The sequence below is a fragment of the Phodopus roborovskii genome, unplaced genomic scaffold (assembly GCF_943737965.1).
Source record: "Phodopus roborovskii unplaced genomic scaffold, PHOROB, whole genome shotgun sequence".
Taxonomy (NCBI): Eukaryota; Metazoa; Chordata; class Mammalia; order Rodentia; family Cricetidae; genus Phodopus; species Phodopus roborovskii.
In genome coordinates this window covers 19,273,878-19,496,173 of record NW_026125391.1, presented here as the reverse complement: position 1 = coordinate 19,496,173, position 222,296 = coordinate 19,273,878, and the positions used below count along the sequence as shown (strand labels likewise).

Here is a 222,296-nt window from a genome sequence, read left to right as displayed (position 1 = left end):
GTGCATGAACAGCTTTCTGTGGAAAATAGTTCTGCCGTAGATGGTGACTTGGACAGAATTCTGATGCGGACATCTCTCAGGCTGGTGGCTCTGCCTGAAGTCCTGAGAAAAGGCCTGTCTAAAGCTATCCAGATGTCTTGTCTTGGCTGTAGCAAAAGAAACTAGATTGGAGAAGGGTATGGAGGGGGAAATCCCTGTTAGAGCAGCACTGAGGGGGGGAAAGAGGACGCTAATGTATGCCTGGTCCCTAAAAGCCACCAAGTGGGACAGTGGGAGAAAAGGGCTCAAGATGGGGTGTTAATGTGGGCATTAACTGCCTCCCCATGGTCAGATGATCTGTAGGAACAGCAAGTGTTCCCTGAATTCAGTGACAAGGAGCCAGTGGGCTTTTGGGGAAAGCCATTTCAGAGGCTTCAGGGCCAGTGAAAGATGGGAGTGTTTTTGTGAGCCAGGACATGAAGAGGGTGGGCACAGCAGCAGCGATGCCTCTGACTGTAGAAACTCCCCAGCCCAGCCATTGATTTATAGATCTGTCTTCTTACTGTGTGTGTGCATGCATGCTTGCAACCAACTGGGCATTTGGAGGTGAGACATTCTTCAGGAGTTGGTTGTCTTCTCCCACCACAGGTTTCAGGGATTGATTGACCTTGAGTCATCAGGCTTGGGTGACAAGTGCTTTACCCACTTGACCGGTCCACCATTGCTTTTGGATGTCCTGGAAGTTATTTGTTAAGATAGGATTCACGGAAATGAATCAGAAAGTCTTAGCAGGCACATGTATATGTGCAAGTTTTGTGTGTGTGTGTGTGTGTGTGTGTGCGCGCGCGCACGCGCGAGCACGCGCACACACACACACACACACACACACACACACACGAGCGCGAATGCCACCACACGAGTATGTACAAGTTGAAAGCCCAAGGTTGGTGTCAGATGTCTTCCTTGTTGCCCATCACCTTGTATTTTGAGGTAGGGTCTCTCACTGAATCCCAGGCTTGCCCTACCAGCAAATCAGACTGCCCATCTTGCTCCACGATTCCCTCTGCCCACCTCCCACTGCCCTGGGATTACAGGAGTTCTGGTCACCCGTGTTACATTGACATGGCTTCTGTGGATCTGCATGGCAAGCCCCCCACCCACTGAGCCATCCCCAGCCCCTCTTACTATTTCTGTAACTGTGGCTGGCACACTGATTGCTCAGGAAGGGCGTGTGAGTCGTGGTGTCCTCTGTTACTCCCTATGGTCACTTCCACCACACTCCAGTCAACATTGGATTTTGCCTCATTAAAATATTTTCCCTAATACAACTAGTGAATGATGATTTCTTGTGAAGAATTATAAATCTTTGTTACCGGTGGGCATGCCTTATTTTTAGTATCTAGCCAACCAGATCAAGGACCATGTATTGGTCTGAAGGTTTTAGAATTGAAAGGAAAATGACTTGTTGTACCATCTGAGCATGGATGTGGGGCTGACTGTTCCTGCATTTAAATAAAATGCTTAATTAGTCTCTCTGGGTCTGTTTTTTAACTAGGAGACTCTGCTGAGGTCCTTTCCTATACTGAGTCTAGCCTTCATTTGTATCTCCCAGCCTGCATCTGGCTCCAGGTAAACCCTAGAAGAGGGGCTGAAACCTTTGTCGGTGTTTGTGTTTGTTCATTCCTTTTGAAACAGAGTCTCAGTGTGTCTCAGGCTGGCATCAAACTCACTATGTAGCTGAGGATGACCTGGAACTTCATTGTTCTTGTTCCCTTCTCTAGAGTGCTGGGATTATGGACATGAGCCATCATGCTGAGCTTTAGTGGGGATTTCTCATTTATCTGTTTTTTGTTTTGTGGGTAGCCCACACTGGCCTGGAATGATTCCTTTTCTGCTCCAGTCTCCTATGTATTGGGATTATAGGCATGAGCCTGTCTGCCCAGTTTTGGTTAAAACCTTTGATATGGTTAGAAAGACATTGCCAACAGAACTGTTAGGATGCTAGACATTATGTTCATTAAGATTCCCTTTGGTGGGGGATGTTTGTTTGTGTGTGTGTGTCCCTTAATATTGCAAGGTAAGTATTAACCCCCTTTGGAAACTGTGTGTGTGTGATGTGCCTGTGAGTGCACAGCGTGTCTGTGCACATGAGTGTGTGTGCCTTTTTTCTTCTTGCTTGTTTGTGTGATGCTGGAAATGAAATCCAGGCCTTGAGCATGTCAGACTCTGCACCACTGGACTACGTTCCCAAACTCTCAATGCTCTTTGAAAAATCTCTCAAGGTAGTAAATCAACCTTCCCAAGGTCACCAACTCTTCCTGCCTTGGTTGAGATCAAGCCTAGGGCTTCAGACACCTAGTCCTCATTTACATAGAACAGCTCATGGTAGAGCAGGAATCCCTGGTCACCAGTAGACCAGAAGTCTTGGTTCTATGATGAGGATTGCTGGTTTAAACAACAACAAACAAAGAGTTCTGGGATTGAAGGCCCATGCACACAGGACATCATTCATTTCCTCTCTGCTCTTTGCCAACTCTATTCTGTTGAAGCTTTATTCTTTGAACATAAAATCGATGGGTGATCTTACTTTTTTAATCAGAGGGGGTGAAAGTTCAAGTTGTCTAGAGTACTGAGGGCAAAGGCCAGGTTTTCCACCCATAACACAGTAAACCTTACATTCAAGTAGCATCTCCATGGGTCTGACCTTTGGCAACGCTATTAAGAAACCCTGTTTGAGCTCTTGTCAGACCTCCTGGGAAACAGCAACACATGAGAGCTTCCAGGGCCCTATCTGGGACACTGAGACACAGTGTAAACAGCTAAAACCACCGTGGTATTTTCATTTCAAAGCCAAGAGCAGTCACACAGAGGGGCCGTTCACTGAAGGTGGTATACCTGCAGTTAGCATGTATCCTCCATCCCACTTACACTCACAGATGGTCTTCTGTGATGGGTCTTAGCTCTGCTTCAAGAGGCCTGTCTGTTATTCCTAATAATCATTAGTTGTTATGAGCCATACCAGCTGACCCAGAGGCCAGAGAGGATGGAAGAAGGAACCAAAGCTTCCTGTGGTGTGGTTTCAATTTTTTAATAATTGCTCTTCGTTTATAGAGGCTCTCTGGCTGGCTGATTAGCAGTGGAACCACCCTAAGGTTTGTCTGATGAGGCATTTGCACATGTACTTGCAAGCGGCTGAGATGGTGACGTGTATGCTGTGTGTTTTAACTGTAATTCTAAAACCCCACACATTTGCCGTGACTCGTTATTGTGCCTCCCCAGATGAAAGGGAAGCATTTATTAAAACTCCCTTCACTGGATTGTTAAATTGGATAAAATCGTTACAACGACTTAAATCAGGTAGGAATCTATAAAATCCAGAGTAGACATTTCCTTACAAACTCAGCCCAGTGGTCACCCACCGGTACTATTTTGTTGTGTAATGTTTCTGGCTCTTTTTAATTTTTCTGTAAGACAAGGCTGGCCTTGAATTTTTCTGTGTAGCCAAAGTAGACCTTGAAATTGTGATCCTACTTCCATCTCCCAGGTGCTGGGATTACTGATGTGAGCTACAACACCTGGATTATGCAGTGCTGGGAATCGAACCCAGAGCTTCTGCCCACTAGGCACTCTACCAACTGAGCTGTAGCCGTGGGCATCGGGCTTTGGTGAATAATGGCATACTTGTGAGCACTTCTAGGTCTAAAAACAAACAATAGTGGCTAAAATGTAAAAGCAACCTAAGAGACTGGATGAACCATATACACATAGAAAAGTGGAATACTAAAATAGAATGCCCCCAAATAGAATGTGATTCCAATATATGCTACACGGGAGATAAGCCTTCGGAACGCTATGCTAAGTACAATAAGTTATGTGGATAAGAACAAAGGCTATATGCTTCTTCTTACATTGAGGAGTAGAGTTTCTATTTGAAATGATGAAAATGGAACTGATTTGTGCTATACAACACTGAGGATGGATGTTCTTACTCATTTCTTCACCTAGAAAATGGTTAAAATGGGGCCAGCATGGAGGCTTGGTGTGCAGGCACTTACCACGGAAGCCTGACGATGTGAGTGCCATCTCTAGAACTCCCATAAAAGTGAAGAGAACCAACTCCACTAAATTGTTCTCTGACCTCGCATGCATATGTGGCATGCATCAGACACAGTCACACACACACACACACACACACACACACACACACACACACACCCCTTTAAATGGTTAAAATGGTACATTGGTGTTACGCATACTTTACCACAATAGTAAAAGCAGAGTGAGTATGTAGTGTTAGGTTAAGGTTAAGGTTGGGTTAGGGTTAGGAATAGGATTAGGGGTTAGGGATAGGGATAGGGTTCTGGTTTGCATGGTTAGGATTAGGGGTAGGGTTCTGGTTTGCATGAACACTTAGAAATGGTATCTCACTGGCACAGTGGCAGAATACTCGTTTAACACATGTAAGGCCCCAAGTTTGATCACTAGCATCATGAAAAGGAGAGGGGGAGGGAGGAAGAGCAGGAGATTGATAGATACATATGATGCAAAATATTTTTAAATGTGGTTATATCTGACAGCTTGAAGTTTGTATTAGTCACTCTGGGCTAAGTTAAATAGCATAACCAACATTCTCCAGCTCCCAAAGCATCATAGTCATGAAGATCTATTTTTTGCTGGCACTGCCCATGTTTCACAGGCTGACTATGCCACATCCTCTTTGTTAGGAATATGGGATGAAGACACCACCCTTATTGGAACGTTGCCACTCTTGTGTTGGAAAATGCTGAAAAGATAATGCCAATGTGAGCTTAAAATTTCTGTTTGGAAGCATTGAATGAGGGTGAATGATCCAGCCTAGGCCAATCGGGACAAAAAAATATAATCTGTCAGCAGAAAGGAGTAGTGGCCACTGAAGGGCACTAATACAGTCACTACCATGCTGCAACTAGAAACATGACACTTGTCTGTGGTCATGGAGGAAGAGAAGCATCTGTGTGTGTCAGACCTCTCTGTGGAGCCAATGCAGGATCTGGCAGAAGAGCTGAGTCCTACTGGCTGTGAGGCTGAATTTCAGGACCAGAGAAAGGGACTCGAATGGGAAGGGCAGAACAGGATAAAGCTACAATATATGAGTTACAAAGCATTTGGGAAGAGGGAGCCTTTAACATCATTAATGAGATTTTTTTTTTTGATTTATTTATTTATCATGTATACAGCCTTCTTTGTGCATGTACCCCTACAGGCCAGAAGAGGGCACCAGATTTCATTACAGTTGGTTGTGGTTGCTGGGAATTGAACTCAGAACCTCTGGAAGTCCAGCTGGTGTTCTTAACCCCTGAACTATGTGGCCAGCCCATTCATGAAAATTTAAAGATCTAACAAATGTCTTTTATTTATGTAGTTGTTTGTTTGTTTGTTTGTTTACTTTGAGGCTGGGTCTCATGTAGTCCAAGCTGGCCATAAACTTGCTTTTTCATCTAGGCTGGTCTCGAAGTCCTGAGCTTCTTGCCTTCACTTTCCAAGTGCTGAGATTAAAGACACACAACACCATACTCAGCTACAAGTAGAGAATTTATATTAAAAGTGAAACTATCTGGCTAACACAAATGATCTTGAGTACATAAGGTGTGTTTAAAATGTGTAAAGATGTAACAGAAGGGCTGGTATCTGTGAAATAAGATCAGGAGGCAATGGAATAAGAGCGTCTTAAATGGGGGGATGATCAGAACTGAAACTGAGAACCACTAGACTGGACATATGTAGAGAGAGAATTAGTGAATAGGGAGCAAAGCTGAGGGAGGCCAGTTGGTGACCCGACTTACCTTGGCACTTGAGAAGAATTTCCAGAAAGAAGGAATAAAGATGGCAAGAACCGAAGATAAAATTAGAGTCTTCCAAGAAGGATACAAACTACCAGGTTAAAAATACTGGCTGTAAAGGAGATTATTACAGGAAAAAGAAAAGAAAACTGTATTTAGGATAATGCAATGACAAAATACTGGGGTTAGAGGCTTTATACTGTACAAAAATAAAACAACAACAACAAAACAGTACTGCACTGAGAATTGCTAGCCTGAAAAAAGATCAAAACTCAAAAGTGGTGTTCTGCTGATCTCTTATCGCTTGGACACTTCGGTAAAGAGGGAAAATTCCCAGCTGAGCCATCGTATCTGAGGGTGGTTTGTATGAGAGAAGAGAATTTGAAAGCCCACCAAGAGTGTGTGAGAGACGGTCAGTTCAGCACAGACCTATGATCCCAGCACTTCCCGAGGCTGAGGCAGGAGGATTGCCATGATTTTCAGGCCAGTCTGAGTGTCAGACCCTGCTGCGAATCCCTTGCTATTCCACACACACACACACACAAAGTAGTGTGTTTTCAGACATTTGGGGACTAAATACTTGCAAAGCACAAAGCGACAGACCGTTACTGCAAAAGAACTTCTGAAAACTGTTTAGAGGGGAAGAAGAAAAAAAAAAGACAAGTCAGAAAGGGAGAGAGAGAGAGGGGGGGGGGAAGGGAGACAAGACAGTGGTAAATGGGTTTGACATCTTTAACAGTGTTTGTGTTGGGAGTTATGGTCTAGGCCTCAAAAGGATGTGAGAGCTAGAAGGTGGCTAGAATACTGGCTAGCTTTGGACTTTGCTGAAGGAACGTAAGATTAAATGGTTTGAATTACACACTATCTCTGGAAGACTAGAAATAGGATATAACTCCTTACTACAAGAATAATAGAATAAAGGCCTGCTTGCTACCAGGGACCCTGGAGCCACTGTGGCAAGGACCCTTGTAGAACAAAGAAAAGACTACGTGCCTTAATGAAGGACAGTATATGTGTGCCTAGCCTTATCTCATTTCTGGGCCCTCAGTGTCATGGCAACCTTATCACATCCCTGTCCTAGTGTTATGGTGACCCTATCACATTCAAGTAGCCTTAGTGTCATAGCCTTACTGTCGTAAAATACCCTTATAGTCATAAAATATATGTTGCAATATTAAGCAAAGAGCCTAGAATTATATATATATATATATATATTTATATGGCGAGGCCCACTGGGCTCACGGCTAGGCCCTTACATATTGATCCACTGAGCCTGTGTTAGTACAGTTAAAGCTGCTTCATGGCAAAGAGCGCTGGTATACTGTGTCCCTGTCTGGGAATCCCACTACCCCACTCCACAGCCCCAGATAAGTGTAGCTCTCACCCTTCATCCTTCAAGAAGCTTCTCCCTGCTGCAGACAGAGATGGTTACCGAAAGTCACAACTGGTTCAAATACAGAACCAGTGGCTGTGGCGTGCCAACCCCAGTGGATGAGAGGAATCTCACAAGACCATTCCCCTAGGTGAAGAGCTAGAGGCAATTACTGACTGCTGAGTAGGAAGAATCAGTCTTTCCCAGGGATGAGACATCTAACAGTTACCCATTAGGCCAAGAAGTGAGCCCTCAACACATATTCATAGGAGCAACACAAAATGGACCTGGCCAGTTGTGTTATGCTTTTATAAATATGTGTACATATTGTGCTGGTTAGTTATTTCTCAACTTGACACAAGAGTCAAGTTTTCCAAAAGGAGGGAACCTCGGTTAAGAAATGCCTCTGTAAGATCTGGCTGTAGGACATTTTCTGAATTAGTGATTGAGGTGTAAGGGCAGGCTATTGTGGGTGGTGCCACCCCTCGGCTGGTGGTTCTGGGTTCTATAAGAAAGCAGGCTGAGCAAGACATTATGAGCAAGCCAGTAAGCAGCACCCTCCATGGCCTCTGCATCAGCTCCTGCCTCCAGGTTCCTGCTCTGCTTAAGTTTCTGTCCTGACTTCCTTCAGTGATGGAGCAGTGGTGTGGAAGTGTAGCCAGATAAACCCTTTCCTCCCCGAGTTACTTTGGTCATGGTGTTTCATTGCAGCAATAGCAACCCTAATTAGGACATATGTAACAACAACAATAATAAAGGAGGTAAAGGTAGATCTGGGAGGAATGGGTAGGGGTGAATGTGATCAAAGTACATGGCATGAAATTCTTTTTTAGATTAATCAATTACTAATTAATTTAATGTGCACTGGTGTTTTCCCTGTGTATATTCTGTGTGAGGGTGTCAGAAGCCTTGGAACTGGAGTTACAGACAGTTGTGAGCTACCATGTGGTTGCTGGGATTTGAACCCGGGTCCTCTGGAAGAGTAGCCAATGCTCTCAACTACTGAGCCATCTCTCCAGCCCTGAAATTCTTCAATTACTAGAAATACTATGTTAAAAATAGAGTGAGGGGAATTTTATCAGGCTTACAGAAGGCAAGAATGAGGTTTGGTTGGACTTGCCTTTCCCTTTTTCCTATCTGTTGTCTTTCTTCTGGGTGCTGGGCAGTGTGTGCATTTTCTGGTACTCTGGGCTTCTTTTCCTCTGAAGCCCCACCAACACCACCATCCTTGCCTTGTGGTAACTGGCCAACTGCATAGCTGACCTCCACACCTATCTCCATGGCATGGTTTTCTCTCTTCTTCTTCTTCTTCTTCTTCTTCTTCTTCTTCTTCTTCTTCTTCTTCTTCTTCCTCCTCCTCCTCCTCCTCCTCCTCCTCCTCCTCCTCCTCCTCCTCCTCGGGGCAGGTGCCAAGATTTACACCTTACCTGCTTTCTCTTTTAAACTCTGATAAAATTGTCCTTGAGGGGAGGAAGAAAAAAAAAAGGCAAGAGAGGCAAAAGAAAAAGATGAAGTTCTGCAAACAAAAGGGCAGGGAGCATGGGCTGAGCTTGCGTCACAGACAGGGGACCCTGATTTCAAATCCCATAACCCATTTGAATCAAACAAACAAAGCAGCCTGGGTGTGGTCCTAGGCGCTGGTAATCATAGCACTGGAAAGGTGGAGGGAAATGGATTTATTTTAGGTCATGCAAATGAATGTTCTGCCTGAGTGTATAGTATATGTGTGCATCATATATATCCTGATATCCTCTGAGGTCAGAAGAAGGTATCAGTTCTTCGGGAACTGAAGTTATGAATAGTTGTAAACCACCATGTCAGTGCCGGGAATTGAACCGGGGTCCTTTGCAAGAACATGAGTGCTCCTAATGACTGAGCCAACTCCAGAAGCCTGACATTCATCTTTTGCCTCCACACAGGCATACATGCACTCACAAGAACATGCAGACAAACATGGCTATAATTAGAAACAAACAGGTGGGTCTGGTCAGGTAGCTCATCAGGTACAAGTGTTTGCTACACAAGCTGGAGAAGTCGTGTTTGAACCCTGGAACAGACAGTGGAAGAAGAGGACTGCAGAAAATTGTGCTCTCGACAGGAAATGGTGGCTCTTGCCTTTAATCCCAGCACTCGGGAGGCAGAGGCAGGTGGATCTCAGTGAGTTCAAAGCCAGCCTGGTCTAATAAGCAAGTTCCAGGACAGCCAGGATTGTTACACAGAGAAACCCTATCTCGAGAAATCAAATACACATGCACACTTTGCCACACACATGCAGTCACACATATACCATATGAAAATGCATGCACAATAATAACTAAATATTTGTTTTATAAAAAAAAGGATAACAAAATATAAGGTAGCAATTTCTATCGCTGACTGTACTGATGATCAGTTATAGTATGTGGAGATTAAATCTCTTTATTAGAAGCAAGACTCTGGGAATAGGGTCCAGCTTGACTGTATGTAGTGCTGGGCAACTAGGTCCATGAACCTGCTGCCTTAATTTTTCTGTATTTTAAAGGACATTAGGAAATAGTTATTGGTAAAAGAAAACACATCTGTTTAGTTTGCTAGCCTGTAGAGAAAGGTTTTGACTCTCCTGAAACATTGTTATGGTTGTATAGAAGAGGTGACAGAAGCCAGGAGGTGGCTGTGCACTACTGTAACTGAGACGAGCTGTCAGGCTGTGTCACATCACTTACAGCATTTACACCTCTGGCTGGCCTCGGGGACAGGGCTGTTTAGTCTGTCCCCCAGCATGGGATTCCTGGAGAAGTATTAACGCTTAAGGACCCATTGTATCAGGGTCTCGATTTCAATATTCTGAATTCAAAAGGGAGAGACATAGTGTTTCTCTTTAGAATGTCTGGTCAGCAGAGGGTCACGGTTACAGTTGAATGCTTGCCCAGCATGAGCAGAAGCCTTGGTATGGTTTTCCCAGCACCTGAAAATAGTAGAGATGACCATCATTTTCTTTTTTTTTTTAAATACAGCTAGTTACTGTTTATAAGAAACAACCTGGGAGAAATTCCAAATAATACCAGCAAAGATAATTGTGGAGTTGGGGTTAGGTCCAGGTGCAGTTCACTTAGACTCTGATTTGAACACTGTGGATTTGCCCTTTTCACAAAAAAATCACATATACCCAAAGGAGCTAAGTGTGATGCTGGCTGACACCTCAGGGTAGACAGCCACACCTCACACTCTAAAGCCCTGTCCCCTCTGAGACCCCACAGCCTCAAGAACGTCTTGAAGACAAGGTCATCTACACCTGAACCTTCAAAGTCTCGTCAGAAAAGAAAAAAGGATGCCTTCAACTCCTGAAACTCAGAGTAAGTTCTGTCTGTCTGTAAACCTGTGGGTCACTGCCTATGTGTTCTTTTCTCTTTGGCACTGATGGTTTTAACATGTACTCGGTGATTATAACCTCACGCCATTTTCCCCTTTAATCTGCTCCACCATTGGAGCCCTGGGGATTGCTTCTGTCGCGTTCTTAGTATATAATCAGCAGAGTGTTTGGTTTTCCAGCCAGAAGAATCTCACTTCTGAACACCACAGATAAAATGGTGAGGTCAGCTGTATACAGCAGGACTCGTGACCCAAGTGGAACCTGCATGACAGCCAGAGGAATACTGTCTTGTGTCTTCTAGGATGCAGCATGAAAGACCAAATGCCTTTGTGCTGAGAGATTCCAGTCACAACAGCTGAGGTGTAAAACCAGCCCGGAGCTCATCAACAGAACAGTAGAGGAGGTATGTATAGACACAGTGGAGGAGTTCTATTTATCGGTGAAGAAATTATGAGCCAGGCATGGTGGTGCACGCCTTTAATCCCAGCACTCGGTAGACAAAGGCAGTCGGATCTCTGAACCCAGCCTGGTCCACAGAGAGAGAGAGTTCCAGGACAATCAAAGTACATGGTGAGACCTTGTCTCAAAACAAACAGAAATTACATCTTGTTCAGGGAAATTAGTCAATCTAGGTGTCATGTCAATCAAAATAAGTTAAACTCTGGAAGGCAAATCTGTTTTCTCTCATATGCAGTGTCAGGGATGGGGTGAAAGAGAGAAGGATAATTGTGTGTGTGTGTGTGTGTGTGTGTGTGTGTGTGTATGTGTGTGTGTATGTGTGTGTGTGTGTGTGTGTGTGTGTGTGTTTACATCCTATAAGAGAATATTAAGGTATATAAAGTGAGCCTATTAGAATCTGACAAATATATAATCATGGGAGGTTTTAAGTTAGTGTTCATAGATTATCATAGAACCGTCTCTTCCTGCTGCTTGCGGATCCAGACGTAGAACTCCCAGTTAACTCTTGAGCACCATGTCTGCCTGTGTGCTACCATTCTTTCCTGTTGTGGAATATTATTTTTTACTGAGCAAAGATGTGTTACATTTGTTTATGCTGCAGAACATTACTTTAACTTTGTAAGGGCATGCTACTTTTGTTTTGCTGCATTTGTTTAACGATGTAAGGATGTGTGTTTAATTATGTAAAGACGGGTTCCATCTGTTTCCCCTTGTCTGCTGCCTAAGGCACCTGACTGGTCTAATAAAGAGCGAACCTGCCAATAGCTAGGCAGAGGGAGGGATAGGTGGAGCTGGCGGGGGTGGGGGGATATAAATAGGAGGAGAAATCTAGGCTCCGGAGGAGAAAGGAAAAGAAGGAACAGAGCAGGAGGAGGAGGGAGATGCTAGCCAGACATAGAGTGAAAGAAGCAGAAGAAAGGTAATAAGCCCCAAGGCAAAAGGTAGATAAAGAGAAACAGGTTAATTAAAGTTAAAAGAGCTAACCAGAAACATGCCTAAGCTAGGTCAAGCATTCAAAACTAATAATAAGTCTCTGTGTTGTGGTTTGGGAGCTAGTTGGTGGCCCAAAAGAAAAAGCCTGGTACACTTGCCACCATGCTGATAATTGGCTAAACCTTTGAAAGTATAAGCCACCCAATTGAATGTTTTCCTTTATAAGAGTTGTCATAGCCATAGTGTCCCTTCACAGTAAATCTACACATGGGGCTGGAGAGATGACTCAGCAGTGAGAGCTTTGCTGCTCTTTCAGGGGACCCAGGTTCGGTTTTTAGCACTCACATGGCAGCTCATCTGCCTGTAACTCCAGGGAATCTGACACCACCTTCTGGTCACTGTGGGCTCTACACATGCATGTGGTACACATAGATACAGGAAAACATTCACTTGTAGATATGAAGTAAAGATGAATAAATCTTTGAAATAGACCTACACATGAAAAGCAGTTTTTAAATGCCCAAAAGGAAAGTGTTTGTATTGGCATGCTACAGAGAAATAGATGTGAATGTTTTCACACACTAGTCTGTTAATAGGAATTGGCTCACGTGATGGGGAAGGCCAAGGAGTTGCAGATCTACCATCCATAGACTGGAGGCCAGGGAATTAAATTTTTGACTAAGTAAACCACAATTCCCAAATTGAAACAATATGTAACAATATGTGTGTGCAAATTTGAATCTCTTTCCTCTCTACGTTGTGGTTTGAATGGCACTTGGTCCCAGCTGGTGGCACTGTTTTGGAAGGGCTGAGAAACCTTTATGAGGTAGACCCTTGCTGGATAAAGTGGGTCACTGACAATCTCATACTTGTAAATACTGCTTCTTAGTCAACCCCTGCCTTCTAGTCCCCACTAGAAACTCCCAACTCCTCCCTCCCACTTCCCCCAGGCACCTCCAAATGTACCCTGCCCCCTTTATGTTCTCTTATGTTATGTTCTCTTTATGTTAATAACTCACTGGCTCCAATTGATGCAGCTGCTGGAACGTTGGCTGATCTTGTTGACTTGGTCTTGTATGGGTCACCATAGCTGAAGTGAATGTATGAGGAGACATCGTTATGAGTTGACGTCATTTACGAGAGCTCTCCTCTCCAACTGTCCAGGTCTTACACTCTTTCTGCCACCCTCCCATGCTGTTCCCTGGGCCTTGTGGGTGGAAGGTTGATAAAGACATCTCATTTCAGGCTAAGCACTTGATAGCCACTTAATTCTTAACACTCTCGCCATGTATGAATCTCTGTGTACACTGGTGACCACTGTAGAGAAAATTCTCTCTCACCAAGGTTGAAGACAGCACCAAGCTACGGAGATAAGCACAAATATTTAGAAGGCAGTTTGACATGTTCTTTAACAGAACACCAGTAGTGATATCTCTCTAGGGCTTGAACTTCCCAGCCCATGGGCTTTTGACCAGGTTTACAGTACCAGGCACAAGTTCCAGTCCAAAAGTAGTTGGTTACCCTGTAACCTTCATGTCACTATTAGACCAGTGGGCACATCTTCCCTGGCAGGTTGGTATTATAGATAACCATTGATGGTTTTGTTGTTTTTTAAACAGGGTCTCTCTATATAATCTTGTCTGTCCTAGAGCTCTCTGTGTAGGCCAGACTGGCCTTAAGCTCACAGAAATCATCTTGTTTCTGCCTCCCAAGTGCTGGGAGTACAGATGTGCCACCATACCTGGCAATGGCTTTTGTCTCCCACTGGCCTACATAGCATCTACTGGCACCGTGAAAGCTGCCCAGCAGGAAGGCCTCAGGTCAGTTCCAGCCTGACTTCTCTATCCTGAAATCAGTGTTCAGACCCATCTAGTTTTGGAGGGCAGCCAAGAGCAATGGCAATAATTTGCTGTTTGGGGAGGGGCATGGAGCTCTGGGACCTCTTTGATCAATAACTCATAGGGAGTTATCCCATACCAGCCCTGCTTTTTGTCTACGTTCTTGGTTCTTGACCCAAGGCTCTGTGAGCAGCTGTCTCAAACTCCTGCCTCTATGCCAAATCTTAGCAATGAAAAAACAATGAAGGGCTGAAAAGACGGCTCAGTAGTTAAGAGCATTGGCTGCTTTTCCAGAGAGTATGGGTTCACTTCCCAGCACCCGACACTGAGGTTCACAGCTGTCTGTAACTCCAGCTCCAGAGGATCTGTGCTGCTGGCTAGTTTTATGTCAGCTTGGCACAAGCTAGGGGGTGGTTCTCAATTTGTGGATTGTGACCCATTTGGGTTCACATATCTGATATCCTGCATACCAGACATTTACACTATAATGTATAACAGCAAAATTTCAGTTGTGAAGTTGCAACAAAATAACTTTATGACTAGGGGCTGTATTGAAAGGTCATAGCATCAGGAAGGCTGAGAGCCACTGCTCTGGATTCATTACAGAGGCGGGGAGTCTCAACCGAGAAAGTGCCTCCATAAGATCTGGCTGTAGGCCATTCTGTATGGCATTTTCTTAATTAGTAATCGATGTAGGAGGGCCCAGACTATTGTGCGTGGAGCTATTCCTGAGATGGTGCTCCTGGGTTCTATAAGAAAGCAGGCCAAGCAGGCCTGGTGGATCAAGCCAGTAAGCAGCATCCCTTCATGGCCTCTGCATCAGCTCCTGCGTCCAGGTTCCTGTCCTGACTTCCTTCAGTGATCTACAGTGATGTGGAAGTATAAGCCAAATAATTCCTTTCTTTCCCGAGTTCCTTTGGTCATGGTGTTTCATCACAGCAATAATAACCCTGACTTAAACCAGGTCTAATGTCATCTTCTGCCTCTGAAGCCCCTAGGCATGTACATGATGCAAATGTACAACAGGGAATACACTCATACCCATAAATAAGTAATTATCGAAAGAAAAGTAATAGATGAACTACCCTTCATTCTATGTTAATAACTGCTTTGTTAGTTTATGATTTATCTCTCTGATGCATGTATATATCATGTATCTACATGAAAAGTAACATTCTGCATCTTGACTTTTCTTTCCCAGTGTTTCCTGGAAATTTTCAACAATGGGTACTGTGATCGAGACTGGATTGTGAGATGCCTAGACAGTTGGTAATGTACGTCTTTACGTGTTCTTGAAAGGATATTTCCCAGAAATCACTAGCATGTAGATCAGCAAATAGGGATGACCTGCTCTAACTGTGCACACCCACTGCCTGATTGATGGGCGGCGATTGGATGAAACAAAGGGGAACGACAGTTCATGTGCAGACAAACTTAGTCAGTGGGTGTGGCTGTTTATTTACTTTTATTCTGCTGACATTGTCCACAGACATCAAACTCCGGCTTCCTCAATATCCGAGTGTAGATCTGCACCAGCAGCGGTCCTGGCTGCTCCCGGGCTTTCAGCCGTGTGGCAGGGGCTGTACCACTGGTCCCTCTTGTTCTGTAGCCTCCAGCTTCTTGGACTGACCTTAGCATCCCAGGTGCTTGTGACTTGCCATTGTGGAGCTACCCAGCCTCTGATCCTATTAGCCAATGAGAAACCAGACTGAGCTGCTATTCTGTATTGATGATTATAGCTCAGTGCTTTTTATGTCCACCTAGTAAAGCATTGTGTTGCTATATTCTATTCATTTTATTTTCCTAAACAATAGACTAGTGCCCCAGTTGAATGGCCCTGTGTAAACTCTCTCTCTCCTTGTGTGTGTGTGTGTATGTGTGTGTGTGTATAGAGACCTTTCAAGGCACACTCTTTACCACTAAACTACACCTCAGCCTTGGGCATTTTGAACCACGTTCTTTCTATGTAGCTCAGAATGGCCTTGAATGCTCTGTGTAGCCTAGGCTGGCATCATAACTTCTGGTTGTCCTACTTAAGTTTCTCACGTGTTGAGATTGAGAACATAATTTTCCTTTTTTTAAATTTATTTTATGTGCACTAGTGTTTTACATACATATATGTCTGTGTGAGGGTATCATATGTTAGAGACAGACAGGTGAGCTTTGGACAGGTGTGAGCTGCTATGTGGGTGCTGGGATTTGAACCTGGGTCCTCTGGAAGAATAGTCAGTGTTCTTAACCTCTAAGCCATTTCTCAGTTTTGTTTTGGTTTATGTTTTGTTTTTTGAGACAGGGTTTCTCTGTAGACCAGGCTGGCCTTGAACTCACAGAATCCCGGCTGCCTCTGCCTCCTGAGTGCTGGGATTAAAGGTGTGTGCCACCACCACCAGGCAAAGCAAGAACATAATTTTCCAACCCTTATGCATTGTGCCTGACCTAGCCCACCTATCAGCTCTGTTCTCAAAGAAGTGGTGAAAGTTTGTTACAGAAAGGAAGTACAGCAGCCATGAAACACACAGCTGGCTGCCCTGGGCAGAGTGCCCACAAATGTGCATTTCATTTCGTGGGAAGGATTTGAATATTCAGCACATACACTGCTTTGCACATGGCTTACCATGTGCCCGCACGTGAGTTCAGCTCCCCAGGTGGAACTCCACTATGCTGATACATTGCAGTGATGGCATAATAAGGACAGTCATTGGTCAGGTTCACCACCAACTCCGTGATGGCTGGTCTTAGCTGGTTTGCCCACAGCTTTCCATTTTTGCTTGCTTGCTTGTAGGCAGCTGCTCCAGCCAGACATATAGGCTCCTTGTCTCATTCCCCAACCCAAGGATTTCCATTCCCCTTAATCCCTTTTTCAGATCTTAAAAAGTTGTGTGTGTGTGTGTGTGTGTGTGTGTGTGTGTGTGTGTGTGTCTGTGTCTGTGTCTGTGTCTGTGTCTGTGTCTGTGTCTGTGTATGTCTGTGTGTGCCGGTGCCTGCAGAGGTCAGAATAGGGTGTCCCATGCCCTGGAGTTTATAGCCAGTTGTGAGCCACTCAGTGCAGTTCCTAAGAACTGAACTCGGATCCTTTGCCAGGAATAGCAAGTGCTTTTAACTGCTGAGCCATCTCTCCAGCCTCCCTTTAATATCTACATACATACATACATACATACATACATACATACATACATACATATTTTTTTGAGACATGGTCTATCTATGTAACCCTGACTATCCTGAAACTCACACTGTAGATCAAGCTAGCCTTTAATTCACAGAGATCTGCCTGCCTTTGCCTCTGAGTGCTGGAATTAAAGGCATGCCCATCATGACCAGCAGCCCCCTTTGTGTTAAGGAGAGAAAAGGTCCACAATCTACGGTTGGTTTGGGATTGTTGGCCTTGCCTGGGTCAGAGGAACTGGCTGCCTCAGCAGCAGGCATGTTTTCTGGTGTCTGTTGGTGAAGACTGGAAGCTGTATGCTTGATCATTAAAACAAGGTGAAATGTTCTCACCTGGAAGACTCAAAGAGGTCTCAATGACTGTTTGTAATCCTAGCTGTTCTGAAGACTGAGGTAGGAAGGTCAAAAGGTCACAGCCTTCCTGCACTATAGAGTGAGTTCAAGGCCAGCCTGGGCAATTTAGTGAGAACATGGCTCCAAATAATCCCCAGTACCAAAACAAATAAGCAAAATCAAAGATTAATAACATTATAGGGTTACAAGCTTGATGTCTATAAACCTTTGGGGTTTTTTCTTTTCTTCCATGAACTTCTTATAACTTTTGTCGATATTCCATTTCCACTAGCTCAGAAAAATAAATAAATAAATCAGTATGATGAAACACTAAGGCTTTTTGAATCCAGGTCATTGGGATCTTAATGACCCACTTCTGGCCTTACTGGGTTTCAATTTTTCATAATTAAAAGTAAAGCTAAACAGAGCAACTGGGAATGACAAAAGATGTTGAAGTGAACTGGGGACACACAGTTCAGGGGTAGGGCAATTGCCAAGCATTGTGAGAGGCCCAACATCACAAAACAGTCAAGTGAAGCAAGAACTATAATATATCCTCTACAGAGTCTCCCAGAAGGAAGCTGGTTTGCTACGTTCATTGGTATGCGGTTCCATAAAGGAAGGACCAATTCTAGAACCCTGGGAAAGCTGGGCTTCTAATTCTGGTGAATCTACACCCAAACCTCAAGTTCAAGGAAAGGGAGGCTGATTCTGGCCATTGGGATGCATTATCCCTGCCTGTTTTCAAACATATTGGGTAATCGATGAATGATGATGGGCCGGTGGTATAGCTCAGTGGTGGAGCTGGTACTTAGTGCACACAAAGCTGAATATGACCAGTCTCAGCACCAAACAAAAGCACAAAAGGGATGGGGCTGAGTTCTTTTTAAGGTCATGTTGACCAGATACAAGCATCATTTGGACAGCATGGGGAGCTGCCTTCTGAGTCTAACTTGGTCACCAGCCCTTAGGCCCTGTGATGTCTCTGACGGTGTATTAATCTTCAGTCCTTGACTTTTTATTATTATTTTTTCTTGTACTAGGGACTGAATCCAAGACCTCTTATACTCCAGAAATGCCCTCTACCCAGCCACTTCTTTTTATTTTGAGTCAGGTTCTCAATAAGTTTCCCAGGCTGGGCTTGACCTTTCCATCAGCGTCAAGTAATGGTGGTCCTTGTTGCTTTATATATAAATAGTTATATGCATAGTCTAAACACAATGATTGCCTCTATCAAAATGACCAATAAAATGGCTAACGTCATTTCCTAGTTTTCAATAGCCTATCTCTATTAAAATATTCTTTATTTTCAAATTCTCATTTATAATGTTTTTAATGACCTAGAACTAGTGAAATACCACATCCACATTTGATTGCTATCTCCCTCAAAAATATTTGTTCTATCTTAAATTATGTGTATATATGTATTGTCTAATGGTGGGTATGTGGATGAATGTCAGGTGCCCATGGGGTCCAGAAGAGGGCATCAGATTCCCCTGGAGCTGGAGTTACAGGCAGTTATGAGCTTCATGATATGGATGGTGGGTTCAGAAATGTAGTTCTTTGCCAGAACAGCAAGTGTTCTTTACCTCTGAGTCCTCTCTAGCCCACCATGTCTCTTTTTGGTGGTTTTGAATTCCTCTTACTTGAAGGGGGATGTCCTTATGTATATATATTTCTCTTATTGGTTGATGAGTAAAACACTGTTGACCAACAAGGCAGGAAGCCAGGTGGAACTAGGAGAATTCTGGGAAAGGTAGGCAGAAGGAGACACCATGTGAAGGCTGGGAGGATAGGATGCACCGGGCAGTCTCTGGTAAGATAAGGCCATGAAGAAATACCTAGATTAGTAGTTACTGGTTAATAATTGGACAGAGCTAGCCAATAAGAAGCCCTAGTCATAGGCCAACAGTTTAATAATTAATGTAAGACTCTGTGTATTTATTTGGGACTGGAAAAGGGTGGTGGGACCTGGCAGGACAAGAAAACTCTGCAACAATTACTTGTTTTTTAACCTTTCATCAAATCGACCTGCTGAAGAGCCCTGGTCTGCGATCTTATGGTGCATCTTGTGTCTTGGACTTGTCTGTGTTCTCATGGTGTCATCTACTCGGCTCTATATTGATTGCCTTTCAGTCCCTCTTCCCTTAGCATGACCATAGGCATTGCTCTGGGCCATGTGAGCCTCTACTTATCACTAGGGTCCTGCCCCTTCTGCCTGGGTTCTGCCCTTAGAGTTCCCTTCATGTCAATAGATTACATCCCCAAGAAGATGTCTCCAGCTTCCTGTCCATCTAGAGATGAGAGAGGGCTTGGGGGGTTTCCACATCCAATATGTAAACGTCCTTCAGTGTCCTCTGACTCTGACACTACCTTTCTCCCACCCCCAGACACCAGGCTTTCTACAGGTGAACAAGCCTCTGACTAGGGGAGAGGAAGGGATGGTTACCCAGAAAGGAGCAGGTGTCCTTGAAGTCAAGGTCCTTGAAGTCTTCCTTCCTTCCTTCCTTCCTTCCTTTCTAAGACAGGGTCTTACTGTATAGCCCTGGTTGGCCTCGAACTCACTATGTGGACTAGGCTGGCCTTGAACCCACAGAGATCTGCCTGCCTCTGCCTCCTGAGTGCTGGGATTAAAGGGTTAAGCAGTACCCCCTCCTCTCTCTGTCCCCCCCTCCTCCCCAAGACAGGGTTTCTCTGTGTAGCAGTCCTGGTTGTTCTGGAACTTGCTCTGTATACCAGGCTGGCCTCAGACTCACAGAGTCTGCCTGCTGTGTAGCCTTTGGTGCTGTGGAGGTAAGATGAATACCACCCGTCCTCTTGAGGGTCACTTTCCAGCTTCTGGGCTGCTGTTCCTCATCTGTGCTCCTGGTCCTCAAGGGCTGGTATTCTCTGCTGATCTCTTCCCTGGTGCTTAAGTAGAATGCAGAGGGAGCAGGCTAAATTCCTGTGTCTAATCCACCAGCTCGGTGCACTGAGTGGCCAGGTGAGTATTTCAGTGAGAAAGGTTTGCTTCCATCAGCAACACCCTTGGGCATTCTTTCGATAAACCAAGAGGAAGTTGGACTGCTCGGCAGGATGTTGGGAGAACTGAAAATGATAGAGAAAGGCATGTAGTGTGAGAAGAGAGGAAGGGAAGATGTAAAGATGGTGCAGGTGTGATGAAGGCCCAGGGACAGTCAGAGCCACACTTTGGGAAAAAACTTCCTGTAGGGAGGAGCTGGCCAAGGAGCTTGGAAAAACAGATGTCTGCCATCATCTAAGGCCGGCTGTTCAAACTGCAGTGTGGCAGGGTCTGCCGTGTTCTTGTGTCTACATTTCCTTTCCCTTTCAGTTGAACACATTCTTATTTGGGCAAAAGAAGTCTATTAACTAGTTTCCTTTGTGGCAAATTATGGCCACACGATTTTGTTCTTGTTACTAGTATATGAGCATAGTGCGACTGAGTCCTGGTTTAAACGTCATGTCAGAATCCCGGGAGGGATTTTGTCAGTTGCAATACCTCTTTTAAGCCCATTTGCCTTTAAGACTGAATTTGAAAGAAATAAACTGGAATTGTAGCAGCTACAGTATTCTTTTTTATTTATTTATTTTGGTTTGTCGAGACAGGGATTCTCTGTAGCTTTGGAGCTTGACCTGGACCTCTCTCTGTAGACCAGGCTGGCCTCAAACTCACAGAGATGCATCTACTGCTGACTCCCGAGTGCTGGGACTAAAGGTGTGCACCACCACGACCACCACCGGGCTATTTTCTATTTATTTATCTTTTACATTTATGTATTTATTGGGGTTGGGGGAATTTGTGTCATGGCACACATGTGGAGGTAGAAGAGCTGGTTTTCTCCTTTCAATATGGGGGTTCCAGGAATCAAATTCCTGGTCAGTCTTGGTCCTGGGCACCTTTACTCATGATGCCACCTCGGGGGTCAGTGTTGTTTGAGATATTTTTGAAGAGAACAGGAAGTTAGTTCTAATAATGTCATGAAGCTCCCAGGACCAGGTCTGGTCTGCTTATTTCTTCATTTATTAGGTAAATGAAATTCTCTTTGGTTTCTGGTTTATTATGGTAATCACTTATCATGTGCCAAATGCCTTGGGAGGTCTCAGCTTCTGTATTAATGTATCTAATCCTCCCACCACCCACCCTGAGAAGTAGGCACTTCTATGGCTGTTTTACAGATGAGGGATGAGGCCTAAAGAGATGAACTAACTAGTCTAGTGATAACCTGGGTTTAGCAGTGATTATCTGGCCTCGAAACATACCAGGCTCTTCTCTGTCAACAGTCAAGCCCATCCCAACTGACAGTGCTACCCTGGCCAGCTGCCTCCATAGTCTTGCATGGTAGAATCAGAGTGCCAGATCAGCAAACATGGTCCCCTGGCCCTGATGTCCAAGAAATGGAAGGAAGGAGACTAGGGTTCTGGGGTTGTAAATGGCATCAATCGACATCAGTAGAGGCTCCCAGAGAGGAGGAGGATAGAGTAAACAACCTGGTGACCAGGAAGGCAGGGGCCTGAGAGCTGAAGTAGATTAAGAGTTTAGCATGCATGAAACCCTGGAGGATCAAAGGTTCAAGGTCATCCTCAACATAGCAATTTACAGATCTGCTGAGTGATACCAGCGACCTGTCTCTAGAGCAAAACAGAAATGAGAGACAATGTTCCCCTTACCCCTTATCCCCACAATATTGTAGAGAAGATGTTACTTTTCAAGCTCAGGACAGATGACCGAGGTGCCTATTTAACATATCAAAGCAGACTTGGCCACCAGCTTCTTCCAGCATCCCTCATAGAAGGTATGGCTGGTATACCCCGCCCTCTACCCTGAACTCTCCAGCCCAGGGGCTGGGCTGCGGTTTTCCAGAAATTTGGTTCCCCACCTGTTTTTGTACCTTTGGCCTCCTAGCTGCTGCACCTGGTTCCCCTCTCTTCCCTTCCCCTCTCCCTCTCCCTACAGGGCCCAGCTCAGCCTGGTCATCACTCTGGACTGTCCCAGATGTTTCTGCCTCTGGCTGTGTTCTCCCACCTATCTAGGATAAACTTTCTCCTCCACCATACCAAGGAGCAGTCATGCCCTTTCCTTTTAATTTCTGTTTTTCATCAGATGGTATACAGAGCCCCTGGTTTTCATCTGTCAAGAATTCCCAGTGTTAAGCATCGACCCATTAGGTGTGGTCCTTTGTACCATTTGGTTTCATTTGAGCAGAACTGATAATGTTGTACCCAAACTCTGAACCCTGAAATCACCAAGAGACCCGATCTGATGCAAAAGCAAAGGGTCTTTAATTTTACGAGTTAACTCTGTTCCCCACCCCCTCCCCGTCCATCTGACACACCCGGTGAAGCAGGTGAGACCAGGAGGGACCCCGAGCAGCAGTGGGGCAGGGCAGTGTCTGGGGGTCACTAGTTGCATAGCAACAGTCTCACGATTGATGCACTTCCCCGATTGGGCAACCTATCCTGTGTTGATTGGTCCAGCTGCAGCTACAGCAAGGTTGCTATACCCAGAGCCCCTCCCAGGGCGGTTACTATGCTCTGCATTCCATTGTTATCGTAAAGCACATCCAGAGCCTGCCTGCTGACTTCTGATTGGTTCCTCACCACATGGAGGGTATCAGGCTTCCCAGTGACTAGAAGGTCGGGCAAAGTCAGGAGCTCAGCACTTGTCAGGGGCCTTTGTCTTGCTGGGTCTTTTCTGCAGCCTGTCATGGCTGCCAAAGCAGGGGGCTGAGTGAGGGTCAGGTCCCTTCATGAAAGAGTTCTTTAGGGCCAGGTGTTGGTGGCACATGCCTTTAATCCCGGCACTTGGGAGGCAGAGGCAAGATGATCTCTGTGAGTTCGAAGCCAGCCTGGTCTACAGAGATATTTCCAGGACAGGCTCCAAAGCAATACAGAGAAACCCTGTCTCAAAAAAAAGTTCTAAGACAAGTTCTAAGACAAAGAGATCCCTGTCAATTCTGCTTCATACATGGTAGGGGATATTGGGAGCAAGTTTTAAGACGTGCATAAGAGCACTTGGTACCACACACTCCTCCTTACTGATTGAATTAATCAAAGACAAGAGGTGGGAAGTGTTGAAAAGAGGGGGAGTGTGTGTGTGCGCTAGACATGGGGCTCTTGATTAAGGAGAAGGCTGGGAAGAACAGCTTTCTTGGGGGGGCCGTAGGGAGAGATCTGGGCTGTTCCTGTTACCACCTTACCTCATAAGTTGTAATCCTTGGTCCCCAAACTGATTGTAAATAAGCCAATTTTAAGGATACTGTTGTGAGCCAGACAGGCTGGAGTCAGAATTTGAGGTCGCACTAATGAGCTGTGAGTTATGGGTGCTATCGGGTGATTCAGTTTTGCCCTGGATTCCTAGGCAGTTCTCTTGGGCTTGTCTCTTGGTTCTGAAGTGCTGGCAGTCTGTGGGGTTGTAGGAGAGGTCATGGTTTGCCTGGAGAAAGCTGGTCTCTAAGGATGCTCTCCTTCGCTTCATTCTTAATAAAGTCACAGTAGCAATGAGGCAAATGGGCCCTGTATTTGGAATGCAAATCTGGCCTGCCTGCCGTACCACATCCTGGCAGAGCAGCCAGAGGAAAACAGGCCTAGCAGCACACAACGGAGGACTCCTTTTCGAACATTTCTGTGGGGGAACCTATATTTGCCTGTGCCCCTCGCCCCCCACCCCGGAAGAAAACAGCCTGAGGCAGAGACAGCCTTGGGGACTTCTAAGCCAAAGCAAAGGCCTGAGGGAAACCTATAGGTATCCTCAGGGAACCCTAATGAAGAGTCTGATTGAACTCAGAGAAAATGTGAGCAAATAAAATGCAAGGAAATCCATCATGACTGGAGGCAGACTGGGCTTGGGGAAGATAACGCAGCCTCCAAGTGCAGGGCTGAGGAATGCTGGAAGAGTTCAATAAGTATTTGTTAAGTTTTTGAGTCACCTAAGACAAACAGGCCTTGCCAGGGAAAGAACAAAGGCTTCCGACCTGACAGCTCCAAGGAAGGCTGGAAGAATATCGGAACCGCCTATGCGGAGGAGGTGGTGATAAACAGCCCACAGTCCTTTCTTCCTGGCTTTTATTTTCTTCTTTCTGATCATTCGTGTATTTCACGATTTCTTATTCCTTCGTTCATTTCCGCCCCGAGGGACAGGGTCATGGAGCAATCAGGGACACATCCAGGAACAGAATATTAAAGGCTCTGTCCTTGTCCCACATTCTGGAGAGAACATTGGGGAGCAGGGAAAATGAAACAAATCACTCACCCCGACGGCTCCGAATAGATAGATCATTCCCGGGGCACTGCGACCGCATTCAGAAGCGAATCTGGAGCTCTGTGAAAGGCGCTTAAGAGGTTTTATCCCTAATCTACTTTTTCCTCCTTAGAGCTTTGGAAATATGGCTGTGTAATTTGATGATTACAGGAGATGAGCTGAAAGAATGAGCTAAATAAGATAACATCGGCTTGCTTTGTAATGAAGGGCTGAATTTTCCAAATATAGAGCAAAATTCAATTGTGGCCCTGTTGTTTATAAATGTTTCCTGCATGACATTTACATGGGAGACTCTGTTGGAACCCACGGTGTCCTTTTTCATATCGAGAGCCTTCTTGGCTCTCTACAGAATTAAGAGAGGAAAATGAGGCCCAATTCCCGTAGATCACTCTCTTGACCATATACACTAATACATTTTGCTGATGGAAGAAATATAGGCTGGAGTAAATCAAACATCTACATAATGAACAACATCCATTGGTTACTCTGAGAGCCAGCAGAAACCCCCCAAACACCAGGGGCTTCATAACAAATAAGATTCAAAAAGCAATACCACAAAATACCAGTGTTGGTCTCTCAGCTTTGACACAGGAATGTTGGGGTCTCCGTGTCACTCCTGAGACATTAAGTGGAAACTCTAGTGATATTTTGTTTGTGATCTAACAAATAAGGCTTACCTAAAGATCAGAGTACAGAGGTCGTCACTAGTTAGCCACACACACACACACACACACACACACACACACACACACACACACTAAGCCACTAGTTAGCCATAGAGGACTGGCATTGGTGGCCACACCTTTAATCCCAGCACTTAGGAGACAGAGGCAGAGTGAATCAGTCTAAAATCAGTCACACCTTTAATCCCAGCATTTGGGATGACATGCCTTTAATCCCAGCAGTAGAGAGGAATATAAAGCAAGAGCTCAGTGTAGTCTCTGGGCAGTCTGAGGTTGATGGAGAACATTGCATCTGCATTCACACTGTGGACAGGATCACTACACACACACTTACACTTTGGTCTGAGCCTTGGGAGAAATAAGAACCCTCTAGTGGCTTGGCTGCTTTGCTTTTCTGATCTTCAGCTTGAACCCCAATGTCTGTCTCTGATTTTTTTTTTTTTTCTGTTATTCCTGCTATAGAAAACTCTTGTTTTATCACTGTAACTTTTCTGTTTATCCCAAAACAAACATTTGGGGGAAAAGATAGTGAAGCTACAAATGTTGTTGGTGGAAGATGAATAGGAATAAAGTTCTGACACTAGAAGTGTTCCCTGGGCTATAGTTTCATTTGGAAGAATCTGTCTTAAGACTAGTGCAGGATGTTGGACACAGCGTCCTCAGGAATGAGAGGGGTTGACATGCAGTCAGAGTGACACAGCAGAGGAGAATTGATGCTGCCACCTTGAGGAGCCTGCGAAGTTACCAGGACTGATAGACAAGTGATCTGATGATTTGAGAATGCCGTCACCAAGTATCACCAAGTAGAAAGGGCAGGTTATAGCATAAATGGTTAAACCCATGTGCTTAAAATGACAAGATACACCAAGGGGTAAATTGTGGGTTTCTCCAGGTGGGTGAGATTGTTACCTTGTATGGATTGGATTGTGTCCCCTCAAATTTATACCTTGAGCTGGGTGTGGGGCTTCATGCTTGTAATTCTAGTCCACAGGAGATGGAAACAGAAGAGTCAGGAGTTCAAGGTTATCCTCAGCTATGTATTGCATGCAAAGGCCAGCCTTAGCCACATAATACCCTGTCTTTAAAATCACCCCCCCTCCCCCCACGCACCATGTTGAATTCCCAGTGTGACTATATTTGGTGATAGCTTTCCTGAGACGTAATTCAGGTTAAATGAGACCATAATGGCCCTTAAACCATAGGACTGGCTGCCTTATAAAGAGAAAGTACAGTCCCTTATGGATGAGATGGGAAGAGCCATGTGAACTACCTGACTGATCTTGGACCCCCAGCCTCCAGATCTATGAGAGCACAGGTCTCTCTTTAAGCCCCCAGTCCACTGTGTTTTTTTGTTTGTCTTTTGCTATAGCAATCCATGACATTAAAGACAGAGAATATTCTAAATGTTCTTGTCCGCCGCCCCCCCATGGTAAATTTGAATTACCTTATTATTAAAGAACAATAAATGCAAACGTGTAGTGGCATCCTGCCTTGCCAGTGAACCTGAAGAAATGGCCGCACCCTTTGGGCGTTGTTTCAGGTGCTTGAAGGTAAAGAAGGGGGGTGGCAAACTCTCTCTTGGGTTGAGGAGAGCACTGGAAGAGCAGAGGCTGCATCTTTTGAAGCAGGAATGCTACGGCGCTTGTTTACTCCTATCTGTGTTAGTTGTTCCAATAAAACACCTGCTTATCTTGGGTCTGGTGAACTCCTTAATCTGCCTTCAAGTGGCGCCCAACGCGGGGCTACTTCCTCAGGTTCACTGGCAAGGCCAGATGCCACTACACAAACTCATCATTCTTTTGGGTTCACTGTACTGACTTCTCAGTCTCCTTTGAGGCTAGTGTCTGAACAGGTGAGATAGCATTGCCTCAACACACCTCCTCCACAGAGCCAACCTCTGCCTATTCCTCTTGCCCTAGATATTCAGAGATGCCCTTTACCCCTGGCATCACTGGTGATTTATAACTTATTTTGAACCATGGTTGTGATTTAAAGCACGTATCTGAGCAGTGCCTAAAGGGTGCACATCTCTAATCCCAACACTTAGGAAGCGGAGGAAACAGGCTCTTGGATTTGAAACCAGTCTGAACTGCACAGTGAGCCCTTGTCTCAAACACACAAACCAACAACTTCTAAAAGCAAATGAACACCCCCTATATGCTCTAACAGTTTAAATTACCTCAGCAGAAAGCAATGGAGGTAGTATATGGCTGCTTAAGGGGAAGGTTGGGAGGGTCAGGGACCAGTGTCACAGGGCTAAGCATGATATGCCGTCCAGGGTCCAGGTTTTTTGACCCCAAGTGCCACCTTTTGCTACCTTGTTCTGTCTTCTTCCTGCTTTTTTCCCATCCATCTCATGGGTAGGATCAGAGGTCTGACTCAGCCCACAGGCAAATCCTGGTCCGCACAAATTTCATATTTGAAGTAGAAATATGTTACACTTTCCCACTTCCATGCCAACCATGAGCTATTCCTGGGCAGTGCGTTTTTTGTGCAGACTTTGCCAGAGTTTCAGGCAAATGGTTTTGGTTCCTTCTGCCTGAACACTAGCCCCAGATTAAAAAAAAAAAAAAAAAAAAGTGATTTGGATAATGACTGTAACAAACCCAGGGGTAGTCAGTGTTGAGACCTGGCTCCAGATCTGCAAATTTACATATTTGTTCTGCATTGGCAAGTCTGAGCTTGGATAAACATCTTTAAATCCTCTTTGGGATTCTGTAGTTTTTACATTTGCAAACAAGAGAGGTTGCAGACAGCATGGTTAGCTAGACTTTTGTGTTTTTTTAATGTTTGAGAAGGTGGGTTAAGAAATAACTGCCAAGAGGAATTGCTACTGCACTCTTAGACAAAGAACTTAGCAAACAGTGTGCTGATGCAACAGGGATGGTATGGTATAGGTACTGGGTAAGTCTTTGCATCCAACAGATGTTTATCTGTGCCTGAAATGTGCAAGGCACTGAGCCAAACTCAAGGAGAAGCAGCATTGAATACAGAAATAAGATCTGCTGTCAAGGCGAAGACGGTCCACTGGGGAAATAGACATGTTCTCACACTTGCATTATACACAGCTCAGGTAGGTGGAGATGGGAGTGCAAGATTGTGTTAATTATCCCTGGGGGCCTTCCATGGCATTTATCGGCTGAAGCCTAACCTGGCGTCACACTATGAATCAATGTAGTCAGATCAGGGAGGAACCCTTGCTTCTCCTGAGCTCTTCCTCCAGACAGTAGAGATCGAGAGGCTGGGCCAGTGCCTCCTTCTGGTAGTATCCAGCAGACCTCCAAGCATCAATGCCCTCTGAGAATGGAGGGAAGCTCCAGGAGAATGAGTCAAGGCTCTCCCTGACACCCAAAGTCTTAATCACTGGCTACTAGGGAACCATCAGGGGCAGTCTTGGGTGTGTATTTCTGCTCCTGTGTGAACCGTATGTGGAGGCCAAAGACTGACCCTGAGTGTCTCCCTTCAACATTTGCCACCTTGTATTTTGAACAAACTCCCTCCCCAAACCTGGAGCTCACCAGCTCAGCCAGACTGGCTGCCCAGAAAGCCCCAGGGATTCTCCCATCTGCCTCTATGGTAAATGTTGTTGTGTCCAGTGTTTATGTGGGTGCTGGTCCTAATGCTTGAATGGTGAACACCTTTCTTCCAGTCCCCTTTTGTTTCATGTAGCCCAGGCTCACTAAGTCACCAAGGGTAACCTCGAACTCCTGATCTTACAGCTACCATGCCCAGCTTAGTTAGGTATAGACTTCAATGTGGCTCCAAGACCCTCACTAAGCAGCCAAACTGGAGCCCATCCTCCAAGCTCCTGTGTATCCTCCCTGCTGGTTTTCCTTAAACATGTCCCTGTGTCCCTCACATATGAGGAGTTACAGGGCTGAAGACATTGAGTAGAAGATTCTAGCACACTCCCTGCCTCCTGTTTGCTTAACAGCAGAATGCAGTAGATCTACAGAGCCAAAAGCCTTGTACCCACTTTCCTACCGGACAGAGCACAGGTTAGCCACTGAGGATGCCTTCCTTGTTATCCTCCAGGAGATGGACCACAGGAGTCTACAAGCCTTCCTAGATCATGGCAGTGTGCCTATAATCACAGTATTGGAAGACTGAGGGAGGAAGATTTTGAGTTGGACTTTAGTCTGGGCTACATCAGGAAGCTTTGTCTCAAAAAGTATAGAAAATAATCAGCAATACTAACTAGCCATTGTTGGCCTTTTATTTGCCCCACCCCCTCGCCCCACCCCCACCCCTGAGTTATCACCGTGAGCAGTTCAGTGTCCTTCTCTTTTGTCTTGTGAGTACTCCAGAATTGGAGTGTTGAAGATGCTGTGAAGACTGGAGTTGTAAGACATCTCCTTAGGAGCAGCTTATTTTCTGAGGTTGCTTTGATGTATATGTGAACTATACATGTTAATTAACGTCTCCTCACCCCCACTCCATGAATCTGCCTTTTGTTAAAGGTGTTTCATCAAGCTGAGACCCCTGGGAGTTGTTCTTCTCTGATACCTTGAAACTCCCCTGCACCTGGCTGGTACTGTCTTTCTGTGCTATGCCCCATGTCCCTTATCCCCGTGCCTGACATTCTATTTCCATCCAGCTATGGCCTCAGCCTCCAGCACTCTGCATGGCCTGGCTGTGCCAGTAGGTGGATGAGAGCCTCCCCTGAGTCTCAGCAGTCTCAGCAGCTATACATTCTTTAAAAGATTTAGTCTCTGTCAGCATTCCAAAGACACCATTTCTGACATTATTTTGACATTCTCAAGGCCAACCTCAGCCACTTGCACCCTTGGTGATGATAAGTATTTCTGGGATTAAATTTTGTCTCTGCCGCTATTTGATGCTTCATAATTGGCCAACAAATCTTTGTAGGATTGATTTGAAGGAGGCCTGAGGTAAGACTAGCATTGGGGAGGTGTTTGTTACTAAAATTATTTATAAGAAATAGCAGAGAGCTGAAGTTACAGATGACAACTGGCAGCCCGGCTGATAGCCCATGTGTCTCAGCTTCCTGTGAATAGCCGTAGCAGCATCTTGAATAACCATATTCCGGAAACCTGCCACACTGGCTGTCTGCATTGCTGGGAAGATGAGCAGGAGAAGGAAGGCTTGGTGAGGTTCTGGGCTGCCACATGTAGAAGGGAAGTGAGCATTTCAATTGAATGTTAACCTACATGTGCTACTTTTCCACTATTTCCTGTCATCTGGCTACTAATAGAATCATTAATGACACTTTTAAATTTAGACAGTACTTTCTATCTGGGCAGTTGTGAAGTTTAATAACCAGTAAGTTGATAGCTTGGGAATATCTTTTTGCAAATGAGAGAAAAATGACCCCCAAAGAACTCAGAAGTTTCTAGACAACTGCACAGTTGTTAAAACAGGACTGGAGATCTGAGATCCACTTGACTCCTAGACACAGCAAAGCCATGTGGCACAGCCAGCTGGAAGGCTAATTGTCATTGTCCAGCTAAGTGCTGTGGTCTGGTATGCCAAATTCTCCAGTGTTAACTCTTTCCTGGGGCCATCTCCGGAGAGACTCTGAGGACAGCAGTGGACCTTAGAGTGACAGTTTACTGACCTGTGACTGGACTCTTTCTGAGGGCCTACCTAGATGTCAGGCCTGCAAACCCCGGGGTGAATTTCCTATTAGAATGGAAGCACTGATTGATTCATTACAAGTCATCTTTATTGCTTCCAAAAGACACCATGACCACAGCAACTCTTATAAAGGAAAATATTTAATTGGGCTGGCTTACAGTTTCAGAGGTCTATGTTATCATCATGATGGACTTGGTGGCATGCAAGCAGACATGGTGCTGGAGAGGTAGCTGAAAGTTCTACATCTTGGTTTGCAGGCAGCAGAAGGAGACTGAGCCACACTAGGCATAGCTTGAACATGTAAGACCTCAAAACCTGCCCACACTGTGACACACTTCCTCAAACAAGGCCACACCCACTCCCAACAAGGCTACAGCTCCTAATAATGCCACTCCCTGTGGGGACCATTTTATTCAACCACCACACAGGTCTTCATATCCGGTAGGAATCTGGGGTAATAAAACCAAGGCTAAGTACCCACCCACCTGTCCTTGGAGAAGGATGGTCGAAGTGACCCCAACATCCTCTCCTTAGCCTCAGGCCTCTTCCCAGTATTTGGTCAACTCTGAGTGATAAAAGCCATTTCTTCTTTTCCTTCCTTCCTTCCTTCCTTCCTTCCTTCCTTCCTTCCTTCCTCTCTTCCTTCTTCCTTTTTTCTTTTTTTCTTTTCTTTGTTTTTTTCCCAGATAGGGTTTCTCTATGTCGCCTAGGCTGTCCTGAAACTCACTCTGTAGACCAGGCTGGCCTCAAACTCACAGAGATCCACCTCCTTCGCCTCATCCACCTCCCTCGCCTCATCCACCTCCCTCGCCTCCCGAGTGCTGGGGTCAAAGGTGTGTACCAGCATCACCTGGTGGGGAGAGCCATTTCAAATGACCTAAGATTTATCCACCCCCAGGCACAGTGGCAGTGAGAGACCTGTAGAACTGACATTTTCAGGGTCACCTCCTGACTAACCTAACTTCTCCCAGCAAACATAACATGAAGTATAATATAGCTATGCATGGCAAGGATGTTGGGAAAAGTAATTTACTCTTAAAAAAAATATTTTTCTAAACACAACAATGTGTCCCAGTACCCAGGATGTGTTTCATGGAGAAATCGGAATCTGGCATCTTTGGGGTTCTGTTTCGGGCCATTAACTTAATGACTCTAATTCTTGGAAGCTTTGCTAAGGAGAAGACTTGCCCTGTTACATAAACATATTTATCAATCTCAGGGGGAGGAAAGTACATACAATATTCTGAGTAATGGTCATTTGAAGTGATTCTGCATGTTTCCCCATTTGATTACAGACACTGTGGAATATTCTTTAGGATATTTGGAGAGGAGGACTGGCAACGGTTCTAAGCAGCTCCCCGAACTACACATTTGCTTTCTTCCAGTCAGACTGGATCTGGGGCTGTCACTGCTTGAAAAGACAATGTCAGCTGCAGAGAAAGTTGCCAGAGCAGAGTGGTCCCACACTGCCCTCAGAGTCTTCGGGGTACAGATGCCAGGGTAACCGAGTTCTGAGTAGAAAGGAAAGGAAGAGCCGGCTGTTCTGTTGCCTTGAAGGAGAATGTCTGTAGTGTATCCTCCCCAACAGCCTAGCTTACCCAGTGCCTGCCTCTGTCTCCCTGCTGATCCTTACCAGGAGACCAGACAAGGGTGGGGCACTACCACCCATTCCAGCACTGAGAAGACAAGGAGGCAGCTAATTGAATTTAATTCACTGAGGTGGCAACCAATTTTATGCCAGAGCTGGTAAATATTTTGTGCTCAGTGCTCATCTCCTGAAAATGCAGTGCCATTTATTCTTGCAAGAGTAGAATGGTGGGGAGTCAGGGAGTAGCTGGCAGGGACCCCACGCCTAAGCTCTGGCCCTCCTTTGTGGGTAGACCTGTGTTAGCCTGTGCCAGGGCCTGCTGTGTGACAGCCCAGTGTCTGCAAGACAGGCCTTTTGGATGAGTCTGTAGATAATGCAGCCTTCCTTCCTTGAAGTGTGACTGGTTAGTGGAGCCTTCTGGGTTAAGCATGTGCGATGTTTATTTGTGCAAACACCCTGTTCTTCGGCTTCTAGATAGAAAATTATCCCGGTAGTCACAGTGGTCTGCCAGCAAGGAGTCAACTGTGGTCCCCAGGCTTCTCTGAAATGGAGATCATTCATTCCTGCTTCCTTCTCCATCCTTTGCTCTCACCCCTTCCTTACTTGTTCCATTCCAGAGCTGACCTGATAGCATCCTAAGCACCATGCATTTTATTCTTCTGGGGAAAATAATTCACACTTATTCTTTCCTGGGGGCACTTAGCACAGAGCCCTTAATAAATACCAACAAGATGAATGAATGGGTGAATTTCTTCTCCCCTCTATTTCCTCACTCCTTCAGGTCACCAGTTAGATGGAGCCTCTGGGCTGTAGTCTTTCTAGCATCCTGCATCCATCCAAACTTGTCTGGGAAAAGTCATACTGGAAGCTTGCACTAAAGGGCTATCTTCTTGGATTCACCCCCAATGAGTAGCACTCTGTCACCATAGAACCCAGTAGGTCACTTAACTTCTGTGTGCTTCTTGTCACTCATAACAGCTAGTTTGATGGCCTTTTCTTCAGACTCCAACCCAAGAACAAAGGAATGAATGCAGATACTCAGACGCATCCTGGCATGGGGTAGGCACTGTCTAGAAACAGTCAGATAAAGCAAAATTAATTATGATGAGAAAATAAAGCCTTAAAAAGAGTTTGCCCTCAGACAGAGAACCCCATGAATTTATAACAACTAAGATTTGTTTTCTGCTGAGGAAAGATCATTAATTACCAGAGATTGACTCTGGTGGGCTGTGACTGAAAGCTATGTGAAGATTTTGACAATCAGGGAGGGGGCAGATTCATCTAAGTCAAGTCAGAATTGCTGGTGAGGGGCCTGCTATATATGTATACGTGTGTGTGTGTGTGTGTGTGTGTGTGTGTGTGTGTGTGTGTGTGTGTGAATCAGATGAGGAGAATCAGGGCAGTTGGAGAGGCAGAAAAGCAGTTGTTCTTGAGAGACCCATTTACACCATGAGACTTTGAGGGGCCAGGGTATGAATATTTCCTACATTATAGTTTTTACAAAAAAAAGTATTTTTCTTCTCTTTGGTAAACTTTCAATTAATTAACTAATTAATTAATTGGCTGTGTAAGCACATGCAAGAGTGTGAGCATGTATGTTCCTATGTGTGTGAAGGTCTCACTGCAACCATAGATAGCTACCAAGCTAGTGAGTCCCAGGATGACTACCTCTGCATCTCTAGACCTTCAATTACATAGGTGTCTATTACCACACCTGGCTTTTTATAGAGAGCCAAAGGGAAGATGTGTGAGGTGGCTGTCTGCTTCCTAGCTGCTTCTGATCTTATTGGGGGAGGGGGTCACATGAGACACAGTGGAGGAGGACTTTAGAGCTTAACAACAACAACAACAAAAAGTATAGCGTATGTATGTGGATGTGGATATATGAAAGACAAGCTTGCCAGAAGGTGAACAGAGGGTGAGTTGACCTTGAAGAGAGTGGAAATGAATGGTGACATTGAAGAGGGTGATAAGAGCATATCTGTGTTGAAGATAGCATGATTAAATAGTGTCTGTGGGTGCACATCTGCAATCCTAGCACTCAGAGGCAGAGGCAAGCAGATCTCTGAGTTTGAGGCCAGCTGGTCTATAGGGCAAGTTCCAGGACAGCCAGCACAACAGAGAAACCCTGTCTTGAAAACCAACAATAAAGGGCCTGTGGCAAAGCAAATTGTGGCTGGACCTGGTGGGAGAGCAGGTAGAAACCTAGAGAAAATCACTGTTAAACAGGAACTATGGTGACAATTATCTGACTAATAAAGTAACACAGATTCATTAGCAGAAAAGTGCAAGCAACATACAGAGTCACGGTTTAGAGACTGTCCTTGCTGCAGTTTTGGGACGGCATCATACTGGACATGCAGACTTGCCGCCTGATGTGGGAAAGACTGCTTGGTAAGCAACAGACCCTTTCTCAGAGTCATTCGGTGATTTCGCTGGGCAGAGGACCCAGTTTCTAGTCTCCCTTTCATGAAGTGTACCTGTGTGATTATTTTCTAGCTACTTGACGTGAGCATAAGAGACATGAGTGCATCTGGCTCACACTTCTGCAGAATGGGCTACGTCCTCTATGTCTACTTCTTCCCTGAGGACCACTGCTGACAGGGATGGGAGGAGCCATTGCAGACCATGTGGTAGATGCAGATGATGAGTAAACAGAAAGATGGAACCTGGGTCCTTTGTCCTATAGACTCTTCATCAACTCTACACCCTGTTAATTTCTACTTATAACTTATTAGTATTTTTTTTAAAAGCCAGGTGTTGGTGGTGCACACCCTTAATTCCAGTACTCAGGAGGCAGAGGCAAGTGGATCTCTGAGTTTGAAAAACTCTGTTTTGAAAAACCAAAATAAATGTAAATAAATTTTTTTTAAAGTCACTAGTACTTTGACCTTTCTTTTAGGATCTGAAATTATGCCTTCACTAATAATCTTTTCTTTAAATTTAACCAGTGTTAATAATATTTTTCCAGCAACCAGAATTTTAGAGCATGGTTATAGAATGGACTCAAAGTATTTCATTCTACATATATATCACAATTCATTTATCCTGTTGTTTATTTTTTTATTTTGGTGTGTGTGTACATGTACATGCATGTGTGTGATATGTGTGGTATATGATCATATGTATGTGTACATGTGTGTGTGAGGTGTATATGTGTGGGGTATGCTCACATGTGTGTGCACTCATGTGGAAGTGATATGTATATGTGAGGTGTATGCTCACATGTATGTGTTTTGTGTGATATATGGTCAAGTGTCTATTATGTGTGAGGTGTACATGGGTGATGTATGGTCACGTGTCCGTGTGTGTGTGAGGTTGCATATGTGTGGTGTATGCTCATGTGTGTATATATGTGTGTTTGAGGTGTATATGTGTAATGTGTATATGCGTGATATGTTGTCATGTGCGTGTGTACATGTGTGTGAGGTGGCACATTATGGTATATGCTCACATGTGTGTGAGAGTTTGAGCTTGTGCTGAGAAGGACATTGGGTCTCCTGTGCTATCATTCTTTGCTTTATGCTTTTGGGAGAGGATCTCTCACTGAACTCAGTGCTAAGCAGGCAGCGAGCAGGGCCCCAGGGATTCTCCTGTCTCTGCCCCCTATAGTGCTTGGGTTGCAGGTTCACATGTGGCCATGACTTGCTTTTTTCATGAGTTCTGGGGATTTGAACAAGAGTTTTCATGCTTGCAAAATGAGGGTTCTTATCCACTGCACCATTTCTCTTGGACCTTTTTTATCTTTTTTTCTTTAGATTTTCCCCCTGCTTTTCCACTTAAATGTACATGCTTGAAGATATATCTTTGGATAGAATTATAATTACTTCTTGGCACAAATTCATAGAAGTTGAATTTCTGGATCTTAAGTTTCCACATTTTTAGGAGAGAACTAGAACCATATGCCCGAGACCAGATTTCTCTGGTTCCTGAATATGAGACATAACATAAAAATTCCACGTAAACTGTAGTGGTGTGAATGAGAATGGCCCTATAGGCTCATATAGATTTGCATTCTTAGGCACCAGGGAGTGGCCTTGTTGGAGGAAATATGTCACTATGGGTGGGCTTTGAGGTTTTCAAAAGCACAAGCCAGGTCTAGTGTCTCTCTCTTTCTGCTGCCTGCCATTCAAGATGCAGAGCTCTCAACTCCTTCAGCACCATGTCTGCCTGCACGCCACCGTGCTCTGCACCATGATGATAATGGACTAAACCTCTGAAACTGTAAGCCAGCCCCAATTAAATGATTTCTTTCATAAGAGTTGCAAGCCAGGTGGTGGGGGTGCATGCCTTTAATCCCCCCCAGCATTTGGGAGGCTGAGGCAGGTGGATCTCTGAGTTCAAGGCCAGCCTGGTCTACCAAACAAGTTCCAGGACTGCCTCCAAAGTTACAGAGAGACCCTGTCTCAAAGAAAGAAAGAAGAAGAAGAAAAAAAGAGTTGCCATGGCCATGGTGTTTCTTCACCGCAATAGAACACAGACTAAGACAGGGCCATAGGTTTTTGAGAGCATAGGAGCTTTGATTGGCATTGGAACCAGATTCTTGCTTTTTAGATGTGTCTTGCAGTGTCACCTACTGTGAACTCAAATTCTGGATCATCCTGCTTCAGCCCCCAAAGTGCTTACTCAAGGCATGGACCACCATACCTTGCTTGGAAGATCCAATAGGACATGACTTGAAAGGAATGTTCTAGGCTGAATCCGAGAGAAGGAGATTGAAGTCGGAGGAACAGTACCTTGTGGAACAGCTGGGACCAACATAGCAGTGTGCCTGCTATGGTCTCTAGGTAAGGACCTCACATTCCTGTTCTCAGTAGAACCTGAGTAGGACCCGGGCAATGGCTGCTGTCAACAGATCTGCGGAGCAGGAAGGATGCTCAGCATCGCTGTCACTGTGGAAACATAAGCCAGACCCACAATGAGATGCCACTTCATAGTCATCAGGATGGTTATTGCAAAGCAAACAGAAAATGACAAGTGTTGGCGAGGAGCCTGCCAGTGGGAATACGAAGCGGTACAGTAGCTGTGGAGGATGAAGCTGTGATTCCTCAAGAACTAAACACAGAATTAATTATGATCCAGCCATTCCACTTCTGAGTATATTCCCAAAAGAAGCGAAAGCGGGGACAGGGGAAAGAGGTTTTTCCCGCACTCCCGTGTTGGTGGCAGCATTGCTCACGGTGGCTGTACGCCAGAAATTGGCATTGGTTATTTTTCTCATTGTGTGGTAAAATGCCCCACAGAAACAACTTATAGGGGGCAGGTTTGTTTAGCTCATGGATTTCTGGGAACACAGTCCAGCATGGCGGGACCGCTTCACACTGTGACCGACCAGGAGGCAGAGAGTAAAGGGAAAGTCAAGTGGGCTCTGTCCCTCAAGGACCTGTGCCTGGTGAACTAAGGCTGTCAGGTAGGCCCTGCCTCCCGAAGCTTCCACACCATCTCACTATGGTACCATTGCTTGAGTACCTGAGCCTGTGGATGACATTTCAGATGCAGACTGTAACACAACCCAAAGATGGACAGATGAGTGGAAAGCGGAATATCATCCAGTCTCTAAGAGGAAGAACATGTAACACATATTATAACACAGATGAGCCTTGAGACACTATGTGAGGTGGAGCAAGCCAGTCACAAAGGACACATATTGTACTATTTCTTATTCATGAAGTTCCATGGGTAGAAGAGTTCACCTACATGGAAAGTAGAGCCATGGTGTCTGGGCTGGGAAGAGAGGCAAAAGGGAACGTGTATAATGGGTACAGGATTTCCATTAGGGAGGTTCAAACAGAATTCTGGAGAAACAGACGAGACAAATTGCAGTCAAAACCATTGGCCAAACAGAATTGAAGGCAAGCAACCCTGCAGAACTATTACAGCTTGTCAACACAGGGAAGGAAAAAGAGGTTTCTACAAGCAATGGTGAAGCTTTACTTTTAAGCAGTTAGTTCATTTTTTAAATCTTTTTTTTTTAAACAATGGGCTAAAAGTAAACAGTACTAATGAGATCTTAAATTTATATTTTAAAAGAAGAGTTCTAAGGGAGTAAAAAGAAAGGGTTGTATAACAGGGTAAATGTTCAGTGAAACTGAACCACACTTAAAAATGGCTAAGTAGCATTGTTTGTGTGTGTGTGTGTGTGCGCGCGCGTGCATGCACATGTGCATGTAAGTGAGTGTTTTCCCTCAACCACTTCTACCTTATTTATTGAGGCAGGGTCTCCCACTGAACCTGGTGTGCAGTGATTGGACTAGATTGGTTAGATTGGTTGGCAGGATACACCAGGGGTTAAAAAATTATTTTCATTTTATGTGCACTGGTCTTTTGCCTTGGGTGTTGGGTCCCCTGGAACTGGAATTACACAGTTGTGAGCTGCCATGTGGGTGCTGGGAATTGAACCCAGGTCCTCTGGAAGAGCAGTCAATGCTCTTAAACATTGAGTCATCTCTACTGCCCTACACCTGGGTTTTTATGAGGGTGCTAGAGATCTGAATTCAGGACCTCATGTTTGTGCAAACAAGCACTTTACTGACTAACTGTCTTCCCAGCCTGTGTTAGTTATATTTATCACATACATACATACATACATACATACATACATACATACATACCATTATAAAGAAGTCAAGGGAAGTGTTGTATTCTGTCAGGAAGTATAGCTCCCCTAGTTAGAAACATACACTTTCTGAGTCTTCAATACATTTTGAGGACTTAAATAAGAAATACGTGTGTATGCATTGTTTTATACTCTTTTTTCCTTTAATTTTTTTTATTTCTGATTTACATTCCAATCCCAGTTCCCCCTTCCTCCTCTCTGCCCCTTACTTCCCCCTCCCCATCTCCCATCTGTTCCACAGAGAGGGTAAGTTCTCCCCTAGGACATATTCTAAGTCTGTCCCATCATCTCATTGAAGCAGGTCCAAGGCACCTCTCCAACCCCCACACCCCTGTATCTAGGCTGGGCAAGGTATCTATCTCTCCATATAGAATGGGCTCCATTAAGTCAGTTTGTACATTAGTGTTAGGTCTTAGACCACTGCCAGTGACCTCTTACATTGTCCCAGTCACACCACTGTCACCTATATTAAGGGAGTCTAGTTGGGTTTTATGCAGGTTCCCCATTTGTCAGACCTGAGTCAGTGATCTCTCACTAGCTCAGGTCAGCTGATTCTGTGGTTTTCCCATCATGGTCTTGACTCCTTTGTTCATATTATCACTCCTTCCACACTTCGATTATATTCCAGGAGCTTGGCCCATTGGATAGTTGTGGATTTCTGCATCTGCTTCCATTTGTTTCTGGAAGAGGGTTCTAGCTTCTCTGTGGTTGTGGATTGTAGGCTGGGTGATTTGTCTCCAGTTAGTGACATGCCATCAGGACTGGCCTAGGTGGTGACATCAGAGTGTGCTCTCTGGCCCTTTGCTTGGGTCCTATCTGGAAAGCAACAAAATCCATTGGCCAAATAGGTAATAGCTGTCGATGAGAGGCTGCTACAATTTGAATCTGAAATATCCCTCCAAGCCCTTGTAAAGGCTGGTCACAGCCTGTGGAGCTATGGGAACCAGTAGGATGTTAGGTTGTGGTGGTATCTTTCTTGCACAAAAAAAAAGCCTGTCTGGTAGTCAGAGAATGGAGCTTGCTACTAGCTAACCATAGAGGTCTAGAGGTCTGTACAGACAGACAGGAAGTGATGTAACTGGGCAGAAACAGGATATAAGCAAGGACAAACAGGAAATCACCCTCTTCTCAGCTGGGACGCTTAGGAGGTAAGGTGTCTGTGACTGGTTCCTTTTCTCTGCTCTCTCAGCATTTTCCCTGTATCTGACTCCGGCCTTTTATTATATAGACCAATTAAGAACTCCTCTTCCTGAGGTCACTGAGGATGTACCCTTGAAGGGGTTATTGGGAGGCTAAAAGCTACTCAGTAGCTCAGGCTGGCCTGGAACCTGCTGGATAGTGAGTGATAGAGACCTCACATTTCTCATCATGATTTCACCTAAGTGCTAGGATCACAGGCCTGTGTCACCACGTCTGATTTTATGTGGTTACTGGGTATCGAACCTATGGCCCCAGGCATGCTAGGCAAGCACTCTACCAACTAAGATACCTTCTCAGACCTCCTTTTTCTTTTAAATTCTGGCAATAGCCTTCTCTGCCATGTCCTCTGGCCATGAGGTACCATGCTAGCCCAAAGTAACAAGGCCCAGTAAAGGTCAACTTGAGTCTTCTGAAACTGTGATTCAAAACCAGCCTTTCCTACTAGGTAGCATATTCCAGGTGTTTGTGGAAGGAAAGCTGACTGATATGAGACTTTCAAAGGCAGATTGTGATCAGCACAATACCCCCGGCTTGCCTGCATGGACCTGCTAAGTCCCTCCTGCTGTGCCCTACTCTGGATTCCTTCTCCTTCCATTGGGATGTCTTGGTAGGTCCCAGTATTGGTCATCACATGTTCTAACATTGTCACCGCTCCCCTGTGGATCCTGCTCTTTTCTCTTAGAACCCGCTGCCTTTTGACATGAAAAATGAACTGTAACGAGTGTACTGGCTAATTAGTTAAAATGGAAAAAAGTCCCAATCTTCAAATCTGAAATGATTAATTGCATAAGCACTGACGCCTCTGCACACCCAAGACTGCACATCTTTGATTTCAACTCTCCTAGCATATTTTCTGCTGGGGTGTGTGCGCGTGCATGGACATGTGTGCATGCGGGCGCACGTGTGTGTGTGTGTGTGTGTGTGTGTGTGTGTGTGTGTGTGTGTTCTGCCCATTTGAAGCTGATTTTCCACACACTTCAGTCCATTTCACAGCAAATGGCTTGGATGGTGTTTATCCCGCTCATTAGGAGAGTGTATCAATTAAGCAGGCCTGGCTGAGCAACCCATCCAGCTCTCACAGCCTTGATGGAGGTCATTTTTAAACCCTAAGCTGCCTGGCACTCCCAGGCCCTCCCTACTCCTTAAGGTCTAGTACTGGGCAAGCCCTTGGTGGTTTTGGTTTTGTTTGTTTTGTCTCTTTTCAAGATCAGTGTAGAGTTCTGATTTCAGAACTGTCTACTGTACTTGCTGCTACGATTTTGTAAAAGGACATTGTTGAGCATACTGTTAGGCTGAGACACATGGCTCCTACCTGCCAGTGTATTACACCTTCCAGGTTTGGGGGTCATGTGTGTTTTTGCACACATACACACCATACTCCTTGGGCACTTTCAATAGTCGCCCATTGGCCTGGATCTTGCTATAGAGAGAGATTATGTTGATCCTGAACTCACAGAGACCCTCCTGCTCCTATCTCCTGAGTGCTGGAGTTAAAGATGTGAGCTGCTGCCCTAGACTCCACTTGTTTTTAACCAGAAATATAGGCCTCCCTCTTGCTCACTGGCTACCCCAATAGTGAGCCACGTTGGCCTGCTGCTGACAACCCACACTATTTATGGTAATTCTTTATTCCACTCCTCTGAGCCCTTTACTTGGACCTTTGCTTCTTGCATAGGACAGTATTAGAGTTAGAGAAGGGGATGCTGGGGGCTAGGGCCCCCAGCAGGCAGCAAGAGATGCCCATAGTTCCCTTTCCCTGGGTGTCCATTCTCTGAGGGCGGAATGTACTTTGTCTTCAGAGGAGTCCTGTGGTCTCAGGGCTGATGCTCAGGTCTGCCATGCAGGCTGGTTACCAAATAACTATCCTTAGTGCCTGCAGAGAAGGACATAGCCACTTCCCTTGAAACCCAGTGAACTTCCAGATGAAGTAACTGGGGTGGCCCCTGGCCCGTCATAAGCAGTAGAGGAATGTGTTTATGCCTCTGGTTGTAAAAATTGTACTGTGGTGGTAGAAACCTTCAGAGGCAAAGCCCCCAGTGAGAAGATACAGATATTAATGGTGGGAACATGCTGAAAACGGCACTTCCATCTTCCAGAAGTAGAAAATGACATTTTTCTCACTGAAACTGTGAAAAAGAAAAGTTATTACGGTTCAACATTTAGGCACTTTCAATACAAACAAATTATTTTTTTTACTTCCATGGCCTGAGTTCATTAACAAATGAGTTGGAGTCTCTTCTACGAGGGCTTGAACAAACAGGGAAAGTCTGTGTTTCCCTTCCAGACTACCTTGCATCAACCTGTGCAGCTAACACTAAAACCACCCATCTACATGTGACTATCTAAATGACATGGACAATGAAGTTCCTCACCACACACCACAAGTATCCAATAGCCACATGAGGACAGTGCCTGACATACTGACGACACAGACACAGAATATTACCATTGTCAGGTCCAGAGGAAATTTCATCTGCCCAAATTCTGGCAGTTAGGCAGCAGCCAGCTTTCTTCAGGAACATGTAAAGTCGGTTCTTATCTACCAAAAAAAAAAAAAAAAAAAAAAAAAAAAGCCATTTCCCTCACCACCAGCAGAAGGGACAAATGGCTACTTGTGCCTCCTAGCATACCAAAGCACATGCTGGCCTTCAGGCTCCATCAGTATCACACGTACCTGTTACACATTTCAGAGTGCATGCTGGCATCCTGCCTCTTCTCACACCCCCCCCCCCAAACTTCTTCCAGCTCAGGAGCTGCCTGCCCTTCCCTCAGCCTCCCAGTCTCCTTATAGCCCTATTTGGGCTTGTGCTCTCTTGGTCTTCTGCCCACACTCTTTGCCTCTCTCTCTCCTTACCTCCCTCCCTCCCTCATCGCTCCCTCCCTCCCTCTTCCCTCTCTCCTTCTCTTCTCCATGTCCCCCATCTTTCCGTCCTTTGTCCTTGCTTCTCTCCTGGCCAGGCCCACACTGCTGGCCATGTTCAGCTGGACTACTGTGGACTCTTCCAGATGCTCCTGGCTGTTCTCCCCCTCATATGTATAATAAAAACCTTCCCCAGAACCATACCATGGAATGGTCATGTCATCAGTCTATACAGCCATCACTGCCAAACGGTCCATTGGATGTCCTGCCAATATACCTTTATTATAGAGGCAAGTTGCGTGCTTTGACTACATGTTTACATGAATTTGTTTCTTTTTTTGTGTCTTAGAAATGACAAGTTCCCTGTAATTTTCTAACCCAGAGGTCTGTACACCTAACTCAGGATAGCAGCAAATGCCTGACCCTCCCTCTGTGAACTCCCACTCTGGTCCAAGGCCCCTGCAGCTGTCCCCCATACTCTATCTAACCCACATCCTTCTCAGCTCGACTCCACCTGTGGTCCCTAAAGAGTATGGCCTTACTGTCAGGACCATGTTCAAATGCCTAAAATGGCCTGGGAGAGGGTTGGGGAGAGGGCTCAGTGGGCAAGGTGCTCGATACACAAGAGTGAGAACCCGAGTTTGCATCCCTAGAACCCACATAAAGCTGGATGCTCATGCTACATACAAACTGGAACAAAAAGACCTTGTCTAAAACAAGGTGGAAGGAGACAAAAACCAGCACCTGAGGTTGTCCTCTGACAGCAGCAGCAACAACACCACACACACACACACACACACACTCACACACACACACACACATCACCACCACCACCACAACAACAACACACACACACAATCAGGATTTAAAAACAAAAACCTTGGCCCAGAGAAGGCTGCAGAGGCCCACCTGAGGTGCTGCTGGAGTCACAGCCTCTGGAATTTGTCAACTCAGGTTACATGTGGTTTTATAAAGGACATTTAATGAAAAGAGACTCCTTTGCGATCGTATTTGCAATCAATATAAAAATAGGTTTGGTCTCTTTGCTTTGTTTTTAATTCTGAGGCACAAAATCCTCACCAAGAGTTGTTCTTCTCGCATCATTTAACTTCGAAGCCTACTGAGCTGCTCACCCTGCAGCTTGCAGGATAAATGCTACTTTTATAGCCCACCGGAAATTAATGCTACTTGACTGACAGCTCTCTTAGAAAAGTGTGGCCACAGACTCCTGGAGTGCCTGCAGCTGGGATAATCCTGGGCAGCTCTAGGTCATGGAGGAAGGTGTGCTTGTTTTGTTAACATTTCTGAGGTTCTTACAGGGAATGTTGACTGGACAGGCTTTCAAATGACAAAGCAAATTCATTCCGTGAAGCCTCCCAGGGAAGGTAGGATGCCCAAGGCCTTCCTAGGTCTTCTCCCAGCCTAGTCCCAAACTTGTTTAGGGGGTTTCCCTGGTACCTGTATGTGTTGGAGAAGATCAGGAAGAACCACCTGTGTGCGAGCGAAGCCCTATGTAAATGCAGCAGCCTCGCCAGCCAACAGAAAAGCAGTAATGCTGCACTCCGGTGTTTGGAAAGAAGCCTTGGCAATTAGAGCAGGCAGAGGAGAAATTATTACAGAACCAAGTTATTAGGGCTGCAGCATGGAACATTTAAAAAAACAAAATAAAACAAAAAACACCTTATTTTTCTGAGACAAATGTTAATATTCTCTCCCCCCTCCCTTCCTCTCTCTCTCCCCCTCCCTTCCTCTCACTCTCTCTCTCTCTCTCTCTCTCCTCTCTCTCTGCACCTGATAACACTGTGCTCCAACTGCAAGTGGATACCAAAAACAAGGGAACTTTGCTGGGCTGTGTCTCAGAGTAATTAGCTTCAGGCAGAGCCAGACAGGACAGTGCTGAGAAGCCAAACAAACAAACAAACAAACAAACAAAAACAAACAATAGGAGAGAAAACAGTGAAGTGAGACCCGCCCAGACAGTAAACAGCAGAGCCTTACTCCCAGCTTCTGGGTTGGAGGGAGGCAGGAGCAGCTGGGCTTGTCAAGGAAACCTAAGGCACTAATTGCTGTCAGTTCACCACAGTGAAGCTAAGAGTCACCATTTGTGGGTGCCTGCAAAGTGGCGAGGTTGAGGTAGATCGGAGAAGAGAAGTAATAGGATTTGGAAAAAGAAAAAGAATCCTCCTCCAGCCATCTGCCCAGGCGTTGCAACTGGTAATAACTCCAACAGCTTCGGTTTACAGAGTGCTCACTGTGTCCAAGGTACACACACAAGCACACACAACTCTCACAAAGGGCTTCCATTCTGGGCTAGGAAGAACCCAAGGCTCATTGAAGTCAAGAGTCCTATGGCAAGGACACCCACTGCCATTTAAACTCGGCCGATAGTTAGCATCACAAGGGTTAACGGTCTGGAGCAGAATGATGAGAGAGTAAAGCGATTTTTTTTTTTTTTTAATGACTTGGCATCGGTTGTTACAGCTCTCCGCATGATACACAATGTTCAAATTCAATTGCTAACTTGTATTATTCATATTACTGAATCATTTATTTTGACTGGATGAATGGAGTTGGTTAGATAGACAGCGTAACCTACTCTTTAAATATGTGGAGATTTCTGTGATACTCACAACTTTTTTTCTCCTTTTTTAGTGGGAGAACTGGGGGCAGGAAGGAAGGTGGGGGTGTTACCAACAAAACATAGAAAGGATTCGTCACTAAAACAAAGAAACACAGAAAGAGGACACGCCTGGAAATGATTGCTCCATCAACACAACACGAGTGCGCAGAGCAATCTCGTGTACTTGTGCCACCCACTCGGTTGTGCTCCATGATTCGAGAACAGAACTGCCTGGGCAGATTTACAGGCTCTGAGCCTGACATCTGCGCTGAAATGACTGCGTGTGTTCACAGAGCGCTTGCTGCTCTCAGGGAGAAGCACGAACACCTTGGGATGACTTGCGCCTTTCCTGTGACTTAAATGAAAACAGATGCGGTTGTTCTCCCGCTTAGAGCTGTGAGCTCATAGACTAGAGGAGGGAGGGGCAGGAGGACAGGTGATGGTCACCCCAGAGAAACAATCATGTCTTTGTTCAGTTCTCCAGTGATTAGAAAGCTCTGGCCCATGCCTTTGGCTGGATGGCGTGGGCTTGTTTTGGAATCAATTTAGCAAGATTGTTCTCTTGGTGGAAAGTATTGATAAGGAGTCAGGGTCTGGGTGTGGCTGTGGGGAGGGGGCAGCAGGGCACTCCAGTCCCAGGGCCAGCATCCCGTATCTGTTTCTCAGCTGTGCTGTTGTGTATGTCCTACGTCCTCCAATTGCCTAAAGGGAAGATTCGCTTTCCATTCCTCACTTTCTGCAGATCTGTAACTTCCTTCGAGGCTGTTTTCCTTAGACTTTCTTTACCAGACTTGATGCCCATTCAGTTCACTGAAGTTCCACCGTGCTTCCAAATGCAGGATGCATTGAACAGACCGAGCCTTCTGTACCTACTAATTAATACCCAGCTAATCTGTGATTCACCTGGGAAGTGAGTTGCTCAAGGTGACTGAGGCTGCCACTCAAATCCAAGTTGGCCAGGGACAGCATCTCTTCTGGCCACCTTCTTTAAGTGGTTATTTTAGGGCTGTCACTTTGGGTTTCTATGCAGCAGAAAACTAAAAGGAAGTTGCCATGATTGGAGATCTAGCTCACTGGCAGAACACAAGTTCAGTCTCCAGCACCCCAAACTCCAAACAACAGCAGAATGCCAGCTTTCCACTCTGAGCTGGGAAAGAGGAAGCAAAGGGTGAATTTGGCATCTGAAATATCCTGGTGAGATGGTTCAGTGGGTAATGGCTCTTGCCACCAAGCCTCACGACCCACGTTGGAGCCCCAGAACCCACATGGTAGGAGGAGAGAACTACTCCCACACTTTGGCACTGCCTCAGACAAATACATGTTAAAACACCTTTAAAAGTAGAAATTATCACCCCGGCATGATGGTGAACACCTTTAATACCAGCATTTGGGAAGCATAGGCCTGTGGATCTCTGAGTTTGAGGCCAGCCTGGTCTACAGAGTGCGTTCCAGGACAGCCAGGACTACATAGAGAAACCCTGCTTTGAAAAACAAACAAACAAAACCAAATAATAAATACATGAAATTTTAAAAGTATCTGACCTAGGTATGGTAGTGTAAGCACTGAGACGGAAGTAGGAAGATTTCCAATTGGAGGTAGCAACACAGTGAGTTCCTGTAAGACCCGCGGAGGATGTGGACCTTCACTCCCCAGCTCAGGAAAGGCGCCCCCCCCCAACAAATCACTCACGAGAAGTGGTCTTGATGCAAAAGCATGAGGTATTTTATATTCCAGTATATTGGGGCCCGTAGCCACACAAACATGGAGTGTGGAGACTGGGAACCCTGGGTACAGGGTTTAGACAGCTTTTATAGGGTTACAACAAAGCCCGCATCATTAACCAATCATCTCATAGCATCCTGTGCGGACCAATTAATTTGAACTATCCAAGCCAGGTGCTTAGCTCAGGAAGTCTGCTTTCGCTAGGGCTTCTGGGTAGTGTGACAAGGCTCATTCCTTGTTCATCCATTCACAGGTACTGTCGTAAAACCACCCTGTTGTAATAAGTCAAGAATGTGGCCTTTTTCTACTCCTGGGGTCTGTGGAGAGGTAGGCTAAATTTTTCCATCCTGACATTCCTATGCAACAAACAAACAAATCACAGGAAAAACTGGGGAAATCTGAGTTTTAAATTAATGACAATGCCAGAAGTTGGCTGTTGCTTTCATGAGACAGCAAACTCTTAGACTTCAAGCTCAAGACCCAGACCTTATATCTTTGGTGGCTGCTCTCATTCTGTGATCCACTGGGCACTTCTGCTCTGACTAGCTCGTGGCCCTAACTCCCCCTTTCTTGGGAAGGATAAGAAGTGGGGAGAAGCAGGGCAGTGGTGGCACACGCCTCTAATCCCAGCACTTGGGAGGCAGAGGCAGGTGGATCTATCTCTGTGAGTTCAAGGCCAACCTGGTCTACAAAGCTACACAGAAGAACCCTGTTTCGAAAAAAGCAATAATTAATTAATTAATTAATTAAAACAGGAAGTGGGGAGAAAAGGGCAAAGGGGGCAGAGGAAACGGATTTTCAGGTTAAAATTTTTAATGCTAACCCCTCCTTACTTATTTTTGAGGGAGGGTCTATGTATCTAAGGTTGTGTATCCAACTTGTTCTGTAGCCAAGGTCATACTTGCTCTGCAAAGCCAACTTGATAGAACCTTGAACCTCTGATCCTGCTTGCCCTCCTGAGTTCAGGGAGGACTGTGTGTCTGTGCCATCAGAGCTTCATGCATGCTAGCTATGTGAACTTGAATTTTACCACATCCTATGGTTCCGCTAACTTTATACTAATACCCATTCCAGGGCCAGCAAGATGGCTCTGCAGGTGAAGGAACTGGATGCCAAGCCTGGCAGCCCTGGGGGCAATCCACATGCTAGAAGAGAAAATGGACTCCTGCAAGTGCCCCCCAGAAACATACAAATTTATAAATATGTTTAAAAAAAAACAAAACTCCCACAATAGATGTAAAAATTCTAATGGTTTAGAGAATGATTAATTCAGTTTTTGTTTTATAGAAGTGACTACAGATAAAATTTTACTGTAGTACTTCCCACAGAGGCCTGACCCCTTGTTTAGTGTGTATCTGTCTGTCTGTCTGTCTGTCTGTCTGTGTTCGAACTTGAACTTGTCCATGTATACATATGCATATGGGGGCAGGCCAGAGTATAACACTAGAATGCCATTCCTCAGTCATCATGCATTTTATCTTTTAAGGTGTAGTCTCTCACTGAACCTCACCTGCACCAGGTAGGCTAAGCTAGCTGGCCAGTGAGTCTCTGCCTCCCAAACTCAGGTACTTATGCTTTGTATAGTGAGCACTTTACCAGCTAAACTAGATCTCCCAGGGATTTTTTTTTTGTCTTTATATATTTTCTTATATTGTCATTTTTAATTCTATTAGCCTGTTGTATTGGAATCCTTATTCTGAGGTCAAGAGAGGCTAATGAACTAGTTACGAGGGCACAAACCTGGTGAATTCAGAATCTACCACAATCTAGTATATACACACTAGCATTGATATATAGAGCACTCCATGTTTTAATACTGGATATGTTCAATGAGTTCTCCCAAGCATGTCCTTGGAAGAAAATGGCCTATTGCTGGGCAATGGTGGCACACACCTCTAGTCCCAGCACTCAGGAGGCAGAGGCAGGTGGATCTCTGTTAGTTCAAAGCCAGCCTGGTCTACAGAGTTCCAGACAGGCTCCAAAGCTACACAGAGAAACCCTGTCTGGAAAAAATAAAGCCTGTCAATTATCCAAATGAGATCCAGAGGTGTGCTGATTATTTATTATATGACAATGCCAGGGGTGCAACCCAGGCCTCCTGGATGCTAACCATGCACTCGACCACTGAATTTCAGGTCAAGCTCAGGTAGTTTTCTTTTGTGGTTGTTTTCATTTCGTTGTTTGCTTTGACACAGGGTGTCTGTGATTCAGGCTGGTCTCAAACTCTATACGTAGCTAATGCTGGTTTTGAGCTCCTGGTCCTCCTGTGTCTACTTCCTAAGTGCTGGGGTTACAGGTATATGCCACTAAGCCTAGTTTCAAGTGCATGACTCTTCATTTGCTTTCCTCACAATCACCAACATCCATGGTTGTGGGCATACTCCTGTAAGTAACTGCTCAGGTTGTCCATTCTACAATGATGTGTGGAGGTAGTGTTCCTTCATTTCTTCATTCTTGTTTGTTGGTTCTCATTCATTCATTTATTCATTCACAAACTCATTCATTTTAACAGTCTATAAAAAGTAGTGCTGTTGGGAAGCAGAGTTAGGCAGACCTTTGTGAGTTCGAGGCCAGCCTGGTCTACAGAGCTAGTTCCAGGACAGGCTCCAAAGCAATACAGAGAAACCCTGTTTCGAAAAACAAACAAACAAACAAACAGTAGCTCTATACTTAACTGTAGTAGCTCTATAGGGCAGAATGGCCCTTGAGCCACTTTCTGTGTAGCTTTAATACTTGGAAACTGTCACTCAGTAGTTCCTCACATCAACTCAGGGTGATTAAGGAATACCTTAAATTTAATTAGTTATTAGTTTGGTATAGATAACAACTAAAACATTTCCTAAATTCTGGCTTTTATGTCTTTTGGAGATTTTTTTTTTTTTTTTTTTTTTTTTTAAAGACAGAATCTCACCGGGTAGCTCTAGCTGGCCTGGAATTGGTTATGTAGATCAAGCTAGCTAGCATGAAACACAGTGATGCAGCTGCTTCTCTTTCCTGATGCTGCCATTAAAAGTGTATGTCACCATAGCGGGTCACCTCTCAGGGCATTTGTGTTATTGTATGTGTATATGTGGATTTATGAAGGTAATATGTGCACATTGTATGACATCTCATGCAGACCATGTGTGATACAGAGAGCAAGGGGGGTGCCCAGCGACTAGGAGCATCCCTCTGTCACCCCCAGACCAGGTCAGGCCACTATTTCCCTTCCTGTTTCTGGACAGAACATTACCCATGCTGTATTTTTATAGACGATTTAATGTAAAGTAGCATGAATCTTGTTCGGGAGCTCAAGTTTTTCTTCTGTGCATAATTAAGTGTATTTAAAATGATTTAAAATAAATTATGAGTCATACCTCAGCCTTTCTTTACCAGTGAAATGAAATGTGATGTGTCAAACTTGAGTTAAATCTATAATCTCCCTGGATGTGCTTTTGACTTGCTTGTAAGGAAGGCAGGCGGGCAGGCGGGCAAACTGGAGCAGCTTCGTACGCCATATTGACATTCAACAGTGAGAAGGACAGGGTAGGGAACTGATGCCAATATGTTCATCCCAAACTGCAATAAAGCTGTCCTAGCAACTGCAGTCCCAGCTGCCATTTCCCTGCCCTTTGGGCTAGAAATGTGCCATTCAGACCCTTTACTCCCCTCTACAAATATGCCAGGCTTCCATGAAGGGCTGTTTTTAAATATCAATATAATCAATTTTAGGTTTTGAGGACAAAAATCCCCACACAAGTTAAGGGATTTATTTGGAAAAAAAAAAGAGATGACAGCTAAGTTTTATTCCACATGAAAATTACCAAATAGAGCTAGGCTGTGGTGGTACACACCCTTAATCCTAGCACTTGGGAGGCAGAAGCAGGCAGATGTCTGTGAGTTCAAGGCCAGCCTGGTCTTCAAAGCTACACAGAGAAACCCTTTCTCAAAAAAATCAAAAAAAAAAAAATGCCAATATCATAATGTGAATTTAGCCCTCAGGTTAGTTTTTCAATGCTTTGTTGAAGATGGCTTTCTTGAAGATGATTGACAGATCAGATATTGGAAAAATATCTACCTCTCCCTCCTGTACCTGCTTACTTACTGCCAGGGATGGCAGATGTAAGTCACAGCTAGACAAGTATCATGTCACTGTGACGCCACATCTGGCCTACCTCGTTTTCCCAATGGCTACAACCTATCTGTCCATGAGTACCTTCCCAGGATAGGAAGGGTCACTCGGTCCACATGTTTGGCAACAAAATAAGCAATAAAGTGAGGAAGGGTGGGGCTTTAAGACTCCACCCTGGGTAGACATTACTTCTTCATGGTAAATATCCCTCAGACAAATGCTTACCAAAAACAAACAAAAAAACCCTTAGTTTATATTTCTAACAGGTGATACCAAAACAGGCAATACATGAATCCTTTGAAACAAAAGCGGAAGGAAACAAAAGAGGGGTCACAGTCACCTCAACTGTTATGAGACTTCTGTGTTTCAGCTCTGCCTAACCTACCAAGTGTCAATTAAAAAAAAAAAAAAAGCCAATCCTAGAAAATCAGAGAATTAAAATTTAATAATTAATTCACAAGGACGTTCCTGTCTATGTTGAACATAACTCAATTTAAAATGTATATTGGCTACCCATCCATGGCTTTCACAGAGTAGCCTGCCAGAGGCCATTAGCACACAGCCCTCACAAATGGAGCAGCAGGGCTAATCCAACAGCTATCCTTCCAACGGGGCTGCACTTGCTCAATTCACTCAGCAGTTGGCAAGCTTCTTTACCCTCTGAATCCTGGTCACTGCCCCTCGGAATAAGATCTGGAACCATCCGAAGGCATCATGATTTAAAAAAAAAAAAAAAAAAAAAAGAAGATGTCTTATGTTGGGTGGGATGTGCAAACTCGAATGCCGAAAGAGTGCTTCAGTACTGTCAGGGTGTGTTGCATTTTATTTGGGAAATGAGGGGAAAAAAAAAATCTTTCCATGATCAGCCACTCCATGTGACATCCCAGCCCACACTCTGCTACTGACATTTCATCTCCCACTGAACAGCCTGGCTGTTGTAACATTTTCAGGGTTCTTAAATTGTGTCTTGCAGGATCTAAAATCGGAAGGCAGGGACTTCAAGAAAATAACCAATGTTGACAGGCACCTTTATGTTTCAAGAAGCTGCCACACCTTAATTATGCTAGAGGTTAGGGAACATTCTCTCCCACTTCCTCCAAAATATGCCCCGAAGATAGGAGGGGATAAAGACTGCCCTGAACCATTCAGTTTTCTTTTTCCATATAAATCTAGGGAAAAAAACAAAAACAAAAAAACCTTTCCTTTCATCCAATATTGCTAACAAGCTTATTGTTTTTTTCTTAGAATAAAGAATTCCAGCATTTGTTTGAGAGGAATTGGAGCAGTGGTTCTCAACCTGTGGGTCGTGACCCCTCGGGTCCCATATCAGATATTTACATTATGATTCATAGCAGTAGCAAAATTACACTTATGAAGTAGCAACAAAATGATCTTATGGTTGGAGGTCACCATAACATGAGGAACTGTATTAAAGGGTCACAGCATTAAGGAAGGTTGAGTTAGAGTAGCCAAGATGTGATCATGTTAATTAAGTAACCATGGTAATTAAGCTTCTTAACTATAGCCAGGTACTGTGAAAAGGGGAAAGAACCAACAGGCATAGGTCATGAGCTTAGCACAGTTTTATAATTTCCTGAATGGTTGAGTCTCAGACCATGAGTGAGGAAGACAGGGTAATGATGGATTTTCCTTCATCAAGGAGGCAAATAAAGTAGCAAAGAAGGGGTCATGACTGGACTCAAATCAGCTGTGGGGAAACTGGAACTCAAACTGAAATTGCAATTATTATTATTATTTTAACATTATAAACTATGGCTTTGTAAAAGGCAGTAACTTGATTGGCATGTCATCAGAAACTGCCAGAATCTTTGTTGTCCATGGTATTAGAGGTGCCGAAAACAAAGACAAAATTATATCCAGTGTATATCCTGCCTGTGTATATCCTGGCTCTAGAGCTTTCAGCCTCCATCCTTTTCTTCATAGAATGGATTTATATATATATTTATCTGTAATACAGCGCTCAGGGTACAGAATCTTGACCCTGATCTGATGACTAACTCTGCCACTAATTGCTGACCTCAGTGAGTTGCTTCTCTTCCCCCCCCCCCCAAATCCTGGCATATTTTCCTGTACTGTAAAAATGGAGATGGCCCCAGTGCCTGCTTCATAGGGTTGTTTGGAGATTCAACACATTTATGGAAAATTCTTTGTCAAGCTTAGCACAATCTATCCATTAGTCAACTTACATTTACAATGTAGTATATATAAATCTATAATGTGCGTACAAAGACTTCTGGTTAGACGATAGAACTGAAAGCTCGCTCCATCCCTGGAGAGTAAGAAATCAGTACACTCCATTTATAAGAAAAAGTTTTTGACACACGGTGGAAGCTTGAAATCACTCCACATTGCACTGAGTACCACTATAACCGTAGAGATTTCACAAGGGTTTCCAGTTACCTCCCCTGCAGGTGTTTATCCCAAAGGACAGAGGCCAGGAAAGAGATGAGCAACCAATCCCCATAAATGCAGATGACAGTAAATTCTCACTCTCAGAAGGTGCAAAATGTACACATAAGTGCCTTAAATTTAGGTTAAGTGTATGCCCTCCACATGAAGCCTGAGTTCCTCCCTCGTTCTCCCTCCCCTTCTCTTTCTCCTCCCTCGCTTCCTCCTTCCCTTTCTTCTCTCTCTTTCCCTCTCTTCCTTTTCCTGTCACTTTCTTAGTACGAGAGGCAATTCTCAAGTTCCTAACAGCCCTAGGTACTTAAGACCCCTCAACAGATACAAAATAACCCTCAACTGGACTCAGGATCCAGACCCCGCCCCAGTCGCAGGTCCCGCCCAATGCCGGATCCCCTCCCAGCAGCAGGCCCCGCCCCAGTGGCAGGCCCCACCCTGTCCGACTGTGCTGCTCTCAGCTGCCAGCTTGGTCCACAGGACGCTTGCGCATTTATCAAAACGTCTCGGCACTGCCCGCCTCTAAATGAGCGGCAGAGAGATGCCTGCGTCTTTCGGAAAGTCTCAGCACGGCCTCTTCCCGTGTCCTTTTAGAGCTGGTTTTCGTCTCACTGTCTTGAGAACGCGTTTTGTTTCCTTGGCATGGCTTAAGGGAGCACGTTTTCATTCAGGCGCTCCCTGGGCAGTCCGCATCCCGGATCAGGGGTCCTGCGCCGAGCTTTGGGCCGGCCAGAGGGGAAGCGGGGTCCTTCCTTAGGGCGGTCGCACAGGCAGCGGCTGTGTGAAGCCGGTTTCGGGCAACATGTACTACAAGTTTAGCGGCTTCACGCAGAAGTTGGCCGGAGCTTGGGCCTCGGAAGCCTATAGTCCGCAGGTACGAGTTGTGCCGCACCGCCTCTGGCGGGAGAACGGCGGCCCGAGGCAGGCATTCGCCGGGTCTGAGCCGGGAGAGGCTGCTGCCGGCCGATGGGTTCTGCTTGCTGGTGTCTCCCGGTGTCTGCCCGCACTGCCTGGTAGCAATCGCCCAGGCTTCTCTGTGTACAGTGCACCCTAGGCAAGGTTTTCCTGGCACACATGTTCCGTTTGATACCCTAAGGGGGTCAAGGTGACCCCTGGGGTGGCTCGCTGCTTAAGATGGATTTCCCGTGGAAGTCTGTGGTGCAGAGAATGCGACTTGAGTTCGGGTTCCAGCTCTCTTTGTGACTTCCCATTGTTACCCCTGTCACAGCAACTACCGAATGGAGGAATGGGAAGGGCGGAATTGAGACGCTTGCCTGTAAGGCGGATTTCTTCAAATACAAGGGAAAGCATGGCAAATGACACGCAACGAGGTTTACCCTTTCGTTAATTATAAAGCAGCAGACGGTGACCGTTGCGCGAACTGACATTCAGGCTCTACTTAGAGCCTACCAATGGTGTCCAGCTTCGGTGTTGTGAAAATGTGGTATTTTAGATCCCCATTCATATTGGGTTGGTACTGAATTTATTAGCCTTAATTTTGTGACCTTGACTGCTAACTTTTTGTTGTGAGCCCTTTTTGATTTTGGGTAGCATTAAGCTGGGTTAAATGAGGTATGTGTCAAAAGGGCAGATTTTTTTTTTTTTTTTTTTGGCAGATGGTGCTGGATAAATGCTATATGTTTTCCAAAAGCTGCAGTTGATACCCTAAAGGGGTATTGCTTAGAGCAGTGTGTGAAGGCTTGGAAAGCTTGGTGGAACATGAAGCTGGAAAACCTTGAATAGAATAGTAAATGACCGGTATGGGCTGTAGAGGATACTCTGTGTGTTATTATTGCCTCCTTTCTCCTGCTGTGGGACACTACATCTTGGTTAAGAGGAGAGCGTTAAAGTATGATCAATCCGAGATTAAATGAAGGATAAAGGAGGTCAAGAAGGGCTGAATTTGCTCTTAGGGGAGAACGAAGAGAAGTCTTGGGATTTTAGGTATTGAGCATATGATAATATGTCGTAGCAGCCGAGTTTATGAATATGTTGTTTAATAGGCCAGGCTATTTTCAACCCGTAGTTGGTAGGAGGCTTTTTGCTGACAGAGAGGTCAGTATGTAAGGAAGAAAGAGACTGTCCTGTTATAGAAATGTGAAGGGAAATGAGGAAAATGTGTTGAAAGAACAGTTCAGGGCTAGAAAAGCCTGCTAATGTGTCATTAAATTCCAGTGCGATGAGTTGTAAAGAAAAAAATTGCCAGCATGTTGATTGACTTTTTGTGCAGAAGGTGTAGGAAAGTGCTGTTTTCATTGTGTCCTTTTTTGTTATTATTTTTTCAGACAGGATTTCTCTGTAGTTTTGGAGTCTGTTTTGGAACTCACAGTGATCCTTCTGCTTCTGCCTTCTGAGTGCTGGGATTAAAGGAATGCACCACCACCACCCAGCTCATTGTATCTCCTATGGTGTATTTTCAGTGCACCGATCATATGTTCTTGTTAGGGAAGTTTTGGCATGCCTATGCCATGTAACCCATTCCTTTATTAGTATGCAGGTCATTAATTATATCACCTTTAGGAAGGTCTCACATACTCCCCTATTAAAAATCCCTGTCTGTCTTCCCATTTTGACGTTTATAGGTATAAATAGTTTTGCTTATTTTTAAAAAATAATTTATTTTTATTTTGTGTGCATTGGTGTTTGGCCTGCATGTATGTCAGTGTGTGGGGGTGTTGGATCCTGGAGTTAATAGACAGGTGAGAGCTGCCATGTGGGTGCTGTGAATTGAACCCAGGTCCTCTGGAAGAGTAGTCAGTGCTTTTAACTGCTGAGCCATCTCTCCAGTCCAAGTTTTGCCTATTTATGAACCCCCTGTAAACCCCTCAACATGTACTCTCCTGTGTAAGGCTTATTTTAAATGTTCTTTTGAACATTTAAATGTTCCCTACTTATATGAGTGTTATCTTATGTCACAGTTTCTCTTGTGATGGTTGTAAGATACGCTTTTTAAATTTTTTTTTTTTTTAATGTGTGTAGGCGTTTTGTCTAACTGTAAGTCTATGTTCCATTGTTGTTACCTGGGGCCTGCAGAAGCCAGAAGGGGTTCCAGATCCCCTGGAAACATAGTTAGAGACAATTGTGAGCCACTGTGTGGGTGCTGGGAATTGAACTTGGATCCTATCCAAGAACAGCCGGCGTTAACTGCTGCACCCTTTCTCTAGTCCTGTAGATTTGCCTCTTATGGAGTTGAAGCATAATCTATTGCTTTAAAGGAGAAAGGAAAATATTGACTAAGTGACACTAAAATACCATTGACATTCACAGTAAGGGAATACCTAAAGGTACTCCTGATATAGACAGGACTTTCGAAGTTTTTGGCACCCCTTGAATTAAACTTTGCCCTAGTATTAGAATTTCTAAGTTACTTAAAGCTTCTATTTTTAAAGTTCTGGCAATCAAACCCAAGACGTCATACCTGCTAGACAAGTACTTTACCACCAAGCTGTATTTCCAGCTCATTTAACGTTTTCTTAGGCTGTGTTGAAAGAAGCAGTTTGGGATGGGCATTATATGAATTGTAGTTTCAGAGTGACTGTAGGGCCTCATGACCACTGTAGCACCAGGGAAACCAGGGATGTAAAGGTAGCAGGTGTTTCTCTTTGATTTCTGCCTGGAAAGCTGTGAATGGATCTATTTTACTAACCTGGTGATCTGTAGGGCCAGGCTTCCCCTGAATCCCCCAGACTTCTGAACATTGTTTCTCAGTTAGTAGAACCCACTCTTATGAAGGAGGTCCCAGGTATTTTGCAAAAGAATCTACTGCTATAATTAATCCAGACCCTTATCCCAAGAACTGTTTATCAGTCAATAGAACCCATTCTTTTGGAAGAGTTTATAGGTATTTTGCAAAAGACACGTACTTGCCAAAGCCGTGTAGTCATACCTTAGCTCTGTTGTAATAATTGTCAGGAGGAAACTTTGAAAGTTGTTCTGTGCTTGAACGTGTCAAAAATAAACTGCTGTGGGGGGGGGTTCAGACTCTAGAAGTTTGAACCAATACCAGCTAAGTTGTGTTGGACTGGATTTTCTTTTACCTCACTTGGATCACTGTAGTGTTTACAGGAACCCTTCCAGGATCCCTACCCCCAACTTGGTGCTCTGATTCTGATAATTAGTAGTATTTTGTCTTCCTTTCTTGGACACAGTGGGTTCACTGTAAGATGAAGACGTTTGTACCATTCAGTGTTACTTGAAGTGAATAAGTAATATGCTTTAAATAGCCAAATATGGAAATGCTACTTCTGTAACAATAACACAGAGATTTGTAAGTCAATTTGATGGCAGCTAATTGTTGGGGAACTATTTTATAGTGACTGATTAAAAAGCACCTGTCTTTCCTTTTTGTGGCATATTCCACAAATAAATTGAGGCACATGAAAAGGTGCTTGACATTACTAGTCACCTGCAGTGAGGTACCACCTTATGTCTGCCCGGAGTCAAAAAGACAGACAACAGCTTATAGAAGTGAAGATTCACGGAAACCAGACGCCCACTGCATTGCTGGAAAGAACTTAAAATGCTGCAGCCACTGCCAGTCATTGGTGGTGTACACCTTTAGTCCCAGCACTCAGGAGGCAGAGGCAGGCTGATCTCTGTGAGTTCGAGTCCAGCCTGGTCTAAAGAACTAGTTCCAGGACAGCCTCCAAAGCAATACAGAGAAACCCTGTCTCAGAAAAACAAAACAAAAGTCTGCAGCCACTAATACAGGTTGGTAGAGTCTTAGTTAGGATGTTCGCTGCTGTGATAAAGACCATGACCAAAAGCACTTTGGGGAGTTTTATTTTGTCTTAAACCTTCCAGTCACACTCTATCACTGAGCAGAAACTGAGGCAGAGCCACAGTGGTTCTCCACGTTCCTGATGCTTCCACCTTTTACTTCAGTTCCTCCCCCAACTGTAAAATTATTTTCATTGCTGCTTTAGTTGTAATTTTGCTACTGTTATGAGTGGTAATGTAACTATCTGTGTTTTCTGATGGACTTAGGCGACCCCTGTGAAAGGGTCATTTGACCCCTAAAGGGGTGTGACCTACAGGTTGAGAACACAGAGGAACACTGCTTGCTAGCTTTCTCCTTTCTCATGGCTTGCTCAGTCTGCTATCTCTCAGCGCCAGGGAACACCAACGCAGGAGTGGCGCCACCTACAGGCCAATCTGATGGGGGCATTTTCTTAATTGAGAGTCCTCCTTCCCAGATTGCAGCTGTACTGTTGGCATAAAATCAGCCAACATAGGTAGTTTCTTAAAAGGGGAAATGCAGTGTTACCGTATGACCAGCAATTCTAGTGTTTTACAGTAGAATGATCATCTAGGTGTGGGGGATAAGGGGAAAGAGGAGTTGAGTAAGTTTGGCTGTGGAGGTGAATCATGAGGAGCCTGTGATACAATAACTACATTTTGTAAGAAATTAGTAGGCGATCGGATGCAGACAATTGGGGTAAAATGTCCTACTGACGAGTGGCGTCCTGGGGATGAGGAAGGGGTATCCAAAGAGACATGGGAATGTGAGAGTGGTGGTGCTCTCCTTAGAGACGGGGAGTGGGTTGATAGTGAATTTGTGGCATTTGGAGTGTGAGGTGGCAGGGGGACATGGTGATAAAATGATCTGAGCCACTGAAGATTTAGCCTAGTTTCCAGCCATACATCGGGGTGAACATAGAAAAGCTGTCTTTTTACATATTTATGTGTATGCGTGTTTTACCTACATGGATGTATGTATGTCACATGCATGTCTAGTACCCACAGAGATCAGGAGAAGGCATTGGATCCCCTGGAACTGGAGTTAAGGATGGTTGGGAGCCACCTTCCCTTCAGCCCCCATTAAAACATTTTTTTTAAATGGGGATAATTTTCTCCGTCCACCCTCCTCAGTCCTGAAAGAAGAAAATGCTGAGCTAGTCAGCTTAACCCTTTCAGCTGGAGGTGGGAGAGGTGGCTACTCCATCAAGTAGCTCATACTGCTGTCCCAGGGGACCGAAGTGGGGCTGTCAGTACCCAAGTCCTGTAACTCCAACCTCAAGGGATATGATGCCGTCTTCTGGGCCTCTCAGGCACCTGCATTCACGTGAACACAGATGGCTACCCCCTTCCCACCATTCACACATGCAAAATCATTATTTAAAAATAAATCCTGTTGTGTTTTGTTTTCAATTTGAGCTGGGTAGGCAGTGGGGCAGCACTGTCAAACCCACCGCTGCTCACACAATCCTTGATAACCCTGATCTGACAGTCCTTGATAACCCCGATCTGCGCCTTTAAACATCGTACACAATTTCCAACAGTTAGAGGCTGGAGGAGGTGTGGTCAAGCATTTGTTTAGCATTCTTGTGGCAGGCCCTATCTTCAGTTTCCGCCACACATTCCTTCCTTGCTTTTTAGCAATTGAACAGGAAGAATGTAAGTGTTGTAGACTGTTTTGGGGTAGGGGTTATGTGCAGTGGGTATGAAAAAGTAAAGCCCTGTTTCTCTCAGTTTAAAGGACCTTCCAGGAGCTTCCCCCTTGCTACAGGAGTGGAGGCTCTGCCATGGAGTTCCAGTTAGCCTTCAGTTATGAGTCTACTTTGTGGTGAAGTTGTAGCCTTCCTTAGTACAGTTACATAGTTGGCAAATGTGTACGGAAGGTGCTGTAAATCAGTTGCTTTTGTTAGTCTTGTGAATATGATTAGTGACCAAAACATGCTAGAGTCCTGCATTTGTGGGGTGTCTGTTGCACAAGGGGGAGGTGGTAAATAAAGGAGGATATAGCATGTTTGATGGTGGTTAAGTGCTGTGGACAAGAACAAGGCATGAAAGTGGGCTAGCTTGTTTGCAGGGTTGGGAGGGGGACATGAAGTTTTAAAAGGGGCTGATAGAGTGTGGTGCTGTAATCCTATCACTTGGGAGGCAGAAGTAGTAGGATCAAGAAAGAGTTCAAGGCCAGCCTGGGATACATGTGCGTTAAGGGCCAACTCATGATACATGGACCTGGCTTAAACAAACAAAAACCAGATAAGGTGTTTTGGAAAAGTTTCCCAGGGTGATGCAAGAAGGTGAGAAAGCACAAGCCATGCAGAAATAAATCTGAAGGCCATTCCAGGAGAAGAAATATGCTTCCAGTCAGAGGGGCTTATAGGGGTATGGGTGGTGGTGGGAGGTTAAGGAGGAGGATGGGGCTGAAATGGGTAAAGAGTAGAGTGCACTGTGCAGAACTCTATTTCAACAGAGCTACAGAGCAGACTCCAGGCAGCGAGTGTGGAAGCAGAGTGCAGTTAGGCTGTTAAATCCAGGTGTTGAACTAGTAATTCCAAGGTCTGGAACAGCTGACATTCCTGGCTGGTCTTTGAGCGGACCCAGGTTCATCCTCAGCATCAGAACCTCCACTTCCAGGGGATCCTGTGTTCTTTTTCTGGTTTCCTCTGGTGGCAGTCACATAATGCATAGACATACATACATACATGTAAAGCCACCTCCTAGTCTAGCCAGCTTTCCAGAAGCCCAGTGCTGGCTAGCTCTCTGCCTGCAAACTGGGGCTGTTGGGAGACTTAGCATGTGATGACAGGGAGGTGAAGCACCATCATACACTCTTCTTACCAGCCGACTGCGCTATTAATGGGCAGGATAGTAAACACAGCTGAGGCTCATTGAGGAGAATGCACACTTCATAAGAGTTGATGGAGCAAGACACCGAGGTAACTTAACAATCTGTATTTGAATTTTTATAGTAAGTATATGAGATTATTAAAGCTGTTGAAGCAGCTGATGATCTCGGGCGTGCCCGGTGAAGAGTAAGTGGCAGTCATGCCTGGTGAGTGAGTGAATGAGTGCATTGCCCTAGATAGGCCATTTCTGCGCCAGACCAACTGTGCTTCAGTACATTTGGTTGGTTGGCTTTGGTTTAGAATTAATGCCTGGTGAGTGGAGACAACATTAGTGGTTTTTTTCTTTGTAATTCGTTCTTACCTTCCTGCCTCTCTCTGCATTGATGTTTTAAATACCTGATCTTTCGGTCTTGTTGGTTATAGATGAATTCCTTTGAGAAGTAAGAAGAGGATAGGCTGGAAACTTCTTTCAAACATAACATTTTAATTTTCCTAGTTAGAACTTTAAGAGATGATTTCACTGGCTTGTAACTCTTAAACTTCAACTTCAGTACGCAGTGTTATTTTGGAGAATTGTCTGCGCGTGTTGCTTTGCGCCTTCAGATAAAAACAAGAGCTCCCTTTGGTTTTGGTTTGTGTGTTTGTTTATTATGGTGCTGGGGCTGCACCTGTTAAGCAGGCACCTTGATATGACCTACATCCTCAACCTCCTGCCCTTAGGTTCTGAAAGAAAGAAAAAGAAAGAAAGAAAGAAAGAAAGAAAGAAAGAAAGAAAGAAAGAAAGAAAGAAAGAAAACAGCCGTGAGGTGGTGGCATACACCATTAATCTCAGCATGCCTCTGATCCCAGGGAGGAAGAGGCTGTCCTGATTTTTATATGGAGAGTTCCAAGACAGCCAAGGCAAAACACTGTGAGAAACCGAAGCAACAGCAAGGCAGCCTTTGGTTCCAGCACTCGGGAACGGTGGCACATGCTTTAGTTCCACCTCTTGGGAGGCAGACAGGTGGATCTCTGTAAGTCTGAGGCCAGCTTGGTTTACACAGCAAATTCTAGGCCACTCTGTCTCAATAAAGCCAAACAAAAGATTTATTTTTATTGTTTTTAACTGTATATGACTCTGTGTGGGTATATGCACCTGTGTTTGGGTGCTTGTGGAAGTGAGAGATGTGACCCCACATTGGGTGCTAGGAAGTGAACTTGTGTCCTCTGCAAGAGCAGTGCATGCTGTTAATGACTGAGCCATCTCTGCAGCCCCCACAGTTAAGTCTAGGATAATTGCATAACTTTAAAAAGAACTGTCCTCTTCAATTAGCACCTTCTTACACTCCTGCTCTACACAGCCAGTAATCTTCTATTGCTAGAGCTGTCTGTTCTGCACTGCTGTTAATGAAATGGGTGTGTGTGTGTCTAGTTCAGGAGCATCCCCAGCCTATACAAGGTACTGGGGAGTGAGCTCAGGCCTTTGTACAAGCACAAGCACTTTACTGACTTAGATTCCTCTGCATTAGAGCATTAGTTCAGATGAGAAGAGGACAGCAAGGTCCTTGTAGACACAGTACTTCTTGAAGCTCACATTGGACCTTTCTAGCTCACTGTTAGAGTTCTTGACAATTTGCTTTGGGAAAGTAGTTAAAGGTGTGTGTCAGAGGGTTGAGAAGCACCCAAAGCCTTCATAATACAAGTGATAGAGACCCTGCTCCTTCCCTTATATAGTTAGTGCTGTGTCCACTATCCCAGACAGCCTGCCTCCGGAAATAGCTCAGCTGCTCAGACATACTCAAGACTTGCTGTTGTCCTTTGCTTTCCTGCAGGGGTTAAAGCCAGCAGTTTCTGCAGAAGCACCGCCTATCATATTTGCCACACCGACTAAACTGACCTCCAGTGTGACAGCTTATGACTATGCTGGGAAGAACAAAGTTCCAGAGCTGCAGAAATTCTTCCAGGTGAGCGAAGACTGGAGCAGAGAACTGAAATGTGTTAGAATGTGTATGGGTGGGAGCTTCTGAAACTCAAGTTTACAGCTGTGTTGTTTCTACCCAGCCTCCTTTTGGTTTTAGTTTACTCCATTAGCATATAGAACCTATTTACAGGAAGATACCAGTAATAGAGGGAGGGTGGCCAAAGACCTCATCATCATGTAGTGTGCAGTAATTAATTTTCACATCGTTCACGTAGCATGGCTCCTCATAGTTATTGTAAGAGAACACAGGAGTGTATGTAATGACTAAATCAGCCCATGCCTACTTAAGTATGACACACACATACATGCACGCACACATATGCATACATACACACACACACACACACACACACATACACTTGAGCACGCGTATATGTGTATCTGTATCTGTATGTCACATGCGTGCAGAGGACAGAAGAAGCTGTTGAATCCCCAGGAACTGGAGTTATAGGTGGTTGTGGGAACTGACCAGAGAGCAGCAAGGGCTCATAACTGCTGAGCCATCTTACCAGCTCTGCGCAGTGACTTCAGGCTGCCAGTTTTCTTCTGTTTTTGGCTTGCTCGGTACTACAGGTCACTGCACTGTTGGTGGACATTGGATGCCCTCTTAGGTAGGTCATCAACAGAGAGAAGTGAGAATTGACACTTCAGTATGATTAATCTACTTAGAGATAACCAAGAACCTAATTACCTGACTCTTGAGTGCTGGGAGTGGCAGAGCCCACTACAGCTACCACTGCAAGTTGCTTCCCCCATGAAAGCATGTCCGGGTTCAGGTCCATCCTGGCTATCACGTAAGTCTTTTCAATCTGATGAGTGAGATGTAAGAGACTATTGGAATGTGTGTAAAACATGAATTAAATTTCCTACAGGAGAGCTTTAGCCAGCTGATGGAAGGAAGGCCAGCTGGTTACAAATGGGCCAGAGTGTTGCTGACTGCCCATGTTCTGACTGTTCTCTGAGCCAAACAAAATGCAGACATGCTCAGAGCATTCCTTGTGCCTGGGCTCTGTTTAGCTCTGATTGTCTTTGCTCTTTAAAAACTCCCCAGGGCCCTTCTCTTGGCAGAGTAATAACATGGTAAAGACCGTAGAAGCATGGGCTTTGCTGTATATTGTTGCCTCAGACCCTTTGTAGAGAATGACTTCATTCTTAAAATCTTGAGCTCCATTGAAAGGCAGTGTTCTGCCACTATGTGGTGCATCTAGGTTCCACTGTGTTGCCTTTATGGAGTTTCCATGGTGGACAGATTTTTCTCCCATCTGTTGTAAAAGCTTGTTTTATAAACCAGCTCATTGTCAATCCTTGCTTTCCAGAAGGCTGACGGTGTGCCCATCCACCTGAAACGAGGCCTTCCTGACCAAATGCTTTACCGGACCACCATGGCGCTGACTGTGGGAGGGACCATCTACTGCCTGATTGCCCTCTACATGGCTTCCCAGCCCAAAAATAAATGAATTAGCCTGTGGAGGACTGGTTTACTTGGTGGCACAAACCCTTTGAATTTTCAGTTTTCTGTGTCCCCCACCCCCACCCCCACTTGGATGGTCTGACATTTTTGCAAACAAAGGAAAAGATAAGAACACAAATGTTTTGGTTGTTAGTGAGATGCAGATGGCCTGTCAGATGTCAGTGCTGGTTTGACAGTTAATGCACTGTTGCAGGAAATGACAGCGAGCAGTGTTTGTGCTCCTGATTTCCCTGGAGGTTCTGGATGCATGTTGCTCATAGCCTCATTAATGGCAGGCAGTCTGTGCTCAGGGCCTCTGGGACATGGGCTAAGCAGGGACTGCAGAGTCCTTTCTGGGTTTAGTGTGACTGTGGAAGGAAGACAAAAGCTGGCGAGGTCAGGCATGTGAAATGAGGGGTTCGAGTAGGTCACCTGGGGGCTTTTTTCACCTTGCAGTCAAATGTGAATAGAAATTATTTGCAATCTGCCTCTGTTTGTTGGGCAGCTTGTTTGAAAGGGTTATTTACGTTGCCCGGCTCCTTAGTGAGATGTTATGTGTGTCCATCATGGGAAAGAGAACACCTGCAGGGTTGCACTTTAGACAGCCGCACCAGAAATTCTCATTTAGTAATGCTTCACTTGACTGTGGAATAAATACATCAGTAAAAATTTCAGTTTGGAATTATTTATTTTTATTTTATTTTTTAAAGATTTATTTATTATGTGTACTGTGTTCTGCCTGCATGTATGACTGCACACCAGAAGAGGGCAACAGATCTCTTTACAGATGGTTGTGAGCCACCATGTGGGTGCTGGGAATTGAACCCAGTACCTCTGGAAGAGCAGCCAGTGCTCTTAAACTCTGAGCCGTCTCTCCAGTCCCCTAATTTATTTTTGAGACAGTGTCTCACTCTGTTTCATTGGCTGACCTGGAACTCACTCTGTAGACCAGACTGGCTTCATACTCACAGAGATCTGCCTGCCTCTGCCTTGGGAGTGCTGGGATTAAAGTTGTGAGCCATCATGCCCAGCTTGACAGCTAGCATAAGATCCTGTTTAAAAAATAAAAAGGAAAAACAAAAAAAGCTCTTCCTCTTCTTCCAGGAACCTTAACTTCTTGCAGGGGTGAGGGTGTGGGGAGGCGGGGGGGGGGGGGAGTTGCAGCACCTCAGAAGCTCCTCACTCCCGTGATGGAAACCCAACATGCTTGTCTTGTGCAGTTCTCATGGAGTGGGGAAGGGGGACCGTGGTTGTTGGGAGTTCACCAGGGCACCACCAGAGGACAGCGTGTCACAACACTCCCCCTTCTTCTGGATCTTACATTCTTCTACATGCTCTTGGATGTCCCTTGAGATTTTGAGGGTGTGTTATAGCTGTCCCATCGTAAACACAAGGCACTGCAAAGAGAAGCTTCTCTGACCAAGGCTGACAGCACCAGTCTAGGGGCACAGAAGTGTGTTTTGAAGGCTTTTCATGAACATATTGTGCCGATTTAGCAAAACAAAGCACAGTAGCTTCCTCACTGGTGCCTGTGTTCTCCCCAGCCATGGGCTTTTGGCTGACTGCAGTGATGGAGGACTTTCTTCCTGTGGAGCAGCAGTTGTTTACTGGTGATACATTGCTTATGATCTACTAAAGCTACTGCACATCAGAGTACAAAGCCAGCCACACTAGTTAGCTATAGAAGCTGGGCAGTGGCGGCAGACACCTTTCATCTCAGGACTCTGGAGACAGAGTCACATTGATTTCTGTGAGTTTAAGGCCACCTAGGGACACATGAGAATGAATAGTCTAAGAGAAACAGCTCACACCTTTGATCCCAGCACTAGAGAGGTACATAGTGAAGAAGCAAAAGCTTTCCATCAGGGAAGACAGGAGCTCCATTTCAGCCTTGATAGAGGTAAGAGCTACTGGCTGGCTGCTTGCTTCTCTGATCTTCAGCTTGAACCCCAGTCTCTTCTCTAGGCTTTTATTTGTGTCACAGTTACTACTATAAAAAGTCATGGCACTGTTGTACCATTGGGTGGGCATACCTTACCTGGCATTTTGGTAGTGTAGCACTCAGGGCCCATTGTGGGGAAGGACCTCTGCTGTAGATTCTCCAGCAGCCTCTGTAGTGTCTTCTAAAGCCAACCCTCAGTGTGAGCTTCTAGCTCAGTCCCAGCTTGCCTTTGGTAGGCCTTGCAACCCAAGTGTTTATCGTCTTAACCAAAGAGGATCTTACCATGTGGTCCATGCTGGGCATAAACAACAGGGATGTTTCAGAGGCCTTGACCAGCAGCTCATCGGGAGGTAGTTTGTCACTGGCATGGGATTTTCATTCAATAATCTATGACTTCTAAGAGCATCGTTTTTCACCCACACAGGATACCTTCATTCAAACTCTCGTTTTAAGATTAATAGACAAGGGGATGTTGGGGGATTTTTCTTCTCTCTTTCATTAACCTTGGGTGCCATCTGTACCTTATTCCATCATGAAGGTCCTAAGAATTTCACAGCTGTGCCTGATCTTTGCATTGAGTATCAACTGATTGCCCATCTCCGGCCTTTAGATATTCTTTGGCTTTCAAATGCTCTTCTAAGTTTGCAGAGAGGTTAGCGTTCTATCTACTAAATGAAACCTTTAGCAAAGGGTGGGCAGGACCACTGAAGGCCCAAGGAACCAGCTAAAGGACCCCCAAAGAAAAATGTTAACAAGAGAACTATCAAAACTATCGTTTCCTCAAAAGATCAGTGTTGAACGTAGCATGGGTAGGAAGCACTATGCCAGGCCTTTGAAATCCAATTAGTCTTCATAAGCCCTTCTACTGTCTCATTCTGGGGTGCTGCACATTTCCTCACTGGCAGTTTTGGTGAGGTCAGGCCTGACTCCTGTTGCTCTGGCTGACTTGGGGTCACCAGGGAGCATAGCTATACCATCATCTGCTGTGCCTGGTTAGAGTTAGCATCTGGGACCTGACTGTCTCTGGGCCTGAGTGTGGCTGCCTGCTATCTCTTTGTTGACCACAGTTGCCTTTCTCACAGGCACTGGGTTGGGCGAACAGTTTCTAGCCCAGTGTTATTTCTGCACAGCTTACTCTCTAGGCATAACTGCCCGGCCCTGTGACAGACAAGCTTAATATTTTTTCTTTTTGAAAACTTGGTTTTATTACTGTATAAAAAGTACACACTCGCACTTTTTGTCTCCCTTATCCAATCCCCCTTGCCCCTCCCAGAGAATTGTACATGTCATTCAGAGATGGGTGGAGTGGTCAGGAGGCCCTTGTCTATCCCTTGTCCCCAGACTGATCCCCGGCTCACACCTATTCCCTGGCAGAATTTGACTTGAGGTAGGTGCAGGGCTTAGATTGCACTGCCAGGGCAGGAGCAAGAGAGCATTCCTGTCACAGAATAATCTTTTTGTACACTGTGAAGATGTGGTCTGCCAAGGCACCTTCAGATTGGTTTAATAAGGAGCTGAGTGGCCAAAAGCTAGCCAGGAAGATATTAGGTGGGACTTCGGGCAGAGAGAGGAAGAGGAGGTGAATCCAGGAGTACGAGAGAGGAGGGGACATGGAAACAGGAGGTGTAAGATGGAAGGAAGGTAAAAAGCCATAAGGCAAAACAGATTAATATAACTGGGTTAAATTATAAGAGAGTGGAACAAGCTTAAGTCGAGCTTTTATAATAAGTCAGTCTCCATGTCATTTTATTGTGAGCTGCAGGCCCAAAGAAAAATCCATTTACACATTCCTCTCCTGGAGGACCAGAGCAGATGTTGTCTGGCCAGGAAACATGGCAGAACTAAACTGTATTTAACATTTCTGGGGGTCAGGGTGTGGTGGTTTGAAGCATGGCGGGTGGCACTGTTGGGGTTTGGGCTTGTTGGAGTAGGTGTGGGTTTGTTGGAGGAAGTGTCACTTCAGGGGTGGGCTTTTAGGGCTCATAATTGTTCAAGCCACGCCCTGTAGAGTTTTTCCTTCTGCTACCTGTGGATCAAGATGTTGAACTCTTCAGCTCCTTCTCCAGCACCATGTCTGCCTGCGTGCCACAGTGCCCTGCCATGATGATAATGGACTAAGCCTCTGAAACTGTAAGCCACCCCAACTAAATGCTTTCCTTTATAAGAGTTGCCATGCTCATGGTGTCTCTTCACAGCAATGGAACCCTAAGACAAGTGGGCTTGTACAGCTGCTGTGTGAACACGGAGTCCTAAGGTTTATATCCCTCTACCCACAGCTTCTTCTCGGTGGCCTGGCCTGTGATGTCAGCCATCTGCCACCGCAGGATGGAGGTACTTGCTGGCAGGCCCACCCAGCAGCTGCAGGCCCCAGCTGGCCATTTCCAACTCATAAAAAAAAGTGAGGATACAGGAAGAGCGATCCTACAGTATACCAAAATCCGGGGAACCATTCAAGAAAATCTGGATGGAGGTTTAAGTCACCTCGAGACAAAAAATGTCTTTGGCCTGATGACCCCAAATCTTGTCAACTGAAGTAAACACAAGTCAACACTTCCAGGGGCAGATGGTCACGTACCAGCGGGAACCAGTTTAAGCCGAAGGACTGGTTCCATCATAAGTGCCCGCTCAATGTGTTCAGAGACTACCTGGGTGATTGGTCGGTGATTCAGCAGGTGCTAACTGCACTGTCCTGTCCCTTATGCTTCTTTTGCCCAGCCTTTGAGGCCTTCCAGGGGCTCAGTAACACCAAATTTGGCTTCTGCTAGGTTTCCTTCCCGGGCGTGCTCTAATCTTATGACCTCGATTTCAAGAGACTCAGACAAGCCCCCCCACCTCCTGCCTTTTCTGTTTCCTGTACCCTTCTGATTGCTTTCCAATTTTATGAACCTGTTCTATAGGCCAGTCTAAACCAGCCAGACTTCCATGTCCCACGTTCCATGGGGCCCAGGAAAAGCCAGTAAAATCTTACACCAACGTCCACATACCTACTGAATCAACTTTTGCAGGTGTGTGGAGTGGTGGTGTGTATATACATGAGTATGCATGTGTACACATTTGTGTGTGTGCCTGTGGAGGTCAGAGAACAGCCTCAGTTACCATTGCTCAGGTGGCACCCACTTTTTATTTATCTGTGTCTTTATGTATGTATGTATGTATGTATGTATGTATGTATGTATTTTAGCTAGTGTATCACAGCCCAGAGCCTGAGGAGTAGAATAGGCTGGGCGGCCAGAAAGCCACCCACCTGTCTCCACCTTCCCAGTGCTAGAGTTACAGCCACATGCCACCATACCGGGCTTTCTGGAGACCAAACTGAGATCTTTGTACTTTCAAGACAAGCAGTTTACTGATTGGGCTGCTGTTGCTGTTTTGCAGCAGCACTGAATGTCATTCTGGTTATGTGCACAGCTCAAACCCAGTTCTTAACTCCTGTGAACGCGGTGCTATTTGGCCCAAGCATCTGGGCATCAAAACTGCCTCTTGGATGCCCAGTTCCCAGTAATTCTAGTCCTTGTCTGTTCTCCAGGGCATGGAATTAAAGGGGCTCTCAGCCAGAGCTAACCAAGTGTCCCTAATGACCCACATGAGTCAGTCCATTAGGGACCAAGTCCCTTGTATTCCTTACATTAACTGCCAATTTATCCCCACGGAGGGGATTCTTGAGTTCCCTCCCTCCTGGCAACTGTTGGCTGCCTATAAATCACAAGGAAGGGGAGAGTCTCATGAACACCATGTCCCTGCGAGACTGAACATAAATAGGCCTGACTTTTGGGAGTCCAAGATGGCGTGTCGTTCATGATTACCCTCCGAGCCTGAGCAACCACCATCTTGGGGCGTTCAGCTGCTCCCACTTGCCTTGCAAGAGAATTTTTCCAGCTGGGCTTTTTGACTGTTTACATCCATCCTTCCTGGAAGGGTCAGGAGGGTTACAAGGCCAACACCTGAGTAGCCAGCTGCTCCCGACACCTGGTGTATGCAAATCTTCTTTAATCCCACAAGGCCTCCTCGGGAGGGTTAGAGTATTTAGGCTTGTGGAGGAGACTTCCATCTGTACAGCTCTCATCCCTGCTACCTAAGGCTTTCCTCATGCAGGCTTTCCCGATGTGCATTGCTTGAGAGGAACACACATGTCCTGTAAGTAACCCCTCAGCCATGCTCTGTAAGAAAGCCTAATAGACTCAGTGGTCCCCCAGAGTGAACTCTGGTGGGATTACACATCCTTAGGAGGAGTGGATATTGTGTATATCTCCCTCTGGAAAGGGATTTTAGAAGCTGGGCCACAGCCATGTCATGCCCTGAGGACAGCATTGTACAACACCCATGCTTCTAGTTGGTGAGGGTTTTTGTTTTACATCCAGGATTCCGTTAGTGTGTAATAACACGAAAGCTCCATAAATCCTTGAGTCTCCTTTAATCCAAACAGCTCCCAGGGTCCGCCCTGACATGGAGTATTGAAGAGTCCTGGGGAGCTGTCTTGTGGGACATCCCTCCACTTGAATTTGTCTGATGGTCTCCCCTGGAATGATGCAGTGTCCTATTTGTTAGACGATACTTGTTCTGTTATTGGTAATTGGGAGCTGACATTTTGGTCAATGTTATTGGATGGATTTCACGCCCCCCCCCAGGTATTTTTTCTCCTTATTAAGTCCTTTGTGGGGTGTTTGAGATGGCACAACCCTGTGTTTAGCTGCTCCAGCACCCTGGTGGTAGTCCTCAATGGTGAATTTTGACTGAATTGTTTGTTATTAAGGCAATTGTAAAAAGTGGTCCGCCCCCCCCCTCCCCGGGGTTGGAGAGAGAGCTCAGTGTTAAAAATGTTAACTGCTGCTGGGCATTTGGTGGTGGTGCACACCTTTAATCCCAGCATTTAGGAGGCAGAAGCAGGAGGATCTCTGTAAAGTTCGAGGCCAGCCTGGTCTACAGAGTTCGTTCCAGGACAGCCAGAGTTGTTATACAGGGAAGCCCTGTCTCAAAACAAAAAGAAAATGTTTACTGCTGTTCCAGAGGACCCAGGTTTAGTTCTTAAGCCCCATTTGGCATCTCACAAATATCTGTAATTCTATTTCCAGGGGATCTGATGCCCTCTTCTGGCCTCCACAGACATGAGGCAAGCCTGTGGGTGCACATACCTGACACTCGGGCAAAACATTTATACATATAAATCATTTTTGAGTCTTCCCTGGGCCAGGGGTCGCTGTGGGGGGGGGGGATAGCTCAGTAGTTAAGAGTGTTTACTGCTCACCTGGAGGAGCCAAACTGATTCCCAGCCCCCACTTCAGGTGCCTCACAAGCGCCCATAACTAGTTCCAGCTGGTCAGCTTCTCTCTTTGGGCATCTTCAGGCGATGTGACTGTGTTCATGTGCATTTTATAACCCATCAGAGTTTTCTTTACCTGGTGTACTGGTTAGGTTTTTTTTTGGGGGGGGGTCAACTTAATACAAACTGGAAGGGACCACAATTGGGAAAAAGAAAATGTCTATCAAATTGGCTCATGGGCAAGTTTGTGGGACATTTTCTTGATTAATTAATGTGGGAGGGGCCAGTCTGCTGTGAATTGTCCCATCCCTCAGCAAGTGGTCCCAGTTGTTCCAGAGCAGCCTGAGCTAGCTAGGAGGAGCAAACCATGGCCTCTGCATCAACTCTATCTCCCAGGTAAGATGTAATAACTCTGTTGGTCCCTGAGGTTGCTTTTGATCATGGCATCCTCTAGCAGCAACAGAAAAGTAACCAGTGCACATGGTCACAAAGGTAGGTTTTGCTTTCACAGAGAATGCTTTAGCCCCCACGCAACCTTCTCTGCCTAGAATCTGCTACACTGTTGAACATACCTGAGGCATAATTTCTGGAAGAGAGGCTTCAGGCTAAGGGATGCTACTTCCCATCTTGACATCTCCTTCTCCTGAGAGATGGGGCTGGTCCATGCCTGGTTCATGAAAGCACCTGATCCGCTTTGCCAGTGGAGTATATTATCTAGCTTTTTGATATTTGCCAGTTTAATACACAACAAAATGTCTTTGTGGTTTCAGTTACCTTCTTATACAACCTTAATAATGTTGAATATCTTTATTTACTGTTTTAAATTAATTTTCTCTTTGAGAGGTTTGTTGTTGCCATTTTTTGTGAACTATTTTCATGTTTTGCCAGTGCCACTGTTTGATATTGCTGGGAATGGTCACTAGCTCCTTGGGATGACTTCTTTGGGGACAGCCTCTAGTGACACCTGTCCAGTAGATCCATTACGACTAACCATTGCAGAAAGGGGGATCTCCCAGAGCCCAAGGGAAGCTGGGCCTCACAGGCTGCCTTTGGGACACGCCAGTTGTTCTTCATGCCATGTCTAGGTTGTGCCGCCAGTGGGTGCTTTTTCTACACACCAGGATCTTTCTCATATCACACATGTGGAAATGATTGTCCAGGCAGCAGAACCCAACCCTGAATCCCAGGCGAAGACACCTCATTGGCCTATTGGAGTCCATGGCTCTCACTAGGCCAGTCAGCAGTCTGTACACACCGGCCCAATGCAGTGGGGCTGCCCAGGCCATCCTGGTTTTGCCTGTGACTATAGACTCAGAGCCGTTTTATAAAGCTGCTTTGACTCCTTGCCAGGTTGGTGGGCGCTGGGGGCAGTTCTCTTATTGCTATTGGGCGAGAGGCACGCTAACAGAGGTCAGGACATTCAGTTTCCTTACCTCCCCTAGGGCACACCGTTAAGGCCAGGTGCTACTGCCTCCTCAGTGTAGCCTTTCCCTTCCCAGGGAGTGGAATTTTCCTCATTCTAGTTTCCCTGGTGTGTGAAAACTCCAAGGGTGCCTTAAAGGATAGCTACTTATTTATTTATTATTTTTGTTTTGTTTTGTTTTATGAGATAGGGATTCTATGTGTAGCTCTGGCTGTCCTAGGACTCACTCTGTAGACCAGGCTCGCTTTGAACTCAGATGTGCCTGCCTCTGCCTCCCCAGTGCTGGGATTAAAGGCATTTGACACCACCGCCCAGCTAAGAAAAGCAACTTTTGAAATTAACCCTATAGGTGAGCATTCTAAGTTCATCTTCATACATGTGTCATTATAGTTTTGAACATTGCCCTCCTCCTCCTTTCCCTTCCCCTGGTTCTCTGTCTGCCTCCAGTCTCTAGTTCCCTCTTCTGTTTTCTTTATGTATATGAATGTTTGTGTCCATGCATGTATGTATGTGCACTGTGGAAAGCCTGGTGCTGGAGGGGGCTGGAAGAGGCCCTCAGATCCCTTAGAACTGGAGTTACAGGTGGTTGTGAGCCCCCATGTGCATGGAGGGAACCGAGTCCAGGTCCTCTGCTAGAGCAGTGCTTTTGGCTGCTGAGCCCTCTCCAGACCGTTTCTGCTTTCTCATTACATACACTTCATTACCCTATTTCTCACCTCCCTTAAGTTCTCTTCCCTGCCTGGTTTTTATAACCTGCAAACACACACACAAATACCCACATGATTAGAATTTTCAATTTGCCTTCCTGAGACTGGTTGATTTCACTTGTTGAGACGAAGGAAGGAAATGCCTTTGAAATCATTCTGGGGTGGCTTTCAGTGCAGGTTTCCTAGAACACACAGCCCCTCCCGTGTGGACATATTCCTAGTGTGTGGAGTATCAAATGCCTGTGTGTGTTGGGGGGGGGGGTCTGTTGCTCACCACAGGCTTGGGGGGAGCCAGACTGATGGGGGGGGGTTTGGGCTTCTGTTTTGGGAAACTCATGTCCCATTAGGCTCCTGTGTTAGGAAAGGACTGGATGGATGAAGTACATGGTCTCCTGTCACCAGCTGCTGTCACGGAATAGGCCAGTGCCTGAAATCCTGGCGTCTGTGTGGCTCAGAAGGTGGTGTTGACCATAGCAGGCTGTGTTCTGCTTGCCCTGATCTGAAGTTCACCACAGGCTTTGCAAGGGTTCTGGCTGCAAAACACGAATGGGCAGCAAGGGCCGTGCAGGGTGTCTAGGAGCAACATTCCTTAGATAACATCTTTTTCTCTGTGTTCTGAACAGCCCGGCCAGGACACAACGCCTTCCCTCAGCCTGACCTTTTCCGTGGTCACTGATGTTTGTCATGATCACATGGCTTTGTTGCTGCGCCAAGGCACAGGCCTTCCACATAGCCCACCATGTACTTGCCAGATTGGGATCTTTGGTCACTGCAAACGTCACCTTGGGGTGGAAGGCAGCTTCAGCTGCCGCAGGTCGTGGGAAATGGTGGCCTTGCTTCCCATCACTGGGAAAAGCTGTTACAATGCAAAGCTCAGCTAACCAATCTTTGATAGGAATTGAGAAGGAGGGAGGGGAGGAAGGGGGGAGTTGGAGGAGGGAGAGGAAAGGGGGAGGGGAAGAGGAAGGGTATGAATGGGAATGAGTGTGAGTGGGTGAAGGGGAATGCAAGGGCTGCTGGTTCAGGGGCCACTTCAGGCCTCTGGCTGTGGCCAGGTAGGAGCAACCTGATGGTACAGCTCAGCCCCAGCCCGTTTGGGATGGTGCAAGCATGCCTGATGGGATGGTCTTGTCATTGGAGGCTGAAGCTGGACACACCTGAGCAGGTCTAAGCTCATCTCCCCATCTCCCCCACTCAGGCCGCCAACCCTCCCATGTTCCACGGCAGATTAATTTGAAAATTGAGTTGCAGCTCAGTGAGTTGATGTTGATTTCAAAGTTCACTGTTGTTTAATTAGAACCATCTTGAGACTAAACTAGCTCCAAGGAAATTATCCTGACCGAATAATTAAAGGGAATAAAGGTTAGCTTTGTGTTTCTGGTTAAGTCTGTGTTGTATTCAACACTTCCAAAACAGGAATCTCATTAACCTTTCGTGAACCAACATTAAATTGCTCTCAATGAGTTGTCGTTCTAATTAAGGCAGAATCAGAGAGAGGAACCTTTGTTTACACTTGGTGGCTGCTCTGTCTCTCCTTGAAGCGATCTGTGGGCAATGGTTTTCTGACTTTCTCCACTCTCGGGTGCCTGCAGTTCTCTTCCTTGGGACTTGCTCATGGAGCATGTGGGAGAACCATTATGGGATAGCTGAGATGGCCTAGGCAAGCTTATTGGGCTTCTAGGGAGCCTTGCGGGTGAGATGCGGGAGCTGGCTGTGCATGAGGCCATGTATGCTCACTGAGTGCTGGTGACCTTGTCTGGGCTGTGGGCTAGGAGTGGTGGGTGGAGTCAGGCTCCAGTCTGGTGGCCATAGCAGGACACGGGCCAAGCCCTATGTTCGTGCTGCAGCACTCCTGGTTACCAAGTCTATTTTATTTCTGTGTTCCCAGTCGATGGTAGAGATGATGAATTGTTAATAACAAGTAGAATGCCTATGCCAAGGCAGGGTTCCTCAAGGTGAGCTTCCAGGTCCCCAGAACTCATGAGGCTCGAAGCAGTGTTGGCCTCCCCACCCCCCACCCCCAACATGGCTGTTAGATAGACAGTCCTGTAACCTGTGTGTCTCAGAATGGCAGCTGTATGTTAGGGACATTTCTTGTGTAGTGTATGTGTGTTGTGCACAGGGTGGAGGACAAATGACAACTTGCTGGTTACTTCTACCATCTGGGAATGAATGAATGAATGAATGGATGAATGGTCATCAGACTTGCCAGGCCCTCCTTGACCTCTTAGCTCCCTGGGATGTCTTCTGGGAATGAATGAATGAATGAATGGATGAATGGTCATCAGACTTGCCAGGCCCTCCTTGACCTCTTAGCTCCCTGGGATGTCTTCAATGTATAAGATTTATACCCTACTTCATGGGACCCTGATCTGTCCTTTTCTGGGGTTATCTTGAGACAGGCACCCCAACTCCCTCTGGTGGGAGACTCATTTGACCTCCACAGCCAGTGCCCTCTAAGGCACACATCAGGCTCCTGTCACTGATTGTGTTGTGGGGTGTCAGAGACAGAGTGGGGATCCTTTGTCAGCCTCCAGAACTGATGGAGTGATGAGCTTGGCGACCCCCAGCTCTCCAGAGGTAGGGCCAGGGCCCATGAAGGAGGTGGCATTGTTTACATTTTATGTAGCCTCAGGGAAGAGTGCATGTTGATTGAGGAGAACATTTGCCTTTTGAATAAGCAGGGAGGAGATGGGGTGGGGGGAATCTGTACCAGAGAGTGGGAGTCAGGCTCAGGTCTGTTTTGGAAACTTCTTGTGGCCTGGTGAGAGTTGAGAGTTCAAACTTTGCTTGGCAGGCAGCAGGTGTGTGTGCGCGTGCGCTGGGGAGAGTCAGTTCCCAGTGTGGAGCCCGTGGTGCCAGGTGAGGAGAGTTGAGGGTTCAAACTATGCTTGGCAGGTGCTGAATGGATGCCAGGGACAGCTGCCTTCCTGTCCCTCCATGTGTCTACTAGTCATGTGTCCCGTGGATATGTGACTGTGACATGGAGGAGCGGTTGCTGAGGTCCTCAGGGCAAGGGCATCTATGAAGTCTGCATTTTGTATCCAGGCTTCCTGAGTGGCCTCTTAGACAAATCCCTGTGTTTTTAAATTGTTAATGTATAATGAACAATGCAATTGGCTACTACGATTTATTAAAGAGAGAAAGAAAACCCTATCTTCACCTTTCCCGTGGAAACAGTCCAGTTTTCTTGACTGAACTGCAATGTCTTCATTGGAGCCACCTGGAGTTCTAACAATGTGGCCTACAGGACAGACCCTGCTGTTCTCTGTAGGGGCCAGGCTTTCCTGTATCGGGAATCAAGATCACTAATGACATCCATTCATGCACATGCCCACAGAAGCCTGGCCTTGCCTGAGCTGACAGGTTGTGTGTGTGTGTGTGTGTGTGTGGGGTCATACAGAGCCCCAAACTCCATTTCTCCTTCCTCTTGGGGACAGAAGCTGGGGCAGCTCAGGCAGGCCCACCTCCACCCACCACAGACAGGAGCTAAGTGATTACTGGTTAAAATCGGTGTTTTCTCACTAAGGCCAGCAGGCTGATGCATCTAGGAGTTTTCTTCCTTATGTGAACACTACAGTAGCATCTATAGACAACACTGTCACTAGGCAAGATGACTTTATGGGATTGGGGGGGGGGTACGGTGGGATTGTGGTTAGGTCTTAGATTCTTTGTCTGCCCCCAGCAGAGGGCTAGTCTAGCTGGGGGTGGAGGGACCTGGGATTGTGTGAATCCTGCCAAGGAGACTCTAGGCTCCGTTCAGAATTAATCCATCTTCTAAATGGAAATGTCAAGGCCCAGCAGACATTTTTGCTAATGATTCTGGTGATGAGATACACAGGGGCAGGAAACAGTTGGCCTCATGGAAATGGATTTTGCCTGCCAAGCAGTCACTCAGGAGAAAGCTGGTCTCCTCTCGGGGTTACAGCAGTCTCATGAGCCTGCTCACTCTAACCTCCCCTTGTAGGATGAATTCTGAGCAAAGGAAGACAACTCAGTGCAGGCACCAGGAAAGCAAGAGTGCTTCTCGGAGCAAACAAACAAAAAACAAAACAAAAAAAAACGTGTGGTGAAGGGAAAGGATGACCTGCCTCAGCAATGGGACACATTAGAGGCCATGTCACCCACATGCTTCGGGAAGTGGGAACTGCTACAGACTGGGCAAATGTCCATAAGTTGAAAACTCAAAATCTTGAAATGTTCCAAAACTTGAAACTTTCTGAGTACAAGATGATGGTTGTCAGTGGCAGACTCTAGGCCACACTCAGAATGCAGAGACATTTAGTGTATAGTTAACTTCCAGCTGTGTGTATGTGTGTTTGAAAATGATACATGGATTTTATGTCCTGCCCATCAATATCTATGTAAACAATGAAAAAACTGAGACCCTGAACGCTTCTGACCCCATAAATTTTGGATACGAACAGTGTACACCAACTACAGGCATTGGAATGGACCAGATGAGATCAGAGTGCTTTGGTTTGGGTTGCCAAACCTGTGATCCCCTGGTGTCACACCTCAGAAGTTCACCCCTAGTCTTTGTGATCTCAACACAGCAAGAAATACACTCAGACACCTGTGATGGCAGAGCCAGCCAGGAAAGGTGTAGCTGCCACCCAGTACCTACAACAAAGTCATATGACCTGGGGTAGAGTACGCAGATACACAAAGTTAGGTGTAGTTCAGTTGGTAGAATGCTTGCCTAGCATACACAAGGCCCTCACAGGCATGACGGGTGCCTGTAAGCTCAGCACTTTAGTAAATGGAGGGACAGGAGGATCTTAATGTCATTTTCAACCATTTAGCAAGTTTTGAGGTCAACCTGTCTCCAGGGTTTTGTTGTAAAATGGCCCCACGAATGTTGCATGTTCTTTTCAAAGATGCAAAGGGGGCAAGTTCCCATGTATTTTCTATGTTTTAAATTCATTTAGAAATAATAGAGCTTAAAACTGAGTCCCGTGACCCCTTCCTCATTTTCCACGGTGGTGAAACTTCATGACTGTGTTATTGACTGTGTTATTGACAGGAAATTGATAGTTAATTCACGAATGTTACCCAGTTTATTGACTAGTTCTGGACTAATTCAGATACATGTTCAAGCGACCACCATCTCAAAACAAAAAACTAACCAAAACGCAAAGGGGTCCCCTGGCACCACCCTTTGGGGGGCCCACCTCTCCTTCATTGCCCCGACCATCACTAGTGTGATGTCTCTCACGGAGTGCTTCAGTTTTTGACAGTCGGGTCTGAAGCCTTCTCTAGCTGGCTAATCCATCCAAGGGTTGCTTCTTGAGAGCAATCACCCATCATTTTACAGAGATTAATCTGGAGGTGGGAGCATGGGGGCTGGCTGTACAGACAGAGCCTTCAAATTGTGGCCACTGGCCATCTGTTTAAGTTACTCAGCCCTCTGTCGCTTGTCTATCAAATGGTGACAATGGAATTTAGTTAGACTGTTGGCAAGGGCTGATGAAGAATTCATGACGCTCATTTGCTGTTGGCCATCACTGCTGAAGCTTCTATGCCTTTCCCATGGTGTTAACACCCCAGTCTGTTCCAGGCCATTTCTTCATGCTTTCAAGTATTTCGGAGGGTGAGGAAGGAAAACTGAGTTTTCCTGCTAGTCTTTTGGACTGGAAAAATGTTAGGACAGAAATTCAGTAAGGCTCACAGTGTGAAAATGAAGTTGCCAAGTCTGTTGATTTGGGATTATATGCTCCTCTCTAAATTCCTGTGGCTGGGAAGGCTGTTGGACTGAGTGGTGAGACTAGAAGGGGCCCCGAGTGGGGGGCCCTGCAGAAGGTGAACCTGGCAGTTTACATAGGGAGATGCTGCCCCTGCAGGAAGAGCGGCAGCTTTGTTTTCAGAGAACAATGGATCCCATGTTCTTGGTTTGAGTTTTTGGCAATTCACTGTACTCCTGGACAAGAGTGTCATGTCGTGGTTCCTGCGGTTTCATTCCCTTTGCAAAGTCTGAGTCCTAACCTTGTTAGAGCCTCATCCCTGTGTAGTCTTGTGCCTTCTACGCATGCAGAGTCCTGGCCTGATTCTTGCAAGTGAGTCTGGGCTGGCTATTTGGCTTTCCTGCCTTGATTCCTCAGCCAAGGCTCCACAGGGACTGATGGCTGGTGTGGTGTGTGGTGTGTGTGTGTGTGAGATACTTGGCCTGAGGCTCCAAAGGGGCTGATGGCTGAGGTGGGTTGTGTGTGTGTGTGTAGCAGTGGCTTTCTTCAGCATGCCATGCATCTGTTCTCAGCCTGTCATTAGCCTGTATGTTTGTCTTTGAGCTAGGTATGGGTGCATGACTGTAATCCTAGCAGCCCGGAGGCTGAGACAAACCACAGTGTCAAGGCCAGTCTGGGCTCCATGAGACTGTTCAAAAGCCAAACAAACAAGACACATATTATACACTCAATCTGAAGCTACCCCCTCCCCATAAAAAACTTGTTTAGGCACGGGACAGCTCCTCTAGGTTACCTTGCCTTAATGACCTCAATGCCCCTAAAAATTCAGAGAAAAATAAATTGTAGTTTCTTTCCTAGATTTACCTTTTGAGAATAATCATTTCATTTAGCCAGTTTTGATGTTTCAGGCATTGTGTCCCCAGCTTCAGTAAAATGGACCCCTCCCCCTTCTCTGAGACAGGATCTCAAAACTAGCCCTGGCTTGCCTTGAACTCAAAAGGACCAACTGGGACCAACTCTGGTATCAAAGTGTGTCCCCATACCTGCCAAATACTCCCTATATGTCCACAAACAGCAGTCAGTGGGTGTTTCCTTCTGCACAGCTATGCTCTCTGATATCTAGATTGTTCTATAGAGCACCGGAATAAACCAATTTAAGATACACATAAAAAGGCCTGCCTGTGAGTGATAACCTTCTCAGCTGAGGATTGCTACAAGTTCAAGGCCAGCCTGAGATGAACAGCAGGACTGTCTTTGACAACCACCAAACAAAAAAAGGCAAAGGAAATGTTTTGATTCTTATTTTTTAATCTTCAAAATTTTCTGCCATGACATCGGAATGCATGATAGAAATGGCTCATCTTCACATGAAACACTTGGGTTCATTTTCATTCACAAGTTTTTCTAAGAAAACATTTACAATTTCATAATCCCCCATCCTTCCAGCCATTATCACAGATGTGACTGACATGAAACAGTAGTCGCCAGCACTAGGGCTGGAACGCTTTCTGCGCATGAGTAGTGTCTTTGGAAACTACCACCCAAGAGTATCATGATTAAAAATCTCATTGTACATGGCAACCCCAAAGGTGACAGATGTCCCCAAATAAAGTCCCTGTTGGTGGAGAGCTGCATCCTCCAGGCACGGAAGAAATGTACTTCCATCTCCTAGTGTCCTTTCTCAAGGACTTGATTTTGTCACCACTGCTAACCAGTGGAGAGAGAGATGCCTGAAACTGCGCTCTGATAACTGGGTACAGAAAGAACTCAAAGTCAGGTGGCTTAGTAGCTCTTCTTTGGAAGAGAGCTACTTTGAGGTGTTTTTTCCCCTTACTTAAAAACAATGTTGTAAACAAAAGGAGAGAGAGAGAGAGATACATGGACATATACCTAGACAGACTTACACTGTGAGCGTTTTGGTGTGCATCTGTCTTATCTAGAGATACACAGGTGTCCACTTGTCCCTCCACACACACACTTCCACACAGTGTGCGGTACGAGTGTCAGAAGGGTCCTTGGGAGTTCACCGGAGCTTTCATATTTCCAAACGGTGAAATACCTGATTTTCACATGTTACTCCTGAGAAGACACTAGAAGGGAATGACAGTTTTGATGCACTTTGGAATGGCACAGTCACGTAAACGGCTGCATACTTAAGACATCTGAACCTATGAAAAGTTCCTAAACATAATCCAACAACAAAAGTATGAAAACAATGTAGCAAGGTAAAAAAAATAAACAGTTTTTGTAATCAAAGTATAAACAAACATAGGAAATGCACACTTGTCAGTCATTTAAGTAGGAAACATACGTAAGAAAAATAGTTATCTGACAAAACTTGAAAAAAAGCCCCTTCCCACGTATACCAACGTGCACTGCCCACACCACGGCTGGCCATCCAGGGGCTGCAAGGCTCACAGAAGGAGGAAATGCCCAGACGGCAATCTGCACAGGGAGCCACCTAGTAAGCGGTACTGTGACTATTACACTCCTTAAAAAAGACATCCCTCGGCGTAGAAACTGTATAAAATTACAACTGAACCAATGATTCTCAAGCACCAATTCAACCATTTAAACTACTGTGTTTAAACTTCTACTGAGGGAACAGACAGTGCTGAAGGCTAGCGAGGGTTAGCAGGTCATCAGTACAGTTTGTCTTTTAAAGGCAGGCGGGTTTTTTCTTCTTTTCTCTTTCCATTCCCTTGAATGCCAAACATTAGAGAGGTAAAGGACTCCTTGGAGAACCCACCATCTCTCAGAATCATGGTTTAATATACATTAAAAGCTCTTCAACAAACCAATGCTTGTTTCTAGGATAAAGTATCTGTCCACAGGAACGGAGGGCTATTATTCCTCACTATAACTTAGAGGAGGCAACCAATCCCTAGAGTAGCCTCATGAGCATGTCCGGACATCTACTGGTAGTGTAAGAAAATGCAGTATTACAGGAAAAGGCAACACCACCATACTTGGCAATACTCAAGTTTTCCTTAATTAAAAAGTTCCCATTAGACATTCGGGTGGAACTGTATCACAATAAAATCACTTTCCTGTATCAGGAAAATGATAGTTCGAGCCGTGGATGAGCAATGGTGTTTGTGATGCCTCCATTGGTTCTTCGGTTTTGAGGAAATCATGTTCAGATATCGGGTTTATTTCGATGGGCATAACTGCAGCTCTGTTTCCAGTATTCACACCACACACGGTGATTCCTTAGAGACACTCACCTGCCAGTCTCCTCCTGTTGTTTAAGTTTGGTTTTAAGTTTTCATCATATACCGAATGACCTTTGGCTTGCTGCATTTCACTACCCATTGTGTTACTCCATCCCGTCCCTGGCAGCTGAGGGAACACTGCAGCCTAGGCTTCAGCACAGGAGTGGCATGCCTTGCTGGTCCTCAGGCAGGTCTGGTGCTCCCTGCTTCTCGCCAAATTCACTGGCAGGCTCTTCATAAATCACTGTACCAAGGTCTTCGCTGCCCCCCTCGCTCTGCTCCTCGCTGGGCTCCGCAGTGTGGGCCAGGCTGTTCTCCACAAGTGTGGGTGAGCTGCTTATTCTACTTTCTTCCTCAGCCATATGAGTTAACGGTTGGGAAGGAGGCAATGGTAGAGGGTTAGGCTGCCTGGCATTTTCAGTAGAAGAGGCAGGGGCTTTGGTTTGACTGTTGTCTGTGACTACCTCATTCTGAGGTAAAGGTAACTTTTCCACAAGCTTCCACTGGATGATACTCATATCTTTCCCACCAGTTGAAATCAGGTGACTGTCATTATGAGTAAAGCTGACATTGGTCACATGGCTGCTGTGTGCACTGTACTTGTGACTGGGAGCCTAGGAAAGAAGTGAGACAGGAAAATGAACTCATTCTTCACATGCCTGCTTACAGGAAGGGAGGCGACTAGGGAGACTGAGTCAGCTTATGAAAACAGCTTTATTTAATTTACACAGAAGCCACAAGCCCTCAGATCTGAGGAATAAAACTTTGCCTATTTCTGTACATTAAAAGGGGGGATGGCAGCACATCCTGAAATGGCAGTACCTGGGAGACAAAGGCAAGCCCTGTCCCAGAAAGAAAACAGGAAAAGGACACTATCAGTTCATCCCATAGTGTGAAAAGGGACAACTGAGCGGCGCTGTGCAGCCCCATCACTAAGAGAGCTGGCATCCACAGATCTCGCCAAACAAAAGGTAGGACAGCACTGGTTTACACTGAGCTGAGCTCACCTTTGCTTTGGAGCATGGATACTGAAACAGATGAACTTTACAGAAATCATCGGCCACAGCTATCACCCTTCTATTGTGGGACCGCACCAGTGCATTGATGTCTGTCCCATCGGATCCTTCTGGCCAAACACCTGGAGAAAAAGGTATAAAATTAGCCTAAAAACATAACTGATAGTACACGTACCCGAGGCCCCAGGACAGGAAGCTACAGGTGGTACTAAGAAAGTAGCCCTGCCTTTAAAGTTTCTGTGACAGGAAGTTATTGGTTACTTCTAGAGAAGAGCAAAGCAAAAGCAGAGTCAGGGGCAGCAGAAGGGACTACGTGCTCCCTCAGGAAATTGCAGTGTCATGCACTCACTGGTCTAGTGTGCTATCCAACAATTTTTCTGTCTTCAGAGACATACCTACTGTGCTTAGCAAATTACTCTAGGGCGTGGTGATCGTGATCAAAGTAAACTGAAAAACTACAGTTGGTCAAACTGTGGAACATTTAGGTTGAAGTGTTGACTTCCCATGGCTGAGTCCTACATTGGAGAACTTTTTTTTAAATGTGTACAAGTGTTTGCTTGCACATGTATATGCTTACCAAGTGCCAGGTGACCACAGGAGTCAGAAGAGGGCATCTGACCCCCTGGAACAGGTCCACCATTGTGAGCCACAGTGAGTGATTAGGGCTCAAACCCAATCTACCTTTCTAGCCCCGAGAACAAATCATTTGGGGGAGATGTTAAGTTTGTTGCTGGGAGTCTTCCCTATTGCACTATGCCTACAGGGTCAGTCTTTGGGTGGGGGGACAAGGCGAAGCTATTAAGCACTTGATGCCTTTGCTGAAGAGCTGGGTTCTGGCCCTAGACCTGCACGGGGGCTCACAATTATCCTTAACTCCAGTTCCATAGGATTTATTCCATTTCCTCTGGTCCCAACAGCATGTACATAGCACACTTACATAATTGCAAGCAAAACACTTTACACATAAACCTTAAGACTCTTGGATTTTTATTTTTTAAATGAACCGAAAGCTAGCCTCACAAAGTTGGGAGTTATAGACATGTTTACAACCATATCCAGGTTTTAGGTCTTCATGCTTGCAAAGCAAGTGTCTCTACCCATGGGACCCTCTACTCGGCTCCATCTACATGATTTGAGACAGGATCTCTTACTAACCCTGAAGCTCAGATTCAGGGAGGCCTGCAGGTTCATGCCAGCTGTCCTCATGCTTGCCTTGCAAGCGCTTTGGCAAATAAGTCATCTCCTCAGCCCTACAATCCCCCAATTTTATCTTTAAAATACTTACACAGCATCATTGTAATAGTGAAGGACATACACAACCTACCTGCTGAACAAAATATCCTCATTAAAGGACATCAGAGCTATAAGAAGGACCTGGACGACTTATGTTATGCCCAGTTAGATAAGCCACCGTCACTGAACCACAGTGTGTGTCTGCTTATACGAACTATTCAGAATAGAGAAACTGACAGAAAGCAGGTTTAGTAGTGTTGATGGGTTTGGATAGAGTAGTGGTTCTCAACCTTCCTAATCTAAGACCCCTTAATATATAATTTTATGACCACTGACTGTACACTTTAGGTAAACTGTACAATATATGGATGAGATCCCAATGAAGCCGATGTTAAAAAAAAAAAATGTCTTTACTAATATGAAAGCTTCAAATCCACTTGGGGAACACTGGAAGGTAATTTACCCTACTGTGCCAACTACTTTCTCTCACACACACTCTCCACGTTGGTGTGATGTTCTTACCAAAGACTTGGAAGCCTAGTACACAGGTGTACGTTGTCCAGTCGATGTCCTTACAGTCTGACCGGTTCCTGATTAGTTTGCAGCCATTCTCAATGTCCCCTTTAGGAATTGAGAAATGGAGTATAATCAGTGCTGTATACAAATGTCTCTCTCAGATTGCATCCTTGATTCAAACTGGTCATGTTTACTTGTATTTAAAGATTTTTTGTTTTCCCTGTTAAGTGTATCAGGACCTTACAGAACAGAATTACAAAGTATCTGAAGGTATAAAGGCTCACCCCAACACTGGCCCTGCCTCCAGGAAAGGCTGCTCAATGAAACCATTCAGAGTTGCCTCTGTTTCACAGAAAAATCTCTCATGGCAACATCTGATGTCAGTTCAGCACCATTAAATTAATGTATTGCTTTCTGGGAGAAGGAACTGCATGGGAGCCTCATTAGTTAGCCCAGACTAACATGAGCTATTAAGAGGGCAGCATATACTCTACTGTTCACATTCCATGCAGCCTCTGTAACATTGCCTGGCAAACATATCTGAGCCCACAGATGATTGTTCATACTTACAGTACAGTATCTCATAGTCGCCCGAGTTGGACATTATATGCTTATTGTCTGGGGACCAGTCAAGGTGTGTGATGTAGCTAGAATGTCCCTAAGAAAATATTAAGACAGCATTTAGTATTGAGTGACAGTTTAATAATTTGCTTTCTTAGCCCCTATGTGCCAGGCCTCCTAACGGATGGGGCAGCATCAGACAGAGCCTGTGGCACCAAAGGGGCCCAAAGCAGGTTCTTCAGTTCCTTTTACCCTGTCCTGTTAGAAGGCAAGAATGCAGGCAGATAGAACAAGAGTTTGGGCAGGGCTGTGGAGTTCCTACACACTACAGGAATGCTGCTCCAAACCTGGTGACACCCCTGGCTCATACCATCTCTGTTGGAGAATTCCATCTTCTCAGAGAACACTGCATTCTCAGGCTTGCCTTTAACCCACTCACCATATGCCCCAGTGGAGTGACACCAGTCCTGAGAAGGAGAAGTTCCTTCTCCCTATAAATAGTCAGAACTCTCCTAGGCAAATTCCTATCGCAAAAGAATGTTCTGGGTAGGGGAAAGTGACCCAACACTGCTTTCCTGCAGAACAGCTGGACCCAAGCTAATCATCTGATTCTTAAACTTTCCTTAAATAGGAAAACAGTGATCTTTTTGCTGCTTAGCTTTTATTAAAACTGGAAATTAAAACAACAAAACTACTAAATGCTTAACTGTTAGTTTACATGTAAGCATTTAATGATTCCCAATAATCTTATTTCAGGAATGTTCTGCACTTTTGGGATTACAAGCCTCCACTTACATTGTTTGAAGTTAATAAACTCAATGTGTCTCATGACTCACAAGCTTCTTAATTATTTCAGTTTCCTGAAGCCATATTAAATGTGTCCCAAACTTTTTCTGGAACCTTCCTCATAGCACCACAGATCCATGTATTTATATGTTTAACTGGAGTCTGGGAGTTAGGAAGCCTCCTGAACACTAGAGACTGTGGGTATCACTTTCAGTTGAGAACATTACCAACAAGAGATCCATGTTTAAAGCCAGAATGACATGCATGGTTACTAGGTATTTCTGAGTGTGTATGAGGGCATGCTAACACACTGACAGGGAAGTCTCATGTCTGGCTCTATTGTCTGGAGGTTAAGCAGATCTCTGAAAATCAGCCTGACACTACCAAAAAGCATTATGTCTGTGCAATACTTAACTCACACAACAGTGGACACAGAATGTGCTCACAAGGCCAATCAATGCAAACTGGTGCCAAGGCAATTTCTCTAGTTTGAACTGAGTTCCCACGGAACAGTAAGTATGTAGCTTGTTTAGAATTTAATTTTCACATTATAAAGATAACCTGTTACCTTCAGAAATGGGGAAACAAATCATAGGAAATATGTTTCTGCACACACACACACACATTTCTTTAAAATTTGAAACAAGCTTGTTTTACATGGCAATCCCAGTTCCCAAACTCTCCTGTCCTCCCCACCTCCCCATCCCCTTTCTGCACCCTTGAAAGGGCGAATCCTTCCATTGGGAGTCTTAAGTCTGTCATATCATTTGAAGCAGGGCCCAGGCCCTCCCCCATGTGTCTAGGCTGAAGGAGTATCCCTTGCTAATTTTCTTAAATGCAGGCATATCTAAAGTTATTCTATTTTAATGGCAGACAGGTGACATAGGGTATTGTAGGATATCGGGGATGGGTAGAAAAAAGGGACACTGAGCTAAAAAAATTTCCCAGAGCTAGGTTGAGGTGGCACACACCTTTTAATTCCAGCACTCTGGAGGCAAAAGCAGGCAGATCTCTGAGTCTGAGGCCAGCCTGGTCTAAACAGCGAATTCAAGGGCAGCCTGGGCTATGCGGAAAGATCTTAGATCTTTTATCAAACAAACAGCTTCTCGCAGAAATAGCTTGAACAAACTGCCTTAATACTAATTATAAAGAGATAAAAACTAAGCTTAACTGTAAGGGGATACCTTTTCAGAACCCATAGTAGTGTTCTACAAACAGGTAATTCCATTATGTATGTGGGTGTGTGGACTGTCCACAGAGATCAGAAACACTGGATCCCTTGGAACTGGAGTTACAGGTGGGTGAGAGCAACTCAATGTGGGTGTTGGCAACCCGGGTCCTCTGCAGGAACAAACTCCTTCCCACTCACATACCTCCAGGTCTCTCCCTCCTCTTTTGTTTTTATTTGAGATAGGGTCTCATGTGTCCTAGGTTGGTCTCAAATTTACTATGTAGTTGGGGATAACCCTGAATACTGATCCTCCTGCCACCATAGCTAGTTTATGAGGTCCTGGGGATTAAGGCAAGGGACCCACACATTGTGGTATAGGTGATCTCAGGTTTCACAGAATTATTAGAGTTTAAAGCAGTTAAAGGAGAATTAAGTGTTTACCTGTTAACAGAATACAATTTCTCAACTACTTTGTAACTTAGCTCATTCTATTTTGCTACTTACAGTGCACTTTCCATATCTGCTGTATTTTCTTGCATTTTCTGAGACTGAGTAGAGGTAAATAAAGTTGTCATGAGATCCTACAGCCAGGAGAGTACCATCTAGAATTAAGCATGAAAAAGTGCGGACTGAAAAAAATGTCTATGTATTATTACCTTCTTTTAAAAAATGTTGTATCTCATCAATGTAACCATTATTTGGCATTTTATGAACAAATCAATTAGCATCCCCTAAAATCAAATCGTAAATCAGTCCAAAATAGAATCCTTCCTTGTGATACTTGATGGTCTTGCCCCTTGTACTCAGAGAGGGGCTGGGTTCAGTGCATTTATTGGTGGAAGCACACAACGTGCATGCAGTAGGCCAAGCATAGCTGCATAGCTGGGCAGGCACGTCTGACGCCAACAATTACAGGGTAGGCCTTCTTAGGAAGGAACACATTACACTGTTTCTGTGTCATCTTTAGTTGTACCTACCACTACTCTAAGGAAAATAACTGGACAGACTCCACTCAACTTTTGATTTTTGTTTTTGGTTGTGAGCCTAGCCTTTAACGGCTGAGCCATCTCGCCAGCCCTGAACTTTTGATTTTAAATGTTATATTTTGTAGAGCTTGTTGTTCCAGCATCAAAAACCTAATAAAAGCAAAACAGGAAACACTGTTGTCTCAAAATGCAGGGGCAGGCAAGATGGGAGGGGCAGAAGGGCAAGGGACCTGCTGCCGTGCTTGATGACCTGTGTTCAAGCCTAGGAACCATGAGGTAGAAGGATAAATGACCTAACCACAGTTGTCCTCTGACATGTGCATATATACATACATGTGAAAAACAACAGAAATTAAACTGATTAATCAAACATCTTCTCTTCACTTTTAATCAACAGCTATAAGAACACCCTCTCTGGGCCAATGTAGCCCCTTGATGAAGGTACACAGAGGCCTGGTTTTAACCCCTAGCAGTACAAAAAACAAAACCCACCAACCCAAAATATTCAAATGTTAAGAAATTCCGGGTATGCAATGCCTATAATCCCAGTTCTTCTAAGAGGTGGGAGAGTTATGAATTTCAAGCTAACTTGGAAATGACTACTCCTCAAAACAGGTCAGACTGACTCTAGAAAAGAATATAGCATAAATCAAACCACATACATAACAACAAAGTAACTGGAATATTGTGAAAACGTTTTTGAATGAGGTATAAAGATTTACTCAATGAGTTATATAAAATTCTTATGAATTACTAAGTGATTATATAACTCAAAACAATGCTAAATAGAGTATTTGGATATTAGTATACATCCTGGCTATTCAATTTTTTGGTAACACCAAGGACTAAACCCAAGGCAAGTACTCTACCACTGAACTCCATTCTCCACTGCTTATATCCTTGTATATACAAAGAAAAGGTTGCTAGTTAGATGTAACATTCAGCTGTTGTGGGACATCTGTGTTCTGTGTGAAGATGTATTACTGTGATTGGTTTAATAAAAAGCTGAATGGCCAATAGCTAGCAGGATTTGCAGGGAGAGGGAGGAACTGGAAATGAATCTAGCACATGAGAAATGCCAGCAAGACCCAGAGGGGGTCAGACATACAGAATGGAAGGAAGGTAAAAAGCCACATGGCAGTACATAGATGAATACAAACAGGTTAATTTAAGTTATATGAGCAAGCTAAAGGCCAAGCTTCCGTAATTAATGGGTCTCTGTGTCATTATTTGGAGGTGGGTAGTCCCAACGAGAAAGTACTGCTAACATTCAGCTTACTATATACAAAGATTTAGTGCATTCAGTACGATTTGGTTGTACTGCTGCTGCAGCTTTGGTAGTTCATGCTAAATGCATGCCTGATGATGATTACACTGTTTAATTGTTTGGGTTTCTTACAGTTTCCAGTAGTGGAGTTTAACCTGATATTCTTGGAAACAGATAAAAAGGAATGAACCTCATCAATAAGCAAATGTGATTTTGGTGAGTGCACAGCAAAGGGGGAGGGGCTGCCCACCTACTGAGTAGCGCATCACAGAGAGCTGCTCATTCCCATCGGTGTGGATGGACACCAGATCTCTGCTTTCTGCATCCAGAACAAACCACCTGTTTAGGAAGGAAAGAAGGAAAAAACAAAAACTGATTTTTTCTATATTTTTTCTTCAGATTTCAATTATTTTAGTTTTATGTCACTGGTATTTGGTCCACATATATGTCTGTGACAGGGTGTCGAGTCCCCTGGAACCCGAGTTACACACAGTTTCTGCCATGTGGACGAGGGAATTGAACCCAGGTCCCCTGAAGAGCAGCCAGTGCTCTTAACCAATGAACCATCTCTCCAGCCCTTTTCTACACTTTTGAGAAATATCAGTATTAATCTTTTAACTGAGTGGTTGTTTTTAAAAATGGAAAAAAAACAAAACAAAACTGCTGCTAGATAGATATGGGTCCAGTTGTGTTTTTATTTCTACTTAGGAATTCAATGAATGTCAACTGTACCTTTGTTACACATTGTTTAGACAGAAAAATAAAATGACAGGGTCAAGGTTTTGAAGATTATATTAGAGCTGAAAGCCAGCAATGGGGTGATGGAGAAAGGAAATGACAAACAACAGAACTCACGGAGGAAATGAGTAATAGCAGGCACTGAGAACCTGTAAAAAGGGTGAAGAGAATGTTGAGGGAGGTTAGGACAATGACAGCTGCATAGCTAGGGAAGTAGGCAGGACTGAATTTTAGTAGTTTTGTGAGTGAGGGACTGGAATTTCTAGGTAGCTAATTTAATCCATAACGTCTGTCATTTAACTCCACATGCTTGAGTTTAAAGGTCAACCAGTAGGAAGCTGGCACACGGGAGCCATATGGTCCATGTTTACTGAACATACATTGGCGCAGCTGACGGTGTAGGTTTGTTTTGAACTGTTATTCGGGCTACCATTGTAAGCGCTAAGAGCTGCCTTTTCAGAAAGGGAACAAGATGACATTACAAACAAGACTAACTGGATCTACAGATACAGAGTCACTATGAATATCAGGTTTCAAATTTTAATATGATTATGAAACTTTACATTTTCTTAGGAAAACTACATACATTTTTTTTTTTTAAAGCAACCTTAGCAAGCAACAAAGCCCAGACCATGTTCTCGTGTATAGAAACCTACACTGTTATAAACTCTTGTATATTAATTCTATTTTTGGAATAGTGTTTTACTTTGTACTTTAATTTACACGTGTGTGGAAGCACTAAGCTGACTCTGCACTGAGACAGGGTAGGGTCTCTCTCTCACTGAAGGCAGCAGCAGCTTCAAGATTCAGGTTCCTTCTCTACTTCCTGAGGGCTGGGATTAGAGGCTGGATGCCATGCCTGTTTAACTGCTATGTGGATTCTGGGGATCCAAACCCAGTAACTCCCCTGAGTGCATCAAGACCATTATCTACGGAGTCCTTTCCCCAGCCAGGCAAATAATATTTAACAGTAAGTGAGTGATGTTGTTAAAAGCAGTTTCCCTGTAGATATACAGTGATGCTGGCCCGCTCTTACCACTTTCACTGCACTGTATTTGACTTTCAGAAGATGCTGCCATGGCTGGGATCCCTGTTCTTACTCAAAGTCCCAGCACAGGGAAGTTTGTATTCAATCACTTCTCACTTCTCATTTAGGGTGTATATATCAGAACAGAGCTTCTACTGGGGAGTGATGTGCCATAACTATGAGGTTCTATGCAGCCTAAAGGATCTAATGGTTTTTTCCTAAACATAATGGCCATCAGGGATGAGAAATGATCTGTCATGATGGAGTAAGTTCATGTGCAGCACCACCCTTTATCACGATGACTTTTTTTGGGTGGGGGTCCAGTCTCATGTAGCCCAGGATGGCTGTCAACTTGCCCTGTAGCTAAGGCTGACCTTGATCTCCTGATCCTCCTACCTTCCCCCAAATGCTGGCTTACGCACAGACAATTCAGAGGTAGAACTACCTTAATGTATGTATCTCTTTTCCTTTAGAAAAATACACATTCATGATAGTATCTTTTAGACAAAGTGTGTCCTATGCCCTCTCTCTCTCTCTCTCTCTCTCTCTCTCTCTCTCTCTCTCTCTCTTAAAGATCCTCTAGTTATAAAAACAGGAATGTTGAGTGGTGAAGGGTACTTGTTACTCTTCCAGAAGACCCAAGTTTCATGCTGGGTAGTTGACAATTGACTGTTACACAGCTATAGGTGATCTGACACCCTCTTCTGGTCTCCAAGGATGACCACACATACATGGTATAGACAGACAGACACACACATGCATGAAAATAAAAATCAAAAGGAATAACTTTTGTAATTGGAAAGCCAAAAGAAAACAAAAACAAAAACCAGGTGGTGGCGGCACATGCCTTTACTTCCAGCACATAGGAGGCAGAGGCAGGTACACTGAGTTTGAGGCCAGCCAAGGCTATACAGAAAGACTGCTATGAAAAAATAAAAGCCCAATTCAACGGATCACTTATTTGATAAAGAACTCTTTATAACTCGGTAATTCAGATGTGGAACAGGATTTGAATATAGTTTGCTTAGAATGGTAAACAAGTGGCTAGTGCAAAATGCAAAGCATGCCATCAGCTACTTCACTCCCTCCTGGGTGACCACAACACAGGTAGGTGAGGAGATGCTGTAAAGATGGGAAATGAGCCCTTTGAAGTTGCTGGTGGGATTGCAAGTGGTATGTACAAAAGTCTGTCAAAGCATTAGAATTATATGATCTGGCCAGTCTACGACCATCCAAGACAACTCAACGCATACCCCTATACCAAACCTTGTCCATGAATGTTTGTAGCAGGATCATCCCATTGTCAAAAGTGGAAAGCCAAATGGCCGTAAAAAGTAATGGAGTACTATACACATAATGTAATTCTTTCAAGGTTTATTGCTCCAAGTGAAAGAAGCCAGTCACCAAGGCATGCTTGTGTGATTCCATTCATATGAAATGTCCGGAACTGGCAAACCTATATAAGAAAGGGTTGATCAGCTGCCTATAGCTGAACAGGGCAGGAGGTGGGTATAGAGGAATTGCTGTTAGGGTAAAGGATTTATTTCTTTGTGGGCTAATGAAAGATCTATGGATGTACTAGAACCATTAGATAATATACTTAAATGGGTTTTATGGTGAACTGTATCTCAATAAAGCTGTGCAGTGGTAATTATGCCCACTCGTGGTTATGTACTCATTTTTCCCCCTATAAATAATACAATACAGTCTTTGGGCGGTTGTAGAGCACTTGTCTAACACACAAGGCTCTGGGTTCAATCCCCAGGTACCATATGCACCACATACAACACACACACTTTTAAAATGACGTTATCACTGATAATGTGTTTCCTCTTGTGCTTATTTGTGGATCTCACAGCTGAGTTAATAATGTATCTTGAGGTCACTTAAGACTTAATATTGTTACCCTACTGTGTATTCAGCCGGTGTAACCTGCATTTGTTTAAAAGAATAGTGTAACTTGCTTTGAATTCTCCATGTAATAATCTACCTAAGCTAAAACAAAGCTTTAATCTTTTGCATGGCTCTAGCCCAGAACAATATATGCGTGTTTGTGTGTGTGTGTGTGTGTTATGATAATCATTCGCTGAGAACAGCAAATGCACTTATTTAATAAATTATATGTCACTAATGCTTCATTCCTTCTCATCTGATGCCTTTCTGTGCTGTTCAATATATACAGAGCAAAAGCCCTTTGTTAGGAACCACACATAGGGACAGATTCTCTGTAGAGAAACAAGAGGACTCAAACTCAGGCTCACTCTTGGTTAAATACACCAAGAGCAGTGCTTTGATTTCTTCCCTTAATGCAGTACTAATGCATATGGGTGATTCTGAGTCATGAATGCACTTATTACTTGGTGACATGACACAGACACATCGTTAAACATTTTACCAGTCATTTTTCTGGCTCATGCACAATTTGGACATGTTTTACAATAACCAGTTCTTAGCCCTGAATGTGACTTTTCCCTCAGGTATAAAAGAGAAGTGATTGTAATTTGAATGGCTAAAATAGTAACTTTTCAGTTTTAGACAGAAGTGTTCACAGACCAAAGGAAAAAATAAAAACAAATGGAAGGAAGGTCCACGAATCAAAAGCACAGAAGCAGGTGTGAAACCCAGCACAGAGTTGTATCTAAAATGAACAATGAGAATTGCATCTGGCGTAGATTCTATGTAGCCTCCAGCTCTGCACCAGATGGAACAGACTAACTGCCAACACTACAAATGTAGTTCTTTATTATAGTTCTCTATTCATGTGTTTTCTACTTACAACTCCAAGAAGTAATAATTGCTCTAACTTTAGTCACTAAGACTGAGTGACTCCACAGCTTCATAAATATTAGAAAGTAATTTCAGTGGGTTTCAACAAGATAACTTTTTAAATATTTAAGGTTTTTTAAAAAAAATCTGTGTGTATGTGTGTGGGGGGGTGGTGAGGGGGGGTTATGGGGGAGTGCACATGCCATGACATGCATGCGGAGGTCAGAGGACAACTTTCAGGAATTGGTTCTTGATTCCAGGGACTAAGCTCAGGGTTAGTGGCAAGCACCTTACCTGCTGAGCCATCGCCTAACTAATCAATCAGAACAATTAAAAACACTAGGGTTGTGTGTGAGCATATGTATTTGACACTCATGTATTCCTTTATCCAGTCAAACTGTGCTTTTGTGATTTTTCAAATCCCCCTAGCCTTACATTTCATTTAGTGCTAAGTAAAAGATGACTAAGTGCACACAAGAGTATTAAGAGTGCTGTATATTAGATGAATTTCCCAGATGAGATTGACAACACTCAACAATAGTTCAAACCTTCCACAATTTCAGATCATTCAGCTCACTTAAAGACCCTACCTGCCTGAGTGTGTTCCAATGGCCACCACTGTACCGCTTGGATGAAAATCTGCACAGTGTCCTGGTTCCTAGAGGAGAAAAAGACAGCCATGGAGGGTGTGGTGGTTTAAATAGTTATGGCCCCAGACTCATGTGTTTGTGAGGGCTTGGCCACAGGGAATGGCATTATTAGGAGGTGTGGTCTTGTTGGAGGAAATGAGACACCGTGGGGGTGTTTTTTGTGGTTTCATATGCTCAAGCTACACCCAGTGTGGGACACAGTTCACTTTCTACTGCCTGTAGATCAAGATGCAGAACTCTCAGCTTCCTCTCCAGCATCATGTCCCACCATGCTGATAATGGACTACAGCCCCAGCTAAATATTTTCCTTTCTAAGAGTTGCCTTAGTCATGTTGTCTATCACAGCGACAGAACCCTGACTAAGCAGGTACAGGAGAAAGACTCCTCAGCTCTAAGGAAACATCTTTCTTCACATAAACATGAAATCCTGGTCAGTTTTACTATAAACCAATGAGAAATACCAAGTTGATACAACTGAAAAGGAACATTAGGACTGACTGGCAAAGGGAAAAGATAATAGGCTCGTGGGCCAGGCAGTGGAACAATATGGATAACACCAAATATATTAAATATGTGCTGGGTGGTGGCAGTGGCATGCCTTTAATCCCAGTACTGGGGAGAAGGAGGCAGAGATACAGTTTGAGGACAGCCTGGTCTAAGGAGTGAGTTCCAGAATAGCCAGAGCCACACAGAGAAACCTGTTTCAACACCTCCTACCCCCTAACCCCCAAAAGACACAAAGACCTCATATTTCTTTCAGGCTAGAAAAGGTAGTTGTCTGGACAGTAGGGCAAAAATACAAGATCACTCATAAAGAAGACAGTGGCATCTACCAACTGCAACACCACAGCGGCCCAAATATTTCATAATTAATGCTCCACAGATACGTGAAGTCTAATTTTACCACTGAAACTGACAGGAAAATTGGGAATGTACGTGGCTCCCTTTGCCAAGCCACAGACATGAATTTAAATCAATGCTTAGTCCTTTTATGTTTTTGCTGCTTGCCACCGCCAGCAGAGGCATTTGCACAAGGAAATTACCCACTCACATCCACAAGCCTGGTCCACTCCAGCCTGTGTTCCACGGAGTTCCACATGCACACCTGCCTGTCCTGAGCACACGTCAACAGCAAATCTTTGAAGGGATGTGTTGCGAGGCCCCAGAGCTCATCTGTGTGACCCTGAAAACGGAAAACCTTATTGTAAGAACCAAAGGGTATTGTCACTAAAATGTAACATAGAAACTACTGGCCTCACACAGCTTACCTGCACTTCTATTTGGAAGCCATCGTTAAATGTTCCCCGTAAAATAAAGTTTCGTGATGTACCTACTAAAAATTGTTCTGCCTTTCCTTCTGCAACAGCTCTAATTGTGCCATACTGATCAGGAACCTGGAACAAATGAATGTGTGACGTTACCGTAAACAGAGTAACATGTAATAATCACTACCTGAATAGTACTGTGCTCACAACTGTATGCAGTTATAGGGTAATAAAGACAGACTCTAAGTCTGAAACAATGAGGTAGTCTCATCATTTTGTAATTTCATGTTCACTCACATTTTATCATGCAGAAGTTATACTGTATTATTATCAACATCCTCTGCCTCATTTGTAGTAATTATCTTTGCAGCACAAGGTCTCCCACAGACTACACAAGCTTCTCACAGCGATCTCACTTCTAGCCCCCTTCATTAAAATCTAAATGTGTATTCTGTATGCTTCCAAGAGTTAAGGGTTAGAAGTGTGGTGAAAGGGAGTAAGTCCTATTGGAGCTCATAAAGAGTGTGCATTCATTCTTGATTGTCATAAAGACCAAAAAGAAAAATCTCAGTGAATCAAAAAACACAGTTAGTTGGCCTTTTATCTGTAGATTCTGTATTAAAGGACTAAATCAATCATGGATTGAAAATATTGGAGTGAAAAAAATCTGTCTGTACTTAATATGTACCACCCCATCATTAGTTCCCAAATAACTCAGTAAAACATTTTGATAACATTCACACTGTATCAGATGAGGTAAGCAGTATACAGACAAAGTACACAGAAATACTTGTCAGCATTATGTAAGGGACTTGAGCACACACAGATCTCTGAACTCCATGGGGAGATTAGAGAAACTACTCCCTTACAGATAGCAAAAGGATGACACTGTAGAGTGTTCTAAAGACTATTCAGGGGCCTCTTTGTGAGACCCATTTCACTTACACACACTATGTGATATAATCTCAGTGACCTTTATACCAATAACCAACAATCCCACAGAATGATCCTGAAATGGGGCATGAAGGAGTTCCAAGATGTCTCTGCTCATAGTGTTTGCCTAACCTGTGTCAGGCCTCAAGTTCAATTTCTTGCACTGCAAAATAAAGCCCTCAAACTCCAAATTACATTGTTTAAAGCGGATCACTCTGTGCCATAACAAGCTTTTTCCTCTAGGGGAGGGAAAAGAATGGTTTCCCAGAAAAGTGGTCTCAAAATGGGACAAAATGCATGAGTAGAGATTCTACTATTTTAAAATTTTTAGCATTCCACTGACAGACTTACCTCAATTTCTCTTTCAGGGTTCAGATCATGGTCCCACAGAATTATCTTTCTGTCTTTCCCTCCTCCAGTCAATAGCATCCCATTTCGCAACTGACAGAACGTAAACACGCTGCCATCATGAGCTTTGATTTGTCTGCTGATCTGATAGATACCTAATATGGTAATGAGGAAATAAAAAGGCCAGTTAGTATTAACACATTTTATTAGTGGTGTCCTTCTGGAAACAAGCTTCAGCAGAGCTACAGGATGAAGACTCAGAATGTTCAGAGACTCATAATCAAAAGCCAACTCTCAGCAAGTTGGCAGGCAGAGAGCTTAAGGCTGAAAAGAATACTTCATATTTATGTTGATATTTATGTACTCTAAAAATTATTTTCTTACAGAAGAGTAAGCCACTAAAATAGTGAGAACTGTCCAAACAAAAGGATGTAAAATGTAGGACCAAACTTCACTGCCTACTCTTGTGCAACATTAGTGTGGTGTCATTCTGCCTGTAGAGCAAGGACAGAAAGAAGTATGAGGGTCGTATACACAATACCAGCTATCTAATTATAAAGCTATGACCAGGACCCAAGTCTCCCACTTCAGTGTCCCTGGAGCTTTGCAAAAAAGCTTTTGATAGTTAGCTCAGTATATAACAATCACTAGAAGAAATGGGAGGCTAGAAAAGAAATTATGTCACCCAATCCTGATTTGGAGTCCATGGTGCTTATTCAGAGGCCTCTAGCAATCACGTGAGGCTAGCCAGGCAAAGGGACAGCTTTTGGATAGAGAATTAGTTACCAGGCTCACAATGGAAGCCAGAGCCTTGTTTAAACATGACTGAAGTCAACAAATAGCCTTAGATCTTGTGGAAAAATGGGGGGGGGGTTGTTTAAAAACTATTCATTTTCTAAAATTATATACCAACTGGTGAATGGATAAACAAAACATAGGTATGCCTATATAAGTGAATATTATGTCAAAAAAAGGAGGTACTAAAACATGCCCTAACATGATGAACCTGGTAAACATGCTAACTAAACATGCTAAATAAAAGAAGCCAGTATAGTCAGGCATGGAACTTTACATCTATAATCCTAGGAGGAGAGTGAAATGTGTGGCTTTGTATAACTAGTTTCTTTTTTGTTTGGTTGGCCTTCTTTGTTGTTTTGTTTTTTTAACACACTTTACTACCTTTCCCAGGATGGTTCAGAACTCACTGTGTAGCCCAGCTGACCTCACATATAATCCTAGGACAGTTTATCTACCTTTGCTCTGATTGAATCTAGGTACCCAGGAGAGACAGCACACCTGAAAAACGTGAATATTCTGAGCACTGCTGACTTCCTTTAGGTCAGCAACAGAGAAAGGGGAGGAGAGAATGAACAGTGTGATCAGTCACACATCTTCGAGTCCTTCCTTGTATGTGCAGTATGAAAACAGCACATAAGAAATCACAAAAACAGCAAGACGTGGTGGTGCATGCCTGTAATACCAGCACTGGGGAGACAGAGGTGAGGATCTCTTGAGTTCAAGGGCAGTCTGGTCTACAGAGTCAGTTCCAGGACAGCTAAGGCTACACACAGAGAAACCTGTCTTGAAACAGGCCATGGATCTCCATGAGTTCCAGGCCAGTCAAGAGCTACACAGTAAGACCCTGTCTAACAACGCCACCACCATAAAAAAAAAAAAAAAAAAAAAAAAAAAAAAAGTGTAGAGTTTCATGGTTTCCCATGAAGAATGCACTAAAGTAAAATCAAGGTTTTTTTTTTTTTTTGTTCTTAATTCAGCCTATCTCTAAACACATCAAAGGACTTGTCAGACATGTATGACACTCCCAGAATGATGGATGTTAGAAAGAAGGCAAAATTAAAGAACATTTACTCCATCAGGACAAAAACCTCCATACTGTGACTGACTCAGTTCCATCCACTTCCTTCCATGCTGATACTGTTGTTGTCACAAAGCCCAAATAGTAACTAAGATATTACTGTTGAAAATCGCTCTTATGGACCTGCATTTCTGATGGTTTAGTTTAGGTCAAATATTATTTAAAATATTTGCTGAGAAAAAATGCTCTCTTTGAGTTTAAAAACTTTCCATCTAGGTTTAATTATAGAGCCCAGTCTACCCAAGTTTAACTTGCCCCTTCCATTTAGTCTAGTCTCTAACAGAACAGTTTGCATAAGCAAGTCTGCCTCCCCCCACAAGTGAAGACAGCTAGTGGGCTTTCTCTGTTCAGGCAAACGCAGACTCCAATGTCAGGGAGATACTGAAAGTTACGTCACACTATTACCAACGAGGCAAAGGGCCTCACCATGCTGGTGACTTGGTGGGCAGGCCAAACGGCTGAGTTTCTTAGATCTATAAAGGAGTCTGACCAAGATTAAAGAGTTACAATTATTTTAAAAACTTTTCTTCTTTGTGTGTATGTGTCTGGTGTGTGTCTGTGCAAGTTCAAATGTGAGAGATGAATAGGAGGGCTATTACTAGTAGGGCTGGGAAGAGGAACTACAGTTAGGAAGAGAGGGGAATAAAAATAGGTTATTCATTTTTCCCCTTCCCTTTGTCCTCCTTAAAATTAAGACCATGAGTTCTGATCCGATATCTGAGCACTGGCTCAGGGGAGAAACTTTATATATTCTAAATTAGTACATACCTCTGTGTGTGCTTGTGGGTGCTCACTCTCATATTACAATTCTGGAGGGAAAAGTTCTATATCACATGTGGGTTATATACGCATAATAAATAATTTCATTAGAAAGGATTTTATGAAGAACATTAAAAGCAACAGGTATGTTAGCAAATGCTCACACTCCTGATCAGGTAAGGGGGGACTGCCATAGCACTAGGTAAGAATATACAGCACGTGGAACACAACAATGGTATACCTTTAGGTCCTTTCCCAGGTGGGGGCTCCACAGCAGTTCTGCCCCAGATGAGCATGATTCCACCCGAGTCTCCAGTGAGAACATCTCCGTTCCCCAAGAATGCTAAACACTGAACAAACTTTGGTTTCTCATATTTCTACAATAAAATGAGAATCTTCAGTTTTCTTTTTGGCAAGGTGATTTTATGCTTACCCAACAATAAAAAAGATTAACAACACTACAACATTCTGATCCTTACCCCAAAAATTCCCTGTTTTCTTGTTAGTGAATTGCCACTCCAGGTCCAGAAAAAAATGTGAGATTTACCACATGTTATTATAGTATTTGCGTCTGTTGGGTGGAATTCCACAGTCAAAACAACTTCATTTGTTGTCTGTGGGGGAAAAAAAAATATGACACTTTTAGAAGAATATATATCTTACTGCTATCAAAATCCAATTATAGTTCCTTACAAAGACAGGAAAAATATTTTAGGAAATATCTTTTCTTCTACGATTTATTTCCCTAAATCACCTACACCAAGACAGGGTTTCTTTCTCTGTGTAGCCCTGGCTGTTCTGGAACTTACTCTGTAGACCAAGTTGACCTGGAACTCACAGAGATCTGCCTGCCTTTGCTTCCTGAGTGCTAAGATTAAAGGCATGTGCCTCTACCACCTGGCTTCCTAAGGGGTAAAAAAAATTAAGAACAAACTTCTAGAATCAAAGCTTAAATGTGATATCCTTATAATATTATGTTATCAATTCTTCTGCTGTTTATATATAACAGTATACTTCTTTTTTTTTTTTTTTTTTTTTTTTCCAAGACATGATTTCTCCGTGGCTTTGGAGGCTATCCTGGAACTTGCTCTGTGGACCAGGCTGGTCTCAAACTCACAGAGATCCATCTGCCTCTGCCTCCCGAGTGCTGGGATTGAAGGCATGGGCCAGCACTTACATATCAGGAAAGCACACTTCAAATGTACAATGCAAGAGCAATGTGTATTGTCTTAAAGCTCACAGCACTAGAGCCAGAAGAAGACCAGATGCTTTCTAAGTTTCCTATCCTCCACTTGTACACAGGAAATCAAACTAGAGGTGCTGTCTCTCTGGAATGGAACTGCAAGCAGTGTATGCTTTCAAGTTTACAGTTATTTTTTCAACATTATACTTGTGATATCCACTCATGTTCAGTCTAAATGTCATAAAATATTCCTTGGGGAAGGGGGAAAAAAAAAAACACCACCACATCTGCTGCTAACTTCCACTAGGGTAGTTCCACCTTTTTTTTTTTTTTTTTAAACTATTGTAAACATTACTATAATCTGCACTCTAGTGAATATATCAGGCTCGTTATGTTGGGTTTATACTCTGGAGAAAACTAGGCTGTGTCAGCAAGTAGGTCTAGGTTCAGCCTTAGCCAAATAGTTTTCCAAAATGGCTATATCAATTCACCCACCCAGCAGCAGCTCCACACTGAACCTTAAATTTACAAAGTACAAAGTTACTTATCAGGCCTGGGGTCTTTATGACTTAAGCAGAGAGAGCCTCCTGCAGAGAGGCTGTAAGGTCAATACATAGGGAGGAAGACAGTGGAGGGCAGCCAGGGATCAAGCCCTGGAACCAAGTCATTCATGGCCAAAACGCCTTCGTTCTTTTCTAAGAAGGCTTGCTTACCTTTCTGCCCTACCAGGAATAAATACTCTGCAGTTAAGCTTTGCTTGCTCTACAGTGAGCTATTCTGGATATGGACATTTAGAAGAGTGTGGGGGATCTGGATGAGAAAGGAGATTTGTGGTAGAGGACATTCATACATGATGTCTGGGGAAGTCTGGGCTGGAGGTACATAGTGTAGTATGGTAGACAGATAACAATGCCTTAGGTGGAGGGTCTGCAATAGAGCTCTGTACTAGCAACACATCCTGGGGAAAGGTGACAGAGGCATAGCCAGGGGGAAACGCAGCCCTCACCTGGGAGACTTTCCCACAAAAGAGAAAGATGTACATATTTCATTTGGCTGAATGCCAGTAGTGTAAGCTATGCAGAGTGGTGATGGCTGAAAGATCATCTATGTCTTCATTTACGTTTTTAAGGTGTGAGGTTATTTGACTGCCACATTCAAGTATAATCAAATAGATCCTGCTTAGTTCAGAAATTACATACACATAAAGCAACAACTAAATCCCATTTTTTTTTTTAAATCAAAAAGCTGGAAATATAATCCTGACAAACAGACAAGGAGCTGAAGCAAAACACATATTCTTCCTCTCTTAAGCCCCCGCACCCCCAGATAGGGTTTCTCTGTTGCTTTGGAGGCTGTCCTAGCTCTGTAGACCAGGCTGGCCTTGAACTCACAGAGATCCACCTGCCTGTCTCCCGAGTGCTGGGATTAAAGGTGTGAGCCTCCACCACCACGCTCTTTCTTAACTTTTTTTTATTGTGTTTATGCATGTATGTCTATGTGTGGTATTTGTACCTAAGTGCAGGTGCCACGGACTTAATCATAGCTGTCACGGGTGGTACCTGATGCAGGTGCTAGGAGCTGATCTCAGGTCCTCTTCGAGAGCAGGGCCACTTCTACCTGCTAAGCCATCTCTCCAACTTTAAAAACATATTCTTCTCTAAGGACTTACTTAGCAAAGCCATCCTGTATTCTTAGCATTTCTGACCCTTGTAAATGCAGCTGTGATATTAACTTACAACTGTCTTATCAGTCAGTCTGAGCCACAGTATTCTACAGCACTCACAGATTCTACAATCCCTCTAAATGCTACAGCACTCCTCCCTATATTCATTACACAAAACTTTGTATGCTTACATATGCCCTTCAGTTACATCAAGTGGGCTTTTATGTAAAACTCTCCTCTAGACTCATAAGGCCTCAGAGGCTGATGGAAAGGCCAAGTTCAGTAAAAGGCAGTAGCCATACAGAATGCTCAGTCTCGGAACTGAACATCTGTCTATTAAGATATTTCAGTATCATGATGTTTTCTGAAATATGAAACTGTTCCAAGTCGACTATTTTGTTTTATCTAACTATAGTGTTAATGTCAGATTCCTGATAAATTGGAAAAATTGATAAATGTGAGCTGTGAATTTATTCTTATAATCTGGATTCACATATACTATAAAGCTAAGCACCTATCATATAATGGACTCTAAAAGATAATATCCAAAACTTATTTTGATTTACCTTTATCTCTGCTACTTTTGATTTTTTCTGCCAGTCCCATACAGTGAGCATATGTTCATTGGAGTCATCAATAACACATAAATGAACACCTGAATCCTAAATTAAAGAAAAAAAAATGTCACTATTAAAACTACTAGTAGATAATGAAAATTTTGTTAAACTCCCCTGAGACACAACTGAATGCTGTTTTAGAAATACAGAAATTCATTGGCTTCTTTCCTATATCTAGTTTTGCTGCTGAGCTGACTCCCACTTGCCAGTTAGTCACTGATCACCATTAGATGACAGACCAGAGTCTCGTTCTTTCTCCAGCCTGCAGAATCTGGTGTAGAACTCTCAGCTTCCATGCCTGCCTATGTGCCTCCATACAGAATGAATTAAACCTCTGAAACTGTAAGCAAGCCCCAATTAAATGCTTTTAAAACTTTAAGTTGTTGTCATGGTATCTCTTCACAGCAATAAAACACTGACTAAGACAAATTAAATATAAATAAATCTAATATCTTGATCCGACCTAAATCAAATTTAGTACTTAGATTACAATAGTAGCTATATAACAATAGCTATGCTGAAAATTGCTAGCATCTTGTTTTTGGATGGATACATAATTATACACATATACAAAACAAACTCAGGTTTAGCTTTAAAACTGTGACTTACTGCTTTTGAAAAATCCAGGCATCCTACGCCACGCTCAAAAGTTCCAAGTCCAATGACATGCAGTGTGGAAAGGCTTACTGAATCCCACACCCTGACATGGGGTTGCAGAGGCTGTAAAACACAACACAGACTAGCATATCCAGGTGGGTATAGATATGTGCACCAGTCTACACAGTACATACATGTGCACCACTCCACACAGTAAATATGTGCATTCTACCAACGGTAGATATGTTGAAAACTACCACATAGCAATCTGCTTTTTGTTTGTTTAGGTTTTTTGTTCGTTTATGTTGTTTAGAGACAAGGTTTCTATATATAGCCCTGGCTGTCCAGAAGTCACTATGCAGACCAGGCTGGCCTCGAATTCAAGAGATTCACCTGATTTTGCCTCCTGAGTCTGGAATTAAAAGTGTGAGCGACCACACCCAACCCAATTTTGCCACCTTAGTAAGACTAAAACTACAAAATTTAGATAAGTCTCGAAAAATCTTTAATAGGTATCCCTACCCCCCCCCCCCATACTGTTGAAATAAGGGAAATGAGTGATCATAGCAACAAATAATTTGGATATTTAGTGTTATATGAACTCATTTAGTCCTTATAATCTGCAATGCTTACTCTAAGGAGATGAGACAAGGGGATTGTAACCATCTTTTATAGCTACTAAAAGGTGGAGTTAGACTCTACTTCTAACGTGCTCTGGTAACTTTTTTTTTTTTTTTTTTTTTTTTTTTTTTTTGAGACATAATCTTACAATTTTATCCAGGCTGATTACAAACTCTTAAACTCAAATTGTCCTCCTGCTTGAGGTCACCAAGAAATGGGTACTACAGGTGTGGGTGACCATCACCCCTGATATACTTCACTTTTAGTATTACCTTTATTCTTGATATAATGTACCTTAAAAAAAAAATAACTGTTTACTAAGTTCTACAGGAACAATCCTTAACAGAATACAGAACTGGAAGGGAGCTTCAATGTCATCTAACAGAACCATCTCATTTGTAGCTTTTCTTTATAGAAACTGAACCCAGATATATCATGTCCATAAAGATGGCTCAGAGGTTAAGAATACCGGTTGCTCTTCCAGAGGTCTGGAGTTCAATTCCCAGCAGCCACTTGGTGGCTCACAACCATCTATAATGAGATCTGGTGCTCTCTTCTGGCATACAGGCAGAACACAGTATACATAATCATCAATTTACTGCTGATGTCAGAAATAAGAGATAGTATATAAAACAATCTAGTGAAACCAAAGAGTAACTGAAACTCTAAGATATCAACTGCCTTCCTAATAGAAAAAATCAAGAGGGCCCATAAACTTGGAGAAACTTAGTTTAATAAGCCTGATCTTTAACAAGCAAGAGCCCTTCCATTTTCACATGTAGACAGTTTTCCTAGGGAGAATAATTATTTAGAAGGAAACAGCAGCTTGAATCCTACATCTTAAGACCTCCTTACATTCTAATATTTCCCCCTAATACTAGAAATCCTTTTATACAAACTTTCAGCAAGTAAGATAATAAGCTGTGGCTAAAAGAGTCAATCCTTGATAAGTCAAGTGCTTCTGCTCCTGATGTAGATGACCCAGAGACATCCCCAGCTCTGGCCTAACTGGATGCCATAATACAACACTGTTTCCTTTGTGGACCCTCCTGTTCAAAGCTTTTGCATGCTTAAGTATTCCAAACAACTAAGAATTTAAAAAAACAAAAGACTGTCATTCATACTATTCACACCTAAAGACTGAATTTTATCTGTCTTGAAAAGGAACTTCTCTAGCTACAAAGAAGTAACAAATTTCCAGAGATTATGCATTCTTCATGAATACATTTGTATTACTGCTTGCAAATATGCATTTCCAAACTTGAAATATAGGTGTGAACAGTGAAAAAAAAATAAAATAAAAGAGTCAGTCCTACTAAAAGCAGGAGTAGATACGTGAAACTGGCTGCTCACCCTTCCATCCTTGTCCACTCCAGCTATCTGTCCAGTTGCGATCCTAATCTTGTCAGGATGTATAGCCAGGCTAAAAAACAGCATCAACAATAGTTTTAAATACAGAAACATGAAACAGCATGAATGTACCTTTATATCATAATTTTTTAAGCAAATAGTTTTCAGTCTTAAAAACACACCTGGCCTATTTACTTTTATTAGTAAATTAAGCAAACTTCTATTTTTCTTGGTTAATCTTAGTAAATTATAGGTGAATTCACAGAAAATATTCATAATTTGGTATGGTAGGAATGAAAGCCATTTTCATCTGTTCAAATTCCTTTTTAGTTGCTGTATTTAGCCAGACATTTGAAGTATGGCCCAGTGTAATTTTTATCTATTAAAATGTAAGCATAGCTTCATCTCTATACAATCCTTATACACTAACTTAATTCTTTAGTATTTTAGGCATTTCTACAAACAAAAAGCAGCAGTAAATGTTTTCAAATATAATTCTACGAACCTATAGCTAGTTTTTAATGTTAAGCTTTTGTAAATCTACCCCAGGGCAATGAGTTCTAAAAGAAAATGGTAAATATAGCAACTGTACTCTAACTGACCATGGTAAACACAAAATCAACCATAAAATGTGTGTGTGCATGGTCGTGTAGGCGTGCAAGCCTGCCTGTGGAGGCCAGAGAACAATGTTGGGTGTCTTCCTCTATCTCTCTCCACCTCATTTAACATTTGCAATTTAAATTTTATTAATTTATTTGTGTGTGCAAGCCTGTACATGTGTATGTAAGTGTATGAATGCAGCAGAGATCAGAGGACAACTTGTGGGAGTTGGATCACATTCTCAGGTTCCATGGGAAGTGCCTTTGCTGAGTTATCTCAATAGCCCAATATTTATTTATTATATGTGGGAGGGTGTGTGTGTGCATGTGTGCCACATTCACTGCTGCTCATGAACTAACTCACTGCATACCCCACTTTATTGTTTGAAACAGGTGGAGTCTGTCAGTGAACATGGAGCATAGTGTTTTGGCTGTGCTGGTTGGATAGCCAGCCTGAGATCTGTCTCCACCCTACAGAACTGGAGTTACAGACATGTACAATGCTCAGCTTTTACATGGGATAAGAGATTTTTAACTCAGGGCTCATATTTCCACAGGATTAACCAAAGATCCTTTTCTCTAGCTCCTGTTCACAAAAATCACTGTCCCCCTCTAGAATCCATATGTAAAAATTGTATTTATTTTAAGGGAGAGAGCATGGAGGTCAGAGGTAGACTGTTGGTGTTGGTACTGTCCTACCATGTGGGTTCTAGGGATGGGACTCAGCTTGTCAGTTTGGCTCACATGCTGAGCCATCTTGCAATCAAGGAGTCTGCTCAACTGGAAAGAATTTTTGTTTCCTGCTACATGTTGCTCATTTCCCCCCCAGAAGACTGTATCAATTTGTCACAAGAGATAAAAACATTCCAAAGTTCTGTAATTTCTCCATATTAAGAATTGTATCTTGGAGCTGGAGAGATGGATGAGTGGTTAAGATCACTAGCTGCTCTTCCAGATTCTTCTAGAGGACCCAGGTTCAATTCCCAGCACCTATACGGCAGTTCACAGCTGTCTGTAACTGTCTGTGACACCTTCACACAGATAGACACACATGCAGGCAAAACACCAATACACATAAAACAAAACAGGAAGAGTTTGTATCTTTTGAAATGTTTCAATAATTTGGCATAAATGCTATCAGGTTTTCATTTCTAAGGAGGTTAGAGTTTACCAATACTTCTGCAATTTCTTTTCTTCTTAAATAGTTTATATCTTGCATCTAGACGTTAAAACTCTAGGGGCTGGAAAGATGGCTCAGGGTTAAGAACATTGGTTGCTCTTCCAGAGGACCCAGTCCAATTCCCAGCACCCACATAGCAGCTCACAATTGTTAACTCTAGCTCCAGAGGATCCAACACTCTCACATAAGCATACAAAACACCAATGCACATAAAATGAAAATAAATATAAATCATTTAAAAAAAAGCCTAAAACTCTATTACATTAACATTTTGCTGTTTCTTTTCGAACAAAAATTTTAAATTGTAATTTCTGCACTAGGTGACACATTTGCATGGCTCTAGTATCACCAGCTGGTAACCTTTCCCAGCCTGTGACACAGCTTAAAGGTAACCACTACAGCTAGCTTCTTTTCAGTGGGAACTGTAGGGAATATTTTACATATGTAGAAGCACAATAGTATTTTGCCTGTCTGCTTTTTACAGTGCTCCGTCCTCCTTTTCTGCCTCCAAGCCCAGGCCTCACTGCTGCATTAACTACAATGTTCCCACCACCCTCATTCATTCACTAGCACCCAGCTGAGAGACCAGATACTTCTAACACTTTCACTTCTAATGCTTACACTGCAACACAGTACCGATTCTGTACGTGCATAATTGTGCAAGCAGGAACTGTTTTATCTGTTCTAAAGGCTAAATATCATCTATGTACTCCCCAGCATTCATATGAGAGAAATGTTTATCTATTTGTCAGGACAGTATGAAGAAGCTAAGCTTTGAAATGTGAGAAGACAATGGATTCTGGTAACAAGTGAGTGACTTTAACTAAAGAGTGGCAACATTCATTGAGTAAAACCCAAACCTAAGTATTTCAAAAGCTCTGTTGTTGTTGTTTGACACCACATGGGTTACTTAGGATATGATTCAGCTATGGCTTCTCTCCCTCTGAAAGGAAAACCTGAGGCTCAAAATTTATCACACAGGACAAACCCTCAATAAACACTAAGAAATGAATGAAAAACTACTTCCAGAAATTCATGAAGTTGTCTTTCTCCATGGAATTTCTTATGCCAGGCCAGACAGAAAGAACTACAGACCTGAGGCAGCAGAGGGATTCCACTGAGGTTGAGAACAGAGTCTTTTTTAAACCACTGTTGTGGTGCATTGAATAAATAACATTCTTCCTTATATCCTAAGCTTTCTAATGGTAAACTTCCAATACAACTCAAATAATGATGGTAACAACGATTATGATGAAGGCAGGGAAGCACAAAATTGACAAATGGTAATTGATACCAACCATTTCACACAGTCTGTATGACCCAGATAGTGTCGTTGAGTCCTCTCCTCATAATTAAATAGTACCACTATTGATGCAATGAAATAAACTATCTCCCCCGTAGGAAGCAGGTAAACATTCGCTCGACAGTCCTTCCCTCGATAACCGTATCTTAAGGGAAAAGTCAAGGTTTTAAAGCAAACACTCAAGGGGGTTTCTGGAACCGTGGAGGCACAGCGAGGGGAGCACTGGGTCAGCCAGGACACTCACATCTCCTTTCCTGCCCAACCCTAAGCCTTTTACTGTCTTACTGTCCACATTCCTTGAACAAAGTTCCTAGTATGTAGCAAGCACACAGCTGGGAACAGATGAATTGGGGCCTGTGTGGACAGTCTATTAGGAGGAAGTACACATGGAGAGACCCAGCTTAAGGAGAGAGAGAGACTGAAGACTCTGAAGACTCACCCAGAAAGACAACCTGAATGCTGGGCCTATAATAAGGCTAGTTAAGTTGTTTGCTGTACAGAATGGCAATAAAAACTTGTGCCAAATTCCAGGACTGGTGAGCTTCTCCAAGTTAATTTAATTTTGCCCAGTGTAAGGAATTTAAAGAGTATGGGGAGGGGAGCATAGAAGGACAGAGACAGAGAACTGAGTTTACATGCCTCCTTCCGTTTCACTGAATTTCTTAGAGTCTGTAATGACTCTCTCCAGGCGGAGCCGGTCTAAGCCTGGCAGAGAAGCAGTCAATTTCAGAACTACAATCACCCTTGCTAACCAGAGCTCTTTAAAAAAATCCACGGTTGTCATTCGGCAGTACATGTTTGTGACCCCAGCACTCAGGAAGCTGTGTCAGGAAGACTCTTGTGATGTTAAGTAGTCCTAGGCTACATAGTGAGTGCAAGGTTGGGTAGAGAAGACATAGCAAGACCTCATGTCTCAAAATAATAAAAAACTAAAATAAGGTTTCATCATATATATCATTTCATTGCTTAAAATTCTTACAGCAGCCCCGTGAGGCAGGTGTTATCTCTTTCTATAAGAACAGCAAGGTTCACAGGGATAAGGGCAGAGCCAGCATGCAGACACTACCCTTCCAGCTGCAGTCAGGAACCTTTCCTACCACACCACCACTAATTGCTGCAGAGCTCATAGAATACTACTGTCCTGTCTGTATTGATTCTGGTGATGTTAAATTGCTATTAGCAAAATATATCTGACATGTTTTAGAGATACTGTCTCCTTTTTAATTTCTCAAGTGGTTCTTAAGTCTATTGTGTTTTATTTCTGGTTTAAGGACAGTTCGATTAATTAGCTGAGCAAGTTTTTATTAAATTAGAAAAAGCAAGTAGGTTTGTTCTCTTCTTTGGGAAGGATACACCCACTCCAGTTTGAGCTTCTCAGGAGGCAGTTCTGTTCTGATGTCATCATAGTTGTCAACATCCGAAGGAATGAACATGGTAATTGGCCGACCTCGCATAAACATTTTAATATATTCTCCTTCTGTTGAAACATAAGACAAAAATTAAATCACATGTATTTTCCATGTAACTGTAGGAAAGTAGATTACTGATACATGAAAACATGACAAGCTGTTTAAGTTTTCCATTATATGTTTTTAAAGCCCATTATAGAGTATAAGTAGAAAACGAAGGCATACTAAAAATATCTAGTCCAAGACAATAGAAGAAAAAAAATCATAACAAAGTGGCCATTTGTTTAGTTGAGAATAACTATTTTCATCCAAATGCCAGTAGCTGTTTAAGCAGACATATTTCTACAAGAAGCCAGATAAAGCTCAATCAAGTTAAAAAAAAAAAAAAAAAAAACACAAACTTGAATGACGAAGGAAGGGAGGGAGGGAAGAGGAAGGAAGGAAGGAAGACAGGAAGGCAGGAAATAATCAATAGGCAATTTGAAAAAAATAAATGAATGAAAACCACTGTATGTCATTTCAGACCTGTAGAATGATTAGCAAAACCAAACAAAGTATAAAGTATAAACAAGGGTATGGAAAAACAGGATCATTGCATATGCTGCTGCTAGGGATGCCAAATGATGCCACCGCAGTGGAAAATCAGGGTGGAGCTCTTCAGAGACAATTCTAATAGAATTATTGCGTCATCTGGCAATTCTACAACTAGATATTTTCCAAAATAATGTAAATCAAGACCTTGATCAGATTATGAACACTAAACTCTCATGTTCACAGCAGCATTGTTCCTAACAGTCAAGGTCTGCAAACAACCTCAATGGCCACTTACAAATAAAGATGAGGTGTAGACAAAACTAAGCCAGTCACATTAAGACAGTGTCAAACTCATGAATGGGGGAAGTGATAGTTAACTAGGGGTTACAGGGAGAGAGAAACGAGGATCGAGTGACAGTTCAGCCAAGCCAGAAGAATGAAAATTAAGTCTGTTGTACAATGTTACACTAGTCAATATTAATTACATTACATGATTTAAGACAGCAGATCTCATGTCAGATCTTCTTACCATAGTAAACCAAAACCATGATCTTGGAATATATCCTAAGAAAAAGACTCAAACATTTTTTTCAACTTAAAGCGACAGGGAGTTGAGAGCTATGATACACAGCAATGAGCAAGGCTGCGCCTCACACCTTCAATGAGCTTCATATCAACAATGAAATTCAGCTGTAACACAAAACTTTCAAGACAAGGAGAGTTTTCCTTTTCTTACTAGCACCACAGGTTCTGAAACAGCTTTTATTTATATAAACCCATAGTTATTTATAAGATCTTCAATAGTTTAAAACTAAAATATTTTTAAAAGACAAGTCAGAATCAAATCAACATTGATTATACATCTCTAACCAAGGGAAACAATGCTCTATGAAACAGGTGGGAGCTGGGCATGGTGGCTCATGCTGCAATCCTATCATTCAGGAAGCAGAGGCAGGAGGATCACCCACAAATGCAAGGGCAACTTGGTCTATGTAACTAAGTTCCAGGCCAGCTAAGATTGTATTCTGAAACCTCTCAAAAAACAAAACCAAACAAACCAGAAGGGAAAAACAAAAACAAAACCAAAAACCCACAGATGGGACTATGGATTCCCCCAAAAGCTAAGAAACAACAACAAAAATCACAAACCCCACCTCTCTCTGCCCTAGCCTCTTGATGACCCACAAGGGAAGGAGAATGAGGCTGGGTACAAGGCACAGGAATGTCTAGTGTTTATTAACTTGTCTGGCACAAAATGAAAGTGTGACCATCACCAACCAGAGGCTGATGTGATCTTCAAATCTCTATCAATGATCCAAGTTACATTAAAAAATAAAAAAAAATCCAGTGTTCAAGATTCAGGAGTTTATATAATGTAACTATGAGGAGGAAGAGAGATTACCTGGGGAGTGTCTGCCTACAGCCATCACTTCAGATTAAGAAGCTGTGCTTCTAATGGTGAGAAGTTCAAGTTATTTTTATTATTACTACTCACAGTGTGCTCAGCCTCACGGCTTGATCCAACAGGGCAGGCCCTCCCACACTGTGCTTTCACACCACATGATGCATGTCAGTGTCATCTGAATCTCAGTGTGGGCCTTGCTTCCAGATGATTTTTAGCATAGCTGAACTTTGACAGCAACTCAATGGTTACCAGCTGCAAACTCTCCCTTCTAGAATCATCTTGACATATGTACCTGCCTCTTGGGGGGAGGGGGATGCCAATCTCTCTTACAGGAATTCATCTATGATATATAACTTTCTCTCTTGATTTTTTAAAAATAATACATTTAAATTTATTTGTGTGCATTGGTGTGAAGGTGTCAGATCCACTGGAGCTGTAGTTAGGGTTGGGTGCTGGGAATTAAACCCAGGTCTTCTGGGAGAGCAGCCAGTAAGTACTCTTAACCGCTGAGCCATCTCTCCATCCCCCTCTTTTGATTTTTTTTGGGGGGGGGGGTGTTTTTTCGAGGCAGGGTTTCTTGTATTGTTTTGGAGCTGTCCTGAAACTTGCTTGGTAGAACAGGCTGACCTTGGACACACAGAGATCCACCGGCCTCTGCCTTGAGTGCTGGGATTAAATGTGTGTGCCACCACTGCCCAGCAAGGGGGAGGTTTTTTATTGTAGATATGAAAGAAAGAAAAGCCAGAGTCCACAGCAGATAGAAGGAAGTAGACTGAACATGACAGCGACTGTGCACGGCTAGGGATATCGTTAGAGAGAGAAGAACAGCAGGAGATAAAGTACAGTGATCAAAGCAGAGCAAAGAGAGAGAGAGAACACACCAAGAACATGGGGGTTATAAGAAGGAGGAGCTGTGGGGAGGGTATGGCAGAGGAGGAGGTGAGACCGGCCAGAGATAAGGGAAATTACTCCTGCTGGTAGATGGCAGCTTTCCTGAGGAATTCTGGCTTTCCTCTAATCCCAGAAATCCTCCTTGGTCCAGACTGAGCTCAATAGACTGCCTGTCTTTTGGAGTTTGGGGAACTGGAGTTTTATTTGGCCCTAATTTACAATCCCCCAGTCAGCTCAGATAATGTTCTCCGGGGCTCAGGGCATTCAAAGCTGCAGTCACATTTAGACAAAGCTCAGTGCTTAGGTTTGATTCCCAGCATTGCACAACAAAGAAACCAAACCAAAACTACAACTGGTTTTCAGTGGGTAAGTTACAAACAGAATAGTATTGTCCTAGCTGCCACATCTAATAATAAACAGCCTTATAGGAAAACTTTATCAAGCCCTTTAACTCTGCTGTGACTGTAACAAAATCCAGAAGCAGGAAGACAGCAAGTAAAAGGGTCTTAGGTATCTGAAGCCCTACTAAGCCTTTCCTTCCAGCTTGCCCCGGGTACACCCTCCTTTCCCACTGCTAACTGCTTCCAACAGGACTCCTGCTTTCTGTGTTTAGCTGCTGGCCAGGACCTGTCGCCTCTCCAAGCTTTCCTCTTACTGTGCTATGCCTGAAGGCACAGGGTCCAAGGTAATCTTTTCTGCTACTGTTCACCTGAATATATCAGATATAAGTAGGTTTCTTCCCATGTTAAAGCAAATGGGTTTAAAACTAGTAATCATTGATACACAAAAGGCTAAGAAAAAAAAAAATAATTCACAATTTTAAAAGGATGTTCAAAAATAGACAAAAATATAAAAAAGTTGTAATGTGCAATACAAAATGAAGATCAAACTTTAAAAATGTTTACAATTTACAACTATATATTTGAGTGCAAGGCTTTTACACACACAATTACACACTGGTACATTGCAATTATATCACAAAAACAAAGACTTGAGGAAATGAAATAATAAGCTCAATGTCAGTTTCTAGATTCTGAGTTAACATATCAAAGCTGCACACCTGTATGTGGGTTAAAGGCTTTACTTTCTCAGTTTTAGAGACAATTCAAGTATAATTGCTCAAGTCACATTCTAACTCTTTTGCACAGGCGTACTTCTCTAGTATCTGATCTACCAGTGGGATCACTTACCTAGTTCTCTCACACTAGTCTCCACAGAAACCCTGCTCCCTACCTCCCACAGTCTACACCTGCCCAACATTTAGAATCTACCAGTTTCTTTTCTCAAATTCAGTCAGGACAGAACAAACTGTGTAACTGACAGGTCCACTCTAGTGATTATTCTCCAGGAAGAATAAGCTAATTAAAGAGCAAATAAATGTATCAAATCCTATACCTAATGCCCAGTGTGATCAACATATGATGTCTTCAATTCCCATGGGAAACAGGCTGGATTTTTTTTTTTTTAGAGGGTGGGGATGGTGAGACAGGGTTTCTTTGTAGCTTTGGAGCCTGTCCTGGAACTTGCTGGGTTTGAACTTACAGAGATCCACCTGCCTCTGCCTCTTGAGTGCTGGGACTAAAGTTGTGCGCCACCACCACCCAGCTGGGAAACTGCTTTTAAGATAAAATTCTTTAAGATAAAAACTCAGTTTCCTTTTTTCCTCTGCACAGACCAGCCTGTCCATGCTGCTCTGCTGCACCATGACCCACCCACGCATCGACATCATTTCTCTTGTGACCTGAGTGGCTCTGAAGAGTGCGCCCATACAAACCACTCTTACAAACCCATGCTAAGTTCTCCTTTCCCTTCCAAACATACTAATCAAAGACAGCCCTTTCTCAATTCCCCTATGAGGATTCTGTAAGATCAGAGTGCTTCTATAGAACATTCAGTAACAGCGCATGTCTCTGAACACAGTGTTTCCTACTTTTAAAGGACTTCTGTATAAACTGTTCTGCCTTAAGAGTTATGTGAAGTAAGCTTTTGCTGTGATTAATCTTCTTAGGTCAGAACACCATTCAAGGACACTGCCATTTGACAGAAGAACTAGAATCCATGGCTGTCCACATTCATTGCTTTTTCTGTATATCAGCATCTATATTTAACAAAGTTTGGCTAGAGTCAAAATTGTGTCTTAAATAAATTTAGTATTTTTCTTGGGTATGTCAACCATTATGTAATCTATACTACTGTACTGCAAAATGTTCAGATCTAACTGAAGAAAACTATCACACTTCAACCTTATTTATAATTTCTGTGTAAAAACTTATGACCTAAAGAATATAACCAATAAATAATATTTTCCTTACTAGAGTAAAAGAAAATAAAGACTCATAGGAATTAAGTTAAATTGCTAACAAAAAATTTAAGCACATTTTAGCTCAGTAATAGACCAGAAAACAAAGATAGCTATGACACAAGAAATGAACTGCAAAAGCATGCACAGAGAAGGCATATCTAAAACAGCATGCTTCAATTAAATTTGCAAGCAATTTGAGGAGAGTATAAAACTGACACATAAAACTTACCTACTTTGCAATTAAATTAAATATACAGAGTTATCCTGTTTTGGTCAGAACAAGCCAACAGCAAGTAGCCAGAAATAACAATTAATAAAAGGGAAAATTTTAAGAGGAAATGCTTTGTTAGACTCATTATATGAGTCTTAGCAGCAAGAAACAAGTGATTATTTGCAACCAAGTTGGCAAGACAGGAAATTGAGTTAAAATGTATCAATCTTTTAGATGGCTTTTCTAAGTTTTAGAGGAAATATATTTTTCTGATTTCTTAATGTTGCTGTATTTATTTTTACTGTTCATCTTAATTCTTCAGGTCTCACAGAAGACAGATTTTTTTTTTTTTTTTAAAGCAGTTACACTTAAGAGTTCAAATTACCATGGTATTTCCTTTGTTAAGAGGAAAGCCCGACTAGTTATGATGAAAAGCCAAATAAGAGATCCAAGGAGAGGCGGGCTCAGGGGGCGCCCACTGCAGAGCTTATCCTTACCTTGGCTGTTTTTTTCACGGGTTGACATTTTTGCTGGTTGAGACAAAAATGACATCGTACAATAAAAACCGAGCATTTTCTTGAATGACTACAGTAATATATCTCTTTGGTTACTATGAACTAATAAATTATGCTGAATAAAATTAAGTCATATTCTTATGAATCAGCAAGTTAGAATGATATAAAAAAAGCAACTATTTCTAAAGAGAATTTTTAATTTACCTTGATTGATGATGACATCTTTGTGTCTAAAAAAAGAATGCAAAGAACACATTTATTTTATGTGGCTCAACACTAGAATCACCCGAAAGCATTTAAAATTTTTGATGTCTAGCCCATCCCCTAGATAAATCTCTACAAATAAAAATCAGGAAGTAGGATTTTTTTCAGTTTCTCAGTGGTCTCAACTACTAATATATACTATTTTATAAAACAACAAATACCACACAAAATCATCGCAACAGTGAAACACACACAAAGAGCATAATACTCAAATCAAGTAAGATCGAGATACTAGAGAAAAATAGGAAGACAGTTTTTCTATGAAGACTTAAAAAAATACACCTACAAGAAAAAACAACTGAAATAGATTAAAAAAAATCCTCACACACAACAGTACAGAGACACAATTATTATTTTTTGTATATGACAAATGTGACTTAACTTACTTGTCTGCACTTTTTATAACCTTTGATATTAGTTTTGATGTTGAAACGGTTTTCAATAATTTATTACGACTATCATCTGAGTTTTCCCATGAGTTATGTGACTTTTCAGCTGTTGGTGGACGTTTTATGCTAGAAAAAACACATTAACTTCTTAGAGGAAGGTTCTGAGTAACAATGACATGTAATTGACAGTTATGTAGAAAATAAAAGATGAGATTAGCACTCTTAGAGTGAGTCCAGGGGTGAGAAGGATAAGCTGAAAGATCTGGCTGGATGAGTGGAGGAGTTAAACAAGGCAATTAGGAAGTCTGTCATTCAAAAGATCTACCAAACAAACATTAATCTGGAAAAAGAAATCTCTTCAATTTGCTGTTAACAGAAGAAAATGCTTATATCTCTATGTAATATTTCTCATAGTTTATAGCTATAAAATATGAATTTAACCTGAAATGAGACTGTGCCTTTCATTCTGCATGCAATTATGTTCATGTAATTAATTTACACACAGAACAAATTTCTAAATAAACTGTGACACTAACATTGAAATTCTTGTTTACAGTTTTAAAGACTTTTATCCAGGATCAGAAATAAACAGTATGTGATACAGTAAAAAGTTATTGGTATTATCAGTGAGGATTCCCTGTATTTACAACTGAAATTTTATGGTTTGTAAGTGACTTTCTGGCTGCATTGCTAACCACCCTGAGACTCATCCAGTCTTCAATACTTCAGCAATAGTGCATCCCAAGATCAACTGAGAAGAAAGGGCAAGCACATTTCCAGGAGACGGTAAGCTGAAAAGGAGACTCTGGGACGAAGAGACACCAAGTTAATCAGAACCTTAAAGAGAATATGAGCCTCCCTCCCCTGCACACAGCATGAAGTTGCATAACGAGTTAATAAGCCACTTTTGAGAACTCCACAGGAGCCCAGGCAGAGGAACCACACACCCTTAGACAGCAGCAGAACTTGCGTCAGGCACAGAGACAAAGCATTCTGTAAACAGTAAACATGCATTAATCAAGTGAAGAATATTTTGGTTTCAAATGTTCATGATAGACTTGAAGCAAAATATTAAAGTAGCTAAAAAGAAATGTACTACAACTCTTTTAGGAGTGATTAACATTTATTCTACTGAAGTTCTAAGTAGTTCTGGGGATTAATAGTTTCCTCAAATTCCTATGCAGTACTATAATAATAAAATGCCTAAGTAATGCTAAAGCTTGAGTCTTTTTTTTTTGGGGGGGGGGGTTGTTTTTCCAGACAGGGTTTCTCTATAGCTTTGGAGCCTGTCCTGGAACTCACTCTGTAGACGAGACTGGCCTTGAACTCACAGAGATCTGCCTGCCTCTGCTTCACAAGCGCTGGGATTAAAGGTGTGCACTGCCAACACCTGGTTAAATGGGCAGATTTAATTAAACTGGTATCAGTATTTGTTACAGGGCAGCTGCATCAGTGAGCCCCAGAATGCAGGCCTACACTCCTAACTTAGGCTCTCACACATTTGTTAGAAAGTTTTTCCCTTCTTCCCCTCTCATCACTTTAAAATATTAATTATTATGGAACAGAGAAAAGCTTTTAGCATAGAAAAGACCAGGTGAAATGAATTCATTTCCATACCCAAGCAAGAATTTATACTCCCAAGACCCAAAGCTGAAACTGAGACACAGCCACAAGAACCTTTTATTTAAAGGGGCCTTGCAAGTTAAGGTTGTAATGATGCCAAAATGTAGTGAGGATAATTAACATGGCAATTTCTATCCATGGCTATAAATTTATACACAACTACATAAAAATATTAAAAGTCTATAATTTTATTATAAAAATACTGTTTGAGTTGTTTATAACCCTTTTTCCTTTTATCAAATTGTTTGTAACTTAGCTTCTTTGCCAGTTGTTACTGAACAATTATGTTTCTAAATATTTTATTCCCCGGGTTCTAGAACACAGATTATAGCTTTCTCTTGGAGTCCATGGATAGCTAACACTTCCCAAATCACACAATTTGGGGATCTTTACAACCGGTCCCTAGCTCTGTGCTTGGGGATGGTTAAAACCTTTTGGTGGGAGCGGAGCTCTTGCTCTCTGGAGTTTGTCTGTTTATTTGGAGAGGTTGTGAAGAGGGCTGGGGAGAAGGTGATGCTCGCATTTGTGGGCTCTGATCATTAGAGTGAGACTCCTCTTTCTTTTCTCTCTGTCCTTGTGGCTTGTCTTTCTTTTTTTCTGTACCACTGTAAAATAAAGTATAACATGGAACAACACATATTTAAACAAACTTTAAAGTTAAAATAATAGTGTGATTATAACCCAAGACCCTAACTCATATAACTAATACAATTTATATTTTTACTCAATAAGGAAAAGTAATCTTTAATAAAGAATTAATTTTTTAAACAATCTAAGGTAATAATCCATCCTATGAAGATTGCCCTTTTGGACAGAAGTAATAGCTAATGGATTTTGTAATTTTGGTAGATTTCAGTGGGGCTGTAGAAGCAGCTCTCTTACTAACTTCAACTTGCATTCCCTGTAAAGAAACTGACTAATGGCATACGAAGTGCTCACATTTAATCCAGACTAGTCCTGGGCTCCTCGGCCTGTCAACTGAGGTTTCTCTCTGTTGGGGGAAGGGAAGGGTGGGCTGTGGTACAGAACATTAATTCAGGGGCTCACATATGCTAGCTAATCTCTTCTCCCAATGAGCTACACCCAGAGCCTCCATCAAGAGTTTTAAATCTACTAAATATGTATTGCTTATTACAAACCTGCTAATGATAAGTTATTTTAATTATAAAAGGCAAGTATAAAAATACAAAACATATATGAAAAGAAAATGTAGTTCTGTGAAAACCAAGTTTTGTGCTTTATAAAGACTATAAGAAAATGTTTAGACTAAAAATGCTGTGAGGGGCTAGAGAAATGGCGTAGCTGTTAAGAGTGCCCATTTCTCTTCTTAGCATCCATGTTCAGTGACCCTGAACACAAATGTGCATACTAACACATATATACACATAATTTTTTAAAAAATACTTTAGAGGCCTGGCACTCTGGCGTATGCCTTTAAATGCAGCACTCACAAGGCAGAGGCAGGCAAATCTCTGAGAGTCCGAGGCAAGCCTGGTCTAAAGGACAGCCAAGATTATTTCACAGAGAAACCATGTCTTGGTAAAAAACAAAAGAAAACAAACAAAAACAAAAAAATGACAAAAATAAACCAAAAAACCTGTTTTTTTTTAAATGATATTAAATGAAGGTGAAGTGACTTTCAAAGTCAAAGAAAAAAATCTAATATATTGTTTTACCAGAACTTTACATTTCTTATTTTGCCTTTTCAGTAAGAATTACCAAGTTACTTATTTTATGTAAGACAGTCAACAAATGTGATCAGAGATACATCCTTTGAAAGAGGGAAAGAAGACTGTGCCGACAGATAACTAAATGTTAATGTATTTTAAGTTAAAATACCTATATTTATGCAGAATTTTTATGACTTTGCACTTGGATACAAGTCTCAGCTGCATCTGTGAGCAATGCTGCAAGGGCTAACTCAAGGTTTGCATTCCAGTGTTGAAAGGGTACAGAACCATCAATGTTTTGGCTTTGGAGTGCATGTTTATATAGTCTCTACAGTTCCACTATCACATTGTAACAGTTGGAAATGTAGTAATATCTTTTGACTCTTACACTTTTGAATCTGATTCATTCCTGACACCTTTGCACCAGCCATTTTGATAGATGACTCTCTGTTCAGTTTTTAAAGAAGCGTGTGCTAAGAAACACATTCCTACTGGCAATTAGCAGATTAAACCTTAAAATTAGAAAACTGAGCCTGGAGATGGTCAGTGGGTAATGTGCTTGCTGTGTTAAGCGTGAGGGTCTGAGTTTGGACTTCCAGCTCCCACATAAAAGCCAAGCTTTGCAGTATTCTCTGGGAACTCTGCCATCTGAGGGTTTGAGGTGGGGGATGGGACAGGACTCCAGCACTGGAAGTGGGGGGGGGGGGGGCAGGGATTCGTGGATTCCCAGGGCTGGAGAGCCATCTGATCTAGTTAAAACTGCAAACTACAGGTTTAATGAGAGGTCTTAAAAACTAAGGTAATGAATGATGACCATCCAACATCAACCTGTGACCTCCCCAGATACGTTTATGTATTCATATTCCACACAAATAAGGAAGGAGGGAGAGACAGAGGGCCTGAATTAGATGTCACTTCTTTTGTACTGGTCTTCAAACTGTCCTTTATGCTTAAAAGCAATATTCCTTTGGGGTTACTTAAAAGAAAAATCTAGTGCCTCCGAAAAGTACAGGAACAAAACCAAGTTTGTGTCCTAGGTCACCCTTCCCTTTCCTATTGCGTTGATCACTACAATGCAACAGTACACCAGCTAGCTAACAAAATCAGCTAAAACTAAATTGTTACTGAATAACAAAATGGATGTTTATCAAAAAAATTATATCATAAGGGCTGGAAAGATGGCTGAGCAATTAAGAGCCCTTGCTACTACTCTTGTGCAAGACCTGGGTTTGCTTCTCAGCACCCACATGGCAGCTGGTTACCAGCAACTCCAGTTCCAGGGGATCCCAAATCTTCTTCTAGTGGGCACTGCATGATGTGTTCACCAGAGGGCAAAACACAGTGATGAAATAAATATTAGACAATCTTGAAAAATAGTATTACAATTTTCTACTACAAATGTTTTGAAGCAGAGATAATTTTAACACTTTTTGAAAGGGGAAAACCAAATCTAGATTCTGTAATGACATTAGGTTCTGGAAGGAATTTTTAAAGAACTGAAGGTCTTGTTATTTCTTCATGCTTATAGCCGCCTGCTTGGTTAAACACTTGCAATTCCACGCTATGAACCCCAGACACTGGCATTAGCTTGCCAAAGCAAGTGCTTCTTTCCGTCACCATACATCCTGCTTTTTAAACTGTTCCCCCTCGTGCACTATCAAACAACAACAGGACCTGCTCTGTGCAGGTGGGCAAATGTCATTTAAGCCTGTCACTGAAACAATAAATTATACTGAGTTAACATGAGTATAAGCACATGGAATTTAAGTCTGTAATACTCTGGAACGTTTATAACAGTAACTTCAGCATCTTCCTGTCTCTACCAGCCCTGAACATGTGGACAGCTACATGCCACTACTAGAATACTTTGAAGTGAACCTCAGTTTTTGTTTTTGCTAAAGTTATAATAGCCTTTAAACCACCACTAAGGTAGATATATATTAAAGAATCTATGCTTTTAAAATTCATCAAATATGTCACTTGCTTAGCAACATCTACTTATATAATTTCATTAAGTGTATCAATAAATTTTTGCTGAAAAACAAAAACAACAGCAAGATTCCAAGACATGAAAAGGCTCTGTTTCCTCAGTAAGAACCAAAAGCTTTCTGTATAAAACTCAACAGTATGATACTGTAAGCACGATGGACTCAGGTGTCTCACCATGATCCCAACTTCTCACGAGGACCCAATCTACCACACACAGCTGTGCCCTGTGAGCTCCCCACCCCATGACCATCAGGTACCTTTTAGCAGCAGATGAAAGAGTTTCTTTTCTTGCTATTGACACAGAGCTGGTGTGATTCTGTTTTCTGTTAATACCACTTCCATTGGTTATACAGGACATGGAAATAGCTTCTCGGAGGCTTGGTTGGCCTAAGGTAGTTAGAAAAAAAAATTGTTAACAAATTTCAAAACACTTCTTAAAGAGCAGTTTAAAAAACTAAGTCTATTAGGAGTAATGAGCAGATTGCCCCACCTGAAGCTTCAGCAAATGGCACTGCTGTCTTAAGATTTAATATCATCAGCATAGACCAGGAGAAAAGCTACACTGAGCTGCTGGGATGCTAGACCCACTCACCCAGCTAAATGACTGCTTTTACATGGCAGCTCTGAAGCTCATGACCCAACCATGTATTTTAAATTTCTAATATTATACACATCAAATTTTAGAGTGCTATTCTATATAAATAAAATTTAATTGTGGAAATCAACTTCATAGTAAGCAATGGGATCAATGTCTGGTGGGCAGGTAGGCAGGCAGCTGTGGTCAGCAGGAGTCAAAACCTCAGAGTAAACAGGACAGTTCACTAAAAGACTGGGAATAGAGCACAGCTATGGACTCAACTAAGACAATCTCATGTTGGTTTCCCATTCCAAAACATAAAAGTAGTACATGAATGACCTAAAGTATCTGGCATTCCAGAGTGTTTCAAACTGAGTAGTTAACTGACTTTTTGATAGGTTCTGGGACTAACTTCTATATAACTACCTAAGAGGCATCCTTAACATAGTGTCCCATAGCCTAACACATATAGATGAGCCAGAAGAGAGGGAAAGGCAGAGAGTAGCTGCATTTATTTTTAAAAACTTCTCAAGAAGGTACTTACTGTCCCTCAAGTTAAAAATTTTGCTATAAAATCTAGCACTGGTATGCTACACAGGTGATTTCTTGCATTGACGACTTTTGTTTGTTTTTCTAGACAAGACTTCTCTATGAAGCTTTGGAGCCTGTTCAGGCTGGCCTTGAACTCACAAAGATCCAGCTGTCTCTGTCTCCCAAGTACTGGGATTAAAGGCATGGGCCACCACCTCCCTGCACATTGATTATTTTAAAAACTGTCATGGTGAAATATGTAAAAATGTTCAAGTCAGCAGCATTTACCATGTGTGCAATGCTGTGGTCAAGGGAAGGCAGTGTGTGTAAGGAGGAAGAGCTCTGAGGTTCACTGTCAGGTGCTCAGTAACTCCAAACACCTCTTCCACTTTCTAATTCTCTTCACTGTCAAAGTCTTTGACACCCTGTTTTTATCTCATGACTTTATCCTTTAAGAGGACAGCAAGGAACCCCCATCAAATTCTGTCTTCTCTATTTCCAATTATCTTAGAATATTCCCCCTTTCCTCTTGTCTCAAAACAAAATATACCCTCCAACTTCTAGCCATTGTTCTTCAAAAGCAGAAATGGCAAGGGAAGCATTAGATTGGTATAGAACAGTCCCTGGTGCTTGGTATGAGACAACGGATACCAGCATACTTCTAGACACAGAAGTCTCAGCGATGCTGCCTGGATAAAGAGGAATTATCCTCCTCTTCCTCTGACAGTTATCACTAATTTTAGTTTAATGCTCTCATTAAAGGGAGTCTTGCCTTCCCAACCTGACTAACATATTCACCTATTAACAACCTGTAACAATCTTTACCATTTCCTAAGTCATTCAGGATTGGAATGAAATGACAACGCATTTGCCTTTACAATATCCCAAATTATATCTTTGGTTTATCAAGTCTCCTTGGTTTGAAAAACTGCTACCTTTAGATAAATTGGGCTTAGACTTCTAAAGCATTCTGTACTAATAGTTTGTCTTTGTGCAGCACTGCTGGCTGTACTTTCAGATTATATTCACTTGGTCGCTTCCTCCTCAAGGGGTCCTAATGGGTTTCCCAGGGACCAGCTGTGGCATAATTTGTCTTCCTGGCAGCTAATATTGCCCAAGTATTCTCTGGACTTTCTTTTATGCTCCAAAGTACAGGTAATTTTCTTTTGGCAAGGATTCAGTACTAACTGGTACTTAGGTTATGAACATATGCTGCTAAAAGGAAGGAATTCTCTGACAGAAAAGGTATATGAGAAACTTAAATGACTGGCCACCTTGAAAACCTGATGGGACAATTTCCTACCTAGGTAAAGTGACATAAAACAAAGAAGAAAAATAAGGGATAACTTTTAAATATATAAAAAAGAAAAGAACTAAATATACTACAGTAACTAGTTAAATGTGCTTCTGATTTGGGCATTTAAGTGAGAGTAGAATTTCATCAAGCCATTTATACATACATACATAATATTTACTGTTAGCCATACTTGAAGCCATATTATGTTCACCATATTGCTACCTACCCATACTAAGATGTCCTCAGCAGCAGTTACAGTGGCCCCTCTAAGCCACAGTCTCATAAAGACTCTTACCCTGTTCATCCAAAGGTTTAATCTAATCTCTAAGGGAAAGGCATCTTTAAAAAGAACACAGGGGAGATGATGAGATGAGCACAGAGCGTGAATGCAGAGACACTTGCATCTGGAGCGTTGCTCAAGTCCTCCTGCATTAGCTGCACAATGATCTATGCATATCCTTTTGCATGTTTTAAATCTTCCCTACATTACTTAAAATGCCACCATAGTGTAAATAAGTACAGATTATACTCTAATTATCCAAGGGAGTGATATATAAAAATCTACAGATGTTTAAACATAACCTGAATGTTTCTGAATTATGGATGGCTGAAGCTACAGATGTAAAATCTACAGATACAGTACATTTTGTACTTAATTCTAATTTCAAAGAAAACTAAGAACCTAAAAGAGTTTTTCCACAATACAATAAATAATTTCACTTTTAATTAAAGCTTAATTATTTTAACAGTTTTATGAAAATTTTAATTTGAAAACATTTTGCTTAAAATATTTATTCATATTTTCATGTCATTAATATATATTAATTATACTAATTAAAAACTAATACCTGATTCTAGAATATTTGATAGTATACTATATACAAATCCCAAGAGAAATATAAACCTGCTTAAGAGTTTACAATGACAAAACTTAGGGAATTTTACATCTGTTCATGTCTTATTACCAATATCAGAAAATGTAATTAGACAAAATCTCCACTAATGAGAAGTGATTAATCTTAATGAACTATGTTCCTCTATAAAAGTTTTTTGAACCAAGTAGCCCAAACAATAATCAATAAAATGGATCTCATTTCAAAATGTAACTATCCTAAGGACAAAGTAAAGTACTGGGGTTTATTTTAAAACCTGTTTTCCTTTACTTTTATTTTATGTATATGGGTGTTTTGCCTTTGTGTCACTTGCATGTAGTGCCTGTGGAGGCCAGTAGAGGGCAATGGATCGTCTGAGATTGGAATTACAGATGAGCTGCCATAAGGGTGCTGGCAATTTAACTGAGTCGTCTGGAAGAGCAGCCAATGCTATTAAATGCTGAGCCATTTCCATAAGCCCTAACGTCACTACTTTTTAGTTCTTTTAAATGGATTTATCGGTATTTTGTTAGATCAATAAAAAAATGATTGACATGTATGCATATTTGTATCTTATACATCCACATAAACTACACACCCACAAGGACTGAATACTATTCAGTCATTAAAAAAAAAAAAAAAAAAAAAAAACTTTCATTTATAATAACATGTACAGAACCTGGAGGAGGACAGCATGTTAACTGAGACAAGTATGCATAAAAAGAAAATGGCATGTGTTCTTATGTGGATGTGGATGTGGAAGTTAAAAGTTGATTTCAGAGTAGAGAATAGTGCTTGGAAGAGTCTGTGTATAAGAGAAAAGATGGTTAACAGGTACAGGAGTCAAGATGGACAGGAAAAAATGATGTAAACAGTCCACACAGTATAGGAGGATAACTATGGTTGACAAAAATTGTTTCAATATTTCAAAATAGTTACTAGAGAGAATTGTGAATGTCATATGTCAGGCCAATTACCTTTACCTGATCATTCCACATTACAAACATGCATGAAATGCTACTACGTACTCCAGAAATAGTCCAATTATTTCACTACAGTTAAAAACAAAGACAAATATTTAAAGTAGTGTAGACAACACAGAAACATTGCTTTCTATTGCAGGACTTGTCACATGCATACAGATTCAAGCTGAGGTGGAGATGCCAATTAGACAGAAAGCTTGCTCTAAAGCTGTAACCACTTTAATCAAACTTCTGTGTGTTAACTGATCCATTTCCCATCTACTCTAGCAACTTCAAAATTCTCTTACAAAAATCAAGCCTTAAGCAAATCATTTATTACTGTCTTGACTGTGGCAGTCTTCAAAGTTGATTCTCAAAAGGATATGAAATTAAACAAATTAGAAAGATAATAAAACCACGTAACATTATCCAAAGTGGTTCCTACCAAACCTTTTGTCAAACTGTAAGCTTCTTTTCTTTTGTCATTGACATGTGTCTAACTACCTCTAATAATAAAGAATAATTCCCCCCCTTTTCTAAATCTCCTGTATCTATATTTAGGTCTCAAAATGCAGTCATATGAGAGAGAGAGAGAGAGAGAGAGAGAGAGAGAGAGAGAGAGGGAGGGAGGGAGGGAGGGAGGGAGGGAGGGAGGGAGGGAGGGAGGGAGGGAGGGAGGGAGGGCAATGTTGTTATTGTTACCCCATTGCTTCCTCCTAAACTTTACAACTTACATCTCCAGGCCATTCAACATTTATTTCATATCTATGGTCTTCCATTCATCACTCTAACCAGCCTGTTACCTATCTGAAACCTATCTTTCATGGCAGATATGATAATATGTGCATGGTGGGGAAGAAAGTAGCACTTTGAGTTTGAGGCCATCCTAAGCCATACAGTGAGACCCTCTCTCAAAACAAGGTGAAAATAAACATACAAACACAACTCTTTGCTGTGTCAAAGAGAATGAAGGTAAGATTGACAGTGGTTAAGAGTATTTGTTTGCTGCCAAACCTGATGAACTGAATTTTATTTCAGAAAGCCACAGGGTGGAAACAGAGAACCCATTTCTGCCAAAATGTCCTTTGACACACACGTTCAACAAACAACAACATGGCTCTGACGTGTGTGTGAGTGTGTGCGTGTGTGTGTGTGCGCACACACGCCCATGATGAAACCTCTTCTGGGTTTTATCTCTTTCTATTCTATCTCTGACTATGGGTTTTGTTTTGTTTTTTTAGTGGTACTGTGAATGAACCTAGGACTGCAATCTTTATAGAGCTGCATCTCTCTCCATCCCTAGAAGTAGTAGCCATTTTTCCACTTAAGACTTATTAGTTTTGGGGTACCATGTCGGGCCGCGAAGGTGGCAAAAAGAAGCCCCTGAAACAGCCCAAGGAGATGGACGAGGAAGATAAGGCTTTCAAACAGAAGCAAAAAGAGGAGCAGAAGAAACTCAAGGAGCTAAAAGCCAAGGCCGCGGGGAAGGGACCCCTGGCCACAGGTGGAATCAAGAAATCTGGCAAAAAATAAGCTGTTCCTCATATCTGAGATGATGGTGACCCTCTTCCATTCCTATTTAAACATCTGGATTCCCTGCCATAACATCTTTGCCACCTACAGCTAGAATGAAATGTTAACTTGGAGCCTGTTAAACATCTGGATTCCCTACTATAACATCTTTGCCACCTACAGCTAGAATTAAGTGTTATCTTGAAACCTGTTGTACACTGTAATAAACTTTTGTAAAAAAAAAATAAAATGAATAAAAAAAAAAAACTTACTAGTTTCTTCTCCGTCCTAAGGTCACCCTTTGCAAACTCAGAGAAACCTTGCTTTACCATTTCTTACTAGCAGCACCAATACTATCTTCTTGTGCTATCTCTTTGTTCTTAACATATTTGTACATCTTAAAATATAAAACTATACACACACACACACACAACACACACACACAGAGAGAGAGAGAGAGAGAGAGAGAGAGAGAGAGAGAGAGTTCAGTGATATAGTAGGATGTGTGGGGCCTCAGTTACATCCTTAGCACCATAAATCAATGAATAATATTAGAATTGGCCTTCAATTTAGTGTCCTTTTAGAGCCACTATCATTTCCCCCCCTTCAGGCAATTTAAGTCACTGCTCTTAATTCCACAATTTTCTTAATCAGAGAATTCCAATTACATTTCTCAAAATACTAGATTTTCAGTACTACTATTGCACTAAAATTGCTTTTGTAGAGTTTTCTAATATTCCTATACATAAAACTCTAATTGTCACGTCTCAGTCTATTTTAATGGACCTCTCTGCTGTAACCGATTCTATGCTGGGCTTAGTTTTATAGCCCTTGCTATCACAGCAACTTTCATCTGTAAGTTAATGGCTAACAAGAGCAAGAACACTTCACCCCTACTTCAACAGTACTTATGTACCACCACATGCATTTCAAATCCAGCACTCAAACACTAGCTTCACAGTCTTTCTGGGAGTTTTGGCTAACTGTGTTGTGAGCATTTGTCCAGTGAGATGGAAAGTAATGACATACTTCTCCCTGTGTCGTCTTTTAGTCCTCCCGACTCACTGCAACTTGGGGAAAGCAGTTCAAACCTCCCTTTTCCAAACAAACACTGCTGAGGACAGTGACCATGCTGGTCTCTATCAGCTCCACTAAGAAATGTTAAGTCCAAGTGCGTGATTAATTTGAAAGAATTAAAAATTCTTGGTGGTTGAGGAATAGAAAAGGCTACATCTGTTTTGAATGAGAGCAACAAGGTCTAAAGGACTGTTTTTCTCAACATCTGGATGTTAAAATTCCACCTATACTGAGGTTAGCAATAATTTACTGACCACAGACAGTTTAGGATGAAGCTGGTTAAATAATTTACAACAATTTTAATCATGTTTCTCATGTTTAATCATGGAGGTGCAAAATGATTCAGTCCTTGCCCTCAGCAAAATTTATTATATAGTAAGAAATATTATGGTGGGGAAAACCTATAAGTGAAGTATTATACAGAGTTCTCAATTAAAATAATAGGGTGTAAATTTTCAGAATTTGGGGGAATAAAGAGAAACCTACTATAATCACAAGTAATTCAAACAAGCAAATAGTTTTGTATTTCAAGTTTCAATTTTCAAAAAACAAGACAGAAAATCCAAGACTCTTGTTTACAACGATCTTACTCACCTTTATTTGGCACAGACTTTTTCACTGAGGCTACATGATCCTCAGAGATTGCAAGACGCCTCAAAACATCAGCCAATGCTGCCTTTAGCACAGTGATTTCATCTTCCTGTTGTTGAACTCGTGACTCGAGAGCTGAGAGGCGATCCTGAACATCAGAAGTACTTGCAGCGGAAATACTATCATCTAAAAAGGAAAATATTGAACATTTTAAAATCTGACTGCTTAAGAAGGGATTTCTTTCTGGTGACAAAACAACACCAAATCAGGTTTTGTTTTGTTTTTTTTTTTTTTTTTTAAGACAAAAAACAAAACCAACAAACCAAACAATAATTTTACCATATTTACAAAAGCAACTTCTAAAAAGATATTTTTCAAGTTATTAAAATGATGAAATGCTCTGTGGTTGGTCCCTCTCCATCATGGGGATACCACCTTAGTTTTCTTACTGAATGTTCCTACATACATCAGTTTGGAGACATAAGAATAGTTTTCTAGAGAGCAAGCTACCCAGGCTCCCCTTTTAACAACACCATGGTCTTTAGGAAAAGACGGCAAACCATGCTCCACCACTGACTAGAAAGCCCCTTCCCTTGTCTTCACTCTCATTCCCTTTCAACACCAATATAAAGCAACACTGCCATGAACTTAACTAAAGACTTTATGCTGTTCTCCTTTCTTCCAACAGTCCAATGTCTTTTTAAAAAGAGTAATGGCTGGGTGTGGTGGCACATACTTGCCATCTCTGTACTCCAGAGGCAGTAGGATTGGCTCAGGCTCCATGCAAGCCTGGGCTGTATTGTAAAAGACTATCAAAAACACAGCAGTATGCCAACAGGATGATACAGCAGGTGAAGATGCTGCCAGCCTGAGTTTGATCACTGGGACCCACATAGTAGAAAAAAAGAACAAATTTCCACAAATTTCCTCTGACTTCCACAATTACACTATGGCACATGTACATTTCTGCTACAAATAAATAAATGTAAAATTAAAAACAAGTGATGTAGTAGCAATAATAGTAACAACAATAAATCAAAACCAATAAAGAAAAATAAAACATGATGTTTCAATAAAGCTGTTGCCTAATATGTTAGGTATATAATAACAAAGACAAAATTATAATAAGTCTTAACCATGGCATCATTAAATGCTTCCAAAGCGACTTAGAATCTACTATTTGCTAGGTCAAATAATGTACAGCTGTGGGTGAATAGGGACGGGAACATGAGAGAACAGGTTGAAGGGGAGCAGAGCAGGGGAGAGGGAAGAGTACTAAAAGAGGCTACTGGAAAAGGGTGCATCTCAGGGTCAGGTAAAAACCTGGTGTAAGGAACTCTCCCAGCAATCTACAAGAATGACCCCTGGCTAAGACTCCTAGCAATAATGGATACATAGCTATTTCCTGTGACCAGGCAAGACTTCAAGTACAGGGAGTAGGATGTTCGGCCTATAGGATGTTCTGGAGTAAGGTTGGCCTAGAGATTGAAGGAGTGTTCAACCAATGACTGATCTAGCCTAAAATCCATGCCAGGAGAGACAAACCACCCCTGACTGCCTAGAGCACCAGGACCCACAGGCTGGAGAATCAGAGACCTAGGATAGAACCAAACATAACTGGCGGTAGAAAACCGTCTTTGTATTGATGCCTACTGATATTCTGCTATACTCATAGATTGGTGCCTAACCCAATAGTCATCAGAGAAGCTTCATCTAGCAACTGATGGAAATAGATGCAGACCCACAGCCAAACATTAGGCAGAGTTCAGAGACTCCTGGAGAAGAGATTGTAGGAGCCAGAGGCGTCAAGGACACCATAAGAAAACCCACAGAATCAAATAACCTGGACTCAGGGGTTCACAGAGACTGAACCAACAACCAGGGAGCTTACATAGGACTGACTTATGCCCTCTGCATGTATGTTATAGTTGTGTAACTTGGACCTCTGGAATTCCTAACAGTGGAACAGGGCAGGGGTTGCCTCTGACCCTTTTACTGGTTTGGGGACCCTACTCCTCACACTTGAGTCACCTTGTCCAACCTTAGTACATGGGGAGGTGCTTAGTCTTATTGCAACTCTGATATGCCATGTTTTGTTGATACTCATGGGGGCCTGCCCTTTCAGGAACAGAAACAGAGGAGGAGTGGATGGGGGGAGGGGGGAGGACAAAGAGGGGGGTGCTAGGAGGAGAGGAGGAAGGGAAAACTAGTCAGGATATAAAATAAATTAATTTAATTAACAAAATGTACAGCTGTATAAAAAGATCAAGTGGTACTGATTAATTCTCTATAAGCAGAAAACTGCTGGAGAGAAATAGTGACTTAATGGACACCCCTGGCCTACTTCTTAGACCAGTACAATGTAAACTAGGTCAGTCAGAGTGTGCTGTATTCCTCAAGCTGAAACAGTTAATTCCTAGTCGAGTTAACACACTGACATAACCTCAGCATTTTCAAACCACTGAGACCATACATCCCAGGGGTTAGGAGCATATCCCTTCTGACTTTAGTGGGATTTCAGTGACAGAAAAGTAACAGTGTTGAAAGAAAAAGCTGGGTTTGTCTTTAACTTAGTCTTCAAATTCTGGCTCTATACTAATTAATTACATTATCAAGCGATTGCAGCTCTTTGACCCTTAGTTATTTACCTTTAAAGGAGGAAACTATAAGGCACACAAAGTACAAAGGGTTAAGTAAGAATCGAGAGCCTTGCCCATCTATTACATGAAAACAGGAATATCAAAACCTGAGATGGTTTAACAAATGGCCAGTAAGAGTAACTCATTCTCTCATCTTATGACTTACATATTTTTGAAAGTTTTTATTAACACATTAATATGCTTAATAATGGATTTAATTATGGCATTGTCTTACAATACAGATTGCAATCTGAGGACATTTCTGCCACCACTGCCCTCATACCCCCTCCAGCCCCTGCTGATCCTCTTCATCTTTCAGTGTGTACGCAAAGTCAAACAAGCTTCATTAGGGCTGGCCACAGAAGAATTCACAGCACCTTGGGTACTATAAAACTTTATTTATATGTGTAAGTGTGAAATTTACACACACACACACAAGCATCTTGTTCTGTGTATTCGATGTGCTAGTGTGTGTGGGTGCAGGTATACTCATCCATGCCCCTGCATACACACACACACACACTAGAGGTTAACTCAAGTATCTTCCTCTACCATTGTGCACCTTAATCCCTGTTTCTCAACTGACCTACAGCACTGGGCTCACACATGTGCATCACTGTGCCTGGCCTTCATATGGATCATGTGCTACAGAGTCTCCCTGGCTTCAAGCATCTTTATGCTGCTACCTTTCCTTTGTCATCTGGCTGGCCCATGCTATTTGCAACTGTGTAAGTTCAGTCACTGTTTCTACTGCCTTGAAGAAACAAGGGTGGAGGCATGGTCAAAAAGCAGTAGCTCTTCCTTCTCTTTAGGTCTTGTTAGTTCTGGTGCCTCATTCTTCTACATTAGTAGGTTGGACTAAATGAGATAGCTTTTTTGAGTCAGTATAAAAACAACTGACTGCTAGCAATTTCATAAGATTCAATTTACAGTGAACAGTATAGAAACGGTAACTGAACACCAGGCCAGAGAGACCTTCCAGGTTTTCAGAGACAGTACATAACATGTTCTCTCTCTCTCTCTCTCTCTCTCTCTCTCTCTCTCTCTCTCTCTCTCTCTCTCTCTCTCTCTCCAAGACTGTCAGTAATAGTGCTTGCTTCAGCAGCACATATACTAATATTGGAACGATATAGAGAAGATTAGTATGGCCCCTGCACAAGGATGACATGCAAATTCGTGAAGCATTCCATACTTTTTCAACTATGTTTATAGCAGCATTATTTGTAATAGCCAGAACTTGGAAACAACCTAAATGCCCCTCAACTGAAGAATGAAGAAAATGTGGTACATTTACACAATGGAGTACTACTCAGCAGAAAAACAAAACAAAACAAAACAATGAAATCTTGAAATTAGCAGGCAAATGGATGGAACTAGAAGAAACCATCCTGAGTGAGGTAACCCAGTCACAAAGACAAACGTGGTATGTACTCACTCATATATGGATTTTAGACATACAGCAAAGGATCACCAGCCTACAATCCACACCACCAGAGAAGCTAGGAATCAAGAAGGACCCTAAGAGAGACATACATGATCCACTGGAGAACGGAAAGGGACAAGACCTCCCAAACAAATTGGAAGCATGGGGGGAGGGGAGAGGGGGTTAGGAGGAAGAGGAGAGGAGAGGTGGGCATGAAGGAGCAGGGAGATTGAGTCAGGGGAAGAATAGAGGAGAGCAAGAAAAGAGATACCATAATAGAGGGAGCCATTATAGGTTTTAAGAGAAATCTGGCACTAGGGAATTGTCCAGAGAACTACAGGGATGACCCCAACTAACAATCTAAGCAATACTTAGAGAGGCTACCTTTAATGCCCTTCCACCAAAATGAGATTGACCCTTATATGCCATCCTAGAGCCTTCATCTAGTAGCTGATGGAAGCAGAAGCAGACACCCACAGCTAAACACTGAGCTGAACTCTTGGAATCCAGTTGCAGACAGGGAAGAGTGATGAGCAAAGGGGTCAAGACCAGGCTGGAGAAACCCATAGGAACTGCTGACTGGAACAAGGGGAGCTCATGAACTCCAGTCTGATAGCTGGGAAACCAGCATAGGACCGATCCAGAACCCCTGAATGTGGGTGGGTGATAGGAGGACTGAGCAGTCTATGGGGCCTCTGGTAGTGGATCAGTATTTACCCCAGTATACGAATGGACTTTGGGAGCCCATTCCACATAGAGGGATACTCTCTCAGCCTAGACACATGGGGGAGGGCCTGGGCCCTGCTCCAAATGATATGACAGACTTTGAAGATCCCCCATGGGAAGGTATCACCCTTCCTGGGGAGCAGAAAGGAGATAGGATGGGGGTTGGTGGTGGTGGTGGGGGAGACAGAGGAGGGCAGGGTGAGGGAACTGGGATTGAAACAAACTTGTTTCAAGTTTAAATTAAAAAAAAAAAAGGACAACCAATTCTAGGAGCCAGTCTTTTATTCTGCCAGTTAATTATCTGACCTAATAAATCTAGTTTTTGCAAGCCACCACTTGTAAGCCAAATATTCTAATTAAGTCAGTAAACTATATAGCTACTACCTTCTAAATTGTTCTCAAATTATGAAGGTTAAGCTGTAAGCTGAAGTCATAAACACAAAATCTGCTTGGTGTCTTTGGGAAGGCAGTAGAGCCTAGTGCATGCTTTATCAAGTGTCACCCTAACATAACACACTTGCCTGGGGTTCACAACATGTTGGTACTTTATGTTGGCAAATCACATGCCTTTCATCCATCCATTTTTTTTTTTTAAATGACTAAAGTTTTTATTCTGTGAATGTTGGGTAGTTACATGAAATGTAACTCCTCCTGCCACGACAGATACAAGGGTAATTTTTCAAAGGCATAATAAACATCAAATTAACAATATCCTAGTTTTTATGCTATACTTTTCATATTAACTACCTCATTCTTTTCCTTGTGCTGTCTATATTTTATATTGAAAGAAAAAAACTGAAGATACTAAATAGCTTATCCAAGGACACCAAGCTACTCTCTGAGACTTTAAACATAAGCCTGACTCCAAAATTAAATGCCCTTTACTTTATTTCACACTCCATTCTAATAATAATCACATGAAGACCAGATAAATAGATCCTTTTACAAAGTTAGAAGGGTTTAAAACTACTGAGTGATATAAACAGCATCTTTGTTTTAAACAAACTGCTGGTCTTTATCAGTGTAGTTGTTAATGAGCCCTCTTCCACTCTAATTGGATGAACAATTAAAGGACAGTCTAACTAAGGAAGACACAAATGGGGACTGAAGTGAACCTGCACAATTCTTTTCTGCTCTACTCAATTTCTTCTTGTCTGAAATCTCAACCCTTTGGGCTAAGGAGATAACTTAGTGGATAAGGCACATGAGTACTAGCCTGGAGACCTGACTTTGGACCTTCAGAACCAAGTTAAACACCAAATACAGCAACACACAGAGATGTAACCCCAACACTCCTTTGGGGAGATGCAAGGCAGAGACAAGAAATCTTCAAAAGCTTATGAGGGCCAGATAGCCTGGCTTACACCACAATGGCAAACTATTAAAGTGGAAGACAAGAATGCACCCCACTCACACATGTAAATCTCAACTCTCAACACTTTCAGGAACAGGATCCAATAGTGTATGAAATCTGGTGTTAAACTGACTGGGTAAATATATTTACTTACCAGCTCTGTGAGTGGTTTCCTCACAAGTACTTTCATCATGCTAATTAGCACTAACATAAGGCTTGGGAAGACTAGATGAATAATGAGCACTGTCATATAGTAAGGATTTGGTTGGTAGCTGATGCTCTTAACTGCCCTGTTTAATAAAGTACTGCAACAGAAATGTGCTGTGCTGTATGCTTTAAGTCTGTATTGCCTGGTGCTGACTTCTTAAGCTAAGTTGTCTTTTAGCACAGTGGCCCAAAAGTATAGAGAGACATACATATACAATAAAGTTAAACTTGCAGTCATAGATTATTACTGTTAGAAAGAAACTATCTTAAGCCAGTGATCTCCAGCATTTGTAGACAAGGAACTGAGAAGTCAGGTGAGTGATACATGGTTATACAGGAATAAGATGAGCTTCTTCCTCAAATGACTGACTTCATTTCCAGTGCTCTCTAGTCTGAAGGTTTCCTTTTCCCAATGTAACACAATCTTGCTTCAAGAAAGCATCTGTTCAGGAAATGTATTTGGGGGCTCATTTTATACTCCCTTTTCTTAGTTCAAATACATTGATTTCTTTTCCTTATACCACAGTAGTCTTTAGTTTCGTATTCTCTCTTTTCAAAATAGTTTCTAGTCTTGAAGGTTAAAAAGTAGAACTGAAAATAAGATTCTCAAGAGTTCTTAAGCCAGTGGGGTGGAGGGTGGTAGATAGATCTACAAATAATTTACCTGCTAGTCTATTTCCTGAGGTACACAAGTCTCTTTTATTAGAAAATGTAACCAATGTCTATGTAATTAGTGAACATCTGATACTAGCTCTATCCATTTTACATCTATCACACCGAATCATTAACTTGTTTCCTTAACTGTGAAGAAATATGTCACCTTGTAGAAATACAAACACTGTATCCTAAATATCCCTAAGCTGGCAACCCAGAAGCAATCAAAATGAGGCATGCCTATATATTTTACTACCTTCAGAATTTTAATTACTTCATGCTAATCTTTCAAAAATTGAACATTGTAATTTGTTTTCCTACTAGTAGGGTCACAATTGTAATTCATGAGAATTTCCATCTAGACATTAACTGAGAGGGGGAATGGACAGAATATACAGTGTACATAGGAAGAACCAAATTTACTAATTAAAAAATATTAATTACTATGCTGAAAGCTGTGATAAAAAGGTGCCCCAGAAGATGTACATACACACACACATATACATGTGTACACACACACACACACACACACCCCAATAATTTCTAATCTTTCTTTGGAGAAGGTGTTTCAGGCTAGCCTCAAACTCACAGAAATTCTTCGGTCTCTGCCTCCCAGTCCTTGGGATTAAAGGTTTGTACCACCACGCCTGGCCCTAATCTTTCTTATAGTGTTTCTGTGTACCATTTTTCAGCTAGAAATAACTACACCTACCTGTACTAATACCTGCTTCTGATTTACTATCTTATATTATGGGATCTTGGATAAACAAGCCTTTGTGTTGCTTACATGAAAAGAAAAGCCTCTAGAATGAGGGCGTATTTTTCGTTAAAAAATTCTTTGTGCACATACTTATAGATTCATTGACATAAATGCATAACTGTATATATATGTACAAGAGACAAATGCACACATGAACTATGTAAGGAAGGACAAAGGACCAAGGCAACATTACTGGTTGGTGTGTATTCAGTGTTAGGCACTGTGAGACAACATGTAATCTTATTTAAGCCAATCAATGACACAATGAAACAGGATACAGTATCCTTACTGTGTATATAGTAAGATGCAGGGCTGGAGGACAATCCAGGTGAATACTGAACCTAAAATGTAGCTTTGGGGGAAGGGTGTGGCAGAATGTATTACATTAGGACCATAGGACTAACAGTGGACACCACACATTTTGCCACTGTATAATGACATGAGAATTAGATATCCTAACCGAACAGTGCTGTCTCATCTCCTAAATTTTTAAAAATTTTATTTTATATGTACAGGTGTTTACATTTATGTCTGTGTACCTACCACATGTGTGCACTTAGAGGCCAGAAGAGGACATCTGGAACAGGAGTTACATTGGTTGTGTGAGCTACCTTGTAGGTGCTGGGAACTGAACCCAGGACCTCAAAGAAAGCAGCCACTGCTGATAACTAATGAGTCATCTCTCCAGCTCCCTGAAGTATCTATCTTTATTCTTAATGACAAAACAATTACTTGAGATCTCTGGAGAGTAATATCAGTAGGTGAACTGAAAGGGAAATCAAACTCTTAAGAATTACCCATAAGGCAACTCTGCAGTACACCTTTTACTGCAAGGTCCCCCAAACTCCAGAACTTTACTTAAAAAAAGACTCTCCAGACAAAACCCTTTCTCTCTGGCCAAAAGCTGGGAGGGATGGGATGCTGCAGGATGGGGCTCTTTAGTTCACATAGGCAGTTCTGAAGCTCTACCACATGCCAGTAACATAAAATATGTTCACAGACTCAAAGTAGGAAAAAGTTCATAAACAAGATACAGAAAAGAACAACTTCTCATACCAGTAAAAAGTGGTACTTAACCACAATAGAATTCAGAATCTGAGCACGGCAATCTACAAACAAGAACAGAGGCAGCATATAACACCACTAGTGGATTAGTATCCCAGACAACTCCTGAAAATCAGTTCTGAAAAACTGACAAAAGCCTGAATGTTTAATATTCCTTAACACTGTGTGAATGTATGTTGCTATGATTGGTTTAAACAAGCTAACTGGCAAGAATTGAAGTTAGGCTGGAGAGTCAAATTGAGAATGCTAGAGTCTACAGTCACCAAGAGACTCAGAGGAGCAAGAAGACAGGCAAAGATTCAAGCCATGGGGGCAGCACACATTGATTAATAAAAACAGGTTAATTTAAGTTGTAAAAACTAATCAGTAATAACCCTATGATATTTGGCCAAGCATTCATAAATAATATTAAGTTTTCTGAGTAATTTTTGGGCCAGCTGTGGCACAGGAAAACTCTGGCTACACCTGAACATCATACTGAAACGGAAACATTCAAGTGGCCAACGAGGGAGGGGACAGGGACAAGGACAGGATGAGGCTTGAGCACATCATTAATCCTAGCCAGGACAATTGCAACCATACAAAAGACTATTTTATGCATATAGGTACATGGTGGGGGAATGGAGTGGTTTTCCTTCCTTATAAAAGATAGGGCAAGATGAATAGGTCATGCTGATTTACTCATTTGTGTGTGTGTGGGGGGGGGGCGCAAGGGAGTTAGTGTTGCAAATTAAATTCCAAAACCGATAAAATGAAGTTGTATATTCCCAAGAGCCTTGAGGCTTTATAGTACAGAAACAAGAAAAATGGAAGGTTTAAAAATATATATATTACATAGCAACCTATTTTTCTTTTTAAGCCCAACTCTAAAAGGTACACAAAATAAAATGCCAGGCTGGCCTCAAACTCAAGAGACCTACCTATTTCTGCCTCCTGAGGGCTAGGATTGAAAGCATGCACCACCACTGCTGGCTAAATTGCTAGGTAGTTCTTATCAGAATAGCAACAGCAGATTACACAGAACACTAGACATGTCCAGAGTGAGAAACCATTGAAACAGCACATATTGCTTATAGCTAAACAACTTTATTAGCACAAATGACAGTCAGTAGGAGCTAATCAAGTAAGACACTGTATCCTGGCATGTCGAAGAGTTCTTAAAAAGGACAGTGAGCATCTATAAACACAGTTTAATAGGAAGGGACACACTATAAGAAAACCTGCAGGGCACCATCAATGCTGTAGCTGTACTTGTGCAGAGCTGTTTCCATTGGTAAACACACATAGAAATGTTGGAGCAAGTCTCTGGGAAATAGGATTTCAGAGAACTTCTCTTTTAATTTTAGATGAATTTTCCACAAAAACAAAACAAAACATTTTGTAGAGGGCACGGAGTCCTGCTCACAGATAGGGACTAGAGAAACCAAGAGAATGTTAAGCACGCAGGCTTGTGTCTTCAACAGAAGGGATTTGTACAACCTGTTTTCCACACAGAAGGCTGTGAGTAGACGTTGTTGACAGCCTAATGAGCTGTGCCATCAGTAGGGCCAGGGCTCACCTGAACCCTAGGTTATGTTTACCCCAGACTCCCCCTCCCTACACCTTTGTCTTAAGCATTGCTTCACAGTCAATAGGACCCATCCTTACGGGTGATGTCAGATGTACTTTAAAGTCTGGTGACCTCTACACTATCTTGGTCAGAGACCACACCGGATCCTAGGCTCTAAGTTATAGAATCCATCTTCATGGTCATGTTACTTTGCAAGAGTTCTGATGTAGCCACATCTTAAGCTTTACTGTGCACATGGGACTAAGATAATTGTCATCAGGAAACTTCCCCAAAGCTGTAGTGTACTTAAATATATCAAAATAAACTGCCTGCTGTCAGACTCTAGAAGTTTGAACCCTGGCTAACTAAGCCGTGCTGAACAAGATTTCCTTCTTGCCTTCAAGAGGGTTGTTCCTCCCTGGCAGTGACACTTGCAGGGACCCCCCACAAATTTTTAAATAAGAAAGCAAAATAAAATTACACTGTAACACAAACCTATCTAATAGCATACATAAATTTTCAGTTCAAGTTTAGTTAACTGATTTTTTTATTCAGTGTGAAAAACCTTCTGTAAAAGTATAAATATAATATTCAAAAGCATATCAGTAACGAGAGGCATAGAATCATTACATAGTTCTTGAAGGCCTCCAAATACTACCTTTAAAGACACAACAAAATCTACAGCTGATTTGTCACATTAGTAAATCACAGAAAAAGATTCTCATTCAGTAAACTGTTTCCCCCCCCCACACCTGCTAAATCACCTTACCAGCCCTCACCAACTTGCCTTTATTAACTATTAACTAGAATTGGTTATCATTAAAAACTGCTGCATAAAGTCAGAAATGACGGAAGTACATATCAAGAAGTCAATGTCACCACATATTCTGCAAAAGCTAGCATTGATTCTAGGAAATAACTTAAGAAAATGTATGGATAAAAACACAAATGCACACACGGAGACATATTCATATAGGAATTATGTTTCCTACTTATCATAATATCCTACTTCCAAAGTAAAACCCTTCTCTAAAGAGTTTTAACTAAAAAATTCATTTAATTTTGTAAAACTCAGGTACTTTAAATTTGTAGTACACAGTAATGTTAATCACCTGCATTCAAAACTATAATAATATAAAAGGACAACTTCTTTCTGACTTAGGAAGTGGAACAGCAACAGAGATACTTTGTAATGGTTTGAATAAGGATGGCCCCAGAAGGCTCATACACCGAATGCTTAGTCAGTAGGAGTGACATTTTTCAAAGGATCAGGAAGTATGGCCTTGTTGGAGAAAGTATATCCCTGGGAGTGGGCTTTGAGGTCTCCCTGCCCCCCCCCACTTCCTCCACCTACAGATCAGGATGTAGCTCTCAGCTACTTCTCCAGCACCTGCCTGCTTGCCACCATGCTCCCACCACAACCAAAGTGGACTAAAGTCTCTGAACTGTAAGCAAGCCCAGAATTAATGCTTTCTTTCTTAAAAGAATTGTTTGCCTTGGTCGGAGTGTCTCTTCACAGCAATAGAACACTAAGACACATTTGTTATCTACTTATTATAACCCAAGGAATTGTTTTTAAGAAAATGAAAATAAAATCATCTTACTACTATAATCCAAGGATGATGCTTACTTTAAAAAGAGAATTGTATATTCTTCTATCATTAATTCAGTATAAAATTTAACAGATGTGCAGATAATTCTGTTTCTGATGAGAGTTTTTGGTAGGACTTCACTAAAGGATAAAAGTACACAATCTGATACTGTCCATTAAAGCAGGTGCCTTAATCTTTTCTCCTCAAGAATAATATACATTACATATTCAACCATGTTTCATAGGAGAAAATCATGTAGCACAAAACCCATTCTGCCCTCTCCACACATCTGTTATAAAGTGAGTACAGGTTTAAGCATGCAGAATACTTAGGCAAATACTTATGGCATTACTGTCACGTGTACTTAAGAGCGAGGAGAGGCCCAGGATCTCAGGTCTCAGCTGCGTACAGGAACCACATACTTAAGGGGACCAGGCAAACTGTCTTCCTCTCTTAGCACTTCTGCCTGTTTCCTGTCTCCTTCCCAGACACTCCATGCAAACTCCAGCCCGAAATCTCATCATGGCTGACATTCTGAGGAAATCCTCTCGGTCCAGATGGCCTACTACAAAGCACTTCTATAATGGCACACATGAAACCTGCTGAAGACAGCCCCTCTCCTGTCCCTTCCATCTCTGAACTACAAGTTTTCTACTCATTTATAAAGTGACAAAGAAGCTGAAGGAGAACAGACAGCAACAGACAAAGTGATGTATGTGGTTGTTCTGAGGCTTTGCTTTCAGGATCTCCAACCGCTTCTTCAAACCCAAACCCTAGATTTCTCCTTCTGAAATGCAACACAATACAGTTTCTATAAATAACAGTTCAGAAGTGCCAAAGTGAGCGGTTTTTTTTCTCCTTGTAGGAAATAAAAATAAACAATGTACGTGCAAAAAAGAGGCAAGTCTTATTTCCTTTTTCCTTCTGCTTTTGTTTAAAATGAAACTCACTTGAAGTATAAAGAAAGATCACTTTTCATTAACTTTAAAACCTAAACATTTAGACCATGGCTGATGAATTATAAAAAAAATCTACTAATAAATATAATTAACAAAAAGTCATTTTCAAAATTATCTAAAAATGTTAAAGCCAAGTTAGTATCAGTTAACTGATAAAGATGAAACAATTCACAGTTGCTTGCATACTCTAGTTTTAAACCTTTGATGCTTACAAGTAATGTCAATGTGTGATGATACAAATCATAACTATTTTCAGACTATCATACAACATCATATAAAGCCAGGAGACAATAAACATGGTGTGTTTTTTGTGTGAGCACTTCTAAAGTCAACTAAAGAACAAATTCATAAAAAGTGACAAAAGATGCCAGAGGATTTTCTTCAATTTGTTACTTTAAACTTTGTATTTAAAAAAAGTAAATCTAAACCAATCAAAAGTAAACACAAGCATATGACTGCTATAAACACATTCACACATCACACACCAAGCAAATAGTAATAATATATGAAACCTAACCCAAACTGAACATGACAAGGTGTGGACACATGGATAAATAAATTGGTAAACTGGTAGAAGAGAAATGGAGAAAGCAAGCCACATTAATACTTCCAACAACCTTTGTGGGAAAGTAGGAGCCATTACAAGAAAATCCCAGAAAGCAATTCTGCTTTGATTAACAGCTGGTACCGACCCAACAAAGCACGGAGCCGCTGAGAGATTAACAGGACTTAAGATCTGCAGAGAATGCAATCTGTTTGAAACATCACAGTCTAGGAAGCCTTCAAATTCTTGATAAAGATGCATGGGGAGCTGGGAAGTGTTTTATTATACTACAGTCTCTGAATTTCAGCCGAGTTTGTAATTCTTTACACTAAATGATTACAGCCTCATGAGGGTGGGTAGGGCTGTCAAGTTTTCTAAGGTACTTTCTACCTAGGTCCTAAAGAAAGCACTTCTCTTTTGCATTTCAACACAACCAACTCTTTCCCACATTACATGTGAGTGTAATGTGCTAATCTTTATTTAGGTAATTCTAACTTCTCAAATAAATCTGACTTCAGGTCAGAAAGCTTAGTTTTTAAGTCTAAGAACCATCTACTTTATTATTACAGTTGAACAACCCTCCTAAAAGACATATTCAAACTCAAGCATGTGAATACTATATCTAAAAACTGTCTAAGATGCCAAAGAAAGGGCCTGGAGGGTAGAAAAGGGGAGGTGAGAGGAAGGGATGGAAGCAGGGGAAAGGAAGAAAGAGAATGGAGAACAGGAAGGGGAGAGAGGGGACAGAGGAAAGAGGTGATAGGAAAAAGAAGAGGAGGTGCTGGAAAGAACTGTGATGATCAATGTCATTGGATAGAGGACCACCTGGAAGAAAAAAGCCCCTGGGTGTTGGTGAGGGTCTCTCTAAATTGAGTTGACACAGGAAGACCCTCCCTGAATGTAAGTGGTGCTACATCTCACAGACTGGGTCTCAGGACTAAATAAAATAGAGAAAGCTGGCTTAAGTATCAACACTTCTCTCTCTGCTCCAGACCGCAGATACAATTTGACCAGTTACTTCAAGATACTGTCATCATGCCTTTTCCATCATGATGAACCATCAGTAGCCCAAATAAACCCCTATTTTCCTAAGTTGCTTTTGTCAGTTGTTTGCCATAGCAATGAGAAATGTAACTAAAACAAAGACTTAAAGCATCTTAATCCCTATTCACTAGAAATCAGAAATGAAAGGGTAGAGATAAAACACTACTGAAGTGGTAGAAAGATGTGGTCTCTAACAGCCATGACTGACACTCCAGTGTCAGTTAATGAAAAGCCAGCAAAAGAAAAGAGTAACATCTACTTAATCAAAACTCAGGCCCAAGGAAAGTTAAGTTTATGCCACTATGTCGTTTGACAAAAAGGGTATGAGCTAAATGCAGCAAAGAATTAAGATTCTTCTTGGCTTCTGTAGCTTTCCTTCCTCCCAGGTATACAGCAGGATCCCTTCTGGAATGAAAATCTTATTATCTACTATGAAGAAAGTTTGGTCACAGAATTTCTTAATGGCCATCTTTGATCGGGCAGGTGAGGGAAAGTTAGAGGCGATCATAAGCATTATGGCCTGCTCTGGAGAAAGGGGAGTTTTGTCCTAATACTGACCACAGCAAACTGGGGAGGAAAGGATTGTTTTTGTTGTTGTTTTATTTTGTTTTAAAGCTCACAAGTAAGTTACAGTTTCATCTTCAAATCAAGGCAAGAACTCAAACAGAGACCATGGAGGACCACTACTTACTAGTTGGCTTCCCCAGGCTTGCTCAGCTAACTTTCCTATACAGCATAGGCCAATCTGCCCAGGGGTGGTGCTACCCACAATGGGGTGGATTCGCCCTTATCTCTCAGCAATTAAGAAAGTGACTGATATATAAGCCAATCTGATGAGGCAATTCCTCAATTGAGAAGTGTCAGGATGACAACTGAAGCTAAACCATGACAAGGGTTCAATTCCCAAGACCCACCTTGAGGAAGATAAATTCTTACTTCTCATGTCCATATTCTTCTATGAAGGGCAAGAAAGAAAGGATGAAGAAGATTAGAGAGATGCTGGTTTTAAGGCCCTTCTAACACCCTTTAAGTCAGTATTCCAGGTTCTGTAGACCAGGCTGGCCTCAAACTCACGGAGATTCATCTGCCTCTGCCTACTGAGTGCTGGGATCAAAGGTGTGTGCCACCATGTCCTGCTCAGTTTGCAGCTGTTTCAATCTACAGATATGGAACCCACCCATCAACTTTATCTGCACTTTTTAAATCTTTCCTTCATTCTTAGATAAAAGTCTCTTTACAGGGCCCCGGCTGCGTGCCCTTTCCTGTCAGCACAAATCACTGTCTGCTAGTAGTCTCCATCTGAACACACAGTGGGCCTGGCTCAGCAACCCCCACCCCACCTCACCTCTACCTACTTCTTATTCCTTTCCATCTGCAGTCAGACTCTTCATTCTGCCTTTGCCCCCTAGTCCTCCTTCAGTGTTTTGCAATTGTGGTTTTTGTTTTGTTTCTTTCTTTTTTTTTTCCATCACTCCACTGAAACGTCTGTGGTAAAGGTCCCCTAACAGCCAAACAAACAGAGTTTGTGTCTTTTGGTATCTTTGTAACCTGTGGTATAGTTTCTTCTTTCCTGTATCTACATTACCTGCTAATTTTCCTATCTTCTCTATGGTATGAGCTTGGCCTTATTTTATTCTCATTTAAAGCCATCAATTCTTATGACTCCAGTTATTCCAGTTACAAGCTAGATGTCAATACTGTTCCCAAATGTAAGTCACCAGGTGTCTATCCCGAGCCTGAGACCTAATGAACTTCTGCTGCTGGGACCTCAATTTCCTGAGATCCCAGGCAACCCAACATTCTTATTTTTTCTCCTGTTTCTTTTCCTTTCTTCCCTATCCTGGTGCACGTAACCTAATCATTTACTCAACCAACCAAGTAGAAACACACAAAGTCTCTTTTACTTTTTATTCTTTTGTCTATGCAGTGATCACATTCACACACATATATGCATACATACACAAACATGCTTCAGCTGTCACTCCCTAAACATAGAGTATCATACCTATTTGCATATCACTTACATTGTATTAAGTGATGTAAGTGAACTAGAGATTAAAACATCATCCTCTATAAGGACCTGAAGAGTTTATCTTTGAGAGTTCATATAGGCAAACCATGAAAGATGACTAAATCTGTCTCTGTGCCGACGATGCATCTGTGGAGGTCACCTGCTGAGTAGCACCGTTCAAGGAGCTTGAGCTAAGTGTTAAGTGTGAACCTGGCTACTCCATCAAATCCATACTCCTTTGAGATGCAGCTAATTAGCCTTTAATACAGTTAATTTCAAATTTCTCACTAGATCATAAAGCCCTATAGAAAACTGGTTTGTTTTTTTCCCCCAATTTTCTTATATACCTGGAAAAAATATCACATGAGGCAGTCCCCATGATCAATTTGCATAGTCCAGTATCAGCAGCAAAGACAGCAAAAAGTGAGGGGTAGAGGTTACCTTGTAACATATAAGAGGTGGAGGTTACTTTAAAAAAAAAAAAAAAAAAAAAAAAAAAAAGCAACAACAACAGAACAGAACAAGGCCTTCATGACGGCTGGGAAAGGCCGGTTCCATCCTTGAACTCACATAAAAGTGGATGGAGAGAACAGACCCCACACAGCCTGCATGAGATCTCACGATTTGGGAAAGGTTCTGGAACTGTGTGACAGACAGAAACAAAAGAGGGAGCTCTGCCACCCCCTCAGCACCTCCAGGTACTTGTTTCTTGGTGGGTTTCAAGACAGGCCATCCTTCTCCCAGCCTGCCCTAATGATAAAAATGAGTAAGAACATTCTCTGCTGTTAGTATTAGGGATTTAGTCAAGAGGCTAAATTAAAACACACACACACACACAAAAAAAAAAAAACCAAAAACAAACTAGGCTTCAACACAGAACTCTGGATGCCTTCCCTTCCTCCTCTTTTAACAGGACCTCCCCTTTAAACAGGACCTCACTGTGTAGCCCTGGGTATCCTAATACTCACTATGTAGACCAGGCTGGTCTCAAACCACAGTGATCCACCTGCTTCTGCCTCAAGTATGCTGGGATTAAAGGAATGCACCACTACACCCAGGAGTTTAACTTATTTTTATTATCTTATATGAAAACTGAAGTGTTTTATTTTTCAGTTTTAAAAAGATAGTGAGTTATATGAAGGGGAAAGACTCAAATGGAAGAGGGAAGGGGGGAGGGCTGGGGAGGAGGAGGGAGCAAGAATAACACTTAAAGATGTTTGAAAAGGCCATATGGAAACTATTATTTATAAAGTTCAGAGAGAGAGAGAGAGTGTGTGAGTGTGTGTGTGTGCACGCACGTGTATATGCATGTGTGTTTGTGTGGGGGGTTACTCTACACAGTGGTAGGTAATACACCCCTTAGAAGCTGTTAAGTTGTCAAATGAAATTTCTAGTGCAGGTGTGAGATACCTTCCTTGCTGCTAAGAAGTATCCTGGAGACCCTCAAAATAAAACAGGTTGCTGTCACTGCTTTATTATCACTGTCAGAACTTGATGGTAAGTAAGAACTTACTGCTGGTCTAGAGAGATGGCTCAGGATTTAAGAGCACTGACTTTCCTTTCAGAGGACCTGGGTTCAATTGCCAGCACCCACACTGTCTCACAACTGTCTGTGACTCCAGTTCCAGGGCTCTCACACCTTCACACAGATATACATGCAGGAAAAATACCAATGAAGACAAAATAAAAATTATATGTTAAAAAAAAAAGAGAGAGAGAGAGCTTACTGCTGTAGACATCACATACTTTGGTCACAGGACGCGGAGAAATCAAGTTGGTACTGACAAGGAAGTTATCCCAATGAATACTTTTATAGTATTTCACAGTGTTATGTAGACTGTTGGTGGGAAAAGTCATCAAAAATCTTCCCCAACTGTGAATGCTGAAAACTAAAGACCAGAGTGACTACATAGGTACAACAGCGATACAGATGTTATCTGATTGGAATTAAGGCCATCTCCACTAGAGTACTGTGATTCTAAGCTGAGAACCCATGGTTGAGGCTCACCAGTGGCTTCAAGGTAAACCTATTGCTATTATTTTGCTACACAAACACAGTCAAGTTTCTTAACATCGCTATACCTAGGCTGTCCATCTTTGTAATCTTTTAAAAGATTTATTTTTATTTCATGTGTATAGGTGTTTTGCCTCCATCTATGTCTGTGTATCATAAGCATGCAGTGCCTGCAGATGCCAGAAGAGGGTGGGAAACCTCTTGGGACTGGAGTTACAGGCATCTGTGAGCTGCCATGTGGGTGCTGGGGCCTCAGAAAAGCAACCAGTGCACTTAACTGCTGAGCCTTTCCCCCAGCCCTGGGCTATACATCTTTAAAATGAGATTAAGAACATCTAACATATAAAAGCATGGAAAAATCAAATGAGAAAGTCATTGACAAGCATGTAAAGCATGCCTATAATCCCAGCATCCCACCAATAGACAGGAGAATTTCAAGGTTTCAAGGTTAACATCAGTCTGAGCAAGCTGTTTCACAAAACAAGTAAATCAAGACAAAACAAGCATATATCAGTAAATACTAAAGTACATAATACTCACTATTCCAAAATAAAAGCCTACGAAGCCCATATCTAGACTGCCTTAAGGATGTATAAGTTCTACAGTTAAAAGATTAAAACATGGCTTTAAGAGCACCAGCACAGAGACAATGCATATTTTACTATTCACTAAATTCCATTTCATAATCAGAAATTGTAAAATTAATTAAATTGGAACTTGTAGGAAAAGGTAAAACAACACATGTGTTATTCATATGACAATTTTAACAGTAAACTAATTGTACACTAGGCATTGTTATGGTTTAGATTTTCAACCCTAGAAGATGACACCAACTGGGAGAGGCGAAAAACGTAAAACAAAATACAATAGAGTGCAGCATGAATGTGACTCTGATAAATGTGTCAACCAACCAAAAGCTGTGTCAACAGAACCTATCAAAGTCATTCTTAAGACAGATACCCTGTATGTGAAGGCCAAAGGCATCACTGGCACCTCACACAGAACTGAGTTCTTAATCGAGCAGGTTAGGCCTTTTCTTTGTGGGTAGAACAGCCTGAAGAGACTCATGCTACTTTTAAAAACAAGTAGGATACTCTAATTTTCTGTTTAAAAAGAAAGTCTAGGGACAGTCCAGTTGGCAAGGTATTTGCTGTGTGAGAATGAAGACCTTCATTTGGATCACTCCCAGCACTAATGTGAAAAAGCTGAGCATGGTGGTAATGACATCTGTAACCCCAGTGCTGGGAAAGCAGAGGCAGGAGATCTCTGTGGCTTTCTGGGTAGTCAGTTTAGCTAAATGAGCAAGCTCCAGGTTCAGTGAGAGACTCTTATCTAAATTTAAAACAAACAGGATGGAGAGATGGCTCCGTGGTCAGCAGTGGCTACTCTTGCAGAGGACCAGAGTTCAATTCCCAGCACCATGTGGTAGATCACAACTGTCTCTGTAACTTCAGTTTCAGGGGATATGACCCCCTCTTCTGGGTTCCATGGGCACTGCATGCAAGTGGTGCACAGACACATGCAAGCAACACACAAAACAAAACATACTCACAAAACAAAAATGATTAAAAAAAAAACTTTTATAAAATTTTTATAAAAAGTGGTAGAAAATAATGTAAGCCCCCTAAAATCAACCACTGTTTTACACACAACCACTGTTTTACACACACACATGCACACACACACACAAACATGTACCCATACATACACCATGTGTGTATCATATACTTATATGAACATAAAACTGACAGAAAAAGACTAGACTGTTTAATCACTTTAGCACAAGGTTCAAGAAAGCCTTGCTTTCTTTTTAAATATATTCCCTTTCTTGAATTCCATGGAAATTTTTTGGCAATTTGCTAAAAGAATCAAAATTTTTATTTTTTAAGGAACTAATATCAATGGTCACATACTTCTTCATCCTCTCATTTACATTATTTATTGATAAGTTTGTGTATATGGTAATACAGTATGACATTTTGATACTATAAAATGGCTAAATCAAGGTATGTGCATCACTTCACGCAACTTTCTTTGGTAAAGACATTTAATCTAGTGTCAGAGCTGGCAAGATGGTTCAGCGGATGAAGGTGCTTGCCACATAAACCAGGCAACCTGAGTTCAATTCCTGGAACCCACATAAAAGTGGAAGAAGAAAATATCAACTTCATGAAACTGTCTTCTGCCTCTGTGCATTTGCATATATACACACACGCATGTGCATGCATGCGCGCGCACACACACACGCGCACACACACACACACACACACACACACACACACACACCGGTTATCAGGAATTTTCTAAATATATAGCACACTGTAAATAAAGTACCAGGAGTCTTCCTTAAAATTATTCCTTTTTAACTGAAATTGTGTCCACATCTTCCCAGTCACTACACCATAACCCTACTTCCAGGCCCTGGGTAAACACCACAACTCTTGTATGAATTCAATGATTTCTAGGTCCTATATGAAATGAGATCATATAATGCCTTTATATGTCTGGCTTCTTTAACTTAACACAATGCTCTCCAGGCTCGTCTGTGTTGCTGAAAATGGCAATGTTTCCTATTCTAAAAATGAATAAAGTATTACAGTTTCTTTTATCCAGTCATCTATTGGTAAACACTTTAAATTGATTCCCTATCTTGTCTACTGTGTATGATGCTAAAACATGGAAGTATAGTGATCTTTGATATACTGAATTTCCTATCTTTCAAATAGGTACCTAGGAGGACTATAGACTACATGGTAATACAATTTTAAAAATGTTAGGGAACTTCCATACTTTTGTCCATAATGGTCTTAAAAGCTGTTGAGGTTTTTGTTTTGTTTTGTTTTAAATATACAATGGTCACCTATCACAGATCAAGAAACATACACATATATTATTATACACATATATAAAATAAGGATGTAGAACCTTGGAGTATATGGGAGATTCAGTAGATAAATTTTACTTTAATTTTGGTATGACTATCAGACAAAACAAACAGAACTGGCAAGCTGTTTGCAATCCACCCACAATGTCTCGAAACCACAGTGCAGTCACATTGCTGCACTGTGAACACATAATTAACACATATTAGACAATTACAGGCTATTTGTTAAGGCAGCATTATTCTTTTAAAACAAAACAAACGTTTAGACTTTTGCATATTATTGATACATCCTATATTCTCTGGCTAATTTGCCTATCATGTTAAATCGCAAGCTACAAGGTGAAACACATAAGAGAAATATGTAAATATAGCCTATACACAACAAAAAGGCCTCAGCCCAACAGAAAACAAGGGATAGCGATACAGAAGCCAATTCTGTTTGTAGGAAGGGAACATGGGTCAGCTTCCCTGACTAGTCACATAAAATTAAAACAAGATTATAATGAAATAATCATAGAAGGCCTAGCAACACCAAACGGCTCAGATTCATATCATCTGCACTTCTCTACCTTCTGAGGGGAAGTGCTTGCTTACAAACCACTGCAATGAAAGATTCAGGAAGATGTACTACACTTCAAGTTACATTCTTTTCTATAATCCAGCAATCCCATTTATAGAAATGGACAAAGAATTTTAACATGCATTCTCTAAATCAGATAAGTAAATTACAATAAACACTAGAGATATGTAACCCTCGAAGACTTGGTATATAATAACTCTAGAAAATGGGAGGCAGTTACTCAATGATAGACATTTTCAAAAACCCTATTAAATCCAGACCATTTTCTCTAATGAGGCTGGCTAAAACATTTGGTGATAGACCTTATACATTCTAAATATATTCCCAGCAAAAAAACAACCTAGCTCAAATTAACTGCTCATTCAGACTGGAGGGAGAGCTCAGCAGAGTCCCAGTTTGCTTTCTACTGCTGTGATAAACATTACAGCCAAAACCAACATGGGGAGGAAGGGATTTATTCCACCTTACAGCTTACAGTGCCCTCATGAAGGGAAGTCAGAGCAGGAACCTGGAGGTAGGGAACAAGTAGGAACCATGCCCACTGGCTTGAGTTTTATTGCTTGCTCAGCTACCTTTTTACACAACAGAGGAGGTCCATCTGTCCAGGAGTGGTACCACTCATAGTGGGCTGGGCCTTCTCACATCTATCATTAATTATGAAATTTCCCTCACAGACCTGCCTACAGACCAATCTAATGAAGGCCATTCCTTATCCAGCTTGTGTCAGTTGACCAGCAAACTGTGCAGCACAGCCAGTGAACACAGCAGGTGGTAATGAAGTGGGGACACCTTCACAGAACCTCACACACAGGAATAAAGCACACCTACACAGCACTTCTATGTGACAGCAAAGGTTTCTAACACACTCACACTTACTAGTGAACTTGATGGCCACCCTGCCTCAGGGTCCCCACCCACCCCCAATGCTGGGATCACAAGTGTGTCTCTCCACCCAGCCTCAGATCTTTATGTTACTTTCCAACTTCTCTGCCTTCACCTCATCCTTAGAATGTATCCTTACTTCCTCTTCCTTGAAAGGAAAAACAGCAGCATTTGGGTATAAGTCCCACTTTCCAAAGCAGCACCCTTACTGACTGACACCTTTCTGGCCATAGTACAGATTAGATAAAACAGGAGAGGAATTAGGCATTAGGAAAGCAAAGGAAAACTAGCATTTTGTTTTACATTATGCCAAACTTAGAAAGCCACTGATTTTTTTTTTTTAAACTTTAACTTATCAGAACTGACCCAAGATGAGAGTGTGAGCAGAGAACTTCCAGCCAAACTAAAGCTGTAGAGCACCGATGAAGAAAGCAAGCTGTTTTCAAGGAGCTTTCCTCTGAGCTGGGTGGTGGTGGTGCATGCCTTTAATCCCAGCAGAGGCAGGCAGATACATACATAACAATAATAATGAAGGCAATTTGAGAGTTGGGGGTTGGGAGGAGTAGGAGAGAGATGGAGGGAAGAAAATGAGGTAGTTTCGTTTTAATTAAAAATATATTAAAGGGGCTGGAAAGATGGCTCAACTATTTATTAAGAGCACTGTCAGCTCCTCCAGAGAAACATGTTCAATTCTCAGCATGTGCAGAGAGGCTCACAACCATCTGTAATTCCGATTGAAGGGGACCTGACACTCTCTTCAGCCTCTGTGGACACCGGGAATGTGTGTGGTGCAGATATATATGAGGCAAAATGCCCAAATACAAATACATAAAATAAAAGTCAATAATCAAATAAATATTTTAGCATATTAAAAAATAAAATTATTCTATCTTAGGAAAGTAGGTGTGCATAACTTTATTTTCTGGCTTTGGTTAGGATACGAAGGTTATATAACTCAGTGCCTTTACTCTGAGGAGTATCTGTTGACTAGCCAGTGTTTTACTTAGTTGATTGTACTTGTAGCTTACATGGTTCAGTAGAGAAAATGTACACAGTCCTTACAAAGGGTCATTATACCCACATAATTATTATTAGTCACAATGAAACTGGCTTACTATTAGTTGTATCTTTTACATACCAAAATCAAAAATGTAAACTTCTACTGATAAACCTCCAAGTATATAAGTACAGACTTATTTTATTAGTGTTGATTTGTCAACACTAAGGTTTTCATTAAACACTTTAATTCAGAATCATATATCAGTGATCACATCTGGAAGTAGTTTCTTCCTGCTTGTAAGCCAAACTTATACTAGATTAGACAAACTTATACTAAATTCATTCAAGGTCAAATTTATGAATGTCAGAATGTAATCTAAGAGGCCAATTTTGTAACTTTAGGATGAATCATCTTTTGAGAGCTCTTCATTTACTCTTCATTGCCCTTCTCACTGAGCTGAAGAATCACATTGCCTCAGCACCGCATCAACACAAAGAAAGCTGGCCTTCAACCTTCTTTTGACAAGTAGGCATGGTGGGGCACACTGTAATCCTGTAGTAACTGGGGGCCGAATCAAGAAGGGTCACAGATGTGAGGCCAGCAGGGACTGCACAGAGAGACTCCATCTCAAATCTGTTTGAGGGCTGGAGAAATATCTCCACAGTTAGCAGCAGGTATTGCTCTTACAGAGGACCAGAGTTCAGTTCTGACACTCTAACTCAGAGTGGCCCATAACCACCTGCCACTCCAGCTCCAGGGGAATCTAACTTTCTTCTAATCTCCATGGTAATCCAGAAGACGCATGACCAAAAAATAAACAAATAAAACATGTAACAAATTGACAACTGCTCACAATGAGATGAATATACATGATTTCTAAATATATATATATATATATATATATATATATTTGGTCTGGATCCAGTGACCTGTTCCTAGAATCCCACCACTCAAGACTATGGCTGGAAGATTTTGAGTTAAAGGCCAGTCTGAGATACACAGCAAGGTAATTAATCCCTTAATCTCTGTGTGTATGAACATACATGAACACACACATATACACAACAGTAAAAACATGAGAGTATAACAAGAGGTATAAAATTAAAGCCCTATAACCTTAGAATTTAATAAACTTCTGGTAAAAATAGCATTTACTTACATTAGTTTCTAATTTGTAACTACACCAACTGAAACCAGCTGGAAGAGCAGAGTGCTCTGAACCACTGAGCCATCTCTCCAGTCCCTATTTTAGGTACTTTCTATAGCTGTTTTACAAAAGTAGCCCATATGCTACTTCTCTCCCCCACTCACTCACACACACCTCCAGTCACTGGCCATTACCACTCTCTACTTCTGTGACTCAGATTCCACATGTAAGTTCACCCAGTTCTTGTCTTGTCTCTGGGCTCCACTCAGTCCACTTAGTGTAACGGGCTCTAGGGCTAGCCATGCAGTCCCAAATTACAGAATCCCCTCCTCAACTGGTACTTTATTATATATACACATGCCACATTTTAAAAAGGCACCCATTATATGCTTCAACTACTGTGAATAATGCTTCAGCTATTTCAATTCCTTTGAATATTACAGAACCGTGAAATCATACATATAAATTGTATCTCAATTTTTTAAAAAAGGTTTCAGTCTTAAGTTCAACTTCATAGAGCTGGTGAGACGGCTGTGGGTCAAGTGCTCACCACCAAGCCCTTGACCTCAGCACGCATACACACTCATAAATACTAATATAAAAGACTCATTCCATTGCCATGCTGCTGCTCTATGCAACAGTTAGAGGCTGTGACTTGTTTCAGGTACCAAGATCATCCCTAGAGGGGCAGAGCAGGCAATCCCTAGTGGCTTAGAGGCCACAGCAAAAAACCTGCATAAATTAAGCTTGACGGTTTCCTCTCTTATGTCTTGGAACTTTTAGTCTTTATTTTTCCCCACCACAGCTTAAATGAAAGATATGCCAATGCTATCATATGAGCGTCTATAAAACAAGCTCCCCCCCACCAATTTAAACATTCCTTCGTTATGAATTTAGAAATGTTGTGAGGTTGAGAGCCAAGCTGCTAAACTTGAGGGTTACTGTCTCTGCAAAGAAAGTTTATGAGTCTGAAATAGGACAAAAATTTCAGAAAGTCTCTTTTCAACTATAGCTGGTGGGGATCTAGAGTGGGAGAGATTACTTGTGATCACAATAACCAACAAACCAGCATTTATCTACACAAGCATTCAAACTGAAATCAGACATATACTGTCCATAGTATATGCATGTAGTACAAAGGTCAGAGGTGGTAATCCTTGAGACTTACCCACATCTACACACTAGCAATACCTTGATTCTAAACTTCAGCAACCTGATTTGCTTAGAGGTTGTTAATCTTGTTAAAAACCAATACCCTGCACAAATGTCAATTCATGTAATACTTACCACCCAAAAACAAACTGTATCCCTTTAATGCTCCCAGTCACACATCCACCATCTAGCTGGTAAGAAACAGAACAAGCTTTTCTGTTCTTTCCTATCTCTCTTCCCTCCCAATAGGATGCCCTTGGCAATGTTCTTTTACAAAAACTTCTTGACAGAACCGCACACTAGAGCAAAGAGTGTTCTGAGAGACACCATCTCTACTCCCTGCTGAGTAAAAATAGCAGCTGGTTAGCGTCTACCTTTCACAGTTGATCTGAAGACATCACACTTCCTACCTAATCGCTGTGGCACACATGCCTCCTCTAAGAGTGTCCTGTTACATCTTTTCTCCTTGTGTTTAGATACGACTTAATCACTCATCATTATCCATGAACCAATTTCCCACTGTCCAAATTACAGACAAGATTTAATGCAAGACTGGCTACCTAAACCAGCTTTTCTAGCACCATCAGCCTGAGGAACTTCAAGGTCCCTGTGAACATCTAACTGCTCTTCTACTGAGAGGACAGACACCCCGCAACAATTTGGACTTTTCGCATTTTGCTTTCCTGAATAAGTCACCTGGGACCACTCACCTTACCACCCACAACAGCTTCTCATCTGAAGATTTTAGCCATATCATCTTCAGAATCATATTGCTTTCACGGTTTTAATTCCCTGTACCTTTGATACATTTTACTTTTTAGCTTTTTGTTTGCACCAGAACCCTTCATCACCCCCACACACCCCATAGAAGATGGGCCTCTTTCCCTTTCAAGCTCTAGTTTTGGCCCTGGGTCTCTGTTATGCTGCAGAAGGCAGATCTATGTTGTTGTTCTTTTTCTCCCCCTTGACACGGGGTTTGTGTGTGTAGCCCTGGCTGTTCTGGAACTCACTCTGTAGACCAGGAAGGTCTACATTCTCTTTCCACTGCTTGTCAGACTAAGTGGAATGTTTCAGAGTAGGTGTGGCTAATTAAACTTCCCCATAGAAAAGTCTCACAGTCTAGACTTGTTGGTGACTGTAGCCAACTCTTAGATTGTCCTTTAGATTTATCTCCTCTCCTCCAATTCTATTAACCAGGTTTGAACTTCAGAAAGAAAAGAGTACACATTAAGAGTTAAACATTCTTTATGTCCTTCAGTAACTTGTTCTGAGGCTAGGTATCATGTAGTCCCAGGCTAGGTCTTAAACTTGCTTTGAGGTAGAAACGAACTTGAAATGGCTGATCTTCCTGCCTCCACCTCCTGAGAGCTGGCACTACAGGTGCGTGACACCCTGTCCAGTTGGTGCTGGGGAATCTAATTCAGTGCTTTATGATGCTAGCTAGGAAAGCACTGTACCAACCCTGGCCCCAAGATAAACATTTGTTATCTAGATTCATTAGAATCCAGACATTCACTTAAATGAAAAGTAAAGGTTCAGAGACACATCTGTCCAAGCTTCCAAAGCTAGTATATTTTAGAAATAAAGAATAACCCTCTGATCTCTGATTCCAAAATTATTAGGCAACTGCAATATTCATTTCAACTCAATGAAAAAGAAATACATTAATTTTAGTTAAAGCATGGTACAGTAGTATAAGCAAACAGTTACCAAAGATAATTTTTGTCTGCCAAGAAATAAATGATGTAACACTTGGTTAATCAAGTACTGGGTTTTACAGAGAAAACGGTTATTGAAAAATGATTAACTTTAATAACACCTGGTACAATAAAGACTGGAGAAAAACAATCTCCAATAACCTGATGCTCCATTTCCGTCCAGGCTTCCTGTAGTAAATATGTTATGTTGCAATAAAGCTCCTTGAAAAATGAGTCATCTGGAACCAAACATAATCAACAAGATAATGATTAACCAAAACCTGGCACAAATCCTAAGAGAGTAATAACATTAAGATTCAGCCCTTTTAGAGATCATTTATGTTTAAATGCTGCTATCTCAAAAATACATGACAACCGGGTTTATGTAATATGTTTACATGTTTATATAATGTGCCTGGAATAAGTATATACAGAGCTATGTTTGAAAATCTTCACGTCTTAAATTTTATTTTAAATCATATCCCCACAAAAACTAACAATAAAGGATTTTATAGTTTTAGCTCTATAGTTCAGATTCTATACAAAACGCTGTAACATTATTTCCTAAAGTCAATAGAGAGATTGGAAAGATAGCTCATAGGTTAAGAGCATTTACTGGCTTCTTGAAGACCTAGGTTCAGTTCCAGTACCCATAATTCCAGTCCTAGGCATCTGGTTCTCTCATCTGGCCTCCTCAGGCACCAGGCATGCACATAACACTTACATGCTTACAAAAGATGCATACAAATAAAATAAATATTTAAAAACTAATGCACTCATGTATGTTAGCATGGTATAATAACTGAGCATTCTACCTTAGGCACATTGTTCTAAGAGCATCATATCACTAAAAATATAATATACCATCTTTCACACAAAAATACATTAGTGATTACTATGCGGGGCATACTGCTAATGTCTTGTCTAATAGCATGGCAGTGTGATCATAAACCCTCTTCAAAGCAGAAAGAAATACATTCCATGGTCACAAAACCAGGCCTATAAATCTGTCATCAAATGCAGTTACCATAACCAATGATCTAGCTAACCATGTAACTACCTAGGAAGAACTAGGGTTGAAGATTTAGCTCAGAAGTAGAGTGCCTATCTGGCACATGCATGGAGGGAAGGGAGGGATAATTTTCTAATGCAATATTCAAATTTTAATAGGAAATAAAACAAGTGTTTAACAAGTTTATAAGTAAAAATAACTTTAGCCCTTTTTAATTTTGTATATGATAAAAAATTAAATTATTAAATTAAAAACTTAAATTAAAAAAAAATTGATCTGAAGATTGAATTAACAAATACTACTAGCCCTGAAGAATAAGTGATAACTTTCATCAACCAGGCAAGCTGATGCACACCTGTAATCCTAGTCCTTGTCTCAGAACAACCTACCTGGGTTCCACAGCAAGACTGCTATCAAGCAAGAATAATAAAGTTTTTTAAAGATTTCATCAAAACCAGAAGTCCCTAATCAATTAAAGTAATCACTAAGAAAACACCAAGAAAAGTCACTTCGAGAGGAAAATAACCATGGTGTACAGTGTTACACAGGACTTTTATGTACCCTTCACACTTACAATCAGTAAGTCAACAATAATAATAACCAGTGGAAAGAAATGTTGCCCAGAAAAATCAGTAAAGTATTTCCTTGTTTTTACTGTATTTAGTTATTTGGTTTGTGTGCCTCAATATGACACACACACACACACACACACACACACACACACACAGACACACGGACTAAGTAGAGGTCAGGACACCTGCGGGACAGGGCTTTCTCTTTCCCACACGTGTTATCTTAACATCAAACTCAAGTTGTACAGGCTTGGTGGCAGGTGCCTGTACCCACTGAGCCATCTCACTAGACCAACAAAGCAGTTTCTTAAACCACAAATATCATTTGCCTAATTTAAAAGGACTTGATTTACTTCACCACATATTACAACATAAATTCCAGCTCTAAGCAAATCAGTAACATCATAAATGAGAAGCTTAATAATGACCATTTCTGTATATATTCATGTGTGTAAAATTGTTATAATTTGCAATAAACAGAACAAATCATATTAAAATGTTTAAAGGAAAATATCTCATAATAAATACCAATATAATTAATAAGAAAGCATTTAATGATTCAACTATTAACCAAAGTAAAAACATTATATAAAACAAAATATACAGTCTCATTAAGAACTAGAAATATGGCCTGGTGGTGGCGGCAGCACACACCTTTAATCCCAGCTCTTGGGAGGCAGAAGTAGGCAGATCTATTGAGTTCGAGGCCAGCCTGGTCCACAGACTGAGTTCCAGGACAGCCAGGACTACACACAGAGAAGCCCTGTCTCATGTCTCTGTCTCTCTCTCAAGAAGGAAGAAGGAAGAAGGAAGAAAAAGAAGAAGAAGAAAGAAAGAAGAAAGAAGGAGGAGGAAGAAGGAAGAAGAAAAGGAATTAGAAATAGAAAAACTGCCACAACTTAAAGCAATTTAAATCATTGTGGTTATAATTATGTTACTAAACTAAGCAATTTTCCAGTCTAAACAATTACACAGTAGATGTAATTATGCTCTCTTTTTATTCTTCTTCAAAATCTATTACTGATTTTCTTTCAGTAGAATAAACTTCTTTTTATTTTATATAATTTGTAAGATAGGAAACAAGGTTATAGGTTTCATTATGATATTTCATGCATATGTCAATATATTTTGTTTGATTCATCTCCCTCCCAAAATACCCTCCTCCCCTGACTTCTTGGTATCACCAATAGTCTCCCACCTTCTACTTCATAGAATTAACTGTGCATGTTATGGAATATTTATTATGAAACACAGCATACTCTACACAAATGAATGTTTGACTAAATGTAGTCAACTAGCCTGACATGGCAGTTCCAACAGCCTCCAAGTAAGTACACCAGACCACCTCAAACCTTACAAGGAAGTTCTACAGCCACTTAGCATCACCTATCACTCCTCTAGTTTTAGCAAAACCGTGATGTACCAAGAATCTTAGGGTATCTAGATATGGGCTGAAAAAACACTAACAATGATCAATCTTACTGTTGCTGTAAAAATAACAAGAGAAGACTGGTCATAAAGACTGGTCAAGAAGAGTAACATTCACCAACATTTACAAGTAGGTAAATAAAACAAAAAACCAAAAAACAAAAAAACAAAAAACAAACAAACAAACAAATTAACAACCAATGAGTGCCAAACGACACAATCTAGGAAAGTTAACAGCAAGTGCATGATGCCCTAAGGTGGTCATACCTGCATTATCCTCTGCCCTCAGTTGAGAAACTCCCCACTCCCTCTTCCTATTATACTGCACACTGGTTCTAAATGAGAACTACTCCTTTCCTACATGAACCCATTCTCTCAATACTGTGACTACTGAGTGTGGGGTGCAACTCTGATGCCCCAGGGTTTTTCAAGCCCACAATGAAAAAAGGACACTTTAAGGATGCAGCTGTAGAGCCACGGTAGCCAAAGCCTCTGCTTCAGCTAGGAAAGCTTGCTTTGGCTTTCTGTCATTTGCAGTGCCTCCAGGAGAAAGCTATTTTGAAGAGTAATTCCTTATAATTACTGTAAAACTTAAAAGAAACAATGAATATAAAGAGACTTTGTAAATGCAAGTTTACCCATCTTATTCTTCAGCAATAATCATCTTGGTCTTCAGCTAAAAATAACACACATCCATATATATAAAAAAGTGGGTAATAAAATTCAATGTAAGACATGACTACAACTATTAAACAAACGCACAACACCAGAAATCAGCAGGTTGTTGTTGGACAGCCAAATCTAACCTGCCAATCATGTTTGTATAGCTTATGAGCTTAGAATAGATTTTAAATTTTTTAAAGTCTTGAAAAAATGAGTGTTGTGCAATATGGGAAAATTTTATGAATTTCAAGTTTCAATGTTTATGTTTTATTGGAAATCAAACACTTTCATTTATACATTTTCAAGTATTACTTTTATAATAAAGAGAGTAGAGAATCTGCCTTTACAGAAGTTTGACAATTTCTATACAATTACAAGGGAGGCCCCTGGGTAGCCTGATCTTGTATCTTTTCCATGTATAAGATGCATTGGCTGTGCAGCTACTTCAAGTCTTCCTCAAATTAATGAACAGCAGCATCAAGTTGATGGGGCTAAAAAAATACAGGTTACTTCATTATCAGTTCTTTCACCTTCTTTGTTTGAAGCAAGTACTATGAAGCTCAGGCTAGCCTTGAACTCACTATGGTAGAAATCACAGACATGCAATCCACAACAGGTTCATGCAGTGCTAGGGATCAAACCTAAGGTTTTGTTGCAAGCTAATGTGTGTAGGTCAGAGGCTGACTCAGGTATCTTCTACTGCTCTCTCTGTCTTTATGCGCCTGAGCACCTACTGTCTCCAGCCCATCACAGCTGGGGTTACAAACGTCACATGACTGACTTTTTTATGTGGCGCTCAGGTGCTCATGTGTGTGGTAATAAGGACTTACCCATTAACCCTGCCCCTGACTCTGTTTTCAATTGATGAGTTTTGGGGTTGTGTTTTTGCGTTCCCTTAACAAGCCTTGCTTATCTTTCCTTAATTTCTAAATGTAAAAATGAAACTACAAACACTTCTTTTGAACTGTCAGACTATGGAATGTTCCCCCACAGGCTCATGTATTTTAATGGTTGGTTTGGGGTATTTGGGGAGGTTATGAAAACCTTAAGACATAGGACCTAGTAGGAAGAAGTAAATGAAAGGTTGGAGATGCACTATCAACTACTCCTTCTTGCCATGCCATGAAGTGAACAACTTCATCATGCACCCTGCTGCTATGATGTTCTGCCCAACACACAGGGCCACATGACCATGGACTGAACTCTAAAATCATAAGCCAAAATAAATCTATCTTTCTTTAGGCTGCTTCTGTCAAGTATTTTAGTGACAGCAATGAAAAGCTGACTAATAAATGGTTGTAAACACAAATACCCCCAATTCGCTTAACTTTAATAAATCTTAATATATCATATAATGTTTGTAATCAAGAAAAATGAGCTAACTTCTCCTATAGCTCTGAATTGTTTTCTGATGCTAGGGATAAAGTCTAGAGCTCTTTTATGCTAGGCAAGAACTACCACTGAAATACACTCCCAGACCACCTACACTTAAAAATGTATAAAATTTAGTGACTGCATCATCAATAAAACACTCACTCATTCTCCAATGTCCAGTATTTTAAAAGCATTGAGTAAATTAAGCATAATAGAAACCACTAGGGTTTACAGGGTTCATCACAATAACTGTATGATTTCAAACCAGCATCTTAAGCCTAATCTAAGGCGGGGGGGCACGTGGTGGAGAGGTAGCTCAGCCAATAAGGAAGAGGATCTAAGTTCAATTCCCAGCACCCACAGGTGGCTAACAATTGTCTATAGAGGGAATCAAACACTTCTGGCCTCCTAGAGCAGCTGCACTCAAGTCCATATACAGACACAGTACATGTAACTAAAAACAGATGGTTGGTAGGTGGGTAGGTAGATAGGTAGGTAGGTAGGTAGGTAGGCAGGCAGGCAGGCAGGCAGACAGACAGACAGACAGACAGAGACACACAGACAGACAAACAGTAAGTAAAACCCACAGGGACAAAACAAAGATAGCTGCTGAGGTGGTCACAGCTTCATTCATAAAAGCTCCAACTGTTAACAACTGAAAGTGCATGACAGGAACATGTGTGCACACACACACAATAAATAAATAAATGGGAAAAATAACATTACTGCTGTGTCTGCATGCACATCACACATGAAGGTCAGAGGACAACTTAAGAATCAATTCTCTCACTTGTACATGTATACAGGGGTTGAACTCAGGTCACCAGACTTGGGCACTTTACCTGCTAGGCCATCTTGCCAGCCCTGAGTTTAAATTTCTGAAAGCCTGTAGTGTGATTGATACTCTGTCACTAAAAGCAGATATGAGCATGAGACTCAAGGACTGTAAGATGTAAGAGTTCACTGTTAAGAAGGCACCTTGATTGAAAACAAAACTACCTAATTCCTAAAGGATCAGAATATAACCAACTTCATAAAGCAAATAAGATTTGACAGAAATACAGGATTGCCACAAAATGCCCTAATGAGAGGGAAAGAAAAACACCTTCCTTTAAAGGCACTCTGACAAGCACCAGGCCTGATGGTGTTCTCCAAGCCAAGGGCAGGAGGGTCTTAAATTCAAGGAAAACCTGGGCCAAAGAGAATTCTCAAACAACTGAGGGTACTCCTCTGGTACTTTCCAAACTTGTATAGACATAAGGCATTATAACTGTTTCCTATAGGAGAAAAAAAATGTAACACACATCAGTACATCCTCAGCATTACTTTGGTGACATAAACTATTTGAAAACCAGAAGGAAGGAGGGAGAGAGGGAGAGAGATAGAGAGAGAGACTACAAGTGTGAAGATAATGGTGATATGGTGATGGATGAGCATGATTATGTAGTGATAAAAAAAAAAAAAGAAATATGGGCATAGGGCTATGGCTTAGTGACAAAGCATTAGCCAGAAGGGAGTGTTGGATCCCGTGGAACTGGAGTTACAGGTGGTGTGCTCTGGGTACTGGGACTCTTACCTGGGTCCTCTGGGAAAGCAGCCATCACTCCAACAGAAAAATGAAGTTTTGTGGATGAGGTAGCCCAGTAGTTAAGGCTAATCCATTGTGTTCTGCATCCCACGCTTCCCTTCTATTGTTGATTGGAAAACTATGAAACAGAACTCTTATGCTTTCCAGAGAGCATAGCTAACTAAAATATATTTAAATAATTTAATTTTATTTACATGTGTGTGACTCTGTGTATGTATATGTTCTCCCTTACTCCCTACTTCTCCCTCTCTGAGAGGCAGGACGAGAGAGGGAGAGAACACAAAGGCCAGAAGAGAACATCAGATTGCCTGTATCTGGAATTACAGGTGACAATAACTACCTCCTAGCGGTGTTGGGGGCTGTCCTCTGTAACAAGCACTCTTTCCCAGTCCCACAGCCACCTCAGCCCCAAATAAACACTCAGAGACTTATATCAATTATATAACTGTTGGCTGATGGCTAAGGCTCCTTATTGGCTAGCTCTGTCTTAATTATTAACCCATTTCTATTAATCTATGTATTTCTACATGGTCTTAACTCACCATAGAAGGGTCCAGACCTCTAACTCCTTTGGTAGTTCACATGGTGACTGCTGAGCGTCTCTGCAAAGAAGAGAGTAATCTCCTGTTTGTCCCTGCTTATATTCTGATTCTGCCCAGCTATGTCACTTCCTGTCTGGCCAATCAGTGGTTTATTCATCAATCATTCCCCATCAGTCCTCTTGAAGAGCAGTGAGTGATCTTAACTACTGATCCATCTCTTTGGCCCCACTACAGAGGCTTAAATAATAAAACATTATGAAGTGAGACATGTAAATGTAAACATCAATACCCTTTTCTTTCTTGGAGTTCACTTTCTTTGATTTTACTTTAGGCCATTTAAGACAGGGTGGACCTGTAATCTCTCTCCATTGGCTCATTCAATGTTCCAAATGTATAGTGTTTATCTAAAAATTCTGCTGGAAATTGACCTAAAGTTGCGCTCCACTGAAGTTCTGTGAATTATTTCATAGTAAAATTACAAACACAATAAAAAAGATGAAGTTTTTTTTTTTTTTTTTAAATGACCGAGGATACAGCTCAGTAGGGCTTAAATACATAGCATACAAAGTCCTGAGTTCAATCCCCAGTACTGGAGGGGAAGATGCAGGACTGCAGGGGTGTGTGCTGAAATAGTCAATTTTATGACTCAAACACTATTGGACAGAAAGCATAATACATTAACAGTGATTTTAACAACTTGATCTTTGACCAACAAATGCTGCTGCAGGGGATTAATCATGAGGCACTGAACCATTCCCATATAGGTCACATGAATTTAATAGGCATCTACGGAGTCCTCCATCAAACAGCTACAGAATATATATTCTCTTTATCAAGTATGGTGGTTTGAATGAGAATGTTCCCCTCAGGCTCAGATGTTTCAATACTTGATTCTGGCACACCTGGTGACACTGTGTAGGTTTAGGAGGTGTGCTAGAGGAAGTGTGTCACTGGAGGCAGGTCCTAAGGTTTAAAAGCCACATACCATTCCCAGTTTACCACTCTCTACTTTCTGCTGGAGTCTGAAGGTGTGGGACTCAGCTGTGCCAGGCACCCTGTCTGCTTGTTGCCATACTTCCCTAATATAATACAGATGGCCCCTTCCCACTCTAGAACCATAAGCCCAAATAAACCTACCTTTCTGTAAGTGGCCTTGGTCACAGTGTGTAATCACAGCAATAGAAAAAAAAAAAAAAAAAAACTGATACACAAGTCAGAGCTTTACCCAAAATAGGTATCTCAGGACATGACACAAGTCTAAACAAGTCCAAGGAGGTGGGATGGTATAAACCTCTTCCATCTTATCGCATCATAATAGAATGAAACTGGAAATCAGTGGAGAAAGAACCACATATTTTTAAACCACCAGCGAGTCACCGAAGAAAAACGGGGGAAAATTTTTTAAATCATGGATTCAAATGTACAGAAGCAATTCAAATGAATCTGTGGGATACCTCAAAGCATTCTAAAATAAAAGTTTGTAGATGTGAGTGACCAAGAGGGATGAGGGAGCTATCTAACAATGCATCTCGAGGCCATCAACAGCAAGAACAAACCTAACCCAAAATCAGCATAAGACAATAAATAAAGATCAAAGCAGAAATGAGTCAGAGACCAAAAAAATAACACCAAGAGTCAATGAGAAAGCTGAGGATTTGAGAAGATAAACAAGTCAAAAGCCCTTAGCCACTTAGCCATGGTAACCAAGTGAAAGAGGAAAGACACAAGTAAGATTAGAGGAGAGAATGGGGTCAGTACAGGAGATACAACTGGAATCCAGACAATCATTCATTATTTTTAAAAATTATATTCCAATAAACAGGAAAATTAAAAGAAATGGGGAAATTCCTAGACACATTTGACAAATCAAAATTTAACTAAGGATACATATTTAAAAGCAAATGCAAAACAGACCAATACCAGCCAAAGAGAATGAAGCGGTGATAAAAAGTTCATCAACAAAGAAGCATTTGGGCTTGAGACATTCACTGCTGAATTCTACTAAACTGTTGCAGGCAAGAGAAAGGACCACACCTATACAAAAAGGAAGGGAAATTATCCCTGCAGGCACACAATGTACTTTTAAAACTAAAGGCTCCAACTAAAGTTCTTCAGTTTCATAGAACTGAAACAAATTCAGCACCAGGAGCTCATCAAGCAAGAAGAAATAAGAAAAGTTCCATTCACAGTAACTTAAAATATATGTATTCATCCTAGCAATAAATCCAGCCACGGTGAAAGACTATTAAAATGAAAACTATAAACACTGGTGAAAGAAAGTGAATGTAACACTAGAAGACAGAACAATATCCTGTGATAACACTGAAACTCATATGCATTTCATGCAATGCCATCAAAACATCAATGATGCCCTTCACACAGAGTAGGCAGGAAAATTTTTATTTGGAAACATAAAGGACCTTAATAGCCAGAGCACAGTACTCAGCCATATAAGTATTACAGTTTTTCTGTCATATATGGAAATAGTAAATCAAAACAAATCACCCACTGACAGGAGAAAAGGACAAATGGTGAAAGAAAAGTGGATCTGAATAAATATATGTACATATGGGAACAATACAGAAAGAAATCATTATTTTGTAAAGTTAATGAGTTAATAAATAATTACCCAGAGTAAAAACAAACCCTCAATAAATGTGGCCTTTGCTAATATCTCTCTGGCTTTTTTAAAATAAAATATAAAGTTATTAGAATTTCCTTAGCCCTTCCAATGATCCTATATTAGTAGAGACAAGAATCAGCATCCACTTTATCATCTTTTTTGTTTATATAAGATATCATCTCTCTCTACACAGCCCTCCCTGGCTGGCCTTAAACTCACCATGTAGACCAGATTACCCTTGAACTCACAGAGATCCACCTGTCTCGGCCTCCTGAGGCCTGGGATTAAAGGTATGTCCTATCATGCCCAGTTCATAAATTTAAAGAGGTGGGTTAGAAAACTTCTATGAAGAGAGCAAAGACTTCAGGCATTCAGTTTCTGACCCAGCTATTTCACTATACCAATGTCACATGAAAGCAACTACAGACAATCACTAAGTAGATGACTATGCCTGTGTGCCAACAAAATGTGACCTTTCTATGTTAAATCTGAATTTCACAAAATTTTTATGTCATAAAATATTACTCTTGATTTCTACTTTCAATTAATTAAAATGTAAAATCCATTATTGAACACAGAACAAAAGGGCTGGGGATGTAGCTCACAGAAATACACCCAGTCTTGGGTTTCATGCAGCAACACACACACACACACACACACACACACACACACACACACACACACACACACACACACACACGGTATGGCCTGAGCCAAGTAGCAATTTGCTGATTCCCAATCTTTCTTACTTTTCCTTCTTTACAACTTAGTGGAGCATTAATATCTACTCATATATCAGATGTTTTCCCACTACATTACGGTTTATCATTTCACATGGTGAATAAATAAAAATGAAAAGTTTAGACAATTCTATCAATTCACTAATTCCATAGTTTTCCATGCTGGTTGAAATAGACACTTAAGTGTGAGCAGTTACTACTCAAGGTGCAGTATGTTGGGTGCAATAAAAATTCAATGAAGCAGGCCATAGAAGCTAGCACATGCCTCTGATTCCAGCATTTGAAGGACAAGGAAAGAGATTTCACCAGAAGGCCACATATGATGAGATGGTTCCGTGAGTAAAGGTGCTTGCTGCCAAGCCTGATGACCTGAGTTCAGTCCCAGACCTAAATAGATGGAAAGAGATCCAACAACTACCAGTTGTCCTCAGACTTGCACATATGTGCCAAGGCACTTGCACAGGCAGGGGCATACACACACAAACACACACACATACACACACACACAGACAGACAGACAGACAGTAATGAAAATAAATGGGGGCTAAACAGATGGCTCAGTGATTAAGGGTGTTTTCTGTTCTTGCAGAGAATTTGAATTCACTTCCTAATATTCATATTAGGCAGCTCATGACCATCAGTAGCTCCAGCTCCAGGGGATCTGACTCCCTCCTGGCCTCCTGAGGCACCTGAATGTACTTGCACATATTCCCACACAGACACACATACATACAAATAATTAAAAACATAAATTTTCAATAAATAAATGGATTAAAGGCAAACCTACTAAATATAAGACATTCCTATCCTTACAAAGTACACTGCCTAACAAAGATCAAGCTATCTAAACACAAGTAACTGAATGACAGTAAGATGACACATGTTGAACAATTTAAGGTACATACTGATTTCCGCAAATCCAAATGTACCACACATACATCCAGGAAAGGATGCAAATCCCCTAATGGTTAAAGCAATGAAAGGAAGGGGTAGTACTTTAGACCAGTTATGATAAACAGGGTTAGCAAAGGATATGGATACTATTGAATGAATAACGGATAAGAAACAAAACAGCAAGAAAAGGAAAAGAAGGAGGATCAAGGGAAGCAGTTAAGAGCTGCCACCATATATGAGAAACAGGAGCCACCCTATGAGCACAGGAGTAGGAAGGAACAAGATGGCGTGCACGCGCACGAGAAAAAGAGAGAGAGGGAGAGAGAGGGAGAGAGGGAGAGGGAGAGAGGGAGAACACAGTAGCAGCCAGGAGTGAGGGTGTCTGGCCAGCACAGGGCAACCTGGAGATCAAGCTAAGAGTTCATGTCCTAACAACACCAAGTACAAGCTCTTAAACTGGGGAGTGACAACAATGACACAGTTTTAAAAAAAACAAAAAAGTCAGTGGCCCAACATGGCTTTAGTAAAAACAAAATGGGGTCAAACTCAGAGAACAGATGTTACCACACTGCCTGAAGTGGTCAGAACCTGAAGCTATGCCGATCAATGGTTTTCAGTTTACTGAACCAACTCCTTTCGTGGCTAAAACATAATCTTACTCCTGAAAATCTTGCCCAAAAACAAAAGCCTAACATCACTCTACAGATACAACTACTGAGACTACTGGATGACTCTTCGAAGCACAGTTACAGCCAAAACTGCTTAAGTACCAAAGTAGGTGTTAAGACCGGAAAGAAAGAGAGCCAGAAGGTGGAAAAGGTGACCTCATCCTGGTCACACAACCCACTGTTTGCCTCTATCTTCACCACCACCCACAAACAGCTGTTTCAAGATCTTGGTAGCATCATAGGAATTCTTAGTAATTGGATAGGGGTCCTAAATCCAGATTGATCAACAATCTGCAGTAGTTAACTTGAAAACAAGAGTTAATTACCACAACAAAAAGGAAATAAATACATGTTCAACACACAAAGGTAGTTTAGCAAACAAGGGCCCAGACAGTAATGCTAGCACAAAGACCTTTGATAACATCAGATGCTGAGACACATGACAGACAGCAAAGCTCTAGCATGGCTGCCAGTCTTGTCACCCACCTTACCCAGAGCTGGTCTTGAGTCTCTGTAAGGTTGTATGATGTTTTTTACTCTTTTTGGCTCTTTGAGGGGGCCCTGCTACCCAGCTCCCAAGTTAATTACACACAGAATCTAATTATTACTTATGAATGTTTGGCCTTAGCTTGTCTTAGGCAGCTCTTCTTTTCTTAACCGCCTACCTTTTCCTCTTAGGTTTTTATCTCTCTCTTCTGTAAACCTTACTTTCACTCTTAACTTCGTGTCTTGCTGGCTGGGTGGCTGGTCTCATCTCCTTGTTCTCTTGCTCTCCTCTTCCTCGGTTCACCTCCTATTTATCCTTTCTGCCTGCCAGCCCCGCCTATCCTTGCTCCTGCCTGACTGCTATTGGCTGTTCAGCTCTTTATTATAACCATCAGGTGTTTTAGACAGGAACAGTAACACAGCTTCAGAATTAAACAAATGCAGCATAAACAAAAGCCACATACCTTATGATAATATTCTACTTCATTCCTGTGTTCTAGTGGCCCCATTAACTGATAATATAGAAATGTAACTGAGCCTGACAATTGTTGTACCTTAACTATCTGCTTTGCACATCCCAAGTGACTTTTCTATAAGTTCATCTGCCACAACCAGACTCAAACATCTACTAAGAAGAAACCATTTATAGTTGCATTATTAGTGATAATGCAGACATCAGCATGTGTCACTGTCCTCCTAGCAGTGAATTTAATGAAATGTTTTGTGATCTAATTCCCTTTGTTATAAGCCTCATGACAACAAGCATTTGTTTTGTTCTCTGATATAATCCCTGTAAATAGGAAAATAATGTCTACAATAAAGCATCTGCTTAATATTTGTTGAAATATTAGATAATAGGTAATTGTTGAATTATTAGATTTTTCACTCTAGGGCAATAGTTATATTAATTACCCAAAATCTATCAACAGATATTACAAGTTAAGCATCGCTTACCCAAAATGCTTGGTACCAGAAAGGGTTCTGATTTGGTATTTGGGGATTTGCTTTTTTAGTTTTGTTTTCCAGATTTTGGAATATTTCATAGACTGCACTGAGCATCCATAATCTAAAGATCCAAAATGTTTCTCTATCTGCCAAGTTTGTGGACTGTTCAAAGTTTTGGTTTCAGAACATTTAAGATCTGTGGAGTGTAGATACTTCATTTTGACTAGCATCATCATCATCCACAAATGGTCATGTGGGTTACATTCCATGAAAGCCATTGAACTGCTAGCGAGATTCTAAGCTTGAATGTATGTTTTAGGCTGAAATTAAAGTGTTTGGGGTCCTTTGGGAAGTTTGTTACGATACCAATGAGGTTCCTAAACTCAATACTCCCTGAACTCCACAAGAGCCCCTAGGCTGGCCTTCTGCCTTACCCTCCTCAATGTGGGGATGGCAGGCATTCAAACACCACATCCAGCAATGATAATTGCTTAAAGCAGACATACCACTCCAATCACAAGACTCAATCAGAAGCAAAGGGGGAAGGAGTGAGTATCATAAAAAAAAAAAATATCACTGATACAGGTAACAGAGAGATGACAGAAGCCACGGGATTCAGTAACAACTTAGAACCCCACCAGGCAGGCACAGAGACTGCAAACTGCAACTAAAAGTGAGCTGCTCTGTGTTTCTCGGGTATTTGTTTCAGAATGGGAGCAGACATGGAAAGTAAACAGTCCTCTGCGTTCTATCTCGGGAAGGCACCATGCCCTGACCTCTGCCCCCCCCCACTAAAAACAAAGGTCTGAATTTGAGGGAAATGCCTGACAGAGGCCTGAGGTAAACCTTTGGGTTCCCAAAGCTCTCTATACTTCACCAAAATGATTCCTACCATTCTGTTTTAAAAGCCTACGTTATAAACCCATAAGGTCTTTGTTTATAGTTGGAAGAGTGCTGAGCACATACCAAGCATTCAATAAATATTTCCTGACTAAATATTGCCTGAATCCTCCACAGAATTATAAGGCTTATGAGAACAGGGATTTCAAGTGGCTCACTCGCCAACTCCCACTCCACTCAGTGAGGGTGTGATTGATCTACAGACAGTAAAAACCCACTTGCTACAGCACATAAGCAGGACTGGGAACCACAGCACTTGCACAGCCTACATAAGACTCAGATTCCCTGACCTCACCCTACTGCATCAATGAACCAAGAAAAGCGGTTCCAAAGAAACCAAGTTCAGTATAATCATGAAATCCCCCAGTCACCATTAAAAATAAATGCTGCCTTTCTAATAATCTATTCTAAACTTTGTTCCTACATCATTACATTCTGAAGTGGGAAGTCACTCACTGCCTGAACACAGGTTACATTCTGAAGTGGGAAGTCACTCAATGCCTGCACACAGGCACATCTTACCAATCATTAAATGAAGACTGAAAAGGTAAGATGAAAGCCAAGAAGTATGAACAGCAGTCAAAAGCTATGCCCCAACTAAACTGAAAACAGGATATCCTTTAAAGTGATTTTCTTGTTTTAAAAGCAAGCCTCCCACTCACTCATCAATTGAAGTCAGTTATGATACTTTCCTGGAACAAATGACTCGATGAAAAATGCAGACAAATTTTGCCAAATAGCACTTAGAAAACCAGTAACAGCATAGCCACTTCAAGATCAGTATGCAAAAATAAATATCAGAGAAAAAAATACTTGAAAGCAATATTTAATATTTCTCTTTTAGACAGGAAGTCACTTTAACATTAGAAAGTCAGAAAAACTATTCTCCCAGTGGTTCTCAACCTGTGGGTCATGACTCCATCAAGGCGTTGCCTGTCAGATATCCTGCATACCAGATATTTATATTACAATTCATAACAGTAGCAAAATTGCAGTTATGAAGTTACAAAGAAATTTCCAAATGTTGTGACCCTTTAATACACAGTTCCTCATCCCCAACCACAAAATTATTTCATTACTACTTCATATCAGAACCTGAATCTGATATTTGGATATCTGATATTCGACCCCTGTAAAGAGCTATCTGATGACAATCCCCCCCCCACCGACCCCGCAAGAGGTTGTGACCCACACGTTGAAAACCACTGCTCCAGAGAAAAGAAATGTATTCTTATAGAGTATATCACACAGAGTGATATGACCTTTGATATACCAACAGCTCACTCATAAAGATTAAATTGATAACCTTCAAAGAAAATGCAGAGCCAGTACGGCAGCTCACAAGTACAAATGATTGCCTTGCAAGCCTGATGACATGAGTTCAGTCCTGCAGTGAAATAACTCCTGCAATTGTCTGCTAACTGCCAATCTGATCTCCATATATGCAACGTGGCATGTGTGTGTATTCACACTCTTCCATACACACAATCCTAACATGCACAATGATAAATTAAACTTAAAGAAAAAAAATACAGTATCAATGGTCTAAGTTTTTACTTGTGTACATATAAATACACTTATCAACAAGTCAAGCTTATCAACTTAAAAGTTCACACATTTTACTAAAGGCTTCACTCAAAACTATTTGTTTGTTTATTTGTTTTTAGACACAGTTTCCCTAGCTGTCCTGAAACTCAATTTATAGATCAGGTAGGTCGGCCTCAAACTCATGGAGATCTGTCTGGCTCTGCCTCCTGAGGGCTGGGAAGAAAGGCCACCACGGACAGCTCAAAACTATTTGAAACAACATCTTACATTGTTATTGATATTATTACAAATAAAAGTGGTGTTTGTTTTGACCTACAATTTAAAGTCATACATCACCAATTTGGGAGTCTCCTTTGAGGTTCAAAACAGTCCTTAGATACATCAAATGGACCTTGCTACCAACAGATTCAATTGCAGTACTCACATGATGGAAGAGAGTAGACTCCTGCAAGTTGTACATACACACATATAATAAATAAACAAATGCATTTCAATTTTTAATTCTAAATAAAAAGTAAGAAACTAATCAGAGACACTGATCCAATAGCAATAAACATGTCCAGAGTCAAGTATACCATGTCTATATGTAAAAAAGAACACAATGTATTGGAGAAATAACTGATTTCAGGAGTAGAGTAGGATGCACAAAAGATATACTGGAAACTATATTAGGTACTTCTGTTAGTATGGTGATAAAATACCACGACCAACGCACCTTACGGGAGAAAAAATACACTTCCAGGGGGAATAGGAGGCGTGCAGCGGGAGTGGGGATGTATAGTAGCAGAAGCAGGAAGCGAGTAACTCATATCTTTAAAGACAAACATGAAGAAGAGACCTGGAGGGGCCATGAATGAGGCTTTCAATTCTCAAAGTCAACTCCAGTGACATACTTCCTCCTCCTAAGTCTTCCCAAACAGTGCTACCAACTGGAGACCAAATGTTCAAATATTTGACCCTTTTGAGGACATTCACATTACACCACTACAGGAACATTCTGTCCCATCTGAAAGCAAGGGAGACCACGATAGTCAGAATTCAGAAAGCAGTTTGATGATGTTCCCACATGGCCAAATTAGGTATAAAAGAAAAGTAAATAAATGTGGTAGATTAAAATACAGCAAATACATAAAAATCCATGAGCTTCATTTTAAAGAATATACAGAAAACAAAGAAACATGTTACACACAGCACCAAAAGATGTACCATTAACACCCGTGTTAAACTGTATAACAGAAGACAGCTTCTTTAACCAACTATGGATGAAAAATATATATACAATAAAGATGACTAGCAATGAAATGTAATATATGGATCTTAAACATAAACCACTGTGAATGGCATTCAAGAGAATGAGAGCTAGAAGCAGTGGTGCAGACCTAAAATCTAAGCATCTGGTATGCTGAGAAGGAGTTGCTTGAATCTGAATCTAGTCTGGACTACATAGCTTGTACCAGACCAGCCAGGAAAGGAACCTGTCGTAAAAACACAAAACAAACGCAAAATACAATCAGACAGGCAATCAGATATCTTCCTGTATATATCTAATATCAAGAAGTTCCATTAAATTTTAGGTCTGACAACAGTGTCTTTTAAGACATGCATACTCAAATAAAGAGAGCAGAGCAGAACACTGACACTGAGTGACAAGCAGCAAGACTATAAATTAACTGTCCTAAGACATATATTGTGTGATGAACACAGGCCTCACAAACGGCTCTTGAAGGAACCAGTGTTATTACCACAACAACCATGTATGACACTCATAACAGCCACCTTGGTCATCAAGAGTAAGTTAAATTATGTTTGATATGTACAACTTAAGAGACACAATGTCCAAACATTGGAATACAATACACTGAACTTCCTATTTACATTTGCTAAGGAGACATGGCCACAATATTTTAAGGGGGGAAAATGGCTGATTGTTCTGCTTACATGTATTTTCTTTACCCAATCTCCCTCACATATTAGCTAACCACAGCTAGCTCAATGACAAGTGTTCACTGTTTAAATATAGAAATGAGATAGTAAGAACTAGACATCTGAAATGCCTTCCCACTGACAGCAAATGCTTTCAAACTAATTTATATTCATGATCTAAAGTATTGTGCAGTTATTAAAATACTCATAAAAACTGACTACTCAAAATGGTATGATTCAAACTTTTACCTAAATCTTATTTATATTATATATACATATATGCATATTCTTGAGAACTGAATTATGTCCCCCCTAAATGCTATGCTGAAGTTCTACTCCACAGAACCTCAAAATATGACTGTATTTGGAGAGATTTTTAAAGCTATAATTAGTTAAGTCTATAAAGATGGGACCTTATCCAGCATACTGACTGGCCTTTTAAGAAACAACAATTTATAGACACATGTAGAGATACCAGGGATACGCATACATAGTGAAAAGACCAAGTGATACCAGAGAAGGAGGCTGTAAACAAAAAGCAAACCTACCAATGCCTTGATCTTGGCTAGACCTCTCTCTAACTTACAGAACACTGAAAAGAATTTAGTTTTTGTTAAGCTACCCAGTGTGCAAAAGTTAGTTATGGTAGCTCTAGCAGACTAAAATGCATGCAAGCAGAGCCAGTGGTATAACAGAAAATGCAATGGTGTTATTTGGTAAGAAGGCTAGTTTTCAGTAAAGTTGGCTTATCAATATTTTTAATAATTAAAAAGAGGAAACAGTCACAGGCCAAGGAAGACAGCTTAGTCAGTAAAGTGCCTGCCATACAGATATGAGGATCTGAGTTCAGATCCCTAGCACTTGTGTAAGAGTTAGACATGATGGCTCACATCTGCAAAACCAATGCTAGTCAGGGGGTAGGGGAAAGACTACAGAAAGATCCCTGGAGCTCACTGGCCAGCCTAGCTCAATCAATGAGCTACCAAATCAAAAGCTCCAGGTTCAGTGAGAGACCCAACCTCAAAGAACAAGGCAAGAGAGATGGCTCATGAATTAAGATGGTTGCCACCGAAAGCCTGAAAACCTGAGTTTTCCTGAATAACTTCTCTACGCTGTCCTCTGACCTCCACATGTGTGCCATGGCACATGTAAGTAGACAAATGTGAGAAAAATCAAAGTAAGGTGAAGAACAATAGAGGAAGACACCCAATGTTGGCCTCTAGCATGTAACTAACACACACACACACACACACACACACACACACACACACTCTACTGTTGATCAGGGAGGTTCCGAAGGTCCCCCAAAATAATATTCTCCACTGACACTTGTGTTGGCTTCCCCCTGGAACAAAGTGGCAAAGTCCTGAAGCTGACATTAGCTACATGCATTAGCTATAGGACATAAAGAATATAAGCTGACTGGGCTAGATGCTGGCTAGCCTTCACAGTGTTACAGGTGTGACAAATGCTATGTGGGAGAACTGTCACCAACAGTCTTACTTATCCATGGACCTTGTGTGCCTTAGTGCCCCTGGCCAGGCAGGATGGACACATTGGTGCACAGTGTCAAGTCTATATGGGGTAACTAACTGCTTTTGTGTGTGTGTGTGTGTGTGTGTGTGTGTGTGTGTGTGTGTGTGTGTGTGTTTTGTTATACTGGATTTGACACTGACCCACAGGAGGGAATTCACATATATCTGCTCTCACAGCTGGGAAGGCCATAGGCCCTAGGAGAAGATACTGATACTGCTGCCCTAAACAACCATGACAATGCCCATCCAACTGCCTTTTAAATAACTATTACCCCACAGATCAGTGCTGCTGTTCACTGTGGTCAGAACACATACTGCAGCAGTCAGCAGACTGGGGATAAATGACTGCTGAACTCTCAGCCATAAATGAGACATCTATAATACCTTCTCTGAGGCACGAACACTGTAGGAGAAGGGGCAAGAAGAGTGTTAGAGATGGAAGAAGAGGGGGAGTGACGTGGAATGCTGACTCCTAGGCACGACATGGCTGTTTACTGCACCAACATCCTACCATACATAGAAAGCACTCGAGGCCCATCCCTCCCTAAGGACTTGTATGCAGTTCACAGTTGGTGGAAGAAGAGACATTTTCTTCAGTGGGGCAGTGACTAGTAAGGTGTCCATGCTCCTGTAAACTGTAACAAATCATTAGGTACCTCTCTCCCATGCAGGCAGGGCTGGGGAGGTGAATACTTGGGAGACTACTACTTGGGAAGAGGAAGTGGATTACAAGAAGTGGAATGAGTGGAGGGGGTCCATTAAGTATAATCAAAATATATTGAGTACATGTGTGTAAAGGTCATAATAAAATCCCTTATTATGTATAGTTAACATAGGTTAGTAAAAAGAAAATTTAAAAATACCCAGGAGTGGTGATGCATGCCTGTAATCCCAGGCCTTGGGAGGAACATGAATTCAAGACCAGCCTGAGTACATTAAGTCCCTGTCTCAAAAGAAACCGTCAGTCCTAAAGTCCTAAGAGTGAAAGAGGCATGCAAAGAAGACAGGCGGAAGAGTGGCCCAGCAGAGGGTGTCAAAGCCCTGTGCAGCTGTCAACATCAGGTGAATGAAAAAGGCACCTGCCCTCTCATGCTAGCACCCAAATGAGATGAAGATGTCAGTCTATACAAAGGAGTGAAACTATGAGCTGGTGAGGAAACAGACTAAGGACTGCTTAAGCAAACTGAAGACCAAATCGGCGACAATTTGAAAACTTAGTTACAAATATGTAGAGAAAACTAAAATGAGCCTTATGCAGTTATAAAAAAAAACACAGATGTAAATTCATCTGTAGCTCCACATACAGTTCAGCTGGGGACTACTCTTGGAGACTGATGGCCATGTACACAGCTACTATATAGAGCTGGCTTCTAAATATCATTCTCCACAAAAACAGAATGAAGTCTGCTCTAAAAGGTGGCCAATCCCAGGGCTGGAGCAGGAAAACATGGTGAGCCTAAATCATCTTATCATAGGAAAGCAAGAATCTCAGAGAAAATATTCCAGCTTGCACACGTACCCACTGGTCAAACTGTGGCCAATGAAAATGAATAGCAATGGATTATAATCCACTAAATAAAACAATAGGACACACTAGGCCATACAAATATAAGAGAACCAATACTGTGAAGGACTGAGAAGTAGTTCTCTTACAAAATACTTCCTTCCTACAAACTAAAGAGAAAGCTAGTTTTATAGTGAAAGACCTTAATCAAATGACCAGTTAGTTATGAGATGCTGCCATCTATTAATGCGACACAAACAATGACACAGTTTCATTTTGTGGTAGTTCTTCCCAAAATATGTAACTTGAATCTAATAGGGGGGCAAGAGGGATATCAAGGTTAGGACACCCTACAAAATAGCTGGCCTACACACAACATCCGAAATTGCGAAGATTAGAGACCTATGAAAAGACTAAGGCGTTTGAAGGAGTGAAGAGACACTGCAACTACAGTTCAATGCAATCTGGAGGGCTGGATATCTACGATATGCTGACTGACTCTCCAGTATTGATGTTTGTGCTATGGCTAAACCAAGTAATGTCCCTGCTTATAGGAAATAAACGCAACATGTTGTGAGGGCAGTGGGCATCCACTCAGAAACTTGGTTCTCAAACTGCCCAAAGTGCAGAGAAGATGGCAGGGCCCCTCACCATCTCCTGGCTAAGTAGACCTGCACACAACTCAATACAGAGCCCAGGACAGGCAATAAAGGAGATGAGAACAAGCTGGGAGTCAAGAGCCCCTAGTCTGACACATCACTTATCCAACATATAGATTATCTGAAATGCATACTCAGAGTGGCAAAACGACCCATTTTTCAGCTAAAACAAAAGAGAAAGACTGTTAAATGAAATTCCCTAGTTTTAAAAAAATGTATATATTTATTTTATGTTTATGGGTATTTTGTCTGCATGTATGTCTGTGTAATTATATGCATGCCTGGTGCCTGCAATGGTCAGGGCCTCTGAAACTAAAGTTACAGATTACTGTGAGCTGCTATATGTGGGAGCTGGGAACCGAACCCAAGGCTTCTGCAAGAGTAGCCAGTATTCTTAAATGACTGAACAGTCCCAACTTGGAGACGAACAAAACATAAAGTGTTTTGTCTGCTAAATGTGAACCACAGCAGCCTCTAGCCCAGAGGCTTGTTTCTCAAAGTGAAGCCTCGGGATACAGAGAAGCCACATGATATACACATGCAGCATTGTCACAGATACAGTTTCATCTCAAGGGTTTGCCCTGGAATTTTCTGACAACTAGTTCCACATTTCTTAAATGCTATATATTGTGGAATAAGGGCAAAGTTCAAACAATTCTTTAAAACTCTGTATTAGAAAATACCATGGTCACAGAAAAGCTACAAGAATAGAAGTAATGAAAAAAAACAAAAACAAAAACCCATACAGCTATTACCAAATTCACTTGCTGCTAACATTGTCTGTTTATCTGAATACATTTGTTGCTTATATATATGTACATATTTACCTATAAAATATATGCATTTTTAATGAATTTAAAAGTCACACACAGTAGGTGTAGTAGCAAAAACCTGCTCCTAGCACTTGAAGACTGAGACAGGACTGCAGCATGTGGGCTATACAATGAGTTCCTGCAGCTCAGCCTGAGATACACAGTGAGACCCTGCCACAAACAACAGTAAGTTACAGATACCATGGCCCTTTCTCCCTATGAACTATAGTGTATATTTCCTAAGATGAAAACATCTCCATGCATAATTTCAGGATATTTATCAATGTTAGTAAGTTAAACACTGATAGGATATTTTTATCTCTTCTACCACATAAAATCTAATGTTGTCAAAGTGAATCAATAATATCCTTCATTGTATTTTTCTCTTTAAAGCGCATCCAATGTTTCTTTGGTCTCCTTTAGTCCAGACCATTTGAAAATATAGAGTGTTGAGTGTGTGTGTGAGTGTGTGTGTGTGTGTGTGTGTGTGTGTGTATGCATTTTAAGTTTCTTCTGATTAGATTCAGGCTATTCATTCATGGTGGAGGCAAAAAAAGTTAAGGCACTTAGGACACACAATATCCACTGGAAGTATTTGTTTTGATTATGCACTCATAGTGTGGTCTGGCTTTGTTACTGCAGTTACCATTTTCCCCCTTGTAACTAATAAGCGCACAATAGGGAGAAATTTAAAGCCATGCAGACATCCTGCTTTTCATCAAATTCCCTTCTAGCCTTGTCAGTTATTGATTCCCATCAGAAACAATTCTTATTATGGCCTCAAAATAAGAACATGAGTTATTCATAAGAATAAACATAAATTTTTAAATTAAACAGGCTTCAACTTTTGAGTGCAGCGCCATATGCTTTGGGAGTTAAGTACAAATTCACCACTTTAGGAATACTATACTGCAATGGTTTGAATATACAAGACTAGAACAACCAGGAACAGAATCCAGGATAAAGAAAAATCAACCTGAGATGGGTGTCACAGAGGATATAATCTATTTACAATCATTTAACTGGTAAGTCAAGACAGACAACTCCATTGAAAAAGCTAAATGAGGAGCTGAAGAAAAGGCTCCAAGGTTGAGAACACACAATGCTCTTGCAGAGGGCCCTGGCATGGTCCTCAGAACCCACAAAGAGACTCAAAGGTGCCTGAATATCCAGCTCCAGGACATGTGCGGCTGTGTTCCAGCCTCTCAGGCCCCTGCACACACCCGACACATACACATAACTGAAAAATTGAAATACATTTCTAAAAAGTTAAAATAATAGATGGAAAATCTAAATCCTCTTACAAGTCAAAGAATGACTTGACAAAGTAAATATCATATCTGATCTATTGACTTTATAAAGCCATATTATAAGGTACTGAGCTTGTCTTCCTTCTCTACATTCAGATTCTTAAGTTTCCCACGAGATAACGCACTATTCACTTTAACTTTTAATCGCTCACCCACTTTCATATATGTCAGCATTCCTACCTCCTCCCTCAGACAGGGCTTAGCCACAAAAATGTCTACCTCTTCAAACCCACAGAAAGTTTATACTGCAGTCTAAGTCAAACACACACAACTGATTTAAAGTTTCAGCCATTATCATGTGGAGCACTAGCATTTTGTAATCTTTCCTCCTTCCTTAGCCTTTTTAAATACTGGTCAATTAATAAATTGATTTTCACAATGACGTACAATTCAAAGCATTACCCCAGAACCTGGGCTGTAATTCTTTATCAGATTTATCAAATTTAATATATTCTAAGTATGGTATGAATCCAACAAGTGTATGAATTATGATGGTAGAAAAGGAAACTAAGAAATAAGAAAAGGTAACAAGCATTGTAGTATATGCCTTTAATCCCAGCTCTTAGGAGGAAGTCAGTCAAACCTGAGTTCTAGGCCAGCCTGGTCTTCAGAGTGAGCTCCAGGTCAGGGCTACATAAGAAAACCCTGTCTTGAAAAACCATAACAGAGAGAGAGAAGGAGGGAGAGGAGGGAGAGGAGGGAGAGGAGGGAGGGAGGGAAGACTAAGAATGTAGCTCAATGGGAGATCACCTGCCTACTATGCATGAGACTCTAGGTCTCCCAGGACTAAGAAGAAAAATAACTGATGAAAACAAAGAGGCTGGATATAATGGCATACACCTATAATCCCAGCATCTAGGAGGTGGAAGCAGGTATCATCAGAAGTTCAAAGCCAGCCTCAGTTACATAGCAAGTTTGAATTGAGGCTAGCCTGGGCTACATGAGACCCTGTCTCCAAATTTAAAAAAAAAAAAATATATGGCAGGGGGAAAATGTCAAGGACTCGAAAATTGTTCTGTGATTTCAAGACTAGGTGATAAAATATTTTGTGTAAAATTACACACACATTTACATAACTTCAGTGAAGCATTTTTAAAATGGCCAATGACTTAACATCCTTGTCTATGATTTCAAAAACCACTGGAGAGCCTTAATTGCTATTCAATGTAAAATGCAAATACAGTGCTTTCCTTATCTGAACACTCATCAACCATAGGCCAAGTTTGAATTTCAAGTGTTTAACTCAATAAAACTGCCATCTTACTTTATTTGGTTTTTCATTTTCAGGACAGGGTTTCTCTGTGTAGCCGTGGCTGTCCTGAAACTCATTTACAGATCAGGCTGCCCTAGAACTCAGGTTCACCAGCCTTTGCCTCCTGAGAGCTGGGATTAAAGGTATGTACCACTACTGCCCAGCTGAAACTGCCATTTCTTACCTAGAGTGCTTTAACAGAACAATTCTACAGAAACTGATTAAGAGACTTCAACATTTTGAAAGAAAAAGCAGATTTAGAAGAGGAAGATTCCAGATTTGGTTGTTCGATATTTGATCTATCTGTGAGATTTGAGGAGTCACTAATGGGGCAGGCATGGTGACACATGCCCACCATGCCCACACTAGGAAGGCTGAGGAGAGGCTCAACTTCCAGTTCAGGGACCTCCAGTTCTAGGCTAGGCAGCAACTCCCTGTCTCACAAAGCAGTCACTAACAGACTAGGAAAAGAACACTGAACTCTATCACATAAAGTGAGATTAAAGGGTTTTGTTTGGTTGGTTGGTTAGTTGGTTTGTTGTTTTGTTTTGTAAAAGGTTATGTGCTAACAGGAGAAAATGAGAATGAAACAAGGTATGATTTTCAGTATTAAAATTCTGGGCACAGAAGAAGACTTACAAACACATCCATCAGCCTGTTAACATCAGTTGGGTACAGGTGAAATACATAAAATACAATTATCGTCCATCTTTGTCACTGTTTTACTGTTTAACATGGATGTAAATTCTGAGTTAATTCTCAAAAGAGAAAGAAAACTATATTCATATAGTTAAAAAATAAAAAAGACAAAAAACCATCAGACTCTCTGAACCTCAATTTCATCTATAAAAGGGTAACAATTTACTCTTAAAATCACCTACAGATTAAAAAAAAAAAAAGATCACATATAGAAATAAGAAATAAAGGCTCTTTGCAAACTACAAAGCATTATGCAAAGTTGTGTTATGCTAATCTAAAGCACCCAGAACTACAGAAGGAGGTAACATACAGACACAGAAATCTACGACAGACATGCAGGCACTGAGTCAGTAAGTAGCTGCTGGGCTATTTCCTTGGACCTGTAAAAGGTCTTATGACCTATCTATTTAATATCAAAATGTTTTCAAATTTCCTATGAACAACAAATAGTGAAGTTTTACATAATATAGCAATGAGCTTTCATATACAAAACATAAGACAAATTGAGACCTAGTCATATAATCCCTGGAATTTGGACTGCCAAATACATTCTTTCATAATTTCAAAAAGCCAGGCTTTATAGATCTCTAGCAGTCTCCAGTGCTCATGCCCATAAATCACTTGCTTTGATATACAACACAACATTTTAAGTGGTGGTTCTCTCTTTTGCCTCCATCTCTGGCATTTTACTTACACTGAGTAATAAACATCTCTAAATGCCTATTTAAAATCGGCATTAAAAAAAGGACAAAAGCATGTCTTTTCTGTATCTTTTCATAGAGCTGGTCTACTTATGGCATTAGTCCACACACATTTAAATATTCTAGCTAACTCATGCTACAGATGCTGTACCTGTTGTAATATAAGAAAAGCCTAGCTATGGAGAAAAGATGCCATGCGATGGGGTTCAAGCAGAGGGGTTTTTATTAGGAAAAGGTATCACAAAAAGGGGAAAGGAGAGGGGGAGGATGGGCCTCTGAGGACAGGAACAGCAGGAGAGAGGAAAGAGGGGCAAAGAGAGAGGGACAAGTCAGAGAGAGGGAGAGAAAGAGAGAAGGATGGGAAGTGGGAAGGGACCTTTTAAAAGCAAACATAGTGAATATGCATAGGTGGTGTTCTTAGAGCCTACAGCTGAGGGCATATCCTGTCAGAACCTCAAGGACAGGCCAGTACAGATGCCTGAATACTAACAGTACCTACATTTTAAGAGTTATTATTCACATCATGCTATATATATCTTCATTTGCATGACATAGTGTGTGTGGTGTATGCATGTTCAGATAGGTATACAGGGGTGGGTAGATGCTTATAGAGGCCTGGTACTGTCTGACATCAGGAATGTTTTGTTTTGTTTTCTTGAGAAAGGGTTTCTCTGTGTACCCCCAGCTGTCCTGAAACTCAACTCTATAGACCAGGCTGGTCTGGAACTCACAGAGATACATCTGCCTCTGCCTCCCAGGCGCTGGGATTAAATGCCTGCACCACCACTGCCAGGCAGCATCAGGAATCTTCCTCAGTCACTTGCCACCTTATTCATAGGTCTCTGCACTGAAACCACAACTCAGTGGTATGGATAGTGAAATTACAAATTCACTGCCACACCCACCCAGAAATTAGATGGGTGCTGCAGATCTAAACTCCTGTCCAGCAAAGCACCTTATCTAAAGACAACCAATAAGAAATTAAGTTACTTAGGTGGAAAAAAAAAAATCAAATGATTACATGAAAAAAAAAATGGCTTGCTGGATATTTAAAAGATATTTGAAGCTAGATTAATATTTGAAAAACCAGCCAGGTACTGTGGCATGTGCCAGTAATCACAGCTACTAGAGACATTCAGGCAGATAGATAGCTTGAGCCTTTGAGTTCAAGGCCAGCCAAGACAACACGGCATGCCTTTGTTTTATAAATAAATTTAAAGAAATCAACAAAGAGCTTGGTATAATGGAGCATCCCCATAGGCCCCTACCTCTAGGACAGCCTCAGCTATGAAACAAGTTCAAGCCCAGTCAGGGCTATGTAAGAACCTGCTCAGAAATATAAAAATGAAATCCTGCATTGTTCCTTTTAAGAAAGCAAGATTTGAGCTGAGGATGTAGTTCAGTTGGTAGAGGGCTTGCCTAGCATTTATAAAGCCGTGGGTTCGATCTCATTACTCCATAAACCAAGGGGCAAGCACCCTATAAACTGGCTGCAGTAACACATGCTTAGTAGTCAGAGACACAGGAGGAGCAAGGCCATGGTAACTCTTGAGGCCAGAAAATGCTACTTCTCACACATAATAACCTTCCTGTATTACAATATAAATTTTATATTGTAAACTAGCATGGTTGCATTTATATTTTCTTTAAAATGCAAACATTCACCTTTAGGCTAATCCCAAGATAAATATATTAAAATTCAAACTTATATTATGAGAAAAAAAGCAACAGATGTATATATAATAGCACTTGGGATACTGACAGCAGAATAGTACTAAGTTCAAACCAACCTCTACTACTACATAGTTAAGACCTTGCCTCAAGGGCTGGGTTAAAACCAACCTCTACTACTACAAAACAAAAACTGACTTAAAAACTTAAAGGGCTGAAGAGATGGCTCAGAGGTTAAGAGCACTGGCTATTCCTCTAGAGGTCCTGAGTTCAATCCCCAGCAGCCATGTGGTGGCTCGAAACCTTCTATAGTGGGATCTGATGGCTCTCTTCTGGTGTAAAGTTGTACATGTGGATGAGCGCACTCATATACATGAAATAAATAAATCTTTAAAGTATTTGAAAAAAACTTAAGAAAAACATGCTAAAAGAGGGCTAAACATAAAATGTATGTTTATCAGTAGTTTCCTACTTTTGCAAGCACACCTGGAGTTTAAGATACCTATCCTGGGACATTGTATGTATGTGGAGGCAACACACCAAAAAAATGTGGGGTAACTTTAAAAACTGGTTTCCCTAGTCCTCCCTTTCCAGGTGACCCTAATATGTGTACTGAAGTATACTTTACCTAGGAGAAATTCCCAAGCACCTGCTAGCCAAACTGCCTGAACTTCATCAGCTGCAGAGCAATCGGATCCTTTCGTTGCTTTTATGGAAATCAAGGGTAATACAAGAAATGCATGACTCCAGTATGGCATCAAAATGACCAATCATCTAACACTCCTAACTCTGGTCCCCAAAACTACCATGAAGGGATCTTAGAAAACACATGTCCTGCAGAATGTCCCTTATCCAACACTCCTGCCAGAGGCTCGGTTTTCATTTTAAGTCTTTCCGATTTACAAGACGATTCACTACCAGGTTCCCTTCAGTAATCAGCTTCGAAAGAATCACTGAGCTGATAAAACACAAATTCTTTACTTATATAAATGCAGTCTTCTCACAATTTTCCCAGAACTCGTCTAGTCTGTGAAAGAAGATGCAGGCATCCACTTCCTTGAGAAGAAAAAAGATCCTTTCAATATCTGTTACCCCAGAAGGGTTTCACATGTTTTGAATTCTTCGGGTAAAAAAAGTTTTCAGACATAAGTGCTTTCTTTTATATTAAATGGCTCTCTTGGTGATAAAATAAAGATCAATGTCACTCTAAACTCCAGACTAATGAACTGCAGGGAACAGACAAGAAATCTGGCAAGAGCTGAACAGAGGTCTGCTCAGAAGCTACTAGTAAAATATACCAGCTCCCCTCCCCCACTCCCAACCCTTTAAGGTTTCAATTAAGATGGGGCCTAGTTTTACTCTTAGAAGGGGACAGACAGAAGAAGCACATTTCCAGCTAGGAAGTCTCTTCATGGGGGGAAGGGGGACAACTCCAGAATATAGACAAGAACCATTTCCTTCCTTCAGCTGACACAGGCGTGTGTGTCTTCCTCCCAGCCTGGAAAACACCAAATCTAAAGAAAAGTTTCATCACATACCACCCAAAAGATGGCATCAAGTTAATCCCAGTAACTTATTTTTTTAATCCAGCATTGGAATCTCATAAAAGATGGCATGAAATGAATTTTTAGAGTCCAGCATTGCCCATCTTCAATATGCCATAAAAAGAGGATATGTTTCCCCAGTTGTAACTCTCCTTTCTGCTGATGCTCCTGGATTAGGTAAGGGATGAGGTTGTTTAACAAGGTGTGTGTGTGTGTGTGTGTGTGCAGAAAGGCTTCTTCTGCAAGTCCTCCAGGATTCCTCAGAACTACCAAGAAAAGCACAAATGAATGGAAGATTCCATTACACACATAGATTATCACAGCCCATCCCCCATTAGTTTTTGCCAGGTGCACAATCTGCACGTTAGTGGACATGCAGGCCAGTCTTCCAGCCATTGTGAACTGGAGAATGAGCCCAGGCACGAAACTAAAAGAGAACCAATGAAAAGTTAATTCCTCTCTAAAAGGAGCCCAAGAATGAAATAACTTCACTATGTGAGGAATTATACGACATCAAAGGTTAGATAATGGACAACAGGTGTCTTTGGAGAGACAGAAGCCACAATGAGTTGCTCCTATTTTAGGATATCCATTCTCAAAGCAGTCTAGTAACAATGATTTTTTTTTCCCCCTCAAGAAAGTCAAGACCAAAACGTGGCTCTACTATTTAACAACTGCAAGAACCTGATGCTTTCTACTTGCTTTTTATTTCACTTTTTTTTTAATCCATTAATCCCAACCTTGTGTGGGCCGATTAAAATATGGCTTAGGGCCAGACTGTTTACTGATCCGTGAACATTAACTAACTAGAGATTTAATGTCAAGAAATGGGAAAGAAAAGCATCGGAATACAGGCTACCACCACATAAAATATTCAAAATACAAATCAAATCCAGGAGCAGGTATCACATAACTGCAATATCAGCCAAAGCGAAATCCTCTCTCTCACCATAACACTTAAAACTCAATCTTTACAGTAACCGAATTCCAGGGGGCCTCGAAGAATCCTAATTCCAGACACAGGTACTGGCTACCCCTGGAGATCTTCCGTTCCTCAGACCAGTCACAAAATTCACCACTTCTATTCTGGTCAAAGTGGACACTGAGAAAACACTTGAGTCTACAGAATAATTCATTCTCTTTCTCTCCTTTCCACAAAGACAGCATATTCCAAAAATGGAGAACCCTTTCTTTCCCCGATCGAGGCCCCCTTTCTTATGGATTCATTGGGCAGGATTACTCTCTCCGGCATGCAATGGGAGAACGCACACTTCTGCTTTCGCTCTTAAAAAGGGGGTAACCCAACACAAATGCACCTCTTCCTCTCCTGTATTGAGTAAGTGAGGTGCTTGCTCTCTCTGTCCACCACTGCAAACGTTCCGAGAAGTGGAGGGAAGTTGTCAGCTGCAAATACAAAGACTGACGAGGGGGTGCCTCCAACTGAGAAGTGGGACTGGGGGAGGGGGGTCCCTACTCTCTGCGGTAAGGCTGCCCAGTCTCTGCCTAGAGCTCCCTAAAGTGGAAAGATGCACCCTTGAAGGAGAGCCCGTATCTGATGAAGGAAGGGGTGCTCCGACTTTAATCGGGGTCGGAGGATGGTGTTAAAGCGTACCGGGATGGAACGCAGCAGTTGCTGGGGTGGGAGGCTGGGGAGGGGGAGGTCGCCGAGGGGGAAGGAGGGGCCCCCGCACTTGAAGGGGGCTCTGGGAAGAGAGGAGGGTCTGGACGCGAGAGCCGCATGGGGGAGGGGCCGCCCGTCCCGGAGGCGGCGGCAGGGCTGCAGCCTCGCGGGGACCATGTGCGGGACAGCGGCGGCCACCCCGCGGGGCAGCCGGGGGAGCAGGGCCCGCCGCGGGCGGGCGAGCGAGCAAGCGGGCGGACGGGCGCGCGCGCGCAGGAAGCCGGGGTCCCGGGTTACGCACGAGGGGCGCGAGCCCGCGGCCGGACTCACCGAGGCTGCCGGCGAAACCGTCCATCTTGCGGAGGGGAGAACGCGCCGGGCTCGGGGCTCAGCGGGGCGGGCGCTTCATTCAGCACAAGGACCGAATGTGGCGGCCGCGGAGCCTGACGCGCTCGTCCTCGGCGTCGCCCGACGCGGCTCCTGACTCCCGCCTCTGCCGTCCGCCCGTCACCCGGAGGGTTGGTCGGTCGGTCGGTCGGTCGGCTGGTCAGGGTGAGAGCCGCACAGCCCGCCGTTCGCCCGGCCTCTCTCTCTCTCCTCCTCCCTCTCGCTCGCTCGCCCAAGCCGCAGCAGCGAGCGCCGCGCCCCGCCCCCGCGCCCGCGCGCAGCCACGGCTCCGCCCCCGCGCACGCCGTCACGCTTCCGACCCCGCCCCCCACGTGATGGATCTGGGCGGGGCTTCGCAGACACGCCCCTCCCTTTGCCGGGGCCCGGGCAGCGGCGGAGGTTACTACTGGTGCGGAGAGTCTCCTGGCTGCGCTTGCTTGCGGGTTCCCTGCCGGTGTCCTCCAACCTGAAGGGGGAGGAGGGGGCTGATTGGGCGGGACTCGTGAGCAGCCTACTGCTTGGGAAAGCCCAAGTGCACGGTGGGATTCTCTCACCTCTGGATACCTGAAGCTGGGCCTGAGTGGGCGGGACTCATGAGAATCCTGCTGCTTGGGAAAGCCCAAGTGCATGGTGGGATTCTCTCACCTCTGGAGACTTAGTCCAAGTCTGGACTATTATTATCTCTTGAAGGGAGATAATCCCACAAGGACTCTAAAATAGTCAAAAGAGTGAGTGAAGGGATTACCCCCTTTCTGGCTTCCCCACTAATCTAGTCAAGTGGGGAATAATAAGTAAATAAATAGAGGTAAGACTTCTTGATCCACTTGGAGCCAGCACTGCCACAGCAGCAGATTGCAGGATAGATGTCATTGCTGAATGAAGAAGAGTTCGTCTTGCCCAGTGTTTCTCAACTTTCCTAGTGCTGCGACCCTTTAATACGGTTCCTCATGTTGTGCTGACCCCCAACCATAAGATTATTTTCATTGCTACGTCATAACTGTAATTTCGCAACTGTTATTAATCGTAATGTAAATATCTGATATGCAGGATGTACGACCCAAAGGGGTCACGTCCCACAGGTTTTGAGCCACTGATCTTACCCAACTCTAATGAGGAGGACACTGGATCTTGAGAATGGAGCCTGCCCAAGGTCATGGAGCCTGGTTGGAAGTTCACCGAAAAGGCAGGCTTCCTTCCTGTCCCTTTGTTCTTTCCATCAGGATGCAAAGCTGCCCTTATTTAGCAAGCCACAGGATAACCTATCAGGAAACTGTAACACACTTTTTTTTTTTTTTTTAATAAGCCTGAGTTCTAGGCCCAAATCTATGAAGTCACCTAACTTATTTAGTCTTCACTTCATTCATTTGTAAAATCAAGGGCTAGACTTATAGCCAAAACAGATTCCTTCCTCCTCCTCCTGAGTCCTCTAAATCTACCCCCCCCCTCCTTGCAAAGAATTTGAATTGTTCGGGTCCCCTCTAGGTTGAAGGTTATGCAGACTAGAGTTACAAAAGACTTCACGGTGTTCCAAGACTTAGGTGGACATACCTTTTAAAAGAGCTGGGTTAGGAAGAAGTTAAGAGTCTGTCTATAGAATTGCAGGCTACAAGGGACAAACAGAAGGCAGAAACTCGTGATGAAAGGATTTACAGAATTGATGCCTTTTTAAAAGTCTTCCCTAACAGCCTGGGGGCATAACCCAGCGACATTGCACTGAAAATATATGAGGCATTGGGTTTGATCCCCAGCTCTGGGGGACAAAGAAACAAACAAAATCTTCCTGGAAAACCTAAGTAAAGGTCACAACAAACCTAGGGGTTCAGCGTTGTGACTGGGACCCAGTAGGACTGAGAGGTGGTACAGTCTGTAAACTGAACCTGAATTCAACCCCAGAACCAATAGCTTTAAAAGGGTGTGATGGAGTACACTTAAAACTCACAGTGCTGGTAAGGTAGAGACAAATGGAGCCTTGGGGCTTCCTGGCCAGACAGCCTACACAGACAGCCCCAGGCCAACAAGACAAAGCAGGTGAAGAGTTACACCTGAAACTGACCTCCAGCACACACATGCGCAAGCACACACAAATAAAAGCAAATCCGACATTGGCTTTAAAATTTATTATTATTATTATTATTTGGTTTGTTTTTCAAGACAGGGTTTCTTTGTGTGAAAGAAAGTCCAGGCTGTCCTGGAACTCACTTTGTAGAACAGGTTGGCTTTGAACTCAAAGACCCATCTGCCTCTGCCTCTGCCTCTCCAGTGCTGGGATCAAAGGTGTGTGCCACCATCACCCTGCTAAAAATAAATCTTAATTAAAAAGAGAGGAAGGTAATTTGGGGTGGATCAATTTTTAAGTTATTGGTAGTTGAAGTAAAACATGACTTTACACTTGGAGTAAAGATACATTGCCAGAGGCATTCTGACTTTCATACAGTTCACACTTCAAAAAGAAAAATGTACAACGTAGCATTCATTAAAAGCTCTGTGGTGCTGCGTGGCTGAGCGTGTTTCTGACAGGGGACAATATCTGTCTTGGCTTGACATCAGTGAAAACCAAACTCTCCAGTTACAATGTACTTATCTGATGACTGCAAGGATCTTCCCCCTCAATCAGCTTCTGGGTCTGTGTGTTGCAAGCCTTGCTTCTCCCACACTCCTCAGTCCTGCCAGTGCCAGCCATAAGGTCCATATCATGTTCTAACCTCTAGCCCTGAAACTCAGTGACAGGATGCCAGGTGAGTCAGTGCAGTGGGCCACAGGAGCTCTCCTAGGAACCTGTTGCTAAACACAAGTAGCCAGCAATGATTCAATGCAAGTGACTAGGGCCTGTGTGGAATTTATCACTAAGCTTAAAATTAAATGTATCCCCAACTCAGCTTCCCAAAGCCAGATGCCCCAAATATCCAGCTATTCTAATACTGCCTGTCAGAGTAGCATATGACCAGGGAAGACTGTAATGAAAAAAATACACCTTAGACACAACACAAACTCACATCGAAGGGCACGGTGCACTCCAGAGACTCAGAAGTTCCAGGTCATCTTCAGATCCATAGCATGTTTGAAGCTAACCTGAACTAAATAGGCCCTGTAACTTTGTCTCCAAAAACAAAACAAACTGGAAAGTTGGGGACAGGTGGTAAAGAAACCCTAAGCTCAAGCATTGTTAATTTCATGGTAAACCTGCCTGTGTTGGTTATTTTTACCAAAGTAATCCAGATTTATTCTAACTAGTGAGCCCAACCAAAAGTGTTTTTGTTTGTTTGTTTTTAAAGGCTGAGACAGAAGAAATGAAATAAAAATGCAGAATGAGGACAAATAAGGGTTAAGGAGATGGCTCATTTGAGTAGGGTAAAGTGTTGTCTGTGTAAGCCTGAGGACCTGAGTTCAAGTCCCCAGAACCCATATTAAAAAGCTAGCACTAGAGCTGGACGATGGTGGCACTCGCCTTTAGTCCCAACTATTAGGAGACAGAGGCAGACAGATCTCGGAGTTTGAGGCCAGCCTGGGCTACAGAGTGAGTTCCAGGTAAGCTAGGATAACACAGAGAAAACCTGTCTTGAACAACAACTACCAAAAAAGCTAGCACTTCAATATGAGCTTATAACCCCGCACTGGGGTGGCAGAGACAGGCGAATCCCAGAGGTTTTACCGGACCAGTTAGTTAGGTTAGCCAAAATAGTAAACCTTTTAGATCTTACATGGTGGAAGGAAATAGAAGACACTCAATATGGATCTCAGGCCCCCATAAGCTTACCAACATGCACACACCATACACGTTCTGGGTGCTACCTGTTCGGGCATGCTCACACACACATCAAAAAGACAATAACTTAGGTGAAATCACCTTGCCACAGTGATTCTGAAATCTTTCTGGGATCAATATTTTTTTTCCTCCTTAATGAGAATCATAAATTGAGTTTACCAGAATTCTCAGCAGCATGAAAGGGAGGAAGGGTATTTTCTTCCAATATTACTCTGTTCCTCAAGAAATCCCTTTGTCCAGTGAACTCCATGGTCCCTGGTTTCATTGCCCTATAAGGTTCTTTCTTGTTCTCTATCACATTTTGTCCCTAGTCCGTTCTCTAGGACCTAGTCACATGGCCATAGAGTGGGAAACATCTTACTGTATGTTCAGAAGGAACATGCAGCCATACTTCTTATTCATGGCATTCATTAGAGTTAGGTTTTTTCCCTTCAGTTTATTCATCTAGTCCACTTTTCTTGAGTGATTATTTAGCCCGTGTTTCAGTCACTAGGCTAAACACTGCAAAGACAGCTTCTAGAACAAGTAAGAAGCACTTGACAAAGCAGCCTCTGCCAGGCCTGGTAGGGCAGGATGCCTTTGATCTCAGCACCCTGGAGACAGAGTCAGGTGGATCTCTGTGAGTTCAAAGCCAGCCTGGTAGTTCCAGGACAGCCAGAGCTACACAGATAAACCCTGTCCTGAAAAGAGAAAGAAGAAAGGAAGGAAGGTAATTAGAACGATTTGGGTAGGGCTGGGAATGTAGCTCAGTTAGAGAGGTAGCACGTGACAGCCACATTTCTGTGACCTAGAGCTGCTGAGAAGACACTGTGACCCAGCGAGCAGGAAGCACTATTGACTGCTGTAATCACATGAGCAGTTACACTTCTCCCGTTTTGCCCACCAGTGCCGACTCCAGCATATTCAGTAGCTGGGCAGCAAATATTTACTGAGTAAAGAATAAACTTGGGAGAGCTGAAAAGCTGTCAACCTGGGCTCATTATTTTACCTCCCAATGCCCAGCTGTGTTAAAGCAACCAGTATCAATGTGTCCACCTTCTATCTCTCCATGGAGATATTGCCAACTACCTAGTCACCATAATGAAGTAAAACATTTAATATGAATCTTTCAAAAGGAGCATGCAGCAAGGTATTGTCATTAAACATGAAACACACACAGGACAGTAACTTGTTACTGAATCCCCCCCCCCTTTTTATTTATTTATTTATTTATTTTGCTTTAGATCTTTTTATTTATTAATTTATTTTTTACATTCCAACCCCGTTCCACCTCCCTCCTGCTCCTCCCACATCCCTCCCCCCACACCCCACTTCCCTTCTGCTTCTTGGAGAGGGTAAGGCCTCCGATAAGAAGTCTACTAAGTCTGTCCCATCATCTCATTGAGGCAGCATCAAGCCTTCCCCACACCCCTGTGTCTAGGCTGGGCATGGTATCTCTCCATATAGAATGGGCTCCACAAAGTCAGTTTGTGCATTAGAGTTAGGTCTTGGACTCACTGCCAGTGGCCTCATGTATTGTCCCTGCCACACCATTGTCACCCAGATTCAGGGAGTCCAGTTCAGTCTTATGAAGGCTCCTGAGTTACTGAATGATTATTTGGACATCTGATCTTTTTCTCTCTCTCTCTCTCTTTTAATTAATTATTTTTTATTATTATTTTATGTGCATTAGTGTTTTGCCTGCATGTATGCCTGTTGTGAGGATGTCAGTCAGATCTTGGAGTTACAAATAGCCTTGAGCTGCCATGTGGGTACTGGGATTTGAACCTAGGTCCTCTGGAAAAGCAGCCAGTGCTCTTTAGCCATCTCTCCGGCTCCCCCTCCCCACCCCCACCCCCTTTTTTTCAACAAGGTGAGTTCACTTACTAAGAAAAGTTTTAGTACAACTTTAAGCACCCACACCAGGGGAGAAAGTGAGATGCATATGAAAAGGACAGCACATACTTCTTGAGAAAACCACCTAGCTTTTCTTAAAAGGGAATTTATAGTTAGATTATTTGCACTTACAGACCTTTAAACATAATTCAAAAATTCATTACACTGTATTTAGAGTGTGCTATGAACACGTGTGTGTGTGTGGGGTGTGTACCTGCATACATGCTATGACACATGTATGGTGGTCAGAGGACAAGTTGCAAGAGTTGGTTCTTCTCCTTCTACTGTGTGGATCCTGGGGATTTACCTCAGGTCACTGGGTTTGGCAGCCAAGTGCCTTTACCAGCTGAAGTATCTTGCTAAAGCCTGTATAATTTAAATCAGCAGAATCAAATATATACTGTTTTTTTTTTTTTTTTTTTTTTTTTTTTTTTATGAGCTCAAGTATTACACATTGTGGTAGTTTGAAAGAAAGTGGCCCCCAAAGGGAGTGGCTCTATTGGGTGGTGTTGCTTTATTGGAATAGGTGTGACTTGTTGGAGGAAGTGTGTCACTGCAGGCACAGGGCTTTGAGGTCTTTTGCTTAAACTTTGCTCACTGTTAAAGTCTCCTTCCCGTTACCTGCAAAAAATGTAGGATGCTCAGCTACTTCTCCAGCACCACATCTGCCTGCACAATGCCATGCTTCCCATCATGATAGTAAACTGAACCTCTGAAACTGTAAGCCTGCCCCAATTAAATGTTTTCTTTAGAAGAGTCGCTGTCTCTCCACAGCAATAGAAATCCCAGCTAACACACACACATTCTATGTAGCTATATCAAATATAAAAATTAGAACTTGTTTCTTTTCTTTTTTTAGACAGGGTCTCAGGTAATACAGGCTAGACTCAGCCCCTCTGTGTAGCTGAGGATGACATTGAACTTCTTATCCCCCTGCTTCTACCTCCCAAATGCAGTGTTAACTCTTGCTGCCAGTCTGGTTCCACAACTACATCAGCCCCAAATGAACACTCAGAGACTTTTATCAATTATAATACTGTCGGCTGATGACTAGGGCTTCTTATTGACTAGCTCTATCTTAATTATTAACCCATAATTATTAATCTAAGTATTTCTACATGGTCTTCTCTTATTGGAGAACATCTCACTTTGAGTCCTGTCTTCCTGGAAATCACATGACAACTCCTCTCTGCCTACATTTCCCAGAATCCTCCTTGTCTCCTAGTCCCACCTATCATTCTGCCTCATTGGCCAAACAGTGTTTTATTAATTAACCAATAAGAGAAACATATTTACAGAATGGCATCTCCAATCAAGGCAGGGATCACAAACGTGTGCCACCCACCATGCCTGGCTAAAATTTGGAAGTTTGACTCTATGCCTAGTTACCTTCCTCTGCGTCAAAGTGAGAACACCATGGGAAGAAGTTCAGAGTGCCTGTGATGACACATGAGACCTGTTGTTAAAGCATTGTCCTCAAAGTTGAAACAAAACCGAAGTCTCCTTGACTGATCTTTGTTTATTCCCTCTGGTTAGACAGCCTTCCAAAGTAACTACGAAAGTTTTGTCTGCTTGTTTTCCTCTCGAATATCCTTCTAAGTGTCAAGAGAAATTAAGTTTTGTAAAAGAATGCAGTGTTTTCAGCCCCGTGAATTTTGTCGTTTGGATGTTATATTAAAACGGAACCCTAGCTGGGTAGTGGTGGTACACGCCCAGCACTCAGGAGGCAAAGAAAGGCAGATATCTGAGTTCGAGGCTAGCCTGGTTTACAGAGTTAGTTCCAAGACAGTCAGAACTATACAAAGAAATCCTGTTTCAAAAAACTGGAAATATAGAAAGAAAGAAAATAAAACTCTATAATTCATAAGCCTATAGTGCACATGAACATAAAAAGGATAGAGAAAACTCCAATTTCTTTTGTTCATCAAAATGAGAATATCTAGAGTATGGAAGAAGGAATTTTTTATGTTTTTAGTTATATGTATATGTGTATCTATGTGTAGGTTTGTGCACATGCAAGTGCATATACCTATAAAGGCCTGAAGAGGGTGTCAGATCCCCGAGAACTGGAGTTACAGGTGATTATGAGTTGCCTGGTATGGGTGCTGGGAACTGAACTTGAGTCCTCTAGAAGAACAGTACATACTCTTAACAACTAAGCCATTTCTCTAAACCTTATCCTTTGTTTTTTATAATATATTTAACAAGGGGCTGGAGAGATGGCTCAATAGTTAAGATGGCCCAATGGCTGCTCTTCCAGAGTTCAATTCCCAGCACCCACATGGCAGCCTACAATTGTCTGTGACTCCAGTTCTAGAGAATCCAACACCCACACCCTCTCACAGGCATATATGAAGGCAAAAATAACAATGCATATAAAGTAAAAAACCAAATAATACACTTAACAAAAGCAGCATATGATCTAGAAAAGACTAAATGGCAAATATTTATTTATTTACTTATTTATTTTAGGTTCTAACCCTCAAAAATACCCAGGGATTGCTGGAGTTGGTGGCCTTACGAATGAAGATATCAACAGTGTTATAAGGTCTTGCTGAGAGCTGGCTCTATCCTGTGGCTCACCAGTCATGCCTCCAGCAGGGATTTGATTGATTCAGGGATCCATGAGTGAATGAATGGACCCTGACGGAGCCTAATTTTGGCAGCTCCAACGGTATCATCTATGAGTAGCTCAGAGAAGGGAACCACCTGGGGCTATGGAACTTTCTCCCAGTGAAGGCAACTTACAAGTTATGCAGTAGAGTGGGGTCTAAACTTGTAGAACCTATAACCAAACGTGTCGGTTAGAGAGCCAACTTTAAAGTTTCTTTTTATGTGCTCGAGCGTCTCCATGTTTAATAGATGTTGGGCAAGCCTTAAAGATAATAGCTAATAATTTTCAGGTATCCATCATACACGTGGAGTTCTCTCCCCGCCCCCACTTAGGGAATTCACAGTGCCTTTGTTACAAAGTTAAAATTCTACAGGGAAATGTTTTCAAACGGCAACATGGAAGGCAGCCAATTATGGGGATTTAATTCTCAAAGTTAATAACACAGGAAGCTCTCTGCTTGCAAATAAAACATTTTTTCAAAGGGTCATTTGTAAGTCAGTTGTCTGAAATTAGGAACAATGCTGTAAATGGTGGTAAGATTGCTCCTTTGTCCCCCCCCCAAACATGTAGCATTCTGATTCTAACCTGCCTGTGCTAAAACCACAGTGATGACAGCCTTACTTAACATCTTGAACCAGACAGGTCTGAAGTTGAATATTGTCCATTGTAAGCATCTGTGGGATGATGTTGCAACCTAAATACAACATGTAATGCCATTTAAACTTTCCAAGTGATGACTTACAGATGCCCTACTAGATGGATCTTATTATCCCAGCTCTTCAGACCCAGAAAAGAAAGCTAAAATAGATGAACTGGAAGGGGGTGGGGGAGACCAAGGTTCAACCCCATATCAGTTTGCATCTGAAGGCTGAGTTCTTTTCAAGACACCAGTTTACCTTTTAGTCTCTCTGGGCTCTTGCAGAAATCTGTGTGAATGCTCAGGTGAGGCTCGGATCCGCAACACACAGTTTGAGAAACAAATAGTGGTGTGATCAAAGAACTGCTTTGTGGAGATTAACCTGTGGGTGGATAAACGGGAGGAGGGAATGGAAGTGTGGAATCCAATTAGGATTGCAGTAGGGATGACAGAGAGCCAGCAAGGGAGAGGTCTTAGTAGGACAGCAGAAATAGCCAGAGGAAGATAGGGTGGAGGAAAGCAATACTCAAAACCCTTGCTGACCTGTGTGATGATTGTCTCTGAAAGAAGGAAGAAGAGTAAAAGAGGGTCCCCAGGTTCCTGGCTGTGGAGAGAACCATGGGGAGTTGGGGACATGAGATAAACCGAGACAAAAATACACAGTAACTAGTTTCCTTTAGCGCAAAGCCCAAGCGAGTCAGAGGGTTATCTTTGGCAGTTGGGACCCAGGCACATGGCCTAAGCCATTTGGATACGATAAGCTAGGTCTTTTAACTTGGAGAGAATGGCACAAAAACTATCATCAGACACCATGCTTAAAAGGGAACTGAGAAATTGAGGTGTCTCAGGGATAATGTTGGAGGGGAGGGTGCACGGGCGACAGCCAATACCAGAGCAGCATCCTCACCCACTTGTGTCTGTAGGTTTTTGTTTGTTTTGCCAGTTTCCTGTGGCAGTTCTTCTAAATTTCCTGCCAATGAGCATACTACCGATACCCTCTCAGTGAATTTATTCTCTGCTTGGGGAAGCCAGAGTGGGTTTCTGTTTTTAGCGGGGAACAGGGAATAGTTCAAACGCTGCCTTTAGTTTTCAACGGATTGTGCTTGGTTCATAACCAGATACCCGAACGGAAGTCTCCAGCGCACGGCTTGAAATGTGGGATTCAGATTTAGGATGGGAGTTGGGTCTAAGTCATAAGAAGTCATTATAAGAAAAAACTCACTAGTCAAGCAAGAGCAGGAGTGAGGAAAGACGCTGGGAATAGGAGGCAAGCGGGTGTGGTGAGAGCTTGCCACCTGGCTTCAGGTTTACTGTTACGCATCTCTTTTATTTTTTAAAAATGACTTATTTATTTTTATGTGCATTGGTGTTTTGCCTGCACGTACATATATATGAGGGTGTAGGGTCCCTTGGAACTGGAGTTACAGACAATTATGAGCTGCTATGCAGGTGCTGGGAATTGAACCCAGGACCTCTGGAAGTGCAGCCAGTGCTCTTAACTGTTGAACCATTTCTCCTGCCCCTTGTTAGGTATCTCAATTCAAAGTCTTTCGAATGTTCACTAGTCTATGGTTTTCATAACACCAAATTATTTATCCAGTTCCTTCCTCCCTCCCTTCTCTTTTCCACCCTTCTGCCTCCCACTCTCTCTTTCTCTTTCTCTTGCTCTCTCTATCTTATGCATATGCACATATGTGTATCTGTATGTTCATGGGTTAAATCCGCACACGGGCATGAAGGCCAGAGGTCAAACTCGGGTGTCTGGCTTTTTCCCTGGGACTCCAGCCCTCATGCATGTGGAGTAAGCACATTCCTCTCTGAGCCATCTCCTCAGCCCACAACCCCACATTTTAAATTCGAGAGACAAACAAGTACAATATCAAACCACTATAGTGAATTTTTATTACAACAACAACAAAAAACACAGAGATTGCCTATGCCCTAAGTAATAACAACCATTAACTTGTTTTGTACGCCTTTAAATCTTTCTCCAAGCTTGTGCATCAAGCTCTTGCCTTTGAAAACAAACCAGAAACGGAAATGCAAGAAGGGATGGATGGTTTCTAGAGCACATAACACTTGGCCTAAGCTAATAAGATTAAACAGGGTTCCACTCTCATGTTATGGCCTTTCATGGATGTAACTGAAGCTCATGAAGCTTGATTAGTGGGTCTATGCAGCCTTTCCCTTTGCTTGCAGGTTGGAGAGGCAATCTTCTAGTGTCCACCATACTTTCATTAGAGCTGTCAGCTGTGACTTCAGGGTTCCTATTTTTTGTCTTGTTTTGGATTTGGTTTTGTTGTTTCTTTTTCTTTTCTCTTTTTCCTTTTCTTTTTCTTTTCAAAACAGGGTTTCTCTGTGAAACCCTGGGTGTCCAAGAACTCACTCTGTAGACCAGGCTGGCCTCGAACTCACAGAGATCTGCCTGCCTCTGCTTCCCGAGTGCTAGGATTAAAGGTGTGTGTGGCAGCACCACCTGGCCGCTTTAGGGTTCTTATGGGTATAATAGGGTGATACATTTTTGCCATTAAGCAGCCTGGAATTCATTTTATTAAAAATCAAGATATAAAATTAATAATTTGACCTGGAGCAGGTCACCCCTTTTAAGGATATTATGTTGTATGTCCATGTAAACACAATATACATGTGCCCTGTCTCTAGTTACACAGAAAGCTTTTCATAATTTCCTCTCCCAGCCTAGAGCCTTGCTTGCTGCATTTAGTGTATTTTATTATGCTGTGAATAGGTCTGTCATAGCTAATGATGTGCACCTTTGAAGTCCTCCTGGTTAGAAGGGGACTTTTCATCCCTCTCTCTCTCTCTCTCTCTCTCTCTCTCTCTCTTTCTCTCTTTTAATTTTGATTTTATTATTTTAAAACTCACATACATGCCCACAGAGCATGGTTGTAAGCTCCTGATGTAGGCACTAGGAATTGATCTTGGGTCCTTTGGAAGAGCTAACTGCCAAGCCATCTCCTCAATGCAAACACTATATTCTTAAGTACCTAAAATAGTTACAACTAAGCAAATGATTGTTTCAAATGAGACATTTCTATAATTTCAACAGTGGTTGATCTGGGAATTGAATGTTATTCTATAGACTGGATATATAGATTATTTTAGGACTGAAAACTTCACTCCACAGCGGTAACATTTTTGAACTTTCTTCGACTGAGAGCAAGAAGGCATTCCTATAGAAGAGTGCCAAGTCCTTCAGAGTCAAAGTTGTAGCAGTCACATCTTCCTGTCAGTGCAAAAAAGTTGCTGATCTCATCTATCCAGACTGCCATACAAAATCAGTCCCTTTATTAAGAAATGTTGGCATAGGTAGTGGCCTTGTCTTCGGTATTTCTTGACTTTACCGAGTGCTGCTCGTCAGCCTCAACCGAGCACCATGCCTTCGATAAAGTTGCAGAGTTCTGGTGGAGATATATTTGAAGTTGATGTAGAAATTGCCAAACAATCTGTGACCATCAAGACCATGCTGGAAGATTTGGGAATGGATGATGAGGGAGATGATGATCCTGTTCCTTTACCAAATGTTAATGCAGCAATTCTAAAAAAAGGTCATTCAGTGGTGCACCCATCACAAGGATGGCCCTCCTCCTCCTGAGGACGATGAGAACAAAGAAAAGCAGACAGATGATATTTCTGTTTGGGATCAAGAATTCCTGAAAGTTGACCAAGGAACACTTTTTGAACTTATTCTGGCTGCAAACTACTTAGACATCAAAGGTTTGCTTGATGTCACATGCAAGACTGTGGCCAATATGATTAAGGGGAAAACTCCTGAGGAGATTCCTAAAACCTTCAATATCAAAAACTACTTCACTGAAGAGGAAGAGGCCCAGGTACGCAAAGAGAACCAGTGGTGTGAAGAGAAGTGAAGTACTGTGCCTGACACTGTAACACTAGAAGGGTTGTTCTAAATGCTAGTTGCACTGCTTTGTTTATAATTGTTAATATTAGAGAACATAGACAAACACAGCCTTGTCCTCACTGCATGTGTACTTCCAGTACAGATCTGACCTATGGCTGAGTTTCTTCTATGAGCAGAAGTTTCTTTTTTCTTTTTCTTTTTTTTTTTTTTTTTCCATTACTCTGAATAAAACTGAACTTTGGGTTCTCTGTGGAAAGTAAAAAAAAAAAAAAAAGAAAGAAAGAAAGAAAGAAATGTTGGCATTAAAAAAAACTGCAGTGGTGGCACACACCTTTAACCCCAGCACTCAGGAGGCAGAGGCAGGAGGATCTCTGTGAGTTTGAGTCCAACCTGGTCTACAGAGTGAGTTCCAGGACAGGCTCCAAAGCTACAGAGAAATCCTGTTTCAAAAAACAAAACAAATAAACAAAAGACTATTTAAAGCATAGAACACAACATTAAAATCTGTGCACAGGTTCCAGCAGCTTTGTTCCTAATTGCCTAGTCTTAGCAACATCCTAGCTCTCCTTCAGTAGATGAAAGGATAAATGGAATTTTCATTGCTAACAAAGAAATGAGCTATGCAGCCAGGAGAAGAGAAGGGGCTGGCAGGCAGAGGAGATTGAGGATGTGACTCACTTAGTAATTAATTTGCCTAGCAGGCCTAGAGTCCTAGGTTCGATCCTGAGCAGTACAGAACTGGGTGTGGCATTGCACACCTGTGATTCCAACGTTAGAGAGGTAGAGGCAGGAGGTACAGAAATTCAAGGTAAACTGAAGCTACATGGTAAATTGGAGGCTGGCCTAGACTACTTGGGACTCTGTTTCAAAAACATATAGAAATATAAAGGACGAGAAGGTCATGGACAAGATGATGCCCGGCTCTGGGCTCTCCACTCATCAAGCTTGGCAGATGCTCCCGCTCTGGTCCTCTGTACAGCTGGCCTACCGTGCCAAGCACTATTGATATCTAAAAGCTGGGTCAGAGCAGAAGACCAGGGTGGCAGCCGAGGACAAGAAGAGACTGGATGAGCTGAAATGGCTTGAGAGAGAACTGGCAGAAGCTCAAGATGACAGCAAATTCATGTGAGGTGTCAGTAAGCTTGCCTTTCTCCAGTAGCTGGGGATGAACAAAGCTTTGTTGCATGAAGAACATGTGTGTGCATTTATGTGTGTGTGTGTGCGCGCGCGCACGTGTGCGCGCACACACACACACACACACACACACACACGCACGCACACACAGGCCTGGTGCCTGTAGAGACTAGAAGAGAATGTCATATCCTCAGGCACTACAGTTTCAGATGTGTGTGTAGGTGCTGGGAACCCAACCTAGTCCTTGGCAAAAAGAGCCAGTGCTCTTAACCCATGAGCTGCTGCTCCAGCCCACAGAGAAATAAATATTTAAAAATAAACTGTTAAGAGTAGTTTTCCCCGCCAGCCTGGTCCCACAGCTGCACCAGCCCCAAATAACACCAGAGACACTGTATTAGATATAATGTTGTTGACTTGTTACTAGCATTTCTTATTGGCTAGCTCTGTCTTAAATATTAACCTATTTCTATTAATCTAAATATTCCCACGTGGTCTCATCTTACTGGAGAGAGGGCCCGGCATTCTATTCTCTCCTTCCTCCATCTTGAATCTCCTCCCTACTCCCTCAGGAATCCTCCTTGTCTCCTAGTCACGCCTATCTTGCTTTCCTATTGGCCAACAGTGTTTTATCCATTAACCAATAAGAGAAACGTATTTACAGAATGACATCTCCCATCAATAAACAATGTAGGAAAGAAAGTCATAAACAGGACTCCTTTAAGCAACAGATACACAAAAGATGCTCAATGTTTATAAAATCCCTAATATTCATTACCTCAGAAGTTCACCTTGAGAAATTAGCCCAGAAGAAATCACGTGAGCTTTACTTCAAGGCAGTCATTTGAAAAAATGTTTTTAATGTTACAAAACCAAATTTTAAAAACCTATGTGTGCACATAGAGGATCATTTTATAGTTCAGCTATGGAAATCATAATGCAAAACAAACAAACAAACAAACAAAAACCCAACTGTTTAAATACATGGGAAAACTTGGCATTTTACTAAGTGAAAGAAAAGAAAAAGACTACAAAACAGTATTGTTGGATAATGTTGAGGTTTCACAGAGATGGTGATTTGTATGTGGAGTTACATATGAAAAAACAGAAAAAAATCTGCCAATGTGTCTATAATGGTTGTTTCTGGGTTCTGGGGTTATATAGATGGTACTTTATTCTTACACTGTTTCTTACTTTGATAAGGTATATATTTGACTTTGGATCTGTATTTAAAAAAAAAAAGCAAGCAAAAGGAAATGCTCAGTACTCGTTTGTGTTCTATCTTAATTCAGATATGAACCAGGTATCTAGGCATTATGGTATAAGCCTGTCATCCCAGCATTTGGGGAGTAGAGGCAGGAGGATCAGGAATTCAGTCAGCCTCAGCTATGTAGTGGGTTTGAGTCCAGCCTGGTAGTATAGTAGTTAAGACCCCAACTCAAAAACAACAATACAATAAAAATTAGGACCCTGAATCTGTAAACAGAAGTCCTTGTCCAGATTTCTTGTTGCTGGGGTCACAGTGGGTGATACAGAGGACCTAAATTACAAAACACAGCTCTAATGTACTTCTAGAGGGTTCTTTCCACTGCAATCAGAGAAAAAAGCCTATTTTTCTCGAATATGGTAATTAAACAGCTTGCATAAATCTTTGACCTACCTGTCCCCATTTAGGATCAGGGTTCCCCATTTTGACAACAGGGAAGTTGGTGTGTATTAGTGACACAGTTCTGTCTACCAGGGTTTTGGGGACACTGAGCTGTTTAGTATTGCCTTTGCATTCAAGGACACACTTGAGGGAGAATGGGGATGGCTGGGATGAGTGTAAACACAGCTCCACAAGCCTTCATGTCCTAGAGTACATCAGTCGGGAAGCCAGACCAGCCCTAGAAATGGTCTGCCTGCCTCTTCACATTTTCCCTTTGATATTCCCCTGTGAGGATATTTACTCATTTTTTGAAACATTTTTAAAAATATATATCTTTCATATCATTTTAAAATTCACATGTGTCTGTGCTCAGTGTGTGTTATGAATGTAGGTGCCTGTAGAGTCCAGGATCCAGGGTTGGATTTCTTGGAGATAGTTATAGGCAATTGTGAGCCACCTGATGTAGGTTCTGGAAACCAAGTTAACGACCGTTTCACAGGGATTCTGTATCAGATATCTTGCATATCAGATACACACATTATGGTTCATAAGAGTAGCAAAATTACAGTTATGAGGTAGTAACAAAAATAATTTTATGGTTGGGGGGTCACCACAACATGAACAACTACGTTAAAGGGTCGAAGTGTTAGAAAGGTTGAGAACCACTGCATAATATGTGCTTGTAATGGTTGAGCCATCTCTTCAGCCCTAACATTTATTCATTATAGAAGCAATTAGTGATAATACTGGTCCTGTCTTCATATTCTATTGTTATTCAGTGTAAGTTCATAGCAACTGTGCCTATGTTATATAAAACCTAATAACATTAATCTAGAGCCAGTATAATAATAATAATAATAATAATAATAATAATAATAATAATGAATATTATTATTATTATTGGTTTTTTGAGACAAAGTTTCTCTGTGTCACTTTGGAGGCTATCCTGGAACTAGCTCCTGTAGACCAGGCTGGTCTCAAACTCACAGAAATCCACCTGCCTCTGCCTCCCAAGTGCTGGGATTAAAGGTGTGCACAACCATCATCCAGCAAGTTTTTTTTTCTTATAAATTTATTTTAGCCGGGTATTAGGGGTGAATGCCTTTAATCCCAGCACTTTGGAGGCAGAGGCAGGCCAATCTCTATGAGTTTGAGACCAGCTTGGTCTACAGGAACTAGTTCCAGGACAGGTTCCAAAGCAATACAGAGAAACCATGTCTCAAACAAAACAAAATTTATTTTATTTTTACTCTATGTGCATTGGTGTTTTTCCAGCATGTATACCTATGTGAGGGTGTCAGGTTCCCTGGAACTGGGGTTACAGACAGTTGTGAGCTGCCATGTGGGTGCTGGGAATTGAACCCAGGTCCTCTGGAAGAACAGTCAGTGCTCTTAACTGCTGAGCCATCTCTCCAGCCCAGAAATGGGGAAAGTTAAGAATAAGGACCATACAAACAAAAACAATATTATAGCATTTCTCACAAGTATAGAGACTGCTGTGAAAATAAATAAAAGCAGTTCTTTTTCCACAAAGAAACAGACTTTTGGGGTGAAATTTCTCTATTACTGAGCAATGCCTTCCTGTGTCTATCATGTTCCACCTCTGAAAGGGGCTACAGCTCACCTCACAAATGGGCAGGTAACCTCATGAAGAGGTGGGGAGATGTGTCCCTGTAAAATTCCAAGGTGGTACACCTTTTCAAGTGTGTAGCCTACTGGTTCTTTAATACATTCAGAATTGTACATCACCACTATCTAACTGCAAAATGTTTTCATCTCACCACTCACCCTCCCAAAGAAACTGTGAACCTATTAGCAGTCCCTCCTCGTTACCTATTCTGCCCAGAGGCAGCCACTATTATGACTCTGTCTATGTATTTGGCTTCTCTGGACATCTCATATGAACAGAATCAATTCTACATATCATTGAATAGCTACACACTCGATTGCAGTGGCGGCAGCAGCATGTTTGAGCTATTTCCAATTTTTGTCCATTATGAATAATGCCACAATGCACACCAGTTCTTGCACATACCTGTCTCTATAGTTGTAGAGTTGCTGGGTCATCACGTAACAATTCTATGAATAACAGTTTGAGGAACACTCTTGCATTAGCTTTTAAGGGTCCTGGTTGTTAATTCTGTGTCTTTTACATGAACACACAAATTTCTTTTCCTTTCTTTTCTTTCTTTTCTGTCTTTGTTTTCTTCCTTTCTTTTTCTTTCTTCTTTCCTTCCTTTTTTTCCCTTTCTTTACTCTGTCTCACTCTCTTTTTGATACAACTTCTCTCTATGTGGCCCCTGGCTGTCCTGTAACTTGTTATGTATACTAATACTTGAATTCACAGAGACGCTCCTACCTCTGCTGTGCTAGGATTAAAGGTGTGAGCCACCATGCCTGGATATCTGCCTTTTTCTTTCTTAATCAACTTAAGCTGATTTGAGTAACATTATTTGTAATTTCATGAGCCTTGACAAAAAATCAACTCGTTTTGTTTGTTTGTTTTGTTTTTTTTGTTTCCTTTAAAGCCCAGGCTGGCCTTGAATTTGTCATGTAGTGAAGATTACTCTGAACTTATCTTCTTTGTCTACCTCCTGAGTACTGGCATACAGATGTGCTCCCCAGGGTTCAACTCTTCACCTACTTTTGTTCCTTCTGCCTTAGACTCCTCAGTCCCCTTTATTTTGGCCCCATTTTTGTAGCCTATTAGATAGCGCTTAGCTTGACTTGATTTTGGCTGTGAGTACCCATCACTCATTCCAGTTACCTCAAACATAAGTATATTAATAAAAAAAAATACATGATAAGATAACGGAAGCTTTTAAAGAACACACAGGTCATAGTTCAATGGCAAAGGGGCTTTTCTAGAACGTTCAGGGCTCTGGGTTGAATCCCCAAACAGGGAAGATAATTTTTGCAAGCATCTTTCAGAAATCCATCAACAGAAACTGTAATTAGCTCTCTGCAGAAGAATCAGTATCACAAGCTAACCCTCAGTTAGTTGAGAGCCACTCAGAGGTGGTTCTACAGAACGACTCAATTAAAACGCATAGAGCTTCGCAGATTTCATTGTGGAAATATAGTAGGTCCTTCCCCTTCCCTCTTGGCTACCTGCTAGTCACTTTCTCTGTTTTCCTGGTACCTCAGTAAGCAAGACGATGTTTCCAGTGTAGTCTTTCCTCCTCATCATCTTCTTCATCTGCCTGTGCCTCCTTCCTCTTTTTAGGAAAAAAAAGATAAAGGGGGGAAAAGCCCACCAAAATACAAAACAGAACAATAAATCTTAAAAATGAGTTTATGGGCCAACAAGATGGTTCAGCGGGTGAAGGCGCTTGCTGCCAAGCTTGCCAAGCTTGCCAACCTGAGTTTGATCCATGGAGTCACAACATGGAAGAAGAGAGGACAGACTCCTGAAAATTCTCTGACCTCTTCCCATAAACATGCTATGGTACAGCACCCTTACACACCCACCCTTCCTACGCACAATACACAATAAATAAATGAAAAAATACCAGGCCCAGTATGCTTTTAGACCCAGTCAGAGACCATAAAAACTTATGCAGTCTAGGGACTGCCTGCCCTAGAATCAGGTCCAATTAGCCACAAAATCAGACTGGGACTACATGACATAAAACATGGCTGCTGGCTCTACTACTTTAGGTGACACTCCTGGAAGAGACTGGGACTGGAGGCTACGGCGGTTGATTTGTCTCATGTAGTCCAGGCTGGCCTCAAACTCACTGTGTAACTGAAAATGACACTGAACTCTTTTATCTTCCTGCTTCCATTTTCCAAGTGCTAGAATTACAGGCATTGTATCACTATGCCAGGTTTGATTGCTTTTTTTGTTTGTTTGTTTGTTTGTTTGTTTTGTTTTTTGTTTTTGTTTTGTTTTTTCTTCATTGATATTTAAGTGAAAATGAATTAACCTTTTGCAATCAACTTCTGACTTTGGTCTTAGCAATTCTGCTAGGACATAGCTCCTTGTATTCAATCTTCAGCTTTATGCACTGTGACCAAAGGTAAGTCAAGCCCTTTGTCCTATCCCAGCCCAGTCCTCACATTGCTCAACTAAGCCCCTGTGATCAAGGTTGGATTAAACACCCGGAGTAAAGGCAAGTTGCCCACTTGGCTGTTTGAATAGCAAAGGCTAGAAACTGGTCCCTTAAAAGCTCCCTTCTCCATTAAATCGAGGCCTTTCCCATTCCCTCTCCACTCCCACCCTATTTCCTAAAATCTAAAGGGCCAGAGTCACAGCAAAGGCTCACAGGGTACAGTGAAGTCCACAATTTTCAAGTCTCCTTTCAACATGTCACAGCTGGAACAGGACAGGAAGTTCCATGAGCCAAAAGTCAAGCTTCAGGATTCGTGGAAGGCTGGTCTGCAGCACTGTCTTTCTGTAAGAACATAATCCAGAGATAGGAGGCTATTTTTAGGAGGGAAATGAAGGCTTTATATGTTAAGATGAGGAGTGGCTTTTGAAATAAAAGTACATACTCTTATCATAACTAAAACAACTTCCCAGAATAATATATTATGAACTTATGTTTATATTTTTTCCCATTAAGGATGAAAGAAATTAATCCATTGAGCTTCATGAAAAAGTCTTCCATGTGGAGAGCTGTCCTGATTGCTAAAGATCGTAAGTTCATAGTTTTCCTTACTTTTTTTTTTCTTTCGTTCCTTTGAGTTTCAAAAAAAAAAAAAAAAAAAAAAAAACATGCTTCCCTGTGGCTAATGCCAAGTGTGCACTTCCCAGATTGTTGGGACACAGTCCAAAAGAAATATCTCAGTCATATCTTTAAAGAAAAAGGCATTTAGTACATACATATGTCTAAAAGCTAACATCGCTGGAGGGCGGGGATGGGAGTTGTGATAGAGAACAGAGACAAGTTTCGTATTTGACTAGCAAACTTTTTGGGCAAATCCCTGAGCTTTAGCATTTTAGAAATAGGAGTTGGTCAAGTCAGTTGTGAAAGACTCAGACCCAGGACAATCGGGGGAAAACATCAGGTTATTTTCCTGAGTTTTGAACCACCTAATTGGAAATGCATTGTTCGAAAATCAGCCGTAACAAAATCATTTGTTTACTCTCTGGCTGCCTGCTGCCCTGCACCATGAGTTTGCTCAGCAGCAGTGTAGCACAAAGACATAGGACTGAGAGTCCCGACTCAGAGTGACTGGGCATTCTGAAGGCAAGCACTGGAAGAACCACCACAGAGGGGCTTTCTCAGAGTGGCTGGCTATCCTTTGTAACAGCCCTTAGACAGGCTGGTTCTTGGTCATTTGAGGAGTCCTTTTGATTTAGCAGTCATGGTGCCTTTCGGTTACTTAGATTCCTAAATATATTCCAAGGAAGCTGAGTTCTCATCCATAAGATAGAAGGCTGTGAAATGTGACAGGATGAGGATTCAGGGTTTTGGTGAGGTGAAAGCCACAGGCTTTGGAGAAGTACAATGTGCTGAGTTGGTGGCATGCACCTTTAACATAAGCAATGAGAAAAAGGTCTCTAATAATATTAGGACAGTCTGGTCTTCATGCAAGTTCTAGACAAGCCAGAAAGGAGGGAGGGGTATGGAATCAGTTGAGTGTGATGGTTGGTATATGCCTAGACCCCTGCATTTGGAAAGCTTAAGGTTTCTGCATCCAGTTGTAATGACAGTGATTAAATAATTGTTACTTTAGTAGTGTTACTATATGTTACAATTGCTCACTAGTAATGGGGAAAATGTGCTGAGATTTGACTGCCATGAAACCGGTTCATTTTACCCACTGGTCATGCGCATGTGTTGCTAAGGGTTATCCTTCTGTGTGTGTGTGTGTGTGTGTGTGTGTGTGTGTATACATATATATATGTATATATATATATATATATATATATTATTGGTTGATGAATGAAACACTGATTGGCTGATAACCCAGTAGAAAGCATAGGCGGGGCTACTAGACTAGGAGAAGGCTGGGGAAAAGGGAGAGAGAGGCCTTGAGGAGACGCCATGAGGCTCAAAGAGTAACATGCCAGATTATGGATAAACCACAGCCTTATGGCAATACATAGATTAATAGGAATGGGTTAATAATTAAGACAGAGATAGACAATAAGAAGCCTAAGCCATTGGCCAACAGTTTATAAATTAATATAATGTCCATGTGTTTATTTGGGGCTAATTGGCTGCAGGACCAGGCTGGAAAGAAACCCCAGCAACAGATAATGATGTGTGTATTTGTTAAATAAGTTAAGTAGAAAAATCAATATGGCTGGTGATCAACCCTAGGATTCTATATCATCCTCAGGTGAGAAAGGATCCAAATGCTAGAGAGAGCCCCAAATTGTGACATATAAAATAAATCAGAGTGGTATATGAAGTATGAAGTACTATCACCACTTTTAAAATGAGATGTCTGGGCTGGAGAAATAGCTTAGGAATTAAGAGCACTGGCTGCTCTTCCAGAGGATTCAGATTCAGTTCCCAGCACCTACACGGTGGTTCACAAACATCTGAAACTTTTGTACTAAGGTGTCTGATGCTGTATTCTGACCTTATCACCAAGCATGCATGCAGTACACATACACACATATGTACATACATACATGCAAGCAAATCCACACACACAAAATTAAATAAGTAAATATCTAAAGCCTTTAAGAAATAAGACCATAAATGTGTGTGTGTGTGTGTGTGTGTGTGCATATCCCTATAACATATCAAGAGAAAGTAAATCTCAGTATAGCATGTGTCTTAGTTAGGGTTTCTAAGACACCATAACCAAGACAAGTTTGCTTACAGTTTCAGAGGCTCCAGTCCATTATCAGTCACAGTGAAGAACATGGCAGCCTACAGGCAGACACGGTGCCTGGTGGTAGCTGAGAACTTTAAATAGATTCACAGGCAGCAGGCAGAGAGCCACAGGACCTAGCATGGGTTTTTGAAACCTCAAATCCCACCCTTAGCGACACACTTCCTTGAACAAGAACACACCTCCTAATACTTCCAATCCTTTCAAACAGTTCACCAACTAGGGACTAAGTATGCAAATCCATGAGCCTCTGGGGGCCAGTCCCATCCACACCACCACAGCATGTGTGCAGATCATTATGAGAACTAACATTTACTAACCGTTTTCTGTGTATTGGACAATATTTTAAGGGCTTTATATACATAACACCTACTGTCCATATTAAGGAAGACTTCTTTGTTTCTCACTAGAGAAAGTGAGAAAACAGACTCTCAGGGAACTTAGTTCACTTGTCTGAAGTCACACAACTGGCAGGCAGATGAGATGGAACCTGTTTTGGATCAGTCTTGTTTCAGCATCCATTTATTAATCACTCTGTTAAGCTAGTCTCCTAGAGGAGTGCTCAAGTTATATGTACAGATAGATAAACTGTGTACATGGGCTAGCAATGCAGTTCGGTTGGTGGTGAGCTCATCTTGCCATGCACAAAGCCCTGGTTCAATCCACAGCACTCTGTAAATCAGGAACCATGGGGCACATCCGGGATCCCTCTACCTGGGAGGTTTAAGCAGAAGGATCAGAAGTACTGCTATATGTCAAGTTCAAGACTGGCCTGGGGTATATGAGCATCCGCCTTAGAAGTCAAAAACAAAACAAAGCAAACAAACAATAGCAACAACAAAACAAAACTCCTCAGATGATATGTGTATGTGGAAAAACAATATCACCCCCCCCCAAAGGGCATAAAAACATCTGGAAATAAAAGCGAGACTTTCACTTTTTGTCCTTTTGGTATTGAGCCTTGGCCATTAGCTGCTGAATCGTCTCTTAGCCTAAAACTTTCACTTTTTGTGACACATACTTGTATGCTGTTGAAATTGCCTTGTGACAATACCAACATAAACCCACATAACTGCTTTTGGAATGAAAAGTAATTGTAAAGTAAATTAACTCCATTTGACTTAGTGAGGGCTCACTTGATACCGTAGTGTCATTTAAATGCTTTACAGAATTAAATAACCTGATGAAAAATCATCCCTGTTTTGGTGATAAAAAGATTGAGTTACACATCACTTAGTTGGTAAGACACACAGCTAGAATTTGGACGATGGGTGGTTGCAGATTCTGTGTGCTCCATGCATGTCACTATACATGTACACGTGTTTGTGTTGGGCCCAAAAAAAGTTGCCACACGTTTTCAAATGCTGGGTCAAGCCATAGAATTACTCTGTAGTCCGTGGTTAAACAGCCTTTGGAATCACAAAGACCTGACCATGACTTCAGTCTCTGATAGTTACCAGTGATCTGGGGTTAGTGCATTAACAGTTTTCATTTACAGACACTCAATATAAAAATAGGGGGCAATACGGATCTCCACTTCACAAGAGTGTGATGAAAATGAAAAATATTAGTACAGACAACATGATTGGCATAGAATCCACCTTTTTTGTTTTTTGAGACAGGATCTCTATGCTATGTAGCTTTAGCTGAACTGGAACTTGCTATGTAGACCAGGCTGGCCTCAAACTCATACAGACCTACCTGTCCCTGCTTTCCCAATGTTGGGATTAAAGGCGTATGCTAGCACACCTGGCCAGAACCCTTCTTATACAAAGAAACAAATCAATTTTTGAGTTTTGTAAAGGCTGTGGGTATACCTCAGTGGTAGAGAGTCCTTGCTTGGTACATACAAGGCCCCAGGCTTGATCCTAGCACCGTTGTGGAGTATTATCTTAAGGTGTGTTACATTGTTTATGCTGTGGAACATTTGTTTTAATGATGCAAAGATGTGTTGCATTCTTTTATGTTGCATTTGTTTAACTCTGTGAAGCTGTGTTGCTTTGCCAGTCTAAAACACCTGATTGGTCTAATGAAGAGCTAAATGGCCAATAGCTTGGCAGGAAAGGATAGATTGGTCTAATAAAAAGCTAATAAAGAGCTAAATGGCAAGTAGCTTGGCAGGAAAGGATAGGCACAGCTGGCAGGCAGACAATAAATGGGAGGAGAAATCTGGGAAAAAAGGGATCAAGGAGAAGCAAGAAAAGAAGAAGAGGACTCCAGGGGCCAGATACCCAGCCACACAGCAAGCCACAGGAATAAGATGTAAAGGAAGGTATACAGAATAGAGAAAGATAACAGCCCAGAGGCAAGAGGTAGATGGGATAACAAGTTAAGCAAAGCTGGCTAGAAATAAACCAAGCTAAGGCCAGGCTTTCATAAGAACAAGCCTCCCTGTATTTATTTGGCAGCTAGGTGGATGGCCCTCCAAAAAGTAAAAAAGCAACAGACAGCGTAGCACTGAAAGGAAAAGGAGACCCATGAGTTATAGAGGTGCCCCCTTCCCAATTTTGAGTGTGTATCTCCTGCCCTCTTCCTCCTCAGAGCTTTGGTTACAGGCAAGTGCCGGGGCCCTCAGCTGTTTTTTACACGAGTCCTGGGGGATTGAACTCAGGTCCTCATGCTTGCCAGGCAAACGCTTTATGCTGACTGTGAAATCTCCATAGGCCCCTTCCAATTTCTGTCAATGTTGCTGATTTTTTTTTCATCTTGATTTAGACATAAAAGCACATGTCTTTAGTTGAATATTTCCACTATAAATAATTTTCCTGCCCTTCTATTTTTTTTTAAATGTACTAGAGTAGTTGCCTAAAATGATCATTGGGAAGTTGTTGACCAAACAATGAACATCCATCATTAACAAACTAAAGTTTAATACATCTTTATGACAACATGTGGGGAGGGCCTGATGTGCCCCAAGAACAGCCTTCTACCCTGCTGCGATTCTGAACAAAGTGAAACAAAAGCAGACAAGGACCAGTGTCCCCAGCAACAGCTTAGGGTGGATGCTGTATTGTTTGTGATTTCATATTAAACAGGGGAGAAATAGGCTTCCTTCTGCTGACACTCAGAGGTGTGTGGGTTTTGTCAGTCCAGCCCTCTTCTCAGGGAGCAGAGGGACCACTCCCAGTAGGTGACTCAAACTTAAGAGCAGAGTTGATCCTAAGACACACTTTCTACCTAAACTTGATAAATAATCAGATAGATGACGCAGAATGCAGGAAGTAAAGGGACAGATGGGGCCCAGGAGTGACACCAAGTGCCTTTCACCTGGAAGGTACATTCTCTTCTAAGAAAGATAACATAGACATTAAAGGGAGGGACCAAATCTTGAATGCCTGTGAGGTGGCATTTTGGGTGGAAAGTGAGATACAGAACAATGAATATGGCAGGATCTTATGTAAAGTTTTGAGAGGACATACACAAACTATATCAATTATTAATAAAGATATTAATAATATAATATATAATTAATAATGTAATATAATACCTCTGTGGCTATGCTTTTGGAAGAGATTGGAGAAGGCCCTTTATTTATTATTTATTTATTTATTTATTTTTGTTGTTTTTTGAGACAGGGTTTCTCTGTTGCCCTGGCTGTCCTGGAACTAACTCTGTAGACTAGGCTGGCCTTGAATTCACAGAGATTAGCCTGCCTCTGCCTCCCAAGTGTTTGGATTAAAGGCATAAAGGCATGCACCATCAACAGAGAGAATTTTTGTTTTTCCTTTACCTACTCCCTTTTCCTTTACTCTTTTAGTCTTGAGCCAATGTATGTGTTGCTTTTATTTCTAAAAATACTGCTAAGGGTTATTGAGACTGAGAGATTGAAAACTACTACTGAGAGTTTTGTTTTTTAATAGCTCACTGTAAAAAAAAATAAGGTATAATAAGTGTTATTTTAAAAATACAAACAAGATAGCGTTAAAAAAAAAAAGTTCTTTCTCTAGCCTTGGGAATCCTAATGAACTATAATCACAGAGACGCCAGACTAGTCAAAATTGGAAGAAAGAGCTATAATCACAGGAAAAGAACTCTCTCCACAACTTGAGAGATCCCAGAAAAAGCAGCAGTAATGACAGCAGGGTTGACTTTAGGAAAAGCAGAAAACAGGAGCAGCGCTGTGGTGGCGCCTGGGGTGGGTGGAGTGGGCGATAACTCATAGTGACACTGGAGAGCATTAACTGCCACCCAGGACCCAAGGACGCCAGGGCAAGGAGGGTGGGAGACCTAAAGTGTAAAATCAACGGGACACAAATCTGGGAGAAAATGGATGCTGAAGCGATTATGACTCACGACCCGCTGGCCCTCTCAGCTGTAGTGGCCTTGGAGAAACACCGTCATGGTTGTGTAACTGAGGCATGGTATTCGGGGAAGCTGGAAGCCTGATGGGGTAGCTTCCCGAAGCCCCAGGTAATCAAACGGAGGTCAGTGTGACTGAGCCTGCAAGGAGGTCAGGTCACTGCCTTGGACAATCATTCTCGTCTCTCCTATGTTTGCCAAAACTCCAGCAGGGAACTCATTACTTGTCCCACTCTGTCACCAGAACAGACCATGTAAGAGAATTCCAAAGTGCAGTGAACTCCGTGTTGCAATCTTGCACTGATCACAGAACAGATACTTTAGGACCCAGATTTCTTCAACAGCTCTGTTTTACTACAAACTTCACATTCCAGCCTGTGTTTGAAGTGCTCCTAACAGCTGCCCACGTGAAGCCTTTTCTCACTGTTCTCTGCAGTTAAGTGCCCAAGAACAAAGATATTTCTTAAACTTCCCTGCTCGGGAAACAAACGAAAGCAGCCATTATATAATAAAGCTCGGTGTATCAGGGCTGAGCAGCCCCCATGATCTCCCTGCCCGAGGTCACTCGGGCAGAAACAGAAAGTCAGTAAAGGCAGAAAAAAAAAAAAAAAAAAAAAAAAAAAAAAAAAAAAAACTCCTAGGCAGGAGACTGGGTGTGAGACTTAGTCAGCAGCTAGACGGACTCCGACGGCCATGAGGTTGTAACTGTATCTTGACAACATGGTCTTTCCTGGAAGGGACTGGAGCAGCGAATTTATCATTTTATAATTTGCGGTTTAAATCTGAGCTATCCACCAAGCAGCTGTGTTGGTTTGAGGCACTTTGGAGTCCTTCTAAAGCCCCAGGAGACAGAAAGACCACTTCAAACTTGAGGCCCCAGACTCCTCAGGGTTTCACTGTGGGCACACAACTGAGCGCACAAAGGGCAGGGTTCCTGTGCTGGCTTTCTTAGGAAATGTATGGAACCTGGAACTGGCTAGCGCCTTTGTTTGTTTTAGACTCCGGGAGGGAGCAAGCAGACTTCCACAGTTGGATTCTGGAGTAAGGGGTAGGAGGGGGGGGGGCGCTCCTATCTGGTGACAGCGGGTTTTCATATATTCCAGGGTCCCCCTGGGAAATGAGAAGCTGGAAGCAGAGACCGGGGAAATGGGTGGAGAAATGGGAAGCTAGGAAAGGGAGGAGTGCCAGAGATAACTCTGCTGACTTCACAGTTTTCCACCGGGGCCTGCCCAGCCTACCTCTGTTGACATCAAAGCTCTCCCAGCGCCTTTGCGTGCCTGCTCAGTCTGCCCTGCCTGCTGCCACCCGGGGAAGAACTGGCGGCTAGCCCTGCAACAAAGCAGAGGACAAAATTTCTGCAACGAACCTCTCCCATCAAAAACACCCGCCCCCTTCCAGTTCTGTGTAACAGCTCTGCACACCCAGGCCGGGGGTTCAATGGTCCTAATTGGACAAAGACAGCTTTTTTACAGGGAGGTCTCCAGGAACGTGGGCAGCTTCCCAAGGTGTCTCACGGGTTCTGGGCAGCGCTGTCTGTCTGTGGGCCGATGGGTGTGTCTTTTGCAATCCTGTTGGGGCGCCTGGATTTGGGAAGTCTTGGCTCCTCTCCCCATAGCAATGCAGGGCATCAGATTATTGCTGGCAGCTGAGCCCCAGCGCCTTTCCCTGCTCCCCTGCTGTGTTTTACATGTTTTCATTCCCTTCTCTATTTTGTCCCCACTCTGGAAATGGCTGGCCTCTCCCCAGGGAAGGGTAGAGGAAATAAGTTGACCATCCTTGTCCTTGCCTCCTCTTCCTATGGGCCTCCCCCCGAAATCTGCTTGTAGCTGGAAAGGCGGGACAAAAGGAGTCACAGCATCCTCAGAGAGGTAAAGCAGTTGTCACTGGGTCCACATGCTAAAACCAAGAAGGACAGCTTTGAGACTCCTAAGATACTTCACAAACATATTAACCATCTCCTGCTCATCAACGCAGATTTGAAAATAAACCCAGGATGGTTGTTGTTTTCTTGGAAAACAGTTGGAAGTGTCTCTAACTTGAGCCGGGAGTGTAGCTCCGTGGAAGAAATATTGCATGCTGAGCTTACAAGTTTCCCTTAAAAAGGAAACAGGAAGAAAAAAAATTCTATAATGGGCTATAGGATTACTATTTAAAGGGTGCCGAGATTTTCTGCCTTTTAAATTGATCACTGTGAGCTCTCCAGTCACATTGAGAAAATTCCCAGGAGGATAGAGGTTGGGTTCTTCTAGAACATGGCCACACCGAGGACCATTTGTATCTACTGTGGCCAAATACAGAGTTGGATTTTAGGGCGTTTTGTAGGACAACAGAATACTAGAAATGTCACATTTCAGATGAGAAATTGGTGTGTGGGATGCTGTAAACTCTACCTGCAACAGCAGGGATGTTAAAACCAGAACATGAGAATTTTATTACCTAGTTACAGATTGGTGAGATGGCTGATGGGTAAAAGCCCTTGCAACCAAACCTGACGAGTTCGATCCCCAGGACCCACACTATAGAAGAGAACCAGCTCCAACAAGTTGTCCTCTAATTCTCACACATGCACACATACAAATGAACATAATAAAAAAATTAAATTTCCATTACCTAATCCCTCAAACAAAAGTTAGTACCTGACCAGGCATAGTGGTTCACACTTTTAATACTACCTGCAAAGGCAGGTGGATCTCTGAATCCGGGGCCAGCCTAGTCTGCAGAGTGAGTTCCAGGGCTACACTGAGAAACCCTGTCTTGAAAAACCAACCAAACAACAAACAAACAAAACCAAAACAAACAAACAAACAAACAAAACAAAACAAAAACAAAAACAAAATCAAAAACCTGTTTCAGTTTATAACAAATGCATGCTTGAGGACCCAGATTTAAATAAGCCTAGTACTGTAATCCTAGCACTCAGAAGGTAGAAGCAGAATCAGGAGTTTGATCCATTTGGAACTATAGAGCAAGATATTGTCGACATTGCCCCCCCCCCAAAAAAGGGCAAATTCCAAGTAAGAGTGTTCCTGTAAGCCAGGCTTACTACAAGTGGTGCATGGACACTCAGATGGTCAAGGAGCTGGAACACTGTGCTTGGCTTTATAGCCGCAGACGGCCTCTTCACAGTTCGCCAACACCTTTGAAAGAGATCCAGATGCTTTTTTTGGAGAGTATCTCAATTCAGCACTCAGGCATTCTTGGGGCCCCCTTCCAAGAAGAAATGGACTGGCATGCCGTCTGGGCTGGACCCAAGGAAGCTCTGCCTACTTGGGAGTGAAGTTGCTCTCCTGTTGAGTGCCTGATGTCGAAAGCTTCAGGCTCTCTAGCAGCTCAATCAACACCTGCAAATCTGAGGCACTGGCTCTGTTCATAGGCCTTAATCTTTAGCTCTCACGTAGCTGAGACAATTCTTTTTATAAAGAGACATTACAGCTATATTAAGTTTCTCTTCCCTGAATCATTGCCCTTCTATTTTATTTACTACACCTCTCAAATGACCTAGGTGCTCAGGCAGACAAGGGGAAACTTGATCCAGACTTTCATGACCTTTAAATGCTGTGGACAGTCATTATCATGTTGTAACCACGTTAGAGATGATAATTATTACTATTATTATTTTGCTGTTGTTGTTTTTCTTCAGACAGGTTTCTCTCTGTAGCCCTAGCTACAGCTACAGAATTCACTCTGTAGACCAGGCTGGCCTCAATCTCAGAGATCCACCTGCCTCTATGCTTCGTGTGTGTGTGTGTGTGTGTGTGTGTGTGTGTGTGTGTGTGTGTGTGTTTGTGTGTGTGTGTGTGTGTTTTCAAAACAGGGTTTTTCTATGCAGCTATGGCTGTCCTGGAACTTGCTTTGTAGACCAGGAAAAGAGCTTGTAGACCCAAACTCACAAAGATCCACCTGCCTTTGCCTCCCAAGTACTAGGATTAAAGGCATGCACTACCACCACCCAGCTGTTAGAGATGGTTTTTGTTTGTTTGTTTTTGTATTTATAAACAGAGTTTCCCTGTGTAACAACTCTGGCTGTCCTGAAACTCACTCTGTAGAGCATTCTGGCCTCAAACTCACAAAGATCTACCTGCCTCTGCCTTCTGAATGCTGTGATTAAAGGCATGCATCACCACTGCCCTGCTGTTAGAGATACTTTTGTAAAAGATGATAGATATCTTACAGCCTTCTGTTCCCTTCATCACAGAGTCCTGCAACATAACAAAGTAAGAGATCTGTAGCTAGGCTGCACAGGTGTTCTGGCTCATATCCCAGATGTGGTGAGGTTAAACTTTCTGAATGCTCATTCCTTCTTTTCTGGATTACTTATAGAATTGCCAGGAGGGCAAAGGCAAAAAGAATGTAGGAAATGAATAAAATGATTGACTGAACCAGATATAGATAGTCAGAGTCAGAGATCTTGGCTGCAAGCAACAGAAACCAACCTGACTTAAGCAATTTGTTGAAACACTATTGCAAAGCTCAGAGTCACAGGAAACCTAGAGCTGACTCAGAAAACACCAGGGGTGTAGGATTGTGGATGGAGCTTCAGCTGATGGCACTTGTCTACCATGGGTAGAACCTTAGCTTCAACCCCCAGTGCTACATAAACTGGGCCTAGTAGTACCTGCTTGTAATCCAACACTCTGGAGATGGAGGGAAGGAGGATCAAAAATTCAATCCTCAGCAATGCATAAACCAAGTACGGTAATTCATGCTTCTATAATCCCAGCACTTGGGAAATGGAGGCAGGGACATTCTCAGAGTATTCCTTAGCTACCTTAGCTACACAGAGTGCAAAACCAGCCTGGAGTACATGAGACCCTGCTTTTAAAAAATTAACAGCAATAACACAGCAGCAGCAACAACAACAAAAAAGCTTGCAAGCAAGCAAGCAAACAAATAAACACAGGAACCAGAAATGGAGGATCACAGCCAAGGCCATAGGTATAGTTACAGAAGAAAGGCAGCAAGAGATGTCACATGCCACAGTGGCCAGTCCTGACTCATAGATTGCTCAGCTACCAACTTCACTGGATGTCACCATGCACACCACTGCCCTTACAGTGTCTCCATGTTGGTGCTGGTCACTTCTGACTGTACTGGCAGCAGGTACACCTGCTTGGCCAAGTCTTGCTGACCCACCCAGATCCTTTTGGTAAAGGAAACTGGAGAGAGCACATCTGCTGTGTGGGGCTCCCTCCTGATGCTGAGACTAGAACCCAATGCTTGATGCACAGGAGCAGGCATGTTGCATAGTGGCAAGCACAAACACTCCCAGCCTTGGGGCTCTTTACATTTACTGTTCTTTTACTTAGCAGGTAAAATATGGGTTTCATTATGACCTTTTGTTATACTTTTTACATTGCACCCATTTCCTCATTTAGCTATTCCCCTCTGTGTTTAT

At 42.2% G+C, this 222,296-nt stretch overlaps 2 protein-coding genes, 1 non-coding gene and 1 pseudogene across 9 annotated transcripts; 3 read left to right on the top strand and 1 right to left on the bottom strand.

The window, feature by feature from the left end:
- Positions 1-54,633: 54,633 nt before the first annotated feature.
- On the top strand, positions 54,634-64,957 carry LOC127214896 (cytochrome c oxidase subunit 7A-related protein, mitochondrial). The gene is made up of 3 exons (XM_051175171.1): positions 54,634-54,799; positions 63,314-63,445; positions 64,779-64,957. Exons 1-3 carry the CDS (start codon positions 54,728-54,730, stop codon positions 64,917-64,919), a joined length of 345 nt encoding a protein of 114 aa, XP_051031128.1. The 5' UTR covers positions 54,634-54,727; the 3' UTR covers positions 64,920-64,957.
- A 16,256-nt stretch (positions 64,958-81,213) lies between these two features.
- Eml4 (EMAP like 4) lies at positions 81,214-190,399 on the bottom strand. Of its 7 annotated transcripts, none has more exons than XM_051175164.1 (24): positions 190,200-190,397; positions 130,776-130,958; positions 123,611-123,740; positions 120,126-120,299; positions 118,069-118,197; positions 117,623-117,648; positions 117,401-117,433; positions 111,505-111,628; positions 110,147-110,296; positions 107,073-107,142; positions 105,111-105,221; positions 104,451-104,546; positions 101,518-101,652; positions 101,280-101,415; positions 98,407-98,558; positions 97,126-97,251; positions 96,909-97,040; positions 95,798-95,865; positions 90,927-91,015; positions 88,928-89,025; positions 86,476-86,563; positions 85,912-86,010; positions 84,148-84,278; positions 81,214-83,754 (listed from the first exon to the last, which is right to left on the bottom strand). In XM_051175164.1, exons 1-24 carry the CDS (start codon positions 190,222-190,224, stop codon positions 83,293-83,295), a joined length of 2,967 nt encoding a protein of 988 aa, XP_051031121.1. In that variant the 5' UTR covers positions 190,225-190,397; the 3' UTR covers positions 81,214-83,292. The 7 variants fall into 7 exon arrangements, with proteins under 7 accessions (XP_051031121.1, XP_051031125.1, XP_051031122.1 ...); XM_051175168.1 differs by lacking the exon at positions 190,200-190,397 and adding an exon at positions 171,246-171,279; XM_051175165.1 differs by lacking the exon at positions 117,401-117,433 and having other exon boundaries at positions 190,200-190,398.
- Positions 134,501-134,607, top strand: LOC127214979 (U6 spliceosomal RNA). The gene has a single exon (XR_007833913.1). It is a non-coding gene; the product is annotated as a U6 spliceosomal RNA (small nuclear RNA).
- Positions 190,400-202,477: 12,078 nt separating the features above from the next.
- LOC127214893 (S-phase kinase-associated protein 1-like) lies at positions 202,478-203,275 on the top strand (annotated as a pseudogene).
- Positions 203,276-222,296: the final 19,021 nt, after the last annotated feature.

Bases quoted from the DNA above. Each gene is read 5' to 3' on its own strand.
- LOC127214896 (XM_051175171.1), top strand. From the start codon at position 54,728: ATGTACTACAAGTTTAGCGGCTTCACGCAGAAGTTGGCCGGAGCTTGG. The intron at 54,800-63,313 runs GTACGAGTTGTG...GCTTTCCTGCAG, and splicing joins CGGAAGCCTATAGTCCGCAG to GGGTTAAAGCCAGCAGTTTC. The intron at 63,446-64,778 runs GTGAGCGAAGAC...CTTGCTTTCCAG, and splicing joins AGCTGCAGAAATTCTTCCAG to AAGGCTGACGGTGTGCCCAT.
- Eml4 (XM_051175164.1), bottom strand. From the start codon at position 190,224: ATGGACGGTTTCGCCGGCAGCCTCG. The intron at 123,741-130,775 runs GTGAGTAAGATC...TAACTACCTTAG, and splicing joins AAAGTCTGTGCCAAATAAAG to GCCAACCAAGCCTCCGAGAA. The intron at 98,559-101,279 runs GTATACCATTGT...TTACCATATTAG, and splicing joins ACCTGGGAAAGGACCTAAAG to GTATCTATCAGATCAGCAGA.